At 39.3% G+C, this 288,358-nt stretch overlaps 14 protein-coding genes, 2 long non-coding RNA genes and 8 other non-coding genes across 33 annotated transcripts in view; 13 read left to right on the top strand and 11 right to left on the bottom strand.

The window, feature by feature from the left end:
• The window catches only part of LOC128263042 (chymotrypsin-like protease CTRL-1), a 1,898-nt gene extending 402 nt beyond the window's left edge, over positions 1-1,496 (top strand). The window contains exons 2-4 of the mRNA XM_052997696.1: positions 1-18; positions 83-237; positions 345-1,496. The exon at positions 1-18 is cut by the window's left edge and continues 28 nt beyond it. Of these exons, the coding sequence (XP_052853656.1) occupies positions 1-18; positions 83-237; positions 345-973 (802 nt within the window). The 3' untranslated portion in view covers positions 974-1,496. The remainder of the gene's footprint in view (positions 19-82; positions 238-344) is intronic.
• An 8,020-nt stretch (positions 1,497-9,516) lies between these two features.
• Positions 9,517-11,290, top strand: LOC128263044 (CLIP domain-containing serine protease B15-like). Of its 3 annotated transcripts, XM_052997700.1 has the most exons (5): positions 9,517-9,712; positions 9,831-9,876; positions 9,932-9,998; positions 10,057-10,092; positions 10,305-10,547. In XM_052997700.1, the coding sequence occupies exons 1-5, from the start codon at positions 9,526-9,528 to the stop codon at positions 10,404-10,406; spliced, it is 438 nt and encodes a 145-aa protein (XP_052853660.1). In that variant the 5' UTR covers positions 9,517-9,525; the 3' UTR covers positions 10,407-10,547. The 3 variants fall into 3 exon arrangements, with proteins under 3 accessions (XP_052853660.1, XP_052853658.1, XP_052853659.1); XM_052997698.1 differs by having other exon boundaries at positions 9,932-10,092; positions 10,305-11,290; XM_052997699.1 differs by having other exon boundaries at positions 9,577-9,751; positions 9,937-10,092; positions 10,305-11,290.
• A 6,764-nt stretch (positions 11,291-18,054) lies between these two features.
• LOC128263047 (serine protease grass-like) lies at positions 18,055-19,654 on the bottom strand. Its single transcript, XM_052997702.1, has 4 exons — positions 19,433-19,654; positions 19,326-19,371; positions 19,108-19,268; positions 18,055-18,947 (listed from the first exon to the last, which is right to left on the bottom strand). The coding sequence occupies exons 1-4, from the start codon at positions 19,608-19,610 to the stop codon at positions 18,505-18,507; spliced, it is 828 nt and encodes a 275-aa protein (XP_052853662.1). The 5' UTR covers positions 19,611-19,654; the 3' UTR covers positions 18,055-18,504.
• A 1,665-nt stretch (positions 19,655-21,319) lies between these two features.
• Positions 21,320-22,743, bottom strand: LOC128263041 (outer mitochondrial transmembrane helix translocase). The gene has a single exon (XM_052997695.1). It carries the CDS (start codon positions 22,641-22,643, stop codon positions 21,501-21,503), a length of 1,143 nt encoding a protein of 380 aa, XP_052853655.1. The 5' UTR covers positions 22,644-22,743; the 3' UTR covers positions 21,320-21,500.
• A 2,110-nt stretch (positions 22,744-24,853) lies between these two features.
• Positions 24,854-26,201, bottom strand: LOC128263040 (COP9 signalosome complex subunit 1). Its single transcript, XM_052997694.1, has one exon. The coding sequence runs from the start codon at positions 26,057-26,059 to the stop codon at positions 24,908-24,910; it is 1,152 nt and encodes a 383-aa protein (XP_052853654.1). The 5' UTR covers positions 26,060-26,201; the 3' UTR covers positions 24,854-24,907.
• A 1,095-nt stretch (positions 26,202-27,296) lies between these two features.
• LOC128263050 (uncharacterized) lies at positions 27,297-28,565 on the bottom strand. Its single transcript, XM_052997708.1, has one exon. It carries the CDS (start codon positions 28,339-28,341, stop codon positions 27,550-27,552), a length of 792 nt encoding a protein of 263 aa, XP_052853668.1. The 5' UTR covers positions 28,342-28,565; the 3' UTR covers positions 27,297-27,549.
• Positions 28,566-52,495: 23,930 nt separating this feature from the next.
• LOC128263043 (E3 ubiquitin-protein ligase KCMF1) lies at positions 52,496-54,130 on the bottom strand. Its single transcript, XM_052997697.1, has one exon. It carries the CDS (start codon positions 53,986-53,988, stop codon positions 52,936-52,938), a length of 1,053 nt encoding a protein of 350 aa, XP_052853657.1. The 5' UTR covers positions 53,989-54,130; the 3' UTR covers positions 52,496-52,935.
• Positions 54,131-59,588: 5,458 nt separating this feature from the next.
• LOC128263490 (uncharacterized) lies at positions 59,589-65,955 on the top strand. Its single transcript, XM_052998564.1, has 5 exons — positions 59,589-61,765; positions 61,821-61,966; positions 62,025-62,238; positions 62,583-63,880; positions 64,162-65,955. The coding sequence occupies exons 1-5, from the start codon at positions 60,505-60,507 to the stop codon at positions 65,953-65,955; spliced, it is 4,713 nt and encodes a 1,570-aa protein (XP_052854524.1). The 5' UTR covers positions 59,589-60,504.
• Positions 65,956-67,614: 1,659 nt separating this feature from the next.
• On the top strand, positions 67,615-189,265 carry LOC128263009 (protein outspread). Of its 5 annotated transcripts, XM_052997639.1 has the most exons (13): positions 104,675-105,110; positions 105,351-105,553; positions 147,060-147,080; positions 151,088-151,168; positions 176,552-176,617; positions 176,685-177,264; positions 183,674-186,357; positions 186,767-186,901; positions 186,975-187,114; positions 187,173-187,322; positions 187,373-187,484; positions 187,687-188,035; positions 188,322-189,265. In XM_052997639.1, the coding sequence occupies exons 2-13, from the start codon at positions 105,359-105,361 to the stop codon at positions 188,531-188,533; spliced, it is 4,725 nt and encodes a 1,574-aa protein (XP_052853599.1). In that variant the 5' UTR covers positions 104,675-105,110; positions 105,351-105,358; the 3' UTR covers positions 188,534-189,265. The 5 variants fall into 5 exon arrangements, with proteins under 5 accessions (XP_052853602.1, XP_052853599.1, XP_052853598.1 ...); XM_052997638.1 differs by having other exon boundaries at positions 104,675-105,553; XM_052997642.1 differs by lacking the exons at positions 104,675-105,110; positions 105,351-105,553; positions 147,060-147,080 and adding an exon at positions 67,615-67,990.
• On the bottom strand, positions 77,423-78,953 carry LOC128263013 (probable basic-leucine zipper transcription factor O). Its single transcript, XM_052997649.1, has 3 exons — positions 78,840-78,953; positions 78,083-78,784; positions 77,423-77,799 (listed from the first exon to the last, which is right to left on the bottom strand). The coding sequence occupies exons 2-3, from the start codon at positions 78,092-78,094 to the stop codon at positions 77,515-77,517; spliced, it is 297 nt and encodes a 98-aa protein (XP_052853609.1). The 5' UTR covers positions 78,095-78,784; positions 78,840-78,953; the 3' UTR covers positions 77,423-77,514.
• Positions 169,394-170,876, bottom strand: LOC128263011 (alcohol dehydrogenase-related 31 kDa protein). Its single transcript, XM_052997647.1, is given in 4 exon segments — positions 169,394-169,723; positions 169,788-169,913; positions 169,915-170,193; positions 170,762-170,876. Coding segments are annotated over 4 exon segments (819 nt in total). The 5' UTR covers positions 170,858-170,876; the 3' UTR covers positions 169,394-169,405.
• LOC128263012 (alcohol dehydrogenase) lies at positions 170,967-172,769 on the bottom strand. Its single transcript, XM_052997648.1, has 4 exons — positions 172,637-172,769; positions 171,906-172,032; positions 171,444-171,848; positions 170,967-171,377 (listed from the first exon to the last, which is right to left on the bottom strand). Exons 2-4 carry the CDS (start codon positions 172,002-172,004, stop codon positions 171,111-171,113), a joined length of 771 nt encoding a protein of 256 aa, XP_052853608.1. The 5' UTR covers positions 172,005-172,032; positions 172,637-172,769; the 3' UTR covers positions 170,967-171,110.
• A 197-nt stretch (positions 189,266-189,462) lies between the features above and the next one.
• On the bottom strand, positions 189,463-189,534 carry Trnap-agg (transfer RNA proline (anticodon AGG)). The gene has a single exon. It is a non-coding gene; the product is annotated as a tRNA-Pro (tRNA).
• A 209-nt stretch (positions 189,535-189,743) lies between these two features.
• Positions 189,744-189,815, top strand: Trnap-agg (transfer RNA proline (anticodon AGG)). The gene has a single exon. It is a non-coding gene; the product is annotated as a tRNA-Pro (tRNA).
• A 396-nt stretch (positions 189,816-190,211) lies between these two features.
• Positions 190,212-190,283, bottom strand: Trnap-agg (transfer RNA proline (anticodon AGG)). Its single transcript has one exon. It is a non-coding gene; the product is annotated as a tRNA-Pro (tRNA).
• Positions 190,284-194,825: 4,542 nt separating this feature from the next.
• On the bottom strand, positions 194,826-195,246 carry LOC128263016 (uncharacterized). The gene is made up of 2 exons (XR_008268399.1): positions 195,150-195,246; positions 194,826-195,089 (listed from the first exon to the last, which is right to left on the bottom strand). It is a non-coding gene; the product is annotated as an uncharacterized LOC128263016 (long non-coding RNA).
• A 7,070-nt stretch (positions 195,247-202,316) lies between these two features.
• On the top strand, positions 202,317-202,836 carry LOC128263015 (uncharacterized). The gene is made up of 2 exons (XR_008268398.1): positions 202,317-202,490; positions 202,574-202,836. It is a non-coding gene; the product is annotated as an uncharacterized LOC128263015 (long non-coding RNA).
• Positions 202,837-245,891: 43,055 nt separating this feature from the next.
• LOC128263010 (uncharacterized) lies at positions 245,892-247,588 on the top strand. Of its 3 annotated transcripts, none has more exons than XM_052997644.1 (3): positions 245,892-246,375; positions 246,874-247,261; positions 247,332-247,588. In XM_052997644.1, the coding sequence occupies exons 1-3, from the start codon at positions 246,073-246,075 to the stop codon at positions 247,484-247,486; spliced, it is 846 nt and encodes a 281-aa protein (XP_052853604.1). In that variant the 5' UTR covers positions 245,892-246,072; the 3' UTR covers positions 247,487-247,588. The 3 variants fall into 3 exon arrangements, with proteins under 3 accessions (XP_052853604.1, XP_052853605.1, XP_052853606.1); XM_052997645.1 differs by having other exon boundaries at positions 247,315-247,455; XM_052997646.1 differs by lacking the exons at positions 246,874-247,261; positions 247,332-247,588 and adding an exon at positions 246,440-246,604 and having other exon boundaries at positions 245,893-246,375.
• A 10,779-nt stretch (positions 247,589-258,367) lies between these two features.
• LOC128261309 (importin subunit alpha-5-like) lies at positions 258,368-260,518 on the top strand. Of its 2 annotated transcripts, XM_052994932.1 has the most exons (5): positions 258,368-258,629; positions 258,686-259,128; positions 259,188-259,451; positions 259,623-260,122; positions 260,184-260,518. In XM_052994932.1, exons 1-5 carry the CDS (start codon positions 258,465-258,467, stop codon positions 260,348-260,350), a joined length of 1,539 nt encoding a protein of 512 aa, XP_052850892.1. In that variant the 5' UTR covers positions 258,368-258,464; the 3' UTR covers positions 260,351-260,518. The 2 variants fall into 2 exon arrangements, with proteins under 2 accessions (XP_052850892.1, XP_052850893.1); XM_052994933.1 differs by lacking the exon at positions 258,368-258,629 and having other exon boundaries at positions 258,989-259,128; positions 259,199-259,451.
• An 11,806-nt stretch (positions 260,519-272,324) lies between these two features.
• Trnag-ccc (transfer RNA glycine (anticodon CCC)) lies at positions 272,325-272,395 on the top strand. The gene has a single exon. It is a non-coding gene; the product is annotated as a tRNA-Gly (tRNA).
• A 258-nt stretch (positions 272,396-272,653) lies between these two features.
• Positions 272,654-272,724, top strand: Trnag-gcc (transfer RNA glycine (anticodon GCC)). The gene has a single exon. It is a non-coding gene; the product is annotated as a tRNA-Gly (tRNA).
• A 247-nt stretch (positions 272,725-272,971) lies between these two features.
• On the top strand, positions 272,972-273,042 carry Trnag-gcc (transfer RNA glycine (anticodon GCC)). Its single transcript has one exon. It is a non-coding gene; the product is annotated as a tRNA-Gly (tRNA).
• A 13,710-nt stretch (positions 273,043-286,752) lies between these two features.
• Positions 286,753-286,823, top strand: Trnag-gcc (transfer RNA glycine (anticodon GCC)). The gene has a single exon. It is a non-coding gene; the product is annotated as a tRNA-Gly (tRNA).
• Positions 286,824-287,062: 239 nt separating this feature from the next.
• Positions 287,063-287,133, top strand: Trnag-gcc (transfer RNA glycine (anticodon GCC)). Its single transcript has one exon. It is a non-coding gene; the product is annotated as a tRNA-Gly (tRNA).
• The last annotated feature ends 1,225 nt before the right edge of the window (positions 287,134-288,358 follow it).

Here is a 288,358-nt window from a genome sequence, read left to right as displayed (position 1 = left end):
CAGTCCACAAAAGACATTGTAAGTGACATTTGAAAATTAAAAAAATTATTTCAAATCGGAATGTTTGATTTCTGCTTCACAGATTCGCTCGCCTGGGAGAGTATAAGCGAAGCTTTAAAGGTGGATATAAACCGGAGGTTAGGGTGGACGCAGCTTTTAGACATCGCCTTTACAATCCAAATACGCATGTCAACGACATTGCCATCCTTCGGCTGGCATATGCTGTAACTTACAGAGGTAGGATATGTTCTTTTCACAAATGAAACAAAACGAGTCAATACTCCAGCTTTTTCATATTAACCATGCATTTTTGACTAAGTATTTTTTTTTTTTTTTTTGCGTAGAAAACATTAGGCCGATCTGCATTGTGTGGGATCCTAACTGGAGGAATTATATTGACAGTATTCAGCTGCTAACCGGTACTGGATGGGGTAATACCGAGACTGGAATGGACAGCGATGAGCTCATGACACTAGAAATTCAGCGTCGTTCACCACAGGTGTGCAACAAATACACCAACAACAACATTGTGAGCAATCAGTTTTGTGCGGGAAACTTAAATAGTAATCTGTGCAACGGCGATTCCGGAGGTCCTCTGGGGGCAATGATCACATATCAAAACAAGCAGCGCTTCATCCAGATCGGTATCGCCAGCTACACGAACCAAAGGTGCCAATGGGCATCTGTTTACACGGACGTGTTAGGACACATCGACTTTATCCTTCGGGTTTGGCGACTGTACGGCAATGGTCAAAAAGTGCCTCTGCCAACAAGAAAGACAACTACAACGACAAGACCACCAATTAGCCTACCTACCAGGCCACCCAATAAGGAACCTACAAGGCCACCGATTGAGGTTTATTATGATTATGACACTTTCGATATGACAGTTCAATATCCAGTTGAATATCCTGTTCAATTTCAAGTTCAATATCCAGGTCAATTTCAATTTCAATATTTTTGGAACGGTTAAAAACCCTATATGTCTACTGATACAAAATGGAGTATTAAAAATAAATGCCTGACAATTACATATAAACTCAAATTATAAAATACAAAGCATTTTACATTGCAAGATTTATAACTAAATTATTTTAATTATTCTGAAAAGTATTGGATTTAAGAAAGTTCATATTTAAAAAACATACATTTTATTAAAGTTAAAAATGGAGTAAGTCTTAATTCAACTTTTACTCCACGAGTTACGGGTATAAAAATAGTCAAAAACACTATAAAAACATTATTTTAACGCAAGATAGTCCTTGAAGTGTTTAAGCCATATGCAGTATAAGTAAGACGACTTTCAAACAGGAAAGAGGAATTGAAATATTAATAAACACTATAACATTTTTTGTTTGATTTTGGTTAATTTTTTTAAATCCCAAAACCACTTAACTCTTTTCTTGCTAAACAAAAAATAAATTGTTTTTAAGAACTGCGTCCACGACATCAAAAATAGTACACAGAAAAATAGCATTCAGCAAAACAATACATTCTATTTTCGCAATAAAACATTTAAATCAACAAAAATAAATACATACATATGTCATCGCCACGAACATCAGTTTCATGTGTAGCTCCAAAGACAAAATGCACAGCAATTATTATTATTGTTCAGGCTAGGCTTTTGTTTTTCAGGGTGGTATAATAGTGCCGTCTGGAAGGGGCAGGAAAAAAGCAAAGCAAAAGCATTGCCAACTAATTAAACTGATGAGAGACAAAGCCTCATATGAAACAGTAACAAGCACTAACAAAATAGAAGCAAATACTGTCTATCTGTCAGCAATCCGCTCAGCCCACTTCTGCCCCTGGCCGCCTACTCCCCGAGCTCAGACTGATGTATGCAAACAACAACCAGGAGTGAATCTACATCAGTATCTGTCTTGTTTTTAATACCCTTACCAATCTGCAGGCATACGAGTTACTTTGTAACTTGCGGACAAAATAATATACCGGAGAAAATAGAACCAAAGGAAGGTAGAAAATATAAAATATAAGTAACATAAATGGCGAATATCTACATACATAACTTGGGGCAAAAATATATATCGGTGAAAATAAAACTAAAAGTATAGTCTTAGAATTTAAAAAATATACAATATAAATATCATTTATGCCGCATATCTTTTTTAAAACACTTTGAGTCTACCTCACCAAATATACTATTCTATCGTTTGTTGTTCAATAGAGTGTTCCATATTCGTAATGCCCTAAACCTAGATTTTTCCTTTTGTTTGTGTGTCCTTTTTTTGCACTGTTGTTACGGCACATTTAAACAATTGAACACATTCGCATTCGTATGATGGTCAGGCTATGTGGCTTGGTGTATGCGTGGCATTCGACCCCCCCAAAAACGAACTGTTGTCATGGCATTTGCACAATTTCCCACAATGAAAATAAATAGGTGCTGGATTCATTAGGATTACAAGAGTTGTCGGAAAAAGAGGACACATCCTATGTAGAAGTGTAGAAATATAAAATCAGATAAAGTTCCAAGCGAATTTTTTAATTGACGATTCCGGCCCTGTGCTAAAACGCCCTTAGCAACAATCGAATTGTCGATGTCAAAAAATGTTGAAAATGTTATTCGGTGCCTGCAAAAGTTTAAAACGAAAAAAGTTTTGGCTAGCCTATTTGAATTTACACTTAAATTCTGAAAGCATTAGACAGCTTTATACCCATTACTAACTTATACCTCCTTTATTAACAGAAAACTGAAACAATAATTCCACTTTCTGACATTTAACTTCAGAAAACAAAGCAACTTTACATATAAAAAGTAACAAAATAAATTCCAAAATTTGTAAAATTTTCAAAACTGCGCTTTTCATATTATATTATATGTTTCTGTATTATTTCATAATCGAATATTTAGAATTATTATATTATAGCTGACTACAAAACTTAAGTACCCTATTTAAATGTTGTTTTTATGATTATCGCACTGATACGCCGATTTCCGCTTGATGTTTACCTCAGAGTTAAAGGACACGCTTTACGCTGCTACGCCTGCTAATTTCAATGTAGACTCTAATTTCCATACCCGAGTTCCCCTACTCTAGTAAATGTTTGCATAACAACAGACAGACCTAGCACTTGCGAAATTTCTGCACTCACAATTTTAAGCAAATAAGTTTCGGAATGCATATGCATGCGTTTTATTTGGTCAGAAGGAGCAGGATGTGTCTGTCGGAGTCAGTACCAAAATATTTAGCTAATTTATAAATTGCACAGCCTGTCCTTTGCCATCGCCGCATCTACATATTGCCGTTCTTTTTTGAGGCTTTCAACCAACAAAGGAATATGTCACAAAAGTGCTGCACAAACAGCACGAAATTTACTTGTTAATATATGCCAGCATTGTGCAATCGAAAATGACCGAAGAAATGGTACTCATTATCACATTACTATACAAGATAATTATGACTTCTAAGTATACTTTTAAATCTTATCAAAACATACATGAAAAAGTTTTCACCATCATCTGAACTTTGTAGGATATTCTTTAATCGTCACTCTATTTACACATTAAAATGGTATATGCAATATCCGGTTTCCCGGCTATTGTGCTCTACTGAGTTGGGCATATCGTTTCATGACGCGTACATACTTGTATCCATAAATATATATAAGTATTGCATAACTGCAAACATAATTCATTTTAAAAATCGATTTACCCGCTGGGTCCTGCGTCCAGTGTCCTGTGTCCTGCGTCCTGTGACGCAGACATCGTCGCTGCAGTTTATGAGTTTATTGTTTACGCTGCTTTCAGCCATAAATATTTGCAAAGTGCTTGTAAAAAACAAAAGGTGGCAAGAAACCGAGTGGGAGAGCTGGCGCATCGGACAGACAGAGTGTTGATGATGGCCAAGAACGCTGGGATGCGGAAGCGAGTGGAGGGGAAGCCAATAACTTTGTTAAACGCCATCGAGTCGAGCGGCTTTTGTTGTTATTCAGCTGGGTTCGCAGTTCGCACAAAACTTAACTTTTAGTTTGCATGTTTCAGCCATAAATGGAGCTGAAGGAAATTGAAGTGGCCATTGTCCTGGCAAGAATGGGATAACCAGCCATCACCACTGCACATGCTATATACATAACAGCTCTATCGGCCAGCTCCAGTACTCGAAGCTGCCGGAAAACGAGCGCGCCAAATCTATAATTGCCCCAAACAATCGCCAATCAAACTGGGACCGGGAGACCCTTCCATCGAATTTTGCCCTCGTCTGTCATGACTGCCTGCCTTCCGTGTTAGCGCACCCAAGCTATAAAATTTAATTTATTTGTCTCTAATAATTTCCCACGGCGACTGTTTGTTCTGCAAATGTTGAGCAGGATGTTGAAGTAAACGGAGTACACACGATTTCAGGAGAGGTTTAGGAAGCTTAGTTATTTAGTATGAAAATTATTGTTTACTTGTAGTATGATGTTTTGGCAAACTTCGAAACCATTCTGGGAATGAGGTATAAATCTATACCTTTATTTTGATATAAACACATAATTGAACATATTTGAATTCTTTTATACTATCAAAATATTGAAACTGTAAATGTAGGGATTAAAATTATTTGACTAACCGGTTTTTAGATAATATATAAACTATACTATATTTAACCTTTACTTTGAATATTGATAATAATATATTTCTTAGACTTTCTTTAATTTGCTTTAAGATTATATATTGTTAAATATTATTAATAAAATTAGGGTATCCCCTGTTATTGTTAAATGTTATTAATAAAATTAGGGTATCCAAACTGCTCTGTAATGGGTTCTATCCAGAGTGCACACTTGTTGTTTCGATTCCTTAAGACCTCCCCCGAGCAAATCTGAAGCAGCCATCTAGTCCCCCTCTCTTAGCCAAACTCATAACTTCATTTGGCTTGCGTGCCAATTTGAATCGTATCGGAGGTGGCTTTAGTGGGAGCAACAGAAGGAAAGCTCGTAAAGTTGCTGCTGTCCCACTTAAGCGCAATTGGTGGCCATAAAAGCCACCACGCTCGACTTGAAGGGACGGGACTATGTGCGGGATGGTCAACAAGCCAGGGCAGGACCACGGATAATAAATAATTAGATCGCTCTGACCGCAAATTGAAACTAAATGTGGCTAATAATAGGCAAACGCAGAGCTGCAGTTAGTTGCATTTTTCAATGGTTTCCAATTGTTCATGTAAGCTCCATTTTCCGCTCCCTTTTTTCGGGATAGCTACACACTCAAAATAAATGAACATAAAATTCAAAAATTATCTTACTTTATCATTAAATGAACTGGTTCAGTAATAGCCTCGAATATTTGAATACTTCTTGACCAAACATATCAATCCGTAATTCTTGTTTATATTGTTTTTATATTTTGTAAATATTATATAATAGAACGCGATGAAATTTTTCTAAGTGCTAAGAGCAGGGTTGCTGGGGCAACTGGAATTTCAAGCCAAACAATTGACTTATCATTTGACTTTGTGCGGAGCAGCCAATCCCCTGGGAGAGATCGAAGGGGACAATGGCGAAATTCCACGCAATCCGCTTATGATGTTGACACTGCTGCGGTTTGATGCCACTCCCAGGACCTTCCCCTTTGGCCACCTGCCCGATTCTGTGGCAGGACAACGCGAAAACCAACAACAATCACCGACAATGGCTTTCAAATGCGAAACAAAGAAGCGCCCCGCGCAAAATCAACAATGTTGACAAGCGAATATATTTAGGCGAGGCAAAGAGGTGCCAAGTTCATTGCAATTAGATATTGGCTTCTTACTTTCCCAATAAAAATAGAAATTTATGTTTGTTCTTTCTTTCTCCCAAGTCAAAGCCTTAGTGTCTGCATTGCGGTATAATTGAAAAAATAAAAGTAAAGTTGATTATTTTTTTAGTAGGGCACTAAGAGAAATAAATAGTTGTACCTTTTTAACAACATATAAAGCTCCAGTTATTACTTATTCAAAAATAACAAAATAGCTTTTAAAAATATAAGCGACTTAAAACTGTTTTTAATTAACCAAAACATGTTATTTTAATTATCAACAACAAGTGTAATCCACTGTTATTTATGTAATTTAATATCAGCTAGCTTTGCTGTGAACACTTTTGTTTGCTTAGCTTGAGTAAAGAGCTTCTTTAATTTACATAGATTTGCACAGCCATTGAGTTCCAACCCTTTTACGAATTAAATCTTTTATTTGTCATTCCTTCTGCCTTCACTTTTTGTGAAGTACACGTGGATAGAAGCCACATCGGCCAAGATAAAAATTCAATTAAACCCGGCCCAAACCCAGCTAACAACAACAAACACGAACACCTTTGTCAACTAATTACATGTCTGCGACCCGATGGCCGACGAAAGGTTAAAGTAATTTGGCTTTATTTTTTCTTTGGCTTTTAATTGGAAAAATACGTTTTCGCATTGAGTGACAAAGGTGTGATTTATTATATTGAATGGCTGTTTGGTCCATCACTCTTTTTTTTTTCATTCTAAACTCCTTTGGTTCATTTTTTGCTCTTCATTTTCCTCTGCTTTTGTCTTTTATTGTCAGCCAGGTTTTTTTAAATTACTTTAATTTAATCCAGCTCGGGTTATTTGTATTAAAACTTTATAGTCAATGCTATTAAAATTTGTTAATTAAAGAGACTTTCACATCAAAGTTAACTATTTAGTTTAATCCCGAAGAGATATAAAAACAAATTATAAATATGAATAACTGTCAACAAACACCTTCATTTGATTGTTACAACAGCGGTTAGCCAGGAAGCACACAGGAAATTAACTTATCGAACACCAAGGAGCGTCGAACATCGGCATCGAAAATTAGATAATCTTTAAAATTTAATTAATAATACCTTTCACAGAGGAACGCTAAAAGTGGTTAGTAGAGATAAGTAAAGATGAAATTTCGTATAGAAAAGATGTACAATACATTGTGCCATATTCTTCAAATAAAATAAAATACATTTCCCGGATTTGGCAGAAAAATATATTTATCAATTCAAATTAGAATGTATAAAAATTATAAAAGCGGAAATTAAATTTTAAATAAGATTTTTTGATGTATATACACAACAATTATATTAATGAAAGTTTTCTTTGAGTGCCAGAAAATATAGACGGTGAGGTAACTTTCCCTAATATTTATTTTCCTTATATCAACGATGTGCAGCTTCGGTCAGTTCTTACTTAATATGTAGATCAATTTCTCTTTAAATTTATTGCTATTAGTTCTTGCAGTTCGTTACATAATTTGAGTGTCAGCATACTGCAAATGTTGATTTTCACCATACATTGTAAATATGTTCTATGTACATGTGCATAAGTCTTAAACAGAACATGCAATTGATTCAATTGAATAAATCTGGCAATAATTAAGGCTCAGGATTCTGGCTTTCTGGACATGTTAACAAATGTATGTAGAGTGCTTAGGTAGGTACATAAGTGGAAGGTTATGTCTTCTTGAAAATTTTCATATCAATGCCACGTTTAAATTACTTTTTTTCAAGAAACTACCAACAAATAATTTTATTGTTTTTGAACACCATAATAATAAAATGTATTATAAATATTTTTGAGACAGTTGCGCATTTAGAATTTAAAAGACGTATTGGTAAAATTTACTCAATAAATTCTATTTATCTATATTGTTTGATTCACCACTTAAAAAAAGGTTGAGCTTACAAGAAATTTTCATAAAATTATTAATTCGTTCTATCAACTCAATTTTATATTATGTTCTGGGATTTATGAAAAAAATCCCTCTTTGCTCGATGTCAGAGTGGCTCAGGTGCGTGTGCCTTAAGCCACTTTATGCTGCTGTGCACGTAATTAGTTAACAAGTTGCATAAGTCCTCAAACCTAAGCCGTTTAAGTAGCCATGGAGCGTTGATGTTTTCGTCCTCCTTTCGGATTTTCGTTCTTCAGCCACTTAAAGTCGGCTTTGTCCACTTGTAGCTGCCGTACACGTTCATATAAACGAGTATTTACAGGGTAAAAAACAATAGCTGTGTATAGTGTTTTATAAAAAAAAGAAGAACATAAGCTGAGGGTAAATTAGCCAAAAAGAATTGATTTTAATATAGATTATAAATTTAATTTTAATTCTTTCCGCAAATTACCACATGCACCTCAAAATTGACTGTGCAAATTTCTTTTCTCTAGTAATTTTAATTGGTCTAAATTCAACGGAAATTAATTTTTTTGTTTGAAGTTTAGTCTTTGAGTTTCCAAGCCAAACATCAATTTAAACAGCCTTTTTATTATTCATAAAAAAAATGTGACCTTTTAAAGTTGAGCTTTGAGGTACTTTACTTAACCTTATTGTTTTCTAACATTTTATATTAGAATTGTTATTGGAAAAGAAACATTTTTCAGTGCATGGGTATGTTTGAGTCGACAAGGACATTTCATGCAGCTAATGATGTATTCATTTTCCATGTGCAGCTCTCGCTCTTCCCCAGTGTGTCTTTTCAGGCTTTCAATTGCCGGCAAATGAAGCTCCTTTTGGGACTGTCAGAGCGTTCTGTGAGCTTAGTGCACTGGAAAGATACTTGAATTCGTATGAGCAAATAATGCGATTTGCTTAATGAGCTTGCTAGGACGCACAAAAACTTACACACACACTCACACAAAAACACAGTCTCACCAATAAGTAGGCAATTCGGTCAGCTATTTCAACCTTGAACTCAATCTGCGGGCCGTAGTTAATTCCGGTAAATATATTCACAAATTCCGGCGGGCTCGGCCCGATTCTTTCTGCCCTCCACTCCCAGGAGAACTATAAATAACCCTTTCGATAACAAACATTGCGATGTGTTGATAATAAAGGGTTGATTTATTTCTATGCTATGTTGTGATTTATGACCTTTAATGGCCGCCGATGCCAAAGCGAGCGATGCGAACGCCATCGCACAGCAAGGACAAAAGGAGATGAAATTCAACAATGTGATTTAACATTTAACATGGGGCAGCTGCAAAAACGGAAAAATAAAAATCACAATACGGAAGAATGGCAACAGAAAACGAAAAGTGAGGTGAGTGTCTTCCCTTGAGATTAATCAGGGGTCTTTAAGTCTAATAAACATAATATTTTCAAAGGAATAATATTCAGACCATTTTATGGTTTATTTATTTTATTTTTTTTTTATTATTTATGCAGGTAGATTCCTTGTTATATTTTTCCCTTTTTTGCAGTTGAGGAAATGTTCAATTTTTGTTTTACATAAAATAAAGCATTATTGTACATAGTTACAACATTTGCAGAGGGTATTATTCGGCTTCCCGATGTTTGCTTCATTATTTGTTTAATTAAAACATTAATTCAACTTATGGAATTTAATCTTTTTCATTACTCTATTAAATTATTTTAAGTAAACTTGTATGAAATGGTTGTAATAATAAATTAATTACAAAATCAAGGGAATTCTAAGTACTTATCTCTGACACAACGTGTGATCCATTCGAATTCTCGGTATTAAAAGCTTGATAAGCCACATCGACCTTATTAAACAGAGAGCACCGACCGATCAATCAACAGTAGCGCAATGAAGGCGGCAGTAATCGGAATCTCAGCTTTGCTGTCTCTTCTCCCCATTCTGGGATTAACCCAATATCTGGACGGGGAGTGCGGAATTCAATCGAAGGCTGCGAATCAAACCTCAAGTCCCTGGATGACTTATCTTCACACCACCGAATTGATATTTGTGTGCGGCGGAAGTCTAGTTACTCAAAGTTTGTATCACTGTGGACGTCAATCCACCAAGAAATGTTGTATGTTGACTGGACTTTTTGACAAATGTTCTTACGAAGTGCACTTAAAAGACTAAGTAGTCAATTCGTTTTTTTCCAGAACTGGTACTAACAGCAGCGCATTGTACAAAGGCCAATGTGCATCTGTAAGTTACCCAAAAAATGAAGAAAAAAAAATAAAAAACCAAATATTTCTTGCAGAGTAGCTCGTCTGGGGGAGTTTATTGGAACCCGTGAAAAACAGGACACTATTCGATCGGAACATAATGTAAGCCAAATCTTTAAGCACCCTTTCTATAATGTGGTAACACATGCAAATGACATAGCCATTCTCGGATTGGCCTCGAATGTGGTGTACACAGGTGAGTTTAGTTATAATTGGGTCTATTCTGGAATTTAGTATCTACCACCATTCAAATACTGACAAACGAACAAAACAAATTGGGGATTAATGATAACTTTATTAATATTTTCAAATAAACTTTATCTGTGTAATAAGAAAATAACAACTTTAAATATTAATATTTTTGGTTTGCCAGTTGACATCTTTGACTAATTTTGTTTCTCTGCACAGAACACATCAGACCCATTTGCATTCCGTGGTGGACTTCGTGGAAACAGTATATCGACAGCATCCAGGTTTTCACAGGTTCCAGATGGGGTCTTTCCTCGTTAAGAAACGAAAGTGATGCATTTAGGACTCTGGAAGTCCGGCGCCAGCCAGCAGAAATGTGTACTTCCTCCAATAACAGCAGTATTGCTAGATCACAATTCTGCGCGGGAAACTCGGAAAGTAATCTATGCAACGCGGACTACAGCAGTATCCTGGGAGCAATGATTCCTTACAAAAACTTCAGTCGATTTGTCCTGATCGGCATTGCGACAACGAATCAAAGATGCAATATGCCCAGCATTTACACTGATGTTCTGAGCCACATCGACTTTATCCTCAGAGTGTGGCGGTATTATGGCAAAGGTCAAGGAGAACGGTTCAAAAGTTCAACGACACGGGCACCGAAACTAATTGATGATACGGGTTTGAATTCGGATTCGGGTTTATTTAATTCGTTCGTTCCAGTAGCACATTAATGTATTTCCGAAAAACATTATTGCAAAAAAGTTACCAAAACCTTCAGTTTTAATTCCATAACTTTTCTTGCAATCATTCGATTTCAAAATGGCATATCTTTTAAGTATTGGGGCTTCAGTCTATACAACTCTGCGTTTAAAAATTTATTTGCGATTTCGGGTCGATTTTTTGCCATTTTTATGATATAACCCCTTTCAAAATCTCCGAAAATATCGTCTGTGCAGAAAAGTGACCTAAAACCTGCTGTTCTAAATCCAAAACTTTTCTTTCACGCATCCGATTTCAAATTTGTATATCTTTAAACTGTTGTGGCTTCAGCCTCTAAAAATTTGCATTTAAATTTTGTTTTGAAAGTTTGGGTTGATATTTTTACAACATAACTTCTTAATTTATTTCCGAAAAAAGTTATTGTAAAAAAAGTGCCAAAAACCTGCAGTTGTAAATCCATAAATTTTCTTGTAAACATCCGATTTCAAAATGGCATATCTTTATGGTATTTGGGCATTATTCTCTAAAACTCCGCGTTTAAAAATTGGTTTGTTATTTCGGGTCGATTTTTTTTTTCATTTTTATGATGTAACCCCTTTCTAAATCTCCGAAAAAATCGTCTTGGCAGAAAAGTGACCAAAACCCGGCAGTTCTAAATCCAAAACTTTTCTATCACGCATTCGATTTCAAAGTTGTATATCTTTTAACTCTTGTGGCTTCAGCCTCTAAAAATTTGCATTTAAATTTTGTTTTCGAAGTTTGGGTTGATATTTTTACGACATAACTACTTTATTAAGTTCCGGAAATTATCATTGTAAAAAATGTACCAAAAACCTGCAGTTCTAAATCCATAACTTTTCTTGTAAACATCCGATTTCAAAATGGCATATCTTTATGGTATTGGGGCTTTATTCTCTAAAACTCCGCGTTTAAAAATTGGTTTGTTATTTCGGGTCGATTTTTTGTCATTTTTATGATGTAACCCCTGTCTAAATCTCCGAAAAAATCGTCTTTGCAGAAAAGTGACCATAACTTTGCAGTTTTAAATCCATAACTTTTTTTTCACGCATCCGATTTCAAAGTTGTATATCTTCAAACTCTTGTGGCTTATGCCTCTCAAAATTAACATCTAAATTTTGTTTTAAAATGTTGGGTTTTTAAATTTTGACGTAATTTCTTAATTAATTTCCGAAAAATATCATTGTAAAAAAGTACCAAAAACCTGCAGTTTTAATTCCATAACTTTTCAGGCAAACATCCGATTTCAAAATGGCATATCTTTAAAGTATTGGGGCTTCAGTCTCTAAAACTCCGCGTTTAAAAATTGGTTTGTAATTTCGGGTAGTTTTTTGTCATTTTTATGATGTAACCCCTTTCTAAATCTCCGAAAAAATCGTCTTTGCAGAAAAGTGGCCAAAAACCTGCAGTTCTAAATCCATAACTTTTCTTTCACGCATCCGATTTTAAAGTTGTATATATTCAAACTCTTGTGGCTTCAGCCTCTATTTAAATTTGCATTTAAATTTTGTTTTGAAAGTTTGGGTTGATATTTTTACGACATAATTCCTTAACTTATTCCGAAAAACATCATATTGAAAAATGTACCAAAAACCTGCAGTTTTAATTCCATAACTTTTCTTGCAAACATCCGATTTCAAAATGGCATGTCTTTAAAGTATTGGGGCGTCAGTCTCTAAAACTCTGCGTAAAAAACATAATTTGTAATTTCGGGTCGATTTTTTTTTCATTTTTATGATGTAACCCCTTTCTAAATCTCCGAAAAAATCGTCTTGGCAGAAAAGTGACCAAAAACCTGGAGTTCTAAATCCCTAACTTTTATTTCACGGATCCGATTTTAAAGTTGTATATATTTAAACTCTTGTGGCTTCAGCCTCTAAGAATTTGCATTTAAATTTTGTTTTGAACGTTTGGGTTGACATTTTTACGACATAACTCCTTAAGTTATTTCCGAAAAATATCAGTGTTAAAAAAGTACCAAAAACCTGCAGTTTTAATTCCATAACTTTTCTTGCAAGCATTCTTGAAAACATTAAAATTATCATTTATTTGCGTAAATGTTAAACTACATTGAAGCTATGAAAGTTCGACTCGTCTAGTGATGCTGATCAAACTTTATAGGGTCGGAAATGTCTCCTTCACTGCGTTGCAAACTTCTGACTGAAATTATAGTAACCTCTGCAAGGGTATAAAAGTACAGAAACGAGAGGGCTTGCGTCCGCATAAATGAAATCGTTCATTTTAACGGGCGTGGCGGCACGAACAGAAAGAAGGCTCCAGAAACTTCCGGCAAATCCCGATTTTGTTTGAACAATTAAAATGCCTGAATAGCCGAAGTGGCCGCCCACATGCCAACCGACAGCACATTAACTACAAATTACATTCACATTAGTGTTTCGGAATTTCGCAGCCTGCCCCATCCGGACCGTTCCATGGACCTTGTTCCTTGGTCCTTGGTCCTTCGTTCGGCCTGCTCGTCTTAGTCCTCGCCCTTCTGTGCTTTTCATTTCGTTGCCTTGCTTTTTTTAAACCAAACACCTAATAAATCAAAGCGGACTCGTGAGAGACCCCAGGAGTATGCTTGTTAAATGCTCGTAATAAATTAGCCGCCGCCTCCCGGACCGCAAAGTCCGGCCCCGCCCTCTTAGCAGCGCCCCCCGCCCACCTGCCAGACATCGGGCCCTGCCCCCCAACGCCGGCCCTTGATTATTGGCTTAGCTCATGGTCTGGCCATTTTACAATTGCCTCCTCTCCATCCGATGGCCCCCAATTGAACTCAATCGATGCCATTCTTTCTCTACACTCTGTGGCCCAGACTCATTCATTTTGCTCGCAATTTTATTTCTATTTTTTCGTTAGAGATTTTTTTGTGTTAAATTTTTAATGAAGTCAGCGCAAAATTTTCCGCTGGGCTAGCATTTATTGGAGGTGGCGGCAGATTGGGAGTTTTGCGATTGGAGCGCAAAAGATTTCGCATATCTGGCATTCACATTTATGCAATTCATGCTTAATTCAGCTTTGTTTGAAGTTTTTTCTGATAATTTGGAAGAACTCTTTAAGGTTGGTGTCAGTCATTGAACTTATTTTTTAGGGTAAGTCATTTCATATTTTTTTCTTAACAATATTATGTTTAAATTAATATAAAAGTTAATAAAAGAGATTGATAAAAAAATAGATAATTTATATATATATTTGCAGTTGAAGATGTTGTCCCAACCGCTATTTCAATATTTCATTCATTTTACAAATTTCATATTCTTTGTACACATTTAACACTTTTTTGTGTACAAAAAATGTAAGAAGCAAAATATCAATAATTGCCCACCCTCCAGTATACTTCTAAAATTAGTTCCCTTTGATACATATTTGCTTTCACATTTCGTCCGACTTTTACACAGAATCCGCCCAAGAAAATGCTGAAAGCATTGCTACTGCACTTGAGCACATACGGAAATTTTTATGAGTTGCGCGTAAATGTTGCATAATTGTTTCATGTACACAATGTCACACGCACGCGACTAACGAAGCGCTCCATGATCAGCCCAAGAAGTCACAGTTTACAGGGAGCCGGCGGATGGCGGATGGCAGGTGCGCCGAGTCAGCGCTAATTAGAATGCCAGCGACAGGTAGACGGGACCGAGGAGCATAGATAGGCATCAGCAGAACAGCATCCCACATCCTGCACAGCAAGAAATCTGACAGTACAAAATGCAGAATATTTGGTCACATATGGTTAGTTAATAAAGTTACTTAATAGTTTTAAATACTACTCTACTCGAAAATGATGCTATGAGGTACAGCACCACATAACACAAAATGGGCTTTTAAAGTTAGCACGACTACAAGTAACAAGTAACAAAAAACAAACAACAAAAACCAATACCTAAGATATAACCCACTCCTCTCACATAAATACAATTTATTTTGTAGAATTCATAATCCAAAACATTTGTAGTGTTACATATTCAAGATTAATTTGTTCTATCGCTTACAATTCCTTAATATAAAAATAGGAAATCTGAAGTCTGAATTCATTTTTTCCGTGTCAGCCAGGCGAAGTTGATGAGAGGCTCCTTCTTGACTTCCCGCCTTCGTGCCAAACTTCTTTTCCACCATTTTATTTGAGCAACTTTGGCGCAGAAAAGTTCTTAAGCGTGCAGTGAAAAATGCAACGTCAACGCCTCGAACGTAGACCCAAAGTTAAATGTATCTGAGTGCCGGGGAGGGTGGAAATGGGAAGTGGCATCACGCTAATTTCTGCAAACGCGTGGCAGGCTAAAATTAAAATAGCAACGCCAGAGATGCTTACCCTCGGAATCAGAAGCAAATAAAAGGTGGCGTGCGATGCAAAGTGTGCTACAAAATGTATGCAAGCTTTTCCACCTCAACTAATAAAAACAGTTATGAATTTCGAAAGAATTTTATTTGTGTGTGGTGTAAAATAATTGGAAGTTACGATAGTAATCGTTCTTATTATTTTTTATTTTAGCAATAATTAGCGAACAAATTTATTTCTACTATAATTTGTAATTTAATGTCCAGTAAGCACCAATGAAGGTAATACAATTTTTTACTAAGAAATCTTTTTTATTTCATTTGGATAGCTAAAAATCAATACAAACAAAAATACAATTTAGGTAAATTTAAATATAATTTCATGAACAAACTCTGGCAAAAAATGAAAGCTCCTACAGGATTACCAAAAATGGAATGCCCAGGAAGACCAAGTCTTATTTATTATTCAAAGGCCAAAAATAAGGGAATCGCTTATATATGCAGAAGCGAGAAGCTAAAAGGCTAAGCAATTTTTTTAATACATGCAACAGACGTGGTCCCTTGGTCACTTTGCAGTTGCATGCCGCACGCGTTCAGTTTCCCCTCGTTTGGCCGCAACTGTTGCCCGAGGAAGTCCAACGAAAATCGCTCCAAATGAAAAATCACAGCGCCGTGCAACGGTGTCTCATTCCGAGCGCCCTACTTCCGCCCCTTCCCATTTTCCCCGTTTTCCCCGCTTTCCCAGCATTCACAGTTTTCCCTTCCGCTTCCTGGCCTTTGGGTTCCGCACACCCACTGGCCAGCGAGGTCCTAACATTTTTATTGTGTTCTGCTCGGTGTGGCAAAGTCATATTCATTCACATTCATTCATTCATTCACTTCTGACTTGCAACACATTTTTATATCTCCTCCTTTTGTGTTGCTCTTTTTTTGCGCCCAGAGTGTGAATGGTTTTGTATCATTTTTATTTCAATTTCTATCATACACTTTACTGTTAGCTTTAGATTCAGCAGGAAAGCTTTAGTAGAACTCAAATATTTGTTAACTCAAGAGTATCGTTCAAAAAACTTTTCAAAGATCCGGTTTTCAGATATTCACAGAACCAAGGCTTTTAAGTTGTCTAACTATTAAATCCACAATGCTTAAATTATATGGGTTATTATTTACAAATAAAATATATAATAATATTGTCCACAGTGATTCGGTGTAAAACCAACAAAATAATAAGAATTAAGGTTAAATAATATTTTTAAATATTCAATTTGTGTATAGAAGTCTACGTTAATTAAATGTAAATTATTTATGGCTGCCACTTCTTTTTATTTAGCAGTAAGATGGAAAAAGTGTGCTCCCAAAGTCGTCATGCTTCAACTGCCGGCACTCGCCATTTGTTTATATATTTTCATTTCCATTCCTATTTTCACATTTTTACTTCTGTCTGTGCTTTGGCTTTTTGATGTGTCCCATTTTGTGTTTGGTGTGGTGTGTGCAGTTAAAAGATTTATAAATATGAATTTTATACATTGTGGCATGAAAAATGCAAATTTTAGAAATGGCCAAAGGAAATAGAAATGGTCATGGGCAAAAGCACAGTTTCTACCATTTCCCCTAAAAGAGTGAAGTTCCCGAATTCCTCTCGACCCCTTTCCTCCTCTCAGGTTGTCTCTCATTTTTTGTATCTTTACAAAGGAGTTTTATAGTTTTACAACCATTTTTTTTCAGTGACACAGATGCGTTTAATGACCAAGAGACTGATACAACCAGTATTGTACCGAATGCAACAAATGGCCACAAGAACCACCGAAATAATACTCTTCTGAATCGCAATAAAAGGTACAATAGATGTCTCAATAGATTTGTTTAAAGATAGTTTGTATAGTTTGTTTTATACGTGTAAAACTGTTAGAGTCGCTTGTTGATAAGTTTAAAGTTTGTAGAACAACAATGTACATTTAAAATAATTTTTTAAGTTATATTTCACACATCATTTCGTTTAGGGAATGAAAAAGCCGATTCAACGCTAAACGAAACAGTTGCATTTCATTACTAAATAATTAATTGCTATTTGTGCACGATTTTTACAAGCCCACTCGTTGAATGAAGCTGTTGATTTTTTTATTGTTGGCCAATGCCATAAATCAGTACACTTTTATGCAAAATTTTCCGGAAATTTTATGGGCTAAAATTGGCAGTTGGCTGGCTGGCCGAGCGATATTAATATTTATTAACATGCGGTGCATGATTAATGCACAATAATGAAATTAGTTAAAGCCTCGAGAGCTGCCGGCATGCAAAGTCAAAAAAAAGGATGTGCAATTTACAATAAAGGGTTTCAAGTTGGATTGTAAAGTGTAATTAATATCAAATGTCATCAATTATTCTAAGCCAGCACATTTTGTGGGGATATTGTGTTAAACGGGGGGTGCGATAATTGACAGAGAAATCGCCGTTTCCATTTAAATCAATTAAATTATGAATGCAACTAAAACAATTTAATGATTCACAGAGGGCCATGGGTTGGCTGGGTTGGCTCGTCCCAGTCACTTGATGACAGCAATAAAATAAATTTTGTATTACGCAATTGCAGTTAATTATTAATTCAATAAACTTTTGCCCACTCACTTAAAAGTATTTCAAATAATTGTCATCAATAAGTGCTCATGAGTGTGTCTGTTGGTGAAGCAAATTACATAAATTATTCAGTTTATCAACAGCGAAGAGGCAAAGAAATTGTCATTTAAAGAGTGTGTTAATTATGAAAGGGCTTGTGAAATTGCATATTTTTAATTGAAGTAGCCTACGGGAGAACTTAAGAGATTTAAATCAACATCAGTTGTCATGATAAACCACAGAAAATATTTAAATTAAAAAAAAAACACAAATTTTATTTTATTAATTAGTTTTAGGAGTGTATCAAATACACTTGTATTGCTTTAATACTTAGGTAATTATTAACTCACCTTTTTTGGTATTAACATAATGACTTAATAAAATTTATCATATAAGTGTGCCTCAGCATACAAGTTAATAAAAAAATATATTTATGTAAATATCTGCGGTAACCCTTTCTCATAAAGTTACTTTGGCTTAATTATGGCTTCTAGCAGACAATCGTGCAGGGACAGCTGGCGCGGTTTTTATTACAGCGATTTACATAAAGCTGTCAAAGAAAATGGCTGCAATTTAATCGTAAATTTTAGCGACAATCAAATTAGCCGGTTAAATTAGTTTACCCCTTACGCATTCTATTATGATTGGCAATATGATTGGCAATAATATAGCAACGCAAAATGTGTGGTTTTTAATCTAATACAATTATATACATAATTGCCACATGGGCTTTTTTAAGTTAATAAGAATTTAGACTAAGATTATTTGCATAGCATTTATAACATAAACATTGTTATTGACTTGTTGTCTTTGGGCTTGGGTTCGGTACACCTTGAACGTTGTCATAATGTCGCCACACACGGATGATAAAGTCGATGTGGAATAGTACATCAGTGTAAACACTCGGCGTATTACATTTTTGGTTGGTGGTCGCTATGCCGATCTGTACATATCGATAGGTGTTCTTATAAGGAATCACTGCTCCTAGCGGACTACTGCACTCGACATTGCACAGATTACTTTCCGAATTTCCGGCGCAGAACTGGTTGGTGAATATCGTACTGAGCCCGCTGACACACATTTCTGGTGGTTGGCGCCGGATGTCAAGTACCCTGAGTCCATTACTTTCATCCTCGTTCTCGGGCTTCCCCCAAACAGGACCACTAAGCACCGGGATGCCGTCAATATACTGTTTCCACAGAGGATCCCATAAAATGCAGATGGGTCTTATGTTATCTGGGAACAAAAGTTGTAAAGCATCAATACAATGAATTTTATAATTATTTTTCAGTTAAACATTGTTAGTCAAAAAACAAAGGAATGTAAAGAAGTCTATAAACTTGTTGTGAGTAATATTGCCTAATTTTATGCATAAATCAAATAAAACTGAACTCACATGTGTACACCACATATGTGGCCAGTTCGAGGATGGCAATATCGTTGGCAAATGTATCCATGTCGTAAAAAGAGTGCCTGAACAATTTGTTTACTTGATATTCCGCTGTTGTAGGATAGTTTTCTTTACGGACTCCCGAAAACTCCCCCAGGCGAGCAATTCTACAGAGCAAAACAAAATGAAAAGCGATTCTTCTAATGATTTTGGGAGTCACTCACAGCTGGGCGTTGGATGATACGCAATGAGCTGCAGTTAGTATTAGTTCTGTAAAAATGAATATATCACTAAAGAATAATTTTGCCCTCTGGTATCAAAATATACGCACTGTTAGTAATCAGAGTTCCGCCGCACACAAATACCAAATCTGTGGTGTGCAGAAAAGCAATCCAGGGGCTATTATTTCCTATCTGATGTTGTGGTAGAATTCCACACTCCCCGTCGATAAATTGGGTATATCCCGAAATGGGGAGAAGTACTAATAAAAGGCTGGTTAATGCTGACATTCCGATTACTGGTGCTTATATTGAGCTACTGCTTAGCCATCGGTCGAAACACTCTGTTTTATATTATCAACAATGGCGCTTATCACGCTTTACATTCCGCCAGCAAAAGCATTATCTCAAAAAGCTGGAACACGAGACAATCAATACGAGGAATTCATAATATATTTTTTTTCAGTCTTGAGCCTATATTTATAAGAAAATTAGTACTGTGGAATGTTGACAACCAAATTAATTTTTTTCGAAAAACACAGTTCACAAGATCGAAAATCTTTATAGATACGTATTCCATTTTTCTATCGTGTGTTTTTTGGGACATTATATGTTTCAAGTTTCGCGGGTTGCGTAGCGTTTCGGGAAACTCAAAGAATCCGGGAAATGTGTTCCCAAGTTTACAGGCCGCCGACGGCAGTCAATTTTATTGTTTACAATGGAGCACACATACGCACACACCACCCACCACCCACCACCCCCACTCCCACCCACACATGCACACAGTGACAAATAGCAAACAATTACAAGGGGGAGGGGCGGCCTTGTCTCCGTTCCTATCTGCCCAACTGAGCGCCCAGCTCTTGTTGTTGGTTTTTGGCCGCAATAAATACAATTTGCATGACAAAATAGCAAACAACGGCAGCTTTTGCATGTGCATGACTGTCCCCGTGTTGGTAAGTGTATGCGTGGGCGGGAGAGCCGGGGGCGTGGCACGGAAGCGTCTGCAGGTTCACTCAGCCAAACAAAACTACACACAAAAACAATCAACTGCCCCGTCCAACGCAGAAACAAAAGCAACAAAAAGAAACGGAGACTTCACTTCAAAAACCGAAACTGAAAATACCCTTAAGAATGTTAAAAAGTAAGATTTATATGTATGGTACCTATAATGTTTAATAACATATTTTATAATTAAATATATAAGAGTTTCTGATCATATAAACTGCTTAAATTTTAAGACTCAATTTGTAGAACCTACCAAATATTATATAAATAAATAGAAAAAATCCATTAACATTTGAATTGAAAATAAGATATTAAAGGAACTAGGCTATTTGAAAGTTTTTCTATTACTAAGTATTTAATCAAACAATATTGCATATTTTAATAATAACACATATTATTTTTTACGGGAACAATGAAATGGCATCATTAACTTCAAATAAAAGAAAATATTTAACAATAAACTTTACTACTTCATTATCAACGTATTTTTTTACATTTACAGAATTTTTTAATTAAGTTCTTCTTTTCAGAATGCCTGATGCATTATAAAAATAAAAACACCATTGGCGAGGGTACAGCAGAAGCAAAGGAGGCGGAGACTGAGGCCCATAGTTAGGCTTCTGCCACTGCCGCTTCTGTGAAACAACTTATGAATATTCAATTTTACATAAAAGATTTTTTGTTGTTGCTGCCGTAGCCGTTGTTATTTTGAGTTTTTGTTGCCACTGTCCTGCTGCTGTTCTTTCATAGTCGCTCCTGTTTCCAGTCTTTTTTTTTCAGATTTCTCGCTGCCCTTCATGGATGCAAAAACTCTTCATGCATGCCATGAAATGTGAAAAATATTGGTCTGGCTGACAGTGTGGGGTATAATAAGTAGCTGGATTGGCAGAACTAGCCAGATGCTAATACAAAAAGCACTGCAAAAAAATGCACCTTTGGCAGTATGTTAAATAATATAAATTTTTTTATAAATTTATAAAATATTTAGGGGCAAGTTTAACAGCTTAACTATAGTTAAAATTCACATATTTGATTTATTTTCGCACATTCGATCAAATTATTATTTAATATGTTAACAATTCGAACAGGGAAACTGCAAATTTATTCTTAATAGATTGATTCAAGAACATGCAGCTTTTATTGTCAGCAATTTTTAATTTCTATTCAGCCAACTCAGTCCAAGTCCAGATCCTTTTCGATGAAGGCGTTGTGCGCCTGAAACTTTGATATCTTCATGACGGTCAGCGACTTGAGCAGGTCTTCCATGTGTAGCTGCAGCTGCTCGCAGTCGAGGTAGCTTTGGTCCTTCGCCTCGAAGTCCTCCTCAAACGCGTCTTCGCCAGTGTTCAGCTTTTCGCGCATGAACTGCCGCATGCGGTGCATGGAGGCGTGGCGACACAGCTCTCGAAGATCAGATCCCGAGAAGCCAGGCGTGAGCCGTGCCAGCTCCATTAGATTGACCGAAGGATGCTGCTGCTCGCTCTGCAGGATCAGCTGAAGGATGGCCTGTCGCTGGCAGTCGAGCGGCACTCCGATGTGGAATTGTGCCGGCATGCGGCGCAGGATGGCCTTGTCGAGGTCCTGCGGCCGATTGGTGGCCCCCAGGACGAGGACACAACTGTTGGCGCTGCTCATCAGGCCGTCCCACTGCAGCATAAACTGGGTCTTCATCATGGCGGTGGCCTCGTGGTCCCCGGAGCCGCGCATGCGCAGAAAGGAGTCGATCTCGTCTATAAAAATGATGCAGGGCTGAAGTTTTTGGGCCAGCGTAAAGACGGCAGTGGCTAACTTTTGGCTTTCGCCGTACCACTTGTCCGTCAGCACGGCCACGTCCAGATTGATGAACCGCATTCCAGCATCCTTGGCCATGGCCTTGGCAATCAGAGTCTTGCCACATCCTGGCGGTCCGTGCAGCAGGACGCCCTTGGGCGCTCGCCACAATTGGGAGCGGCTGAAGAGCTCGCGGTGGCGTACCGGCAGCACCACTGTTTCCCTCAGCTCCTGAATGACCGCATCCAGGCCGGCTATGTCCGACCAACTGACATCGATGTCCTCGGGGGCCACCAGATGCGTGGCGATCACCATTTCGTGCTCGTTAAAGTCACGGCTCCGCAAATTTTGGGCCGCACTACTGGCCGCCGAGTTCAGTTTGCGCAGTTGCTGCTCCGCCAATTGTTTGGCCTTTTTGCGCACCTTGCTGTTGGGATCCAGTGCGCCGATCATCCACTTGGCACTGTAGTAGGTAATAGCCGTCACCGCACACACCCGCGCCACCATGCCCAGGATATGGCCACGCGATCCGTCCGGCGAGTCCATTATAAATCACTCAAATTTCTGTCGGACGAAATGTCAATTCTAAAATGTGAAATCAAATGGCAAACGACAGAATGGCTCCTGCAACTTAACAAAATTTGAAATAAACTTTTATATGGTTCCGCAAAATTGTAATTTAAAAGACAAAAATAATCATAACTGTTATTTAAAGCTGGCCTTGTCAATAGATAAGCAAACTTGATTATAAAGAGGCAAACAATTTATCAATTCTGCAAATATTTTCCGAGAATGCTATTAATTATACGACTTTTAATTTTAATTTCTTATTTTGTGTAATACAACAACTACTTTTTAATGGCTCCACAAAATTAGTAAATTGTTTTACTTTAGCGACCAAGAGTGGTGACCCGCTTTTCAAATTAGCAAAAAAAAAAGAATTTGTTTAAACAAAATTTTATTGAATTTTGTAACTCGTTAATATATGCCACTTTTTTTGATTTAGTAAATAAAAAAATGCGTAACTCTAAATTCAGTGATGCAATATCGGCTATTTCTAACCCTGTGGATAGCTGAGCAGTCTGCGTTTTAATTTCTGCTTAACTTTTCCTGCTTACCCCTGCTTCTCGCACAGAATTTTGACGCTAACCTGTAGGAAACGCAAGCAAATAAAACAGAAAAAGAGTGAATGGAAGACGGAGTAGAATGTTTTCTAGTTTAGTATCTGTTAGCGGAAGTCAATGTAACAAAAGATAAACTTGTCGAGCCAGCTGCTGTTCGTTGTTCCTTGTATCTAGCTGGCTCGCAGTTTCTTCGGCATCCTGCTGAATTGGACGCAGCAGCCGAGGACGAAAGGCCAAGGCGTAAGACGGTCAGAAGTATTAACTAAACACTGCAGCAATTTATCTGCTAGCCCCTTTCGCACTCTTTACCGCCCTTTACCCAACACACCCCTTTACCCAGGTCAGTTTGGGGCTTTGTCTTAAAGTTTTTTCTCCATCCAAACCCGTTCCCGTTCCCTTCTCAAGGAAATCGCTATGCACTGTGTTGTTTTGAGCTTCCTTCCGCATTACAAAAGAATTACTCAACACAATGTCTGGCCGAAGTTTTCCACGACTACCAAGTGGATCTACGCCATCCATTGCTGTTCCGTTTGCCTCCAATAGTTTTCATATTCCCAGCTCAGGTGGCTCTGTCCGTCCCCAAAATTGGGGAGCTCTTGTTTACTTTTTAATCCAGCATTTTCACTTTTGAGTGTGCTGGTACAAAATTAAAACTAGTTGCCACCTGAACAATATAGCCAGTTAAAGTTGAGCAGTTCCAAAGCACTTTAAGGCTTACATTTAATTTGTTCATACCACAAATTATAATTTATAATTGCCTTAAATTATTTGAAATACTTGTAGAGAAGGCTTATTCATCTCGAACATTGAGATGGGCTATCATTTCTGAGCCCTAAAATCTGATCTGCTCTTGACCTTTGGCCACTTAGCTGAATTTCTCAGACTTGCACGTGGCTTTTCAATGCAATCAACGGCATCCGAGATGCAGGTGGAGAGCTTAAGGGCATTATTTCATGCCACCTCCCTTGGGCGCCATTATGGATGCAATTTCAGTGCACACTTTGTGCTACATCTTTAAGCTCGTTAGCGTGCCGGCAACCTTTATGTTGTACAAACGGCCCAACTTCTTCCACTGTCTATTCGCCTTTCTCCGAGCTACTTTTGAAGAGTTCATAAAAATCACTTCAACTGTGCAATATTTCATGATTCAACCGTCTCAGTACTTTTCACTGCATACCACCCCTGGCTTCGTCATCGTTCGTCCTTCGTCCTTCGTTCTATGGCCTTTCCTTTATTCGTTCTTTGTGAGATTCCAAGGTAGTTCGTTCGTTCTACTGAACACACGAAAAATTTAATTATATTTTTTGTTGTTATTGCCGTGCCTATATTGTTGCTGAAACTGAAGCAGCTTTCACTCGTAAACTTTTGGAGGGTTTAGAAAGGATGTGACAAGCAGCGGAGCTGTGAGCTATCTTGTGATAAAGTTTTCACCTGGGGATTGTTTTGTATGCATATTGCATTTCCAATGCTGTTATAAAAATTAAAAAAAAAAAAAGATAACAGAGAAATCAGTTTTATAACAAAACAAATTTACTCTTTTTTAAGCAATTAAATTTTAAGTAAAATTCTACCAGCAGTAAATGACTCAAGCTATTTTTTTGAAGACTTTTTATTGCAAAATTATGGCCTGAATCGGTCTCAAATGGAGTAAATAGATTGTAAGTTTGAGTATTTCTTAATAAATAATCACGACGTATACCTTTTCACAGAGTCTGTCATTATTTTCCTGTCCCTCTTCTTCAGCAGTCTGCCCATGATCATATCGTATAGCGTGTCCACATGGGGCGACAGATAGACATCCAGACGGACATGAGCCTCGATTTCGCGCAGAAGTTGCGCACAAATGTCAAACTGGCCCTCGCAGAACTTGGCCAAAATGGTCCACATCTTTGGCGAGAGTTGGAAAAAGGGCTTAAACGGCTCGGAGTTGATGGCGCGCAGCTGTAATTTCTCCCGATCGAAAGTGGCTAGGGCGCAGAGTCCGGCACAGTAGCCCACATCCTCGGGGGCCACGATTTTGTCGTAGTCATAGCGCCCGAATGGAGTGTTCAGGAAATACTGGGCGGCGGACTTGTAGATCTTAAGGCCCATATTGGCCAAGCCGGCGGCACAGCTTAAGCGAGCCGGAACATCCCGTGCCAGGTTCTCGAAGCCAAAGGCATACTGTTTGGCCTCGTCGACGTAGGTCAGTACGTGCCACCAGTTCTCCATGTAAATGGACACCCTGATCAGATTGCGGAACATGATGATCACGTTGTCGCTGCTGGTACAGTAGGGCCTGGCTCGAGCGTAGAACTTGACTGCCATCTGCAGGTTGCCACTTTTCTCATAATGATCCCCGATCTCCTCCAGAATGCGTCGCACATTGGCGCTGCCCGAATTTGATTTCTTGAAATTCAGCTCGGCATCCAGTTCCTGCAGCATCAGAGTTGCCTCCATGGTGTTGTCCTCCACCCAATAGGAGTCGTAGGGTACAGCGATTCGCCCCCTACCACTCGAAGTGCTGGCCTCGTTGCCATTTGGGGCACGACACTCTTCTCCGTTCGCCTCCAGCCGTTTAAGAGAATTCCTGTCCACCTCAACACAGAGCGTCTTGTAGAGCTCGTCGTACAGCTTGACATTGTAAGTGGTCTTCACATGATCGATGGCCAGTTCGAGGGCAGGAACCCTCAGTTGCGGACACACCTGGGCTATGAACTTCAAGCGGATGAGACGAGGGATGTCCGTGTATCGATCGGCGTAGCTGGGCAGATGCAACTTGGTCCCCTTGGTCACTTCATCGTCCACCGAGCTCGAAATCGTCAATGAGTCAAAGAAAATACCAGGGCTGTCGGACATCGGCGATTCCTGAGGGGAAATAAGTTGGCAAGTTGCTTACGAACTGGGAAATTTTATCTTGGCAGTGTCCAAAACTTTGTGATTATGGAAGAAGAGTGCTCTGAGATGTGCACAATCTAAGTTGTATATCACTAATCCATATACATATGTTCCAAACTGCAAACAAATCAATTGAAAGGTATTTTATTTGCTACTGCTAAGAGAAACTTTCTTGTACAAAAAAAAAAACAGAAGACAAAAATTGGTATTTTTGAATTTTATTTTAATAGTCGTGAAAAGTAAATCAATTAACGTAAATCAAAAATATATAAAAAATCTAAGGTAATGTTTAGAGCTTAAAGGTTTATCAAAAATATGTTTTTACACAAACAATTCCTACTATTTTAATCTCCGCTAGTAAAATAAAGGCTTATTTGACAAATTTAATTTCTAATAAATTGAGCTTTTCCCGCACCAATCCTTACAAATATTATTAAGAATTTCAGTTTTTCCTGGCATTGGAATCAAAAGCTGTATGCAAAGAGTTGGCAAATCAGTTGGCCATTTGAATGAGGCGCCTAAGAGCCAAATCAATTCAGAGCTTTTGCACGATTTTTCTCCTGTTCGGATTTGGCCATTTTGCATTTGCGTGAGGAATCGAAAGACCAACGACCAGGCCAATAAATTCAGCCAAAAGCGACGCATCAATAAACCGTTAACTAGCGGTAACAATTTCTTATAAATGTACGTTTCGATTTCCCTCCTTTCGCTCACTGATTTATGGGTCTCTGATGTCTGCGATTTCTCAAGTTCTGGTAATTTGATTTTTGCATATTCTCCCCACTTCCAGCCAACCCTCGTTAGATCCCTTTCAATGCCTTTTGCCAATTTGATTTGTATCTGTGTAATGGAATTTGGTTATTTCCCGGGCATTGTAACCATTTCGGACAATCTGCAGATACAGATTCGCGCACGGGCTGTTGCATATTGCAATTTTGCGAGCATGTCAGACCAGGCGGCTACCAAATGTCTTTAGCAGAATCACATCAATTTACACCTACACGTAAAAGTCAAATGAATGGTTGTATTACTTATCTGAAAAAAAATGCATCGGTAATTGTCTGAAACTGATTTTTGGGAAATGCCTAAATGGAAATGTTACATCGTTACTTGCTTGAAAATTTATTTTAATTAATGAATATTAAGAATGATTATTTTTTTCTGGCTCCGATACAAATAAGGCTTAAGCAACGCAAAAAATCTACTTGATCTTAAATCAATTTGACAGTTTATTTTATTGAAATCAAAATAGCTGCAGAACGTGAAAATTTTAGAAAATTTTTCCTTGGTGGATGGAAGTATAACACGCTTTTATTTTTAAGGCTCAGATCTTGAAGTCAGCGGTAGGCATCTGAACGAAACAATTTTCATAGTCAGAACTAAATAAAAGCGGAATGCCGATGGAAAAATGTCCAATTCGGTATCAAGGAAGTGGTAAACCGAAGGTTTGACTAGCTATTCCTTCGGCGATAGTACCGCCACATGTCACAGATGGCCGGCCGGAGCAGGCAGTTGCACTCGATGGGCCGGGCATCCGGGAAAGGGTCCTTGCAGCACTCGGAGAAACTGGGATACTTGGTCTTTCGCCGGCTGCCACATCGTCTGAAGGGACGACGGCACTTGGGCGGATTGCGGGCGGCCACACAGCAGTTGGGCATCTTGAAGCGCGGACAGGCGGTCGTCTTCATCAGTTGGCAGGGCTCGGTGAGCTTGAGGTCCAGCCGGCCCAGAACGCACATATCGGGGCAGCAGGCCTTGTGGTCCTTGCGCTGGCGCCGCGGCATCGGCGGTGGTGAGGGAACACAATGGGCCTTGCGCTTGCGCCGCTTGACCACGCACTCGGACCAGGTGCGCGGATAGCAGCGATTGCCCATATCCGAGGGCTTGTAGTGGGTGAGGTCCAGGGACAGGACATCGCTGGCGCAGGGATCCGCCAGGCAGTGCTTGCGGGCATCTATGAAGGCGTGCACATTGAACTCGGGATCCGACCTACACTTGTACTCGGTGCGGCGCATCGACTGCCAGCAGGCATCGTACACCTTGGTCCTGTCCTTCGGCTCCCTTGGCTTGAGGTCCTTGCGCGGCTCGGTTGGTATCTTCGGGAGGCCATTCTCCCAGCCATCCTGCGAGTACAGACTGCCCTCGGACTCCTTGTTGAACTGGCGACAGGACAATAACATGCCGGACACTTGCTTTTGCAGCACATGCGACATTGAACACAGCGTCTTACTCTTCGACAGCATCGTAATTTTGATCGATTGTGATTGGAACTATTCCGAGGGGAAAGAACGGTGTGGTCAGTTGATTAGAACGAGTCAATTTTGAGGTCAAAATGGTAAAGCGAATTAAGAAAACTTTCGCTTGAACACTATTACTCTCGCTTCATTTTTGATTTTTGATGTGCTCGCTTTGAAGCTGTTGGGAAGACTGATTTGGAGGCAGTCGTTGTGTAGGCAAAAGCACTGACACCTCGACTGAAACAAATCTCATGGGTGTTTCGAACTCATTCCCAGTGCACTATGGGCAAAAGTTTTGAGAATTTTGGATAGAATTCAATTTCGTAAGATTAAACAATGCTGTTCTATAATTTAAAATATATATATACAATTTTTTGATTTATTTCTGTAACAACTATTACTGAATTTTATACTTAAGGTTCTATTGTTTATTTTTGATATAAAACTGAATTTTGTTATTAATTTTCTAAACTTTATCTATATCAGTCCAACGTCCACATTTTAAGACGAAATCTTCGTTCCCATCATTAGTCATTATTAAGCGAAAAAACTCATATTTCATATTTCATTTTGGACAAAAAGAAGGAAAAATAATAATATCTCAAATCTCAAAGTTTAACGTGGCTGCCAAAACATGTAAAAAAATCACAGACAGCATCAAAAATCGCAGTCCATATATCAATACGAGAAAAAGGGGAAAATAGCAGACTCCGGACCAAGGGCTGACCTGCCACGCCCACTTAATGCCCATTGGTCGTCAAACACTCACACACTCACCGCTAATCGAGCGCCGAGGCTTTGCGCCTAGATTGCAATTAAAATCGATTTTCCACTTTGATCGGAGCTCTTTGATTGCCAAAAGCTGCCCCTCCCAAAAACGCCCGCCCACCGCCACGCCCACCTCCACACGCCTGCGTTTGACGTCTATTGTGTCGATTTGTGTCTGTCAACGTCTGGGCTGCAACATCCAACCATCCAACACCCGCCTTTCGCCATCAGCCCTTTGAACAAATTTTAATGAAATTAGAAATTTGTACGCGCCGACAAAAACTGAAAACGATGCCAACGTTTTCTGGGGCACACACTCCACTCCACTCCACTCCAGTCCACTGTCCCGCGTCCTCTCGATTTCTTGTCAATTGTGAGGCATGCTCGACTTTGATTGTCATAGACTGAAGGCAACGAATCTCGCGACTTTTCAGCCATCAATCCGGGCTACTTTTAATCAAAAGGCATTGTGCAACGGACAGGTCGCGAAAACTCAAAATTCAAGTAACAAATTGTTATAACGTTAAAAGCTTTGCTAAAAGACTATATATATTTATGTTTCCCCAAAGTGAGACCACTCCTTTATTTTTCACTTAAGAAGTGCATTCTGTTTTAGTTAAAAGCCTGTCGTTGTGTGAAAATTTAATTATATTTCAATTTCTTTCTTGTTCCGTTTTTTCCCACCACAGGAAATTAACACAAACAAAAGATGACTCAGAAGCGGAGCGAAAAGAAAGCTTCCACTTTTTGCACTCCAATTTACTGTCTTTGACGCGGTTCAAGAAACCAGCCAGACAGTGGCTGCCACGCCCCCAGAATCATCTACAGAGGCGTAGACCACAACACAGAGGGTGAGTGGGAAAGAAAGAGAATTTCTTGTTGGGCTAATTAAGTTTGGGTCTGCCTTTAATAACAATGCCCCATAACTACGGAAAACGATTTGATTCTTCAAATAAATAAAAGGTTAAGGAATTTAAGATCCCAGTACTAGTATACAAATTAAATACTTTTCTGTGACACATTCCATACAAATGGTAAATGTTTTCAATTAAATGTTGCAAAAAGGTTTTTGTACCCTTGCAGAGGTTATTATAAATTCAGTCAGAGTTTTGCAACGCCGTTAAGGAGACATTTCTTGATCAGCATCACTAGAGGAGTCGATCTAGCCATGTCCGTCGGTCCGTTCTTCTGTGAGTCCGTTTGAAAGAAAAAGCGTGAAAGAAAAGTTATGGATTTAGAACTGCAGGTTTTTGGTTACTTTTCTGCCAAGACGATTTTTTCGGAGATTTAGAAAAGGGTTACATCATAAAAATGACAAAAAATCGACCCGAAATAACAAACCAATTTTTAAACGCAGAGTTTTAGAGACTGAAGCCCCAATACTTTAAAGATATGCCATTTTGAAATCGGATGTTTGCCTGAAAAGTTATGGAATTAAAACTGCAGGTTTTTGGTACTTTTTTTACAATGATATTTTTCGGAAATAACTTAAGAAGTTATGTCGTAAAAATGTCAACCCAAACGTTCAAAACAAAATTTAAATGCAAATTTTTAGAGGCTGAAGCCACAAGAGTTTAAATATATACAACTTTAAAATCGGATGCGTGAAAGAAAAGTTATGGACTTAGAACTGCAGGTTTTTGGTCACTTTTCTGCCAAGACGATTTTTTCGGAGATTTAGAAAGGGGTTATTACATCATAAAAATGACTAAAAATCGACCCGAAATAACAAACCAATTTTTAAACGCAGAGTTTTAGAGACTGAAGCCCCAATACTTTAAAGATATGCCATTTTGAAATCGGATGTTTGCCTGAAAAGTTATGGAATTAAAACTGCAGGTTTTTGGTACTTTTTTTACAATGATATTTTTCGGAAAAAACTTAAGGAGTTATGTCGTAAAAATGTCAACCCAAACGTTCAAAACAAAATTTGAATGCAAATTTTTAGAGGCTGAAGCCACAAGAGTTGAAATATATACAACTTTAAAATCGGATGCGTGAAAGAAAAGTTATGGATTTAGAACTGCAGGTTTTTGGTCACTTTTCTGTCAAGACGATTTTTTCGGAGATTTAGATAGGGGTTACATCATAAAAATGACAAAAAATCGACCCGAAATAACAATCTAATTTTTAAACGCAGAGTTTTAGAGACTGAAGCCCCAATACTTTAAAGATATGCCATTTTGAAATCGGATGTTTGCAAGAAAAGTTATGGAATTAAAACTGCAGGTTTTTGGCACTTTTTTTTCCAATGACTTTTTTCGGAAATAAATTAAGAAGTTTTGTCGAAAAAATATCAACCCAAACGTTCAAAACAAAATTTAAATGCAAAGTTTTAGAGGCTGAAGCCACAAGAGTTTAAATATATACAACTTTAAAATCGGATGCGTGAAAGAAAAGTTATGGATTTAGAACTGCAGGTTTTTGGTCACTTTTCTGTCAAGACGATTTTTTCCGAGATTTAGAAAGGGGTTACATCATAAAAATGACAGAAAATCGACCCGAAATAACAAACCAATTTTTAAACGCAGAGTTTTAGAGACTGAAGCCCCAATACTTTAAAGATATGCCATTTTGAAATCGGATGTTTGCCTGAAAAGTTATGGAATTAAAACTGCAGGTTTTTGGTTCTTTTTTTACAATGATATTTTTCGGAAATAACTTAAGGAGTTATGACGTAAAAATGTCAACCCAAACTTTCAAAACAAAATTTAAATGCAAATTTTTAGAGGCTGAAGCCACTAGAGTTTAAATATATACAACTTTAAAATCGGATGCGTGAAAGAAAAGTTATGGATTTAGAACTGCAGGTTTTTGGTCACTTTTCTGCCAAGACGATTTTTTCCGAGATTTAGAAAGGGGTTACATCATAAAAATGACAAAAAATCGACCCGAAATAAAAAACCAATTTTTAAACGCAGAGTTTTAAAGACAGAAGCCCCAATACTTTAAAGATATGCCATTTTGAAATCGGATGTTTGCATGAAAAGTTATGGAATTAAAACTGCAGGTTTTTGGTACTTTTTTTACAATGATATTTTTCGGAAAAAAATTAAGGAGTTATGTCGTAAAAATGTCAACCCAAACGTTCAAAACAAAATTTGAATGCAAATTTTTAGAGGCTGAAGCCACAAGAGTTGAAATATATACAACTTTAAAATCGGATGCGTGAAAGAAAAGTTATGGATTTAGAACTGCAGGTTTTTGGTCACATTTCTGCCAAGACGATTTTTTCGGAGATTTAGATAGGGGTTACATCATAAAAATGACAAAAAATCGACCCGAAATAACAATCTAATTTTTAAACGCAGAGTTTTAGAGACTGAAGCCCCAATACTTTAAAGATATGCCATTTTGAAATCGGATGTTTGCAAGAAAAGTTATGGAATTAAAACTGCAGGTTTTTGGCACTTTTTTTTCCAATGACTTTTTTCGGAAATAAATTAAGAAGTTTTGTCGAAAAAATATCAACCCAAACGTTCAAAACAAAATTTAAATGCAAAGTTTTAGAGGCTGAAGCCACAAGAGTTTAAATATATACAACTTTAAAATCGGATGCGTGAAAGAAAAGTTATGGATTTAGAACTGCAGGTTTTTGGTCACTTTTCTGTCAAGACGATTTTTTCCGAGATTTAGAAAGGGGTTACATCATAAAAATGACAGAAAATCGACCCGAAATAACAAACCAATTTTTAAACGCAGAGTTTTAGAGACTGAAGCCCCAATACTTTAAAGATATGCCATTTTGAAATCGGATGTTTGCCTGAAAAGTTATGGAATTAAAACTGCAGGTTTTTGGTTCTTTTTTTACAATGATATTTTTCGGAAATAACTTAAGGAGTTATGACGTAAAAATGTCAACCCAAACTTTCAAAACAAAATTAAAATGCAAATTTTTAGAGGCTGAAGCCACTAGAGTTTAAATATATACAACTTTAATATCGGATGCGTGAAAGAAAAGTTATGGATTTAGAACTGCAGGTTTTTGGTCACTTTTCTGTCAAGACGATTTTTTCCGAGATTTAGAAAGGGGTTACATCATAAAAATGACAGAAAATCGACCCGAAATAACAAACCAATTTTTAAACGCAGAGTTTTAGAGACTGAAGCCCCAATACTTTAAAGATATGCCATTTTGAAATCGGATGTTTGCCTGAAAAGTTATGGAATTAAAACTGCAGGTTTTTGGTTCTTTTTTTACAATGATATTTTTCGGAAATAACTTAAGGAGTTATGACGTAAAAATGTCAACCCAAACTTTCAAAACAAAATTAAAATGCAAATTTTTAGAGGCTGAAGCCACTAGAGTTTAAATATATACAACTTTAATATCGGATGCGTGAAAGAAAAGTTATGGATTTAGAACTGCAGGTTTTTGGTCACTTTTCTGCCAAGACGATTTTTTCGGAGATTTAGCTATCTAAAGCCACATCATAAAAATGACAAAAAATCGACCCGAAATAACAATCTAATTTTTAAACGCAGAGTTTTAGAGACTGAAGCCCCAATACTTTAAAGATATGCCATTTTGAAATCGGATGTTTGCAAGAAAAGTTATGGAATTAAAACTGCAGGTTTTTGGTGCTTTTTTTACAATGATATTTTTCGGAAATAACTTAAGGAGTTATGTCGTAAAAATGTCAACCCAAACGTTCAAAACAAAATTTAAATGCAAATTTTTAGAGGCTGAAGCCACAAGAGTTTAAATATATACAACTTTAAAATCGGATGCGTGAAAGAAAAGTTATGGATTTCAGCCTCTAAAAATTTGCATTTAAATTAAAACTGCAGGTTTTTGGTCACTTTTCTGCCAAGACGATTTTTTCGGAGATTTAGCTATCTAAAGCCACATCATAAAAATGACAAAAAATCGACCCGAAATAACAATCTAATTTTTAAACGCAGAGTTTTAGAGACTGAAGCCCCAATACTTTAAAGATATGCCATTTTGAAATCGGATGTTTGCCTGAAAAGTTATGGAATTAAAACTGCAGGTTTTTGGTTCTTTTTTTACAATGATATTTTTCGGAAATAACTTAAGGAGTTATGTCGTAAAAATGTCAACCCAAACTTTCAAAACAAAACTTAAATGCAAATTTTTAGAGGCTGAAGCCACTAGAGTTTAAGTATATACAACTTTAAAATCGGATGCGTAAAAAAGAAAAGTTATGGATTTAGAACTGCAGGTTTTTGGTCACTTTTCTGCCAAGACGATTTTTTCGGAGATTTAGATAGGGGTTACATCATAAAAATGACAAAAAATCGACCCGAAATAACAAACCAATTTTTAAACGCAGAGTTTTAAAGACAGAAGCCCCAATACTTTAAAGATATGCCATTTTGAAATCGGATGTTTGCCTGAAAAGTTATGGAATTAAAACTGCAGGTTTTTGGTTCTTTTTTTACAATGATATTTTTCGGAAATAACTTAAGGAGTTATGTCGTAAAAATGTCAACCCAAACTTTCAAAACAAAATTTAAATGCAAATTTTTAGAGGCTGAAGCCACTAGAGTTTAAGTATATACAACTTTAAAATCGGATGCGTGAAAGAAAAGTTATGGATTTAGAACTGCAGGTTTTTGGTCACTTTTTTGCCAAGACGATTTTTTCGGAGAGTTAGATATGGGTTACATCATAAAAATGACAAAAAATCGACCCGAAATAACAATCTAATTTTTAAACGCAGAGTTTTAGAGACTGAAGCCCCAATACTTTAAAGATATGCCATTTTTAAATCGGACGTTTGCATGAAAAGTTATGGAATTAAAACTGCAGGTTTTTGGTACTTTTTTACAATGATATTTTTCAGAAATAACTTAAGAAGTTATGTTGTAAAAATGTCAACCCAAACGTTCAAAACAAAATTTAAATGCAAATTTTTAGAGGCTGAAGCCACAAGAGTTAAAAGATATACAACTTTGAAATCGAATGCGTGATAGAAAAGTTTTGGATTTAGAACTGCCGGGTTTTGGTCACTTTTCTGCAAGTAAATCATAATTTCAATGTTTTCAAGAGTATTTAATTTTGGGCAATAGCTGCTAGGGTATGTGAACATCGGCTTGCCGAAGTTAGCTTCCTTTCTTGTTTATACCTAAATTTGTTGGTCCAATCAATGCAATTAGTTATAAACAAAGTCCAAATTCAGATAGAAGTTGAACGGACAACTCAAAAAATGGCCGGCAACAAGCCAATCATGTCCAAATAATTGTTTATTTTCAACAAAATTTATCGTTCACTGCACCTGCGGCATGCCCCATACTCCCCAGCCTTGTATAGATTTTCATTTGCACTCGAAAACATGGAAATTGAATGCCCTCATGAGTGTGCAAATTTTATATATAATTTGTACTACAAACAAATGAGTGCCAGACAGAGACAGCCACCCACTACCGAGAAGGTGCGACAGAGAGAGTACTCTTTAGGCTTTGTGCTGTGTTGACCATTCAGCTTGGGTAAATAAAACATGTAAGCTGTTTGTCAAATATTTACCATCGGAGCTTTAGTGCCATTGCATGCGCGATTTTGGACACTTAAAGCCTCCTTTTCTTCACTTAAACTAAAATTAGAGTGTCCCCTTGCCTTTTTTGATTTATTGAAAGTTAATAAAATAAGCATTGGAATTAATTTACAAATTTGCAATATATAAATTGGAAATATATAAGCACTTATTATAAAAATGTGTTGTATCAATTTTAAAAATATATTTTTATTTAAACCAACAGGACCATCTGCTAATATAAATGTTAAAATCAATTTAAAATGGAATACTAATCCATGATTAGGATTAAGTTTTATACATTTTGAGTAAAATAATAAATAATTTTTAAATTAGTAGAAAATATTAAATAAACTTATGTTAAAGACCGAATTGATGATCAGTGTGGCTGCTATTTTGGCCCTGTAAACCTAACATACAACAAAACAGGCAGCCCGAGTAAGGAGGCGAGGACGATGAGCAGCAAAGTTCAAATTCAATTACCTTTCAAATATTAGCATTTTGCGACACAAACTTTCATCATAATGCTGCACAATGGCTGCCACTCGAATGCCACTTGAAAGCGGCCAGTGGGTGGTACTGGGTGGCTGTGGGTGGTTGTGGGTGGTTGGCTATAGAGCTATATAGGAACGATAAAGAACAGACCGGCAGGAAGCAGCACTCAAAACAGTTGCCGCTAATGTCGTCCTTCTTCTTTTGGCCCAACGACAACGACCCAACGTCGTCGAGTTCGGAAACGACAATGACGTTAACTTTCGCCGCCTACTGTGTCCCGCCGCTCCCTCGTTACCGCCCACTTTCGAAACAATTACAAAACAAAGGCCAGGGACTACAAGCGCCTGCAGCGGAGCACGGTCGACGTTGAATGTCGAGCGCATAAAAAATACCTAAATAAGCCAATTTCAAAACAGAAATTGCAAAAGCAACTCAGCCGTCCTCCTCCAAAAGCTGCATGCGGTTCTGAATATTTTCAATGTCCCCTCAGTTGGATGAGGGGTAAAATATGAAAGCCGAAATCAACATCCTGCTAAGGCTCATATTTCATTTATCGAAAGCTGTGATATTGGAGCTTAAATTTAAAAATACCTGCAATGCTCTATGGCTTTATAAATAAAGAAGCAAAAATCTACAGCCTTTTAAAATAAAATTTAATTGAGCTCTGCTAATAGGGTTTCGATTAAAATTGAATTTAGATATACCTTCAAAATTATAGAAGAAAAAAGATTTTAATGTTATCGGGTTTTTTTCTTAGAAATTATTTTGTAATTAAAAATTTAAATTGTTCACTAGTGGTCTTTATTTAAGCATAAATGGTTTGTGTTAAGACTTCCCACTTTCAGCGTTAACAGCCACTTTAAGAATTATTTATTATTTATCTATTATTAATACCCTCACCATATGTATACTTATAAAAAGAATTTTTTTAACTTCATTTCAAAGACCGTGTACCTTTTTTTCGTCAGTGCAGACATACAAGACAACTTTGATTATTATTTCAGAATACTTAAAAAATGTTTTTTCACGATAGATTCGTTCCGCGCCCAGAATTTGCAATTGCTGCAAGAAATTTGTCTTTTCCAAAGCAGACATCGAATACATTATGCATTAGGGAAGTCTTGTCGGAGTGACTTCATTCGCTAACCCTATTTACATGATGAATTCTTTGCCACGCACCAATTGAGGAACCAAGGTGAGTGACGTTGGGTCCACACAAGAGCTGACTTTTCGCGTGTGTATGGCAAAATGAAACTCCCATCTGCATACATATAATATGTATGCTGCTTGTACCATACTTACACTCATCGTACGAATGCCCTCTGGCACGATATAAAATGCATAGAATTTTCCCTTTAGTCGATGCGTTTTGAGCAAAATGTATATTATGCATAGCCCTGTCTGAACAAAACCAACTGCAATAAAACAACAAGCACAAACAGCAGGAAAATTCACTTCCCAGTGATTTTTCAACAGTTCGAGAATATCCGCCCCAAGCTAATTGGAATTTTGAAACCCAATATTTTAATACCGTACTCTGCCAAACTATCCGTATATATTTTTTAAATTTCTCAATTATTCATTGAAGATTTTTGTTTCTTTTGGTAAAAGATTAAGAGATATGTCTATGAATATTTGCAAATGTATGAGTCATGCAAGGGACAAAGGCAAGGGCTTAAAAAACAAAAAGAACAAGTTAATGGGGATATATGTGGGGATTACTCTCCTGGCGCAATGGAATATGGGTACTGTACTGCCTGATCTGAGCGCTCTCTTCTCGGGCGGCTAAAAGTGCAGCTGCTGTCGCTGCAGGAGTCGGCCCAGGACAATGGGAGCTGTCATCTACAATGAAGATGAGCAGCAGACTGGCTTGAATGAGCTGGCTATGGAGCACACACATACGCAAAGGAGGGTGGCTGATTGTCTGGTCGCCTCGTGATATGTGCTGCCTGCATGGCCAGCCCGGCAAACAATAAGGGCTAACATTTATACAAGCCACCCACCCACATACGCACATACGCACATAGGCACATAAGCTCATGCGAGAGGGGTCCGGCGATACCAGTGCCAATCCTTTGGCCAACTTTGTTTCTGTCCTCGTCATCGTTGCAGTTTCCTTATCCCGGCATTGTCTTTATGCCGGTTTAATCTGTGTCAAAAGGCGTGAGTTATTACAAGCCGGGCACGCCCACTTAGCTGCAGACTGCATTGTAGCTGGAAAACGGAGCTGAAATCCAGGGCCAAGTCAAAGGTTTATCTCTTGTCAACGGCTTTTGTGTCCACGGCCTAATCAAGTCACTTTGATCTGCTTTCCGTTCGGGGCTAAAACAACCAGACTTGCTATCTGCGTCGTTGAAGTCAATTATGCAAGGGTTATTCAATAATGGGCAGTTGGTCAAAATGACTACTTGTGCCAACAAAAATCTTCCTAATAATCATGGTGATTTTAAAACGAACTCGATTCTAAATAGCCATGCTGTATGTGACAAAGCCTATTGCAAAGGAAATTAAAATATGGTTGCATAAGCATAAAAGTTACATTAACTCTAATTAAAGTAACAAAGGTTCAGTCCAGTATTTGCAGTATTTGCGGGAAATTGCACTCACCCAACTCCACCGCTCTTGCACTTTAATGCTAATGAACTTATTCCGCATTTTGAATTCAAATGCAGAGCATTTTAGCTTCACCTTCCTATTGCAAATTGGCTTATTGCAATCAAGGGTCATTACTAATCTGCTCCATTGCTAGTTGAAATTGAGTGCAGACTTCGACTGAAAGTCCAGTGTCGACAAAAGTCGTTAATAAACGCCATCTTATACAGGCATTTTGCAAGCTTATTTACATTTTGATTTTCTAAGCTTTCATAATATATTCGAAAATATACTCGAAGCTTGTTGAGCGACTCTTCATTTCATTTATTTCTCGACAGCCAGTTAACATGTTATAAATTTTTTACAAATAACAATACGCTTAAGAAGCTAAATTTCGATATATTAAACTAATATCAATTGGTAGTGCTATAGAAATCACTATGGTTTTAAAAACACTTAAATTACTTACTTGTTAATGAGGTTTGCAATGAAAAAAGAACGACGACAAAACATATTGCCGCGTACTCTTAAACATATTTTTAAGTATTGTTATTTCCCCCTAACAATCTGTTCATTTTAAAAATAAAACTAAATATGGAGTTCATTAAACTGGAACTAGCAAAGTGTGGAGACTTGAATACAATGCAGGATATAAGCTGTTTAGCTTCCGCAGGATCCCAGGCTCCAGCGCTTACAACTGTTGTCTGGGCTCTTCAAGCGAACCTTGCTGGTTTTTTATTATCTCAACAATATATAAAGCTATTTTAGTTGATATTTGTTAGGTGGGCGTCGGAACCGCCCCTAGTTCAGTGTTCGGAAGACCAGGACAAGAGCGGTTCGGAGGAAACGGAGGACAGAAAAATATGGCAGCTAACTAAAGAGCAAAATAACCATGAAGTTGTATGTTTTGCAGTTCACTGCATTCCGCTTATTGAAGCAGCCATGGCTGCCCCTTTCAAAGCTTAACCCACTATTTTTTGTGAAGTGCATTGCCAGATAACCAAATGGATTGGATGCCAGCAGCTGAACCCAGTTAGGAGCATTCCTGTTCTGATCTCCTCTTTCTCGTCCACTATCAACATTCGTATTTATTTTTTTGTTTTTCAGAAAATGTTTGCTGCTTTATGGCTAAGACAGGCTAGACTCTAGTATTAGTTTATCCTCGGAAATGGAATTTGTTTGTTGCCGGTGGAAATCGATTTATATATGCCTTTACCAGAGCTTCGCCACTCGGACTGGACCTTGTTTAAACAGAGGCATTAGCCGATTCTGGGTCCTGTCTACTCTGACTGCATTAATACTTAATCAGCCGTAAAACAGGGAAGTCTAAAAATGTGTATTTTAACAGTACATACATTTTGAACCAACTTTTTAATTCTGATATTTGTTGAAATCTTTTATTTGACTACTAACACATGTCTATCTATTAGGTTTGTTTTTGTTTTAATTTAAAAAAAAACTACTCCTAGCAAGGCACCACTGTCCGTACATGCAGCTGCATCCATTGTGCGATGGGATTTAATGACACTTAACATCTGCCATGCAGCTAACAAAACTTATGTAATGAAAAAAAGGAAAAACTTACCATTTTCTTCAGTGTTGCCGTCAAAAAATTTAAAGGAAAAGACGAAATAAATTTAAAAAATATTTCAAAAGACTAAACCAAACAACTACTAATAACCTTTTTTTCTTAGCTTCTTAAAAGATATTTATTTTTAAAAAAGCACTACGGTTTTATTCGGCTCTAAAGTAGGTTAATTATAATAATAATACTGCCATACTGTGAAAATAAAATTTTGAAAAAAGAAAATTTACCCTAAAATTCAATAGTATTTAAATTTTGGTGCAGTCTTAATTAAACAAACAAAACAAATTGAAATTTTCTGCGAACAGTTTCTCATTAAGTAGATTAAGAAAACCAAAACAACGAATTTATATTAATGCCGACATCTATAAAAAAGCCGCCAAATTAAGTTATGTCTGGAATATGGACAAACTGACAGCACTAACGATTTTCCTAAAAACTAAAAAAGGAGGGCAAACGACATGGCCTGAGGAATCTGAGTTGAAAAATGTTTCCAAGTTAAATGAAGCGCATCAAACGTCAGTCGATAAATTTAAAAGCCAAAGCTATTGACTTGCAGAAATAAAAGCAAATAATGCTCCTGACCAGGCATTCAGCCAGGATGCCAAAATGGAGGGAACCAAGGATGGCGGCGTGGAAGAGGCCAATAGCCAACCCATACCCGATCAAATACAGGAGAGTGGAAAAAGCGATTCCATGTGCATGCTGGTGACATTTTGCTGACAGCAGCAGCAGCAGCAGCAGCAGCAGTAGCAGCATTGGTAGTGGCAGTGGCATCGGCCACCGGAAGTCCAAGTGTTGACAGCGTTCTCTGCGGACCGCCGAAGGAACTGCACACGGAACTGCTGGAAAGAGACCGAAAGATGGAAGGATGGAAGGATGGCCGAGTGAAGGACAAAGGAGGACATGGTGATTGGCTACTTAACTCCTTTGCCAACTCCTGACTCAGATGCTGCTGAATAGTGGGCGTGGCAGCGTATGTGATCCAACCAGTGCCCCTCAACTTTGCCCCCTCATCAACCGAACTTCATCCTCCGGGCAGTGGACAAAGTTTGTCTTTTGCATGCTGTCGAAACTTTTATAGAAATTCAATTTCAGCTATATCGGTTTTATTTTATTTTGTTCTCGTCGAACTGCATGTGTCGCTGGGCTCTATTGAAACAATAAATTTTTGAACTTGAGAAGGGTATATATGTCTAACCCGGTCGAGAGCTTTGACCCCAGCCCAATAAAACGTATAAAATGGATAAAAGTGTCCAAGCATAAGGTACAAAGAGAAGAACTAAGTTTGCACTTTATAATGGCTAAAGTGTTCGCAGTTTCTAAATTTATTCAGTCGAGGAAATAATAATGAAATTCCGCCCAGTTTTTTATTTAAAAAAAGTAATTTAATGAAGTTTGTCTAGAAATGTTAATCCTTATACAATTGTTAATATTATTATTATTATCAAATCTTTAAATTAATATCATATTTTGTACTTATGGAATTTTCCAATATTATCAAACAAGTAAATGGTTTCTGCACACTCAGTTTGTAAAGAAAATCATTTTAAAGAAATAATAAGCTTTCTCGTTTTTAGACAGCAATGTGCTGTTTCTGCGATTTTCTAATAATGACACAAAATAATTTACGTTGCACAATTCCATAAGCTTGCACTGTTCCCGTTTCTGAAAATGCTGACACAATTAGTAAAATAGGGTTTCCTTTGCTGGAATTTGTGCTTTTCGTAAATAAATTGCATACAAATTGCGCTCATTTATTTGTGGGTGGGGAACGATGTGGCAAAAAATAGGGAATCTACATAAAAATATTTTGTGAAAACATAAATTTCGAATTTCCCAATTTTCTTCTACACTCCGGAGCATATCAAGGGCTGCCACGCCCCCAGCTCTGGCTACACCTGTCAGCAAATGAACAACAAAAATCAACAACAAGAATACAAGTAAAAGCAACGACAACTTTTACCTTGTCAAATGACTTGCCACGGCAGGTTCCCCTTTTCGGATGGTAATTTTGATGAGCTGTGCTTGGGCTGTGGCACTCGGAATGTCTAACAGAGTCCTGTTTTCCAGGACATTATTAAAATTATATATTTGCATGCTCGTTGCAATTTCAGCGCAGGCACGAATGCAAAAGAAGTGGCAGTTGCATATGCATTTATAAATATGAAAAGCCATTTCAGTTAACTTTCAAATAACTTTTTCTTACTTGTTCATTTTCTTGAGTCCTTGAATGAAAAGTAAACAAAAAAAAATTAAAAAAACTTAAGTTTAAAATTGTTGGAAAGAACTAAAAATGTTATGGAAATGCTTTCAATGTTGTTCGTCAGTGTCTAAAAATGAAATTTTTAATTTAAACAATGTAACGAACATTATGATTTCCATACACATTTAATGACATTTACTTAAAGGACTATAATTTAATAAATTCATTAAATAATTCAATATAAAAGCGAAATAAGATTTTTTGTTATTTATTATTATTATTATTTATTTTCATTTGTTGAAAGGAAATCAGCTTTTAGGCTGTCAAGCAGGAGGTGATCCCGAAATCTCCGCAATTCAAATGAGCTAAGTGGGAGCTTCCCGTAACACTGTGCAAAAATGCCTGCCCCTTGAATTTTTGTGCACGCCTTCAAGAGGCATAGATGTCTGCACAAATAAGCCGAGCATAAAATGCCTGCACAGATAGGAACTCTGGATGGGGGACTCATGTAAACCAGGCAGGTGCAAGTGTTCGAGTCCGTGGGTTAAATTAAATTGAAAGGCAAATGCATGGAGCCAGCAAATGTGAGCATAATATTTGCGCCTTGTTAGTTTGTCAACGCTTCGCTGGAGCTGAATGATGATGACGACTGTGGGGATGACGTTAAGTGGTTACCCCAAGGAGTCGAATGGATGGGGACGATGGACAAAAATGTTTCATATTTAATGACATTTAACGGCCGACAACTACAGCCCATAATTAAAATGCTAAATAACACAAGCTTACAAAATGGTATTAAAATCTCAACTTAGAAACATATATATACCCTCTTTTTTAAAGTTATCTCTAGAATTTGTAAAGTACTAGGAAGCTGTATTTAAAAACCTTACTTTAAAAGACTTTAGAAGCTAAGCTATGTAAATTTAACTTTACTAAAAATTTATTTAAGTTATCAAAGGCTTTAATTATATTGTTTTGTAAGCAAGTGTAATTATGGAGGGATAATATCGCCATGGAAAAATCAAATAAAACAAAATGCGCTAAATTGATGTTCCAATTTTAGTTTGGCATTGGACTACTGCAAAAATTAAAGGCTCCGCAAGAATGCCCCCCAAACCCCCGACCATGCAACTGCCAGAATCACGCTTAAGCTAACGATTTATGTGAGATTCTTTAAGCGAAATCCAAGTCAATTAGTTTCCTAATTCGTTTTACGAAAAGGAATTTATCGATTTTATCTGCAGACGTGCAGAAAGTAGTTAAGACCAGTTTTCTCCAAACCTTCTTTCTCCCTCTTTAATTCTGCGAGTGTGTGTGTGCGAGGCTGCGCGTTAGTGTTGATAATGATGCCGGGTATTTGTGTGTCCGTGTGTGTTTTATGCTTTCTCTGTGGGAGCGTAAGCAATAAACCAGCCGCATTGTTCATACGCCGCGTGGAGCCTTGCAATAAAAAAATGGAAAACCAACAAGGAAATGCGAGCAAACTCTGGTTAATTAAATTAGGTTTGCAAATTGTTTTGGAAGTCTATTTAATTGCTGCCTAAATAATATGTTTAAGCAGTTCTCAAGAAAAGGATAAAACTGTTAATATAGTTCCCACTAAGCTTTTATAACATCATCGATTGATTTTCGAGAGTAAAACGAATTATGTAAAGGAATATTGTTAAAAGGTTTTTTTTTTTTTTTTTGACGTGAAGTTCTATTTATTTTTACTATTCAATTGCTATTGTCTCACTATCTAAAACAAAATATTATTACATTTTTGTATCTTTATTTTTAAAAACTTTTAGGAAGCCACTGATTTGTAAATTCTTTATAACCGGTTGGCCTCGATTTGTGTAATTAATTTAAGCAGCATTCCATAATGGCAAGAGAGGAACATTGAACGTAAAAATTATTGGAATTCAGACCTCAAAATAAATTAAAAATATATAAATAAATAATTAATAATTAAAAACTTGAGTTATTCGGAATTTGTTTACATTTTCCAGCACTTTACTTACTCCGGCGTCCTTTTAACCCGCGGCGCGATCGCGTTTGCCTTGGCGGGCAACAGTGTTGTAGGGGTTCTGGACGAAGTGGTAGAAGTGTTCCACAGTCTTAAAGAATTTTTAATTGCTTTAAAAACAAGTTGAATGCTGTTTTATTTATTTTGGCGGGGCACGTCGAATGGAGTGCGTGGGGACTGGGGCGGAATGGAACGGAAGGCTGGGGGCAAGACGATGCCATAGACAAATTCCATTAAACTTTTGGCTCCTAAACTGTGTCAAAGTTTTGGCCGGGGAGTAGGCTTCCTTGGTCCGCTGGCTCAGGATAATTCACTGGAGAATGAGGGACGGGGACTCGGAAGCTCTCTGGGTAAAAGTTTTAGCGCAAAGTAAACTCAACTCTGAATGAAATGAAAATGCCACAGAGGCAGTCCAACATGGTATAAAAAGCGGGGGAGCTGGTGGCTCTTAGACTGGAGATTTCTGCTGGTGTTCTTGGTGAGCAATCAATTTCTGTTGACGTTGACAACAAGGCAAAAGTCCGGCCAAAGTTAGGGCCAAAAAAGAGAGATGGTCCGCGGGGCAAGGAAGATGAGATGAGACGCGACCGAGGCAACAAATCAAAGTCGATGCCGATGCTGATGCCGATGGAAATGCCGATGCCCCTTAAGACGCCTGTCGAATAGTTGGACGTCAGGGCGCCTTTCTCTGCTGCAATATCTCAATCTAAAGTCTGCTGCGGTTGAAGTGTATTTAAAAGTTTGATTAGTTTTTAATGTTTATAGGGCACGTTTTTCATCATCATCGCTTTGGTATTTTCTGTAATTCAAAATTGATTCGATTTGCGGCTGGTACTTTATGTATTTGCATCTATCTGTGTGCGCAAATACTGCCTATTCATCCATATGCGAACTAATCATAAGCATATTGCATAAAATAACAATTTCATAAATTGAAACATTTGTCTAGACACATTGTTGGTTGCCCATTTTAAATTGAATGAATAAAATTATGCAAATTTTTTGGCGTTTTAAAATAATACCAAAATTAATGTGGACCTTCTAATTTAATGTTATTGAAATACAAAGAAATATAATTTATTATACTGCATGCTAATTTCTTGATCAATCTTGTGCCTAAAATTTTGTTTCTATATCTATTTTTGAAAAAATATTTAGGAACAAAAATAAAATATTTAGCTGTAGACTTATTTTTTGATTTGGTAAGCTGAAAATGTTTAAAATCGAATGGCGAAAAGAAAATTGTTTTCTGGAATGAAAAATATTTTGCTCTCAGCTGGTTGTAATTAAAAGTGTTTTAATCACTCGCTTCCAGTACACGAAAATCTTTCGACTTCCATCTGCCACCTTTCAGCAGTGGAATTATAATATATATAGGAAAAGGGCCCTCGTTTAGATGCAGTCATAAATTATGAATTTTGAATGTCAAGGTGCCTATGTACGTGTGTGGCCCGAAGACTTCGTCCTTTCCGTTCCTGTTGGGCCCACTCGTCCCTCGGGTCCAATAATGTTAAAAGTCCTTCGGCCCGCAGGGGGTGGTTCCTTGGGCCAAGTTAATAGAAACACTTTCTGTGTGCAGAAGTTATAAACATTTATGGCAGCTACTTAAAAATGTCAAGCGAAAAAATTATGATAATGATACGTGACATTTGAAAGCAATAACAATTTAGTTAGCACGCACTTTTTGATTACTCATCTTTTTCATCGCAACCAGCCATCCCACTTTTTCCGGCATCGACCTTCTACATTGCTTTCGGGTTTCTTTTTTTATTATTTATGAGTTTTGTCCACATAAAATGGAAAAATTGCTTTAAAAGCTGAGCTCATATACATATATCATGAGTGCGGCAAAATTAAATGCTTCCGCATTTTTGCGGTGTTTGAGTACGGAGACATGCACTTTACAAGAATAATTCTTATATGGATATAATGTAATGCGATCGTAAAGCGTACTCCCATTGGTTATATAAAAACATGGCACATAACATAGCCAAAATTCCCATATTTAAATCAAACGAAAAGGGCAAGCTACGCTACGTTTTAAAATTAATTTAAATTATATATATTATATATTAATTTATATTATAAATTTTTTTCTTCTGCTGAGATCGGAGTTTCTGGGGTGAGACAAATAAGTATTTAGACCACTTTAAGATATAGTCGCCCAATTTTTTTCAGATACCGAAAACAGAGAAAACCCTATGTAAACCCCTTAAACCCCTTTCGTCCAATCCGTGCTTTTGACTCAAAAACAACTACTGGGCGTGGAGTGGGTGTGTTAATTTTTCACCAATTGTCATGGTTACGAAATTAACCAAAAATGCAGAGAAAACTGGGCTAGGATCCGGGAGCAGATCCTCTGAGGAAAGCGGGCAAACAAACCAGCAGCCAACAACCCAACAACCAGCAACTGTGGCAGTGGCAACAACATGAACAGCAAAGCACACATCCTGTGTGTCAACTGAATAATTCGTTGCATGCACAAAAGGCATGCACTCACATCCGGTTTCCTGTCATTCTTTTTGCTTTTTGCTTGCCACTGACAGAAAGGGCCAGCATAACTGGGCGTCGGAGTGGGTGTGGGCGGGGCAATGGGATGGGGAGGGGTGAGGGTTGGGGGAGTGGCCAAGCCTGCAATTTATGTCTATGTATTTGCCGTTGTTGTTGTCTTTATGGGGTGCTCGGTATTTGTTGCAACTTTTGTTTTGAATTCCTGCGGCCTTGTCACACGGCTCCATGAGCTCGCAGTTAAATTTATGTTTCAGCCCGCACAGGCCCAACTCTTAACGAACAATGAGTTGGCTGGGGGGTGGTGGGGGGTCTGGAAAAAAAAGTGTTGAATGCTGGGTCGGGTCATAGGTCTCCCGGGATGGCGACGCGTCGCCCGCTTTTGTAAAGCAGCGTATAATCCACTGATTGCTCCCAAGGTTCAGCTTTCAACAATGAAGGACGCAGCACATACATACACCGAGCGAAAATGGGGGGCAAGCACTGAAGTGAAAGATGGGGCCGCGAGGAGTAGAGTGATGACGGTACAGGTTACCTCAGCTATAGCTGTCGGGTCAACGGATGTGATGCACTTTGCTGTTGCAGGCCATACTTTTCCAAAAGGGTAAGTCCATCCGCTCTTTTATCTCATTAACACTAGCTTTACATGATCTATACTGTTAATAAAACATAATACAAATTTGGTGCTTGTACTTTAAATAAAACAATAAAGAGTTTTTAAGTTTGTTTTTGTTATAATAATTGTACTTGTGTTTTCAACATTAACCTAGTAACTGGACAAAACCATTTGAAAATTTAAAAAAATCTTGTTTAATGTTCCTCATTTAAATACTCATTGTGATTGTCATATTTAAATATCCGTACTTATGAAAACTTTTAGGAAGTTAAAATTTTTTTTGTGATTACAATCTTGGATATATATTTTTACAACATTTCTGGGACTGTTAGGAAAATAATAACAATTGTATAACTGATTACTAAATCATTGAATCTTATTGCTAGGGTATTTCATTTGTGTATGAATTGCATGTCCTTCCCACCTCGATTTGAACCAACATCCTGCACTTCTTGGTGTCCTTTGTGTGTCCGCTGCAACGTCGCTGAATGACATCGCACCTGGCCTGCCCAAGGCTTGAACTTTCCGTAGCCAAAGTCCCCATTTGAAGTCCCTAGCCAGTATTAATTTTGCATATGAATACGAGCACCATGGACCACTGGATGTGTCCTTGCTGTCAGAATGGCCCATTGCCGCTGCTGTTCCTTTTCCCAGCATTGCCATTCATGAAGCTACTTTACTTCGCACTCGCGTCATGTTTATTGCAAGCAATAAATTATAAAAAATATATCTAAGCCCATCACATACCCACTTTTGTGACAGCTCAGAAGTGTTACAAGCTCTTTAAGCTGCTGAAATGATGGCGATTGGGGGCAGAGCTCAGGTTTGCCATCAGTTTCATTTGAAGCCTTAGCCTCGGCCAATTAGCTGTCGCACTCGGCTCATTAGCAACACGAGAGTGAAAGCGGTTTGAGAAAATTTGGCAGCTGTTGTACCTGAATCCCAGGAAACATATGAAAAAACAAAAGGTTTTCTTTCAGTTGCCATTTCCATGCCGATGTAGAATAAATATATATAATTTAAGTAGGTAACACTTATTAATAAATATTGACATAATATTATATATATATATATATATATATATATATATATATATATATATATATATATATATATATATATATAGCTCTTTAAATTAAGAAAGTAAGCCATTTAATTAACTTATTTTTTAAGTTCTTTTATAATGTTAAAAGAACATTTATTAAACAATATCAACTTAAAGTTCCTACACGTAAACTAAGTACATAGAAATGTGTTTCTACGATGTACAGAGTTAAGAAAAAAACAGTTTTGGGTTTAAATAACTCTCCGAAAGTATTCAACGGGCTTAGAATTTTATAGACCTAAATATTCGATGTTTTTGCTGCAGATTTCCATTTATTAGTGCCGGCTGCTGGCTTCATTAGTCGGCACCCAAGTATATCAAGTCAGGTTGCAAACGTTGCAAAATTAAAATGATTTATATGTACTTTGTATGCACAACTGCCAAGTATTTTTCTTCCACATACGTATCCACATTCACCTGAAAAAGGGGTAGAATAAAGCTGCCAACTCGGCAGTTGTTGTTGCACTGCACTGCATTTAAGTAAAATGAATTGCTTGCCATTTATTTTTGTTGCTTATCATATAAATTGCACTCGCTCGCCTGCAAGTCATTATTTGGCACATTTGCGCTCAATGACTGCACATTGTTTCTACGTCTTCCCCCCAACCACAGTGTTAAATAGGAGAGACGAACCGGAAGTTTCCAGATACAACAACTGCTGACCCAGTGGGCGTTGGGTGGCCGAAATAGACCTGGCCGGTTGGTCTTTTGCACTTGACTGCATCTTTAACCTCCTGCAGGAGCAAAATTCGAAGACACCTGAAAATGCCACTTAAGCATTTCCACCTCCCTTGCACTCTGCCCCCAACATTCGCCCCACTCAAATAAATTTCCGGTTTGTTTTTTCACATTTTTATTTACGCAATGTGAAGTCTTTCAAAAAAATCGCTTCTTACGAACTGTAGATACAAATTTAAATCAATTTTGATCTAAACTTAATTTGATTTATACAGTAATGAAATAGCTTGGAAAAATGCTGGCATATAAATGTTAAACAAAAAATTTACAATAAGTTTGTAAAAGGCAGCAAAGATTTTATTATTTTAAATTGCTTTAATTGTTTGACCTTTAAAATAAGTAATCTAGAAAACTGTATAAATCTTCATTATCAAAGCTGTGAGAGAATTTGACCGTGTTAAAAAAATGTTTAATTTAATATCGGTATACAAAATTCGACTTTAAGACATGAAACATACTTTCATCTAAAAGTTTGTCTTTACTTTTGACCAAATCCTTAATACATTTATTGATTATATATTTGATTTGTGCATAAGTTAGGTTTTACAAATAATCAGGCAGGATCTAAAACATCTGTGAATTTTCAAATTTGTGCACTTCAATCACATGAATTTTTTGACTGTACACCTGTAAATCTTACGGTTAGCCGGCGAATCGCTATAAAAGCCAGAGAAGTCACCCAGCAGCTTCAGTACAACATCTGACTTGCTAAGAATGGATTTCAAGAGCTGTGTAAGTTCGCTCAGACCTATACTAAGCTGACTTGATAGTCGTGGCCCAAGACTGACCCTACTTGTGATTAATAATACTCTTACGTAGCTGATATTCCTATCGCTTCTGTTTGCCGGCGTTGCGGCGCATCCAGAACCAGCCACTCCCAATGCGAGGCCGCCCTGCGCGCCGTTTTGCGCCGGACGTCCTCTTCTGCCGCCTGGACACCTTAACTGATTCATCCTCTTATTCCGCTTGTTACACCATAAGATGAAATTCAAAATCGCTTGGCATTCAAAATGTTGTATCTCGCCCAAAAAATAAAAAAAGACAATTTTAACCATAGTTTTCATTTAAACGCTAAATATAACATTATATACCCTTATAAGTTAAAACAATATTATGATTTTAATATCTTTAATTTTTTAAACTAATGAATTACTCAAGTTTAATGTTTCTGAGTCAATTGTCAAAAAGATAATTCTCGTTCGCTTTACGAGTACTCGCAATTGCTTATCATAAATTCTTCTTGGAAGCAGTTTATTGTTATTTTCCTAGAAATATTATTTCAAAGAGAATTTACTGATGTCAACCGCGAATTTAAAATTAGATTATTGAGCTTATACAAGTATAAATCAAATTTTTAAACCTGCATTGTTGTAAAGTCGGAATACGGTTTATCCCGAAAAGCAACTACTTTATTATCTTAATAATGTTTAATTGCTTAAAGTTAATGACATTTTATTTAAGTGCAAATTTACTTTTGTCATTGTTTTTACTTTTGAAAAATGATAGCAGCAAAATGAGGCTTAAGACACTTGCTTTTTATTGCTGAATTGGACATCTCAATGAAATTCAATAACTTGGAAGTAATAAAATCAGTTAAATCTTCCAGGAAATTCTGCATGTGAAATTTCACTTTTTTTGTTGGTGTGACATTTGGGCCGCTGTTTCCAAAATTTTGGTAAGACACATTATATTCACTGGGAATTTGTTCGTTTTTTCCTGTCGATCCGCCACTTGGGTTGCTTTCGCTTGAGGAACACTCTTGCTTCCCGTTGATTAAAGTGCATCGTTGATAGGTGCAAGTTTGTATTCCGTTGTGTGTTCTGCAATGTCTCCGATATAAATGACCTGTGTTTCCGTATTCGTAATTGGTTGAGTCATGGCTTTCATAATTGGCTCCACCGATCCCTGGGTTTGGGATATATCCATTATTTCCTGCAGGGAATACAGCTGCTGGAACTTCTGTTATACTACATTCTTTTTGCCGTCGAATGAATGTGTGCAACTTTCCTTGCTGCATTTGTATATTCCTGTTTTCCAATCACACGAGGTACGGGAAGATTGTGCTTTGCCCATCCATTGCCATTGGTAATGCCATTGGGCCACACCAAAATCAATAATCAACAAGGTGACTAAAACAATCTGCTTAATAAGAAGTTTTTAACACTTTATTTTTATATCTTACAACTTTTGTTAAGTGCTCACCAGTAAATTCATTATGTTAATAATATAAAATTTCTTTTGCACAATTGCTTTATATAAGAATGCATTGGTGAAATTTCGCAGCTACCTGTAAATACCCTTACAAAAGATAATTATAATGGACATAAACAAAAATTTATTAATTTATAATTTGATGAAAATAACATAATAATAATAAAAATAACAATAATTAGTTTATATATTGTCTTGATATGAATATCTTAATGGACTTCTTGTTCAAATCTTAATACTTTCCTATAGAGGTTATAAATTTTCTTATCGGCTGATGTACTTGGAAATGACTTATTACTTTATTAAAATTGTGATAAGGGGCTTCTCAGTTCCACTTTGATTATTTGATATGTAAAGTTTTTATTCCATCATTCCTTGAAATATAAATTGCTCGATGAGCTTAAATCTTTTTTAATCTCATTTGAAAATCACTACTAATAGACGATATGAATACAAACATAATTATATTAAGTACACTGGTTAAAAAACGTTGTAAATTCAAACATTTTGTACTCAATCAAAAAATTTTCCAATTTAATTTTCATCCATTGCGGTTTTTAATTATTTTGAATATAAAAACTTACGTTGATTACGTGATTGAATATTTACTTTAAATATTAAATAAACAATTTTTAATTAAATAGATAGATATTTATTTTTACTACTTATATTTATATATCTGACCATGGTGTTGTATAATTTAAGCTCCCAACTAAATACAAAGACAAAATCAGCATTAGCTTTTGGCAGACACACATGCTATGATAAAATTTAATTGCTGATTGGCAAACAAAATAATAATGCCAGTTTACTTTTCAAAATAACAACTTTCAATACCGATATGGATTAATCAAAGATAGGAATATTGTCAGGGCCGTCAATATATTTGCCATTTATTCGTATTGTGCGACCACGGCCAATAACGCTCTTTGATGGGTGAATGCGCTCCGGTCGGCCTAAGATCTGAGTATTGGCTTTCAAGGGGTTTCTTTAGTTTTTTAGTTGTAGCTGTACCAATGTTCCCATTTTCAGCACCAAGAAAAATTTGGTAAGTACTTACAGATCTTCTACAACGGAAAATCGCCTGGAGGGTTTGAAGATCAGCAAAAGCAACAAGGTGGAGGACTTGGAGATCAACAACAGCAACAAAGTGGTGGATTCGGATGGATTACACAACAATTTTGATGTCTTTGCATTGAATTATAAACACAACCTAATACCGGGTTCAACAAATTTGAGAACAAAACAAAGACAAAATTGGGAGGATGCAGCTAGTCAATAGCCTCCTCCGTGTCGGCCTTTTCCTGCTCCGTTTGAGGTTCCCGCCCGTCGCCCAGATCGGTCCCATCCCTGCTGGCTTCCTGGGACTTGCCCTCCCCCTGCGAACCGACCAGCTGGGTGGCTTGCCAGGCTCTGGTCCAGGGCAAGGACATCAGCGACATGACCTTGGACAGGCCGTGCTGCTCCCTATCCCGCCCACTTCCGGCTACCGCCTCCTTCTCCGGCAGCTGAAGCTCCTCGCAGCACAGCATGGAAGCCAGCAAGTGCTCCACGAAGAGGGCGTGCCTCCGCCTCAGACTTCCGGTTGCTTCCGTTTCCTGGCACCTCATCTCCTGCTGGGCGATCCACTGCAGCAGAAGATGCCTCTCGGGTTGCCGTTTTGGTGGTGCCATAATAACCTGACTGCGCGCTTGGCGAACCTCCTGCTTGTTGGTCTCCCCAGTGAGTTCGATGGTGGGCATCTGGACATCGGAGTGACCCGACACTCGGCCCAGCTGCAGGATCATATCGAAGCCCCTTGTCTGAGGCTGTGGCTGCCCCTGCTGCTGTTGCAACAGACGGCGTCGGCGGATGCGATTCCGGACCAAAATGCGGCGCAGAGGCGGTGTGTCCGGCTCCAGGAGATTGGCGTGCTCGATGTGGTTGAGCAGGAGGTGGCGCGCCAGATTGCGAATGGCCACCAAGTGGATGGCCGGAAGGCCGGCGCACATGGGACAGACCACATAGGCATCGGCGAGCCGGTGCTGGCCACACACATGCTCTATGAGCCGCTTGGCCGAGTGCCCCAATTGGTTGCAGTACGGACAGCTATAGCAATTGGACAGGTGCACCAGGTCTGGCACATCGCCGCCGAGCAACGGTCGTCCGTCCTGTGACTCGAGGATCAGCTGCATGGGATGGTCGCAGCGGTGGTCCTGCGTCTCGATCCGCTGGTCGTAGCAGTCGCTGCAAAGGTCATAGTTCACGCAGCGCATGCAGCGGAAGCGGCGACCCCGGAAGTCCTGCCTCTGACAGCCATCGCAGCAAATGTGGCGGCTGGCCATCGCTCCGGTTATCTCCGATCCTCCGAGCGCATGCACTGAAACACTGATCGAAAAGCTGATCAATTAGGTTTTGAATTTCTACAATTCGAATCGAAATAATGACACATATCGACGGCACACAAAGGGAATGCCTAACTTTCGACCTGCCTTTTCTCTTTAGAGTGTTTATTATGTCGTATTTAAATATAAATTTCATTTTTTTGTTGGCTGAGTATTTATATTGACTAAACTTTAAACACGATTTTTCCAAAAGCAAAAAATAACAATTTAATAGTTATATTTTATATTACATATATCTTTTAACTGTAAAATGACATCAAATGTAATCCCCATGGAACACTTTTCCAAAAATCCCGCTTATAATTATTTAATTGGATACCCAGTCTGTAATGGGTTAAGCCCTATGGTTCTAACTGTAAATGTTGTTCCTTTCGTGGCTATCTCTCTCTCTCTCTCTCTCTCTCTCTGCCTTGCTCTGTTTTTTCAAATTTCCAAGCTTGGTGCGCGGCAATTGTAATGGAAGTCTTCCGGCTTCATGCACCTCCGTCCTTGCACCTCCCTCTTTTTGGGGGCCATCATGTTAGACAGAGTACACTCAAAAAAAGGACCTAAGGCTAGGATATAAAATATTCTATTTGTTTTTCAATGGAATTACAATTGGAAAAATAACAAATGTACTTTAAAGTTATCTACAAAAAACATTTTTGAAGTACAAGTTCTATAAAAGTTTTATTTGTTTTAAATAAAAATAATTATGGCTGAGGAAGTTCTAAATGTATGTATTTAAATATATAAAACATTTTTAACTAATGTTAATTTTGAACTGTGCCTTGTTTAACTGACTACTTCAACAATATTAATTTGGCTGGTTGAAATCTTTAGCCTATCTGTGCTGCAAAGATTATTTTTTAAAGAATTTCAATTTTTGTGGTTAGTAGTTTCCATAAAGTTTATGGGAAAGCTTTGTTATTTAATACAAAATCATCGGTTAAATGAAACATTTTTTTTTGAGTGTATGACCAGAGCTCCTGTTTCTGCGCTGGTGTTAGTAATTATTTTATGGAGTATGGCGAACGGGACGCAATCTCTTCGCCGGTATGTGTGTGTGTGTGTGTGTGTGTGGGTGGGTGTGTGCGTGGGCAACTTATGTTTACCAAGTGCGAAAGTGGAAACGTGCTGCAAACATGAAGTCCTGCCGCCACCCCCTCTTTTTCCGCCCACTCACCCAGTGTTTTACGCTTTATAATAGGATTTGAATACAATGGCATTGTAATGAAATGTGCAGCAAACGATGGTCTGCAGACGGTCTGTAGCAAGTCGAGTTCTGCGGTTGCCTTTGGACTCCGGACGCCAAGTTCTGCGATTGCGATTGTGATCCCGCCGGCTCTTCACCAACTTCCCTGCGGCCATGGCCATCCGTTGCCAAGAACAAGCCAAACAGCTGTTCCGCCTTTGTCTGTCTGCGCGTGTAATTCGAGTTGGTAATTAAAAGTAAAGCAAAAGGCAAACTGCAGCAACTGCAGCAACTGCCGCACATCAAGTTACCGCTCAGCATGTATGTCCGTACGCTTTCTAATGACAAAGCAGTCGTCTAAGTGCACCACATTGCTTTTAATGCGAAAATGCTGCTTTTAAAGGTGTCCTTTTTAGATCGGCTACTTGTTATGGAGTGTTCAACTAAAGGAACATCATTTAACCGTATCATATTAAACAAAAAATGTATTTTAGTGCAGAAAAACTATTGAAAGTGTCTGTTTTTAAATAATGGTAAAATATGAGGCTGATGATTTGATTGATATACTTTCTCAAATAGCTAATAAAATATTTTATTTGTATTTTAATTTTATTTATTCAATTATACACATACACTCCTTATCTAAAAGAAATTCAACAAGCCTTAGAATTCATAAAAGTAAATTTTGTATCTTAATTAACTAAAATACCAATGGCTTCTTTCTTACAAAATTTGTAAACTTTCTAACAGCCGCAAAACGTTTGAAAGCTTAATTAGATACGGCCAAAATATTCGGCAATTTAAAAACGAGAGAAAACCCATCAATCAACGCCTGTCGACCTTTGTTGATTAGTTTATCAATTAAATTTAATTGAAATTTTATTTTCATTAGCCTTTCAAAGGGTGTCGTTGGACCCGCCTCAATTGGGCTAATTAATGGCAAGCCTGTCGGAGAAATCTCACAGCCATAAGCGATTTGGAAAATCAGGCCTTGATGAAAATTTAAAGGCGTTGCCCATTCAAATTGGTAGGTGCGGATATGGCGACTGGATTCTTCTAATTGCGCTACGCTTTCTTTTGGCAGAAGCTGTCAATGAAAATTCTTTCTTTGGCCTCTTTTATTTATGTTAATTCGTTTGCCCTTAATTTTTTTTTCTTTTTTTGCCAGCGTGGCGATACGCTCAATTGCTTTTGTAATCAATCAAAGTCAAAAGCGCAAAATGTTACTTACATACACGTATTGGTGGGCGGTAAAGGAGCATACGTATTGGGCGGTAAAGGAGCATATCCTGATGGGTTCGGGGGCGGTGACGGGCTGGCAAGTGCAGCCAGGATGCCCGGGGCGGAAACTGGATTGTCATGTGCGCTCGCGAGTCTCCCGATGCTAGATGCTCCATACTCGATACTCGAAGCTCGAAGCTCGATGCTCTTTGCTCGTATTTTGTGTTGGTGTTTGACGTGACACTTGAGCGACACTTGAAGCCCGATAATTGATATTGTGCAGGCTGAGGACGGGCTTACCCGATGTATGGGGCGGCGGATAGAGTGGGCGTGGCCAAGTGCCGGTGTGCGCCAGTCACGGATTCTTGTAATTGTCGCTGACACATTTTCGTGGTTTAGTTCCGGATGGCAGTCACTGATAAATCTCAGGGGAATGGCCGTCAATCACTGGTTAAGTCCACAAGGAATGTAGACTCTTAATAAAATATCTATATATAACTTCAAGAATAACATTTGCTATTTTTGGGATCAGGACATCATGTTAGTAAACTAAAATAAATAAAAGAATTTTCGATATATTTTTCATATTTGGAAATTGAATTACAAAGCTAATTTAATAACAAAAAATATTGGGGTAGCCATAATAAACAAAATGTATTTTAAATAACTTATAAAAGTGTCTTAAAATATGAAACAAGTAATTATTGCATAAATTAAAAAGAAACGATGTTATATTTTTCACAGACTAATTTAATTTACCTTTCTAAATGACCGCAAAATACAATAATTGTGCAGCAAATAAACAACTTTTGTTTTTGTATATAAACGCTTTCTGCTAGTCTTAGTTTAGAATACTCTCAACGCATAAATCCGGAATTCAAGAAGTTTTACCTCAGTTCAGAAAGCTTATTTAAATTTGGTGCATTTTCAGGACCGATTCATGAATCTGGTCAATGTGCCAACTGCCGCCCACTTAGTGTCAACTTGAGGAGCAGTGGGGACCTCCTGCTTTTGCCCAGAAAGCCACCAGATAATTGTTAACCATTAAGTCGCACCGCAAATCAAGTGCAGCAATTGCAACTGGACTGCAATTCATTTGCGGCATGGATCATTAAAGGGCGCAGGGGCCGAGAACTTTGGACCGGAGACAAACCGCACGCAAAGTTGCCAACGTGGCCGAAACAGACGTCACCGCCGGAACCAGAAACAGTCCGGGCCCAAACAAACCGAGCTGAAGCTGAAGCTGAAGCCAAGCCACCAAACCCATCCATCCCCTCGGGCCAACCGAAAAGCGTTAGCTGAAAGTTTGTGAGCATAAAGAGTTTTCAGCTCCAAGTGATGGATGGATGTAGATGGAGTGGAGTGGAGTAGAGTGGAGTGGAGTGGGTGGGCATTCCAGGGCATAATGGGTATAAAAAGGATTGCAGACTGGTTTCACGCCACTTTCAGATCCATTAAGCATTCAATGCCAATCCGGCGATGATGATAGCGAGCAGCAGAGCGCTTGAACTTTGGACTGGGGACTATAATGACATGCGTCTCAACTATTTCGCATTGGGAATATTTAATGTACGAAATTTTGAAAACATTATCTGTCGTTAATGTCAAAAATAATGGCACATCCAGCGAAATCCTTTTAATGTCCCTTCATCTTGCCGAACCGAAACCCTTCGGCGACAAGTGATAAGTCGATTCAGTTAATAATGTCAGGCCGTCAAATGAGCAGACAACAGGGGATGACATCTATTAGACTACTGCTAGACACTTTTCAGCCTGCCTGTCTGCCAAGGACCGGTCACATTAATATTAATTTATCAGTGCAGAATGCGTTAAAATACATTATTTATGTAATTTTATCATCTTCGGCCATTAAGCTGCGCTCACGGTGTCTATGACATTTTAATTAAAGCCAAACCAAGAGCCAAGAAGAGCACAAAAAAAAAGTAAGATAAACGCCCCAGTCGAATGCCTCTTGAAATTATTATCATCACACCCACACAAAGGCAAACATGGGTAAAAAAGAGCAAGTAAAGAAAGCAAAAGTTTGGCGACAATCCCGACGCACTTTTATGGCACGGCTTTTGGCTGCGAGTGAAAATGAAGATACGAGAAAGTCCCGACCCGACCCCAAAACTTGGTATCAGTCTCATAAGTGGGAGCGACTTAGAGATGGTATGGAGAAAACTATAAAAATATTGCAAAATTCATATTAAAGTTAATGCTTAAGACTGCTATTGCTATATAATATCAGTGAAAAATAAATATTAAAGTTTCGTTAAATAAAATTAAAACTGTGAAGAACAAAATCACAGTGACATTAAATACGTGTTTTTAAGAATAGAACAACGCCTTCTTTTCTTTTTTTTTCCAATGATTTGACTGAGATTTTTTTGATGAATTTGCCTTTTTTCACAAGCACAGCTACTCAAACTCAAATTGAATTCATGCATATGATTTTTAAGACCTCTGATTTTTTGAGCTTTTCCATCTCTACCGTGAAAACTTTTGCGTATGTAAGAGTGTACTTTTCTGCTTAAAGTATGATTGCAAGTGTGAAAATATATATGCTAAACGTGCCCGAGTGCCCCTCCTCGTCTTTTCCGTTCCCGTTGCGCTTCATGCGTTTTTGTTTTATGACGCGGCGACGTGCTCGGAAAATGAAAAGCACTTGACGCGCCAAAGTGCTGAACTTGGCGGTCCTCCACTGGAGCTCCGTCTGTCCGTCCGCCGGCTCATCAGGCCCCAAACCACCCGACTCACAGTTGGTCCACACATGCTAAATCGTAAAATGTTCCATTCTTTCGTTTTTTTACCCCACCCCTCCCCAAGTTTTTCTCTTTACTGTTTAAGTTTTAATACTCTATGGGGTATGCAAGATGCGGTAAGACAGTAAAAAACCAATGTATTTTATAATATCTTCAGATATTTCATACAGAAAATTGTATAATTTAATTAAACATGATCTTATTTTTTTTAAAATAAACCAAAAATTGAAAATGCTAGTTTTACTGGCTGGAGATCGATGTGTGTCTTTAGCTGCAATTGAATTGCAACTAAAGTGTTAAAAAGACAGCAAATAAATCGATGTGAGCATACTTAAATCATATTTATAATATTTTCGAGGCCCTCATTTAGATAAGAGCATATCCTTAACGTGTTAAAGGACCAAAAATCAGTTTCTACTTCTTGTCGTTGCCTTATTTTTTATGCGACGTGCGCTCGCCTGTAAATGGGTTTCTCCTTGGCTTCCTTTACTCCTATTCCATTCTCATTTGTTCGAACAATTTAAGAAATTGTCGCCCTGTCCTGTCTCAGCACCCTGGCCATTCCGCATAAGAAACACTATGCATGTGTGAAGTTTATAGTAAATAAAGTATGATTGTCTATTGTCAATGCTCGTTGTTTTTGTGGTTTATAAAAATTCAACACTCTATTTGCCGCTCGTCGTTCGCTTGCTCCCTCTCAGTTAATTTCATTTGATTTATATGGATTGTGCAAATGGAAATGGAATTGGGAGTGGAAGTGGGACTGGAAATTGGGATGGGGATGATGAGCTTGGCTTTGAAGTTGGGGTTAAGCCATGTTCTGTAATCGCTCTTGTTGATGACGCTGATTCTGGATGCTATTGTGGTCAATAAATTACCAGCTGTGCAGAAAAGCCTTTCACGCTGTTGTTCCTTTTCACACATTTGAAGTGCACTTTATGCTTTTTGCATGCGCAATTCGCAATTAATTAAAACAATTATGTAGGCAACGACACAACATCACAACAACAAGAACAACAGGAACAGGAAAAAGGCAAACAAGAGGGCAGACCAAAACAACAAAAAAGAACTTCAACAAGAAAAACGAACTTTTTCTGCGGTGAAATGTCATGTCGCCTGTCAACCACACATTTCCAGTTCGAGTACTATGCAATTATAAAAATGAAAGAACAGGTCTGCTTAAATTACCGACCACATCAGACAACGCTTACACCTTGCTTCTTTAGTCAAACTTAATTCCAAAATGGAGAGAATTAAGCAAATAGTTAACTATTTTTCGAAATATTTCTGTGAACTATGCAATTGTTCCTGTATCTCATGACCACATCGATATCATTAATGTTAATCATGGAAAACGACGGTACGCCATTAATGTCATTATTGGATGGCACCTTCCTGCAGAGCAACAATTATTCGACAGAAAACCCTGAAGGCAGGCTGAGTTCTTATCTATTGGGAAATGCAAAAGTACGAAGTACCTCTACTATAATACCGAATAGATTAGGTAAAATGTTAGACCAAAAAGATGACAATACGATTAATAGAGAAATCGCCGACAGAGAAGAACGTAAAAGAATTGAGAGTCTATGGGACCCCGTTCTTAATCAAAGCTACGACTTTTCTAGATTTGAGGGGCATGATAACACTTCTATTAGAATAAGTAAAAAGTTTACCCGAAAAAATCAAGAAAGTATACAAAAAATGGAAGACGACGAAGAACAAAGAATACAGAATTTGTGGAACCCCGCTTTAAATGAAACCTACGACTCTTCGATCGTACAAAAATATAAAAATGAAAGCGTGAACTACGAAATTAAAATAGTAGATCCAAACTTTGACAATCGGATAGGAAAGGATTTTATGTACAAAAGAAGCTCTTACTGTGATGATCCCACATCTAATATGTCCTTACCTTGCATAACACCAAGTGCTAGTACTTTAGAAGAAGGAAATACTGTGAAAAACGAATCTTTAGCAGGGAGAAGCCGAAAACGAAAATACCCACTGAATGCAAGAATATACCTCATTCCGAAATTAAAATACGGACAAATATATTCGATATTCACGACTATACCCAGCCTGGGCACGGAAAATTTTGTGCTAAAAATTACAGTGGATACGAAAGATTACTTAATCGACGAAGTGGTAACTGCAGTTGATATTGCATTTTCGGGATGGAATAAAACAACAAATTTGCGCGCATTATTGAAGAAAAATGGCATAGTAATCAATCATCTTCCCTATAATCGTTGCTATTATTACCGCAGTACAGCTAGTTTTTTCAACATAAATCACAGATACGTTATTGCTAAAATAAGTTCAATGGAGGACAGCAAAAAGCAACTTTCAAGAGCGGTGCGTAGAAAGATAAAAGTGTACAGGCCACCCAAAGTGGCTTGTCTACCCGCTTTGAAGTTAGAATTCTGCAAAAATCCCGACGAGCCAGTTGAGATTTCGCCCTGGGGTCATCGGGAATTTTTCGCAACTATAAGCGAGAGCTGTCCCACAGTAGAATATAAATTTATTAGCTGGAATTTCTATGATATTACTGAGAAAAGTAAGCCTATTAATTTAAATTTTGTATAATCATTACATTTGATTTATTTCCACAGATCTTATAGCTAGAGTACAAGGAACCACAGATCTAGTCGTAAAATTGCTACCTTACAAGGTTGAATTTCTTTACGAACCGGATTCAACAAAAGTGTTTCTATTACAAGGGAAAGTCAAATTAAACGATGTCCTTACTGTAGCTCGTGTGAGTTGACAAAGTCATGAGAAATGTATAACCCCACAGTCTTTCTTCTTGATTCCAGTGCTATGCGATATTCAAAACACCCCAAGTTGAACCCCAAATCAGAGGCAATGAGCAACGCAAGGTCGACGTTCGCAAGCCAGTTATTATCGATGGGTCCCTCACCAAGGACCGAATTAAGAACACGGAATCTCTTGCCACAAAGCATTTTTTTTGGAGTTGTCGCAGTCGGAACGATCCTGACAACAAATATTGTTACCGAGATATGTCCGAGAGTAAGTACTATGAAATGTTCGTAGTGATTAATGTGCGTCGCATTCTGTTTAGTATAAGTTGTGATCATAGAAACTGTAGGCGATGTATTAATAAAAATATAAAAAAAATATCGAAATTTTATTTATCGCCAAATATTTTTATAAAGTTAAAGTAAAATAAGTTTTCTTCTAGACCTTGTGCAAAATATTGGAGTTATTAGTCTTCACGTAAAAGTATTTTTTAAATAAATATTTGTTTTTTAAAAATAAATATCACTCAAGTTTTTATTTTTCTACTTTAATATATAATGAGAGAAATATTTTTATTATTGTTAGCCATTTATGTATCCACAATTTTTACGCAGACCCCGTCATGAAACTGCCAGCCAATGCCCTGAAGGCAGGTGGCGAATACAACTTCAGTTTGACCGTCATTTCGCAAATTGACTTTCGGAACCGGAAGACAGTCACTCAAAGGGTGAGGGGCATCTCCGAACAAACAGTCACGCTTCAAATCCAATGCCTGCGAAACTGTGATCTCGGGGTATATGCTCCGTTGGAAAGTGTTCACCTGGTGCCAATATGCGAAGATTGCCCGTCGAAGATAAGGCAATACGAGTGGTGGGTGTTGGTGGAAGGAGAAATGCCCTATCTGGAATCGCGGTATAAATATTTGATCCTACACATCACGGAGCCCATTGTTTCCATCCGGCTGAGGGTGATGATGGACAAAAGGATGTCGGCCGATGCATTTTACACTCTGCGCCGGAACAACGGTCCTGACAAAGGCACTTGCCAGATCTCTCCATCTATTGGCATCGAAGCATTAAGCATTTTTGAGATCGCTTGCCTGGGCTTTGAGTCGCCCTACTCTCCGGTGACCTTTCGCTACAAGGTTAAACTGGGCGTGCTCGCCTCGAATGTGCCGTATACGAGATTTAAACTTACTTTGCCCGCCACCGACCAAATCATGGTCTCGATTTGCGATAACATTGATATGTGTGTGGACCGAAATCTGAAAGTGAGGGTTCTGGCGACTAGGAACGACTTTGGCACGTTATTGGGGGGAATACCGAATATGCTGCTGCGTGGCCATTGGAATAGGGCCTATGTCAAGGGTCTCGTGGCCACCAAATCGATCCGGACGACCAAAAATGGCCAACAGGTCTACTCGTATTTCCAGAATGAGAGGGCAAGAACGGGATCCCAGCTGGAACAGATCACCAACCTGGCCACGCGCATTTTGACCAGTCTGACACCAGTCGATTACCATGGAGCCACGCTAATGGGGGTAATTTTCAGCAAACTTTGCGAAATCTTTGAGGACATCATTAAAGAGAACGAATGGCTGCATCGGGATGCTTACTTCTCGTTGACGGCCATGCATATGTTCTTCATGTCCATACTGGGCACCAAATCGGAGCAACATTCGGTGGCCATGTGCAAGCCCCATAATCCGGAGTGCCTAAATGTGCAAAAATTCGATCTGGAGATGCACTTTACCATCGTGTTTGATCCCCTGATTCTCCTACGCATCAATAGCTGGATGGCAAACACCTGGTTCCTGTACAAGTGCGTCTTTTTCCTGGGCGTCCTGGCCACCCATAGACACTATCCTTACGATGACGCCTTGACAGTCCACAAAGGCGGCATTGCCTATCAGGTAGGAATGTATTGAAATCTTTTTCCTTATGATATCGAAGAAATCGAAATTCAAGTTATCGTTAAATGTTTTTGTTTCGGCAAAATATCAAAATATGCTTATCGATATTCGTTTGATATCGATATGCCATTTATTTATCGCCAAAAATTTTGCACACAAGCATACTATTCTTTTAAAATCGATATTTCTATTTACCATACAAATTCAGTTGGAATTTGATTGACCGAGAATTCTGTAGCACCGCGAAACGTAGTTTTCTGTCCTAATTTTTCTCATTTTAGGTGAATGTAACTGAGGTGACGGACCACGCCAAAGGCTTCACCCTGGCCACAATCGACAAAATCCACGTCATTGAATTTTCGGCGAAGCTTCTCCTCGAGCTGAAAAGCAGCTTGAAGCACAGCTCCATTCTGTTCCAGACCATCTCGCAGCAGAACCACCACAATATCTTCTGGTGGTATCCAGATCCACTGCCCACCAAGACCAGTGTGCTAATCGTCCACGCCTACAGTCCCGTCAAGTATTTCAGAACCGCAAAGGAGTCCGAGCTGTCGAATCCGCTGGTCTACAAGACGAATATTACCCAGTTTAACGAGGAGCTTTCCTTCACCCAAAGGATGGTCAATGGCAGCATTCAAAATGTCACGGAAATTCACATATACAGCATGATGATGGACAACAACGCCATGCTGGCGGTGCGAATTGTGGGCTGTTCGGAGCCGATGCACATCAAGATGCAAATGCACAGGTGGCCCACGTTTAGGGAGCTCAGTCAGGGCTGCTGTCATATACACCCCGACATGAAGGGCAAGCGCATTTGGATGGCCAACTCGTGTGGTCGCAGCCGGGCATTTGTGGCCATTCACAGGCCATCTAAGTACCGACCTGGCAAAAAGAGGATGAGGAATAGCTACTTGAGGAATGCCAGGTATAGGGAGCCATCAATTAGGCCAAAACAAATGAACTACTCGATACTGCTGGAGATATTCGAGTGCAACTTCTGGAAGAACCGAACATTGGATCCCGGCTGGAGCGAGGATTATTGCACCACCACCTTTGAGCACAGTCATGGCACGTCCGTTCAGTGCACTTGCCACACTTTGGGCACCCTGTCCTCTCGTATTTTTCCCATCTCAGCGAAACTGTATGTGGAGCACATACCCGTGCCCATACTGTCCTTTAATGCACTCGTGCTGATTCTATTTGTTCTCCTATTTTTGTTGCTCATCATCATGATGGTCTTGAACATAGGCTTTATCACGGCTCATCGGAGGGAGCAGAGCATTTTGCAGTGCCAATCGGCCAAAAAAGTGGAGAAAGTAGATCAATGGATCACCTATGGATCGGAGATACTTCTGGTGATAATGACCGGTGGTCAGGAGTTTGCGGGCACCACGTCGAACATAAAGTTTTACTTCAAGTCGCCGCGGCGAGAGCAGATGACGTACCAGATCACTCAGGATCCGGGGCATCCGAAGTTGTTGAGGAACAGCACTAACATGCTGATGGTTCCCAGGGGCACCATCTATATACCCACTCGACTGGCGTTGGGAATCGAGCGGAATGGTCGCTATCCATCGTGGTACTGTCGCTCCGTCACAGTGGTGGATCTGAATTCGAATTTCCAGCAGCTGTTCGTCGTGAAGAGTTGGATTGAGCGGGGTCACACGCCATTCATGCGGTCCAAATACTTTACGAAGGGCTCCTACCTTAAGACGCCCAAGTACAGTTGGTGCAAGCGTTTGAGGAACCGGGCCGAGCAGCTTTTTGTCAGCTGGTTCATCATCAACCCAATCACAGGACCCTGGCAAAGTAGTGTGGGCGGTTTCACCTTGAATCGATTCCAACGCACCTCTGTGTGGATCTGCAAATTGGCCATAACCGTGACGGTTATCTGTGTATATTTCGGAAAGAGTACCGTGGAGACCATTCAGGAGGATAAAAGGCGAAACATTCAAGAATACATTAGAATAAGCGCGGTGGCTGCCCTGGCATTTTATGCTTTTGTCATCGGATTGTTTATACATTTCCTATTTGAAGGACTCATTTTACGTTGTCTTTGGCCGCAAAAATAAAATAACTAATAATGAAATGTTCGTTTATTACCAAAAAATAAAATATATTTCTAGACATTTACATTTATTTGTTCCCGAAATCCTTTCCCAAATATTTCCATTTCATAACACTTGCATATTTTAACTCGTAACCAATGGTAATAGCTGCCTTAATGCATAATTAACAGGGTCAGAAAGATATTTAATATGGAAAGAAATTTCAATAAGAATTTTTAAAATTTAAATAGTGCGGAATGGCATGCGAAGGGCTATGCCTCCCATACTGGCGACTATATCCGACCGGGCCTGGGCTAATGGATTTTTCCACGCCTAATTACCATTACTTAGCCGAAAGGGGGCGAAAAAAACACAGACACCAACGGAAAAAAAGGTAAAATTGCATTAAAAATTATCGTTTTTTTTTCTAGAAACTATGCTCTTGGTATATTATTTTTTGTTACTTTAGTGTGTATGCAAATGGAATTTCATAGTCACCATTAACACCTTTTTGCACTGTCTCTCCTTCACACCTGTTTCTTGTGGTCCCTGCCACTTTTTTTTTGTTCGCATATTTTATGTGACGCTGGGTGAAATTTGAAAAAAATAAAAATGCATTTAATTAAATGCCACACAAATGCTGCGAAAAACGTTTTCAACGTGTGATATTTTATGCCAGAAGTCGGGTTCTTTTTTTTTCGCCACTGTTGTTCTCGTTTCTCATTGTCGGGAGGACAGTCGAAAAATGCATTTTCATAACGTTACTGGCCATTATAAATGTGTTAACTTGGGGTGGCTGGGGTTGTAAATGGGCTGCGTTTAAGGAGTATTTCAAAATGGTCGAGTAGTTACCAAGGCAAAAGTTTCAAAACTTTGAGCTTAGTTTAAATGTTTAAATTATAATAAAAATACTCCATATTTTAATTTCAATAATAAGCAATCAATGTGATGATGACAATGAAATAAAAGGGACATATAATCCGATTGAAAACAGCTGTTAGTCAGCATTTCGAAGCCGTTTCATCAAACCACTTCAGTATTCACCCTTGAGGCTGTGACGCAGTCGTGGATCCCCGAAAATTCGGGCAACAACTCAATCTGCAACCAGTTCCGATTTTTGGTTACTTTGTAGTTAGGCATAGATTTGCAGATTTGCCATCCCATCCCCCGGAGTGATTTTTGTTCGAATGTCGCACAGAGGATGCAACGGAAATTGTACTGAGGGCACGGCCATTATTCCCCTCACTCTGCAAGAAGCCCAAGGAGACGACATACGCAGCTGAATTTGTCATATTGTAGTTCTTTGGGCAACATCGTCTGCCTGTCTTTCCGCTATTCGAAACTGGGCATATTGGCTATTTGAAATTGAGATACATTGATTTCTTCAGAAAATGTCAATTTAAACCTTTGCGCCTCAAATATTTTCTTTGCCTAATTCGATCATTAATGATTTACAATATACCTTAAATAATGTAATACGAATTGTAATTTAACAATTTGTACCCATGCTTAAGACTTAATCAATCCTTTATTTATTTAGAGAAACATTTATATAATGTTATTATTTGCATGTATTTTAAAAGTACAAGCATCGAAAAAGGAACGTACGTATGATGGTTTCCGTAATCAAGTGCACTTTGAAATAAACAAAAAGTTATTCTTAAATAAAAAGTGTAAATAAATATTGGGTATCTAAGAGTCGGTGAAATCTGTCAAAATTCTTACATGTTTTATTTTTTGTTTATGCGTTTTTCTGGAGCCACCAGTCGGCAAAATTGCAGCCGACAGTTTGGCACATTCCCATTTCGAGGCCCTGGCATAACAACGCCCACTTTTTGGCCACTGTTTGCATACGTGCCCGTTGTGAAATTGCCTGGGCGCACTCCTCAAATCATTGGCCGCTGCCCCGCCCACCGTCTAACGCCCACCATCGAATCCGAAGGCTGTGGGAGCGCAACATGTTAGTGACACAATCGAAATGGAAAACGACATGGAACATGGCAACAATAACGAGCTGCAATAACAAACAACTTCGAATTTTCACCTGGGCATGAGACAGGTAAGAAAACCAGGCGGAAATTGAAGTGTGAAGTGTGTGAGTGGATTAGTTATCCTGAGAATTGTTGCCGTTTGGCAAATTTCCTTCTGATTTGCGACACTCACTCGCTTTTTTGCCCGACACCGTCAGCTTATGCTTACAGTTTTGGGAGTCAGGCTCAAAAAAAAAGATTTGCCCTCGGGGCAAACACCAAAAGGAATGAAATTCAAGGAGAAGTTTGCTGTGGAGCATAAGCAGCTCTAGTAATCTTCAGAGGATATCTACCTGTAAATATACGTATATATATTTCGGTGGCAGTTTTCCTTCAGCCTTAAGCTGGCTTTTTCCCACCATTTCCCAGTGGTTTGTTTACACTGCAGCGACGCGACACTGCGGTGGCACATAGGCAAATGCAGTTGCAGATGAAACTTAAGTCGACGGAGGTAAATGTTCAGATTGAGTGACTGTCAGATGAGCTTTTGAAGAGAGGGATTACTAACCAAAATGGGAAGTCCTTTAAGTATTCATTGAATTAATGTTAAATTAACTTAAAAGTATTTTTTAGGAGTACAACAATTAAATTTTAAATTGCGAGACCACATTTTGAAGTTCTATATTAGGAAAAAATTGATAAGTACCTTATTTTTCAGTTTTAAATGTATAAATCTACATTCTTGTTTTTCTATTTACAAAACAAAAAAACCTTAGTATTTAATTTTTATTTTTTTAGGTTTTTTCTGAACAAATTTAAGCTAGTTCAAATTTTAAATTATATTCGATTTAGATTAGGAATTCAAAATTTAATTTTTTTTGATAAACTTTACATTTACAAAGTTGAATAAACTTAATCCACATTACAAAGAAAATTCCATTAATATGTTAAAAAAAATTTTGGTATCAAATAAGTAACTAGAGGGTAATTTAAGAAGCCTACTTTAAATATTGTCACAAAGGAAGCGAATTCAAGTCGTACATATAGCCCAACTCAAATTCAACTGCTCATGTGGAACGTCGTCGGAGCCAACGTCTGTGGTATTCCCAGTTTTCCAACTTCCTATTCCCAATCTACTGTCGCCGCTACGGCGCATTGCACATACGCCGTGTGGTGCAGTTGAGTTTCGTTCACGGTATTTTGCCTATAAAATTTGCAAGAATTCGTTGTGTCAATTGTGTGCAATCTCTTCCCCGCCCTTTTGTCGCTTGTCTGTGCCGGCTGGCATGTCTAGTTGGCAAATAATTCTTTACAGCCTTAAATTTTGCCCAACAAATTGGCATTTTTATTTGTGGCGGAGAGGAAGGCTTTAAGACAAATACGCGATGTCGTTTGCAGCTACATTTTCGCGAAATTGTGGCTGTAGCTGAAAGCAAACCATCAAGTCTGCATTACATGGGGCGTATGCGTAATTTCGGATGCAGTAAAAATCCTGCTGCAGATGTTTCGAAGCACGAAATTAATTACGAAAAATAAGTACACAGATACACACAAACACACATAAACACACACACACACACAGACATAGCGGACGGAGACTGACGCATAATAAGGAGAAGGACCAACAAGGAACAGCGCCAGAATAATAATAATAAGTAACAAAAATAAACTTTACACGCTCAAGAAAAGCAGCAACACAAGCAAAAGGAGCGAGTAAGCAATGTGGCAGAAGCAGAAGCAGAAGCAGAAGCAATAGCAGCAGCGGCCATAAACAAGCATATGCTAAGGCAGAAGGCATAAAAATAAATCCGAAGAAGGGAAAACTTTTTGATATTATCTGACTACGCTCACAATCATGTGCGAGTATGTGTTACGATGAATGTTTCGTGCTTTTATGTATCTTTGCTTGCCTGCAGATCACTGTGAGTGGCCAGAGAATCCGTCACGAAGGACCATTCAGCTTTGTATATGAAAGCTGCCAAAAAGTTAGCTCTTTTCAAACAATATACTCAAATATTTTATTTGTATTTAATACATAAAAAAAGTACTTGTTTGCATTCATAATAAAAAAAAAATTAACCGCAAGGGCAAAGGGCTTCTTCTAAAATTATAATTACATGTTTTCATAGTAAGAAAAATGTTCTCTTTTCGGTAGTCGAAGCTCACAAGTTTTTTATCTCACTCATTTTATTTTCTTTGTCTTGCTTTTCATCTTGACCTGTTTTCCTTATTCTTATTACTGGCCTTTCCCTTTAAGTATTTTATTTTACTGGCCAAAGGCAAAGGCCAAGCTCAGAGCTTAAACATAAAATAAAGGCAGCAATTAGTGCTAAATAAAGAAATCATAAAGTGTAAATAATATTATTCCAGCGCAAATGAAAAGCAAGCAGGGAAAACCACAAGGAGCCATAACAGGCCAGAGCAGAAAAGACGTATTATTTACGGCTGTCATTGTTTTGGCATTTAAAGGAGCAGAAAGCTTCTTGGCCGACAGCTAGCAATCATTTGCAAAGCAATTAATTGTTATACAAAATATTTTAAATAAATGGCACAAATTTGTCAGGCACATGTCCAGACTTAAAAAGATATGTGAGATGTGTAAAGGGAAATGCATGTTATTATTGAATGTTTTCAAAATACATAGCTCTGATTGACTTCTTCGAGATTTCTTTTACCGACCCTTTCTGAATTTAAGTAATTCTTTTCTGTTTTCCTTTTCCTATCCAACACGCCTTTATTTATTGGACGCGAAATATATCTCAGAAAGCACATTTGCCTTACAACAAATGCATGCAAAATGCATTTCCTCATGCACAATCTAAATGAATTTATGACTACAATTCACAAAAACTCAATAAAATATGACTGTTAACTGTGAATTTGTCCTCCATTCAGATTGCATGCATAAAACCATCAGGGAAACCACCAAAATAAAAACGTTGTATATATATTCGTATATTGTCTATCTGTAGAGGAGCGAAAAAGGTAAGAGTTTGTCTCTTGGCTCCACTTCGAAGGCAGCGGGGAGAACGACAATTCCTGGCGGGAATCACGTAACGAAGTGCATTGTTAAAATATAATAAAATTGCAATTTTGCGTTCATGTTGCAATGTGGCGTCATATCCTTTTTCCTTTAATTTTTCACGAATTCGCCATTTCGTAGTTCCGAAAAACTGAAACTATCCAACACACCCTCTCCCCTTGCACTTCGTCCTTTCTGGTCCTTTCTGGGCGGAACATCCTCCGCTTTCTATGCACACTCCATAGATTTTAATGCAATTTTCTCAATGGCGGGTGGTGCAGCATCAGCCCCAGACTCTGTACGTATGTTTGGGTGTACATATTTTTATTTTCGCTGCTGTCATTGTCGCAGCTGCCAAAGTCTTTGTTCTTCGCCCGTCGAGAGTGCGAGTCGAGTGGTGTCGCGTCCGAGTTTCAAGCATCGAGCTCGGATCTGGGTGCTAGAAGTGGGAAGTGGGCAGTGGGCCATCCGGGTCCAAGTCCAAGCCCAAGTCCATCCGGTTGGTTACGTTTAGTGGGCAGTGTTGCCATTTTACTATTTTCCAGCTAGTGCTGCCTTCTGATTTATTTGCAAATATTAAAAAAAAAAATAATTTTTAAGACTCAACATAATTTTCTTAACTCTTTTTAAAACTATATTAACGATGTGTACTTTTTACACGTCTCAGTGTTAAAAATAAATTCGAATAATTTCAAATTGGGAAAGGTTCATACAAAAATATAAGAAACTTAAAAAAAAATAAACATACAACATAGGCTACCCTAATATTAATATTTTTATTCCGGACTAAAAATGTATTGCATTAGTGATTTAAAAAAGTAGTGATTTCTGTAGCACTCTTATACCTAAAGTTATTTAGTTAAATGTTCTGGGTCACTGAGTAATCAACCATTTTAAATGTCCTTTCAGCTTACCAAAAATAACTTTATAATTTTATGTTTGACACCACTGTTAGTGGCTGCTGTTGTTTCTGAATCGGTTCGGCTCGGCTCGGTTCGGTTTGGCTTGGCTGTTTGGCCAGCGTATCCGCTTGCTAGTTTCTCTCCGGCTTTTGGCCATATTTCTGCACTCAATTGTCCTTCAGTGCATTTTGTGGTCGTCTCTGTTCTCCTTTCTGCATTGTGTTTGTCATCTCTCCCTCTTAGCCAGAGCTGTAAAGTATAATGCCTTTGTTTGTTCGCGCAATAAAAAATGATTACTTTAATTTCCGAGCCACATAAAAAGGCACGTCTAACATGAGAAATCGCTGTCATTGTCGGTTTGCACTGGTCTTCTCTGTCATCTACACCGGCTGCATTGGCCATGGACCTGCAATGGGATATGCATTAGAGGTTTTGTCGGGAGCGGTTAGTTCTGTTGCGGAGGTGTAATCGCACAGATTATTATTTTATATTTCCCTTGATTAGAATGCTTAAGTGTGGTTTGCATCTCCTGCATGTGAATTTATTTTGATGGTTCGTTTTTATAGTTTGTGAATAAAGACATTCTACAATTTCTATCATAATATATAATAGTAATTTTATGCAAACATAATTTTATAAAATAGGGTATTAAAAACTAATAATTTGACTTGATTTCTCAATCAAGAACTAAAAACAGTTTTATACATGCATATTTAAAGCTAAGCTAAAAAAACTATTCTGACCCAAATATTAAAATTTCAAAAACATTATTATTTTTAGTACCAAAAATCTTTCTTAGACTAACTTCTGCAGAACAGGGCGGTGTTATGATCGTTTTAAATCCTCCTCAGCTGTGTGTGAAGGCAGTCTTATCTTTTTGGTGCCATTTATTACCTTTTTAACAATCGTAGCTCACCAAATGCAAAAATATGCCTGCCAAGGCAGTAATTTTTTGTGGACTGCTGCTTCCCCTTGTTTTTTACCCGATTTAGGTGTTTTTCTCCTTTGTGTTTTTCTATTTCTCTTATTTTTTTTGCTATCTTGGCCCCTTTTTGTTCTCTCTGTTTTGTGTCAAACCGCATTGGGCCACAAAACAGAAGTCAGAGCCATATTCCGGCACAAGGTCCTTGGGTCGCCAACGCGCTGAGCTGCTAAGCGAAAACTTTATGCACCAAATTGTTTTCACCTGCTGTCCCAAATTTATAACACCTCACCCTCGCCGGGGCCTCTTCTCGTTTTATTTTTATTTGTATAATCCTTTCGGTTATGGGCCACGCCATCCGGACACCAGGACACCACGACACCCGCACCCTTTTTGTGGGGCCGAGTAACTTTTGGGGATGACAGAAACCAGCATTGGAATTTGCGAGCCGGCGCAGGGATTAAGCGAAAGACAAAAACCGGAGGCGACTCTGAAATGCGGATTCCACTGTTCACTGTTCACTGCTCACTGCTCACAATGCCGTACCGAAAAATCGCCGGCACAGTGGGTACGATTTCGATTTCAAGTGCTGCCGGGTTTCTCGGCCTCTCCAGTTTATGGCTACGCATCTCTTACTTTGCATAATGTTGTTAAGCAATTTTTACGACACCAGACTGAGGGGTCACTAATAATGGCCAGCACACTTGTTGTGCCCGTCGGCTACTTGCGCGAACACTTTTGAATGACCCTTATTAAACGACCAGAAATTATATTAAATTTGGCAAGAACAAAACGGCCAGGCAGCGCAGTGGCGAAAAATCTTTTTGCTGCATAAAAAAGTTGTAAATATTTTTATGCCTGCATTAATATGCAACGCCAACCACTGTAGGGGGAGACATGGGAAAGTGGGTGTGGCAGGATGGTTGGGGCTCCTTCCTGGCTTGCTGTCGCTGCTAATACCACCGCTAATAAAATCTTACTGCCGCAGTAGCGTCGGCCTCCTCCAGATTCAGATTCCGAATTCAGATTCAGCCTCAGCTTGGCAGCCATGAAGCACAGCTGTGTGCAGTCATTTTTACTGCTGCACTGCAAAAGCATAGAAAGGCGGCAGTATAATAGGATGGTCCTCCTTTTTGGGGGCGGAACAGCCCCAAACAGGGCGTGGCCAGAGCCAAAAGGCCAAAGTGTTTAAGTGCCCAAACTTTGTTATTAGATTGCCGGCGGCCACTAGTTCAACAGTGATCTTTGGCCGGAAATGAAGTGCGCAGTTATTCAATCCACGCACTAAACTTATTATAAATCAGTTTTTGCTACTAAAAGTTTAATTGCATTGTACAAAATTAAAACAAAGTTCTAGCTAAGAGAGTAATTAAGAATAATGCCTTATATTACCTTTTAGTATAAATGCTTTAAGAATTTATAAAATAATATTTTGGAGACTAAGAGCATTAAAGTATCTTAATCAAACATTGAAAAATATAGTTAAAATATATAAATTAATCAAATTAATTTATACCTAAAAATGTATGGAAATGAATATGCTTGCACGAATATTTGTTTAAAAATCAAAAATTCTATTTAATTTATATATTGTTAGTAAAGATCTTAAATTTGTCCTTAAGTAAATTGCTATTTTTTGTAGCCATAATAGCATATTTAATTTATTTTTACTTTCAGATAACTAAATTTTATACGTTTGTGACATAGTTTTCTGGTTCGAGGTAGCCTACACTTCATATTTTAATTATTTTCTCGTATTTGATTTGTATTTCGCAATGGAAATTAATTGTTTGATAGATATCCATTTCGACAAATAACGTTCGATTTTCTTATCAGCCACAAATAACTCCAACTCAAAACTTATTTTGATGACCAGATCAAGAACCTGCTGCTTCCGTCACTTTCAGGCATGTCACTTCTGCCGCTTTACTGTCTGAGCTCCGCTCATTGCTTGCCATATGAATATGGGGAAAACAGCATTTTGCAGATTGCAAATATTATAATATTCCCACACAGATGCCCTCTGACAGCTCAAGAGTCGGTGCCTGAATTCCTGTCTATCCGTACCGACTGTATGCAAGGCAATGTTCTCGGTGGCCCGCCTCTTCGACTCGTAGAGTACTCCTTGCTTTGTTTGGGCTGTCTGTCTAACTGTCAGTTCAGTTAGCTTTTGTTGGTAATTATTCAGATTTTGTTTGCATTTCATGCATAAATAAATCACCGAAAATTGCGACTCAAAACTATAAATGCCAAGTCATACATCTGTCACTATTCGGAGAGTGGAGATGGTTGGGCTGTTGGATAATATTCTCGGACCGGCACCGGCACTAAAATGCAGCTGCCTCTCATTAGTACTCAGTCGCTATACCGCGTTCCCTTACTCTAATTTAATCAAGTTGAATGGTAAAAGAAATTACGCTTTCTTTTTTCGGTGGGTGCTCCAAAATATTCAACAACAAAAAATGTAAGGGAATGGAAAATTACCATGGCTAACAACATTTGGGGCCGCGCGTCCTTTATGGAAATTGCGGCCAAATTAGTGAGTCAAGCAAAAAAGGAATCCCAGTACAGGTAAAGGAAAACAGACACTTAGGAGGCTACTAAGACGGCTTTGGCTTTGGCCAGACGAGATGACTCCGGGGATATTACTTAACCGCCGGGCAAGTGGCTCCACATAAAGATCCATTAGATGCTAAAGCTAAGTGGTTAAGCGACAACATCAGTGGCCCCATCATATTTTAATTTGCATTCAAATTAAATGGCATATCAACGAAAACAATACGTTGACAGTGTTTGGAAAATGCTATATTACTGGGTAATAATGCGTTTTACATCTTAAGGTAATTTCAAGATAGCAGTAACAAATTTTTTAGACTGCTACCATTAAGCAACATAATCCGCTTTTATTGTATTGTATTGTATTTAAAAAAAAAATTTCGTAAAATGTAAACCGTCTTATTTTTGAAAACGTTCAATATTAAATAAATGAACTTTTTACTTTCGTATCCAAGCAATTGTGATTTTTACTTTTTCAAATAAAGATTTTCACTTGTATATTCAAAATGTGTTGTTACTTATAAAAGGTAACAAAAAATTGTTTAAATAATAATTTAATTGGATACAATTAGATACTTAAGTAATTGTAAATATTAAGTATTTAAAACTCAAGCAGTTATATTTGTTAGGACGTCTTACATTTATTTCTTAAAACAATAGTGAATTTAATTTATTATTATTGCTCGTATTTATATTTATTATTCCAGTAGCTCAGTAAATGGAGTGAAACTACAAATAGTTTTATTCTGACTGTCTTCAATTATTTGAAATAAATGCGAACCCGTAATGATAAGAGACGTATGCCTCGATGAGCTTGATGATTTGATTAAAAGTTACCGCAAAAGTGCTTTCCCCGCTTAACCCGAAACTCATTAGAGGTTTCCATTTAATTCCCTAATCCACAACATCCTTTTCTTCCGCCCCCTCACACTATTGTGTGTGCAAATGGGCCTGGTCTCGCTCCACACTCCTTACTTTCCATTTTCCACTTTCCACATTCCACCGACTCCGATATAATCCCCACAGCGCGCTTTTCTTATGACCCAATCCACATCGTTCCGGCCCCATAGTCGACTGTCATCAACGACGTCAAAAGCGCTGCCCGCTGAGCCAACAATTAACAATTAAAACCCCAAAGCGCACAACTCAATTTTGCAATACACACAGAGAGCAGAGCGTCGACTGGGGCAAACACTGCAATGGCAATTTCATCCATATATACATATATATATTCCACAGATAGCTGGGGAAAGATAAGGGTAACCCACAACAACAATAAGCCAGCACCAATGGGCACTGCCACGGCTAAGTTCTCTGTGTGCTCGTCGCACTTACAACTAAAAACTTGTTACGTATTTAATTGCAATTAAAAAGTTGTTTTGTAGTTACGAGTGTTGGTGCTCTTGGCTTTTCTTGGTGGGTGGCTGGCCGACTCGCTGGCTGGCTGGCTGGCTGGCTGCCGTTGTTTTGTCTGACAGCCAACAACAGGATGGCTTCGAAATTGTCTCCAATAACAAGACCAGAACGAGGGCCAAAACCAAAACCCCAAAGACTCTGGAGCTGGGATGAAGTCATTACAAGGCGAAATGAAAATGCGTGGAAAAGAAGCCAAAAGGGTTTTACGCTTAATGACTTTCATGGTGTTTCGGTGCTTTCGGATAAAGGAGCCAAAAATCCCATCGCCTGAATCCCACTTCTCTACTCTCCTCTGATTTCAACGATAGCACTCATTAGAGTTTGGCGATTTTTGGCTTAAAACTTTGGCCATAACAATTGGCCATGGCCATCATCGCGATTTTGACACGAAACACGGAGCCATTGGGAATTTCACATCCAAATGGGAGGCAAATTGTCTGCTCTTTGGCCTCGTAAACAAATTGCTTTTATTTGATTTGATTTAGTTTTATTTAGAAAAGCATTTGGGCTTAAGAATCTTAAGGAAGTGATAACTTGAAAGAGTTTTCTTCTTGTTCTTTTTAGGGAAATATACTTAATAAGACTTGATTAAACTAGTTCTTTTTATAAAGTTAGTAAGCAATTGTTAAGTAGTAATGGTAATGGAAAAAGTAATGAAACATCAAAACATTTGTTTTTTGTTTGTTTAGTTTTATTCTCCTAAGTTGTCTAATGCGTATCTTTAAGATAATGGCTTTCTTCTCTTACGTAAAGTGATGCGTTGACTATAGTCTGGTTGGCAGATTGAAATAATGCTCAACCAAAGAAATCGAAGTTTTGCTGCTGCTGTTGTTGCTGCTGTTGACCTCCGCCGCCACCTTGCTGCTGTTGCTGTTGCTCCTGGAAAAACTCAACGCTGCCACCGAAGGGACCTCTAAAGATGACACCCTGCTCCTGCTGCTGCTGCTGCTGTCCACCGCCAAAGTTACTCTGTTGCTGCTGTTGTTGCTGTTGACCTTGTTCAAATCGCTCAAAATCCCGAATCAGTTCTCCAAAAAACTGACCGTTTGCCACGGCGAAAAAGGCCACAAACACAATCATCTAATGATAAACAAGAATTAATAGATTTAAATTGGATGCGCTCTAAAAAAATATTGAAAAATTTGTTATCAAAAAATTATCTGTTATGAATTTCATAAGAATGTCACAAGGTAAATAAATACTTTTTATAATAGATTAATATATAAAAGGATTGTTTACGTGTTAAAAGCACAGTTTATTAATTTTGATTCAAATGACACTACTTTTGTTATGAAAATTATAGATAAAGTTTGTGCTAATTATTAAAATTCCCAGTATTCAGAGTTTAATAAACCAAACTCACCAGGAATTGCATTTTGAGTTTTCGGTTTTATTTTTCCAGCTAACAATCTTAGTTGGCTGAAATGCTAAAGTGAACTGTTTGATTTTTGGCTGCTGGTAGTGTGTATTTATCTGATTTTTGTTTGCCTTATTGACACTCAAAACTGGTTGGACACGGACAGATCACAGCTCAGACTTCCCTTTTGCTCCGATCATAGACATTTGCGTTCACAGAAGATGTAAAATACTTGATTTCAAGTATGGTTGTCAACCTTTCTGGAGCTGACGGGCCCACTAAAAATACAGGTTTTCAATCTAGCTCTCACTGGCATATGCTCTTTGTTAATCAAATTAATTGAATTATTATCATTAGAATGTTTACGAAAATCATGAATTCTTAATTTTTGCATGAATCATTGGGTTCTATCGTTATTAGATCCTTAAGATATTATTTAATTAATTTAATGACGAAATAGCTTTAGAAGAAGCCTCCTTGCTGCTGCTGCTGTTGCTGCTGGAAACCTCCGAATCCTCCACCAAAGCTTTCTTGTTGCTGTTGCTGCTCGAAACCTCCGCCGAATCCTGCTCCGAAGCTTTCTTGTTGTTGTTGCTGTTGCTGTTGACCACCAGATCCTCCAAATCCTCCGAATCCTCCAAATCCTTCTCCAAGTCCGAACTGTGGCAGAGCGGAGGCAATTGCAATGAAGGCCACAAAAACGATCACCTGAAGTGGTATTAAAAGTAAATAGTATAAAAAAAATCCTTTAAGCGTAGCTTACCAAAAACTTCATGATGTATTCAAAATTAAATTCGATCTTTAAAAATATCCCAAAAGATGAGGACGCTGCGACGTTGCACTTGATACTGTGCCCTTTCCGGCAAGTCTTTCTCTATTTATACAATTTTTTTAGTCGTCAGAAGATCGAATTTCATAGGTTCTTTACCCGCATTGAAAAAAACTTGTCCCCAGACACTGGCCCAGACGTGGGGGCTTTCCTCTTTATCACTTTTCTCTTTTAATCTGGTTTTGAATTTGTTTTGGTTTTTGGCTGATTTTTGTTTTCTTAGTTTTTTTGTTTTGTTGAGTTTTGTTTGGGTGAACAGGCGCCAGGTGCGTGTCTTTCGATTTGAATTTTAATAGTTTGCTAATTTACATTTAAGTGGTATTTTTTGAATTTATGACTAAGAAGACGCTTCTGTTTCTGCGAACCAATATATTGATCTCTATTTAGGGCAGCTGAATTTGTATTTCAATTTTATAAACAGAAGAGTATACTTTTAATTATTCCTATGTTTTATATTCTCAAATATATTAAACGCTTCAAATTGCTTCCTTTATCTAAAACCTCATGAGTTTTTATATGTGACTTTTTGTTTGTTATTATTCTTTAAATGTTGTATTTTCAACGTTATTTATTAGTGTAAATATGACAACATTGTTTTATAATTATTATTATTATTTAATAGTTCATCGAACTAGATTTGCAAAACACAACAAGTCCACGTGATTCGAGTTACAGATTATATATTCGGAAACAAATGCAAATGAATTCCAGCGAAAAACATATTTTTCAATTCGGTTACATTTTTACGAAGATACACAAAATCCAATGGCATAATCAAATGAAACTTTGTCTTTTTGTTGGCGTTGATTTTTAAGAGTTGTCCAATCGGAGCAAACGGAGCTCACTCAATAGATAAGTGCTTCGAAGGGGAATCACCTGCAGCGTTCAAAGGCGAATAGGGAATACTTGAGACCCTGGAAATTTGTCCGTAGCTCGACGAGGGTGAAGTGAAATTGCATTTGGTGTGCGGCGCCAGGGGCAAGCGAGTTTGGCAATACGTGCTGCCTTTAACTTGGCCCCTAACCCTGCCAGCCAAAAAAGATGGGGACACGAAACACGACGTCACGGTGTCTTTTGGCATACTTCAGTGGAGCGCATAAAGCCCTAAATGAATTTATTTGGCTCATTTAAAGCAGCTAATTTATTTTTATTTTCATTGAATTTGTGTTTAGTCGTTGGTAAGTAAGCTGTTTAGTGTGGAGACTTGTGACTTTATCCGCTTGAAGTTGTAGTTTCAGCTAAGACCGCTCGCTTAAATCAGGAGAACCCTGTACTTCAAATAATCCACTATTTCAAGCCTAATCACAGAGAAGTAGCCTGTGGAAATGTGCAGTAATTTTGGTAAAATGTCTAATGAACCCTTTTCGGCAGGCCTGAGGGCCCACAAAATTGCATAGCTCTGGGGAAACACTCTGGGGCAACGTCTTCGTCGCGTGTCAAAAATGCAACACTCAACGCTCTTTGACTCCTTTGATGGTGGTCCAACACGACACCCTTCGCCGTGCCCTCAAATTTGTTCAAATTCATTTCAATTACCGTCAATTTTCAATAATTTTGTTCAAATTATATTCCATTAGGTTCAAAGCACACTTTGCATGAATATAATTAGACTGTGCTCGCAACGCAAATTTTTATGCTATTCTTTACTCTCTTAAACTTGCATGATGTTTAGTATATAATTGAATGTCTTGCGCCTCCGATTCGAAAGTCTCTTAAGAGGTAAACAATAAAAGATTTAAAACTAAGGACTTCGCTTACTCTGATATTTTAGATTTATAATAAAAGAAGTAATATCATGGGACAGCTGCTTAACATAATGAATGTTTGAAGTTTTAGTCCATTAAATTGCATTAGAACTAATTTTAAAATAAAAACTAATTGTGGCTTATAAGCGATTAATTCTTTTTATTTAAAAAATAAAGTAAAGTATAAAAAAATAATCGTTAAAATAGTTAACTAATTTTTAATTAATTTTTTCGAATATACCCAATTTACATGTCTATAAATAAATTATTTTGTCATCTACATTGAGAAGTTTCAAAATGCTGACAAAGTTTTTAGGTATATTAAGATAGTAAAACCCTACCCTTTTTTGGGCCAACCTGGCAAGGTTTTCTCGGATCTAACACGTTTAATTTTAAACTTTTTGCGCCAGTAACTTCGCTTGACTTTTTTGGCACCCCCGTCGACGCAATGTCTAAGGTTATTAGGGTGGCTGGCAATGCATTAGCCCAGTCAGTATTTTATGCCCAACCAGCAGGTGAGTGGAGTTTTGGGGGCTGGTGTGTGTGTGTGTCTTGTGTCTCCAGCCGTATGAATTTCACATGCTTAAGCCGCAAACTTATGTGCGCGCACAGCTTGAGATCCACGCTCACGTAAACTTAAATGGAAACTAAACCCGAAAGAAATGGAATTCCGAAGAGGAAGATGTCGGCTCTTCCGTATCTGGGTGTGCTGGGAACTTTCGCCAACATGTTAGCAGGGGCTTAGGACTTAGAACTCGGCACTCAACAATTTTTGAGCCAAGTCAATGAGCAATTGACTGCCACGCACCACCGCCACCTGCCTATACATATATGTATATGTATATGGATATGGATATGGATATGGTATATATTCGGGAAACTTCCTTGCACTCTCCACGCATTTGCATATTTTTCCGCAAATATGTTTTAATATGGGCTAGAAAAGTTTCCCACTGCACTCGCTTCACTTCTTTTGATGGCGGGCAAAGTTTTCTCCTTCTGCCTTTTTGGCCACCTATTTTTCCTTCCTTCGGATTTTTGCTAAGTGCACTTCCGTCAGCAACGCGAAGAAAACTGAATTTTACTTTATGATAGATGCTTGTGCGGGAGCATTTTCAAATCCAGGCTTGACAGAGATTTTCGAAGGCTTTGATTTGATTTTCATAGTCCCAATCAAGAATGTATTTCCTTAATTCCAGCTAGAAAGCTTTTTGTCTTACGGTTCTTAGTTGTTTGCTGAAAGTAACAAATAGCTTCATAAATCAAGAAAAATTAAATAATTTGTGCAGTTCACTGAGAAAACTTTGGACATATTATTTGTATTGTATTAAATTAAATTAAATTAAATGTTAAATCAAGAATATATCAACGAATGAAGACTACTAACGATTTCTTATTTTTTATAGGGATTTTATTATCCAATGAATAAAGATAAAAAAATACATCATTTTTAATTAGACTGAATAATAATCCAGCTTCTAAAATATATACAACTTATAATAAAGATTTTTCAGCCTATTTAACATAGCATTTGACATAGAAATACCATTTAATATAGATTACTTGGAAATTAGCAAAAAATACTTGTTATCTTTATCATAATTTTCAAGGAAATTGCACTTCAAAAATGCTTTAAGACTGAACTTAAGATAAGTTGTTTTAATTTGTTTTTTGTGGCACTTCATCAGCATACCCTTATTTGCACATATGCACTTACATTGTCCTCGTCCCACTCGCTAATTGTATTTCTTCACCTGAGCAAACTTAGGCCTTTAATCCCTTTCGCCTTGCGACCAACAAAAGCGGCCCGCACTTTGGGCCGCACTCGAAGATTATGTCGCCTTGGTTTCGCTTAAGTTGAGCCCGAGTAGTTTGCAGTTGGGTAACCAAGTGAAGATGCATCTGCGGCCGAGGAACGTGAAGAAGATGCAGACGAGGGGCTCTTAAAAGTTTGGTTTTAATTAAAGGAAATTTGCGTGCGTGGCACTTGATTTGTAGTTTTCCAGTGCTTCCGTGTGTGCGAGTGTATGGGCGTTTTTCACTTCCTTAGCTGCCCCAGCTACCCCAGCTACCTCAAAACCCCATAAAAAATATAAATATAATTGAAAATTCTAAATTGCAATTGCCGCAAGTGCTCTTCCATTCGCAGATGCCGAGTTTCCGACTTGCCAAGATGCTGATGCCGATGGCGATGCCTATGCCGATGCTGGGATGCTTAGATGCTGCACATGCGGGCCTTCCTTCTGCTCAGGTCTTGGCAATTTCTTGTACTTGTTCCCGCTCGTAATTAGAAGCAAATGCAAATTTACACTTTGAGTGTGCCGGTGATGACGGAAGTCATTGGTAAAACCTGAAGCTGTGGGCGGGCAGAAAGTTTACTCTGCCGGTGGAATCCACTGGCTCCAACTGTTTGTCGCTGTGTAAGTGCAGATATAATGAGAAAAGTTTCAGGTAATACGAAGCCTCTGCGCAGGAAGAACCCCTTACTGTCGGTTAAATCTATTCCAGGGTTACCAATGTCCCCTGTACACCATTAGTAAATTAAAACAAAATGGATTTGGTAAGAGTAATGAGCACAGCACTAAAAAAAGGATAAAAAGAATCGGTTCTTAAATAATAGTTCACATTTTACTTGCATCTACTTAAAGTTAAAATTACTTTTAACCCGCTCTTATAGTTTTTGCTTATAAAGGGAACACTCATTATCTCAAAAATGCACAGTAACTTTTTTATAGAAAGATTTAATAAAGTCCGTTTCTTAAATTAGATTTTAGGTCAATATTTAATAAAAAATATTACAAGAATTATGAATGTTAATATTATTAAGTGTTTTTTTTCACAATTATATTTATTCAAATATTTAATTTGAGCTTAAATATATTTTATATAGTTTTTGTTGTAAAACTTTAAATTACTGCTAACTTAACGATTAATGCTAGTATTGTTTTTAAAGTAAATTTTTTTTTACCAGCTAGGAGTTAATTAACACATTGTAAATCATATCTCATCTCAAACCCTTTTTCCATGAAATTTTCGCATAAATTTTTGTTACCGATGAACCCTTCTTCTCCATTGAAGATAATTTGCGTACCAATCCATCTCGTTCTATACAAATGCACCTCATTCATGCCAAATTAATTACCGCAAAGCTATTAATCAACAAAAGGCGAGATAACCGACAGATAATCGCGTCCTAGCCCCCCAAGTGGGCGGCATGCCTGGCGGGAGGGGGCGTGGCGCGAGGAAAGCGCCACGAAAAAGTTAATTTGGTGTATTAAAAGTAGCCACAGTAGTAGAAGTAGTGGTAGTAGCAATAAGTTGTAATGGCCACAGGACGATAGACATCAGGATGAAATCCTTTCAAGCGTGAAATGTCCGAAATGGAAATGGAAATGGAATTACCATTCAGAGAGCTTCCTCTTTTGACTTTTAACTGATGGGCAACAAGTGGAAATGAATGAATGGGTGGGGGAAAGTAATTAAAAACGCTCCTTGTCGGTCTGCCTATCTGTGGAAGATGAGACAAAACTTTTCCATATTTCAAATCGAGATTTGGAAACATTCGTAGGTCGTTTGGTCGCTTGGTCGCCAGGCTGTGTTGTCAACGATGGCTTATGAGCGGCATTCCGGTTGAACGCACTTTCCTCAATAGGCCCTAGAATGACACACCACCCCCACCACCAAATGTTTCACCTCCAAGGAACCGTTTGATCTACTTCTTAGTTGGTTTTTGCCTCACAAGCTTTTTGATGAGAGGCTGGGGCAACCGCAGGTAAATGAGTTTTCATATTGACATGAATTATTCGCCTCACTTGGCGCAGCAAATGGGGGCGTGTTTGATAAGTGTCTATGTACGCACCCACAAACATTCTTAACCATTTGTACCTGTTAGGGTAGGGCTTGATAAATTAAGTTTTGTATTTTAATTGACTTATTTCATGCGACTTCAAGATAATGATCCCCGAAAATAATTATATTACAGTAGGCCGCAGAACAATCCATGATCAACGTAACTTTTAAAATATAAAAAAAATATTTTAAAGAAATATATGTAATCAAAAAAAAAATATATATATAATTGTATATGTATAGAGAACAACAAAATTCACAGCACATACAAGACAGTACAAAAATACATTTTATTTTAACAGCATTTTCTATATATTTGAACAACTTGAGAGCAAATCCTTATATTTCTCCGAACTCTCCGTCTGCAACCAAAAACTTCTTTGTTGATTTGCCTTTTCATTTGCAATCGCCCAAGTTCACTATTGCGCTGCTTCATTTGGGAATTTTCTTCATCTAGTTTCTTGGTGGTTATTGCCGACGAATTAAGTTTTCTTAACGCATTTATCTCTGTATTCAGCTGACTCATAATAATTCGATTATTGCCAAGTGCTTGTTTTAGCTGAAGACTTTTCGTCTTCCTCGAGCTGAACTGGAAGCCTACCATTTTCAATAGTGTCTTAATTTATCTCAGTTTTCTGATCGTGAGTTTTAACTTGTAGCTGCCTTTCATTCTTTTGATGACACGATGATCCTGATTACTGAAGCAGGGGCTTTATAGTCAGATAACAAATTGTACTGTTATTTGTTATTTAAGTTAAGAAGCAAATATTTTTGGTTAATATTTAAATAAAATATATAGTGCCTACACATTCCTATAGATGACGCTCAATTCAAATTCAATAAATTACTTTGCGCCAACAGATGGCGTCGCTTTTTCTTATTTACATCATGCTCCCAAAAGTAGGCAATACTTTTTAATATTTGAGCTTTCCGAGCCTCTGATGCTGTCAATATTGGCCAAGAGATGTCGCTGCAAAGAGCTTTTTAAGCCTTTAGTTTTTTTTCGAATTCCAAGAGATGGCGTACTTAACAAAAAAAGTATTCTATTTACAAAATTTATATGGAGTATTTTCCAAACAAGATGAGTTTGCGAACAAGTTCTTAAATTTCCCACTCAAGCAAAGTAGCGATTTCTTATGCCTTGGGCAAACCATTGGAAAACCACAGATTTTGCACATAGCCATGGAGTGCAAGTGTATGCAAATTCCATGGTCAAATGCCCAAATGGATTAGTGTGCCAGCTACTAAGCTACGATGACCAGCGATGGGAGTCACAAGCAGCACAGCCCAATCGAAAGAAAAACCCAAAGAAAACCTGCGATCCTCAGGTGCACTTGATACCCACCGGAAAAATCGCTTGCATCGCATGACTGGGAAACTGAGAACTGGGGAACTGCGGCAGTAATTGCTGTGGCACATTGAAGTGTTCCAGTTTCGATCTTCCTCTCGCCGAGACCCAATCCACAATGCTCGATTTGGGGATTGCCTCACGCACACCCATCGCATCGACTGGTCATGCAAATCGCAGCCACTTGCCACTTGACCATGAATCGTTTGCTTCTTTCACACTGAACTTGAGCTTGATGGCCAATATGCCCAGAAAATATATTTAACATTATGGGTAATTTTTAGTTAAGTTAACAAAGTGTGACATTTTTTAAAAATAGATATCTAAATTATTTAAAGTCTTATCAAATATATTTAAGTGCGAAAAACAAATATTTATACTTGACTATTTTCTGCTCAAATATAAAAGACTTTAATATACCTAAATAAATAAATATATATCAGTTACTTAGTTAACTAATACTTTTAATCATTATCATAGAGACACGTTAAATAAGCATGTGAATAATAATTAAAAAAAAATGTGTGAAAACTTATCCCTGAAACTCTGTTAACTTTTAAAACAACTAAGGAATTTTAAAATATATCTGTTTTGTCATAAAGTAACTTTTTTTGGGCATTTTACCAAATCTTATTGCCCAAAGACACACAATTCGATCTTTGATCTAATTTTTCCCTGTGTGAGATCTTGTAGATCTACGCTTGGCTACCAGCTGAAGTTTTTCACTATGGGCGCCACTTGCTGGGCGTTCATTGGGGCAACTTTCCAGGCCCAGCGAAGGCTGACCTTAATCGATTGTCGTTTAGCTGCAGATTTTCTATGCCATCGAATGGGCGGATGTGGAGGTGGGGGTGCAGGTGCAGGTGCAGGGTCTGGGCTCTGCCTCCCTACTTGCACAACTTGCACTATGTACTTTTACCCAAAAGCTGCCAAGTCATTTCTAATTGACCCAGCTAAGGCGGCGGGCGAATGACGTTAAGAATAATGTCTCATAGTGCAATGATTGATGTCAATCCCCGGGTCGCCCTTACTGTGCCCCTCTAAAAGAGAATTTACTTCTGTCTCTGTGGCAATTGGGTCAACGATTGGAAAAGCATTTTGCATCGCAAAAAGTTCATTCTCATGGCCCGCAGAAATGTGTCAAGTCGCTGGCGCCTCGGGGTCTTTTAAAAGTATTTCCAATTTTTTCAGTTTTAGTTTGCCATGCAAATTAAACTTAATACGACGGTGGTGGTGGTGCTGGTGGTTGTGGTGGTTGTGGTGCTAAGACTCGGCAAGGCAACCAGTTTCTTTGGGAGGGGAAAAAACTCTTGAGACTGTTAAGAACGCACTGGTCATGTTCCAGCCCCGGAATCATTTACACCTGCTGTCGGGCCGATAGTTTGACGCGTTGGCAAAACTTCTTTGGGGCCTGCTATCTGCTCGCAGGGATTAGCGTTCATTTGAAGTCTTAATCGCAAATCAGATTTCCATGGCCACTCCATAAATGGCACACGGTCCATTTTCGCCAGACGGATTTTGAGCGGCGTGAGAAGTGGGTTTGAGGAGACTTCTTCATTCTAAAAAGTAATCAAATTTAATTTAGCAAATGGAACTAATTAGTAAATGTATAACTTTTTGTATCCTGCATATTAATGAAAAATGATTGTAAAATGTTGTACCAGTTGGAATTTGAAAAAAGTCCAATTGGCTTACAGCATAAACAAAAATTAATAAAAATATTGTGAAATAAAGTTTCTAAACAATAAAGGCTGAACTTAGGCATAATATGGAATACTGTGACTTTTCACAACTATCCTTAAATGGGTTTAAAAAGTTTATCGGTGAATGCTAATTGAATTTTATAAAAACTATTACTATGCGAAATGAATGAAAATAAATCATTGTATATAGCTCACACCTTTGGATACGACTTTCAACCTTTCTCTGACAAAACTTGTCTGCGTGGATCCTTTCACGGCCTTAAATCGCCATTAAGCTTTACTTTATCTCTTCCTTTAAATATCAGATCACCGGAGCTACGGTAAATGATCCCACTTGAAGCCTTTTGCCAGCCCCCAACAGTAATGGCTACAGCAGCTACATGAAGCTGGCAAAAGCAAAAGCAAAAGCAAAAGCAGGCCTGTGATTAGACTAGTTTTTAATTTTTATGCTGTGTTTAAATATTTTGTGCCACACCTATGCCAGCGACACGAGCAGCAACAGCAACAGCAACAGCCACAGCAAGAACAGTGCCTCGTGTGCACTTGTTTTTGAGTCCAGGTAAAAGCTGCTGGAAGCCAAATTTAACGATGACATAAATACTGCAGATAACGAGCAGCAGGTGAGCCCGAGCGAGTTTCCCTCAAATGGCTAAGCGGAAAAAATCTAAAATGTAAAATCACAAATAGTCTCCCCTCTTTCAGTTAGTCACACACAACGGCGTAGCACGAGTGAAGTACGCTTGCAGTGATGTAAATTTAATTAAGTGCTTGGACGTCTACGATTTTTATTTGCAGCTGGGTGTGGAAGGTAACTTGGAAATATTTTCCAAACAAATGACGCAGGAACTGGCAAACTAAGCGCACAAATAATTTATCTATTTCACATTACTTGCAGGATTTTACTTTCACCTCTTACAAGTTCTTATTTGTAGTTCGAATATCAGTATTTATATTTCAAAAACCATAGTTTATTTTATAACTTAACATATTTAATATCAATTTACATATTATAAATAAATTTAATTCGATAAATACATCGTAAAATGATGAAACTCATCATTGCATTTAAAAAGGTTTCAAGTATTACATTTTTAAATCAATTGTTTTTTCAAACTTTATTTAGGCACAAATGTTTTTATGTCTGAATTATAGCACGTCATGCCTTCTCGAAATTATGTTTGTTAGTTTCTTACGTGCATCTAAGACTCGCAAAGAAAAATATCTTCTGCTCGACAAAGCCAAAAGCGATCTGCCTAGCTGCACCTTCTTTTTTGTGCTAAGCCCAGCGAATCCATTGCCCATATTTGTAACATGCTGCAGTTTGTTCAACATAATTTACCTGGCCGCCGTCCCAGAAGCTGTTGTTCATGTCGTTGTCGTTGAGCTGATAACTGGAGCAATAATCATGCAAAGCACAGTTAAATGAAGTCGCGCATGAAAAGCGACTGCATAGAAAAAAATATATATATAATAATGGAAGCAAAAATAAATAAATATGGTAGAGCGTTTGAGCGCAAAAAGAAAACAAAGTTAACAAGAGAAACGTAGTAATTGCCAGTCAGGCCAGATGAAAGAAAGAATTTCTTCGGAAATTATATTTTACAATTTCAGTGAAAATGGCCAAGAATTAAGAGTTTGGAGCTTGCCCCGTTTTAATCATCGGTTGCATGCAACACTGCCACCGCCGAGGAACCTGTTGCTTTTGCAGTTGCAGTTGCTGCACACACGAGTGAGCAGATGATCGAGACTCGCATATCCCAACCCCGAAACCCCATCCACTGGGTGGCTTTCTGGGTGTTGTCTTGTCATTATCTTGGTCGACGGCATTAATCAGACCCACCTTCTTTCCCTCTTCCTTCCCTCTACTTTATTTCATTCGAATAAACCTATTTAATTAGAATAGATTCTGATTCCTTTTCGCACTGTCTTTAACCTGAAACAAATTTAAACGTCGCAGCAAGTTAACGAGAATTTGATTTATTACCATTTTATAATTTGAAAACGCAAGGGAAGGAATCGACGGGATAGAAATTGTAATGAAATTCGTATTTTTATTTCGCACTGTCGCCGCCAGTCAACAATGTTCTATGAAGATTTATGGCAGCCAATTGACCCAAGTTTCGCCAAGGTGCTGGCCCAAGAAGCCGTCAATTGGCCGCGGAGGGAGTTGGCGGCAAATTGAAATTGAGTTTCCAACGGCAGAAGAAAGGCCTCGACAGACAGCGAACTGCGGCATTGAATAGGCGTTATTTGATGAATTGTTATTGCTAAAAGTTATTTGTTTATAATTCGCATATAAATAAAACCCGCAAATTTTTTTTTATACGCGAAACTGTCTGAAAAAAATTGACCAAAAATGTTTTTTATAAAAACAAGAAAAACTACTTTCCTAATAAGCTATACAGAAAATAAAATACTATTCTACAACAAAAATTTTAAAATGATATGTTTATTAGAATATAAAATGCTATTAAATTTTTAAAATAAAATAATAAAATAAAAAATATTATGCAATACTTCCATTATATCAAATCAGAAAAACAATATAAATTTTTTAAGCCCTTTTAAATATTTCTAATAAGACTAGTTACAATTTTCATAAAGGACAACATTTTAATATAGGGTATAATTACTACAAATTTGTAAGCTGTAGCTACAACACAAAAGCACAATTTCCTAATAGTCTAGTACACTTACAAATGTTCACTTGTTGAACAATCTTGACTGCAATCTAATTACGACTTGGCCAAGCTATCCCCTCTCACCCAAACCCAAACAAATCCCACCACGTCTCAACCTAAATTCAAAGCAAATTTGATTAATTTCACTTGAATTTCACTTGCTCGCCCAGCACGGCGGCATCTTTCAAAAACAAAAATCTTACGGAAAGGGATCACAGATGATCAGAGGCATCGACTCCCCAGAGCTTTTCGAGGGTAATTAGAGTAGAGCCGCTGGTAAGCGCCTTAGTATTGTTATTGTGGTGTTTTGTTGCTCCGGCTGCAGTTGCTGCACATTTTCACCGGGCAATTAAAGCGGCAATGAGTGCATAGAGGGGAGACTGCCAGCGACACTGAAAAAAAACTAGTGCCCCTCGATTTTTTTTGAGACCAGGAAAACAACAAACACTGACCCTTTCATCTTTTTTAAAATTTGAGAACTATGAGTATAAAAACAAAAATATATTTTATGTTTATTGTTAAAATAATGGTGTAATCCTAGGGTTCTATCCTCTTTAATTTTTTTTTTTTTAATTTTAGATCTCACCAAATTGTAAAATTAATATTCTTTGAATAAAAAAAAAAGGTATTTTTTTATCTTGATGTCCTTGTTTAACTTGAAAATCTTTATAAAAAAGTAAAATTTGTTCATTCTATTTTTTGTTGTTCGCCCTTAAAGGTCTTAGGGCATTAGATTTATATTTTTTTCCAGTGCAGCCAAGACCGAGCAGTAGACTTTCGTGCAGCACTGTAGCCGAGTTGGCTGACGCTGCACCCGCCCGCTTCTAACGAGCGAAAGTGTTGTAAAATATTTTGTTCGCCTTTTTGCTCCATCTCGCCGCGTCTCTGGCTGGTCCATGTTTATGCTTTAAGCACATATTTCTCTTGTGATTTTATTGTTTTTCCATTTCGATTTTTTAATTGCATTTTTAGTTGTTGCTCGATGTTTGTTGTTTGTTACTTGGGCTTGGTCGCGCTCCAATTTGTTGACAAACAATTTTTGTGCACGATGCGTCACAGTTGATTGAGTGACTCGCAGTTGGCTGGAAAAGGGGGGAAAAGCCGCTTTTGTGTTGCTATATTGTATTTAATTAATTTCAATTTCTTTCGTTCACTTTGAAGTGTGGAAATGTGCAGGCCAATGTAATCTGTGAAAACTTGTTGAAAATCGTTTTGTCCACCGTCTGTTGCAACAAAAATGCAATCACTAGAAAAACTAACCTACAATTACTTTCATTTTCACAATGGGAAAAGAGCAACACCGTTGCACGCGAAAATGCACATTGTCTTTGACAGAGCGATGCGATTTTCTTCGAAATGACATTACTAGGGTTTTTTTGCGAACTTTAAATAATTGCTTTATAATTATAGGTGATTTGGCAAAAAAAAAAGGCAGCTAATTGTATGAAGATTTGAAAGCAGAGTAATTTCAGCTCGGCAAATATGAAACTTCATAATTAGAATCAAATAAAAGTACATATAATTAGGTTTGTTAACTACAAAAATGTATATTATCACCATAAACTCAACCGAGCACATAAGGTATAAAATACAAGCTAGTCAAACTTTTTTAATACTCTATAATGCAAATCCCCTTTTCAAAGTTAAATTTAAAAAATTAGAATAGAAATCGCTAATTAGGCTGAAGTTATATATATTTTAATACCTTAAACAATAAAAGGCAAAGTATCGACCTACAAAATTAAAAAACAACAATAACAAAAGTGTTTATTTAAAAAAACAAAAATTGTATTTAAAAAAAAAAATACAAACAATAGGTTTTGGACTATTTTTAATTCAAAGGTAAGCCCAAGCTAAGTTCACGCTTGAAGTAAAAACATTGGCAGTAGTAATCGAAATCACTAGTGGCGTGCTATATCTCCAGTTAATCCATCACTTTGGCAGAGTTCTGTGACATTTGCCACTGTAGCTGGCTAAAAACACTTCGAGTTGCCAATTCACAACACGATCAGGCGCAAAGACCTCGGCTAACAACGGCCACAATGGCAATTTGTTGGCCCATTACAACAGCATTAAGGCTAAAAAAAGCAGTGGGGGGAAAATGGAATAAAATTGACAACCACCGAGCCCAGCTTGCAGCTCTTTTTTTTTTTAATAGACTGAAACCGAGGCGCGGCAACCTCTTAACGCCCCCTTTCCTCGAAAGGCCACTACGCACTGGCATGTGGCCAAACCAAAGCAAACCAAAGCAAAGCAAAGCAAAGCAAAGCAAAGCCAAAAGCCAAAAGCCACAGTCTCATTCGCTCTCACTCATATACGCATCGAAAATTGGGTGCGTTTATGCAAAAAAGTGACAAGTCGACGTGGCTGCGACCAGCCCCCTTTTCCCCGAAAACCTCCCCCTTTTCGCCGCCTCTGCGGAGTACACACAAAGTACATATATATATGCAAGTATATATCTGTAGGTGAAATCGCTTGGCGCACGCCTCAGGCATATTTTCATGCGCTTATTATAGCTGCGTTCGCCTTTTTGGACGCCGCCACCGCTGAAACGTTTCCAGTCGTCAGTCCGTCCATCTGTTCATCTGTCCCCCTGTGTCAATCTGTCCATATGTCCATCTGTCCAGTGCTGCATTTGAAACATGTTTAAAATTTATGATTAACACACGTGCATTCAAATTTTTTCTCTCATTGGTTTTTAATTCTAGGCAGCCATGCGGCATGCTAAAGATTTCTATTTGTTTATGTGAATAATTTTTATGTGCATATTGTGGATATTTATAGTTCTTAATGGTGGGGAAAAATTGTGGTGCCAAGGGGGCGAAAAATGGACGTGGGTTCATAGAACTTTCTGTGTAATACACGAGTAGCTCAAAAGCTAACCAGTTGCTGATAAGTTCCATCAAAAATTGTACTTCCTTGAAGCGGATGCCAGATTTTAATATTTTTTTAAATTTTAGAAAGCAGTTGTTTGTTGGAAATAAATATTTGTGTGGTAAAACAATGAAATTATTTAAATAGGAAACGTATAGGCATTCAACAAAATAAAAATTATAAGATTGTAGCCAATTTTTGGCTCTAGAATCGAAATGACTTTTAAGTAAGTTTAAGAAAGTTGTCAAAGAAAAATCAAATATAACACTTAATCAAACGAATTTAGTGACTGCCGAGTCACAGAACTAGGGAAATATCTGATCAAAAACTTATAAAGTGCCTTTGGCATAACTTGAATAATTAAGGCACAGGTAAAAATATCAGTTATATGTTCATTATCGACCATCGAAGATCTATAAAATTAGAATAATGTTTCCCCAAAAATCAGAGACCATAAAGTTTTTGATGGAAAACATGAGCATAACTTTGGGTGCAGTTTAGAGCCGTGGAATATGAATACTTATGAGTGCCTAAGCCTGGCAGGGTGTGGCCGTTTACGACTCCCCGACAAGTGTCGACAGAGTGGCTGGAAGTGTTGAGCCCGTGGCTAATCTACAAGCTCCGATCAGATGGTAATCCATGTTCCATGCATTCAAACAACGTTTTTCCATTCAACCGTTGACAGGCCAAAGTCAAAAGTTTTCCTTTCAGCCCAGGTTTTTTGTTTTTGCTTTTTTTTTGGTTTGTGTAGCAGCTAATTAAAGAGCACACTCATTGCCATCAAAGTCAAACTGTGGACGTCATCAACGTCGTCGCCGCCATCAAAATTTCACCCAACCAATCCGACGAATGTCCATCAAACATAAATTGTAACTTAGTCTTTTTGCCGATTTTTTTTTTCCCCCATCTGTTATGACAGTTTGCGGCCGTTACACTGTCAAAAGCAAATCGTCGAATGAAAACGAATGCAAATGTTGAAGTGCGGTGGCCAGGGGGTAAAAACACTCTCCCCAGCGGAATATTCATGGGGGACTGGCCACAATTCCAATTTTGATTAAATTATAGCAAAATGCGATTTCGGTTTTTCGTTTTTACTCGAGGGGGCCGCGCATTTTTTGGCGTATGTCAGCCAGCGAAAATTCAACAGCAGCGACTGCTACTCCACAAAGAAGCCAAAGGCATTCCGAAACAGCGGCTACTGCTACTTACACTTCTTCAGTTTACACTACTCCACTGCCACTTGACTCCTACTCGACGATCTGGCGGAAATACAGTGGGCTACACCTTATTATTCTGAGCTTAAAGTACATTTTCCAAGAAAAAGTGTTTTTAAAAAAGTGATACTTTTAAGTATTTTCAACTTCTGTTGTAAAAATTTTTAGTAAATTTAATATAATGTGAAACTATACATTTATGTATTTAAGCAAGAATAAATATTTATTTTGATTTTGCAAACGAATTTAAAGGAAATTTGGGGAATCTTCAAAAAAGTATTAAACCATTAAAATATGATATTATGTTTAAGGTTATAATTTACATTATTTCTTGCTAAAGAATATGTTGTATTTATTAAATGGTCGAAAACAATAAAAGCTATTTTTCCCTAAAATCATATTCTATTCACTGTATTTCAGTGGCGAATATTTCTGCCACCTCATTCAGTCAACGAGTCCGTCATTCATTTATTTGGCACGTATTTGTTCGTGGTGAGGGGTTTCACTGTAAGTGGGGACGAAATACAGTGGCTTGGCCAGCAACGCATTCATCATTTAATCGAAAATTCATATTCCTGTGGTGTTCTGTGGTGTTTTGATTGCCGTTTGCCATTTTCTGTCGTGTGAAATTTCGCCTGACACTTGCCTTTTTTTTTGGTTTTGGACATGGTCTTGTGAAATGGTCGTCGGGTCTACCAATCGAGCTTGTATTTTCTCTTTTTTGTATAAGTTTGTTGTTTGCATACACTTTTTGTGATCTGTTTCAGTTGGCCATGATGCTTTTGGCACGCCAACGACAAAAACGTCAAGAACCAATTTCAAAGTCAAAGCTACGTTTCATCAATCAATGCCAAGAGCCTGACTGAGAAGGAAATGCAGCCGAAAAGCAATTAGAATTATTAAAATCAAATCAAGTAATCAAAGTCAGCACTCAGCTGCCAAGTCCATTAGTATATCTGAGACAAGGTCAAGCTTTTGGATCTCGAAGCCAAACAAAAGTAATGAGTAAACACTTGGGTCTTAAAAAGTTAGGAAAGGGTAAAATTATTTAATGAAATGTGTATCTTAGAAATCTTACATTTTCCATTTGTTTGATAATAATTGACTTTTTTTTTTAAATATGAGTCAATGGAAGCATTCTAATAGAAATATTTAAAACAAGAGTATTACTTACAATGAACTGTTTGTTAGTTATTTATTTTAAACATTTTCTTACAGGATTTATCTTAAAGTTTGGTATTGGCAGTAAATTACTGTAATATTGGGTTATATTTTATTTTTTTAGAGCTTATCCCTCTCATAATTACCATTTGTATTTACATGTTTTTCACGTCAATTAAGATAAGCGTAAAGTCAACGATCTTGAAGACCCGGGCATTCCAATGACCTTACCCCAGCACAGGCCCAAAAAGAGTTTCCCTTCAATTTGTGGTTTGTTACTTTGAACTTGACGTCTGCAAGAGTTGACTTGGAGTTGTTCTGCTCGTTGTTTTCTTGTAGTTTTTTGTTGTGGTTGGCACGCGATTAAGTCGTAATTTGTAAAACGTTTTAAAGTGATACTTTCCGACTTGATGAGGTTGTTTGGGTCAAGTTGATGACGGACCGATGGATAAAACAATTATCTAACACTTGAGCTGGAGTTTATTTCTCTTTGGTTTGTTTGTTGCGACTGTAAATGCTAGAGTAAATATTTGTATTTACAGCTAAATAAAGAAAATTAGCTTTAAGTTGTAAATGTTTGTTGTAAATCGAATGGTAAACTACCATATAAAGTTAAAACTTAAATGGTTAGAATGGAGAGAAAGTTTATTAGTTTCCCACCCTTAGGTTTTCCAAGTTTATGACAAGATAAAATTGTACAAATTTTGCCAACTTGACCCATGGGTGGTACGGCCCCTCCAAAAATTTCCACATACTCATACATCATTTTGATTTTTCCATTTTCCTCGTCTCCCTGCCCACCCAATTGTAATTGGTTGCATTTGGTGTTTTTTCCCCCGGCTTTTGTAACACTCCCAAAGCAATCAATTGTCCTATTAAGTTGGCTTTTTGTCTACCTCTCTGGATGCCTGCCCTTTTGCCACTTGTTTCGCAATCGAAAATGAGTTGTTCGAGTCGAAATTACACTGGCAACAGCAACAGCAACAGCAACACACGTGTTGTCCGCTGGCCGTTGCACTTTATCGATGGACTCTGATGGGAAGGAGTGGGTTTGGGTTGCTGCCTCATGCCCAAAATGTTGTAAAAGTGAAAATCATAAACTGCTAATTGTATTCAAATGCAACTTGCATTCGGCTTATGTAAGAAATAAAAAGATACATGTCCAACAGGAGATTTGGGTAAATGGCAAAAGTTGAAGCTATAAGGGAGTGAAGTGGGAGGGGACAACCCAGAGGGCAAAATGCATTGGGATTATAAAGGCGATTTTCCAACAGCAATGGGGCGAAAGAAAAAAGTTTCAATTAAATACGCAAATCAAATGAGTCTTTACGGCCTAGACTTTTACTTTGCCTTTCGGTTTCGGTTTTTAAGTCCTCAAGAGCATAATTTAATTTGTTTTACAGCTTTACGTTTATCGATTTCTTGTGCAATTTTATGGCGGCTTTCAATTTGTTTTAGCCGCTTCCTTAGCATCCGTGACTCAGCAGCAGCCACATCGCGAAATCTGTTTGCCTGCAAGTGGTAAAAACTCGTCATCGAATCAAATCTTGAGAAGTCTCTTGAGGCCATCCTACCCAGCAAAGTGATATCCTGCTGTGTTCTGTTTATTATATGATTTATCTGCATACTACTCTGGGACTTGTTGTTGTTGTTGTTGTTGTTGTTGTTGTTGTTACTGCTGATGTTGTGCGAAGATGCACTTCACTTTAAGTTAAAAAGAGAGTGGGTCAAGTGCAGTCAAAAGTGAAATTAATATTTGCTCGCCCTTGCTAAACGCAGATTCGATTGGGGCACACCAAGTTTAAGCTGGCTTAGGTGCAAAAACCTCATAAACAAAGAAATTTTAAAATGTAATAAAGTTGGACCTTAAGATATTACTCTAATTCATTAAAAAACATGTTTTATGATGGATGCATACTAATTTAATGTTATTTAATTAAGATTTATTATCTAAGTATATTTATTATAATTAAGTTTTAGGTGTTGTGATGTATAAATGTTAATGAAAGTAGTTCTCTATTATAGGGTGTATCAGATTAGTGGTTGTATATTTGACTCATTTTTTGATCTACCAACTGGTGCGGTTTTTATTGGCGGTATTAATGTTGCTTCAGTGATTCATAATTGAATTCTGTTTTGCTACTTTTATGTGTTTTAGTGTATTATTTTTTATTTGCTGTTGTGTTTTGTGCTTATTTATTCGATGTCTGACCAGCAGGTGCACACATTTGGTGCTAGTAGAAAACCCACGTGATGCATTCGTTCCATAGAAGACTTTGCTCACACTCTCGAATCTCAACTGGGCGTCGAAATTGCGTGTTTGGTCTGCATCTGGACTTTTTCGATTTGTTTGCATCGCGCACAGCTAAATAAAAAAGAATTAATTGAAAATAAAATTCATTAAAAATGCTACATTGACAAATAAATCATTGTTCGCTTGGCTGTCATGTCAAATAAATCATAAGACACGACAAAACTGAGCGAGCAAATGGGAAACTCGGAAAATGAAAAACTCCTCGCGCCACGATTTTTTTTTTGTTTTTTTTTTTTTTGACTTTGCGTGCCGAGTTGCGTTGATGAAGAGTTAACGGTAAATTATGTTGTCGCACTCACCCAAAAAAGAAAACCAACCAATATAATGCAAAATATAGAAAAAAACGTAACGTTTTTCCTTCTGCTTTCCCGAAAAACGAGCTAACGAAAGGTATTATATCAAAAGGAAAACGAGCAAAAAACGGCACAAAAATAAAACAACTCGAATAGATAAGTTTGGCGACCGCAACAAGTATACGCAATGTTGGTCGGCCTGCCTGCACAACGCTTTCCCTTCCCTCTCGGCAGCTCATGTCACGGCTGTGACGCTTTTCCCCTCCCCAATTTTCAATTTTCCTTTTTCCATGTTAATGAAACGCGATTTCCTAGCAGCCTGTTGCCGCTGACGTCTGTTGTTGCAACTACTGCAGTTGCTGGTTGTTATTATTCACGCGCTTAGAGTCAATTATCAAAACCGACAAAAAAAAGTCAGCGGATAGCGGGAAATTTTGGTGGGAAAAGTCATCGAACCAGGCATGCTCTAAAGGGTATTATTTACGAATTTTTGGGTTTCCTTTTTCAAAAGGAATCTCAGTATGTTCCTGACTTATATTAGGTGGTTTAAATATTTTTATGGATGATTTTGTTTTAATTTTTTAATAGCGTTTACTTCTCACCTGTAAAAAACAGATACTATAAATTGTAAAAAAATAACAAAATAATTTGGTCTTAATTTATTTAAAATAAAAATTTTTAAAATACATATAGTTATTATTTTTTTATTCATTATAGAGCTTTCATCCTAACGCTACAAGTTTAAAAATTATATAACTTAGTCACAAGGTGTTACAAAAATTAATTCTTTTTTAAAAAAGTTTTTTAAATTTTGAAAGAACACAATATCTTTTTTTTATCGCTTACAAAAAAAGGTAAGCAATGTAAACTTTTCATTTCTTTTGTATTCCCTGTTTATTGTTTTAAAAAATTATATAACATGGCTTATCGTTTCATATGTAAGCAAAACAATTTTCAAAGTTGATACATTTTATTTAAATAAGTTAAAACCCTTGCTTAAATTTAATGTACATTTTTGCTGCATGAGAGACGTAATACTACCTTCATAAAAGTGCAGGAAAACCAACTGGAAGTCGAGGCTAGCAGCAGCAGACACAGACACTCGCACACTCTGGAGCGGACTTAGCGAAAAATTTCACTTTCACAAAAAGGTCTATGGACGTTCGGTGCCGCTCCTCCCCCCTTTTCCCATTCCGTATCTTTCAGCCCCTTTCTACCCCTCCGCCTCCTCCTCCCCCGAGTCCACACCCTGGAATTGGCGTGAGTCCGCGAATCGCTGCCAAATTGGTACCAGTACCAGCCAAAGACTGTCAGACGTCGATTTGCGGCATTTTTCGTTGGCTTTTCTTGATTGTTGTTTTTGTTGCTGCCGATTGAAAATTGTTCGCAGGTGGTTTCCGTCGGTTAAGTCGAGTCAAAATGCTTCGGCTGGGGCCTTGGATCGGTTTCGTTATAGGTTTAGTTGGCTTTGGTCAATTATGGGGTCTTTTTGACGCCCAAAAACATAGTTGCATGCAAAAACATTTGCTGATTTTCAAACGCAAACATGCTCCATATAGGAAGTTGAGATAGTTTTTTGTTTATTAGCACTGAATGTGGGTTTTAATGCTATTATTCCTTTAATTGTTTCAATTTCGAATAGTGTTAAATTTTATAGTTCATTATAAACAACTTTAGAAATTCTATTCTTACATTATTTATGAAAACCTGGAAAATTTCGGTGACAAATATTTTATTTCCTCAGAGGAGCGATGGAAATCTCTTTTCTACTACCACTTTTCCGGAAAAATGTCATAAAATGTCTAGCAATAATGCATCCATAAATTTTTCAAATATCTATTTATAATTCCATCCCATTTCATTTTTCATAACTTATCTTTCGGTTAAGTCTAGACTTACTGCTTGATTACAAATTAAATGGCAAGTTCAACATAAATCAATGTCTATTTATGGGAAATGTTTAAAATTGTATGGGGCCCTCAATGAAAACAAATATAAAATACAAAGCTTAATTTGCTTCTGTGAGGCTGTTTCCAAAATAGGTAGAAAAAAAAATTTTATGTACTTTTGCCCCCTTTTTATGCTTTAAAAGTAATACATAAATCATTTATTAATAGCCATATCCCGAAGCGTTAAGTGGTTAAAACTATAAACTAGTCTTTTCTTTTTTGCCGCCTTTTCTTGAATATCCGTCGAATGACTACAAAAGTATTTAAGAAATAACACTTACTTTTTAATATACAATTTTATTTAAAGCTATAGTAAAAAAAAAAGCTAATTCCAATTTGAAACCTGGTTATTTGACTTACCTAAATTATTAAATGGCTATGTAAAATGGGGACAAATTTTTAAACCGTTCAACTTTAGGAGATCTTTTTCAAAATTGCCAAAAAAATTTCTTTCGCTCGTTTTTTCGGAGGAAATTAGCATAGAAAAAAGTGAAAGTGTTTGCAGCTGCAGTGAATTTAATATGTAGCAGCACCAACAACCGAACCAGACATCATGTGCAGCATTTAGACCTCGCCCTCTTCTCTCTAAATTACCCATGAATCGAGCCTCACTTGCCTGTCAAAAGGGCGCAAAGTGTGGATAATTTTTTTTTTTTGATTTTTTAAAGCTCTTTTTACTTTGGGAAAATGCCTACGAAGCGGCATGGAAAGTGCCAGCCCACGCCGCAGATTATGAAAAACTCTGGAACTACAGCGGGGGGTGGGGAGAGGAATTGACGGCTCAGATTGCCTCAAGTTCAGTGCTTTGATTTTCAATTCAGTTCACGATTTGCATGGCTAGACGAGATACTTATTAACCCAAACCCAAGTGCTCCGACAAGAAGCGTGATCCAAGTTTTTGGTCACACACCCCGAGGGCGGGATCGGTTGCACTTGTTGTTGCTGCTGCCCCATGTTGCATGTTGGCTAAGTCCGCTGGACTAATTGCAATTGAGTCAGTTAATGATACATGAAATTTAATGTTTGGGAAACATTTGCCAGACAAGTCTGAATTTCAAAATAGCCAAGGGCGTAGCTTTAATAAATGTTTTTGTAATGTCGCAGCTCCCCATTCAACTATAAAAAATAAACATTTTTGTAGTATCTGTTTTATACAATTACTTTTTGTTTTTTCGCAAAACGTTTCTATTAGGAAAGACCAAGATTTCTTTAAGTAAAATAAATTAAATAAATAAATAAATTTGGGAATGGTCTTTTAATCGTTCTGCTAAAATTTAAACTGGTGTTTTCAATACTAAACAAAAACCCAAATGAAGTCATTTTTCTGCACTTTAATGATTATTTCATCTCTTGGGCAATTTGAAAGGCGCAGAATTTTAACGACCCCCTGGAAAAAGACTAGACACTTAGTAAGGACTTTGGAAATATTTAGGAAAATAGGTTTTTCTTCTTCATTGTTTGTCTTCCACATTACTTTGAATTCGTTTTGAGTGCCAGGGCGAAGGTGTGATGAAGGAGGGGGTTGAGGGGGCGTTAAAAGGGGACAACTCAACTCGTGACTCGATTGACATTTGAATGAGAGTGGAAAATGTGCAAAACGAGCGGCGGTGGCTACCAAAAAATACAAAAAAAAACAACACACTCGCACACAAAGTGTGTCCCCCTTCCCCGACGAAATCAATATGCGGTAATGCATTTTTCAGTTATGCAGGTATTACAACAACAACAACAACAACAACAACGAGAAACACAACAATGGTCCCAAAAAGAAGCCATTATCATGCAATGTTTGGGTGCAAGGCAGCTGCCAATGCAATCGAAACATTTTCGGCAATTGCACAAGAGCCAGCCGAATTCGAATTCGAATTCAAATCAATTTCAAAATCAACTAATTACCATTAAATTAAATGCCAGTCTCCCTGGTAGCTTAAATGGTCAACGAACTCACTGTTTGTAAGTGAAACATATTTTTGTATTCCAAATAAAATATTTATATTAATTTCGATGTTGAGCCTTAATAATTTCAATACTTAAGTTATAAAAATTTTAATGTTTGTGATATCTTGAGTAATTTAAAGTATGTTGAAGCAATGTATGTATTCTTAAACACCATAACACACCAGTACATAAATGCAATGAAATTGGGAATTAAGGTCGCTTCTTCATTTCCCCATTATTACAAACTCTTTATTCTCGCCTTTTTGTTTTTTCTTCCGAGGGCAGCGCCACACATTAGTCTTTCCGCTTTCGAGGCTCTAAAACCGCCAACCTTTTTCCTTTATTACGTAGAGCCCCAACATATAGGCGGTAGTCAAAATATTTGATCGAGGGCCGACTCCTTTTTCTCCGAGCCCTTTACCCCTCAGCTGCCAGCCCCTCCAGTGTCAGAACCCACGACAAGCGCAATTAATTATTTTTTGAGCTACACGTTAAGAAAACATTTCCTTAAATTCGGTTTCGTTTGGTCTTAATTTGGAATTTCATTTTGTTTGTTTAAATTGCGCTGTAAAAATTAAAGACTTCTGAAATATTAATATTTTAATAGGAAGAAATAAGACTAGGATCAACCGCGTAGTGCATTTTTTTAACGGTTTTGAGACCTTCACCATTATGTATAAAATCATGAATATTTTTTCAAAAACCAATAATTTTTAAACCTTATTACGAAGGTATATTAATTTTTTTCCCAATTGTGTGCTTTTGGGACTAAAAAAATTGTAAATATTTAATATCAAATTCTGTCTACTTATATTTAGAAACTGAATACAAAGTCGCCTTAAATATACCAAAAATTTATACTCGGACTATACGCATTAGATAGTGTCTTTTGCGCAGTGTACTCTCATTTGTTTTTATTTTACCTTTGATTTCTTGCATGAAAAGGGTTTATCTCTATCTTTATCGCCCTCTCCCTCTATCTCTGCCTCTCTCTACCTATCTCTCTCACACCCTTAATGGTTCTGCATCGCACTTGAAAATTTGTTGACCGAGGCTGTTAATGAAGCGTGCAGTTAATTGTTATTGTTATTGGTGCCGCTCTGCTTTTGTTGTTGCTTTGGCCTTTTCTAAGGGGAATCTGTAAACAAATTGTTTGTGAAATGAAATGATGGCCGGCTTTGATTTTTCCACCAGCATAACTCATTTTTCCAGTTCGAGAGTCAAAAAACTCATCAATTACAATGTCAGAACCTTGGCAACATTTATTTGGCTGACTTTGTTTGCAACATGTTGCTATTGGAAAAAATATATATTAGGTTCCAGTAATTTGTTTGTCTATTAATTTATTTCCAAAAATTATGGTCAATTATGGTTATCTATTTGTTAGCTTGGAAATTTAATTGCATAAATATTTGGAAATCCATACAATACATACAATTCCATACAGTTTGTACTAACAAACTTGTTATTTCTTCAATTTTTATTTTAATATGGACTGCCTTAATGCAGGATTTATATGATTTTAATTTCGGAACGATCCAATATATTCTTTATCTTTTGACCAAAACTATGGTTAAATGTTACTTAAATATGCAATTTTTAAAAAAGATTTTTTGATTTATTTTAGGTTTAAAATAAAAACAAAAATTCATCACATTTTATTTGTTGAGCAGCACCAGATCGCTTGCAACATTTAATGCTGTTGCTTGGCAACATGGAGCAACAAGTGCACATCAATTAGCAACATAAAACTAAAGAGAGAGCTCTGTAAACGATTGAACCGGTTAACATTCAAGAGTAATTAGTTGAAGTAAATATTAAGAAGTTTAATCAGATAAAGACAGTTAACTTCGTAAAGTTGATAACAAAATTTGTTTATATTATAAAACAATAGATTTGCTATGTTAATAAGGGTAAATATTATTTTTTTTATAATTCTAGTATTGAATTGGCAATATGTTGTTAAATACAAATAACAGGATAGTATTAAATAAATGAGCCGCATTAAAATTTGGCTAAATTATGTCATTTATTAATTCCAGTAATATTTTGATGTACTATTTTTCTAGGACCAAGATTTAACAACGGTAATTTTCGCATCGCTCAACGTTGTTTTAACAGAGGGTGCTGCTGTAATGTTATCAAGAATCGGTTAACATTTTCAAACAGCAGAGAGCTTGTGCAGAGAGAGAGCGATAGACTGACAGAAAAAAAGAGCAATATACACAATACATAAAAGATACTATAGTTTTAGCCAGATGTTTGTAACGCAATCAAATCTTAACAACACGAACATTATTAAATTTATTATTAAGACGTGGTCAGGAGTACGTATGAGTAGTAACATTTAAAGACCATGTTATAAGAGATTTATGATTTTATATGCAGATATTAATTATGCCAACGCAGAGCAAAATAAATTGCATCGAAATTGTGGGATCGTTAAATGTTGTTACGAATAATAATAAGAAAACTTTTACTCACAACTAACATCTCTGAAGGCAAAATATGTTTGTTGATGGGTATTAAGCAGTCGACTTCGTGGAGATGTGAATCCGGCGTTTCTCGTTTTCTCGCACTTCTTGGCCTTAACGGTGCGGCGCTCTTGCTAGCCTCTCTTTCGTGCTGCTGTTAGGAAAACGACGATTTAACATTTCTGTTAGGAGAACGACGACTGAGGCTCTTTTTTCGCTCAAAGTCAAATTCACTGTTTCGCCGTTCGGACGTGCCCGTTGCCGGTTGGAATTGCTTGCACGTACGGTTCGCTTGAAAAGAGAGCGCTTTCGTTAAGCGCGAGAACAAAAATAAATACCGGGTCGACGAAAATACTACTAAGATAACAAGAATAATACGAGAAATACGAGAAAAAACAAAACAAAGGACGGCGGTGGAGGAGAAAAGCAGCAAAAGCCCAAAACTTCTGTGTTTTTGTGGCTTTCGCGGCCGTGTGTCTGTGTATGTGGCGGTGTTTTTTGTGCGTAATTGTGTGCGTGTGTGCCAAAGCCAAGAATCAAAGTGCAAAGCGAAATTGAATAATTTCCCCATCCCTCTCTCGCTCTCTTTCTCACTGAATGTGTAACCAAAATACCCGCAAAATAAGAAAAGAATCTGAAGCTGATAAAGGCTCCGAAGTGAGGTAAACAAAGGCTGGCTTTGGAGGCCAAAACAACAACAAGCCAATGTCTCGGCTTACGTAACACCGCATCCTTGCGAATCGAAACAAAAACACATCGAATCGATTGAGAAAAAAAAAATAGCTCCGCTGCCATGCAATTTCTGGGAGTAGTTTGAAAGTACCTACATTTCCGCACTCTCTCTCTCTCTTTTTCTCTCTCCCCTTTAACTCCCCACCTTTTTTTTTGTTAATTAAAAAAAGCAGCGAAAATGTCAACTGCGACAATAACAACAACGGTGGCTGCCGCCCCCTCAAAGTCGGCACCACCCACACCAACAACAACAACAAACGCACGCACCGCCGACTGTCGCAAATTCACGCCGAACATTTTCAACAAGAGCAAGTGCAGCCACTGTTTTCGGCAGCGGGAGGAGCACTCGGCCGCCGCCTTGGAATGCAATAGGGTAAGTTCAAAATTTAAGGTTAAACACTACAGAGTTAAATGTGGTTTCTGTTATCGGAGGTGTTTTGACGAGACAGATTTACCAAAGTCATGCATCATAATAATACCAAAATGTTATTATGGATAGGCAGTGTTTAATTTAAAATTAAGAGTTTACTATTTTGTTTTTTGTTTTTAACAAAATTTAGCTCTGTGTTCTTTTTTACGAATGTGCACTGTACCTTGAAGTCTGGAGAAGTCAAAAAAAACTTGGACATAGATTTATTTTCGATAAATCTTTATTTAGTTTTCAACTCTGTGCGGGCTTTACTTTATTATTCTTTTGTTCAAAAATGTGTGATTCGATTTGTTCTTGCTCTGGAATTTTGGTTGTTGCAGTTGTGGACAGTTGTGTATAATTTATTGGGAATTTATAGGGGGGGATTAACTAAGCCGTCCCTTCTTAAATTAAATTTGAATTTTAAAAAGATGCAACTACAAATGTATTTATAGTGAACAAACAGTTTTAAAATTCAGAATTTTTATGTTAAACATTCATGAACCTGATCGTTCTTAACATTCATTTTAATTTAAACACTTTTAATTAAAATAGCTTAATCTAACCAGTAAAAGCTGTCAAAGCTGACACATTTTAGTTGGATTCAACCAACTTTTTATGGGAAAAAACAAATGTTTTGACCAAGATTAATTCATCAACTTGATCTAAAGCCTCATTCGCATTCGCCCACGGGCAAAATCATTTTCTAATCTTAAAACTTTCGTTCAATCAAGTTACAAAAAAGACCAGAAGACAACCAACATTTTAAAAACAAACAACATTTCGGCGCGACAAAGGAAAACTCTCGCTTTCTCGTTTCTTTGGAATTTTGGATAGAATTCGGGAAAGAAAATAACGATACGGAAAAAAATGCCACTGAAAACTAATTAAAATAACAAAAACTAATCAAAGCATAGAAAACATAAAAACCCACCAAGTCTGTAGGAGACGGAGAGTAGCCGGAGGAAAAAGTGAAAATCGTTTATTATGTTTACCCGGGCCGGGCTTGGGTCACAAAAAATTTACGACAATACAACGCCCCAAACTAAAACACCGTGCCGGAGTCGAAGTCAGAGCTGAAAGGCACACCGGCTTTTTTATATGCCCATGATAAGTTTTGGAATTTGTATTTAATAAACATAAAATCGTCGTCGTAAAACATCGAAAAAAACTAAGCGCGGTCTTGGCTTTTTGAAAACTAAAACCAGAAGAGTAGTTTACCTTTGGGAAAGTTTCGGATTTCGTTGCGAACTATGCAAATGAAGGTGGTAGAAGAACAGCGGGAAAGATATGTCAACTGCTTCTAAACACTTGTCGAAAGATAAAGATTCAAGATTAAACATCATTTGGACATACAATATCTTATCTTAATTCTTCTGGAGATTAAGCACATGAAAAGGATGAAAGAGTTGAGATACAGACTTTTAACTCGTTGATTTTCAAAGCATAAAAAGAGATTTAAATAAATTAAAAATGGTACGAAAATGTTCCCAAAATCTTGAATCTTGATATGCTACTTTTGCTTTGACCTGCTCCCTGCAATTTTTGGTGTCTGCCCTGTCAGATCATTTATTAATATTCTTTAATTTGTTGTGCTCATTTCGTTAGGATGTATTTTTAAGCAGCTGACCCTAATAAATTCTGATCAGTTGTTGCTTGTATGGCTGTTCTAGTTCCCAATTCTGTAGACAGGGAATTTTGTGCAGTTTGCGTCTGTGTTTTATGGGTCGACAAATGTTTTATTATTGTGCCTAGTTATTATTCTGATCACTTAAATTGACGGCCCACAAGTGCCGGGCATTTTGAGAAGCCTGCAAAAATTAATTATGCGATTGCCAAAAGCAATTTCTGGCTCGCCTCTTGTCTGTTTGCCAAATTGGAATAGGGGTTTCTTTAATTGATCACCCAAAATTTCTAGCGCAGCTTGGCCTCAGGCAGAAATTGGTTTTTAGTGGGCTAAGTGAGCGTAGAAATCAAAATTTTTGTTTTCCAAAAGCTTCAAATGTGTTCGTGAGCCCCTGCTCTCCCCCTGAGAGCACACTTCAACTGCGTGACTGATCTTAAGAAACAGAGCCAGAATGACCTCCATGAAATTAGCACAAAACGATCACACACAGACCTACTCCATTGTATTGTTAACCATTTATTGAGGAAGTCACAGGCCCGAAAACAACGAGAACTCATAGAGAAACACTTTTTGAAAGACCCGAGGCCATCAGCACTTGACAGCCGTGAAAAATGTCGCCCTCAGGGGAATCGAGAATGGAGAGTGCGGATTGCAGGGGGTATGCAAATGATCCATAAACTGGAGAACTAGTTGATCGATTTGTTGGCTTAGCTGTTCCTGGCAGCATTTCCTAATTTATAAATAACTCGAGTTACAATATTGAATTACCCGCGTTGAGCGGAGCGTTGGAGTCAAGTGTTCACAAAGAAGAAAATAAATAAACTTTACTATTTGAGTGTGAAAGTCATTTGAGTCAATATCCAGTGGGTAGAACAACTGTGCCAACAAGTCAATGGAGACGGCGGGCATTGGGAAGTGGAAGTGGCAGAGGAAGTGGAGCAGGGCAGGGGTGAGTCGCCATAAGTAGGCAGATCTAAGGTTAAACACCCTAACTACGAAACTATTCAACTGTTTCCTACCATGCCAAACAATGTGGGTTTATTTTGAAATTGATTTAGGAAGCAGTAAAATTTTTTGATGTTTGATATTAGTTAAAAGTTGCAAATCTTTAGATATAAGTTCCAACTTATTAAAAAGTTTTTTTTGATATTAATAAATATTTAAAACATTTTAATTAACTAATCTTTTAAGTAAGCTTTAGTAAGACATTTTAAATCTCTGGATCTAATTAAGTTTGAAATCAAAAGATTTTTGAAGATTTATTTTCTCATTAAGACCCATAAAATGTTTTGTGTTTTAGGTTACAGCGTAAATTTTGTTGGTGTACCTACTTTTTCAGTTGCTAGTTCGAAACAAGCAAGAGGCAATCTTAGAAACTATTTTTAAAACAGTGGGACTTCGTTACGGTTGTCATTAAAGAACCCCTCCGGCCGTAGACATTTTAAAGTCAAATCTGGGCACTGGGAACCGTGCACTTCGGCGCTGTGCTCCGCACTCCTTCAGTTTGCTCCACATTTGGCTCCCCTTCGGCCGATGCAGTTGCTCCGCAGCTAATATGTATATGTATGTAAAAATAGAACTCAACTCTTGGCTTCCGCTCGTCGAGCGGCAATTAGAAGGCGTCGGCAGCAGTCAGCCCCAGTCGCAGCCCCTCAAGACCCCTCCAGCGGTCCCCTTTTGCGGTTACTCAACCGACAGACCTCACAGGCTTAGTCCCCGTCCACCCTCCTTCTGCTCGACAGCCGTTCTAAATTTAGCAACACTTTTGCTTTTGTTTCTCGCTCTGCAGAGAGTGTCCATGTTTGCCTGTCTTCTGCTTCGGTTTTGACTAGTGCATAAATGCTGGGCCATAATTGTTGCATTGTCTGTCGCCGATCCGAAGGCTAATGAAGCCGGCAAAAGCGTCCCTAACACGGCTCTCGGATTACCTGGCCATGGGATCGGACGGTTTGGCGGCATGGGATGGCAAAGGATGGGATGGGATGGGATGGCATGGTAGGACCACCTATCGTTAGGGGATCCCTTTGTAGTTGGCGGTGCGACAGGAAAATGCGCTAAAACAAAGGCCAAGACAACGCGACGAGGTGCAAAACGGATGTCAGAATGCATTGTCAAGTCAATGGAGCGGAACATTTCAGTTATCGGTTGCCATCCACTTCAAAACCCATTATTATCGAAAAGATGAAGCTCGTGTTTTTTTCGGGGGGCTGTGCCATGTTGACAGGTCAGGTCAAAGGCTTGCAGCGTTTCGGGTTCTAATGCCCCAAAAAGGCAAAAGCCAGCCCAATACTCAGGGAAAATCTCATCTTGCAACTATTTTTGTTTCGCTTTTTGCCCGGGCGCGTGACTGGGCACCCCACCAAGACTAAGGCTAAAACTAAAACCTAGACTTGGGACCCCACCAAGAGGTCTGGCCCATAGGCAGTAATTGTGGACTTTTTGCTGTTTTCGGCGGTCGTCTATTTGTCTGGCAAAACAATTGGCTTGGGACACCGTGGGCCAGGTTTCTAGAAAACTGAAAATCAAACTCCAAGTATTATCGAAGACATAAAACCATTTTTAAAGGTAATCATGAATGAAACATATATTATGCTATATGCTTGGCATCTTCTTTAATATAAATTTTGCTCTGGCATACTAAATAATATTTTTATTAATTTTTGTATTGTTTCCGATGTGGTGACTCTAAAATGTATTGTTTAAATCGTTTTATGATGGAAAACGTTAAAAATTAATCAAACTCTTTGCTTATGATCAATAAAAGTACCAAAGTATGTTCACTGTTGGGAATCGGGTGTCATTTCGGGCTGTGTGCCCCCGTTGAGCATTTGTCTATGATTCTCCCTTTTTTCGCTGTATTACCCTCTCCGTTTCACTGTTTGTACAAGTCGGCTGGGCATCGGTGTCCTAGGTGCCTGCCTATCCCACCAAAAAGATCTCAATTGGTCCCCGGGGTGTTATTGAGCTATTGGCAGCAGCATGCTATGAGAGACGGAGACTCCCATGCCATCCTATATGCCATTCCGTCCAGGTCTCCAGTGGAGTCGCCATAGACCTCATTCTCTCGGTCTCTCGGTCTCTCGGTCTCTTGGTCTCTTGGTCTCTCGTGTTCCCCTTTGGCCCTTTGAGGCCTCTGTCCTGGGTTCGTTCTCAGTTTCTGCCAGTGTGCCTGGTGCCTAGTGCCTGGTGCCTGTGTTGTTTTTCAGAGAAGTATACACATAATAAATATTACTTTTGCACACCCATCCTGAACACCATCACCCCCTCCCTCCTCCCACCCCCCATTCCGCACCTGTGGCATACCTTCGTGTATCCTCGTTGCCAGTCTTAACATACTTCCCCCTTTTCTCCACGACGACGTGCTCAAGTGGCCAACAACGTTGATTGATTGTTTGGCTTAGAAATTGTTCTCAGTTCTTGGGGGACCCGTTCCATGTGAAGTGGGTGTGTTGCTGAAATTTGCATTTTTCTAGGTTAATTAGATGTGTATGGGCTCTACAGCGCAGTCAAGTGCATTGAACCCGTCCACTCACCTGTGTCATCCCCGATAGCTTTTGGGGTCATCTCTCGTACTGCTATCTAAATCTATATCTGGCTAGTTGCATTGTTAAACATCAAGGTAACACTTCAAAGCGATAAGGCCAAGGCAAACAATTGTGCAAGTGTGAAAACAAAGGAACTAGCTAAAGACCCGATAAATAAAGCAACAAAGACGTATCTACTAGATACACTCGAACTGCAGCAGACAGTGTGCAAGATACTGTTTAGTTGAGCGTTCTTAGCACCATCAAGCCAGATAAGAGAAGTTAACTCTTCGGCTTCGGAGTGGAAACCCTGGCTCCTGGTTGCTTATTCCAAATGTATTCGGTCTTATCTGACGGATAGGTTATCTATCATGTTCCGTTTTGTTGCAAAAGGCTGTTGCTAGATATTGCAAAAGATTTTCCACATAAATGTATTTCAAAGCTTTGAGCTAATTGTTATCGCCATTTTCCAACTTGTCTACTTTAGGTTGGGAAAATGAAAATGTAATTATGGAATTTATTCGGAGCTTATATGTAAAACCAAATATTACAACACAATTTTCTTACATTTAACGTTTTAATTAATTAGTCTTATGGCACAACAAAAGAATATATAATACATTTTTTATATTATATCTTCTTAGAACATGAATCGATTTGAAGGCTTTTTTTTTGGTACGGCAACTAAGTTTTTTGTAAGGAGTAAAATAGAGAATCTAAAGATCGTTAAGAATTATTCCATCCTGACGGTTGGGCTTATCTATCTAACTTTGTTGCTGCTATTTGTACTTCGTTGTCTGTCTTCCGTTGCCCGTCTGTGGCTGCAATTAGCAGGAGGCATCGTCTGAATATTCTTCAGCCATTCTGCACTTTGGCTCTCAATTCCGCGCCGTATTTCTTTTTTGCATGGGGCCGGGCCGTGTCACAATTATCAGCACGAACTTCTCTTTCTCAGTCGCTCAAAAACATGAGCAAAGGTAAGCCAAGACAATGCCCAGAAAGTTGGCTGCTTCCCCAATCTCTGGCGCTCTTTCTGCTTTGTTCAGCTATGGGGGCCAACAAATGGGCCCACCAACCTTATCGCGATACACAGCCAACAAATCATCAATCATTCCAGCAGCAGCAGCAGCATCTACAGCAGCGGCAAAACCAAATCGACTTCTTAACGCCAACAGCTTCATCTCTGCAGCTGCCCAGATTCAGCTTCGTCTCTAGCCCTGGCTATTAGATTTCCTCATAAAAACCAGCTGAAGTCGGCAAAAGTCTGAAACTAAGATCTGGAAGCGAGCCCCATCGGCGGATTTAGTTGAGGGTCCCCCTTCACATCCAACTTGAGCTCAAGAGTTTAGTTTATAAACTCCCGGCGACATCTTCCGTTGCGGCGGCATTTTATTTGTTTTTTTTGTTGTATTTGTCTACCTATTCTATATCTGCGCTATGCCTTAATTAAGTCGGCTTTTCAGGCCGCGCAAACAGTGGGATAAGATAAGGGCGAAAAGCTCTGATATCATATTTCAGCGATATTCGAAAGTTCTCAAGTAGATTTTTAGACGATCGGCGAATACATCACGTACTGATATTTATTTAGAGCAAATATTTAAATCGATGGAACTATTAAATTAGTAGACTCAAAGCTTTTTACGAGAAGAAGTTTTAAGTGTTTAATAATTGCTCAAAGTTTTCTTATAAATGTAAGGAAAATAAATGATTGTGCTAAATAATTGTATGATTTTTAATAAGTAAACTGTATACCTTATTGAATTTATTCAAAATATTTTTGTTCACATGTTCACGCAATAAGTTAAGGATATATCTTATTTAGAATATTTTTTGATTCATTTCCCTAAATTTGACTTGAGCTAAATTCATTTCCAACCACTGTGCCAAGACGCAAACACACAATCTATTGCCGGGGCCCTGCTTCCTTCTGCTGTTCAAATTGAAAGCTAATTCTGTTCAGTAGCCGCGGCAGTTCCAAGTCATCCATCCACCCAACCCTAAGAAAACAGCCCGTGCAGGGCCCCCACTGCTCCGCCATTCACTTGTTGCCTCGCTGCAACGATTTTGCCACTTCATACATCAGCCATCATCAGCCAGAAGATGAACAGCTAGAGCCACAGCCCGAAGCAGATGCACTGCCTCCATCCATTGTTCCCTTCGCCTGCCGTCCCATGTGACATTTTGCTGCATAATTGAATTCTTATTCTCCTGCCGAGCTCACTCAATCAAGACACAATGCCAAGCCACAGCCACAGCCACAGCCAAAGCCAAAGCCAAAGCCAGCTCCGGCAAGTTGCAGCCCAAGTTCCAGTTCAAATGCCGCGCTGCGAAATCTTCTGAGTTATGGCATCTTTACACCTGCCCCTGGGCACGGTCCTCCGCTTTGAAAGAGATAGAGTTGGAATGGGACTGAGTCTCCGGGATGGGGTAACACCCGGCAAACACCATTAGATTGCCAGCGATAAAGACGGAGGCCGTGGAAGATCCAGGGGATCTTGCGCCTTGGCATTCTCCTGAAATAATGACGTGTTGAGAAGGGCATCTTGATTTCAAATTAGTTTATAATTATGATTTTGCCACGACTGCAACCTGTATTTTGCCATTCCACTCTTTCTCTTCCTCGACCATTGAAATTGCTGTTTAATTGGAAAGTAATTTGCACGATATCGGAAGCTTACCGAGCAGAGCTCGGTAGAAATCGTTAGACTTAGACCCGTCGCGGTCCAACTGCATGCCATAATTCCCCATTTCCACACCTCCTCGCCACCGCGATCATTGTGAAAATTGCCTGGCCAAATATTTATTGGTGCGCATATTTTGGCACCGAAACAGGCACAAATACTACCATTTGGAAAAAAAAATATTCGCCTCTCGGGCATTTGCAATTAACTATCAAATGCTAATTTCCTGTATAATACTGGAAAAAAACGTATTAAAACGAAATAAATAACTATTTATGTATGCGTTAGTCAGGTTTTTTGAGGGTTACTGAATGTGAAAAATGCCTGTTCTTCATGAATAAACATAAGACAGATCTTATAAATCAAAAAATCACCTGTCAAAATGTGTACAAACAGCTAGCAGCCATGAGCTAGAAGATTTTTATTGCGACTAAGGATTTGATTAATGATATGTTATTGTGAAATTATAATATAGGAGCTCTATGGAAGAATCTTATTTCCGCTGATGTTTAAATAGTAAGCATTCCATTAAAATGCATGTCTTTCCACATATGCAAACAATTTTATTTACACAACAACAACCAATTTTTGAATCAAACAAAAGCAAAACGAAAATATTTTAAAGAATTGTAAAATCACGTTAAATTTTTTTAAATAACAAGATAATTTTGCCAAGGAAAGACCCAATAATGATTGATTTTCAGATTAATTCTAAGATGCTTATGCATATCAATAAAATCTATTGTTAGCATCTGCCATTTCACCTTTGCAACTTTAATGATTATGATCATCGTCGATGCTTTCATACATTTTCTTTGAATTTTCTAGGCGAAAATTTGCCTTGCCAATTTGTTGTTATTTCTGTTGATCGCCGTACTTCCTCGCGCTTAGCTCGTTTTTTAAGATTCTTCGGGTTTTGGGGCCGCGGCAAATGGCGATATGTAAATTTTTTCTCTCTCAGTCTGCCTGGCTGGGCTTGAATCTGTGTTTTTTTCTTTCGTGTGGTGTGCGGTCAAGGTGATCGAGCCGCGTCGAGTTGAAGTCGAGTCAAGTCGAAATTCAATAGGAATCCACGGGCAGGTGGGGAAACGAACCGGGCGCGGCCTATAAAGCTGAGGAGCTTTAACACTTCCAGGTAGAAGTTTCAATTTTATGCTCTCCTCAGCTTGTTTGTTGTTGCCTCGCGTCTAGATAAATCATCTAAAATACATTCCATTTATTTGGCAGTTTAGAATTTGGCTGTTCTCTGGTGATTTTGGTTTTTGCTGGTTTTTTCGTGGGTTTCTTGGAAGCGTCGTTTCGGAAACAATGGATGTTTGGAAGATCTTTTGGTCTGATCTCAGACATACCCAGTGCGCGGCAACGACAGTCCCAAAATCCAAAAAAAAAGATTGATCCACAAACGGAGGGAGTATCTTCATATAGGGGAACCTGTGCAAAAATAATAAGCCCAAGAAATTGGCAATTACAGACCCAAAAATAGACAAAATGAACAAGACTCCGGCACCGTCGTCGCCGACGATAAAGGCAAAAGCATTTATTTATAACCAATAATTTAGGCAATTGCAACAACGGCAACAACACATGCTAAATTACGTAGGTGGACATGATAATTTCGCTCCGCTTCAGACACCCTGAACACACAGCCCCCTATGAAAAAATCCAAGTTTCAAGCCGCGCCCTGAAATAAAAAATAGCAAACACCGCCGCCAATGCCCTCAGGGGAATTTCATTTAAATAAAATAAATTTGTTGTTTGTTGTCTTGCTGCCCAAAAAAAAAGAGCAAGCTGGGTCTGCAATTACTGTAAATTTGTGGCGGCTACAATGCAAATCATGAGTGATCGGGGATCGAGAAGGGGGCTCAAAGTCGGCAAGGATGGTGTTTAATTAGAGCTGCCAACTGGGTGCAAGGTTTCATGCCGTTTTCAATGGGAGAGATTGAAACAATTTAAATGGGTTCACAAAGAGAAGCGAAACGAAAGGTGCAATTTAATTGCTGTACTTTTAATTAAACCAAATTGAAAAGACGTAGCGTTGTAAAATTTAAATGGTATTACACCAATCATTTGCTCTTTTATTTCCAAAGAAAAAGGCTATTTAAGAAAAGAGATTGTAAAATAGTTTTTATGATAAAGTAAATTTACTTCATTTTTTAACACTAAATCTCTCTTTCGTTTCGTGCCTAAGAACAAGGTTTCATATATCAATAAATGTGTTCACTTCCTATTATGCACTCAAACAATAAATATGCAAAGCTGGCAGTGATATATAGATATTGGTTTTGCTCTTCAAGAAATTGTCAAAACTCTTGTCCAATTTTCGCAGTCTGAGCATTTAACATAGCTGCAAAAAAACATAAAATATGCCCTGGAAAAATGCATTTTTAATAAGCATTTCGATTCCGCATGCTGTGACGACGGCAACGGGTGGGTGTACTTGTTCAGGAACCACCAAGCCACCAAATCACCGAGAGCCACCCAACCAAGCAACCATTCCCGCACCACCAAGCCAGTCACCCACAATTTGCGATGTTTATGTTTTGTCTTCGATTTGTTTCTGGCCTCCCACAGTACGTGGGTCGTTGTGGATTTGTCGATTTGGCTTCAGTTCAGTTCGGCCTTAGCTACAGTATCTGTATCTTTCGAGTTGGCGACAAACGCGGTAAATGGGCGAGCTTCACCCGGCGATATCATGTACGCCTGTGGGTGAGAGAACAGACCTACAGATATTTACGGAAATATGTGTTTGCGGGTGTCTGGTGCTCGTGGCATTTTTGGCTCGGCGATATGCGTGTTATTTATCAACTCAAGAAATATTTAGGTGTTTGCCATATTTGAGCACGTCTTGCATAATTTGTACGTTTGTACTTTTAATTAAAGATATTTTAGATATATTTCTTGTTTGGCCATATTTGGCCAGCGATTGCGAGTGCGATTGTTGTGTGTGGGGCATGCCGCAACAGCAACAATAAAAGCAACAGCAACCGAGGCAGCTAAATTAACTACCACAATAGCTGCCTAAACGTTGACTTGCAAATTGCGCCCCTAATTTGTCTTTTGCCCTCTTATCCGAAACCATTTATCATGGTGGCCATTAATAGGCATTTTCGGGGCATAATTAGTTGTTGTTGAAATTTTAAATAACAATATTTTTCGAAAGCAAATATTTGACCCCAAAAGTCGAAAACAAAAGGAAACAACACATTTTCTTTCTGCACAATTATGAATCATTTGAGATAAGAACATTGGTTTAGTATCTACGGGCTGAGTTGATAATGCTACTGATGATGCTGATGATGTGTTTTGGGTTATATGGTGATTATCCAGCTCTTTCCCTCCCGCAGAATATTTTGCCAAGGGGCTTTCGAACACGTACACAAAGTTTTCACATCTCTTTACTAATTTGTTTCTACGTTTCTCTTTTCTTGTTCTCGTTTCAGGTATGTACGAAAATGAAAAGTCATAAAATGGTTAACGTTCATGCGACAGCCCAGAAAAATACTTCATTTGCAAATTAGCAGATTGAAAGGTTCTAAAGGTATTTTGAGCTTAAGGTTAAATAACTCGTTGTCCACCAAAGTATTAACACTCTTCAATTGATGCCTTAAAAACTTGTCAAAGGGTTTATTTTATTATAATTTTTTTAGCTATCCTCAACTCACAACATCTTAGATATTCTATTTACTAAAGCTTTTAATGCTCTTAAGAACAGATATTCCCTGCTCGAAATGCTCTCAACTTCCCTTTTCGATAGTAAAATCCACAAAAAGCTTTTAAACTTTTTTTCTTATATGTTTAGTTACCACCGGTCAATAAATGTTTATTCGTTTATATTTACAAGTATTTTTTATAACTTACCATTAGCATTCTATAAAATCAGTCAAAAATTATAAAAGGCGACTTAGCAAAGAGCAATAAATAAGATATATACACCAAAATGAATTCCGTTTTTATAAGTCGTTTAAAAAAGTCAACATGAATAAAAGTGCCAAACAACTGAAATTAATTACTAAGGAAAAAAACGAGCTTCATTCATTATGTTTGTCTGATTTATTTGATGTGCCGAAACGAGTTTGACACTTGGGCAATATTTCCCAAAAATGTAAGGCAATCGTTTCGTTTAAATTTAATTCAATTGAGTGAAGCTTCTTTGACAACACCTATGCTGTTAAAATACACTGAATATATTTATTCTCTATCCGGAACACGATTTTCAAATAAGATCGGTTTCGTTTTGCAATTTTTTTCTGATCTACCATTTAGCCCGCAAAGTTGCACGTTCATTTTAAGAAATGTTTACATTTTCGCAGCGTTATCAGTTATTAACCTACTTCCGCCAAAAGAAAAGAAGAGAAATTATTTTTGTTGCTGCTGCCAGAGCGGGCAAACGAAGAAACAGCAACCGAAAAATAATTTACAGAACCTAGAAAAAATCTAATAAATCATCAAAGCGAATTGGGCTAATGTCGTCGCTTCATCAGCTGAGCTGAATTTCGTGTGAAAGTCTGTCGCTCATATACACTCGTATGTTCCTCCACACAAATTAAGTAATTTTAATTTAATTAATCAAATTATTTTGCATTTAACATGATTATTTCTTGGCTCGACAATGACAGACTTAATTGAGGTTGAGTCTGACACAGAAATTCCAATTCCAACTCACTTTTGAGGCGTTAGGTGGGCTTGGCCTTTGACTTGATACGGTTGTACATACAACGAATACTCACACATTCGATACATTTCATTGCGTTTCATTCATTTTCATTTGAGTTGACAAATGTGGCTGCAAGTTGTGTGTGTGGCCCACTTTATTTCCATTCAATTCGTTTAGATTATGGCCTGAGTGGCTTGTTCGGGCAATAGGAGAAGTAGCTGAGAGCAACAAAAAAATAGAAACCCACTAACAAGACGAAAAAGTTGCACTTTTATTAAATGGAAACAGTTAATACACTAAAAGGGTTATTAAAAAAGCTGTGTAATGTCTTTAAGAACCTAAAAGTTCTGGTTGAATATTGAGATACATCTCAATGCTCAACAAATCGCAATATTAAATTAGGAATTTTCTAAAACAACATTTTATTAAAAAAAATATATATATTTCAATAAATTTTAATTTTGTTTACATTTCTTACATATATTTTCCAGATAAGCCTTTGAAACATTAAGCTTACCCAAAAATACCCAACTACTTATTTATAGCTCGTTAAAAAGTTTTGCTATGTGCACTGGTAATTTGAACTGTTTTTTTTGTTGTTACTTTTCGTACAAATTAAAAAAATCAATTCTCATTGTTTTTCTGCGTTCAATTTGGACCGCGCATTGGAGAAGTTGTGCTTTTGATTTTGCGATTGGTCTTTTTTACCGAACCCGTTGACAAGGTCTAGGTGCAGCCCGTTTGTCAGTTGAGATGGAGAATTTGGACAACTGATTTGAATATGAATTGTACGCGTATACGTATATTTTGTCAGTCATTTTCGATTTCTTGCACGCGCCAGTCGGCGCACAAAAAGTCATTGGAAATGTGACTGAAGTGAGTGCGAATGAGTGTGAATGAGTACTCATGACACGGTTCATGGCGCAATCTTCGTCAAATGCAAATGACTGACAACCTAGGGCAAGGTAATCATCCAATCGCTGATATCGGTGCGAGCTGTGTATCTTAGTATTTGATGGTAAACACGGCTTCCGCACTTTACAAATAGAAAGTACCCAAACAGCCAGAAGGTAAATAAAGGGAGAAATGATTTTCCCAACAAAATCGGTAAAAGAACAAACGCCATAAGCTATCAACTTCCGTTCGAAAATCTTTTTTCTCATGTTTACAAGGTAATTGTAACCCCTCCCCATCCTCTATGTAGTCTCTCTCGCTCTATCGCATTTTGTTTGCCTCTTTGCTTTCATATATCAATATCCATCTGGGAAGTGAGTGAGGAAAAACAATTATATTGATTTGATTTGTGAAATTTTCAAGATTCTCTTGGAAGTAGTACCGTTCGTTGTTGTTATTGTGGTTTTTGTTGGCGCCCTTTTGTGGGCAATTTTCGCCCAGTCTTCTCCATCTTCCCTTCTTCTTCCTCTTGCACTTCTTGAGTTTCTTCTGCTTCTTCCCGTTGATCATCATCGATGTGGATGTGGATACCTTGAATGCGTGGTGTGAGTGAAGTAATCGCCCTATTGGGCTCTCCGCCCTCTTCTTCCACGTTTCATCATCCCCCCATCCAGCTGATCTCTCTCTCTCCTTCTACGCCGAAAGAAAATATTACATTTTTGCCGATTAACATAGCTTGTTTTTTTAACAAACAAAATATAATTTTAGAAAACATTTTGGTCTGAATAGTTTTTAAAAAGCTTAGTTCGTTAGTGCTTTATTATAATCTGATGTTGATCAATCTGTTTATTACTTCATCGCAATTTCTTTCTGTGCAATATCTCTTTTGCTGTTGCTTTTCTTCAGACTCCTTCAGCGAAAAGGTTGTTGAACTGGTCCCGTGTGTTTGTGTGTTCTTGTGATGTTGTTATTGTTATTGTTGTGTTCCCTCAATCAGTGGCTGCTGTGCTCGTTTGTTCTCTATCCATCTCTTTCACTCGGCACATTGAGTTCTATTATAGAAAATTATATTATTATAATGTACTCCAACTCTTGGCGCTCTATTCGTATTTATTTCCTGTTTTGTTTGGGTCTTCTGTTGTTCTTATTTCAGGCAGTTTTACTGTTATTACACGCAGGCTTTACTTTTCTTATGCAAATTTTTATGATTACTCCAGGTGATGATATTCCTTCATAAGGTTTCCTCTTACTTTGGTTCTCATACCAAAATATGCGAAATTCTTTTAAAATTGCTTTAAAGAACATGAAAACAAGATTGTTTTCTGCATTTTGGAGAGTGTTTTAATAAACGTGCAGCTTCTGGTTCTTCTTCTTTTTTGTTTTTTGTTGGCTGCATGTAGTGTCCAAAATATTGAATTTAGGGCTTGTTTAACGATCAGAAAATTAAAGGTTACCGAAATGGAACTAAAGTGCGTATTACAAGTCGTGCTTTGAGGAAAGCCACAGTTTATCATGTCCATCAAAACCTTGAACCTCAAAATACACATCGAATCCAAAATAGAATTGTTGATTGACGGGTTGTTATTGATCCTCCAAAACCCCGTTATCTGTGTTGACACTTTAAACTTGTTTCTTTTTTCCTTTAGTTTACTAGGGTCACTTCGATTCTATATTTATTTTTCCCACCACATCTGGACGAGCTTATCGGATCTGGGTCTTCAATTAGCACCCCAAAATGGCCCATCCAAATGAACCATTAAAACCAAATTAATTCAATTGAATCCAAATGGGCGGGGAGACCTCTGGACGACTCTCACGACGACTCTGGGCTCTTATCAGCTGATCCCCCATCTATTGAATGACCTCTCCCCAGACAGCTCAGAATTATCAACTGTCGCTTGGAATCTCAAAGTTTGTTGCCGCTATAAAACTAGAAATGCCTGACTTTACTTGGCGTTGGCGTTCAAGTTATTTCTGCTTTTGTTTTGGTTTTCGTTTGTTGCCTTTTTTTGGGTCAATAAAAAATGCTGACCTTTTTTGTTAGTTGCTGTTCAGGGCTCAAAAAGCCGGCCAGAGCGGCGCTAACAGGTTTTTTCCGTACATGTGAAGCAATTAATTTTAATATGAGTTGCTCAAAGAATAGAACCTAAGGGAACCTATTTTGTTTCTGTAAAACGCCGCAACAAGAAGAAAGTGTTGAGTTGGGAAGAATTGTATTGTATTAATCATGTTTGTATTATTCATCTGAAGTTACATTTTAATAAATAAAACTTAAACTTTCCCAAACGATATGGCTTGCAGAAAAGGGTTGTTTTTAAACTAAAATAAATATTATATGTCTAAAAAATAAAAAATTAATGCTTTTATCGGGCATAAAGTGACATTTTATTCACAACAAAATCACATGAGAATAAATGGCTTTTATTCCGTTCACTGCATTAGTTCGCAATTGAATTTATGTCTTTGCCAGAGTCAAACCTCTCACCCCCTGGTCAACAGTTAGAAGTCTGTTTTTTGAACCTACTCTAATCAATACATCAAAATTTACAACAACCTCTCCGGGACCTGGACCTCATGACTAACAAAACAGCCCAGCTGGTCTCTCGGGGTCCCCAATGTCCAGAGTCCAGTGTCCAGTGTCCGAGCGGTCGAGCGATCTATCTGCAGACCGCCAATTGACACAACAAAACGACGAAATATTTCGACACAAGCCGCTGTGAGAGAGGGCCCAAAACCAAACCCAATTCATGCAGAAAATATCAACCGAAAGGTTCCCACAGTGTCCACATGGACAGACACTTATGACATTTTGCTTTTTAGCAATAAATAATTTATGCATTTTACATATACACATGTATGCATATAAAAGTGAAATATATATATATATTTTTTTTTTTTGCAGATAAAAATAAATAAAGAAAAAATATTCATGCAACGCCAAAGAAATTAACAGCAATTGACGGTTGCAATTTGATTTATTGGCTCTGTTTGGCAGCAGGCGAAAACAGAGAGGGACGGCTAGCCGAAACGAAAAAGAGATGGAGACAAAAAGTAGTGATTTATTGGCACGATCAGTAAAACGTGTCGAAAGGAGGGGCCGAGCAAGTGGTTGGGAGTCCAGGGGCCTTTGCCCCAACCTCCCCCCTCCCACACGTGGTCAAAATGGAGCGGGAGTTTTGACCCATTCCCATTTCGTATTTTAAAAGAAATTATAATGAAAAAAATAAACACATTTAACTGTAAAACTCATTGAGAACGCGTAGCACTCTTCCCTCAATTTCTTTGCCTATTTCCGTCCCGTTTTGGTTTGTCTACGACAGTTAGAACTCACCGTGGCAAAGCGTTAAGCAATAAAAGCGTTTGTAGAAAGCTGAGAAGTGGAGAAGAGTTCGACGTCCACCTCTGCTCTATGTGTTTTTTTTTTTCATTTCGTGTTCAGAATGATCAGCGAAAATGACTTGAGAGGCGCCGATCTTGAAGCAGGGTTGACTGCCCGTTACCAAACAAAGTATGTTCCCAGCCTAATTGAATACAATTCCAGGTTAAGCTTTTTAAGTAAATTATATTTTTAAGAAATGATTTAAGTGATCTTTACTTCATTACCCAGCTAAAACTAAACTAAAATTTGATATTAAATAAAAATGTGGTTTCTAAAGACCTCTTTTAGTCTTTAGGAATACCTTAAAAACCCTTAAATTTCTTATAATTTCTTTTTATTACAAAACAACTTTAGGTTATTAAAGATGCTACCATTTCTTATTTAAATCCAAATGTTAATTTCACACCATTTTTCTAGCAATAATTTCTTATTGTTCAACGCAAAAAGTACACGAAATGCCTTTGTTATTGCGCTGGGGTTCACTTTCTTGCTCAGCAAATCGAAACGAGTTAACAAGTGTAACATTGGCAATTTGTTAGGTAATTTGCCAGAACAACCAGGCGAACCTTGCCCCTTATTTCCACCCACTTAAAACCCATCAGGGGGGCAGTGACCGGGGCAACAACAATGGGATATTTGGTAGAAGCCCTAATGACAACAGCGCAGAAATGAAGTTATGTAATGTTGGAAAATTGTCATCTCTGTCTTTTGTTACTCTGTTTTCAAAGCTAATTTCATTTTCCGTCAGCCTTGCCGGCTAGTGGAAAACTAGGTCCCCTTTGCTCGAATTCCCCCAGCTTGTAGATTATACGATTTTGTTTACTTTCCACTTCATTAATTCGCGCGATGACTTTTGCCTTGCCCAACTCTCGCGCGGCTGCTTCAAAATGCTCATGCCTAATGTTATGTAATTTCCTCGAAATTGTAACTACTTTATTTTGTATTCGAATGTTTTCTTTTCGTCTCTTTATTTTTCTTTATATCTGCATTTGTTTATCATTCGTCTTTTGCCTTTTGCCTTGCTTACGAATGCGTTTTGCCTTGGACTCAGCTCGAATCGGGTTTTATCTTGTGTGTGCCTCTGTCGATGTTGTTTGGCTTTGCCATTACTTGGGCTTCATTATTCAATCAAATGCATTGTGTTTGCGACTGCCTTGCCCTGGTGCGTTCCTCACTTTCAAAGCCCAAGTCTTGGTCATTGTAATGATTTTGGTTCCTACTATTTTCTGTTCATTCACTTTTGTGGCTTGTCATTATGCAGACACTTTGAACGCGATTGAGATGTTCTCAGAGGGAAATGGAAAGCATAATCTAGAATAATCGTAAATAATCCAATTGAAATGGGAACTATTACTAGAATCCCAAAGAAATAAGGCATTTATGCAAATAGTCTAGTTTTAAATCTAAAATAATGCAATCATTAAATTATGATTTCGTAGATTTAGCCTTCAACTTAAAAACACTCAATTATGAACAAAACACTCATCAAATGCACTTTCTTTGCTCTAATTTCATGAATTCGTTTCAGTTTTTCATCCCATCTCAAATATTTGTTCAGAACATCACATCAATGCCCTATTAGATCTCATTATTTCACTTCAGTTCTGCCTCTTTTCCGCTATCAAAGATCTTTCTACTCTCTTTTTCAAATATCATTGAATCAATCAATCATTTCATTTCGATTTCAATTCGAATTTTATCAAACAAAGCTGTGCTCCCATTTCACGATCTCTTAGCACGATCGAAAGTGTGTCATGGCGGGTGTAATGAGGAGCCCCCAACTGTCCAATTATTGTTGAGATATGGATTTAGAGGGGAGATGGAGACCATGACCCATTTATGGAGGAACACCCACTGATCAGTGATCTCTTTTAAATGCGGCTTTGAAGCTTTTGAAGTTGTTTTGGTTTTTATTTTTGGTTTGTTGTTGTTTGGTATTCAAGCTTTTACTTTTCGTTTCAATGGGGCAGAAACATGGCCCGGAAAATAGGGAAATAATAAGACAGTTACCATTTCCCGATTTACCATGTTTGGGCTCACTAATGCATTACTAATTACATTTTTCTGGCCGAGCCTTTCGCCAAAATGTTTTGCCGCTGCACTTTCACATGTGTGCTGCAATGTGCAATGTGCAATTGAATTATTGACTTTATTGTCTCAAGTGGCAATAATAAATAATCGTAGGATGTAAAACAACATTCACCATTGTTGGCAGATACGCTTTTGGCCATATTCGGAGCGGCGAAACCACCGTTAGACATGCAAATCGTGTAGGACTTTCCTCAGTCGAGGCTACCTTTGAATGCGTAGCTGGCATTTCATGTTCATAGCATTATCATTAGCCGTAATAAAAGCTGAATGCTTGAATACTGAACACTGAACACTGAACATCAGGCCACCTCAAGGCGCAGACGCAGCTCGTGCAATCGGAATGAAAACCTCAAACCGCACTGGGTAAACATTTTTACAACAATTCTATTAAATTATATGCCTGTACCCGTACATCTGTACGTATCTGCCCATTATCCGCCGTTTGTAATCAAAATCAGGCTTTTTTCACTCGCTCCCCAGTCCTAACATCTGCCATGTGTTTGTAATTGCTGATCCACCGGAGAAATGATTTATAAACGGAGCCAGGGATCGGGGCTCAGACGGAGGGTAGAAGCAGTAAATTGCGTTGCATTGCAAAAAAAAGGGGCGCTTATTATTAAGCCAAGCCAGACGAAAAAAAAAACGGTTGAAACGTTTTACCGACGAAGGTTAAATACCCTAATTAGGTCAGTTTTTACAAAACGGTTGACGGGTTCATTGAGATGTCAGAGATGAAAGCTTGAAGCTACCTCAAAATCAAGTTTAATTAATTAGTCTTTGTCAAAATATTGCTTCAATTCCAGTTTAAGTTAAATGTATTCCTCAAGGGGCTGCTTCTTACTAGTTTTTACTCTTGATGTCTCTCTAAGATTGTCTGCATGTTGTTTACTGCTTCATATAAACAACCCACCGATTATCCAGATTTGCATACCTAGTCAACTTTTCTTGATACCTTTGCACATTTCACATTCGATATCATATTTTCCTTTGTGATCTTTGCGCTCAAGTCCAGTCAAGTTGATTACAATACGTTCGGGCTTATAATTCGATACAATTTTCGAATGCTTCAATACACCTGACAGACTGACAGACTGACGGGCTGACTGACTGACTAACTGGCTGACTGACTGAGCGACTGACAAACGGACAAAGTCGATCACACAATGAGAAACACTACGAAAACCGGCTGACGAGTCAAGTTCGGATGAGTGACTGGCGCAAGATCATTATCAATGGGATCTGCTTAAAAAAAAATTCGAAATTATAGCATTGAACAAATAAGAAAATGAAAATGAGAAATAAACGAAAAACAGGTGAAGTGATGATGATCGGTCTGCAGCTCTTTGTTATTATTTTTCATTGTAAGCCTTCATTTTTTCCCCAACTAAACTGTAACAATTTTTATTTTATGTATAGAGAAACCAAAAAGCGTTGTAATGTATTTTTTGTATTATTATTTTTCTTTCTATTTTTAACTGAAAAATTACTTAATTTTTTCACTTCCAGTGAAGACAGTTTGATTCGATATTGAAACAACTTTCACTTTATTGCCGCAGCACGTTCCCCCATCAAATAATTGACAAAAAGAAAAGTCTTTTCCCCGACGCCCCTTTAAATGCCACTCCTCTAATTTGAAATCGAAAAGCGAAAAAATCAAGCTCAGAGCGATTTAATTAATTACAAATGCATAGGCTGACTTAAACCTTTTTTTCTTGCTGGTCAGCCGTTTGTCGGCGCGTTGTCTTCTCCTGCAGGTGAATGCCTATAAAAATCAAATTTAAATTAATTGAAATTTTTATCTAAACGCCCAAAGGAGTTTTTCAAAAAAGAAAAAAAAACCTGAAACCGAATGGAACTTTTGCTTGCCTTCTCTTAGTCGTTGCAACTTTGGCATGCCAGTTTTAAAATATTTTAATTAGAAATTATGCAAATTACCTTTTATGGTGGCTGTTGGCGACGCTAACGTTATTTGGTTTCGAGCTAGGCAAGCTAGTTCCAGCAGCTTAAGTTACTCCCCCTTGTTGCAGGTGGCGAGGGGTGTTTAATGAGTTTGGCTTCCGTAATCAAAAGGGGCCATTTGGAAGACTAACATGAAATTAGAAACCGCTTAAATGAAGATGGTAGAATGGAAAAAAAAGAATTTATTCAATTAAATTTAATTAGGATTATATATGTATTTCCCAATAATAAAAAAGTACTAAATTCATTTATCTTTTTGTTATAGGAACTTAAAAATTTTTAATGTAGTATGTGTCAAGTCTAATTAAAAAAACAAAACCAGATACTGTTTCTTAAATTATTTAACTATTTGAATTAACCTATGTGAACTCTAAACTATAAATGATCCCAAAATACTTGTACCACCCTCGTTAGTAAGGGCCCCCCACTATTTAACTAAGGAGACAAGCTGTCTGAAAATTTTGTCATATTAGCCTGTTTAAAACGTTTCTGTATCTTTTCATTCCTTTTTTTTTTGTTTTGAGCATGCCGAGACCGCCTTTTGGATGGAGTTCACATAAGATATAAGTTGCACTGACGTCGTCGTAGGTTGGCTGGGTTCGGTTCGGTTCGGTTGGGTTAAGTTGAGTTTGGTGGGGGCTTCAGGGGGCGCCAGAAAGCTTATGCAACAATAGGTAAAGCTCTCTTGACACACAAGTTTCTCACATTAAGAAACAATAACAATAACAACAACTACAATTGCAATTGCAAGAGTCTATGAGAAAAATCACACATTATCTGCTTGGAAAAATCAATAAATCAGGAGACTGCAACAACAAAAACAAAACAAAGACCCTCAAGCCTGTCGTCGTTGTGGTTGTTTTTTCTGTTTTTTTTGTTTTTTTTTTTATAATCTATCGCAAAAATCTGAAATATTTTGCCATGAAAAATCTCGACAAAATATCATTGAAATCCACATAAAAAAGTAAATAAATAAAACTCAAGTTACCCCTCAGTTGCAACTATTACAGCTGCACAAGTGAAATGTCAAATATGCAATAAGAAGTGCACCACAAAAAAATACGAACTTTTGCCACTGCCTGCTGGTGCTTGTAAAATTTTATTGTTGCTTAGCAGTTTACATTGTTATTGGCATTTTTTGCTACGTTTCTGCAAATTGTATAATAACAACAATTACAAGCCGCAAAAACAAGCAGAAAACAATTTAAAAAGTTTTCAGGCAAAAAGAAAAAACGAGCAGCAAAAAACCACAACATCTCACCCACCTCAATGGGTCGCGGACTCTTTTGGAGGTTGTTGTTATTAGCCCCAACGACTAAATGTTCATACCCAGATTCGACCTCACTTGACTTCTTTTTCACATTGAAATTAACAAGAGTTGCAGACAAAACACAAAATACAGCAGCCAGCCACGGCATTGGAGTAAACAGACAAAAACCGAACTCAATAAATAAGAAAGCCTCACATGCAGTAAGTATTTACAAAATGTTTCCCCTCGAGTCTTTCGTTTTTCAGTTGCTGCAAATGCAATTTCGGTTTTTTGTGCTGGGGAGAGAATTGTGTAATCGCGATGAGCTTTCAGCGATAACCGACACAAAAATGGGGACTTAAACAAACTGACTGCCTTTTTTCGCACAGAAAAATGCTATAATCATTTGGCAGGGAAAAGATTATAGGCTGGCAAGAAGGAAAAAAGGGAAACTGCAATTTAAGTGTAAATACACTTTCAATTTTTGGAAGAGTCTGATTTTTTTTTTAACTTTTATTTATCTTTCTATGTTGTTACAAATTTTGTAAATTTTATAATATAACTAGAGCAAAAAGGTTACTTTAAAGTTTTTTTTAACATATATATATTTATTGTTTCGCAAAAAATTTCTATAACTATTTCTGTTCTGTCTGTATTTGGATTTCTGTTTTGCTTAACTTAAAGTGTTGGAAGTTCGCCTAGCGGCCCCGCAAATTTCTGTGTCACGAATTCCTGATATAGAAGCCAAAATGCTAGCTTCAGACCATTTATTCAATTATCAAATATATCAATGGGTGGAGTTTCCCCGCCAGCGAACTGAAAATTCTTGTCATTTAGTTTGGTGAGAGGAGTTGGCCCGTCGAACATTTTATGGCAGTCCATAAAAAGCGAGAGAAAGAGGCTGGGAAAAAGCCATTGTGGCAGTAAATCGTAGTTGGCAAATCATTTGCACATTTATCTCCCGCACCGAGCCACTCACTCCGCCTATAGATAACGAGCCCACAATTTATGAATGACAATAATTATGCCACCAAATAAGAAAATCACAAGCGAACAAAAACGAAGAGGCCGTCACGTCGCATGCGAAAATCAATTAGGCGCAGTCTCCGACTCGGAAAGTATCTTGTGGATCGCGGATCGTGGCTATCTGCTCTTTTATCTGGTCCAGGAGAGCAAAGAGCTCGGCTTCAACTGCCCCAAGACAACAGGTTGAAAAACTTATCGCGATCGCTGTCGCTTACGGTAAATGTCCAAAGTTATTACTAAAAGCTGACAAATTACGACTCGGGTCTGGCTCAGGCTCAGACTCAGGTACTGGAACTGGGACTGGCCTGGGTTTTGGTTACGCGACTCATATACTCTTATAGTTTGTGCCGCATCTGGTTGCGGAAATGCAAACCCAAACTCCAAGCTGGCCAGATCTGATCTGCCCCAGAGGAGTCATCCTAGGTCCGTGGGGCCTGCGCTTGCTGCTCTAACGCGCTTCAGAGAAGCGTTAAATTAAAAGTCGCTAATCATATCAATGTCCAAAGCGTAGCGGTTACCTGTCAATTGATGAGCGGAGTGGAGTCCACAGTTCTTCTGGCTCTCTTCTGCGCCGGCTTCCTGCCAGAAACAAAACAGCTAAAAACTGGAACTGCCACCGGGCCAAGTGGCCAAGTGGCCACAACAACAGCGACACGATCAGGAGGTGGAGTAACTAGCTTTCATAGCCGCTTAACTTAGCGCCAAGTTACGACATTGTCGGATTGTCTTTTGACTAGGCAAAAGGAATGTCTTAACCCAGCAGCGGGCTGGGATTTTAAGAGTTCTTCACCGAAATTCGTTTATTGATTATTTTAAATATATCTATTCAATATATACCTTTTCAATAATTTCTAAAATATGTTTTAAACCAAAATGCAGTTTTAGTTGAATTGATCATATTTTTAGCTGTCGAAAACATTGTTTTATCTTTTGTATATTTAACACCGAAAACTTAATTAAACAAAAATAATGTTGTTGCTATTGTATTTAAAAGACTGTGGCCTCTTAACGTTCATCTTTGAATATTAAATATATATGTGTAAGTCAACTGCAGCGATTTATCATAATTTTCCACTTCATTTGTCATGCTATTAAAGTTGAAAAAAAGTGGAATTCAATGTAAAGGATCTTTCCGGCACAAGGGTTAATTGGCCCGCTCAGAGGCCGCAGTCAGATCCAATAAAGACAGACGGACAGATGAATGTCGACAATGGGTCTACTTTGGCCAGGGCCCAACCCTGCCATTGGCTTGGCTAACCAGCTTTTGACTTCGGCAGACGAGGAGGAGGTTACCTCGAGACACAACTTGATATCTTGCATCAAAAACTGTTTTGGCTTTGCCGTGGTGTATATACTTTTTCTGCTGAACCGTCTGTTTTCTGAGCCAGCGCACTCTCAACAGCACTGAATTTGTTTATTTATTTGTTCTCCGGTTTTTTGTGTCGTTTAATTTTTTGGCTTTTGCCTTGTTTCTGCCAAATTTGGCAAATTTTGCGAAAATAAAGCTGGCAGTTGGTAATTTTGAAAAGTAGCGCTTCTTTTTAGTTTTTATTTTCATTTCTTTAACCTGCAGCCGCCTGTCCTCTCCATCTTTGTCTGCCGGCTGACATTTTAATATGCACTTTGCGCCCATTTCACAATGAGAAGGAGAATTATAAAAATAAACACATTGCCTTGCTGCTGGCTGCTGCATTCAACTGCCAAAATAATTAACATCAATGTGCATTTTTTTCCCCGTATTTCGTATTTCGCATTTTGTTTGTTTTCTGCCGCGAGCTGTTTATTTTTATTGGGCAGACATTTTGCTGGTGAGCACATTTCTTGCGCACGATTCTGGTGCCAAAAGTTTTCAGCCCCCCATCATTCCGGGTGACACAGATTTCGGATTTCAGATTTTTGGTCGGTGAAATGCATTTATGCGTATATGTTAATTAACCCAAAATTAAAGAAGCAAAATGAGGCTGACGAGGCGGATAACGAGTCATTTACTAAATCCCTTGGACATCGAGCCATTAATCATATTTAAGTTCGCTCAATCCGTTGCGAAAACTTATTTTGTAACCATATGGAAATGTTCAGATCGTTATCTGAAACTCATGGGCTTTACCCAGTCACACTTTTCCAGTTTTCCTCTTGGCTGACTTTTCTTCATGTATGATTTTCTTCACGAAATTATTTTAAATTTGTTTTGTAATTTTTATCTATTTGCCTTTTTGTTATTTTATAATAATTTTCTATTGGCTTGTTGTGTTATGGTCAAAATTTTGTATAACTTTGTATATCTACACTGCATTTAAAAAGGTTTAAAAAGTGCTTCAATACAGTAAATATGTTTGATATGTTTCTTACCTTTTCATGAAACAATTCCAATATCCTCATCTTTTCTGTTTCATTTTAAAAGTGCGAACTTCCTTTGAAGAGCATCCCATTTTCTCTTGGTTGCTCCGTGAAAACATTTCGTAATATTTTCTTCACAACATTGTTGTGTTACAAAATTTTGAGTACGTCTAAGTAAAGTCTGGCACGCCCACTTGGAAGGCTGACTAGTTTCTTTAATTCTTTTTTTTTCGGCTGGGAACTAAGAGGGGCCGGGCCAGCTGTGCCTGTCAGTAGTTGGGACCCCTTTCCGATGCCCCGACTTTTGACAACTAACCGAAAACAAAGAGCCCAACAATAACCCCCCGATTCGCAGACAAGAAGACAGTTCGTCTGCTTTGGCTTTGGGTTGCCTGTATAGACGAAAGTCGAATGCAGAAAAAGTGCATTCATTGCAGACGCAGACGATGCGTCATCGGTTTTTATACTCGCATTTATATATATACACCCAGCTATATATGCTGCAATGACAATTGCAATTGCATTTGCTGATCGAGCAGTTGACACCCCGCCCCGGCTGCCTTCAGAGAAGTCCATAACTTAAATGGCCACCATGCATCAAGTTGGTCATAAATTATTTGCTTGTTGCTGCCTTTTTTGTTGCCGTTGCTGCTGCTGCTGCTGCCGCTTGCGATTTTATAACGTTGACCCCGCGGATCAGCGGATCTTTGCCCAAGCCCAAGCCCCATACCCATACCCATACCCCCACCCATACCCATACCCATATGTCTCTTGGACAAACTTGAAATTTTTATTGTGCCTCGACGTCGCGGTCGTGTGTTAAAGTTCAAATGTGCTTCATGCCACATGCGTCGTTGCAATCTGTGTCCCTAAATATATACGAGTATATAAGTGCGCGAAGGTATCTCAATCTCTTCGGGGTTTCCAGGCTTCCCATACAAACGAGTATGGGTATGGGTATGCGGTATTTATAGGCTCTGCGGCGGGGACCTCTGTACTTTTACTTTTGTTTGCCTTTTGCCTTTGCGATTGCCTTTGGCTCGGCGAATGTTATAAATTATATGGTAGGGGGATTAAATGCATTTTTATTGGTCTTTGACTCGACCTGTAATATTTAATCCGGCTTATTGCAGCGAATTTATTGTAAGTCGGAGGATGAGTTGTCGGAGAAAGGATTAAAACCGAATGCGGTTGGGTTATATAAGTACAACATATACGCCCTATGCCCCGTAATACCTCGTTTAACTTTAAGTAAAGTATTTGAAAACTGAACATCTTAACAAGGTTTGCCTTTCTTTTTAAAGGTTAATTTACTATTTTATATGCAACAGATTTTTCATACTACTGGTAAATGGTTTATTTAACAGTTTAATTAAATCAAGATCAAATCTGCATATCAAACTAGTTACACTTAGGTTTGCCTTGGTTTTACATTATTTTGGTATAACAAGTTTCCGTATTACACATGAGTAAAAGTAAAATAAAGTTCTTATAGCTTGTTAAATACACTTTTTTATATTTCTTAAGATCTAAATCAATTAATAAGCTGGCATTAATTGTGTGTCAGTTTGCATTTTATAGCTTATCGAATAAGTTCATGATCTTCTTATAAATATTCTACAAGTTTTGCAAAGTAAATCGATTGCCAAACTCATTTATTTTCGTTGAGTTTCGGTTAAGGGAAGTCTTGCAGCACTAATCTCTTTATCGTGATCGTAAATCATTTCGCAGTGATTGGACGCATCCTCAGATCAATTTGGCCCTTCGCTCGTACCCAAACCAAATCGCAAACGTTCCGCTAAGAGGAGAAATACCAAAAATAGTTCACTTAGAACAAGACACGAATCCGAAGTCTTTGGCATTGCCCTGCCATTGGGATCGTCGTCGTCTTCGTCGCTCAGTCATTTAAAGTCCTTCGTACAATATGGTGTGTGGAATTTCCATTTAAACCAAATTAGGCAAAGGAATAATTTTTTCGCTTAAGGCCAAGCTGAAATGCCACAACTACGGCTGTTAGTTTGGAGGACCTGGGCACTGTTCACTGGATACTGGATACTAGATACTAGATACTGGATGCGATCCGTCGATGGTCTGTGAAGAGCTGAGCCCAGCTTAGATATCATCATCATCGTAGTAGTCGTCTTCGTGGTCGTCGCTACTCCACTGGCATCCAGATTGTCTGCGGATTTTGTGCAAAAGTCAATCGCTTGATTGACAAGTCGGTGCAGTCCATTGCCTTCATTGCCAGTCCCCCGTTCTTTTGGTTTTCTTTTTTGATAATGCAAGTCCAGAAAAGTGATCTTGTCTCCGTTTGATTCCTGCATCTTTACTTCCTGCTCTCTCGGCTGAGAATTCCACCAGAGTCCAGAATCCCAATCCAATGCCATTAGACTGCGAGTGCGAGAAAGTTTTTCTTCTGTTTGTTTTTTGTTTCTTTTTTTTCTGGAATACTTTTCATTTATATAAACCTCATTTCGGCTTGCCTGGGATAGTGTGACTGACCCAGTTGGCCTTTTGGGATTCGACACAAAACACATTTGTCCACACGACAACGCCCCCGAATCTCAACCCATTTACGAGCTGTTTTTTTGTTGGACTCGGTAACAGTTCAAAGCATTGTTACCATTGAACAAAGAGTTCTGGTGAAAACCGCAGTTAGCTGATGTCCGATGTGAGGCGGCGAGAGTGGGATATATCTCCCTCCAATGCATGTGTGCAGTGATCTATGCAATAGTTCCAAAAGTGGCATAGTCCGTTCTGGTACTCCAGGTAGAGATAGGGCTTTCGTTTGTATTTAGCAATTTGTAAACATCCTTAAATGGGGTACATCGCTTGACTGTGCAATAAGTATTATTTTTATCAAAAAAAGATGAATTCTCGTAACACACTCTGGGGAGTGTTTATAGAATATTTGGAGCTGTTTATATTTAAACGTGACTAAATTCTAAAAATATTATTTTTGATACATTGATTGCCTAGACAATTTGAATTTCTTTTGCAATAAATAATACACCCAAGAGAAAAATGAAAATCGGCATATAGCATGTATCTAACCACTTGACCATGTATCGCATCTCTAATTCTTTTGCTAGTAAAATCCGTTCCCATTACTTTTGTATTTTTTTATTATTTAGTTTCAATGGCTTTTGTTTTATTTTCCACTTGGCCACAATGCCCATTGTATTACCTTTGTTGTTGTCTGCCGCTCGCCCCATTTAAGGCCCAAAACAATTTACAATAAAAATATTTGTTATAGTTTCCAAATGCATTCAAAGCATTCCAACGAATTAAAAACAAAACAAACTAAAAGCAACACAAAAAAGAAAAAAACAAAATAAATAAATAAGAGTCGCCTGTGCCTAATTTTTCTTTTGATTAATTTCCGAGTGTGAAAATGGAAAGTGTGAAAGTTGCCAGAAGCCGTAGTAAATGCTGCAGCATCTACAGAAGCCAGATGTCCACTAATTAGTTTTGATATATTACATTCAAGTCGGGCCGAGACAAATAGATCTTGAAATTCATCTAATAAGATGGTTTTCACCTGGAAAATCAGCGAATTATTAGTTTGATTTAGGTTTTCATCGTTTTTTATGATGCCGGCCAGTTGGAAACTCGAATTCAATGGCCAGTCTAAACTCATAAATATTTACGAACCGCAAATCGCAATCGCAACAAGTGGCCAAGTGTAAACTTGTTTCAAGTAATTCCACCAGAGTGGAAGATAGGGGAAAAGCTAGACTGCGCTAAGAGTGCAATTAGAATCTTAAAGGGGAGTAGTGAGGTATGGCATAGGGCATTCCCGCATTGCATTGCCGACTTTCCGGCACTACGCAATCCCCCAACTGAAACCAGTCGTCTATCTGCAAAACGGCAAAAACAATTCTAACTTGCAAGTTGTTTTCCAAATGCCACGCAAAGAATATTTGAGACTTGACGAACGTGCAGTGGATACTGCAGCAGCTTAGCACCGGCTGCCTCGCTGGTTGCTGCAGCATCAACTACAGCAGCAACAGCAATTGCAATTGCAACAACAGCAGCAACAACTTTTGACCTAAATTTCAACTTAAATGCATTTTAAATTCATTGAATCGATCTACAGCAGCAACTGCAACACTCGGCTCAGGCAGCCTCCAGTGTTTTTTGTACAATTTAAAATTGAAAAAGAATCGAACAAAAAAATAGCAGAATCGAGTAGGAATAGATAGGCGACAAGCTTAATTACAAAAGTTTGACGTAAATCGATTACACTTACAGCGCAACAATGGAAAGGAAATTACGAAATTTATTTATTTATAATATAAATTATGCAATTTAAAATACTTTAGGCGAATAAATATGTATACAATAATTAAAGACTTTAATCAATTTAAGTTTTTGTATATTTAAAAACAATTCTTTTAAAAAATGAACTGCCAGTTTTTAAGTTTCGACAAAATATATACTTTTAAATATCTATATATTTTAAGAGTTTTTCAATAAAATCAAAAGATAATCTAAGGATTTACGTATGTTTTCATAACCTTACAAATAAACATTTTAAATTTATATCTAACCTCAAGCAAACTCAATTGCCAGATTACAATGCCCGATTTTCTAACAAGTGTATACAATAGAAGAAAAATAGGAAAAATAAATAAATTATACAACTTGCAATTGCCAAGTTGTGGCGGTGGTTGTTGTTCTTGTTGTTGTTGTTGGTTTACGCGCTACGTTGGTGTTGCCGCTGTTTGGGACAACAATGTTGGCTGGAAATGCCGTCACCAGCGAACCAAGAGACTTCGATTGGTAAGACGCCGTCGAACTGTGAGGCGGACGAGCTTCGAATGTACGTCAGCATCAGCAGCATCGTCATCCAAGTTGGCTTGTTATTTAGCCGCTACCTATCGTTGCTAGCTTTGTTTGTGCGACTGCTGCTGCACACACAAATTGAGCAATTCCAGTCAACAACTCCTACTTCTAGTTGAAAAGTAGCCAAGTTGCTGCTGCTTCTCTCCTTTGGCCGCAGCAGCAGAAAGAGAAAAACATTTAATAGAAAAACCAACCAGGCGAGCAGCCAGCAGACCATTAGGCAATATCAAATACGGTCATAAGTTTTGCTAGCAGGTTCTTTGCTTGGTTTGGTAATTTATACTTGAATTTTCTTCTTCCACCTCGACTTCTTGGCCAAGGGGCGATAAGTAGCACGCAGAGCCGTCCACAGCCAGCAGCACCAGCAACCAATTCTTCTCGATTGGTAATGTTTTGTTGCCACTGTGCGGGTTGTGGGACACATGGTACTTAGACTTGGCTTAATGTGCATATTTCCACTGAACTTTCTGCCAGCAAAAACTTGATAAATATAGAACACTATTACCCTAAAAGGTTTTATTCTGATCTACCTTTCAAAGTAATTTTTACAAAAACTCCCTTAAAATTTAATTTAATGAAATTCGTTTTACTTAAATCTCTGCACCAAAGCAACCCCTAAGATATGCAAACAACAAATTTTTGGTTTTTTCAATAGCATTTCTAAATACATATTTTTAGCCTGGACTGCTAGATTGAATCTGTGTAATTGGGAAAACAGGCTTTCATAAAACATGCGAAGCTATCTAATTTCATTTACATTTATATATTATTTATTTTACTGTATACAATATACGTTTTGCTTAAAATAATTTAAATTTCTTCAAGTCTGCACCACATTTTTAATGGTCTGCCATTTCCCAAAATTCTCATCATTCCTCTTTTCCCAAGTTCCCATCATATTTAAAGTTCATCCAGTGTTTTCCTGCCATTCCGGCAGTCCTGTCACTGGCTTGATGATGAATTTGCGTTGCTTTGACATTTGGCCAATTGGCATTGGGACACGGCAACCAGGCAACTCCGCCATGGCATTGGCATATGGCCAGGAGCAGGGCCATCGCAACCGGTTCCCCCATCGCCGAATGATCATCATCATCATCAGCAGCATCAGCATCAGCATCAGCATAAAAATAAATTTCAATATTGTACCATTTAACGGTTCCCGAAGAGTGGCCGAGACGAGAATGCCGAGTCTCCCAGTTTCTGCTGATGCTGCCTCAGCGAAATGTTCTTTTAACTGCAAAACTGAAACTGCACAGCCAGAAGATGACTCCGGGTCTCCTGTCTTGCGGCCTGGCACTCATCACACATTTTCCTCCAGAGATTCCTTGTTCTTCGCGTATTTTTTGGAGTCTTTTTTGCAGACGGACTGCAAACAGAGTCCAACAGACTACGTACAAACACACACACGACCGACTGAGCAGTGGTAAATTCGCTGGGATATCAAATACAGAAATCAACTGTCATGTTGTATGTCAATGACGGAAGTCATGCGAATTTGTTGCCAGGCCATCGTCTTGGCTCCTTTTTGTGAATCTCGTTGTCGGGCTGGAATTGTTTTGGCGCGCGCAAACTGCAAACTTCATTCTAGCGGTACTTCAGCAGCTCTTCGAACTCCGTCTCCCTATAATCTTTATGGCTTTGAAGATTCGAAAATTAGTATGTGGTCGTAAATAACAGCGAAAGTATAAGTATAAGTCCCATTCGGCCCACGTTCCGAGATTTTATTTCTCTGGCTTGGCCAATGCATTTGACACCCGAAAACCAAGAGCACAAAACAAGCCTGGCCTTTATGTAACTGGATGTCGTCGACGTGGGGCTTATTGCATCGTCTCAGACCTAACCAAAGGTCCATAAAAGTAACGAAAACTGCTGCAGTTTCGTTTCATTACTCTTTGTCCCACTGACACACTAACATTCCAAAAAATATAACTGCCTAGGCCACAATGCGGCACACTCCAAGCCCATCTATGTACGTAGAGAAATGAATTGAGGCTTGAAGTGCCATAAAGAAAAATACGACTCTCGAATTGCGGCAGAAGAGGTAGGCAATTCCCAGTAAAAATGAGGAACGCCCTAGAATACTGAAATTATAAAATTATTACTTTGGGGTGTAGCTTACTTTTTATTATTTAACTGTGTAGCATGGATTTAAATAATCTTCGCCGCTAACGAAAATTGAATGAAAACCGTGTTCTTTTTTAAAATAATTTAAAAGATTTTAATATTTGCTGGGAAGTAACAAAAAGTACTTTAAAAACTCCACATATCCCACACTGCAAAAATCTTACTCAAGTGAGTACCAAGCAGACCTAGCCGTAAAAGTAATAACGCTTGCAATGGCATGACCAAATTATGTTAAATAGCATAGCGACAGACGACCTCTTCTCCTTCCGCCTGCGTTTAACGTGGCGTATGCGCAATGGCATTTAAACGTTTTTACGTTGGCACTTAAATGACTTCTTCTGTTGAATTTGGCTCGGTGACTTGTTTGTTGGTTTCTCTGCCTTAACAATAACGCGACAATGAGGTGGAGGAGTGAAAAGAGGCAAAAAGGAAGTTGCAACGCCGACGCGGTTGTGTCCCACTTTTCCGATTCTCGCTAATTGAGCAACTGATTTTCTACTGAATGAAATGTGAAACCGGCCAAAGACTCGCTATATATATGTGGTATATATATATATATATATATCTAAGTGCGGAGCCAGGTATTGCCTAGCCATAAATAGACAAACGCTGAACCGTTTTTGGCCTCTGTTTTCATTCATAAAAATCATCAGAATGACCAGTAGTCGGCTGGGCGGGGGGAATCGGGTAACTCTCTCTACCGCTGGCCGAACCAATTTTGTAATTACAACAACAGACGGGGTCCGGATCGGCCCCAAAACCATATAAGTTAACCCAACCTTTTTGGCCCGCATGTGTGCATTGTTTTGTTGAATTACTGCCTCGTATAAAGTCATTTGTGCCAGATTTTCCCTCAATGCACCACTCAATGATCGTTGGCTGTGGCCCGCACAAACCGTAGTATTTCTCATTACCGAACTAACCGAACTAATTTTTCTACCATTTTCTTTATCTCATTGCAGGTAAGCACACACAAACAGTACACCCAGGCGGTAAAGTCATTCACAATGCTAATCTATGTCGGTCAAAAAAGAAAAACATACGTAAGCTTGAAGATAATTAAAAATATAAGATAAAAAAGAGGTATTTGCAAAGGTTTTAAAAACCGCTGTGGCATTCACTAAATATAAGTTAGAGGGCATTTGATGGGTGGTTATCAAACATTTCATAAGGAAAGAAGTTTCGTCAAGACCTATTGACAAGACTAAGTGGAAACACTTGAAGTAATTATAAACAAGTAACGAAAAAATATTTTTTATGGTAAAATAATTTTGTTATTTGCTACTTTTCTTACCGTTTACAGTCGTTAAAAGATTTTTCGGACCACGAACTCGACCTGCAGTAAAAATAACAATTTTTAGTGTCCATTTTTTTTTCTTCGAATTACCAATAAAATTTTAAGGAAATAAGTGTTCCCGCTTCACAAGACTCCTGTTAAAGCTTAGCCAAAATTATTGTTCACTAATGGCTTATTTAGGCCGTACTATTTTCTCAGAGAGAGTTCCCTGTAAATTATTCAAACCTCATTCCTATATTTATGGCGTTTTTTATGGTTAACTATTTTCAACCAAATAATAAGAGGAAAAAAGAAAAAACCCGCAGCTTTAGTTTATGATCGCATAACTTAACATTTGCTTATCTAATCTGCCCAAGTGCAATCAAAACTGAAAAAGAAACCAAATTGTAAAATACAACATCGATTTGGCGGAAAAAGGAGGGTTGCAAATAACCAGAAATTGAATTGCAGCTGCAGATAAGAGTTGCCCCCCTCACCGTCACTCCTTGTCATATTTCACTTTTCACCTTTTTTTCTTGGCCAAAATCGAACGCAAATTGCTGGCAATGGACATGGCCCCATACACAAACACACACATTTGGCAAATGCAGCGAAAATTCCATTCAAATTGCGAAAAAAAAGCATTGGTTTTCATCTAAGCCGCCCAGTTGCGAATTGCGATTGGTGTGTTTTGTGGTGGTGCCACATTTTGCGTATCCCGGAACAATGTTAAATGTCAAACATTTCTAATTGGACGATTGGGGGAAAATGCAGAGCTGCGGCCCGAAAGGAAACCTAAGATCAAACGGACTCGATCATGAATGACGGCGATCATGACGTGGCCCCATCAAGTTCACTTTCACTTAGTGTCAACAGCAGCGGCGGCAACGAGCGGCAAAGCAGCCGCTGACGATGACAATCATCGATCTTCATCGGCAGTACGTACCCTGGGCTTCCACAGACTGCCCCTTTTTCCCCCTACTTTTCCTCAGCCTTTTTCCCGGCTTTCCTCAGTTTCCTCGGTTTCCTCAGCCATCCACCTCGCCATCAATGGCCAAACAAAATTTATGTGCAAAGGCAAAACTTGACTGCGGTCTGTCGAAGGTTCGTTGCCATTTGACGGCGATCGACGATCAACGATCTCTTGCATACCCATACCCATACACACAACCGCAAAGCAAAGCGCTTTTCCTCCTTCAGTACTACGTACTTTTTTTTTCTCGTTTTGTTATTTTTTTTTTAAATTAAAAACGAAAGTAGCTGTGTGTCGGTCTGTCCGGCCGTCTTTTGGCCTGCGAAAATTTATGCAGTCGCGCAATTATTTCGTTTTTTTCCTCCTGCTGCAAGTTTTCTCGCGTTGCAAGACGCCTTGTTATGGGCCTTTATTATAAACATATGTATATTTATAGGAGTATATCTACAGCTCAAGGAAGCGTAATATTGTTGTCAAGGTTAGGGGAACAGTCGAGGGCTTAATGGATCGCAGGTGAACCATATTACATGTAATACCAGAAAATCGGGTGAAACCATGGGAAAACCATTTGCCTTCAACCCTAAATTTCAGGTTTGTCAATGTCCAGCAAATATTTGAATTTTCTATATTTAATTTTAGTAAGTATGTGTGAGGGAATTAATTGATTGGGATGTATTTTTTCGAAGCCTGCAGTATAACTCTTTAAATATAATAAAATATTGATATTTAAATTAAAGTTACTTTTGAAGTTTAGTTTTTGGAAGTTTTTGTCTTACTGGGTAACCGCCAGTCGAGCTCATACTATTTTCCTAGCCCTGTCAAGTTTTCCGCCTTTGTTTTGGTCCGTTTAAGCGCCCTGTGGCTCTCCTTGTTAAGTTACTCAATTGGCATCGAGTTGTTAACCTTTTTGGCTGCACCTTCTCCGATTTTCCCCCGCAGTTCGATCTTGGATCGGTTTGGTTTTTTAGTTTGGCGAGAGTTTCGCATGAGGTCCCCCGAAGCGTTGACATTTAATGATGAATTTGACACACAAGGGCACGACAACGAATCATTTGCTGTTGGTCATCTGTCAGCCCCCCCTTCTTTCGGTGTGCCCTTCATCGCGTCCTTTCCTTAAAATCGGACAGATGATTAATTTCGGATGCCTAAAAACAATCAATCCAGGTGGTCCTGGTCCCCCTTTATTTTGGGTTTTGGCTCTTTTCCATTTTTTCTTACAGATCATCGTTGTGCAACTCTCATAAATAACGATGATTGCTGTTGATTGGTAATGTAACCAGCGGCAAGTGATGGGGGAAATCTTGATTGTCCTGTGCATAACTAAATAAGCTGGCCACATTGCAATTGCATGTAATTGCATATATTTTGAAAAATTGGGAAATCTGTCGAGTCGGTGAGTTGGTGTGAGATAAAATAGCTTTGGGTCGTAGTTAAACGATTTGTTATTTAAGATTTTGAAACTTGCTGAGTTTAGTGGATCTGTTTTATTTTTATTCAATTTTGTTTGGCATTTATTGATCTTGGTAGAAGTCTTTGCATTGATAACCAAACTTAATTTATTAAGTTTAAATGTTGTGCAAATGTAAAAGTCAGCCTTTTTTTAAATAAACTGAAAGCCCAAAAGTCTTTCAGGAGCAAGTCTTACCAGTTTTCCTGCACATATGATGCATACTATGGCAATGATTACACCGCAAACACTTGGCGAAAACTTTCCATTTCATTTTCGCATTCTTTTCGCTTTCATTTTCATTTGTCGGTGCCCCAGTCCACTTTTCCCCGCCGATGCCGATGCCATAGTCGCTGCCACAGTCAGAGTATTTTATGTATTTTTAAATGCATTTCTAAATGAATTGTAATACCGTCAGCCCGTGTGTCCGTCTGTCCGCCTGGCCGTCCCTCAGTCGAATTGCCAACATGAAGTCGCCAGACACGACCTGTGCGAGCGAGTGTATGTGCGATGTCTATCGCCCAAAAGTCGGAACGGAGTCGAGTTGAGTTGAGTCCCGGCAACTTGCAAACTCATGTGCGGCAATAAAAATAAAATAAAAAATCGTACTCGTACTCGTACAACAAAAAAGAAACACAATCAAATGCAAACATATGCGGCGCACAAGAAGCCAAAAACGTTGAAGGTGATTTTTACTTTTACTTACTGAAATTCATGTGCACGATTTTCCACCATCGGACGTCGATTTCAAATGCCGAGCTTTCAAATGAAGAGGCAACCAAAGCAGCATCCCCATCCACATCCACATCCACGCAGAAGTCTCTCCAGATGCGAAAGATGATGAAGCTACCAATAAAAGCCTCCTCGCCCTGCCCTTCTTCACCTCTGCCCTCGTCCATTGAAAGTGAAATGTTGGCTTTAAACTATTGTTTTGAGATTTTTTTTGGTTGTGTGGCTGCCCGTGCCAGTGCGTTGTTTTCCCATTTGGAAATCAATTTCTGACAGTTTTTCTATTGTAATTTCTCAGACTGTTGTCTGCATCAAAAACCAAAAAAAGGATTGCGTTTTCCGCCTTTGTGTGTGGCCGCCGCCTGGATGACTAGATTTTTATTTCATTTATTTAATTTACTTCTTTATGACTTGTTTGGTTTGGCTTTTACGAGTTACCCGCCGAGTTTTAATTAGTTTGGTCTAGCCGAGGTTTCTTTTTGAGCAATTGTAATCTTGGCTTTAATTGCTGCCTTATGGCTTTGTAATTTGATTTTGCGGTCGGAGTTTTTATTGAGGTTGCAATAATGTGAAAATCAACGGAAATCGCAATTGGATTGATTACAATGAGATCTGAAGGGTGCCTACACATATATTTTAGGATCTACAACAAATGTTTGAAAAGAAATGAAAGCAATGGATTAATGCAAATAAAAAAGCACGTTAATTATAACTAGCATATGTTACTATATGGCTTATAAAAAAGAAAGAAATTATTTAATTTAAATCGAATGTGGTTTCTATTATTATTCATATTAAACAAACATGATTTCATAAAATCATCAGCATCCTACCTTCTTAAACAAACCTTTTTTGTTGGGCCCTTCACGCTCTCCCTTTCTCCGCACCATATAATGGTGACTAATTACCGGGCCTAAACGATGTCACCCATGCAGGTGATCTCATCCGATTCGATTCCATTCCCACTCAGCATGCGGCTCAAAATGCACTTCCCACAGCGGCCAACGAAAGTGAAACTGGGGAAAAGAAAGAGAGGTGGAAGAAACCGAAATTTTCAATACTTTTTTTTTTGCTTTTCTTAAATATTACACAATGGGCTCGGCCCATCCAAGTCAATATTATGTTATGTTAATAACTCTCATGCCGCCGATGGGACAACAGCCACAAAGTTGTGGCCCGAAACTTTCCCACTCTACGAGTAGATGGGCGATGCAGGCGAAATTCTTGGCATGCAATGCAGAACTGGTCGGATGTTGGCGCATACGTTGACTCGCCTCGAATCGGATTCGATCGCTGCCAGCGGTTCCGGATCGGATCGGATCCGATCGGACCGGACCGGACCGGCCGACGACCGGACAAACAAACAGACATACTGTCTGCCCCTTGATGGCCCCACCATTCGATGGCTGTATCTCTCTTGGCCCTCGCTTCGATTCGCTTTTTTTCGTAAATGGAGCTTGAAGCGCGACCGCGCACCGCAGGCGATGATCAAGCGAATACACTGAAAAAAAACTATGTGGAAATGGGTCGACACATGGGTCCGATATGCCAAATTTTAAAGAACGAAATTGCAACATGCAGATACTGAAAAAATGTTATCAGCCGATAAATTCATTTGGAAGAAGAATAAGTGGGTTAAACGTTTTAATGTGTAAGCTCCCCTAATCAGAATCTCGGGTAAAAAATAATATATATTTTGAATTTTTTTTACTATTTTTTAAATAGTGTTTTTTCACAGTACACAGTATTCTGTTTATTTCTTATAAAGTGCAAACGACAATTTTGGAAATTACATGTTTTTTTTTCGGTGCACCAAACACACAATCGCTGCAACGACGACATTCGCTTTCATTTCCAACTGCAGTTGCCTCTCAGCTGCTGGTCAGTCACACTTGCTACCCAGTGCCATAGCACACCATATTTTCATGCCATGCCGTGCCATGCACTTGCCACTCACGCCCCTCTGCCCCTCTGCACGCCACGCCACTGCGACCCCCCTTCGCCCGGGGGAGATGCCCCCGCTCTGGTCGACGGTTCATCGGTTTGTTGCACTTGATGTTCGTCTCTGTGTTTCTGTTCAAGTTTCGTTTGTGTTGCGCAGTTTCGCTTTCGATTTCTTTTGTACTTTCGATTTTCCATACCCTTGAATAAGTTGTCAAAGTTGTTTTGGCATTTGGTACCGTAACTCTTAATAGGTAAATATATATTGCAAATAGACAAACTAGAGGCAATCCACCATTTTATTTTTTAAATTAAAATTATCAAAACTATGTACTTTCAATTAAAATATGTTTATATTTTGAGGAAATTCGATTAACATTACCAGACCAGTTTAAACTTATTATTTTTTTTGCACTATTAAAGCTTACCACAAAAAATGTGTATGTAAAAATGCTGATGGCATTGACCCTTGTCCCTACCCTCTTCAAGTCAATCAACCTGTGTGTTGGCCGATCGCAAGCCACTTTCTTCTGCCAGCTTTATATCTCTTTCCTTTTGATCGGGGTCTGGGGGACTTAATAAGCGTGCGAAACTTATTAATCATATTTTATGTCGGAGACGCTTCCATGCGTGGTGGGTAAGGCGTATACTTATACTTATGAATGAGCAGAGATTAGCCGTCATTGGCTTAATCGCGCCTAAGATCGGCAACGGCCCTTTTGGCCAACAAATCGAGGGCCACTTTCATTTTTATTTCAACCGGAGTCGGTTTCCAAAACCAGTGAGGCGCTTCGATTCATGGTCAGCAAAGAAAGTTGTTCTCACACATTAATTATGCTCCTCCGATACCTCCCCATCGATTGATTGATACGATTTATAACCGGAAAAAAAATGTTTCTGGTAAAAATGCTTTTCATTCATTGATGGCCAGTCAAGTAATTCCAATTGTCTCACTCAATCTTGCTTTTCTCGATCGTTGGCCCACTTACTGAAGGTAGGACTTTATGACAAAGGCGCAGACTTCGCCGGACTTCATCCACTTTACAATTTGATGGTTCAATTATAAGAATTGATGGCCTGTAATTTTCGTGTCCCATACAAAAACGCATTATGCACAAGAAATTCCGAAAATGTCGTAATGGTTTCGATTTCAGAAGAATCGCTTTTAAATTGGGAAACTTTTAGCTTTGTGGCTTATTTAGCGGCTTTGACATTTATTTTATTTTTTGTCACCACATTTTGTTCAATGGAATTCATTGAATTAAAATTAGCATATTGGTTGGAGTTCTGAGGAAGTGATTGAGATTCCCCGAGAGTTCATTGAAATTCCACAATCTTTGAAAGGCGACATTCCTATTCAGCAATAAATACAAAATAATAATGAAAATGTTATAACTAAAGAATATCAATCATGTAATTTTTATTGATGATGAGTTTGTAATGTGCGCATGTTATAACCATTATATTTGACTTTACTGGCTAAATTGAATTGGAAATAAAATTAAGAAAACTATTTTATCATTTTTGCAGAAATTAGTGATCAGAAACGAAAAATTGTTCAAAAGCAAGTAGTTGGTCAGAAACCTGTTCCCATCTTTGTACAAACTGGATGGATGTGGTGGCTAATGATGATTTAGTCGGTTGATGTTGCTGTTGTTGTTGTTGTTGTTTCTGGGGTTGTTGTCGCTGCGGTTGAGGATGTTGGTCCAATGGTTGTTGTTGCGGCTTGCCTATTAAGCCGCAACTTAGAAACTCAAAGCGAAACAACAACTGCAATGGCAAGATTGAAAATACACATGTATAAATAAACAAAAATAAATAAACAAACAGAGCTAGCGCTGAAGTCGCAGCTAAAGCAGGCTGAAATTGAGTTAAAAGCCCAAGAGATTCGACGAGATCCAAGAGATTGAAGTTGCAAACAACTTTCCACTCCAACTCGAAGCCGGAGCGGGTTTGTTTGGGACTTGACTTGACTTGACTTGACTTGACTTTGACTTGGACTTGGATTTGGAATTGGTGGACATGATCCACGTGTGCGTGCGGCTCACTAACTAAACGCGGTATATATATATATAGATAGATAGTTCCGAGAGTGTGCGCTCATACGTGATATGTGGAGGGGATGCCACAAATTGTTTATTTGTCAATCGGTTTTTGGCTTATTAGCCGCAGCGGCAGCAAAAGTGAAATTTTCCACAACTCCGCAAGTGGAGCTTGAGCTTAAAGCCGATTTATGGCCGGCAGCGGTACGATTCAGCTAATAGTTAATAGCCCCGGCCGCTGCCAATAAATCAGCGCGCTCGGCAGTGAGTGAAAAACGTGACTTTTGATTTGACATTTCACAGTCATAAGTATGCGACCGCGACTGCGACAGCCACGACCCGTCTCGCCCCGGGTTTCTTATCAAATTAAATCGAAAACAAGTCGGTCTCATGCAATTTAAATTCATTTGGCTGCTGCTGCTGCATCTGGGGTAAGTTGGGGCTCGGCATCATCATCATCTCGAGCGTCTTGAATGTCATCTCGAATGTGGCTAAATGTCAAAATGCATCTGGCAGCGCATCCGAGACATCTTCCCCGCTGCTAATTGAGTCATTTCGTTCTTTCGTTCATCAACCCCCTCTCTCTTTTTATGACTTTGCCTATAACTATTTAATTCACTAACTAACCGAATGCATTCTCTATTCGAATCTTGCACGCTTGCGCAATAGTCGTCGAGTCTGGCTGAACCAGTAAGTATAAGACTGCATATATTGCGGATAAGTATGAGCTAAGATCCCACCGATCGCCTCTAGATTCGTTACCTGTGTCTGTCATACATAATTGTGCTTGCATGACTTCATAGCGAGTGTTTTCTGTATTATGTCGTACTCTCAAAAGTAGCTTAGGTTTTAATTCTCAATTAAAATTTTTGTTGTTTTTTTCAGCTTTGAATATTGACATTATCTTCAATTTAAATTACTCACAAAACCATTTTATTTAAAATTTTATGCAGACTTTTTTGGCTGTCTTGTTGTTCGTTTCGTTTTGAATACTTAAAATCACTCTTTGATTTTTTTATATCCACATCCATTTCACTTGAGATTTCGTACAGACTTTATGTACAATGATTATGTTGTAGTTTTAGTATTGAATAATTGATAGAGATTAATAATATTTGTATTTAATATGTAATCTTAGGAGATACAACACATTAGACTTTTTTAAGTTGACAAAACCATTCGATCGGAAATGGTTTTTGATAAAATTTGGGAACTCTTTGCCCCAAAAACGGTTCATTACCTTGGAGCCAGCTTCATACTCAGTTCCCAATAGCAGTCACAACCTTTTGATTTGTCATTAGCATTCGCATTTGTGGCTGAGTTACTCACTCGGCGCGATCAATCAGTTGGGCTTTTGTCTGGGTTGGTCCACATTTGCACGGCGCACTTTGCTTCATTAGCCAGTGCCTGGGGGCGTTGCCACGCCCATCCTCCCAGCGGCTCACTCAAAATTCTGCACGCGCAGCCCCAAAAGACCCCGTAATCCCCGCAGAACGCCCAGTTTCGTTTAAAAATCTCCCATTTGTGTGTCAGCAACGACATGCGCGATGCATAAATATTCAGCATGTGGCTTGGATTTGATTTGAAATACCCTAAAACAGAAGTTGGCTTGAATTTAATTTGAAATACCCTAAATCAGAAGTTGGCTTGGGTTAAGGCTTTAAAGTTGGCTCCTGAATTATGCAATTTTGAAAAAAAAAATATAGCTGGAAAAACACCAAGCGCAACAAATAAAAAGTATATAAAAACTACCCATTAATAAAAAATAAACCACAGACTAATTTAAGTATGTGTCATTCATTCCCATATGAATTTTATTTTACTTTAGCATTCATTCTTTAAACTTGTATTGTTATTTTTTAAATTAAAAAGCTTAATTTGATGGGCATACAACACTGCTTAGAGTCGAACTTGCAATCTTAATCTTACTGCATGATTGACCTTATGCGAACAACATTTTTCCCACAGCTACTAGCTAATTTAAAAGAAACGTTTACTGAGGGTAAATTTACATCCATATAAGCAGATTCAATTTTTTTTTAATTTGATCAGTTCTTCTCTGGAACACCAAAATTGAAAAACAGTTCGCACAATTTGGAAGACAATTGTGACTCATTTAGTCACGATCTTTTTTCCATTTACCCGCCTGTTCTATACGTATAAGTTTTTTTTAATTTTGCAAACAACCAAAACAGCGACCAGGCTGGCATTGATAATTTATGTTTGAATGTCTACCGGTGCCAGTGGCAGTGGCTGTGCCAGTGGAGTTTGGGCTACGTGGTCGCGTATTAGGAGCTCGGTAGGAGTAGCCAACGGTACTCTGGAACTGGTACCCCTCTACGCCATTGGAGTCGCCACACGTTGCGCAGTTTAGCGGTGGCCGTAATGTGACAAAAGTAGATCGCAATTTGGTGATCGTGTGAGCCCCCGATCGAAAAACGGGTCGTTAGAAGGTGCTACCCACTAAAGCTGAACCTATTTCTGTCACTTAACTTCTCGGACCCATTGAAATTTATGTGGAAAACGTGTCGACTGACTTAACCTGATGAAAGCCTGACAGCAGCTGAAAACTGCAAACTGCAACTGCAACTGCAACTGCGAGTGCAATTGCAATTGCTGCTACTGTTGCAACTGTTGCAAGTCTCTCACTCATTCTCTCTCCCCTAGCTATTTGAATACAAACGTGCGACTTTTCACATAAATCAATGTTAATGGCGCATTTAAACGACCCACCACGGACAACAACAGCAGCAACCACAGAGAATATCATAAAATGCAACAAAAATAAGAAAATCACAAGCCAGATAAATAAAATTAGCCAGCGTAATTGCAAACCAGACAGCCGGAGACCCCAAAAAGAAAAAAATGTATATAGAGTAGCTCGATTAGACCTCCGTGGAAGAGGAGTGGGAGGGTTTACCTCTTTTTTTCGGCCCACTTTGTTAAGTTGCTGGATAGTTTTGGAGGCGAGTGAGTGGCCGGGCACTACCGTATTACACATTTCGTTTTTGGGATTTGATTTTCGTTTTCGTTTTTGTTATTTTATTGTTTTGTAAACATTTTATGGTGTCAGCTTACAAAACATGATCGGGGTCGGTCGGGATCGAGTCAAAAATCGGGATACCATGCACTATTTGAGGTTGTTTGGTCACTTGCAAAAGGTGACTTAATTCGTGGTCCATTTGAAATTAATGAAATGTGGCAGTACAATTTACACAGCTTTTTGATAAATTAATATCGATATTACAAAAAAGTTGACAACATTTTCGGGCAATTTTAATTTAGTTTTTATTATCTTTTGTTCAGTAAGTACTGAAGTAAAGCTTGATTAAATAATTAAATTTTGTAAAAAATCAAATATATAATATTCAATATAAAATAATTTTTGTTTACTTTTAAATCGTTTTACTTTTATAATTAGTTATATTTATTATTACTGGTACAACTAAATTTTATTCTATTAATAAAAGTAATAACTGAAATAAAGGTAATTACATTATTTAATTATTTATTATTATTATTATTTAATTTGAAAATATTGTTTTTCATTCATTATTCCGTTTGCTTGACTAAATTAAATGGTGTTTTAAGGAATATTTCCTTGTTTTTTCTGTTCTATTTATTAAAAACCATCTATTTAATATTTCCTATAGTTAATTAGTAAAATCAACATTTTATTTATATAAATATATAAATTTGCACATAATATTTTTGCTCTCATTGTAAGAAATATCTCACTTTCGTTAATTAGTAGCTGATTGACGACCTTAGGCCACCGCGGGAGCTGTCTCAAATTAAATGCCAGTTCAGTTGGGTTCAATTGCAGAAGGCATTGTGCTATTCCCCACTTGGCAATCTCGTTTGCAGCTTTGTCAAATCGAAAAGAAATATATACAGATACACCCACCCAAAGCAGACCAAAACAATCCAAAACAAGAGACCGACAGCAGCTTAATGGCGGGCGCGACTAACGACCGAAATCCACTTTAAATGCGGCCCAATTGTCGCTTATTGTTCGCCTGTGCTAGACTAGAGGTGTGCAAAGGCCAAGACCCCCTTAGCCCACCCACCCCACCAAGTGGTCTGGGTTTTGTAGTCGTTTCTACTTGTAATTTATTTTATTTGCTTTAACCCCCCAACAAAAAATAAAAGGCAAAAATACCACGCAGACAGTTAAATTGGCGCACGTCATTAACATTAGTCATGGCTTAGACGAATAGTTTGGGCAAAAACTATATATGTGTGTAGATATCTGGTTGCGGTATAGTTAAGGTAACACGTGCGCCACACACACTCAACAAGTTGCTGATAAGCAGACAGCGTTAAAGCCAAACACAAAAGAGGAGCTATGAAAATTTGGCACTTTTTTAATTAAAACACATTTAAAATAGTTTTTTTTTTCCGGTTGAAAGATAAGCGAGATATGATAACTGCGTTCATTTTCTTATTCGTTTATTTTTTGCCAATAATATTTCCGAATAAATTTGCTTTGCTAATTAAGATTAAATATTTTTGGTTATTTGTTGAACATTTGTTATCAAATAGCTTAAAAATATTTTCACAATTTACTAGACTTTCCAGCCCAAAATTATGTAATTTATATTCCGTAACCAATCAGCATTAATATGTATATATTAGTCTTATGCGACACTTTTATTGAACATAAATATTAATATATCTCTTTCGACATTTTTTAGGCATCGCGAAAGGTCTCCAAATGCGGATATCTATTTGTGGCGCCGGATTGGGACTTTAGCAATCCATTGTACAGAACAAAGGTGAGTTCTATTGATAATGTTTATATGGCTATAGTTAAGATATCTTTCAAAATAGTAAAGTGATTCATTTTCATTAAAAAAGTGGGGTTTTGTTGGGATTTGCAAATCAATCGCAGCAGGTTGTATTTAATAAATCAATTTTTGACCATAAGCAAGATGTAAATTAGGTGGAAGAAAATAAAAAAAAAACCAACCAGATAGCTAAATTCCTATTGTTCCTTTCAAGAATATACGTATACTTGTCTTGATCACAGGTGTTTTCATTTTGTTTAGTATAATACCTAAACCATTTGAAACTAGTTTAAGAAAATCAGCCAAGATCCATATCTGGTGAACTTAATGACCGCTACAAGTTTAGCACCTCATCTTCACAGCTCTCAAATAAACTGACTGTTTAGAGAGATCCTCATCCCAAGAGTTCCACACTTGGAGAACCAGTTCATTTGGGGGCAAACGAAAAGAAAAAATCACACCTTGAATGCATTAAGGCTAACCAAATTTCCGATGTCCACTTTCCCAAAAATGCCAAACCGCCTATCCCCACTACAAGTAAATCCCATAAAGCAAATTGCCAGCCGTGTCCACCCAGGGGGGAGTGGTGGGTTAAGATGGGAGGGGGTGGGGTGGGGTGGCCATGGGTGGCGACTCGGTGGCTTCGGCGGGGTGGTGTGAAAAGCAGAAACACTTGAGCAAATATTTGACAGCAGCTGGCGGAACAGAGGCGACGCACAGCCACCGATTTGTTTTTGGACGGTTGGCAAAGAAAGTGCCGCTGTTTGGTGGCGAGGGGAAAGGTGACACGGGGTAACGGGCAGAGCAAGGTAATGATGACAGTTTGGCACTTGATACACTTCAAAAAATCCATTTAAATTTATCCATTAAATGATAATACCTTATTATTTTCCTTCGAATTTTTTCACAAAGTAATATTCGTTAAGATCTGAGTGTTAACTATTTTTAAATTAATTTTAAAGTTTATAGGTGATTCTTTTACAAAGATAGTAATATATTGTGTTTAGTTACATAAAATATTTATGTATCATAAATAAATAGTCAATGTTGTTAGTGAGATATTTGTTGTAGTGCAGCTACCGCCAGCAGCACCCGCAGTTGCATCAGCTGATGGCCAATACTTGCAACGCCTCTTCCACATCCTCATCCTCTTCCTGGGGATCTGGGACTTGGAACTTGGACTGGAGGCTTCGACGTCGTCACTTCACTCTCTCGTGGCGATTTGTATCTCGACCAATTAGCGAATGACGTAGCGACGTGGCGACAGCAGCGCATCGTTAAAACCGCAACGCAAACGTTCGGCGACATATGCAAATGGCTGCAAACAGTTACAGCCAGTATTTGGATGTGTGGCAGGGGGATAGAGGAAGTTGGAAGCTGGAAGCTGGAAGTTGCAAAGATCGGGCGGACAGGTAGAAATGGCCAAATGCTGGCCACACTGCCTCTGATTTGTGCTGAGCGACGGCCAATTCAGCCGACAAACTCCGGCAACGACAGCGATGCTGATGATAATAATAAAAGTGTGCGCATGCGCAGAGCGCACTTCCTTGTTAACAACATAAATTTACGTATGTTTTTTAATAGATGGACAGGTATTTAATTAACATTTGTGCAGAAGCAGTCGCAGTCGCAATCGCAAGCCACTAACCGGATGTTGTAAGCTGTTTTGTACTGAAAAAGCACTCAGATCCAACGAGCGGGGCAGGCAGTCATCAAGTGTCTTGAATCGAGGGCGGGGCTAATTGTGGTGCTGGAGCGGCAATGGGAAGGAAATAAATTTAAGCAACTAGCCACAGTATTCCGTGGTGACTTTCTTTCGGCGAATGTGCAAAATTAATTGGATTGATGAAGAAAATGTATAAACATTATTTGTTTATTATTTAAATTGGTTAAATTTCTTGAAATTTAATCACTTTTGAGCTTAAGTTTTGTTAAAAAAAAAGATTAAGGCTGTCTACAATATGGACTTGATTTTTTGTTTTGGATGTATGTTAGGTTATACTTCTCCTAGATCGATAATCCAAAGAATATAACCCAATGTTACCGAATATTAATAAACATGCTAATTAAATTTAAAATTGAACACGTTTGGGCAACGCTTGAATACACATCTTTTATGTTCAAGAATACAATCCTCTTGTATGTACAAATGATATCATTTCATAATTCATAAATCAGATTCCTTACATGGAATTTCCTGGTTTAACATTAGAGTCAAATTTTGAACAATTAATTTTTTATGCTGAAGCCCAGCTCAGCATGTTAAGCTTTAAAAAGGACCTACAGTCAAATATATATAATAGTTTTCGTATTGAAATTAAGCAACTGCCTTCTAGACCCCAATTATATTCAGCAAGTAATAAAAAGTAACTTAATTTCCCCTACTAAAATGTTCCCGGTATGCTAATTCCCCACTCAATTTCCATTTCACTTGGGTCCATGTATCGGTGGCTTTACTTTCCCGTCTTGTCGGAAAATATCTGCCATCGCCCATCAGTTCTTTATCTTAGTTGAGCAGTCATCAAGTGGAACCCCTTTCCTGGCCTTCGGCAAATCCTCAGCTCTGGGCTTTGGGTTACCCACAAAGAACCGCTGCTAACTGCTGCTGCAATAATGCCTGCTCCCTTTCCTGCCGCCATTATGTACCCCCAGTGGGGCAATTACGTGCTCTGTGCTCTGTGCTATGTGCTATGGCCAAGATTACAACTTCCCCCACTTCTGACAAATCCCCGCAACCGCTGCAGGTGCAACCAATTTCTTATTGTCTCGGCTCTTTGCATTGGCACTTTTTTGTTTGAGCGCCATTTGGATAGCATTTTGTTTTGGGTCTGTTGGCCATGCACCTGAACTTGATTGGGAGGCCCCAAGGTGTTTTTATAGATATGCTTTTTTGATTCGATTTTCAGGCTGTATGTGGTCCTTGTGGTTTGGTGGTAAGGAGACTAAATCATAATTTCCCTAGAGAAAGTTTTTTTGCTCACTAGTTTAAGAAATGTTGATTGCAACACCGGAAACCACTTGTGAGTCTGAATTAATATTTAAATGAGAAACTATAAGATAGTATAAATAAAACTTTATGTGAATATATATAAAAGAACCAGTGTCGTAAAACTAGCCACTGTAATTAAATCCTTTTCTTTTTTTTTAGCCCATTGATGTTTTAACAAATCAATTAACTGCTTTTATCCTTCAGCTCCGATCTCAGATCTCAGATCGGCCCAATACCCTCGATCAGTCTCATAACCCTTAAGACAAATCGACAGTTATGTTAAGCGTCTGGAGTTCCGAAAGTAATTTCACCGCCAGTGCCGCTGAAACCCTTTTTAGCATAATTTCCGATAATTTCCTTTGACAAGTTAAATGCGGCAATTTGGTATCCGATAATTTATCATATAACTTAATATTGATTACGATTATGAAAGGGCCACAGCCAGCAAGAAAGGGGGAAACTCTTTTTCCAGCTATCTCACTCTCGCCACGCCGAGAGCATCTTTCTCCCTTGCTCCGAACGCTAGGAAATGGCAATAAACTTGCGGCTTGGAATTATGCAGATTTTTATCGCCTCGCCAACTTTTCTGCATACAAAGTGCATAATTTCCAGAAAGGAAAAACCTGCTCCGGACGGACAGACGGACAGACAGACGGACAGACAGACGGACAAACGGACGGATACTTGGGCAACATAAGCGCTGGCTGAGCAGCAGCCGATAAGCTTTTTGCCGGAGATGCTGGTGTGATGCGGGTAAATATTTTCATAATGACGACTTTTGCGTGAGGAGGCATTGAGTTGGGGGTCTTTTGAGAGCCAGCCTGCCTTGGGTGCAATGGACCTGATACTCCTGAAACGAAGTCCCCCTTTTTAAAACGGAAGTGTTTGCCTCGGGTTGATCTCGAGTTGCGGGGCCTGATAATGAAATTGATAATCACAATCATCACGGTCATGGTGGCTGGCCGCCACCGTTTCAGAAATGTTGTTGATTGACAAGTTGGCCAGCAGAGTCCGGACAGTCCAGGAGTGCCTTCTCTAGTCTCCGTCTCCAGGCCGTGGCTTTATTAATTAAACCAGGAAGCATTTTCGGCCGGCCTCCACGGGCAGTCCGGCACAGCTGCAGCTGGGGATCTTGAAAAATATTTATTAAAAATTATGCACGCATTAGCTGGCCTGGCGGTCGGTCTCTCTGGGCTTTATTAAGGAAGTGTTTTGGCTTGGTGGGCGAATTACACGAAATGCTGCATATTAATTTAGTTTCTCTAGCGGTAATAGCTGCGATTTGCGGTCAGGCTTAGACCCAGTCTCGGTTTATGGTCGTTTGATAGCCGAGAGGATCCGCTATAAAAATAAGCATCCAACATTTTACGACCCGGCCCGTTCTCTTTTTATCTATCTATCTATAGACTCAAAACTATTTGATTTCGTTTTTCTTCGTTTTTTTTTCGTCTTACGCCCACAGTACGCGTAGTCGTTTGTAATTTCCTCTAGAAACTAATTACAAACGGTGGGGAGAACAAATTAGAATATTAACTGAAAATTGTCTACACGTAAGCAAATTCATTAGTTGCAATTAACGGATGATAGGAATGGAGACTATCGATCGAGCGTCCGATGTAGGCGTACCGATTGAAATGGCATGGAAGTGGAAATGAATTGCCGGCGAGACTGTGGGTGATGCGGATGAATAGGTGGGAGATCTGTAATCCAGAACTAATGAGTATACAGTCTGGGTGGGGAGAAATATCGATCGATCACCTCTAAAACGAATCGATCACGATGCTGTAAGCCCAAAGAAGTTATTTATGTGCTTGTTAATTGGGTGTTAGTGATGGACTTTAATGAAAAATAAATCTGAAAATCTTGCATAACCAATTAAATTTAAAAGCTGCTAATTGGTCAAAAATAAGAAATAGCATTGAGTGACATAACAGTTAAATAATTTATGAAACAGATATACAAAAAATTAAAAAAAAAACAATTAAAACACCCTCCTGGAAATAATATTTGTTTTCGACATTAGGCAAATATTTAGCGAATATGCAGTTATTTTTGTGGTGACCAATTCTGAGCACACAGCGGACAATTGGGTTAAGCACATGCATATAACCAAAGCAAACAAAGTAATTTGCACACTTGACAGCCTGCCAACTTGAAAATGGCTGCATGAGCGATTTAATGGAATGACTAACTGAATGACTGACTGTCAGACAGCGAGGCAGCTGCGCCGCTCAAGTTCTGCCGATGCCGTCTCCCACCGCCAATAAATAGCAATTAGAATAACATGCCAATAAATCTTGGCTGGCTAAACTCTTTTCCATAAACTGCAATCGCTCAGTTCTCGATGCTGCTGCTGTTGCAGCAGTTGAACGGAACTGAAGGCGACCTTGGCTTGCATATGAGTACGATATCTATAATAAAGATTTGCACACTGTAAGAATATACTTTGGCCCACAAATTTAGCAGCTATCTTAACTGTAAAAGCTTAAACACAATGCAAACCTTTTTTTATACTTTGTTTAATTTTTAAATTTACCACAAAATACTTATAAACACTGATGTATATGGGTATCAAGTATTTATTTTTGCTCAGACTAATATCTTAATAAAAACCATAGTATACCATAACTATAGTTTTCCCTGGAACTATTAACAACATTGTAACTATGTGACCTAAAAAAATAGTTGTACTTATAGACACTTCTTTTTCTCAGTGCACTGGCAGCTCTCCCACTTGCCAGCCTCCTCTTCCACCTCCACGACCAGCCATCTCTCTTTGTCTCTGTCAGTTTCATTCATAAATAAATACAAAAGTGCAACACCTCTAAATTTATATGTTAATTAGTTGGGCTGCAAGCTGAAACCGCAAATTAGCCCACGACTCGACTCGCGACTGACTGATGCATTTGCAACTGTCAACGCTGGAGTAAAGCGAAATGGATGGAGTTCTCGACGTGGGTGCGCAGAGTGCACCACCACCTCCTCCTCCTCCCTTTTCCACCCACCCAAAGGTGTGTTAATTGATTGCTCGGGCCTTTCAGGGCCCACAATTGCTAACGGTAAAAGCTGCAGGCTGTGGCCACCAACGCCTCAAGAATTCACTGGCAAAAAAGGCCAAAACAAAACTCATCTCCGGGGTCCATTTATCCTGTGGCTCAGCAAAAAACCAGACAACATAAGAATTAATTGTTCACATTGTTTAAAGTCATATTTTAAAATGACAATTATTCAACGTGTTGTGATGTGATGATCATCAATAAGTACTGTTCTCAGATATTGAAAACAATAATACATAAAATCGTATTACAACGATTCTGCAGAGTTTTTTGGGTTCTTGGGTAAAGAGTGTGTGAACTTCGACCGGGTTTTAGTCATTATTATTTTCAGTGCTATACTCTGTTGTCAATGGAATATGGCCTGCCCCAGTCTCCTTCGCCTTCAGTGAGTTTTCCTCGCTTTTTGCCTCTTGCCATTACATAAAACAGCGGGCTGAGACAAGGCGAGACTTACGTAGACTGAGCGTCTAACGGAGATGACGTTGACTTCGAGAGATCGCGTATTGGATTTCCACGCCGTCATAGTCGTTGAATGGAGCCGCTATGTGCTATGTGCGATGTGCGATGTGTGGTGGATGAGGGGTGAGAAGTGGACTTCTGGTGCTGTTTGGGGGTAGTGGTGTGGCTCCAGCCTATGTGTGGTTGCATTGACGAACTGTCAGACGACGGAAAGAGACAACAAGACCCCGTCGGAGGCTATATTTCTAACTGTGGTGTGGTTTTATTGTGCACATCAAGCCTAGCGGGCCAGCCTTAATAAAATGTTGGCTTTCATCTCTGCCTGTGGTGTACCCTGGATAGAGAATGTGGGACATACTTGGCTTATGGCAAAGCATATTTATTTATAGACAGATATAGAGGAATTTAGTGTAGCCAAAAATTGGATTTTTCTGCTTAAACAATGATTTGAATGTAAAACACTCATATTGAGAGCATACATTAATTATTTTTATTGCAAAAAAATTGTTAAAACTATTATTTCCACAACAAAATTGTACATTTTATAATTTGTTTCCTTGTTTTTTAATGTGTTAAGGCCCCTGCGTTTTTATTTAGTTATGTTTTTGGCAATCACTAAACTATTTTAATGGGCTTTCAACGAATTGGTCACGTTACACTTCCGGTCTATGATCGTGGCCTATTCCAGCGTATTCCCCATTCGAAACTCAAACACTTGAGCACTTATGAGATCTGTACTCATCTTTCTGAGCCCCTTTTACAACCCCCTTGCAAAGTATTATTTAACTTTTCTCATTTGCTGACTGCTTTATGCAAGTTCGTATATCGTTTCTGTCGGCGTTTGTTTTGTTTTTCATCCGCTGCAGCAGCAGTTTGTTTTTGTCATCTAGCCCATGTGCAATATTGTGCAGCCAAACAAAAAGAGAAGGGGTATACTCTTTTGGTGGGGGAAAAACTGGAGGGCGGTGGAAATGGTCGCACTAAAGTTTTCATCATAACGGTAACGACTTTTGCAAAATCACCAGGGAGACGTTAGATGTTTGATTTCCGCGTAATTACCTTTTTTGTGGTATGGTTTTTCCAGCTCTGTTTGGAGAGTGTCTCGTTCGCACTAATTACGTAAAAAAAAACGCCTCCTGCAGCTGCAGTTTTTGTGGGCGTGTCAGCGATGTGGCAATTGTTTTTTTTTAATTTTTCTTTTTTGTTCATTGTTTTTGTTTTGGCTGCAATCGCTCCCCGTTTAACACGTATCGCATTAAGGCGCACTTAATAAGCCAATTGCCGCTCTCCCAGTCGCCGGCGGTTAGCCCATTCCCCCATAAAAGAAAATAACTACTGGTGAACGATTTCCGCTCGCGACCGTCATTTGACACGTTTAACGAAATGAAAATGATTGACGACTCGTCGACTTGTCGACTTGCCAACTCTGGATTCTCCCTGCCCCACAGCAGTATGGTATACATATGCATGTAGATATTTCGCAATGGTCGCCTCTTGCAAAATGGCCAACTGCTGTGGGGCCCACTGACAAGTTAATAGTCGACTCTATTAACTTTTTATGACCACAGCAAGTGCTCTTTTGTCGCCCCAAAGGAAGTTGCATTCACTTGAGAACAACAACGCCGCACCGTCCCCAACAACAATGAAATAATCAATTTACGAATATTGAAAATGAGAGCTCCAAGCTGTTTGGTAATGACTAAATCAATAATTGACTTCCTGCGGTGCTTTAGCAATCGCATTTGATCATTATTGCATTGATTAGTTTTTAGTTTGTTATGTAATTTGTGGTAAGCATTGGGTTTGATGAACTATTAGGAGAACTTTTAATTGTCAATTAAAGTTGCAGAATAAAACTCGTTCTAAAACAAAGCTTAATTGCTCAGGCCATTATTTTTGAAAAACAATTGTATGGTTTTCTGGTTATCGGTATTTTTATCTCCTATAATGTTTAAGCTGCATGGTTTAAAAACAGAAGTCAAGAATGTACCAACAATAAGTAAGGACTTGACGAAATAACAATTAGAAAACCAATATATTTTTTGGGGTTAAGGCTTTAAGCGAATTTGACCTTTATAAACTAAGAATATTGAATAAAAATTCAAATTTAATTTTATCAGATACGAATGTTGTATATTTTTATTGATTTGTCTAAAAAAAAAATTGAATTTAAATGAGTTCATTTCTTTAGTTGACTCTTCTATCTATACATTTTGTATTCCATTGAGATAAAGCCAAATGGTATTTCCAAGTTAGTTTCCAACCATTTTTCAATCATCTCCAGCTCTTTCGTAAGCACTGCAATCGAACACAGATCACAAAAGCATTTCCCAATAGCCATTCAGACTGGGTGTGTTGACAAGGCTAACCAATAGACGCCCCCGCACATCTGTCCATCTTTCGGTGCTCGGCAGAAACAAGCTCAATTTATGAGCCCGGCTTGTAGCATCCATCATCGCGCAACTTGTCTTGTCTTGTCCCCTAAAAGGGCCCAGTCTTTGGAAGCTGCCACATGTATGCGATGCGTATTTCTGAATGCAAACGAGAACGCCACATAATAAACGCCAAAAAGCGAACCCAAAAGGGTAAGGAACGCCGAGCTGTCCGTGTTATAAATGATGGGGCCGACTACAAGTCGAGATTCGGGCTCGAGTTCAGGCCTCTTTCTCTCTGAAGCCTTTTACTCTAGCGCCACATGCCACGGCAAAAGATCTAAGACCATGTTGCACATCACAAGATTGTCTGTCTGTCTGTCTGTCCGACTGTCTGTCTGTCTCGGAGTCTGTCTAAATGTTGGCGGCCCACGCATTCTCCGGCTAAAAGATATCCCAGCGAGAGCAGGGAAACCTGCTGCATCATTTTTCACTCGAAGATTGCATAATGATTGACAATTCATTATGCCAGCCAGCTCTTTGCTGGGATCTTCTAAGCATCAAGGAGTTAAGGGCACTGAAAAAATATTTAAATTTGTCCTTTCAAAAATAAGTTATATTTGATTTGAACTATTTGATTATTAACAATGAAAAATAGTTATTTCGCCATTGTTATTTCTTATAAATTTTACTTTTGAATATGAGATTATTTATTGAATTTAATTAATTATTTAAATTATAATTGAAATTTTCTCAAAGTGTACATGAGGGTTTCTTGGGCTTTTAATGGCTGGTCAGATTAGGCATCTCCCCGTAGTCAATAAGGAAGTGTGTGTTGTTCTCCTTAAGTCCGTGTTCTTGCATCTAATAACTCACTAATGAATCTTTTCAAATGTTTTCTTTTCTTTCAGGTGAGTGAAGATCAAATACAGAAAAAGATACAGATACAGAGATTGAACCGTGTAAGCATAAACTCAATTGCGAAGCGAGGTATCAAGGTCAGTTGATCGTTTAATTGAAAAATCCACAAAGGTGTGACCGCAAAAGCGAAACAACAGAAATATCGTGAACTTTCGAAAACAATAGAGAGATCCGAGTACTTGGCCCCAACCGAGAGACCGACTGCAATCGAGCCCCATAGATATTGCACAACTTTGTGGGTCGTTTTGCACACCTGTTGCTGCGGCTGCTGCTGCCTTCGAGAGCCCCAGTCGATGTCTAATTGAAGCAATTAGTGAACCCATTATGGCATTTTTCTTCGATTTTTTATGTTTCTGTTTTGGTTATATAGTTTTCGTTACTCTGGCCGATTCAATTAGTTTGTTTTTGTACACCAGAAGGGTTGGCAGGGGGTCCACGGCTCATAATTAGCCCAAGTTTATCTGTGGTTCGGGGAACCTCATCACATCCATCCATTTATTTCTGCTGCGGCTATGACAACACACCATAATAAACAACACTGAAACACTGACAAAAGACAATTGACCTTCGTTAGTCAAAAGTTCATTTGCATCAATTTATTATGGCATATGACTCTGTGAACTGTGGGAGTTATTTGCGCAAATTTTGAACGAGAGACAAGCTGTTTTAGTTGATAATGAACAACTGAGATAAAGTCATCCACAAGTGGGTTAATTGAACAGATGAGGCAAATAAAGGTTAAGCCATTTCAGTGCATATGCCATTTTTTTGACAATTAATAAGTTAAACGCTTGGCTTATGTTAAAATTTAGTTGCTTATTTCATTTCTCTTTATTAGTCCTTGAAATTATGCAGTTGTCAAGATTCCTGCGAAAAAAATCAATTTATATAACCATTTCCGGACTCCAAACTGTTTGCGCTCCATTAAAATATTTGTCTTATTGACTTGAGAAATGAATTCAGACTAAAGTAATTTTATTGAACGAGGCGCCAACAAAAAAGTATATATATTAAAAATTTACAATCAATCGATCTTACAACCCTAGATAACCCAACAAAATATATAAACAGTATGTTATATGTTCAGAGCTTTATTATAAGTAAGAGGTAGTTCTATTTATGTTGCTTGTAATCTTTTACTTATTTACAACCACAATTTATTACTACTCATAAAAATCGTAAAACTCAGAAACTAGTGCAAAGTTTCAATAAAAACTGTTTGAACAAAAAAATTAGCATGCGGTTTTTAGGCTGGTAACAAAACTTTACGACTTTGTAAATTTACAACGATTTCCAAATTTGTTAGTACAGCGAGTAAACTGGAACCACTCAAAATTCCAAGCTCTGCCAGCAGTCTGCCCACATTGTTTGCACAAAAGAAAAACATTTGCAATTTTCATAAATCAAATGCGAAAATCTCGACAACAAATGAAGCTAAGCAAAGACCTTCAACCTTCGGCACTTTGCATAAGCTTCATTATTGTGCGAAATGGCTGGCCGAATGACCACGTGCATGCATATCGCTATGACTCTATCTTAATTCAGCCCATCTTCCTTAACAAGTGTTTCTTCCATGGCCACAAATCACAACGAACTGTCAGATTGGTTGGCAAAATATTGAGGATACTCTAGCTGACATTTAATGCCGTGTCACTGGCGAAAAGAAACCGAGTCTGTAAATGAGTTCACTGAACGCGCGACAAACAAAACAGGCCAGCAATCAACGTCAATCAATGGTCAGCTGACTTACGATCCCCCCGAAATGTTTTCTAACATATGCATTTTTGGGGTCTCTTGCAACCGAAGTCGCTTTTGGAGTTTGTTCACCCAATACCCATCGTGGACTGGGAACGGGGCGCCATTTCCAAATATCCATACAAATATTTCTGCCGCGCTTGTTGCCGTTTATTTTGTGTGTGTGTGTGTGTGTGTGTGTGAGTGTGTTTTTTTATTTTTCGACTGCAACCTGCTTGGGTAATATCATATTTTAGCAAAACTTGTTGAAAATTCCAAGACACCAATACAAAGGCTCGCCACCACAGCACACACGCTGACCAAGCTCTAATAACTAATGGCCAAGAGCGGAGCGGGCCAGTTGGCGGCTTTGGCGCAATTTGAGACTCGATTTCTTGCACCTAGATACAAGGCGGCCCAGGTAGGAAGGCAACCAGCACTCGGCCAGGCAATCGCCAACCGCATTTTCTCGGCTCCCAAACAAGAAAGGAAAGCTGGCTGCAAGGGAATCGAAGTGCATGGATACCCTTGCTAAAGTAAGGACATTTATGTTTAGTTCCATTATCGTTAAAGAAATTTTAAGTAACTTAAGATTTTTCACTGCAATTGTTCTTAGTAGATTTTTTTTAATATTCTAAGGTATGGTTCTTAAATATGGTGCAATATTATGTTCAGAAAAAAATGAAAACTTTAAAAGCATACTCAATAGGATTTTTGAAAGAATGGGAAGAGCCATCCCCAATTATAAGTAGGAGAAATGTAAAAATTTAAGTACCCTCTGCAAGGGTATAGAAATGTACAAGGCTCTCTTCAATATTATATCTGCAGATAAAAAACGACCTCTTTTTATTAATTCTATTAAAGTGCGATAGAATTCAGACCAGTTTAGAAAGACTATACAACTTGGATTTAATTTTATAAGCTAATTATATCTTCAGGCATTGACTGAAATGGAATTAATAAAAAATACATTCAAATAAAATTAGCCTTTAGAAAATGCATGGTAAAAGGCTCTCTTAATTTTTTCTATGTCAATATTTTAATTCTTCGCCCCGCATTCTTTGGGAAAGCTGTTCGAAAAATATTCTTGGCGAACGCAACAAATCTTTCAGTTCTTAGTGAGCTGCACATACCCTTCTCCAAACCGCGTCTGCCACTCCCCTTCCTATCCATCTTAGTAAAGTCCGTTGATACACTAAAAGAAATTTTATTTTCTAGATTTTGATGATAATATTTGATGATTTTCCATGGGACAAGAAATTAACCTTGAAGTATTGATGGCAATTTTTATTGATATTTTATATTTGTGCCAAATTAAAAAAGCTTTCATAAAAGTTTTTGTTTGAATTGATATTTCTTTAACACAACGGTTTGGTATGTATTTTTTTCCCAGTGCAGCTCTAAATGATGCAAGGCAGCAAAATGTTGCGAGAAATTGTTGCGGCAGCCTTTTCTCTTGGTCAGCTTTTCTGTGGGTAAGAGCAACACAAGTTGCAGCAGCAGCAGCAACAACAAAGACGTTCTAAATGTTACGTTATATTATTGCATGTTGCTGTTGCAGTTGTTGCTGCTGCTGCAGTTGCTGTTGCAGTCGCCGTAACTCTTCTACAGATGCGCCTCGAATTAGGTCTCTTAGCTCTGGGCGCTGCTGCAGTAGCGCATTTTTTGCCGCTGCTTTGTAGTGGTGCTTTCATTGTGTAATCAGCAGATAACGGCATTTAATGGCTGAATGAGTTTTCCGTAGAGGAAAAACCAGAGAGTATGGCTTAGGCCAAAACGCATTCCGCACGAGCCCGTTTACCAAAGATTTTCCTCAACCATTTTCGATAACTTAATTTTTTTGGTCTCTCTAGTTATTTGGTTTTTATTTTTATTATTATTTTGCTGGTCAGCTGAAGCGTGGCGCTAATCGATTTCTATTGCAGCAATTTTGGCTTGCCATCAAATTTGAAATTGCCAAATTATTTCACAATTCGTTGTTTTTCCGTTGTTTTCCCATTTCGCAGGTCTTTCGTGGGGCAGCTTAAATTACATTCGAGATACTTTGTTATTGAGATAGAGTTGTTGATTGGATGGTTCAGCCCGAGTGGTTTCGATTTCATTTCCGAATTATTAAAGAGTCATAATTAACTTTGGGTCTGGCAGGAAAGGAGTAATCAAAACTGCTTAGAAAATATATATATATATATATATATATATATATCAAAAATATATTTAACACTTTAATTAGTTCTAAAAAAAATTTAGTTCTTAAAAAAAAGTAGTTTTAAAATGGTTAATGTTTTTAAAAATTGATCAAAAGCAAAATATGTAACAGGATGTTTTTGTCTATTACCAAAAACATAGTTTTATGTGTTTGTTTTTTTTAGCATAGAATAGTCGCAAAAACTCCCAAGCCTGATTGTCAGTGCAATACCCATTTTGTGGTTCCAGGCCTCTTTCTATTGAAAGACGAAGAGCAAACCATATTGGGGACGATCAAAATGCAATGTTCCAGCAACTAATAACAGTAAACGTTGAACTACTGGCCAAGATTGATTCAGCGATTGCCTCACATCATCGTCTCCATCATCATCTTGGCAATCAATGCCGTGCCCCCAGCCCCTCGACTCCCAAAGGGAGAAGGGAGCTCAAATGCAATTCCCTCGTCAACTCGGCAGAGATTTCAGAACGAAAACGAACCCACCCCAGAGTAGCCACTGCCTTAAGATCTGTCCGAGCGAGCGACTCCTCAACCCAGCTCAACTTCCCGACTTCCCAACTTCCCAACTTCTCGGCTCCCTGAGCGACTGTCTCCACTGACTGGCCAGATCACTCGCATCCACATCCACATTCACAGCCACATCAGTATCCACATCGGCTGCGGCAACACCAACAACCTGGGCAAAATCAACAGCGACAGCAGCAACATCAGCTACGTCGACGATGACGGCGACACATGCTATGGGTACATAGCATAAAAATTACTTCCTGATTGTGTTACATGCACCCAGGACCGGTCCCGAGCCCCCCCTCTCCATCACTTCCCTCTCGGACTCCCTCTTTCAGAATATTGCTTATTTTTACACTGCAAATAAAAGAGGAGGTCCTTAAAAGCAAAGAAAAAAGCACATTAAAATAACACCTTTTTGGATTTTCCATGGGCGTTATCTCAAAAAGAGCGCTAATGCCCATCTTTCCACCTGTATATATTTATCAAATTATAGTTAAGTATAAAACAGTGGTATCTTAGGATAATTTTGTATTTTTGTTGTAAATATAATTTATGTTGAAGAACAATAATTATATTTATGTAATATTTATTAATTTACCATTGATAGAGAACATATTTTATTTTAATTTATTAATTTGCTTGTAAAATTTATAAATATCTTAATTCTTATGATAACATGCAGCTTCAGTCTATTCTCTTTAACTTTAAATAATTGTGCAATAAAAAACCTCGGCAAATTGGTTTTCCATTTAAGAAGTTAAGCCCTAATTAGCGCAGTGCATCGGCATCATTTCACATTCGTCTCTTGTACATACAAAGTGGTTGCTGCCCCAAGGCTGAAATGGGTACCGTGAGTGCAGAACAGGGGTCTAAACTGGGGGGAGCGGTAGGAACTTTGCGTGGGCCAATCTGCCGGCTAGGTGGCCCTCCCGGTTAAACAGGGTGACCCTCCATCTAGAGTCTTGATTCTAGAGCAACACCACCGGCAGAATCGAGATTCAGAGCAGCGCCAGATCTGTATCATTCAAAGTGTCAATGGACGCAAATTTACAAAATGTTTGCTGTTCGTACGCCTGCCATTGTTATATGGCCGGCATTTGGCGGGCCCATTGTCGCCTGGCACGTGTCGGAATCTCTGATCGGCGGCTCAAGTTCCGCTCCACTCCCGAATCGGGAATGGTGGTCCATGGTCGAATGGTCCATGGGCAGGGTTGAAAAATCCAGAGTGAAGCGGATGGGGGCAAGCGACGACCCCCGGAGGGCAAGTAACGTTTCTGCCTGTCATTTTTCTTCATGTTTATTTTTCGCTTACTGCATTTTCTGGCATTTAAACCCCGCACACTGATCCATCTGTCTTGGGCCGCCAGTTGGCGTTTGCCTTCTGAGCCGGCTGTTCGAGTTGAGTTTCTGTGTCAGCCCCAAACCCGGAGCACTTGTCGTGATTAGTTTAGAAAAATGTTGGCTATTAATTTGCTGCCTTGAGTAACACTTGTTATTTGGCTTCGCATTTCGCATATAATCTTGTCTGACCGCCTGGTGCCATGTGCGGCCGTAGATAATCTTTATGCGCCGCTCCAAACTCCGCATCGGTCTTAGTCTCAGTCCCAGTCTCAGCTATAAAGTCTTAGCCCCGAGACTACGAGTCGGCCATACAAATGGGACTTGGCTTTTAGAGCTTTAGAGTTTCGGAGCGAATTGTGCGGGTACGGTGGCCATGTGCTCTCATATCTAACAAGTGTTCATGTGTTTCTTTTTTGCCACGCTGCCGCATGTCTTGTGAAACGAGTCGAGATTGGTGAACTCTGCCCGGGGGGAACTAGATCAGAAAATCAGTATTGAAGCTGTAGAACAAATCGTAAAAAAAAATGTTATAGCAAATAAAACTTAAATGTTTCCTGTGGTAATTCAAAAATTAATCTGGCAATTTTTTATTTTTATTTATATGCTTATATGAAATGTAAGCAGATATTTGCAATGAGTTTAATTAACTTTTTATTAGAGCAGAACATTTGGAGGAACAATCACACATCCTGTTCCTTTGAAAATCGAACTTAAAACTAACTTTGGTTAATAACTATAATACCATAATTCTTTTTGCAATGTTATTACGTTCCGTAATGAGTACATTATCAGTGTTTTATAAAAACTGCCATCAGATTGCAGTTTTATTATCTCACAGATATATACGCCCAAATACAGACAGCCGGCCCAATCCATGCAGTTGCATAATCACAATCTTCTTCGACTGTGGCGTGCATCCGTCAGGTTAATTAGTAAAATACCTGGTGACCAGGCACGTATTGCCATTTAAAAAGCATCAGTTATTTTTTTCTCTCCATTTTTCCGTAATTTTTTTGTTGATTAATCTCCACCTACTGCCGGCAACCGGTCGGTCGCATGTTTTTGTTCGATCTACAGTGGTGGATAAAATACTAGAACTAGTCGCAGCCTAGATACTCTTAAACTTAATCGTTGTGCTTAAAAAAATAAGTGTGTAGTTTTAAAACAAAATTACCATTAATATCTATTAAAATAATAAGCATGTACGTGCTAACCAGCAAATTGATCAGATTTCAGAATTCTTTGAGATAAACATATAAATACAAATTATAAGCTATTAAAATCTGTATCAAAGATAATTGTGACTTTGGTCAATTACCTACAAAGAATATTTATTTTTTAAAGCAGTTTTACTGGTCTTATAAATTGCTGGCTTTTCCATGTTTCCTTTAAGTCAACCTACCCCAACATTTTTGCGATTCATTGCCTCTCCCATTTTGGCTATTGTGCCCTAGCCAATCGATTACTTCCTGCATTTTTAAATGTCCTCCCCCCTTGACTCCCGGCAGCGGACCAAATTAATCAAGCGTGTGCCAAAAAACTAAAAAAAAATAAGGAGAGAAGAGGAATAAACCAGAAAAATTAAACGAAAAAAAGAGTTATAAATGAAAAATGCTGGACAATTGCATGGTTCGCTTACAGTGACTAATCGATTTTTGGAATTAAGTTGCGCCGCGGAAAGGAAAGCAACATTGCAACGGCAGCGGACGGTGGACGGTGGACGATGGAGGAAACTCTGGAAAAATGGTTTGATATGGCCAGGCCAGATTCCACACTATGCGATTCCGTTGGTTCCATTCCGCTGCGTTGGGTCCTCAATGTCCGATGGCTCATTGTGTCTCTTTTTGGTCTGGTGGCTATTGATTTTTTACGATCCAAGTGGCCCCCACTAGGAGGAGGAAGACAACGCACTCGAATTGGAAGTATGCCAAGGCGGCGTGCCCACAGTTCACCCTACTATATAGCTGGGGCATACTATATACATACATACAGGTATGTATATATTCCTGGGCAATGTGTCGGCAGATTTGTTTGTTTTCGCATTCAATTCTCGGTCGCTCGATTGGGTTTCCTTTGGCTGCTGACTGGCTGGTTGTGCGTTTGGAAATGTGCCAAAGTTCAATGCACGGCAATGCTCTAGCAAAATTTCGACTTGCGTTCTCATAGTTGAGATGCCACTAGAGACGGTCTAGAAATGTGCACGAAATTGCTGCGGATATTGATGGGGGAAAAGCCTTGAGTAGTTGGTATTGACTTTTTATTTGCAACTCAGATCAAAGTGTGAAGGGGAGAAGTTTGGGTAAATCTAAAACTTGAGATGGGAAAAGAATAAAATCTGGAAAAAATAAAGAACTTGCGTTATAAATAATAAACAATAACACAAAAGGGTCCTTAAAGTGTTCCATGTTATTCAATTTCAATAACTATTGGGAATTGCTTAGCTTTTCTACTTATCAATATCATTAATTGAGTATTTCGCAAACATCTAATTATAATTCCCTTCAAAATGAGCTGCATACTTTTAGGCACCCCATATTTGTCATTTTTGATTCACACCCCATATAGATGACCCATATCTATTATCATATTAAAATCGATTGCCTACTTTTGGTGTAAATCACTTTTTTATTTGATTTAAAATTAATCCTGATCCTCTTCGTCGTTGCTTTGCATATAGTGGACAAACTGATCGGCCATATGCCAGTACCAATGCAATTTGACCAGTTCCAAGCCACCCTTATCAGCAATCCATATCTGACCATTCTCCGATCTCTCGATGGCACTGACAATATTCTGACCACAAACAGATGTCGGTTGGCAGGGGGCTCGACGCAGGCGATCGGCAAAGGATTGTCCGTATTCCAAAAAGGCTTTCAACTCCCTATCCACAAAAACCCTGGTAGGACCGCAACAAACCGCAATGACAGCTACTCCGTTTTGGGAATAGTAAAGAGGGTCCTACAGAAAAATATATATATACAAAATAAAAGATATGCAATGCAAATAAATATATTACACTCACCGCCAGACTTCGCGTAAACCCAATCACACCGAATTTGGAAGCACTGTAGGCACAGAAGACTGGCGATGGATCCAATCCAATGACAGAGGTAACATTCACAATCAGACCACCAGATCCGCCCATTTTTTCTGTCCATATAGGGCAAAACCGTGGCCACAGTGTTCATCATTCCGGTCAGATTTGTGTTGATAGTGGCGGCAATGTTATTCTCGTCGCACAAAGTCGCTCCATTGATCAGCACATCGATATAGTCCATTTGAACCATCACCTCATCGAAGTACTGCTTCATTTCCTCCCTGGCCATGGTCACATCGTAGGTCCAGAAAAATATCTGGGTGCTCGGCTTGATCGACTGTAGCTGAGCAATGGCCTGTGGGTTCTCTACACTCTGTAAAATGGCCAGTTTCTAAAAAGGTAAAACCCTTTTTTAAACTTGTAATTTAAATTCAAATAAATCAAAGAGATTTAAGTCCTAAACATCTCTATATAGGTATTTGCTATCTTTTTGATAAATTAAGAGTTTATTAATTTAACTTATTCTTTAAAACGAAATATGGTTTATCTTGTTAGTATAAATAGCCTTCATTGGAGAGGCAAAACCAAATTTTATATTAAAGCATTCTAGGATAAGGAATATAAAGAGTCAAACGATGTTGTTTTTATCTTGTCAGGCTTATATTGGACAAATATGATTATCTGTAAAACCCTCTAAACTTTATTCTTGTCAAATATCACTTCAAAAACACCCTGACAAACGAAAGTGCTAAATCCTTCAGCAAAATCTAAGCCAAACTGAAACACAAACTTAATTGTTGCAGCCCGCGAAGCAAACATGAAAAACTCATTAACTTAATTAGTTTCGACTGCGGCTTGTTGGACTAGTTTCGATTTCGAGTTCGAGTTAGACCTGGGTGGAACCAGTGAGCCAGAGCCCCGAAGTCCGAAGCCCAGAGCCCAGCTGCCCGCTCACTCACCGCTATGTTCTTGGTCATGAGAATCTTGCTGGTCTCCAGTGCAATTCCTCCGCAATCCGCCACATAGCAGACATGCTTGCCCGTCAAATCGAACATTCTTTCCCGCTTTCGACGACTTCTGTTCTACGACTGATTGGCAGAACAAGTGGCCTGTGCCTTGTGCCACTTCCCTTTATCTATTTTAATTAAACAGAGGGCTTATCAATTTGGATTTAAATTTCTCAATTTTCATCGAGAGTTTTATTATCGTATTAGAGGGGGAGAATGTGAGTGCGCGTCGAATCAGACTTATTGCCATGCGTTAATATCTATGAACTAATGCTATGTGCTTTCGGGTGGAGTATCACATTTAGATGCCCGAGTCCCAGTGCTTGGTCCACTGGATGGGCTCCAGAGTGCCCAAGTCCAGTTTCCAGATGGCACCGTTCTGGTTCAGCTCGATGGCCTTCACAAAGTTCTCGGCGCAGGCCAGCGTCGGCTGGGTGGGATGGGCCAGGAGCTTCTCGGCCACCTGGGGCTCCACATCCAGCCAGGAGTTGAACTTGTGCACCAGGGTGGTGCGGGTGATGCCGGGATTCACGGTGTAAGCTGTGACGCCGGTAATGGGTGCCAGTTTCTGTGGATTATCCATTAATTTTGTTATTTTCCCTCAACAAATAAGTGCTACTCTTGGTAAACTTACCGCCAGGGAGCTGGTGAAGTTAACCACGGCGGCCTTGGTGCCGGAGTAGACGGGCACCTGGTAGATGGCATTGAAACCCGTCACCGAGCCAATGTTGCAAATGATGCCACCGGGACCGCCCTTGCGCTTGTCCCAGAAGTCCATAATGGCCGTCGTCGTGTTGACCAGACCTGTGTAGTTGACGGCAATGGTGCGCTCAATCTCGTGATCGTCCAAAATGCCAGCTCCGTTGATCAGGATGTCGACGGTCTTCAGCTTGGCGAAGATGGTCTTTAACAGCTTGGTGGTCTCGGCAATGGGCACGGTCACATCGTAGGGATAGAAGGAGACGGTCACCTTGGGATTGATTGCCTTCAGCTCGGCAATGGCAGCCGGGTTGTCAATGCGGTCCAGGATCACCAGGTTCTACGGGGGATTTCAATTATTAAAAACTCCATCTCATAGAGCACACTGAGTGGCTACCTTGAGGTCCCGCTTGACCAGCTCCTTGCTGGTGTCCAGGCCAATGCCTCCCAGACCGGCCACGAAAATGACGTTCTTGTTGGTCAATGTAGTCGACATGGTGACTTCTTAAGCTGGCTCCTTAGATCTGTGGCGATGGAAAGAGGGCTCGGTTAGTTGTTGATTTCCAGATTGCCACGGCCCCGTATTTATAGGAAGATCTTCCCACTTTAAGCTCCGGTTACGTAGAGCTTTCCATTATCTTTTGTTACGCGATCGGCTATTTTGACTGCGCCGCCAGCGTTGGCAGCGCTGCTTAGCTTATGGTTTATTTTTACTTTTATATTTTGGCACACTTCGGTTTGTTTTTGTTTGGGATCTTGTACCGGCAAAGCTTTATATGAGTGTATGTTCATAATTTTTGCCGCACTATGTCTGATGTTTGGAAAATTACTGCTAGTCAAAACACGCTTTGTTTTTGAGATAGCTAACGAATGCCTAATTTTAGAAATTTACTAACAGTTTATTTTAAATAATTTTAATGTTTCAATAACACTTTTAAAATTACGAATTTAACCAGGACTTATAAGTAGTTTTAATTTTTAAAGCTTCTTTTAAAACATGTTTATTATAATATTTATCAAATTGAATGACATACTGTTTTGCATGCAAATTATAAAGTTATTAAAGCAAATTGTTTAATAAATTCAATTAATAAAGATTTCCCATTCAGTGTGGTACTTATTACTTACTTGATCAATTTAAATTTAAAGAAATGCAAGTACTCGTTAACCGGTCTGCTGAACTGCAACTGACAACTGCACTGAGACAATAATCGGTGTTTTTGACTTTAGCAGCGCCTTAAATAGTTTTCTGTAGTGGGGGCGACTGCTGTCGACGTCGACGCCGACAGCGGCAGCGGCGCTCAAATAATTTGTAATATGTAAAATGCACTAGAAATACGAAAACAAATGATCTGCAAATAAAGGCTGGGTGAGAATAAGAAATGGAGCAGCAAAAAGTGCACAAAAAAAAGTATTTTTTAAGCGATATTTAATATAACTTTTTTTATAAAGCTGTGAAACAATTATTACAAGAAAGTTGTTTATCTATTTCTTGTATTAAGAGTGTTTCTCGTTATTTTAAAATAATATATTTATTCGATTGGAAAAACAACAACAACCTTGCCCAAGAGAAAACATACTTCATTTAAAGCAATAATGTCAAATTCTGATTATAATTCTCAAGTCAAAACAGAAAAATAAAGTTGTCTTTAAGTCTTAATGAAACTTGTTTTTTCAAGTGTAGAGCCCCATACAAAATAGTACGAGCTTTAACCTTGTGAATGTCAGGCATAGCTAGCAGAAGTGTAAAAAGATCCAGGCTTGTGTTGTTGCTGCGGTCGCAATTGAACTTCGGCTTAATTTGCATACGTGTAAGTCAGATAGAGACCCCTAGGTATTCAGAGGGGTTGAAGGGTTAGCTTGAGGCAGCGTAGAATCAATCTGGAAAAGTAGGAAGCAAACGAAACACGCCCCCTAAAAGCAGCTCATTAGCAATCTGCGAAGCGCGACCAAGCCCACTTTGTAGCCGGTCTGGAATAGCGATTTCAAGTGCAGCAGAAGATCAACAGTTAAAAGTTTGAATTGCAGGCCTTAAAAGCGTAAAACTAAAAGCAATATTTGAAAACACCCAAACAAAAATTGTGATAGAAACTAAACTATTGTTCTGTTCTTCTCAAAATAACATAAGATAAGAAAATTCAATCGATTTAGTTCCTAAAATTTTCCAGTACGAGTCAAGGGGTTAAATTAAATGAGGGAGGTGGCTATGATATGTGAGTTGAGAGGCAAAAAGATAAAGCTTTCATTTTGCATACAACAATGTTGAACCTGTTTTTTATGTGGAAAGATATTAGTGTTCGCTTAGTGAGTGCAGTGCAAAGATGTGGGCTACAATCTTTATAGCAGACCGGACCTATATGGCCGGGATCTCTGGAAGCTTTTTGCGGACGCTAAATTATTTATAAAAGTATTTTGTTTGTACCTATTAATTTATTCATATTTATATTCCTTCTTATTGATAATCTTTGGGGGTCGCAACGAGCGTTATCACTTGACAGGAATGGTCACTTGGAGAGTGCATGTTAGGAAAAATTGGGTCACTGATAAAGATTTTGAGCTCGCAAGTTTCCCACCATCAATAACTCATTTTCCGAGTTGACCCACTAATGGAACGAGTTGCTCGGCTGCCTCGGTAAACTGTCCGGAAATAAAATAAACAACATCGTATGACTGTTCGAGCCTCCAGACGTTAATTTAATACGGCCTGAACTTGTCTGGGCTACAGTTTTCCTTATCAGCAGTCGTAAAAAATATGGCATTCACATGCAAATATAACAAAAAAGTAAATAAACGAAAATCTATTTGTTTATCTTTTTTCTCAGACACGTCGAAAGGAAAACTATTTATAGTTTTGTTTGCTATGTTTTGTTTTTATTAAATCTACCTATTGAAAACTTCTTTAGCTCGCGTTTCTTAAAATATATTTATGTTTTGGTGATAATTAACGTTGCTAAAGCTGTGATTAAAAGAAAAGAAAGCAAAAATAAATAATAAAATATTTTTTAATAAATCAAATCCATTTAATTTAATCATAAGAAAATATTTGTCTTTAACATGAATTAAAATAGTATTATATAATGTTAAATATTTTGGTTTCTATTGTAAATGGTCAGTTAAAAGATGATATTGATGGTTCGAAATTTGACCATAGTTCATATAATACAGTTAAATAAAAAATTGTTTAATTTGTAAATAATCAATAAGTAGGTGAAATCTTTTTCTCCGTGCGCACTGTACGGTGGCAAGTGTGCGCCTTATCGGCTTGGCCCCCAAGTTTGGTCGCCGGTGACATTCAACCTCTGCGGGGGTAATGACGCCAACGGCGTACCTGTCAAAACCGATTTACACTAGCTCTCACACCAGCACACCACACTCACGCCCATAAGTATACGTTCGGCAGCATTGAGATGTCGTTCCCCGGGCTAATTAAACCAAGTGGCATTGTCTTCCCGCTGTGAGTGTCTGTTTCTGCCTAATGAAACGAAACTGGGGCTTCTAAGCGACGCGGTCTAAGCTGCTTACCTCTAGTTCCATATATTAGGGCAGAAGTGGGAAACGTGAGGATGTGCGGCTAATATGAACATTTAGGGCGTGGTTTCCATTGCATCTCGATGCTAGCATAATCTAATTTACTATTCCACTGCCTGACCTATTTGACTTTTGCCAATTTTGCGACAGCGAAAAGGAGGAAAGCAACCTGGTTTGACGTAATTGAGTGCAGGGAATCTTTCCCGCGAGCTGATCAGGTTTCTCTGTACGCTTGATTTTTCTTTGGGGTCTCTGGGAAAACCGCACAACGATTTCCTCTTGTTATTTTCCAATGGCAATTAGATAATTTTTTAATAAATTAACATAAATCATATAGGTGTTATAATTTTTATTCATTATAATAGCTTTAATGTCATTTTTAAATGGCTAACTAACACTGGTAGACCAAAGATGTTTAAAATAAAAATAAAACTTGACTACCAACTTCCAAATGAAATATTTCTATTAGTTGTATATCCTAATCATCGTTACCCTGATTTTATTGCAACCACAAAGTTCTGATCACCCAAAAGAAAGCTCGTCAGGTCTAAAAAAAATCGTTACCTCTCACTTCATTAATCCCAACATTCTTGTAGCCTCAAACATCCAATAGATTCGATTCAATATTTATGAATTCAATGCCAAAAAAAAAAGGCGAAGAGAAAAAAATAGTACGAGAAATATAAAGAACTAGAGCATAAAGTGAAAAATGGTGCTGCGGCTTGATTATTCGTGTGCGAGTTCCCTTCTTCTAGGTCTTATAAATAAAACGGCCGACACACCTCGGCACTCCACTCACACTCACTGTTGGATGGGGAGAAATCAACTTTAGGGAGTCGCAACGAGCAACTTGCAACCAGCGACTTGCAACTTGCAACGCATTGGGGCAACAGAACTCAACGTCATCTTCGCTAAGGTTGAGCTTAATTTGCTTTGACTTTTAGCAATTTGCATAAATATCAGACACACGTTGAGTCCTACACCCTTGTGGCTTTTGCACGTTTGTTATGATTCTGGCAACCGACAATAACAATCAGAATCAGATCCAGATCCGCACCGAATCAGTGCCAATGCAAAGGCGAAGGCGTTGGGGTTTGGTTACCTTTCATGGGAATGACAACGCCAGAAAATATATGAAAGAACGAATTATAAAGGAATTATGATTTCTGTCGGGGGCGTTGAACATAACTTACCCCCCGACTTACTCTATCTCTCCTCGCCATTTCTTGCCCCACCCTTTTTGTATAGCAAATTGCAAGCGACAATGCAAATTTGTTTTAGAATGATGATCATGATAATCATTTAGTCTCATGTTGGGAATTGCAATTGAAAGTGAGAAAAGTATTCAAGGCATTTGCTATAATTATAATTAAGCTTAAAAATCGTTACACATTAATATAAGCTTACAAATCCCAAATGTTCTTACTGGCTTTAAATGTTTATCTTCTTAATGTAATAATAAAATTGAGCTGTTTATATTTTCTTATCAACATGGTGTTTATTTTTCATTTCTAGCGCTGGCAGAGGAGATGGTTTGTTCTCTATGACGATGGTGAGCTGACGTATTCGGTCGATGATTATGTATGTATATTCAAATAGTTATATTTTTGTAAAAATTTAAAATGTTTTCAATATATTTTACATACAGCCCGAAACCATACCGCAGGCGTGCGTCGACATGACCAAAGTGCTGGAGGTGACCGGCGCCGTGGAGGTCACAGGTCACCCCAACTCCATCGCCATAACCGCCCCCGAGCGCGTGACCTTTGTGAAGGGCACCAGCTCGGAGGAGTCCCAGTGGTGGCTCAACATCCTGGCCGCCTTTCCCAAGTCGAAGGGTCGCCACAAGCGGAGTGCCACCCTGCCCGGCGGTCAAGTGGTGGGCAGTCTGCGTCAGTCGAGCAATGGCGATCCATCGCTCTCCACGAAGTTGGGCAATCGCCACAGCTCCTATCACAAGGACACGCTCACGTCCTCCCAGTCGGCCGGCAATCTGCTGAGCACCTTGGATCTGGGTCCCAGCTCCACGAAAACCGGTGGTTCGGCTCTGACCAGCACGCAGTCCGGTGGTCTCGCCGACGACGAGGAGGATGACGGCGTGGAGACTGGCGAGGATGTCGACGAGGAGGACGAGGAGGATGAGACGGTGCCTCGGAAGTCGAAGACTGTCAACATTGGAGGCCAGGACGAGAACAATCGGAATGCCGGCAACGAGATCACAAATCGGGGTGAGTGATTATAAAGCAGTTTAATTTATAAGAATCTGTTTTTGTTTCTTAACATCCAAAAAGATAAATTGTGAAAAAAAACACAAATTATATTGCTTTGCTTATACCTTTTTTATCGTTTTTTTTTTTTAATATTGTTATTCAGGTCAAAGTTGTTAGATTTCAGCGAATATATACTACTTCTTATATATCTTTATATTTCTTATGTTTCTTATATATCTTTATATTTTATTATGATAATTTTTAAATCGCTCCAGATTTATCTGTTGTTAGAATAAATAACAAGCTTGAGTCTATAGTTTTTCAAGTAATTTACTAGTCAACAAAGTAATGAATCGCTGCAGAGCACCAGCTCATTTATCTTTACGTAATAAAGATAATGAAACTGACTTTTACTTTTTGAGGAAAATGGCTCTCAAGTTTAGGTATCTTTTGCTCAGAATTTCCAACCCATTTTTTCCTTTGGCTGGAGTATAGTTTAGTTCTGTTGGGCTCCTATCGGCTGCTATAATTTTTATGATCATTTATGGCTCGCAGCAATCAAAATTATCAACCTCGGCCCAGACGGACAGAGTCAGCCTCTGCTGAGGGATAGGGAGTATTTCCGTGGGGGGGGCAGGGTACCGTCTGATGGAGATGGAGAGTTGGAGCTGATGTTGAAGCTGAAGATGGAGGGCAGTGCGTGCAGCTAGTTAAAGCCGCAGCCACGAAATTAACCTTGAATTCACACACAAACACAGGGACAAACGTGCAGCAGCAGGGCTTTTGCCGACGAGGGATCCCCGCCACTACTTAAGATCGTATAATGGTAGGCTTCATAAATTTTCTTTAGATCCCAGCAGACTCTCGCCAACTCGCACTCACACACACCATCGAGTGCATCGAGTGGAGTTGGTCCGTTGCCGGATCGGTTGGTGGTTGTAGTCGGTAATTGCAGTTACTGTGAATGTTCTCACATACATTGCTGCAGGATACTTGTTCATGGAAAAATGATATTCACGCTTAAATTATAGTGTGTCTGCCCTCAGATCCGTTGTTGTGCCATCACGGATGGATCCCTTTGGCCCAACTGCCAACTGCCTGGTTGCAAATTCAAGGCTCAGCATCCACATCAAATGGCATTATTCCGTTGATAAATCGCCAGTTAAATACGTGAACCAGTTCGAATGGTAGAGCCCTCGAAATGGAAAGCGAAAATGAACTATGCATCTAGACAATAAGTTTGAAAGAGCCAATGTGAAAAATGTACATATGTATCTGATTTAAATCCTGATTCTCAGGTTTATGGTTAGTAAAAAGTAGGTTTAAAATTGTTCCATTTATAAGATTTCTTAGCTTAAATTTTACAATGTGCCTACAGGGAGGTACTTAAATTTATTGGCAAATTCAAGTAATAATCTGAAACTACATAATTCTCAGCATATTCATAAAGCCACCTCAAATGCTAACTGAATTTAAAATAATTTATTTATAATTATTACAATAATCCGAGTTACAAATGAATACAATTTGTTTATCCAGAGAAATCTTACAATAATAATAATAGTTCTGGAGAATGCATTTGATTATTGCTCGTACCTGCAGAAAGTACCGCTTCTGGAGCCACTCTAATGGTCAGTTTTCACACTCGCATTTGCCACCTTTTTCGATTAGCGATGCACCGTTGGCTAGTGCCATAGTAATGGGTCTGGAGAGGCCGAGATCACTTACCAGGTAGGACTCTAGGGCATTTGGCTCACTGGCTTCGCGGAGCTGGGTGCTGACACAGACTAATTACATTCCATCAATAAGCAAAATTGTGCGGCAAATGAGGCAATTCATTGGTCGGCCGACCACTTTCTGAATGGGTGTTAGGATGTGGATGGGGATGTGGATGTGTATGTGGTTGTGGGGAAAAAGCTCTTAAAATGCACAACGACAAAGATTATAAACTGTCTACACCTAATAGCCGTCGGCAGGCCAATGTCAGGCCGGGGCCAACTGAAATATTTTCCAAGTCAGTGCCACATGATAGCCCCTCTGGACATGGGTCCACCATCCATGTGGCTATGTATGTACGTGTCTTCGTAGGGACTTGTAATGGGCAAAGTTTCACGGCAAAGTGAATAATTACAGTGCAAATAAATCTCGGGGCCTGGTGTGGAAAGGCACTGCTCTGCTCTGCTCGGTGGATTAGTTTAGAAATTTCAACAGCCCCTTTGGCAGAGGTGACGAAATGTAGCTCTGCAACTTGCCAAAGTAACCAGCGATTAAACGCCCCAAAAAAATAAATCCCCAGACAAATCCCAGGCCAACAATCAAAGCATCAACCTAGGGCCCATTGCAACCGAACAAGTTTCCAAAGAAGTTGGAGTTTCACAAGAATTAAGTGCAAGATTGTAATGCAATGACAAATTGTAAAATACAAGAGGATGAGCAGCAGTAACTACTTATGATTGCAACAAAGTAGCTGAGCATTCCATTAATCAGATGCACTGGAAAAATTTGAAAATTAGCTAGGTTACTTTTCCCAACAATAGTTTTATTAACAAAACAGACTTATATATAGAAATTGTATACTTCAATATTTTGCCTAAAATGTTTTCAATATTCTTTTAAATGTTGGTTTTGTTTTTAAAATAATGTAGCAACTATATCTTTACATATTTAATTCGTATTACTAATAATTTTATTAAATACTGTTGCATAACCTTTTCAACCTGATGCATTTTTAAATGCAGTGGGCATATTCCAAACCTTATTCATTTCTGAGTTTTTAATTATGTTTACTAACATAAATCTATGACTATTTTCCTTAGTGTAAGTTTGACATAGAACTTGCATTTGAACTATCTGCCAAGCGTTGTTATCGCTGCCTAACCTTCATACTATATCAATCCCTAATTGCGACCCTTTGCAACATTGTAGGATACATATGGGTTTTTAGAAAGAGTTTCCATTAGTTGTGCCGCGAATTCATTATCTTTCTATTGAGGAGCCCCCATTATGAGCCACACAGAAAAGGCATGTTAACAAACGTGGTTAGGAGGACCCAGCTCCATTGAGGCCGGACAACTTCTGTGCAAATGCAAAATGACAGCGCGCGGTACACGGTATGGGCCAGGAGGTGCGTCTCGGCAGCTAACGATGCAGGCTGTGCGATTTACGAGACTCTAAAACGCCAGAGCTCCAGAGCTTCAGAGCTCTAGAGCCCAAGAAGCGACAGCCCCGCCGCCACCATCACCTATAACCAATCAATATTCATAAGTGTAACGACTTGCAAGCAAAATTTATGCAACAAGTTGGGGTCCGGTCTGGCAGGGTTTTATTTTTTTCGTTTTTTTAAGGAGAGAGGGGGGGCTTGGTCAGTTAGAAATTTTTCAAAGTCATCGTGTGAGGGGAGCCTGGGGCAGCAGGTAAGGGTAACTAAGGTTGTTTCAACGGGCGGGAGCGATTCCAATCCAAAGGCAATTTTCGCTTTCGTTCGCCCAAAAGGCAGAGCCGGGCAGGTAAATCAACTTGCAATTTGATTATTTATTACGTCTGAGGCGGAGCTTCACTGAAAAAGTACGGGGAATATCGGGGGTTCGAGGCGATCGGGAGTTTTTTTTTTTGCAGGAAGCCCGGCCATGATTGAGTGGGTTGTTCTGAGTGCGCTTAATTGTGGCCATAATTAATCAAATGCTGTTAATTAAAGAAATGAAAAAAGTCGCCACCAGAGACAATTCCAAAAATCCCGCAGCTGTATATGTACATCCCCCGATCCTCCTCCCAGTTTGCACTATATTGTCCCGCCGTCAGAGTTCCTCATCTGCCATAGGAACCATAATTATAGGGCTCTCTGCATCAGCATCAGCAGCGGCATCAAGCCACTTGCCAGTCCATGTATCTGCGAACACTGTTTTTATCAACTTAATTACACTTAGCACCTTACGCGTCTTCTCTCTCTTTTTTTATTTTTTTTTTTGTTTTGCCCCACTGGATTCTGTGCTGGCTGATTTGATCTTGAACTTGAAAGCGCGTAGTAAAAGCCACAATAAATATTAAATGGTGCAAAACACATCAAGGGCAGGCCACAAGAGCGAAACAAAGAGCCACAGATAATAAAGCAGCAAGTGGGGATGGTTTTATGGGCAACTCCTGCGAGGCATCAAGAAACGAATGAGGAATGACCTGTAAACTGCTGCATCTGCTGCATAGATGATTTTTATTGCTCACGCCCTAGGGACTCTTTAATTTAGTAATTTTAAAATTTAAATTAGGAAAAATGTGATTTATGGCAAGCTAACTTGTCAGACGGTTCTAAAATTCTTCAAGCAATTTATTTTTACTTACAAGCTGTTGGAACCGTATGGTGGCTTAAATTTAAGTATTTATACCTTTAAAGTTGATGCTTAAAAAAATTATTTGCATTTTGAGTGAGAGACTCAACCTTGAAACCATTTCATAGAAATTAGAAGTATTTAATCCTTAATATTGGTATCCAAATGTTAGTTCAACTGAATTTTTATGTGTTTCAGACATTCAAGTGATCATTAGTTTGTTGTGTATTTATTGTATACCTTTAAGATCTAGAACCCGTACCGAACTCATATTTCAGAGGATCCCTGACCGCACCATCGTAAACATAATGAGCCCAATTCGGGTTGTAAAGTACCATTGTCCTTCTGTCCTTCCACTCGACTATGTGTAATATCATAAGCATTATAAATTCCATTGCTGACATAGTCCCAGCCCCGATCCCGGTCCCGATCCTGAACCCGAACCCTAATCGACGTAGCGTCGCCAGGGCCACTTTGGTCAGCCCTTTGGTTTTGTGCGCTGGGCCGACAAGTCGACCAATTAAAGGCATACCCCGTGTCCATCGCCATCGCCATCGCCGCAGTTAGCATAGTAACCTTGAACCTGCTCGGTGAGTCAGTCAGTCAGTGCCCAGCTCCGTTTCTGTCAGAGTTTGAGCTGGATCCCCATACCGATACCCATACCCCCACCCATACCCTCACCCATTGCCGACCAACAAGCTTTAGCCGTGCATCCGTATCTGCAGCTGGAGTTCAGAGGCTGCTGGTCCACCTCCTTTCGCTTTTCGCAACAGCTCAATAATCAAGATAAACGCCGCGGAGCAGCCGAAAAGCGACCAACCTGTTCGACTGACCGAATTGATGCGCACTCAGAGACCAAGATCGAGACCCAAGCTCTGCAGCAGTCCTCCAAGACGCCCGACTTTATGGCCAGTCGCAAATTTGTATCATAATCATAATAAACCTAAATGTGGCGGCTGACTGGAACAAACAGGTCGTGGGCAAAACTCACTCACTCGCGCGTCTAAATATATATTTTGTAATCACATATTTTATGGGACAACTCGGAGCTGCCTCTCGTCTGGTTCGTCTCCAATGGTTCGTCCTCGACTTGTTTGGGTGTTAATAAAATTATGGCACTCTGCTCTCGGGATCTTTCCAGCCAGTCAGCCAACCAGCCAGCCAGTCTTATCGCGATCCTTCGTATCCCCTTACAATGCACCGTGTGCCCGTTTTAATAATTTTATTATATTTGCCCGCACATAACTTGGCTCTCTCGTCGCGTTTTACGGCCCAATGCTGGGCATAAATATTGTTAGGGGTGGAGTCCCTCCAAATCCTCAATCCTCTATCCTCAATCCTCAATCCACCATCCACACGATCCTCTGTCTAAGTTAATTTCAGCCAATAGCATTGATATGGTTTGCCAGACAGCTGGCCAAATGAAATTACCGACATGCTCATATTTCAAAGTATTTAATGAAGACGTTGAGCCAATTATAGGAAAAGAATGTGTAGATTGCTGGCCAAGGTTTGTTTTGGGCTAAGGCTGGTGGGAAATTTATGATCCTTGATCACCGCCAAGATCGTAAACCTATAGTTGCCTGATTATCTGTCTAAACAATTTTCCTTTTATAATTTAATGATGGTTTGTTTAATACCAATAAAAGCTTTATAAGATAATAGAGGTGCTAATGAAATCACAAGAATAAAGTTTTGAAATTACTTTTAAAAGTGTCATAAAGTAATTTTTCTGAATGTAAGCTTTATTGAGTAGTATAGATGCCTTTAGAAATGATTTGAAAATCTAAGTGATTTCTGTGGCACCCTATTCGATTAATTTAGTAAATTTAGAAATAATAGTACCTGGATAAATAACAAGGACCGTAATCATTATTAGCAAAAAATTGGATTACATTTTACTTTCAAAAGTACAAAAATAATGATTATTTTCGGTCCCTGTGAAAAATATATTATTTTATCTTTAAACGGTATTTGAGTATTTCTTTCTAAAACTTTTCAAAAAATGTTTTCTTTTTTTATCATGTGGTTACACCTCTTATTTAAGGTTTTTAAATATATGACTTATAGTACCTACTAATATCGTGCCCTTTCCAATCTTGTTTCAGTTTCCCAGCCCACCACCTGCCTGCTGATCGAGGACATCCGACGCGATGAGAAGACGATCAAGGACATTGCGAACACCATAACGAATCTGAGTCAGCAGCAGAACAAACGCTGGTCCACGGCGGTGAACAATGCCCTGAACAACCAGCACCACTTCAGCCATCACAGCCAGTACGGCCAAGTGGCTTCCAGGGATGAAACGGACTTCCAGGTGGTGTCTGCCAATAGCGGCAACAACAAGTCCCAGAGTACGACCAACGAACGTCCGAAATCGCTGCCCCTGGCATCCAACTCCACGCCTGCCATCGTGTCGGCCATAGTCAAGAAGATACCCACGGTTCTGGAGCAGGGTGAGAAGTCGAAGCCCACGGCCAGGCTGCAACTGCACTTGAAGTCCCCGAAGCATTACCAACACGAGCGTGGAGATCCCGACGGCGGCTGCAATCTGGACGAGCTGTGCGTCAACTACATGGCCAAAACGGATGAGCTGCGATCGGTGGGCAAGGCGAGCAGCAAGACAACCTCGGGTCAGGGAAAGCCGCCGGTCAAGGCGGCCGCAGAGGAGTCGCTGAACGCCAAGAAGGGTTGGCTCATGAAGCAGGACAACCGGACGGGCGAGTGGACCAAGCACTGGTTCACCTTGAGTGGAGCGGCTCTCTTCTACTACCGAGATCCGTTGTGCGAGGAGCGAGGTGTCCTCGACGGCGTCCTGGATGTGAACAGTTTGACCAGCGTTTTGGCGGAGCCGGCGGCCAGCAAACAGCACGCCTTCCAGCTAACGACTTGGGACAAACAGCGTTTGCTCTTGGCCAGCTTGTCGCCCAGTTCGCGGAACAGTTGGCTGGCAGTCTTAAGAAGTGCTGCCGGATTGCCGCAACTGGATGCGCCGCCCAAACAGACGACGGACATTGAGCAGGACTTCATGAAGGCGCAGTTGCAGCAGCCGGCCTCGAGTCCGGTCACACCGGTCACGCCCGCAGGACCGCATTTCTCCTCGGACGAGGAGTACCGCACGGCATCGGAGGGCGGCAGAAGGGATAGCTTGGACTGGGGCTCTCCGCTCTCACCCTCACCGCCCGTCCTGCGAAGTTGCCTGCGCAATCGCAGCCTGGCCAGTTTGCACAAAAGGAGTCGCAGTTCGCCGCCCAGTTCGCGACGCAGCACGGTGGATAGTGTGGCCAGCGATGAGCTGCCGCTGCTGGTGGTGCCCGAGGAACTGCAGCCCACGGAGAGCAGGGAGCTGAAGCAGCAGTGTGAGACGCTGCGGGCAGAGGCCTCGCTGCGGGAGGCTCGGATGTCGGAGCTACTGGCCACCCTCCAAAGAACCGAACAGCAGCTGACTGCCCGCCTGCAGGAGCAGCAGCAGCAGCTGAACAGCGAACTGAGCCAGGCCAAGCAGAGTGCCTCCGAGCTGATGCACAATTTGGGACTGCAGCTCAGCGAGAGCCAGTGCCAGATCAAGCAGCTGGAGGATCGCCTGGCCCAGGGAATCGAGGAGAACGAGGGACTGTACAAGCGTTTGCGGGATTTGCAGGCCCAGGATCACGGCGGCGGTGGCGGTGGCGCTGGGCTGAGCAACCTGCAGCGTCACAAAATCAAACGCATGGACTCGCTGAGCGATCTGACCACCATCAGCGACATCGATCCCTACTGCCTGCAACGCGATTCGCTGGCCGAGGAGTACAACGAGCTGAGATCGCGCTTCGAGAAGGCCGTGAACGAGATTCGGGCCATGAAGCGGGAGCTGAAGCAGTCGCAAAACCAATACGATGCCTTGGAGCTGGCTCAAGCTGCTCTGCAGCAAAAGCTGGAGCGACGGCAGCACGAGGATGGAGCCCAGCTGCAGCTGATGGCGGCCCGCATTCAGGACCTGACCCTCAAGTACAGCAGTTCAGAGCGTCAGGTGAGGGCGCTCAAGCAGAAGCTGGCCAAGTCGGAGAGGCGACGCTCGCTGTCACTAAAGGGCAAGGAGCAACTGGAGCTGAAGCTAAGCGAGTTACAGAGGGACGCGGTGGAGCGGAAGGAGGGCAGCACACCGCCAGAGTCCTCGAGCAGCGAGTCCAGCAGCCAGTCCCCGCTGAATGCTCATCTCCTGCAGCGGCTGCACAGCCTGGAGCATGTGCTCCTGGGCAGCAAGGAGCGTCTGGAGCAGAGTCTCACCCAGTTGCAGCAGATACGGGCGGGCCAGAGGACCCGTCGCTCCGTCTCGCCCATGAACGATCGCAAGGATGGCCTACGGCAGCTGGAACGGGCTCTGGCCGAGACCTGTGTGATGGTCAGCGAGCAGATGGAACTCACCTGCCTGCAGGACGCCTGCCACAAGTGCTGCGATCTGCGGCAGCGAGTGGAGAAACTGTCCGCCCTGCAGCAGCAGACGGAGACGGATTTGCAGCGCAGCGAACAGCTGCTGGAGCAGCGCGAAAGCGATCTGGCCCAGGCGCTGGAGAAGTGCACCAGCCAGGAGCAGGAGCAGGAACTGCTGCTGCAGCAGCGCCAGGAGCTGGGCGAGGAGCTGGGCAGGCAGCAAGAACGCTGTCGGCGCCTGGAGAAGCGACTGGAGCTCCTCGAGCGGGAGCATGGCAAGCAACTGGAGTGCCTCAGGGAGGTCTACCACACCGAACACGCCAACGCAGCCGACGAGCAGAGCTTCCGAAAGCGCTACCAAACCGAAATCGAACAGCTGAGGGTGAGAAAATAATACTCACATAATTGACTACGTTGTCTTTCCGAAAACCACATGTGTTTTATGCTTTTTAAAGTCAACCACAGCGCTTATAAATTTTTTTTTTATTGTATCCTTTAGTTTTTGTTTTGGGACTGATCTTCTTACAATTAAGTTTTAAAAACATGTTTATATAAAAATATATTTAGTTTAACATAGCCTTTTTCAAAATTGTTCTCTTCTGTTTCCACTCTAAAAGTGGTAATAAAACACTTGGCCCAATTAAATCAATTTACAAAACATGGTCATAAATCCAAAAAAACTAAATTAGTTTTTTGGTGTTCTCTTAGTGAAGCTTGAAAATTATTTTTAAAAATAAATACATTATAATTAACATTTCTTAAATATCTTCAATATAATTTATATACCTCAGACCCTCTGTGAGAAGGGATTGAGTGCCATGGAGACTTCGCATAGACGGTTCACCTGCGACCTGGAGCAGAAACACAAGTTGGAGATTGAGCGACTGCTGGCCGAAAAGGAGACTGCGCTGGCCGAGGAGACTCAGGTGAGTCCAATAGCCAGTTATAGCGCTTTCAAGTATTAATTTACATATCTGTTTATATTTATTTAATTTATAGGCAACTTTGGCTGCTTTGGATGCCATGAGAAAGGCACACCAGAGTGAAGTTCAGCGGGAGGTAGCTCGATTCAAGCAGGAGTTCCTGCGACAGGTCCAAAGAGGCGAACAAATGCGTGGTGATGGAGCCAAACTTAAGGAGTAAGTAATGCTTAAATAACAAAAGTATTTCTCTAAATAAACTCTTTTTGCGAACCAGGGAGGATCTCGGGGAGCTTCGTATGGAAATTCTGTCCTTTTCCGAGAAGTATTCCATCAAGTGTGTGGAAAACGCTGCACTGGAGGAAAAGCTGCATATGGCCAACAGCAAGCTTAGGCATTTTCAGCAAATGCAGCAACTGGAGTTGAGGTAAGATGATCTGTGTCCTGCCTAATGATCCTTATATTTGTGTCTTACAGAAATAAGCAATTTCGTGCCCACTTGGCCTCCGATGATCCATCAAATGATGTTCACTTCGTGCAGGGCCTGACCACCGACGCTCGAGAGGGTGCTGATTGTGAAGACAGCGAGGTAAGAAATTAACTTGAAACCCACTTAGATCCCCCTAAATTAACACCAGACGAACTTGTATCAATTGTGACTAACACTAATCACTACAGCAGCAGACAACAACTAATCCACTTTGTTACCATCTTCCACTATCCCACAAAATAAAAAAAAAATCGAAACAAAAACACAACACAAACAACACAACACCAACTACAAACCTAAGCCCACACCACAAATAATGGCTGCAACAGCAACAAGAACCACTGCCACTGCCACAACCACAGCAACCACATCAGCGGCCTCGAGCGACACTGAGTCCAATCCCGATTCTGATTCCAACTCCGATAGAGAAACCGCCGATTCAACGCGAGCGCCGCCCGAGAAAATGGAGCAAAGTCTCTTCGTGATACCCTCCCATATGCTAAACTGTTCCCCCGTGTCTGCCGCAAACGCTTCTGATCAGAGTAGCCCCCTCCTCTTTCGAGATCTCGATGGGCCCGAGGATGGTTACGAGCCATGCTACAGGCCCTTCGATATATTCGCCATCTATCAGAATCGTTTGAGCTTCCCAGGTAAACGCAAAAGCATAACATTCTCCTCGATCCACTTCTCTATCTCTCCTCGGGGCAGAGCACTCTTATATTCTACATTCTACACAATATCACATCACGGCTGTCCCTGCTTCTGTCTGTCTTTCCGTACACACCTATCCTGGCCCTTTTCAGTGCTCCTCTCGAAGTAAACACACACACACATACAAATATCTCTGTTTGGCCAACTTTTGTTTGGCTTTCACTGCTAAGGTGAAAAATTAAACTAATTTTGGGTGTGTTCTCTTGTTTTTGGCACTCGTTACAGGTCTGAAGGGCAGCTCCACGTTTGGCAAAAGTTTGAGAAAATCCGCTGCACAGACATCACCAGCATCATCAGAACTAACAACAACAACAACAAAAACAAAAACAACAGCACCAACAACCGATCCAAATAAGCCCAGTCACAAGCAAATGTTTAAAACGGCTGCCGTCATTAACATTCAGCAACATGAACTCCAGGAAGAAAAAGCACAATGAACAAATCGAAATGCAATAACCAAGAGCAAAAGCAAAAGCAAACAACAAACAGAACCAGTGGAACAACCAAAGAATAATTAGTGCTAATAATTACTAAATAATTATAATTATTTAAAATATATTAATAACCAAGCAACCAAATGCAAGACAAAATCGAACGGCACAACATCAAGATGTATTGTACATAAAACGAATAACATTTCTCTAACAGAGCGCAAAACTGGTTGAAGATCATAATGATGATGATGATGATGATGATGTTGGTGATGTAGCAGATGAGTAAAAATTGTATATGAGGAGCTTCAAATTTAAATTGGAGTTAAGCTAACAAAGACTGTTCACCCCCCTCCATCAACAAAAGTGGAAGGGACGTCGAGCAATGGAATACTAACCCCAACAAAAAATATAAGCAGCAGCATTCACACTGCGTCATCAGCAGCTACAAAAATATCAACAATTTTGGGCCAAATTTATGTATTTATCATCTATTCTATCATTGTATCTGTATGTTATTCTACTGTACGTTTATCCAATTTTCTATGTCCACAAAATGTGTCATTTATTTATGTTTATGTAGTTCATAGGTTGACTTCGAAGCCAGCGACAAGTCATCAAACTTGTCTGCTTCCCTTTTTTTCGTTTGTATTAAATATATCGAAATTCTTTTCAGCTTACATACATGTAAATGCATTATACATAAAGAAAATACAAACAATAAATCATCTAATTTTACTTCTGTTTTGTTAACCATTGGTATTAATCAATTATATTTTACCTAAATTAATGCAATTTTAATCTTACTAAATAAGTGGGGCAAAACAACAAATGTTAATATTATTTACCCATAAGTCGTTATTTGTGCAACAAAAATAAAAACTATAAGCAATGTTTATAATTTGAAAAAAAAGAAGAAAAAAGTTGTTTCTCTTGGGCTCGTCCGGGATTTGAACCCGGGACCTCCCGCACCCTAAGCGGAAATCATACCCCTAGACCAACGAGCCAGTTGGCGCTGGGCTGTCTAAAAGCTTGCTTGCTTTACCTCTCGTGCAGAACAGGTCTCTTTCATGGTCAACAGAAAGCTCTAGCCTTGAAAGTAGCCACGAAACCAGTTATTATTATCATTTTGGCCATTAATTTACTGGAAAACGTAAACAAAACAAACTTTAAATGCGAAAAATAGTTTTGATTTCGTGAGCCGCGTTGATCACCTGGCTCGTTGGTCTAGGGGTATGATTTCCGCTTAGGGTGCGGGAGGTCCCGGGTTCAAATCCCGGACGAGCCCAAGATTGTTTCTTTTTTGCCCAACATTTGATATTAAAAGTGAAGCTGATTTATAAGTTTTATTTAGGAGCTAAAGCAGTAATACTTTCACAAAAGTATTGCTCTTATGTAAGCTGCTCAAGCTAGAAACGGTCAAGTTAAATTTGTGGCTTGTTGAGTATTAATACAAATAAAACACATATTCAATTCTTCAGGAGATTGTTTTAAGTTTTCACTGCCAAACAAAGTAGAGTTTAGGTTTTATTTATGCTTTGCAGGCAAATAAGAGAACACACATGTGGTTATGTCGTTAAGCTTGTATGATTTGTTCACTTCTAGTTACATTAAAAAAATATATAACGCTAACAGAAATAATTAAAATAAATAATAAAAACTAAAAAAAAAGTTAATTTCTCTTGGGCTCGTCCGGGATTTGAACCCGGGACCTCCCGCACCCTAAGCGGAAATCATACCCCTAGACCAACGAGCCAGTTGAATAAAGCGCGCTAAAAATCCATTTTGTTATGGCGACCACTCCATTCGCGAGTGCAAATAAAGCTTTAGCTTTAGCTTTCCAGGAAAAATGAAGACGCGACAAAAAACCATGATTTCAAGTAATTTCTGCAGCAAAAACTAACAGCTGAATAAATGAGCGCACTTAAGACGTCGATGGTTCCAGGCAGTCTGCCGCATCGGAATGGTTTTCAGAAAAGTGAAAAAGAAAAGCGACTTGGCAGGCAGTCCAAGAAGGCAGAAGTCCCATTCCATAAATGTCAACTAACGTTCCCTTGGGACGTGCAAGTGCGCTGGACTAAAAAACCCTTTGGCGAGTTTAAAATGCAGAATGCATTTGCTGTTATGGAGTTTTCCTGAGAATATCTGCTTTGGTCACTTGGGTTGTGTTTTCCTTCTGGATCGATTGCCTTTTTGGGCAGCAGAGCGTTTGTGACGTCACTTTGAGTTAAACAAAAACAGATCCTAACGAGGCAAGAAAGTCGTGGCGATCGCAACTCTAACATAGAAATATTTTATAAAAGTGTAAGTTAATTTAAAAAATAAAAAAGTGATACCATACTTATAAAACACAATGTTTTATGTGTTTGTGCCAACATTTTTAGAAATAAATCCTTACCTTGGTGGCGAGAAAACTTTCTAAAATATATATTGTTAAAATCTTTAAAAGATTTCCTATAGATTTAAGCTTATACACTATTTTTTTGGTTCATATATGATCTCAAATATGAAGTGAGATTCAGAATCATCTCAAAAGTGTTTGCGAGCACATATGACTTATATCTATGCCAGAATTTGGGTCATCTATGATTTTGATTCCGGTGGGTTGTGAGCTGGTCATTGCTAGCCATAACAAGTATCCAGTAATGAGCATGATCGGGTGGAAGTCGACCGCCTCTTCCCAACGCAATTCCCGATCTCGCTCCGTCCCATCCAATCATCCCTCAATTAGGGCCTCCACTTCCACCCAACAGCAGCCCGCTGGCCAAAGTCGTCATTACCATGTTGCACACCTGCAATTACCATCTAGTTGTCCATGCAATTTTCCAACTTGAAATTGAGAAAAGACTTCGCATACGAGCTCTGATTAGTGTGTGATACGCAACTAGAAATAAGAACAAAGCTTGAAAACAGTGATACATGGAGAAAAAAATATTGAAGTTTGTCAGAGATAGTGGGTATTAAAAGTACAAAGATCTGGGACTGACCTTTATATTATTTTGGAAACTAAAATTGATTTATTAAATGACAATCTTTACTTACTTTTACTTTAACAAAAAGGCTTACTAATGACAAATAGTTCATGTATGTGGAAATTTAAAAAATGGTGGTACATCCAAACAAAATTTGTTTTGGAGATATTTAGTGAAAAAGCTTTTCTCCGCCGATAATCTTTTTCATTAATCCAATTACTAAACCATAATTTCCGACTGTGAAAAATTCGACAGGCCAAGGCAATTTATGACACCTCGACCACTCACGTCCTGCCCCCAACTAATTAAACACGGTCTCGTAAACTTTTATAATGTACCATAAGAGATACGACACTAAATCGTTGACCAACTTCAAAGGATTTCGCCTGGCTCTTTCACTCTGGCAGTTCTTAACAAGCGCCAAAAACAAAATCACCGCAAATTAGAACAAACCCATCACGATCGATTACATTAAATAATGCTACGCCTGGGCCATGTGCAATTTTTTGTTTCTTATTGTGGTTCCTTGCCACAGCAGCAGCAACAGCAGCAGCAGCATCAGCAGCAGCAGATTCTAACAAACTGCGACAACATCAAAGGCCCAGCCACGACCCAATTGGCCTTCTTCTCGGGATCCCAGATCCAACTGAGACTCTGACTCTGACTTCATTGAGGCATAACGTCCGCATTGGATTCTTTGGGCCTGTTATAACGGCCACGAAATCGCGCGCCCCAAAACAATGCCAAGGCAGCAACAGCAACAGCAGCAACAGCAACAGCAACAGCAGCAACAGCAACATCAGCAACTTGCAACAGTGGCAGAAACGGTAGCTGGCGTTGATGTTGCCCCTCTTCTCCTGCTGAAAACATGGTGAAAAGGGAAAATGGTTTCGTTTCGTTCCGACTCTCAGGGGATATTATGTTTGGTAGCTGTTAACATAAATTTATACTGCCTTTAAACTAATTGACGATGACAACTTCTGTGCAGCAGAAGCAGAAGCAGAAGCAGCAGCAGCAGCAGCACAGCAACAGTAACAACTGCAACTCGAAAACGCTGCTGGCATACTTTTCTAGTCATCCCTGTTGCGGATTGTCTTCAAGATCGCTTTGTGGGCTGGTCGCGGCAAATGTTTCCAGGCCTCGGCGATTTACGAGTGCCGCGATCTTGAAATGCCTCCGCGGGCATTCACCAAATGTGTGTGGCGGTGCCACATTTTATTCAATAACCGAGCTAATTGGAAGGTATACGCCAAAAATCAATTTAAACAGGTTAACTTTATAAAATATTTATTTTATCAAGGTAAAGGTTATCTATGAGAACGATATGTTATTTATTACACAGGAATAGCATGTTTTATAATGCAGAATTATTTAATAAATTTTAATTCGAATGCAGAAAATACTTTTTTAAAGATACAATTTTTATTCCAATCTTTAAGCTTGTGAAATTCAGTTTAAGGCTCTGTAACCTATTTTAAAACTGATTTCCAATTTCAACTTTGAAAAAAAAAACTATATATGATTAATATTTAAACTCCTTCAAATATATATTTAGTTGAACAACCTCTTGCACATTACGCCTGATTGATTGAACATATTGACATTCGGACTTTGCGCGGCTGGTTTAACTTGACTTGGCTCACATTGGAAAATTCAGTTTCATTAGGTTTTCCATTTTCATAAACGTGTACGGCCATCAATTGTCATTAGTTTGTCATTAGTGAAATTAAAAGCCGGCGAAGATAAAGTGCCGACTGTCAAAGTGGCCAAGGAAAGTTTCGGTTTGGGACCGTTTCGACAGAGTAAACTTCTGTGCGCCGACTCGAGATCAAGATAGTGTGGCAATTGATGAATTCGTGGAGGCGAAGAGGGGATCGGTATTGGGATTGGGATTGGGATTGGTGGAACCACCACCAACACCACAAGCACCACAAGCACCACCACCAGGCCACTGGGGAAGTCGACAACAAGTTGTAAGAACAAATAAACAATTGGTAATTGTTTCGAATTGGGAATGGAAATGGGAGTTGCGGCTAAAGTTGGAGGATTGCCAGCTAGGAAGAGGAGGGGGAGGAGGGACACAGAGACCCGGTGACACACATTTCCATCCATTTATCCATTTTCCAGGCACACACCATATATACGTGGTTCGTACACGAGCTTGGAAACCGAAAGTCACACAAACCGAGATAATCATCAAACGCGACTTCCCCGACTTGCAGACTTCGCTGTTTCTGTTTCTGTTTCTGTTTCTGTTTCGTTTCTGTTTCTCTCTGGGCCATCGTGTGAAACATAAATGCGCCCAAATTGATTTTTAAATGCTCCTGGGGACCTCTGCCGAGGATTGACCCAGCTCAACCCTCTGGGAATCGGCTGGGAAGAATCGACGGCAGCCTCTGCTTTTGCTTTGCCTTTGGCTTTGGCTTTGGCTGCCGTAATACGCAGACCCCGTTTTTGGCCGTGCCAGGAATGAACGAAAAAATCTGTTTACTATTTAAGGCAGCAACAATTTGTTCGGCTCACGTTTTTGGCTCGCACATATTTGGCTAGGATGCGCCTTGCGCTTCTACCAGACAAAAGAGAAAGACCCAATGGAGATGGCACTGCAATCCCTGAAGTTTGGGGCAAAGGAGTGGCGGGCGATGGCCAGATTCAACGCCCACAATGAAAGGCGATGGCCAAGGCGTTGCCGCTACAAATTCCCAGCTGGCCGATATGAAATCACAAAAACATTGCATAAACATCGGTACATCGGTGCATCGGTACATCGTTGCATTGGTGCATCGGACAATGGGCCACCTAAATGAACCGATCGTAAATTGTGCGGTAGTTGGGCACACAGTCAAAAGATCCGATCCCCCTTCTGGGATCTGCATCCGTACGTAACTGTGAAGTCATAAATTTGTCGACCGTTTCTCGTTTCTGCTGCTTAACGGATTGGAGCCGGCACAGTGCGTGTCTTTTTTTTGGCCGAATTTAACGTAACAGAGCACACACCCCCAAGGGAATTAACATGGTCAAAATCATCGCGAATCTCTTGTTGTCCCAGGATCGTTTCCACGAGAGGGGAAATTTTGGTAAGTATTTTGTACTGCAAAAGCAAAGCCCTACCTGAAAAATTGCAAATAGTGCTAAGGGCTTTACAATAAATCAATAGCATATCGTTTGGATCCTAACTGCGTTATGTTTTGTTTTGGAAATTCGTTAATATACTTTATGTAGTGTTTAGAATGCATAAAAGTGCTTGTGAATACATAAATAAAAAAGTTATCATTCAAGTACAAAATAATGTTTAACCTACAGCAATAATGTTTTGGTTTTCTGACTATTAGTTATTTTAATTGCACTTGAAACAATAAAGGCATGTCATGTTTCAATTAGTTTTTTCTGAAATTGTAACGAGGTGAATCATATTCATATTCATGAACAGTAGGTCGTTGACCATATCGCTGAGCAGAAAAATCTGAAATTACGTAGCCACCGCCTTTTGAGCCATTATCAGTTGATGCACGTGGATATTGGGAAGGAACATGCCCGAAAACGGGGAAGGCCGCCATTAAGTGAACAGCCAGCACTGCAAAAAGGGTAGCCTGTGAAAATTAAAACATCTTTAAATCATATTCTGTAATTTTCTAAGCTACTTGACTCACCAAGAAATTCATCACGACAGATATTCTGAATATAGGGTTCTAATCATCGTCCAACTGTATTTATACCCCAGAGCAGCTCCTTATCGCTTGCATTAATAAGTGCTATATATTTAATTCTCATTAGAATTAAATACACATTAATATTTTCAAAGAATTGCGCCTACATATATTGTAAGTAATTTGCAAGGTAGTCTTACCACGTATTTTTTAATCTTTTCACGTACTTTTCATGGGAAGATACTTATGCTCTTATTTGTGTCTGTTTCTGTTTTCCATGTAGACATACAAAAAAAATATTTAGCTTTAAGTAACCAAAGGCAATAAATCATTTTTTTCGGACAATTTTAATGAGTGCTCTTTAAATTGCTAATTGTAAATAATTTCCAAATACCTTACAGTAAAGATTTCTTTGTCGATTTGCAAGTAAAAACTTCTTGAAAATCGTCATAGCAATTTCTAGCCATCAAGTCGTAAACAAAAACGCTTTTGTTAACGAGCAGTGATAATTTGCGGTACCGCTTGGATAAACACACTTTCGGGGATATTTTGCTCGTTGATCGGTAGCCAAAGCAATCGAGCAAACCACTGGTTTGAGGGGCTCAAGGGGTCGATCTCAGATCGCTGATCGAAAATGTTCTCCAGCCCGAAGGCGAGGGCACGTCGGCAGAACCCCAAATCAAATGCCATGAAGAAATGTTCGGTCCAAAAGTCTAATAAGCAGTAGCCCAGGCTCAGCCTTAATATTTTTAATTGAATTTTAGGCATTGCTTGTCAGCCGAAAAGCACCAGCAGCAACAGCAACAGCAACAGCAGATGCAGAGGCAAAACAACAAATTGTAGTTGGGTGTGGTTGGGAAATTCTCCGGGCCAAGGCAAATGTCGAAACATAAATTAATATGCAGGCAGGCAGTGAGGCAGGCAACAAACGGCAATAGGCGGAACCGACCAAAGCAAGGCCAGTAGCCGGCCAGGTTTTATTGATCTTGCTGGAGAAACTTTGTGGCTGTGCAACTGTGCGGCGGCAGCAGCATGTGCAACAAGTGCAACATGTGCAACATGTGCAACACGCTTGCCGAAAACATTTGCCCAGACAATTTTCTAATACCGAGCATGAATGCATATAAATCTTCCAGCAAGTGGGCCCATGCGTTTCCTACAAATTCTCTGTGATGCTGTCCACTACCCTGGCAAAAAATAAAGTTTCAATGGATATTTATCCAATTTGACTAGATTCTAGCTGGTAAAATATGGAATCAATTTACTGCAAGATTAACTAAGCCTTTTATTTAGCTTGGCAGTCATTTATTTAAAGGACTAAACAAATGCCAATATGGATAAAAGTCAAACCTCTTCTTAAAGAAACTAAAAAGTTTCTAAAAAGTGTACCGACACTAACAAATTATATAAGATAAGAAGTAATTTGTATATATAAAATAAAAGGATTATTTTGTGGAGTGCTATCTTTATAATCTTTACTGTTTCATTTTCTACAATATTTTCTAGAGTATATAAATCATTCACATATATTTTAGCTACCAATTTATTTTAATGATTATTTTCGCCATCCGAATTTTTTGGTTGGGTGGTGCTGGAAAATTGTACATGAACAGCAGCAACTTGGACATGCATCAGCAACAAATTCAATTCGAGTTTCCACATTGATGATGGCGAATTCTATTTAAATTGTTTCGCCAATGCCAATCGAGGTGGATTCTCTGGAGCTCCGTTTAATGGGCAGTTGGTTGCTGGTTGTTTAGTTGTTTGGTTGTTTGGTTGTTTGGTTGTTTGCTTGTTCTTGTTGCCGCTGCAGAAGTTGCTGCTGTTATTAGATGTTGCTGCAGTGCAGTGCAGTGCAGTGTGGAGCTTGCTGCCTGGGCGTTTAACCATTATTATATATTGGCCTCATGCTAGTCATTCGTTTGATTTTGTGTTTTCTTGCTGCTCGAGTAGGCCGCAGCCTCTGCAATTTATTCAGCAGCCTGAGTCTCAGCCTGAGTCTCAGTCTTGTGGGTAGCTGTTGCCGAGACATTGATCTAATAAATGTGGCCGGTGGAGGTCCTCATGCTCATGCTTTTTGTTTTATTTCGTTTTCCTCTGCAACTGAAATTGCCTTTTGCGTAGTCGTTGTCGGTTTGATCCACTAAACCAATAATGCCACAGAGCTGACCCAGTTTTCCCAATATCCCCAGTTACTCCCCATCCGCCCCCATTAGGATCTTTGTTTTTTTTCTTTGTTTCGTTTTTGATCGTTGTTGCAGCAGCTCGTTATTCGATTTCTGTGGTAATTATAGGAATAGAAAGATGCTAACAGAAAAAGTTGTCCAAAACCTACACACAAGCAATTTGCAAACGAAATGTTGTGTTTTCCCTGGGTTTTCGCCTCGAATTGCAAATTGAAGAGCGGGGTGGAACGGATAGCTTTATATAGCGATTGATAATTGGACGAGATATGGCTCAGTTCGGTGATACTTCCCACATGAAAGTGTATCGCTGATACTGAGCTAGATGGAAAGTGTATTAGCTGGAGGATATGATACAATGTATCTTTGTTATTGGGGGAATTTCATTAAATAACGATTGGAGAAATAATAGTAAATGGGAACTATAAAGAATAAATTAAGTTGGGAAATTGATTTTTGTGCCATGTGGCTTAGGAATTCATTGATTGTGTTGTTAAAACTCAAAACCCGTTATACTTTAAGGCCTAGATTATCTTTTGCATCATATGTAGCAGTTCTTTCTCCTCGTTGAAGAATCTTTAAGTTATGAATGCCCGCGGCGAGGACGGTAGCCGCAGATCTGCTAGCGTTAACTGCCGATTTATGGCCCAACTTAGCACGGTCAACTGGCCAGAAAGAGTTAAGGCAAACACTAACTCGGAACGTGAGTTAAGTATGCCAAGTTGGCGATCTATTAGAAGATATGCTAAAAGCCCGCGCCAAAGTGAGTGGCTGCCACTCGACCACCTCCTCCGAATCTCCGAATCTCCATTTCTCCAGCAGCCAGCCTCCATCCTCCATACTCCATACTCCATACTCCATCCTCCTCCGATGGCAAACACTTCTGTTAATGACACACTCGTCTTGCGGCTCCTTGGCCAGTGTTAATTTGCGGTCATTAGCCAGGTTCTGCGCTGCGACGACTTCTACTCCTACTTCGACGTTGACTTCAACTCCAACTCCTTCGCGGCGTTCAATCAATTTGCGTCTGCGCGGAGCGGATTCTTTTCTCGCCGCAGGTAAAAGGCTTTTTCCACACACTCACACACAATGGGTTGTTAGCCCACAATGGGCTTTTGTTAACGGTTAAATTGCACTTGATGCCGCCTCTTTGGCTAATGATGCGTATGGGAATCGGGTGAATACAAATGCTAATTCATTTGCACTTTGCCCGCCGTGGCGAGTCGGCTGATTTATTTATGCAAAAATGATGCCGTTAAAGAAGGCGCAGGCATAACAATAAATTACGGACACAAAAGTGAATGTTAACAACAATGGGGAAATGGGTCAGAGTCGATCGGTTACGGGTGTTCGCACTCGCATTCACATTCGCAGGTGCCTGCAATCGGCAAATTAATCCAGCCAGCCAGCCAGCCAGCCAGATGATATATTAAGTGGCTCTTAAGGACCTGCTAAAAGGCCCGGCCACGCCCCCCACATTTGCTTTGTGTGCTGGCATTGCTAACCCAATTTTCCCAGTAAGGGAATCAGCGTGCGATTCAAATTTTCTTTTCCTTCAATCGCCATTGGCACAGTACACAGAACACAAAACACAAACACACACCTGCCGAGCGGGGCCAACAAATTTCACTTATTGCCAATTTGCTGGCAATGAAATAAAATACTTCTCTTCCGCGACGCGCCTGTTTCGCCGATAGCCAAAAACCTGACCACAACGAACGGACTTTAAAGTGCGAGGGGAATCCCCATTTCCCCAACTCCGCATCTCCCAAATCTCCATCCTCAGCCAAATCGAACGGCAGCCGCGCGGACTCTGCAATAAATAAATTGCGAAATTTATTTGGCGGCACTTACGCGTCGCTTTTTTTCATCGACTGCATTTTCCATAGTGATTTATTTGCATCGATCGACGAGGGGCTCGGACAGCGGGCAGATGATCCAGCCGCGGTAAATAGATGGCCAGAAAATATCAATAAAAAACTAAAATATTCTGGGTTATGGCCAGTGCCAGAGATGCGACAGTGACAGGTGATTACAAAGTGGGAAGTGAGAATTTTCATTCAGTAAAATTAGATATTTATTGTGTTATATTTGCAACTGAGTGGCTGATAATTAGGAAATCCTATTGAATAAAATTTGACCTTGAAATAAGTACATTCATTCAAGTTTGTCTTTAGAAAAAGCCAGTTTTAAAGCTTAAAAAGTATAATTAGTACACTAAGTAACGCTAGAGACGTATTCTAAAATATTTGTCTTTGAAAAAATATAGGAAATAGCGTGAAGATAAATTAAAAATAACAGATCAATCAAATGTCTGTTTTACATAGTTAGCTTTGGATTTTTACCAATAAACCTTGGAATAGCCGATATTTTTTGGGAAGAGATAATGGTAATTACTAGACACTAGATTATAAAGAAAACTTGTTTCCGAACTTTTGATTCCAAGCATTCTTTGTGTGAATACCAATTTGTTTCATAAAATCATTATAAAATGTAGTTTAATTCTTAGCTTTGATTTTCTTAAATCATTTATTGTTATTTCAAAACTTGTATGTGACGAGTGTTTATAACTAGTTTAGCATATAACCTGATTTAAACTAATAACATTAGAAGCAATTTTTTTTACAATTTTTTATGTGCAGAATGAGACAGAATTAAGATTAAAAAATACTGGTGAACGACTAATACAATTCCTATCCTACAGAAACACTTGGCTTGCTTAAAAGTTTAGTTTTAGCGGTGACTGGCGTTTGCAGTTCCCAGGGGCAGCATCTCCGACTGGGGATTCAACTCGGAACAGCTTCCAGCTGCTTTTCCGCGAATCTCTCTTGGCCCGTGTGTGTTTGCCTGTCTCCCACCAAGATGCGTCGGCCTTTCGGCCATTTTCAATTGATTTTCAAATTTATCAAACAGGAAGCATCTCTGGCTACGCAGAGCGAGAACTGCGGCAAGTCTGGGCCTCTCAATCTGGCATTAGCTTTTTCTGTAGATGTGGATGTGGATGTGGCTCGCGCTTCGTGTCCATTTAACGGCATCTTACGGCCCAGGAATTGGCCAACTCGACTCCGAGTCTGCGCCAGATGGCCAAAACCAGCCGACAGACGACAGACGACAGGCAAAGTGTTTCTGTCGCCGCTGATCGATGCGGCGGGTTTCGATTCGCTTCGATTTGGCCTTGTATGGCGGTCCGGCTGACAATTTGTCAAATGCTCGCCCATCTATACGTCGCTAATTTAACTGCTGTTTTAATTAGCCTCCGCGCCTCCAGCGAATCTGCATTAAGTGACTGCCTTTGGGTGGGAGACGAGTGTGCGTTATTAACTGGCCAGCTTTTAGTGGACTTCAATGGCCGAGTGGCAGGTGACAGGTAGCAAGTGCTATTGAGTTACTTAGCATTTCCTGGTTAATCCTTTGTGGCATTTAGAAAATACATATGTAGTTTATATGATTATTTTACCATATACTTTATAACATTAAAACATGGGAAATTATCGTTACTTTGTTATACACATTGCGATAAATATTATTTACAAAAGGAGAATTATTTTTCAACACCTGATATTGCTATATCCCCCTTATTTTTTCTTATTTTTTTGCAATATAAATATTTAGAATATTTATCTGAACCAAAGTATTTACGCATTTTTTTCTGTTTAATTATGTTTTTTTAATTTTTAAATCGGCAATACTGTATTACAGTAAAAGGGGCAATTACGTTTAATGCTGGTTGTGTTTTTACTATTTTTATTTAAAGCAATATTTTAACATTTTAGAACATTAACATTAAATAAAAGAAATTTAGACATTAATAATTTTCTGTTAACGAGTTAACACAGTTCTGTTAGGGTTTTGTTGAGTTACACACAATTATAATTTTCTGTTAACGAATTAACAGTAAGTTAAGGTTTCGTTAAGTTTCAAAGCAGCTACTGCTGTTTCGTCAAAACATAGTTAGGACACACACCAACTCATAAAATGGTTTGTAATTAATGACCGCTAGATGGAGCCATAAATTAATACAAATGAAAATGTAAGGTAATGTAAAATGTAAAATATTCTACCATTTTTAAATTTACAAAAAGTAAAAGCATACCGGGTAAACTTAATTCCTCTTATCACTAATTTTGATCAAATGTTGTTAACATATATTTTAAGTCATCAAGAAAATAAACAATAGTTTTAACAACCAACTTTTAAGTCCTGATTTCATAGTTGCCATTTAATTATCTTTAAGTCTGTTGTATTTTCAGTCTATTGTTTTGTAATAGTCAAAACTCGTCAAATCATGGTTAAGATCTTGTATAAACGCGAGCTGGTGTAAAATACATGTAGTCAAAGGGGAAAACCTTAGGCAATAAGGGTTGATCGCTAGATGGCGTGAGGGAGAAATGGGACCGAAAGTGAGAAATATCACCGAAAATGGGAAAATTTTCCGAATAAATGAGAAAATTTACCGAATGAATAATACACAAAAAATGGTCTATAATCATTGATGGCTAGATGGCGCCGTTCAATATTACAAATGATAATGTAATGTAAAATGTTAGATAGTCTACCACTTTTGAATTTTTAAAAAGTAAAACCATACCGGCTTAACTTAGTTATTCTTACTAATTTTGATTAAATGTTGTTAACATAGATAAACTTGAAACTTTTAATTTTGATTAAATGTTGTTAACATAGATAAACTTGAAACTTTTGCCATAGTTGTGCAATATATTAAGTCATCAAGAAAATCATTTCCAATAACTTTTATTTTCTACTCCTTACAGTAAACAATTCCGACAAGATCTGTCCTCTTGTTGTTATTATAAGATCAATGTTTTTATTACTGTGGGTTAAATTCGTAAATTATAATACTTAATATTAATTGGAATATTAGTTTTCCTGTTTTGAAATGGAAAACGAAATACATGCAAATATACTATAAAAACAAAGTGTAACTCTCGCATCAAAAATTACTGGAAAGAATATTTACCCGATAATTCCGATTCTGTGAAAACATTGATGTAATTTTCTTTTTACCGAGAAATAAGATGACCTCGAAGTCGATTATCGCAGCCATAAGCAAAATGCGATAAGGAGCTGCTCTGGGCTATAAATACCGTTGCAGTCTGAGGAAGAGCTCATACTCAGAATATTTGTCGAGATGAAGTTATTGGTGAGTCAAGACACAAAAACAAAACATAGAAGAACACAAGAACAATATAGAAGAAGTTTAACATATATATATAATTCTTACAGGCTCTACTTGTTGCCGTGCTGGCCGTGGTTGTGCAGGTTTTCGGGCATGTTCTTCCACAATGTCCACCCCCACCAACCGATGAAGTCGCCCAAAGCGGTGGCTACGTAATCACAGACTTATCTGCTCAACGATCCGCTCAAAGATCTGCTCAAGCTCCACCTCCTAGATATAATATGGGCAGAAGAAACTAACTGAACTACGAAACAAAACTTCTGTAATGATATCAAAGCAAATAAAGTAATCATTTTCTGAACCAAAATTACGTAATGTGTGTTTCTCGAATTCTTCCTAGAGTTAAATCATACGACTTGGTTAAGCCATCATTACAAGGTAGCCTGTACCCTTTGTTACCTACAGTATCTCCCACATAGTCCGCATAACAAGTCCACAAATTGCGAATAGTAACCTGCTGACTATCTCGAGGTGCCATAGACAGGCATTCTAATCTAAGCCGAGCGTGCAGAACATCATCTGGCCAACGGCAAACTGGCACCGCGAGCTGACATGCAAATTAAAAAGCATATGCTTTGACTCCTAATCACAAAGCACTTTCATTCGGCGACTCCTCCTTTCTGGCCCAGCTCACTTGATGGGTGGCTCTTTTCTTCCGCCTGTCAGACGTCGCTGCCGTCGCCTTGTCCGCGCTCACATCCGCGCTCACATCCGCGCACACATCCGCGTCCCGCTCCGCCTGACGTTGACATTGATGTTGGCTGTTAGCTGTTGCCTGTTGGCTGTTGCCTGTTTGGATGTTGGGATGTTTGGATATCCGCCTGTTTGGGTGGTTGCCATTTGGGTGCGTGATGGATTTCTGCAGCACTGCGAAGTCGAAATCCAGCGACTCCGACAGCTCGGCGCACAGCTACGGCCGAAATGGCGCAAAAAGCGAAATCCCCCAAAATGATTAATGACTTTTCAAGTGACTTGCAACAAAACCAAGTCACCAGTCACATAACGAGCCTCAGCAAGGATCAAAAAGTTGTGGCTGCACTGAGGAAAAACCTTTATGGTTCTTGAGTTTTAGGTATTATCATATTATCTTATCTAGCTGAAAGGTATGCTGTGAAATTTGTTTGATTTTTCTCTGCAGGTGAATTGAAAAAGATTTATTTATTCGAATTTGTATTAGAGTTTGGAGTTTACTAGATATGTTTTTAATTATTTATTTATAGTTAATGAAAAAATATAACAAAACTTAGCATTATTTTAATCGCACTTTTTCCCTTAGATTTGCAGTTTGCGTTCTGTTAGTGTGATGGCTTTCTTAGTGGGCGTCTCAGATGAGGGCCACAAATTAGTCTCAGAAAACGACTCCAACTCCGACTCCAGATCCGGCCCTGATGATGACTACCCCCTGCTCCGGGCACTTCGACTCGCAGAGAGACATCCTCCGCCGCTCCGGGCTGCTCGTCTATCTTTGACATCACTCTGGCTGAGTGATGGGGCTGCGTGTGTGGGGTCCTCGTCATTGGAATTAATGATTTAAGTGCGGGGGTCTGAGTCTCCCCACTGGCTGACTCCAACTGTTGTCATGTCATTAACCAACACTCTGCCGCGCCATTTTCACCTGCAGCTGCAGTCATTTTTCAACACTGAGCCAGTGGGATGGCATCGTTAATTGCAGGCAAACGTCAAAAGTCGTCTGTCAGCCTCCAAAGCTCCACCTTCAGGCTGCTAGCTGCTAGCTGCTAGCATCAAACATCAAACATCAAGCTGAAGCCTGGCTTCTCGTCCACGTCCACATCCACGTCAGAAGCTGTCAGGCTCACAAAAGTATACATCACGGCCAAAAGTCCCAGTTCCCCACATCGCCAGTTCCCCACTTCCCCATCCCAGTCCCGATTCCATTCCCTGCTTTTTAAGCCAAAAGTCCAGGCCTGGTCATGGTCGATAGTTGGCTGTTGCTGTTGCTGTTGCAAAAGATTGATGTGTGCTGTACGACGTCGGCAGGCAAAACGGAAAATAAATGATGTTGGTGATTATTTTTCTTCATTGAGCGGCAGTCGCTGCTGCTGCCCGTTGTTTCAACAGCCATTTTGGCCATCAATCTCGGAGAAGCATCAGGCGGACCCAACGGGCGTTTTCGAGGTGGCCATCAACTGTTGGTCGAGGGGGCTGCACTCGCTTATTCATTCATTCATTCATACGCAGCACATTTAGACAATCTATCAAGTTGGCCTGGCTGGCGCGAACTGGCTCAGATGGGTGGTTAGTGGGAGGTGGACGGAGACCAAGAGCACCACCCCAAGCATTAAAGATCGGTGACTATTGCAATGAATTGATCAGTAAGAATTTGTATGAGTTTTATATTTTTTTTAGTCCCAAATAGAGCACACAACTTTTCTGTTTTATAATGACTTCAATTAATTAAATGATCAGCGAGAATTTATTTATTCACTTTTCTGGTTTTGTGATTTAATTAAAACTTGTAGTCCCAAATGAATCACAAAACTTCTCAATGTTATATTTATTTAAAAAAAAATTTAAGTAGTTACTTTTATCAGTAAGAACTAACATATTAAAATGTATTGTTTAAAGTCATATAATACAATTGAATAATAGCTAAACTATTATAATATACACTTAAGAAAGACTGATTTTGGAGATTTTGGTGATTTTGACCATTAAACCCTGTAGGCGATACATCGGTGAAGATTCTTCAAACATGACACTACTCTGCAAAGCATTGTAGCCCTAGTTCAATTCATGGCGTCAATAGCAGCATTTCCTCTTCTCTGTGTCCACGAGCATATATCTCCATCCATTACCCTGCCACTTCTCTCAACCAGGACATTACCACAATAACGCCCACAACTCTCAGAACATCTGCAGCTCTCCTTCTCGAACGTAGTTGGAGTAAAAAGTGCAATATCATCAATTACTCGACAAATTTAGTGCCAGAAGAGCAAGTCACTGGTCGGAGGGCGGTGGGGGGAAGCTGAAGCTGCCAGAGGAGGCAGAGGTCGGAAAAACGAAATGTCCGGATGCAAACAATAAAATACATTTTCCGGTTACTTGTCACCCACTTTTCCATCGGTCCCGCCTTCGTCTTGACCCGCCGGAGAGGAAAATCCCGTTTCGTTCTGAAAAGAAGTTGACACATGCTGCTCTCCTTCTCTCCGGAGTCCGGACTTCCAGGACTTTCAGGACCTCCAGAACATCCAGGACCTGCACAGCTGCAAGTTCTCCAACTTCGCCGGGAAACTCCTCGGCAATTGCCAACAAAGCATTTCACTTTTTCGGTGGGAAAAGCACTCTTCTTGCTGTTGTTGTCGTCCAAAGTCATGTCGACAATAGCTTTAGCTTTGCTTTTGACACTTGGTAAATGGCGCCCGCCCGCTGAGCGACTGCAGCCAACATTTTGCCCACAAAGCTCAGTCTCCTCCTCCATCGACTGCCAACATCCGCTTCCTCCCACCTCCCTGTGACCTCCATGTGGGCGTGGTCGGGTCACTTGTTTACCGCTCCACTTGCGCGTCGCTCTCGAGAGCTGCTGGACACTTTTCCGGCTACTGCTGCTGCAGCTCCTTCTTATTTTCCTTAGCCTTCATCGAGTTTTTCCTCACCCAAATACACTGAGAAAAATGTCACGAGAGCCTTAAATAAACGATGTAGTCTGGAATTAGAAAGACTCCACAAGAATGATTCGGGACAATTTCTATTTTATTTTTGAAATTAACTAAACGAAGCTGAGTTTGCCAGACCCCGATTTATATGGCAGTTTGGCCTTACCGTCAATATATTTTACTCTGTATGGCCATGCCTTGGAACCCACTGCAAATATACCCCCTTTCTTTTAAATATAAATTGTGCCGAAGTGCATAGTGCATGGCACTGGGGGCACTGAGGGCACCGATGTGAACTCTGTGGGGGCATCTCTTCCCTTTCGTCCTTCTACCAACTTCATTGCCTTTCATCACCCAGACTGCAGATAATAATTTATCAAGTGCGTGTCGGGATGCTTGACACAAGATTTGTTGCTGCTGTGGGGATATGTCAAGTCGGGATGCCAATCGACGACAGTGCCAATGACAGACAGACGTGAAGTATTGGATCGGTTGTCGGCAATCGATAAGGCAATCAGAGGGAGGACATTTGCATGGATTCCATGCGAAAGCGGAAATTGATTTTAGAGCCTTGCAGCGAGGGAAATCATTATATGCAGGAAAATATTAAAACGAAAGTTTTCAATGAGGTGTGAATCTAAAAATGTTGAACATTCACTGACAAAAGAAAAGGTATTCAAAATAAATCTATTAACTCCTTTAGTAAAGGGGTTTTTCAACAAAAATAATTATTTTAAGAGCTTGTTGTTAACTAAGAGATAAAGTTATGAAAAATAAGAAATATTTTAAATAAAGTAGAAGAACACCTTTTATTATAAATAATTAAAGTTTTTTATACCAAATACAAAAAACTACGTTTCACGACTCTCATTTTATTTAGATCAGAACTTCTTGACACCGGAGTCCTTAAACATCTCGCCTCCTTAACAGTTTCTCTCACTCTCAGTCGCCCTTTGGAAGAAGAAAGCGAAAATATTGGCCAGCATAAATCTTGGCGGCCAAGTAGTAAATTTTCATTTTCACACCTTTCAACACTTTTCACGCTAACACGACCAGAAGGAACATTTTGCTGTCAAAAATAAAAGGCAGACTAGCAAAGAGGCAAAGAGATTCGACCTCTGATCCCACCCATTCCCCCATCTGTTTTCCCTCTGACAAGCTACACAAATACTGTCATATGCAGCGGGAAAGGGCCGGGAGAAAGTAGTGAAAGAGGAGCAGTCCGAGCAAGGAGCACTGAGGAGTTTGGCCAAGAAGAGCGGAGCAGACAAAGTGCCTCTGAGCGTAAATAAATTGGAAATGTCCTTTGCCCTGGCAGTGCCCCCATCAGCTGAGGAGAGAGGGATACCGATGGTGCACTCAGAAAAAAAGGATAACTGCAATAGACTTCAGATAAAGCTTTTAAAAAGTAACCCTGATTAAAATATATATATATATATAATTAATGTTTATTTATTAACAACATTTAAAAACACAAAAAGTATAAAACTAATTAATTAGTCCTGTTTTTTAAAAATTGACATACAAAATTCGTTCAAAACAATGCAAACGTTAAAATTCACTTTAAAACCTTTGTTTTCTTTTTAAATTCTGGAAGTTAATCCCTAAATTGAAATCAATTAAATGACAAACACAGATAAAATAAACAGGATTTTTAAAATGAAGTTTATAAATTGCCCAAAATGGAGGGGTTACTAGGAAGCTATTTCTTCGGTTAAAATTAAGATTAAAAACAAAGTTATTTTTTTTTTAGTGAAAAGGGGAAGCGCAGGGCCTGAGATAGGTTCTTGCTGGCATTGCAATGCGTCGGACATTGGGCGAAGGCGATGCTTCCATTTTAATATTAATTTTACCCCAAAGCAGCAGACGGGGCCCCGGACACAGAAAAGTTATTGCCAGCGCCGAGAACGAGACAGGAACAGAGACAGAGAGACAGAGGCAGTAATCATGGGGCAAGGTCCTGGGCACGGCGGTATCCATCCTGCAGATCCCCACGCCCCCCCTGCCCTCTGGCGTTGTCAGTTGAAGCAATTTATGTCAGTGCATATCCGACAGCCTGGCAGTTGCAAGCCATGTGCGGATCCCGAAGCCCCAGTCGCTATCCTGCCCCCATGCTTGCTCCTTCTTAAGGCCAACACCGAAGTGTCCTTGTTGGCAGCAGCACAACAACAACGACAACGACAACAACAGCAGCTAGAACAACAACGGTGGCACCAACAATGCAGCCAGCACCTATCAAGTTATCAACCAGCCAAAGGCTTCCCACTGCTGATCCCGTTGGCGATGTCAGCGTGCCACGAACTAAGCCAACTTGCATTACTTCCGTGAACACTGAGAAAAAATGGCAATACCACAAACCTTTTATCGTATTCATATATTTTAAAGTCCAAATTTTAACCTTAACCTTATTGTCTCTCGGATTATTAAAATTTGTGTATGCCCCTTTAATGATGAAAAAAAAAATAATTTTTTGCCAAATGTTTTTTGGGTAATTGTAGATTTTTATATTTTTTGTTAAGAGCTTAGTAAATTTGAGAAAAAGTTAATGCGACTGTTTGAAATACGATATCTCATAAATATTAACTGAAGAAGGATTTATAGGTTTATTTGTCTTTCGTTTCTGTTTTTCTTTACTATTTCGTTAACTGACTCACGCTGCCATCTCTAGACGCAATCCGCCAGCAATGCTCATCGTTCTCGTTGTTATCCTGGCAACGACATCGACCAGGCTAAAGTTTAGTGCAACCTTTGATTTATATATTTCTGCCCGACCCTGTGCACCATGCCCCCACTGTTTTTCCCCTGCCCCTGAAGTCCCCTGCACTTTGCAGAAGCCAAAGGAATTGCTCCATTTTCCCAGGCTCGGGCATCCATGTCCTTTGGAGCGAGCACACTGCTCAGAGCCTGAAGCACCGGAAGGCGAAAGCAAAATATTTATTAGTTTGTTAAATTGTGAATTGGCCAAGGAGCCGAGCCCGAGCCATTTTCCCAGTTCGATTTGTGTTGTCCCCGCCATTGCATTTCGTTTTAATTTTTTAGCTGGTCATGAGATTGGCTCGAAGCTCCTGTTTTGGCTCGAAGCCCCGGTCCTTTCATGCCAGCCATTGTTTGTTCGGCAATGACTCCTGTCTGACTCCTGGCCTGCCTGGTGCATGCCTTTGAGTCCCTTTCTCGTTGACTGGGCCAAAGGATTCCATTATTATTTTTCATTGGAATGCCCTTTGACACCCAATGTTGTAGATTAAAATGCAGTAGTCCGGGCGTGGAATGCTGTGCGGCAAAGATGGAAATTAATACATAGTTTGGGCCACATTTAATTGACTGGCTTTTGGGCTGTTTATAAAACTCAAAAATTACAATTTAATGGGGAGCCCCCGCAAAAACGCAAACACTTTGCGGCTTTACAAAACCGACACATGTTTTGGGTTAAGCGCCCCCTGGCCGGCATCCGATCATCGGGGACTCATTTTGATATATAATATTTTAATTAAAATGTAAATCGAAATGATTAAGTGCTTCCAATTTATATACAATATTTCATAAGCATCGAGAAGAGGAGGGCCATAAAGCACTGAAAATTGTCGGTGGAATACAAAAGACCATAATTAATTACACCGCTCCGAGCTGGGCACGAAAGGAGCGACAGAGAGGGCTAATGGCGAGCGAGCGAGAAGGGGGATGGGGATCGGCCGCTGATTAATGATGGCCTGCGAATGAGACAGAGACAGAGTGAGCTGGGCTAGAGCGAGACGGGGCGCGAGACGTGAGACTGACGAAAATGAGCACAACCTCATCATGATAAATATGAGGACGATAATGAGCATTATATGATAAATCAGTGGAGCCAGCGGTGCCTGAGGAGGGTAACGAATGCTCTGTTGAAATTTCTGCGGCACAATAATAAATTAATATAAATGATACTTAATTTTATGATTAATGATATTGATGAGTTCCAGCCAGCCAGGGCAACCGGGCAGTCGAGCAGCCAGGCAGCAAGTTCTGGGCCAGAAAGGGTCGGCAAAAGAAAAATTTTCATAAATTTATCAACAATAAATCAGATGGGAATTGGCGTCCCTCAGATTCGGGGCCGATTCTCGCTGTGAGTAATGCACAATAAATAAAAAATAAATAACGCATAATTACAACTTTTGATTATTGCTTCTGCCGCCGTCATTGAGTTGATGGCTTTCGATTTACCCACTCCTCGGCCTTCTTATTTCGACGCCATTGACGCCTTTCGACCCGGCCAACTGACACGAGCACGCCAAACTCTGGGGCTTCTCGAAAACTCGGGAAGGGAGCACTGCCTTCTGACAAATGATTTGCCCAATTTGGGGCAGGAAAAAGATACATTTCAAAATGATTGAAACGCCTAATTAATTTACTTTTCGTTGCCTCGAGCATTTTTCTAAACCATTTGGGACAATTCGCTTTCTGCCGCTGATGAGCAACAATTTGTCAAAATTACCAAAATATGAAAAGCCATCAAAGGCGGTACGCTTTGAAGCGGAAAATTGAGAAAATGGTGAGAGATTTGATTTTATGGCTGAATATAATTTCAAACCCTTTTAAAAATGTTTTAACATTATTTTTGTGAAAATAGTCTGATCTGATTGTATTTTAATTGGCAATAAATTGAAAAGGATCTGTTTAAAAATAATTTTTTCTTCAGGTAAGCATATCTTTTATTCCATCCCATGCACCACGAATCACATCTGGTATCCTCATCTGTGTAAAAAAAATGTCATTTACCGGGAGAGTCAACTAAAAGAGTAATTTCCAGATTGCATAAGTCGCATAAGTCAAACTGTCAGCGGCAGGCAGACAATCAGACAACAGCCAGCGCCTCCTAGTTGCGTTGCCTGAAATGCGTTGAAAAAGTGAAAAGTTAAGCAAAATGAAAAGGAGTTTTTCCCCACCCTGTGTCTACTTTACGTTTCCTTTCAATGTGTCGTTGCTGGTGGCATTGTTTCCATCGCATTTGTTCCAACAAAAGTGCAATTTGCACCCAAAACAGCCGCAAACAAGAGGAGAGAGTGTTGACAATGGCAGAGAGCAAGGAAAGAAACAAAAGAAATGGCGAACAAACACACATGACAGAGGAAAAATAAGAAAAATCTCCTTTTGTCTCGTGTTGTGTTTTGTAACAGGAGTGGAAAAAATCACAGGAAAACTTTGCAAAAAAAAAAAAGAAAATCCTTTTCTGTGGAGTGTGTGGCATATGCTGGAGGAGTAGTGAAGTTCAGTTCGGTTTCTGTTTGCTATCCCGGCGATAAAACGCCAAACGAACTGGCTGAAAAGAAACGAGTCGGCAAAAGAAAACGGCAAAATTGCAGCAAATAACAGCAGCAACGCAGCACAACAGCAATAACAATGGCAAACTGACAGCAGCAACAGCAACATCAGCAGCAACAGCTTACTGCCAGCCACCACCCCCTCGCAGTCACCCACTCAACCACCCATACACCCATCCACACACCCACTCACCACCGAAGCGGTTGGCTTGGAACAAATGCGTACGTGACACTTTGGTGGCGCAGAGATATAAGAATGTCACATAACTCAACGTGATTAACGTCTTTTTGTCGCTCTCAGGCGGCGGCGGTGTTTCTCCTCCCCTGCGCATGCAAAAATATAGCTGGCTATAAAACAAGTGGTTCTCGGTGGGTTCTGTTTTGCCCCTTCATCTCTGGGTTTTCCTATTCGGTTTATTCGACCTACACGCCCACTCGCCCACTCCACAAATCGTTTAACGAAAAACTTTGGTATTATGCGAAGGCATTTTCAAACATCCATTTTCTCGAGCAGTTTCCTCTTTTTTTTGTTATTTATGATCTGCTTATACCATATATTCTATAGTGAATTTGTTGATTCAGTGTGTTCTCATTAGGAGTTTCATGATTTTGAAGGGGATCCGGCTTATGAATATTTTATATTTTCTATCCTTTTTTGAGCACGTCTATACGGTAAAATCGAAATCCTAGAGCAATTTAATACGTCGACTTTGAAAAATTATTCATCGATTACTTTTTTTTATCAGGGACCAAAAAAAAAAAATTAAGGGCAAGTTTAATAATTATTTTATTTTTTATTAAGGTTATAAAATGTTTATTTTTTATTTTTAACTTAAATGACCTTAAATAAGACTTGCTTACTATTTAAAAAAAAATGGAAAGATTCAATCTATATTTAAGTCATTAACTTACTTTTTCTGAACTAAATACATAATTACTCCCAATCAAGACAGTTTCGTCACACTCATCCATAACTCATCCGCACCGTGCCTCGTCATCGAGTTTATCATCTAACCGACCAAGGCGAGCATGAAGCCAAATCCCATTATAAAATCATCAGGCAAAGCTGCAAAACGAACCGATCACAATAAATTATGGCAGAATGGAAAAAAAAAACGAAGCCAAAGAAATCAACAAGAAAATATCAATTCGAACAATGGAAAATGCGTTTGATATGCCATGGAGCATGATTGACATGTTGTGGCAACCGGAAAGCCAAGACATTATACGATCGCAGATGGATGGCAAAGTCGCGGAAGAGGCACAACGACCGATCGGTAAAGCAGAAAAAAGTAAGAAAAATACAAGTAAAAAACAGTCAAACGCTCACGCGCGCAACAAATTGGATTTATTTACGCCCCGTCAGCAGAGATCCAGCTCATGATCTCCAGTAACCGTACCATTCCCATTTGCGATCATCATGCATGATGCATGATCGCTCAAATGAACTCACTTGGCCGGCAATTACGGCCAGCTAACTGGGCCCGTATTGAGTTACACCAAATCGCATTTTGCGCTAAAAGCGATTTGACATTTTCTCTGCGCCCGAGTTCTAGTTAGCAAGGAGCCCGAATCCGCAGGCGGTTCCTGCTGCGCTCCAGTCAACCTTAATGACACTCAGAGCCCGATCGACAGGGCTGCAGCTACTGTACACTGTACACTGGATACTGGGTACTGGATACTGGATGCTGGATTTGTGGAGAGGAAGGGGTATCACGACGACTCCCGATGTGCGTTCATACATTAATCAAGAGACGGGCTGGTCGGATGGCTGCCTTCCTCCGTTGTTGTTCACACATTTCAGCTCGAATTAGTCGAGGGTTTTCATGAATGAATCGAACGGTTTCTCTCCCATGCCCATTTATTTCTTTTCGGCCGGCAGTTGTGACCACATGCGGTCGCTTCGATGGATCGCCGACGAAACCAACGAATCCAACGAAACCATCGAGTCCACTGAATCACCGGATCGGCGCACAACAATAAAGAAATTGCCAAAAGAAAAGAAGCCGACAAATGCTACGCTCTATCATTGAGAAGTCAAGAAATGCGCAAGGCACCGAGATACTTGACTGGAAAATAATGAACGGGCCCAGCCAGCCAGCCAGCCAATCGTCATCATTATTATTTTGTAGCGTTTCATGTTGCGTTGCGAGAAATTGAAATCAGCATGGTGTCTCCCCCCGGGAAAAACGAGGATCGAAAACCCAGACGGCCGTCGGCGAAATGTCTTTGTGTGTAATCGGCCATAAGCACAAGCCGCGGGGGTCTATTTTCTCAGCCCAAACTGTTGAGGAAACTTCACATCAGCCAGGCTTCGTCGTAATCGAAGTGGTTTCGCTTACTACGAGAACTTGGCATTTATTTGCATACTATACTTGTATGTGTGTGCTTTCGACCCCAGTTCATTCATCAGGTGAAGATTTTGTTTTCAATTTCCACTGCTATTAGTTTATGACACATTCCCCACACAATCAACACAGTACAATCATCAATCTCCCTACCCGAAGACTTTGCGAATGGGGGGTTAGAGTCTAACTGGTCCTGGTTTTAGGGTCGATGTCATGTCCTTTGAGTTCCATCCCCCACAACTTGGCTTTCCTTTCTCGTTTTTAGACTGTGACAGTTGGACAGGCCGAGTGACAGATTTGACCAGAAAACAATTCGTGTGGCACATACAACAATAAACTTATCCCAAGCCAAGTCCCGTCCTCGGATGCGATGCGATGCGATGCAAAGCCCGACACTGTGTCTACACTTCACTTAACTCCCGCCCTGCCACCGACTGGCTCTGTTTTTGCATTTTATCCTCGTCAACAGGATTTTTCAGCATGAGTTGGCTGCCGGGAGAGGCCATCGTCAGAGTTTACAGCCTGGGGAGGCGGGCAGACTCAGGGTCGTGTCATCTTCATGTGTCCAGGCAGGCGGAGGAGCCATCTGGATCTGGCTCTGGACTGGGAGTAGGAGCAGCAGCTCGGTTAGCTGCAGCCACACATAATGTCCGGCTGGCAAGCAGCTGTCACTCAGGATGCCTGGATGCCCTACACTGCCAGGGAACTTCGCACTGAACCCATAGAAAAGAATTTTTGGATCTCTCTCTGAGTTACAAGGAATATAAAAATTAAACAAAATGTGTTTTTACAATATCTTTAATCTAAAGCATGAGAATATAATTATACCGAAAACTCTCACAAGATTTAAAAAATAATATGAACTTTTGTGAGACTGAAATTGGGCTCTGCAAATTAATCTGCCATATCTTAATAAAATATACATTTAATTAAAGTAGTTTTTTAAATTTTATTTTTATATGGAAACCTAATTATAAATATTAAAGATAAAAGTACTTAATATAATATTTAAAATAGTTTGATTGTGCTAAATATTTAAATGAATTTAAATGCTGTAAAATATACATAGAATTTTTATAAATTTAGTATTTACCGTGTAGTATTGTGTGTTATGCAACGGGTAGTGTATTTCCCATGTCCCTGGTGCCAGGAGTCTGCCCGGAAGAGTCCAGCTCATGAAACTCATTCGTGTGCACTTGTCAGGAGCAGCCGCCAGTCCGTCCCGTTCCCCAGTCCCCAGTCCCCTTCCGTTTCATTCCATTCCATTCCATTCCAAACCCTTTCAGTTCGTTTGTGGTCAAGTGTTACCATGCGCATGAATGACGCTCGCATCTCCGCTCTAGAGTTGCCTTCACGGAGATGAATGCGATGGATTGCCAGGGTATTGGTAATGCAATTACAATGCCACTGCCGGCTAATTAAATCCCCCACAGAAAGGTAACCCGGACAATTAATAAGCTTATGGGGCCAATAAAATATTGATAAATGGCCGAGAGCTCCACACCAATCCCCAGAGCAACATCGCGAAACGTTCGCAATGAGAAATTTATGTGTTAATATTTACAAATAAATTAAGCGGCTTGGGTAGGCGGAGGGGAGCAAAGTAGGGTGGCTGGGTGAGATGCCTAGGCCATTTCATAGCCCATTTATAAAGCCCGGGAATTCGCATCCCCTGATGCTGAGGGATCCGCTGGGAAGGGGGCCAAATGGATGAAGCAGAGCCAATGCAAATAAGGCAACATTTGATTAATGAGCGGGTCGGAAAATTAAACAGCAAAGCAAGTGCCGGCGACACTCGAAAGAGAGGGGATTCAGATTGAGAGCTGGATTTCTAGAGTGACTTAACATTCCAAAAATGGCCAAGACTTATTTAATTACATTTTTACAAGAAGGCTTCGAACTTTTGAAATGGGTAGTAAAATGTCTTTTATTTTGTATTTAACTCCCAACAGAGCTTCAATTTCAGAGCATTACTCATAACTCGACGCTTGGTCCGTTTTGCCCGTTGTATTTTCTTAGACATTTGTGGAATATTTGCGAGGGCATAACTCATTTGGTAATTTAAGTACTTGCACGAGTTGGTCATTTGGTCGCGGGACTCACGTACTGTCCAAACCGATTGAGGCACCCAGTGCCCAGAGCAGGAATGGAATAGAGGGCTAATGTTCAGAAACAAGAGGGGTTAAGGCACTGCATTTATATTTTTATACTTCATTGTTTGTAAATTTACGAGCCAAAGTTCCACTAAGGAATATGTTTAAAATTGCTACGCTTCCTTAAATTTTGTTACTATTTAAATTCATCACACAAAGGAAAATTTATTTATAAATGTGTCACTTATTAAATATAATCTAAACTTATATTATGATTAATTATAACAACTTAATACTAGACTTTTAAATTTTGCGAAACGCAGTGATTATTTCTCTCTGTGTATTGTAGCAAGTGCTTCAGCTGCTCCTACCGCTGCTGCTGTGGGGCTTTTGCCTTAAGGAATTAAGCGTGTAAAATACGAGCGCATAAATCTATTTGCTACGCATATAAACAACGGAGCGCATTTGCGTGTGCAATCACGCCATTCTCCATTTGCCATTTGCCGAGAAATGTAATTAGGCCTGCCGCCATGTGGAACGCATTCTGGCCAGCCCAAGGGCGATCCCGGGGCTGGGGGCGTGGCAGGGGCGGTCCCGCTTTGTGGTCGAAGGGGGGACGGTGGGACGGTGGCTAAACAGATGGCTTTCAGCTGACCGCGACCGCACACAGCCACACCGCCAACTGGCCAAAACGGCCTGCCATCCAGTGTGGATGCATTTTGTGGACTGCAATTGCCTGCTCCAAATGATTAAGGCCACGAATGCCCCGTCCACCCAGTGATCATCTTCCAACAAACCCCATTAGTAGGGGGGATAGAAGGGGGTTAATGACAATATTACCGCGAACCAGCCGCCAGGTGAACGCCTTTTGAATTTATTGAATTATGAAACGAGCAGCAGGCAAAAGCAAATGCCATTTATTCGCTCATAAAGCGAGTCATTAAAATAAAGTACTGAGGAGGGCAACTGAGCTTATATTTGAGCCATGCCGGAAATACCCTGTAAAATTAAATAAATTGGGTATCAAATAGAGCAGAAGTTATATATGTTTTATATTTTACCAATTCGTAAAAGCCACAAATAATGGGTCATATTACAAATCACTTATAATAATTTATTAAAATTAATTTATTTGAGTTGTTCAAGCGCTGGTGTTATGGATTTTAATACTTAAGTATTAAGTATAACCCAAGGATATTTTTCTAGTGTCAAAACATTTTAAAAACGATTAATTCAATCAAATGTTTAATTCATCATATGAACTGATTATGTTGCATCAAAAATAGTAAAAGGAAGCTATATTTCAACATTAACTCAGTTATTTCAATAAACCTTATACCTTGCGTATTATATCAAAAGGCCTTGCCATGTAATGAACAATTCGATACCCTTTTTTTGTTGTGAAGACCAATCTTTATCAACCTAATAACCAATTGATGATATACTCCAACAAACAATGCACTTCGTTCCGCTGCCGAAGAGGTGAACAGAAAATACTAAAAGCTGCACCGAATGTGCAATGAAAAAGTTAATAAAACGGTTCACCAAAATAAAAAATGGAACCGAAAAATGCAGCAGAGTAGAGAAGAGGAAAAGGACCGAGTGAAGGAGATAAAGAATAATGACCACTTTGCCATCTCGTGGCAAATAACCATTCATCAAATTGTCCAAATTACAGACATTTCACAATGACGCACCCCCCGCTCCACGAGCGATTTGGACTTTTGCAATGCCGACAGAGCGACGACGACGACGCTGACGATGACTGCAATTCGTTTACACCAATTTTATGGTAACAAGCTTCTCTCCAGCTCGGACTTGCCCCGTTCCCCTAGCCCCTGTCCCCAACTCCATTCCCTGCAACTGGACATGCCCCATGGCAGCTGCTGGCAAATGAGTTGAGCTCGAGTTGAGTTCGGGTTGAGTTTGGCTGGCCATTTGGGGTTTATTTGTATACCCTTCAAGAGGGTTACACAAATTCAGCAAGAAGTTTTTAATCTCTGACTAATTTACGGGGATTTCTTATTTTATTTTATCCAAAATATGTCCTTTAAATATTATTACAATGACAAAAATTTTAGAATATTTTCTAAATCAAAAAAGATTAAATGTTAAATGTTAATTAAAAGACAGAATTGTTTAATTCAATAATGAAGACGACTTAAATTGTTTTACGCTTTCTAAGATCATAAAATCCTCAATAAAACTTTATTGGTTATTTATATTTAATTAGTAATCTTTGAGATCAAGACTGATAAGGTCAAAAGTAATAAAAACGTTTAAAAATTTATTAATATATAAAATTTTTAGCAAAAAAAGATATATTATAATGGAAGTTTGGAAGTTTTTTTGGTTTTTTTTAAATGTTTTAATTTTACATGACAAAAAACATATAGTTTTTTTGAACAAAGTAAATTTCCCATTTAAAAATGTTCATTCACTTTTGTTTATGTGTTTATTTCTGTATCACATGGATGCACAAGAAATAATTAACTTCGAAGGGTATTTTAATCTTTGCTTCACGAAGCCAGCCTTCTTGTTTTATTACTTTTTCCGGATTGGTTAAATTGCCGACTGCATTTTGGGGATAATCGCAGAGTGGCGAGATTGAGGGTTCGAGTTGGAGGTTTGAGGAGCTGACATGTGTCACGCCTAAAACTATGCAACAGCTGCCACAGTGGGCCGCACTCTTGGCACTCGTGGCACTCCTTGCCACCGCTTTCTGCACCGGCGACATGCATTCAATTTCATGGCTGACCGCTGACAACAACTGCAATTTGGGGACATTAAGTTTTGACATTGAATAATCACCGCCAAAGGCGTTGACGACACACTCGTCCTCTGTGGCCGCCGCTCACACCTCGCTGCTCATTCATAAAATCGCGTACATCGCCATCGCCATTGCCATCGCCTGGGCCTGGGCCTATAATAAATTCAGTTCACTCATCAGGCAGTCTCTGCATGTGAAATTTTCATAGGGGAGCGTCATCAGTTGGCTTGATTGAGGAGGTTGCCCTGTGGGCACGGGAACGGGCACGGGCAGGGGCAGGGGCAGGGGCAGGGGGGACCAGAGGGGGAGCTCAAAGGGGGCGGTGTTACAACCCGATTCAGTTCAGCTGGGCTCGAAGCCTGGGACCAGCTTTTATTTTGATTTATTTGCCACAGACACGACAGTTAATTTGATATTTTGATTAACTGCAGACCGGACTGGTTTTTGTGGAAGTGGGGGAAAACTCACGCTCCAGGCGATGGAGCAAGGGGGCTGGTGGAGGAGGGAGGGGGATTTTTGAGTGCGAAGGGCAAGGGTCAGGCGTCAGCTGCTTGGCCCCCACCTAATCCCTTACATAAGCTCTCACTTTCGCGGCCACGCAATCTTGCTCCCCTCCTTGTTGTTACCCCGCCCTTTCTGACGCTTCCACATAATTTTATAATTTTTATTCACTTTGCGAAAATGTGAAAATAATTGCAGTGCAGTTAATTTATTATGTCGCTGCCAAGACATGAAGTGGTGCGAGAAGTGTAAGCCCCTCGCACCAAACAAGACCGAGTTGCACAGTGGAAACAAACATGATAATTAATAATCAGTTGCCTGAGTTTAATTTTACTTCCACAATTAACAGCCTTGTTGATATAATGTAAGCAGCGGAGATAAGTTTATATTCTCAGTACTAGAAGTATTAATTTTGTACAATTTTCTTAGTACCCGAAATTCTAAGAATATGTTTTATATTTTTTTTCTAGAGAGCTTAAGTACAAGCTACAATCTCCATCAATAAAGAATTCTTTGCTTTGTTGAACTCTAAAATACAAAGCAGCAATTATTAATAATGTTGAAGTGAGGAGTGCAGATCAAACTTATCAGATTAAATCATTTTGGATTTAGTTGGGTTCATATTAATTTAAATTCAGATTCTTATAAAAAACGTATACAATCTTAAAAGCAAAGCCCATTATGATTCAGATTCTTATAAAAAACTTATACAATCTTAAAAGCAAAGCCCATTATGACACAAACATTTTTAACGAATTTTATCATGGTTGGTAAAAAACCAATTAACTAAGGGATTTTATAAGCTCAGGAGAATTCTGGGATCTAGCACGTATGTGTGATTTAAATCGTCAAATATCTTTCCGTCCCTTTTGGGCCCACTGTACAGTGAGCGGTCGACTTCGTCTGCCGCCAGGGCGCACAACTGTTTATTGTGAAAATTGATTTATTATCGCGATGGCCGAGTTTCTTTTTCCCTTCATTGCAGGCCTCCCCGGCGGCACACACATGTGCCCCGCACCACCGCACCACCCTGCCACCGTTGTACTGCACCACCGCCTGTCATGTAGCATGCACCACCATCAGCGTCATCAGCAATTGTTGTTGCCGCTGCATATTTGCATCGATTAAAATAAGAATTTTACATGCGATTCGTGTTGTCGTCGCCAGGCTTTGTCTGCCGAACTCAGGGCCAAGGAGTGAGTCCCTCCTTTCGGGCTTAATAAATTTATAAATACGGCACCAAAAGGGGTGGTTGGAGTGCTTAAAAATGCATGCATGCATGAGTTTTAACGAATTGCTGATGAAAATGTCGCATCATAAATTATTTCATATTTAGGGCTCCGCCATCGAAGTGCAGGCGATTGTTGGGCCCATCGAAGGGCTCGGGGCTCGGGAGGAAGTGAATGTGAATGAGGATGAGAATGAGGATGGATGTGTATCTGCGATCCGCGTGAGATAAATTGCACTGGCTCCGGATCCGGGTGCTTTTCGGTCCTTCTCCTTGCCGCTACGCTGTTGTGTGCATGCATAAATTAAATTTATATTTTACTTTCGAGCTATGCGTCTGGGTAATTATTTTATCTTTCGGGCCCCCCCGTACACACACAATGCAGTCCCCACTCTCGTCGGCTACGTGGCCATGCATGGCATTCAAAGGTTAATTGGCATTTTCGGTGTATTATTTTATTTCGGCCTTAATTGCCAGTGAGTGGCGCATGCACATGCACATGTACATGCACCACAGTCGCAACCCCAACCACCTGGAGTTGACGTTGCACCACCGTAAAGGGCGTGACACTGCCGCAGCGGTAGGTGGTGGCATTCGCTCCAGGAGAGTGGGCTCGAAATTGTCAGTTGAGGGCTGATTGATTGATTGATTGACTGATTGGAGGCGAAAGTTGTTTGATCGTGGGCAACATTCAGTTGAGATGTTTCAGGGTGGAAGTGTTGTGTGTGATGTGCTGAATAGGTATACTAGCTAGTCTAGTCTGACAACTCTTTGAATATAACAACAAAGGATAAACCTTTTTTCGATTCGATTGAAAATCAATCTAGTCAAAATAAAATCCTATTTTTTCAATAAGCTCTTGTGACTATAAAATACACAAAACAAATTTTAAAATAGTCTGTCACACAAATATCTAAGCCAAAACAAATGGCTTCCATTTTAGGGGATTATATTTTTTCTCGTAGTTTTTATTGGGTTTTTTTAAGCGCTAGAAATGGAATTTTTTAAAACTATATTTTGATTTCGATAAATAAAAAAGACTGAAAATAAATGTAAAAACCATTAAAACCTTTAATCAACAAATACAAATTTTAAATAGAGAAATAGAAGGTTAAAAAATCAAGAAGAAATAATTATAAAGTATTCCTATTTTTCTCGATGTCGTACCTATACCCTTTTATTATATACTGCAAATGGGAAATCATAGCACAGACCTTCCCAGTTGGGCTTCGTAATGGTGCATTCATCAATCTGTTCTTAGATTACTTCTTACAAGTTGCATGTCAACGGGCAATTTTTACGTTGCATTCCCTTAACTGCGAAATATGTTTGACTATGGGCCCCCCTCTTTTTGCAGCCAGTTCCGAACAGCTCATTCCCCGTAAGATCCATAAACAACCGACACTCAGTCACGAGTGCAACTTGTCTTGCATGATGGCCGTGACCAAAGGCGGCAGATGGGCTAAGAGGGGCGAAATGATGGCAGGCGTCAACTTCGGCGCGCCAGAATTGGCATTAATGAGCAGACAAAGAGCTCAAACAACCGAACAGCAAACAGCAAACAGCGAGAAGAAAACGCCAAATGCCAAACGCCAAACACCCGAGGAGAGCAACCACCATAATGAAGTCAAAGCAACAGGCCACTTAACAGCTCAGCGAACGAGATTGAGGGGCCGACACAGCGAGTGCGGAAAATGCGTCGATCAAATTAACAATTTAATTTCTAAGAAAACTAATTAAAAATCACGCAGCGCTTCGAGCTTCGAGGACTCGAGACAAGACGAGACGAGACGAATCGAGTCGAGTTGAGTGAAGGAGCGCAGCGAAGTGGAGCTGTCTAAGCAAAAGACCTGCCACCCGCACCCCGCCCCTCCGTCCATGTCTGGCCATGAGTGGCTGCAACATGCGTCAAGCATTCGCAATTAGCGGAGCTGCAGTCCCTGTCAGTTGGGGCCATTAAAAGCAGGCAAACATGCCCCAACAGCAAGCGTTCTCCCCGGCCGATGCACACACTTGATTTTCCAATCAGAACACCCTCCATGACCCCCTTGCCCACCTTGCCACCCGAATCCCGATGCAATCTGCGGCCAGCGCCTCCTCAAGTTGGCCAGTCAGCAACGTCAGCAACATTTGTGGCAACGTCTTTGCAGCAACAATGCGAGAGTTATTATGGCTAAGTTGCTTTGGGAAAGACGAACTGGGAATACTCTGTTAAAAAAGTAAAGTGTTAAAAATATGTATATATTATTCAATAAAAAACTTAACTGACATAGAACATTTTAAATACTATAGAATGGAAATATTTAATTGGTAAGGATAAATTAGAAACAATTTTGTTCAATATGGCTTCATGTCGTATACTTAATTTTAGTATCCATTTTTACCGGATTTTCAAATTCAGCATTACTTATTTAATATTCTCATTCCCTCCAGTTGCTCATATAATCTTAAGATATTAATATATATATTTGGAACAAGTTATACAAAAAGCAACAAAAATAAGAATCTGTGTAGAGCACTATACGAAAAACACTGGGTAAGGAAATTAGAAACTTGTTACACAAAAAATGTTTAAATTAAGTTTTCATCTAAGTTTTCCTAGTGACCTGTATAGACCCAACCAGATCTCATTTGAAGGACCAATTCGAAACCCTTTCGCTTGGCAAATCCTTAGCAAATTATAACATAGCAGCACTGCACCACATCGTGTAGTAATAACTGGCTCGCTGTGGTTAGTGCAGCAAGAGCAACATCAAACGTGCCACATAGCCGCACAACTTGCAGCTTGCAATTGCCATTGCTGTTGCTGTCTGCCAACGGCTGATGGATATGGATGGATTGCCCGTTTGACTGGCTCTGGCTCTGGTTTCCCTCTAGCCTTTAGCCCTCTATCCACCGAGTTCCCCGCAAAAACCAACTTTACTCAACTATACTCCTGACTTGACTTGACTTGACTTCACTTGGCTCGCCTTTCCGAGATGCCACACATGCTAAACTATCTGCCATGCCCTCTTCGCCCTTGCCCCCCTGCCCCACCCCGTGCCACGCCCCTTGTTTGTTCGCGCTCGTGTGCGCCTTGTCAAGAAGAAGAAGAAGAAGAAGAAGAGGAAGGGAGCAAAAGGGGCGGGGGATCGTTGTTGTACGTCGTCAACGTTGACTGCTAATAGACGCTCACGCTCACGACTTTATGCCACACATCACTCAAGCAAATGCGAACGGGTATGGCTACGGGTATGGGTATGGGTATGGGAATGGGTACTGCTGCTGATGTTGCATATAATTAATTTATTATGTTGTTGCCGCTTGCAGCCTTTGGCCATATTTTGCGACTGCCACGCTGACATCGTCGTCATAAAATCCCGCCACCCCGCAATCCTTGATTCCGTCTTGTTGCTGCCGGCCTTATGACGCATTTATGGTTGCACTTATAATGTTTGCCTTGGGAGGCAAACTCCCGTCTCGTTATGTTATTAGTTGTGCATTTGAAGCCGCAGCAGAAAATTGACACGAGTTGAAGAAGGGCGAAATTCGCTCTCGAAAATCTAAGTGGCAATCTTGTGCGCATTAGTTAAGTGCAAGGATACGCCAAATCGGATGGAGGAGTATTTGTTGTCCAAGTGATAACGTTGAAATGTTTGATAATGCCCCAACAAAGATTTAAAGCTTTACATTTTTACAAAACATTTTTATTGTAGAGTTTTTTTGTTTAGTCTATAAAACTTTTAATTGAGGGTTTTAAAATAAACCCTTTAATGTTTTTGCAACCGAAATAACTTTTTTAAAAACTATTGGAAGGCGCATCGGATCCAAGCAAGCTGATGGTCATTCATGCACACCATTTTCATTTTCCTAAACAGGTCTTAAACTTATCGTAAATTATCAATCAATTTCCTTTTTTCCGCAGATGTTTAGGTATCTTACAAATGAGACACTTGTACAAACACTTTGGCTACGGTCAGTGAATTTTTTCACCCCATGATTTTCCATTCAAACGTTTCATTGACTTCAGATCCATCGAATTCCACCGAGTCGCGTTCAACTGACACGAGAGCAAAGGTCGCACATTATTAGCGTTGATTTGTGCACTTTGTTAGGTTGAACCCCCTCTCACTCTGTTCAACCGATGCCAAAGGCGAGCTGTCGACGCCTTCGGTGCCAGTAAGTTGCAACTGCAGTTTCAATCAATCAAACGCAAGGCGAAACGGATGTGGACATGCCACTTCGCACACGCCACGAAAGCGCCCGAGGTTGTGTTGGCCAAAGGTGTCAACATAGGTGTGCCGCTGCAACAGCTCCGGCAACAATAACAGCAACAGGAACAGCAACAGAAACAGAAACAGAAACAACAAGAACATCGACCACGATTGTTTTTGCAACTCGAAGTGCGGAATAAACGAACGGATATGTGGCAAAGTTTCCTGAATGGCATTCTCTGCTGGTGAAAGGCAATTTAATTGAGGGACTTCACGCTCGACACGGCCTGCTCTGTTTTCATTTCGTTATTAAGCTGAAAATCGGTCCAGCCGATGTGGCAAAATGTGCTTGCACACCCAATTTATCATTTCATTTACAGCGCGAAACGCACAAAAATGCAACCGCATTTGGCCAACATTAATCATACGACATGTTGACAGCTGTCAGTGCGCCATTCGTTGATTTTGTTGCCACTGCGACGATGTTGTTGACGCTGCCTTAGCTGGTCAACTGCAAATTGCAGAGCGCGGTGGCCGACAAACATTTTAATTCACTTCCATAAAGAACGAGATGCGTTGAGCTATACAGGGATCAAAGAGAAATCCAGGAAACTAATGGGACTCGTTTAATAAGGCTCATTATCCTTCCTTTCCCATTAACCTGTTAAATAAATAAAGGCTTTATTTATCTTTATTTTCTCTTTAAAAATACTCTCTCGCTGCGCAATGATTTAATCACATTATTGATGATTCATATTTTATTTTACTCTTAATGACTTTATTTCGAAAAAAAATATTGTTTTACTGTTTGCTTTTAAAATAATGTGACAATGCTTGAAGAATTAGTTTTGCAGACTTGTTTTCTAAAATACAAGATTTTTGGTAAGAGATCTCATGATAAATATGATTGCAAGAAGCATACATTTGTATATCTGTTAATGTGCTTAGTTCAAAAATCTTCGAATTTTTAAGTTCGCACACTTTTGCCATTCTTCTTGAACATAATCTGTGAGCTCTTTCATCCCTGGCCCAATGGGATCGTAATAAATCTTGCTGGCACACTGCGCCAAATGAACAATGAAGAATAATGAGGCCTGTGCCAAAAAGAAAAGAAATTCAGACTTGTCCACAGGAACTGAACCGGGTGAAGGAGAGGTTGAGCGAGTGGTAAAGTACATAATAAGCTCATTAATCATGGGACACACAGAACCGGAAGGGAAGTGCGACTGAGGAGGGCAATCATCATCCATATGGAGTGACTGTGTCACTCAGTTCTCAGCTCCAATCGTGCGAAATGTGGGCGCATACACACAACCTCCGGGTGGGCGTGTCGGTCGTATCTTGCAACAGTTTGATCATTAATTAGCTGGCATTTAATGTTAGATGACCCCAGTGCCAGTGCCAGTGCCCGTGCCCGTGCAACACCATTAATCTCGCTTGAGAGCGAACAAATTGATGCCCCTGGCTGCCTGACCGGCCTGTCTTGGCCTGGAACAAATCTAATATACTTCTTTTTTTCCGACATTTCCGTCTGGGGCATTTGTTATTTTGAATTGTTGTAGAATTTTTCACAATTTTCACATTTTTCAACATCCGCCATGGCGAGCCGGGCCAACAATAATAATGGCCAGAGAGCGAGAACCAAACATCATCATCATCAGAAGTCGGGGCAGCATCGTCATGGTCTTCATCTCATTGTCGGTTCCATAACTCGAATCATTTATAACTGGAGAAAAAAAGTAGACTTGGGTAACGCACTTTTAGTACCCCGTTAAGATTATTGATAGTTTGAAATTCACAACACTATTTATAATAAAAATCGTCATACAACAAACGTTTTTGTGGCTTTAAACAATCTTTTAAATTCAGTTAATACTCCTTATCTATTTTATTGTGATTTCATCCAGAAGAGGGTGGAAATAAAACCAAAAAAGTTTAGTGTCTTCTCATGCATATCAATATTAAAATCTCTCAAAAATAAACAAAAATAGGTAATTACAACAATGTTAATAACAATAGCCCTAGTCAGGATATATATTTTTGTGGCTTTAGTGATTTCATTTATATGATGATGATATATCTATTAAAAATGTATAAAAAGATACAGAAAATTGTAATTAAAATTGAGAATTTTCGTTAAAGGGTATCAAGGGTCATTTGGGGCACTGATGGCTACCGTCGTAATCTCGGATCCGAGACAGACGCCCGTCCATCTGTCCACCTTCCGTCCGTCTGCAGTGTCCACCGAGATTTTTTGATTGATGGCGCGAGTGGCGCACGTTGCAGTGCTCTTAAAATTTTTATAAATTATAATTTTTCCATCGACTGGCAAACATATTTTTCATGTCATGTCATTCCCCCGCCTGTCCTGCACTCTCCGATTGATTGATGAAAATGCGAGGCGTGTACGAAATAAAGGAAAGAAATATAATAATAATGATATATCTATGCAAATTACGGCACACAAATTATTAGTTTCGTGTTCTGCGAGGATGACGACGTCGAATCTCGAGTCAGGCAGCGGAATTTCATATTAATTTGCCAGCCATTAATCATCCGATGAGGGGGTGTCGCCGTAGTTGTTTGATTTCAGCTGGGCTTGTGTCAAAGATGGCAATTCGTTGCTAGGGTGTGCCTAAATTTAAGTGAATACATGATGCCTAATTAAAAAAAAAATTGAAACAATAGGTGTAGTTTGTTTACAAATTCACACTTTTTTTTTAAATAGGATTTGTAGTTCTAATGGCTTGAATAGTAAACAAAAAAATACATTCAACTTTATTATAGCTAATAGGTCATTAGTAATTTCAACGGCAGTCATTCATTCATGTGAGGTTGTAACTTATCTGATGCCAATTAAATTGAATACAGAATATTTTTTTAAATACTTCGTCGCCTGAAACTATTTTGCCTATCAAGTCCATTGTTTTCTGTGGCATTTCTCCGGGTTAATCTTTTTGAATTTCCACAACTTCATTCTGTGGCCCTTTCTGGGGTGGCCAGAAAATGGAATTCCAGTCGACAAACTGTGGCCTGCCATGCCCCGATATAGTTGCGAAACAAAAACAGAGCCATGCCGGCATATTCCCGACTCAACGCTGTTTGACTCTGCTGCGGCTAAAGGGCAATAAAAACTATTTACAGTTCAATTTGCTATAATATTTGCAGCTGAAAACCGCAAACGACAAATATGCACCACCAAACCAAAGCGCCACCAAACCAACAACCACAGACAAAAAGACCTTTCCCCTCGTTTTCCCGCTAGGAAAAGCCTTTCGCTTGCGAGATACGCAAATAGCTTAAACTTTTCATCCACAGTAGTTGGTCTGGATGAGGGTATACTGAGCTTTATACAAATTCTTATTGTGGAAATATTAAGCCCATAAAAATATAATTCAATATTTCTATTACAATTATATTAATGGTAACTATTTAATTAGATTTGTCTACTTTTGTCTAGTCATGGGAATATTTGATAATATATATTAAGTTTAAAATTTGGAGGCATTTTACTAGAGCTAGAGATAGTTACCAATTAAATTCAGTATATTCCCAAATACAAGAAAGAAAAGATGCAGGTATATTTCTTTTTACAGGGTATCATTGCAGTGAATCGCCCAAGCTAGAATTTCATCGTGCTTAGCATGCGCTGGCGCTCTCAGAGTGGAATCAAAGTTTATGCACATGAGGACATTCAGACGGGCAGGGAATGTTAGTTTGCGTATCTGAAAATCTACAGACAATAATCCAGTGTTGAATAGTGCGGGAGCACTGAAAGGGTTAGGTTGCGTTCGTGTTCGTTTTCCTATTCGTATTCGTATTGCCATTCCGGCCACTCGACACTTTCCATGGCAAAAGTTATGCAACCAATTTACATACAAAAACAACTCAATAAACGTGCGAAATGCTAACGATTTGTAAAAGTTGGAATCCCCCTCAGTTCGCACACATGAGTGTATTACGTCCTGTTATTGGTTTTTGTAGCCATTCCACGAGGGCAGGCCAAAAGGATGGGGAGCCGGAGCCACTGCCCTGGCAATTTAGCAAAGTATTTCCTCGTCGCCCTAAAAAGTTGCCCACTTTTTGTTACACCAGCCATGAGACGCATACCCGGGCTCGTCGTCCTCGTCCTCGTCCTCGACGTCGTCTCGTAAACTGTGGGCTTATTTTCATGCCCGGAGCCATGAAAACGGAAATTGTGCATGAAAGCTGACTGCCAACCATGCCCCAAAGCCGTCGGATTGCGGGGGCAGCGGGGCACCCACTTACACGAACCTAACTCGATTATTATAATATTCAACTATATAATCCAATGGGAAAGTTTGCTAATAAGCTGCTAGTTGAGTGCCAGTTAACAGTGCCAGTTCACCCGGGATTTCTGGAGGACTCAAGGATTGCTGGATGGGAATGTGGTTCGCTTTTATTGTTGTGGCTAGTGGGAGGCGAAGGTCTCGAGTCAATTTCAATATTGCCCCGCAGAAGGATAATTGCAAGTGCGTTTGATTCGCTCCCATTGAGATGATTTGGGTAATCGAATCAGCTAAGTTGATTGAATGGCAGATCAGCTTATGATTTATATTGAATAATAAATCAGTTTCAGTCAAATCAAATCAAATCAATTATAAAATAAGGATTACTGGAAAGAAAATATTGGAACTGACCCATCGAATTATCAAGGAGAGTCATAACCCTTTTAAAAATTCAATTGCTTACCTTGTCTGGCTGGATTAAGCTTGGGAATGCGGCATTAACTAATTTATGTCAAAGTAATTGTCGCCCCCGCGGAGTGCTGTCTAATTGCAACTAATCACACACAGATACAAGCTATGTTCGGCCACAAGTGCTGCAGCAACAAATAGGGCATCGCGACGACTTTCACTAAACACGAGCGACGTGGCGTGAAAAATGACTATGGTCCGGTCCAGTGTGCCCCATACAAAAGCGACTGCTAACGGTATTTAATGACACATGAAGTCGTCAATCACTCGTAAATCTCGACAAGTCGTCCGTACCCAAGTCTACTCACTCGCTCTTGCTCGCTTCTCCCGCACCTCGAGAACCCAAGCAAACTCAAACTCAAACTCAAACCCAAACCCAAGCCCAAACTGAAACTCAAACCCAACCAAAGGAAAACAAAGCGAAACCCCAGCGATGGCAAGCGAGTCAAAAGCGAAACGAAACGAAACGTAACGAAAAACGCTCCCGGTAGCAACACAATTTGACAGCTGCCTGACAGTTTAAATTAATTGATTTATATGGGGTGCCTGGAACGGAAAGTGGACACTGCTGGGCGGTTAGGGAGTGGCGCTTTCGCTTAATCGCCCCCGAACAAAGAAAGTTGGAAGGAGCCCGTACCGACTACGAGATACTGACTACTTGAAATGGCCCTAAGTACCATTTTTGATTCGATTGATTAATAATTGTGACCAAAAATAAACGTTAGGAGGATTTGGTTTAAAAAACCATACAAAAAATAATTATTAATTTTTGAAAATATTTAACTGTCATTAATAATGATAAAAAATGCATAAATTGTCTAATAGTCCACTAACCAGTAAATAAACACCTAAAAAAGTCTTAAGCAATCCCACGAAACGAATATACCTCCCCGAATCACTTTAATACCTTGTATTTAAATATATTGATATGGTCTTTCAATTAAGTGAATGGCATCGTATTTTCCGATTATTTGGGAGCCCAGTCCCGCATTTGAGGTGCTAACTTAGAGTTACATCTGTATTTACTGTCGTGTCAAATGTGGCCCAAGTTCTGGCCACTTTCAAAAAGGCCCGTCGAGACACCTGCCACACACTAAGCCCAATTTATCAGCGCAGCTCCGATCTGGCGGTGTCCGATTTATAGACAGTGTAATAACATTATCGATTTGGTTAATTATATGATGAATAGTGTGCGCTCTGGCGGGGAATTGTCCGATTATCTCGAGGGTTGCTCAAGTGTCTGGTGCATAAATCAAGAGAGCCGGGGCTGTCACGCGAATTGACCCGGCCATGGAGGCAGTCGCGCCACTTGACTGATGATGTCTTGGCCCGATGCGATCGGGCCATCAATCTGGTGGGGGATCGGGATCTCTTGCTTTGCATTTCACTTTCCGACTTTTGTCGCCGCCACTTACAGATGCGTCAAAACTAACAAGATGGATCGTATGGAAACGCCAAAAGGCGTCGATCAGCGATCGCCAATCGCCGATCAAGTGATCGTTGATGTCTACGTCGGAACTCGATGTCTCTGGGGCAACCACAGAGGTAACCTCGTGGCGTCTTTGAATCGGGGTCTTTTTAATGTCGCGACAGCGCTTGATGGATGCCTTGATGAGCTATGGCCGAATGAAAAGGAAAGCCGATATAAAATATGACTGGTATTTATAAAAGGAAACATGGTGGGGGTCAAGCCATGTTGGAATTCGAAAATATCTTTAAGGTAGTTGAAATTAATTAATAAATTAATCACAGAAATTATGGGATTCGATTTGGAAAATATAAACAAAAATTTTAATTTCCCTAACTGCTTATATGTGTCCATTGTTTTTTAATGACTACAAAATGTGGAAGATTAAAAATAAATCTTTAAAATAGTTTATGTTTGCAATCATTAAAAATTCAGTACTCAATTTGGAAAACAGAAACCAATATGTAACACACTTTCTCCATATTGCTTATTAAAATCATGTCTATTATTAAAAATCTTTTAAAATACGTTTAGTTTTAACGTTTAATTTAATTATTAAATAAAGCAATGCAATGAAAATCAAATAATTATGTTTTCGTTTTTAATTCTAATTTTATTGACTATTTTCTCTAGAAATCCCAAGAGCTTTGCACCATAAAACAACACAAACTTCAAATATAAATCTACTTAGCCTGACAATTGACAAAAGTACAATATCGATTGTATACAATGCCAATAAAAGAAAATCTAATTTTATGAGATTTTCATTGCAGTACAGATTGTATTTGTATGGCCAGGGACAGCCACCTTCCCTTTACTTATCTCAGCATCCACTTCTGTTACAACTTCATTTGAGCAAATCTCTATAATCCCATCTGATTCTGCTGGTACAAAACAAACTTTGCCGGTCCCTCAGACGGCAAATAACTCTTTTTCGCAGCCAGGGCAGGGCTAGTGCGAACAATCCTTGGGCCGTCGTCGTCGTCTCGTCCCCGTTAATCCCGCTCGTAAGCATTTTGTCACATTTCAAAATCATTTATCAAGAGCTTTCACAACAGCAACCCTCACGCCCCGATCCGATCCGCACTCGCACTCGAATTCTCATTCGAATATGAGAGTATGAGAATATGAACCCCATTCACATCGCATCTCTGTCACTGCACTGACAGTTGTGCACATTAATTTTTCAACACAGACTTTGGGAAATTTGTTCGGGCCACAAATTTCTCGATGCGATGCTCAATGGGAGACGACGAATAAAATACAAAATAAACATCTCTCTTTGTGTATCGTTGTATCGTCGTATTTGTGGCTGTGGCTATATCCCGCCCGTTTCTCTGCATCTTTTGCAGTTTCAGTTTTGTGTGTGCGCCGGGCTAAAGTAATTTTTCATATCATAAATTTTCAAGTCAGTTAATCCCACACGCGGCGTTCGTTGTCGGCTTCTTGCACTCTCTCCATCGGCTTTATTTATGCCTTCCGCCAGATTCTCCATCTCCATCCACAGTCACAGCCATCTACGCCTGATGGCAGCTGTGACACTTTGACATTTCAGTGATAATTCATACTTTTGCATGTCATACTTAATTATGGCAACAGACTGTGTGGGTCTTTTATCATATTTAATTTCGGTCTCTTGCATTTCTTCTGTCAGGCACATCATTATTGCTCTCTTAGGCATCGTAGGCACTGGGATATGGGATCTGGGATATGGGAAGACCCCGACCCCAACTCCAGTCTACAGACCTGGCTCAGTTCACTAATTACTCGACAGACATTTCCCAATCGTCTTCAAACTTAATTTATCACCTCGACTCGCTTGGTTTCGCCACAAATGATTAATACATTTCTCCTCTCGTCTGGCAAAGTGACATAGAATATGTTTCGAAAAAGGGTTTTTTGTCTTCGGCTGGGTTTTTCATATGCCAAAGACATCAATCATCGCCGGGCTTTCGAAAAGGGGGTCTGGTTCCCCGGGTCTGGTTCGCAGCGAAAATCAAATTTCCAGCAAAATCAGCTTAGCGTTTCTGAAATTAGTGACATGTCAACAGGCGAGGCAGGGGAGCATGAGAATTTGAGCCATAAAACCACAGATAGAATCTGCAATCGTATTGGATTTGGTTCTCTAAACTAAAAAGGCAGTTTGCAAAACTCAAGAGGGCGCTTAAATAAATTAATTTAAATGAATCAATTAAATTTCTTATCAGATAAATTTAACGTAGTTGTTATTTTAGTTTCGAGTTGAAAAATGCCTTTAAAAGTATATTAGATTCCTTATAGAAATATAATTATTTTAAATTGCACTATTTTTAGAAAATATAAAATTACTATTACTGGTCTTATTTTATAAAACGCATTTAGCCAACTAGGCTTAAAATATAAACAATTAATAAATATACGTGATTTCTTTTGCAAACATATGTAATCTAATTTTTTTTAAATGCCAATTCGTAGAAAATAATAATGATGAATATATTTTAATATCCAGTTGGTTTTAAGTGAACTTGTTTTAAATTTTTGAGAACTATTCAATTATAATATATCGGTGCTTTTTAACCAGTCGGCTCTAACAAATGCTTATAAAAATAAAAACAACGAAAGCTTTGTTTTTCTTAGACAAATATAGGTTTTTTCCCCCAACTTTTTTGAACTACTGCAGTTGTACTGTTGCCAATCCATTTTCAAGGACCTGTATGGAGTCCTTAAGTGAGGGTATTTTGACTTCGCACAACCCACTCAGCTTTTAGTCCCCGATTGGTGTGGCTTCCATCTCGCTGAGTGATGTGCGGCCATCAATCTAAACTCATCATTTTGAAGGCGCGCTGTCAGCCATAATGACCGAGGCCAGCGCAAAAAACTATATAGAAAAATGTCAGACGAGTCTCACATGGTGGAGCCAGGGGGTTTCAGAGGGGTTCAGAGTGGAGAAGGGGCAGGGAAGGGGCTAACTGCGATGGGTCACACAATTCCGCACACAGAGTCGTCAATCATAATTTATAAATTGCTGTGCCAACCGATGAGTGCGGGGGTGCAAAGGGGACCGAATGGGGATGGAAATCCACATCTATTCGACTTGTTTTTTTCGCCTTTGTGCTCAGTTGTGTTTTCTTGCGCTTGTGCCATATCCAACTAATTATTCAACGTCTCATTAAACAAATAAATGTGTCAGAGAAACATTTGTTTCCCATACATCACGGGCCAGAGCGATCGCTTTTAATACGAATACAAGAGCGCGAAGGCCGCCAAATCACGTCATGTGAAAATGACAAATCAAATGAGATTAACACTTAATTTCATTCTGAAAGACGAAAACAGAAATAGAGTGAAATATTTCACCGCTCGGTGCGCATTCTTCGCTCGGCAGTGCCTCCACCCAAGCGTTCTTGATAGATGTGAGTTCTGCGCATATTTCAGGGGAAATCACCTGACAGCCCGCCATATGGGCCGTGAAATTAAAAACCCATAATTAAAATGTTCCTCGAACTTTGCCAGCGGGCTGTTTGAGTGCGACTTCTGTGGGGCCTTGCCAATGATTCACGCGTTGAAAGGCATTCCGCTGGGGATTAAGATCCCTAAAGCATATGCGAGTAATGAACAACATAATGTCATGTCTTTGAACAAACTTGATTTTGATTGCAAAAATGCAAATTGACAACATTTTGAATGTTAAAAAAAGTACTTAGAACTAAATACCACAATTGTATGTGGCATTAAGTTATGGAAAACAAAGCTAGATCGAAGTTGTTGGCCACTAATAATTCTATATGAATTTAAAAACATGCTGTGCAACTAATTTCTAAATGATATACGAGTATTTTCTAACCATCCATCTATTTTTATTTGCTCTTTTCAATCTTTTTACTGATCCCATTGTGTCGACGTCTATTGGACATTTGAGGGCTCGGCAGCTGAGTTTTCTTGTCACCTCCCATTGACTTAATCACATGCCACATTTCCAGTGCGAGACTGCAGAAACAGTTGATGCTCGTCGTGCAATTTATTGAGCACATCAATCAATGTGGCAATTCCATTTGAGTACTCCCCCTGTTGTTGTTGTTGCTCTGGTTGTTGCTGTTGCCGCGGTGATTCTTCGCAAATAATTGCACATTGCACATGCCTGTCAATGGGTGTGGTCAGACTCAGGGCCAGAGCCCGAAGAAGACTCGCCGGCAATCGTCACTCTAAAGATGGGCAAAACAAAAACAGGTCAATCATCGATCATGGTCATCACCATCAGCAGCATTGATGCCGATGAGCAGAGCCACATCCTCGTCGCCTTATTATTGATGAGCCCGGAGCACATACACACTCTCATACCAGTGATGTCAAAGTCGTACTTTAAAATATGAATCAAGCAATAAACTTAAAAAACAATGCTTAAAAGATGCTTAAGACATTTTTAAGAAAGCAAGTTGAAAAAATGATTAGTATAAACAGACTAAATGGTGCAAAATCCTTTTTCGCTGGTACGCATACAAAATGAATAATAAAATCAATTACTAGCAACATATTTAAAGTTAATAAACGGATAAGGATATTTAATAAAATCTCGTTTCAAACAAGTTTTAGATGTGGAAGAATAATAAAAGTTTAAGTTTCTGGTGAATTTAAAAAAAAAACAGTTGGCAAAAAAATATAAAAAACCAAAATAAATCAGAATTTTGCCACAATTGTAGTAACAAAATCTAAAAATAATGTTTAATAAAATGAATTATATCTCAAAGCTAGTTCAATAAACTCCGTATACCTATTACATTTTAAAATAAGGGTTTAGATGGATTAGTAAGTTGGCAAGGGATGCTACAAATATCTGTAACTTTTATTATTTATTGAAATGGAAAATTTTATAAACATTGTCAAAAAGGACGAGACCCCGGATTAAGGCCAAACTGCCATCACTGATTCGCACACAGCGGCCGAGACAGGGTCCGTCATCGTCATCGACGGTCCCTTCCATCCATACCAGATAATATCTTTTTGCAACAAATTTTTGACAGCTTCGATGCGGCATGGTATGTATAGTATGGTTGGTTGGTCCGGGTCCGGTCTTGGCCCGTATTGGCCTGGTCTGGAAATGCAGGCGGTTTGCTCTTTCGGTTGGCATCGGCATCGGCAGCGGCATCGGCATTGTTGAGACCCCTCGGAGTGCTGTTGGGCCTGTCACATTTATCACAAATTCAATGAATAATAATTTTTGCACGCTGTGTGATGTGACGTGCTAATGTTATCTGATTGGAATCGCCGATGAAGCAACAGGAGAGCACACCAGATGGGGCAGGAAATGGGCAAGATGGGAAGCCGGGGGCAGAGAACTGGAGCCGCTTTTAAATATTAATTATGGTCCCTTTTCTCGAGCGGCTTTCGACTGCCATTTTGTATTATAAATTGCATTCCCGATAAGCGGCGAATTATTGATCGATGCTGGGGGCACAAACGAACCGAAGAGGGTTAAATGGCTATCTCGAGGGAGAGAGCGATCATAATTTAAGGCGACGATCTGACGTTTCCGGTTTTGATTGATGGCAGCAGCAGGCATTGTAAATCACTGGGTTTACTCGTCGCTTATCTACCACTATATCCACAAGATAAACATGGTCGAATAGGATTTATGCTGTATACGGTGTAGTTAAGTGCAGTCGCCCACTCCCAACTACGGCGCCTACTGGAATTACACTTTGGCAGCTTTATGGCCCCTCATCGATCACTCGGCGAGCGGAATGCGGCAATCTAACATCAACATTGGCTGAGATAAGAGAACCTGCACATAATTCCAGCACAAACAAGCCAATTGTTTAGTTGTTTGATCAAGATTACATCTAAAAGCAAATACATGTTCGAAATATTAAAGATTTGACAAATTTTGTTTAATGCCAAGCGATGTATCAATATTTTGTACATTTATGGTTTATTTTATTAAAGAAAAATTGATTTTATAAAATTAAATATCCAACGACAACAAAAAATCTTACTATAATTTTGGTTTGCAAAAGTATTAAGTGAGTTTTTGTATTATATCTAGATTCGTTGAATTTGTGGCTGAAGAGCAATTATTTTGAACAACGCCTATTATTCTTTAAGCACCAGCTCCCCAAATTGTTCTCTTAATGATTCATGTCCTTGTCGAGTTCACAAAAGTGTTGCTTGATCAATTGATTTTGGCGATCGGTGCCATCCATCACACACGGACTCACGCCCCGAAACCTCAACTCTCGAAGTGATCTTCCCTTGAGGAGCGCAGACTGGTCTCATTGAATTCGACATGCAGTGTCAGTGAATAACCCCGCTGGCTAATCAATTACAAAGAGATGCCAACATGTCAGAGCCCAGACAGCCAACAAACAGCCGGCGAACCATCAAGGCGAATGGCATGAGCATGAACGGCAGGGAAATTCGAAAAAGAAAATCGAGCGCCAAATTACTTTCAACACGGTGCAGTAAATCGTAAATCAAATGAGTGTTGGGGAATTCGCAAACAATTTCAAGAATGTTGTGTGTACAAAAGACCGTTGACAGTTCTTAATTGCAAAGGATTTTCCCATTTCAATTCGTTTCGCGCTGCGTTTCATTTTGGTAAACAATGAATTTTTCGAACATTTCGACAACATATTTTTATTTTTATACCTCGCACTCGTGGAATTTCGCGGAATACATTCGGAAAACATTGTTTTCCAACGATAAATCAGGTTTACCTGAAAAATTATATTATTTTTAGAATTTCCTTTTTATGAATAATATTGAAATAAAATTCAGATTTTTGGTTAATTAATACACTTTATATTATGGTTTTATGATTAAATAAAATTATATTCAATCAGAAAATTATTAAAACTGTAACTGCGTTATTATTGAATATATTATTTTTATTTTATGTTGATTTTTAGATATGTAGTTGAATAGTTAATTGAGTTTGAATGTGACAAAATTGAAAGGTAAATTGCTGTCTTAGCTAGGCCAAATCTTTGAAACAGATTGCAGAGCCAAAAGACTAGCATTTTCCAATTTGGCGCAGAGGCATCGGTAAACATGTCGCACGACTGCACCGCGTCCGACTTGATTTGCATGTGACGTACGATAACTGTCAATATTTTTTGGCTCCGGCTCAAGAGCCGGCTCCACTGACAGCTGTCAACGCTCCGCGCTTGAGACGGAAACAAATTTGTAAAGTACTCTGGCAGCAGCAATTTTCCTTTCTCATGTTGCGCTGCCAGTCCGACATGAGGGGAAAATTGAAATAAATGTTTTCGGTGGATTTCGCTCACCCGCAAGCGGGAAACACGAATAACGAACAAAAAAAAAAGAAAAAACACACTGAAAACGACGCAAATTTATTAAAAACTTTGCCGCAAGCTGGGCAGACAGGAAGCGACGCCAACAAAGGGAATCCACTGAGACCCAAAGAAATATGATAGGGGCTTTGGCCGACTGCGTACGTGGAGCGACTCGCATGTGTCGGCGCCTGTCAAAGTGTCGACATGCGCAAATAACGCTAAAGGATTTGTCACTGCCAGTGGCGCAAACACAACCACACCCACACCCATTGACACACACGCTCCGCCAAAAACCAAAAAGTAAAATCTGTCACGGCGGAAACAATGCGAAAAGTGAAAAGTAAACTCCAAACTGTTGCCAACTTTTGCTTTTATTATGCATTTTATCCCATGGCTCTGTGTTTTCCAGTAAACAATTTTGCTTAAGCGTGTGAAAAGATTTGTCCAGAAGTGCGTAAAAATGCGATCTGGAAATTTGGCGCACATATTTTGGGTTCACATACGAGTATATTCACATATAAATTTGTTGCCTAAGAATATTTTTCTTAGATTTTCTAATGGTGTAGCAGACTGGTTTCAAATGGAAAGGCAAACATTTTTTAAATTATTCATGTTCATTTTTAAAAACGCTACATTACATTGTAATATTTTTTTTTTAATGTTATTTCAGTTTTGGGACTTTTTATTTAAAATAGGTTGTACCAAAGTCAATCAGCTCGAACGCGAAACAAACGGGTTAAGTACTCTCCTTTTGATAAACACAATCTTGAATGTTTTGCCGGCTCAGCGACTTTCCCACATCCCAAAGCCGAATCCGGATAAATTACAGCGTAGTGTGGAGGTGAAATGAGGAGTTTTTCCGCAGCTGTTGCTGTTTGGCATTGTTTTAAGTGGAAATGCCTGTCAGCGTGACTGTTTGACAGATTGTCTGGGCCGAGACTGATGGCCAAGCGGAGAGGTGTGAGTACGGGTATCCGAGTATCCGAGTATCTGAGTATCTGGAAGTCAGTTGCGGAGTGATTAAATGCGGCGCTTCTGTTGTGCAGCTCATAACTCGTAAAAAGCAGCGACACGCAAAACCGTTTACACTTATCAATCTTATCGATAAGTGTAATGACATTTAACACGCCGCACATCCCCCTGATGAGATCGGTTTTCCAATTGCCGATTGCATGTTTACCTTACCCATCCATCGGCCAGCTACTGGAGGCGGTGGCGGTGGCTCTAGCCCTACAAACAATCACTATCTCCGAGTCTGTAACTTTTTCGGGGTCGTACAAATGGTGGCTGGCATTGTAATTTATGCGCTCGCTCGTTCATTTGACATGTCAAAAGTTGTGTCACTTGATTGATGACTGCTGTCAACACATACTCTCTAATTTTTTTCGGTTTTGTTTCGCCCCGTACCGTATTTACTGAATGCGGTTAGGCCGCTGGGAAAAAAGAAGGGGTTCGTGCGGTAGAGTTCTAATTTTTGTTTGTATATCTCACTTTTGCCGCTCCCTCACAAACCCCGTTATCGATGCTCGCCGTTCGTGTTGAGGTTTCTCCCTACCGCAATGTGAACATATTGCATATTTTGTTTGGACCGACATGAGATTGATGAGCTCTGCCTGATGCCTGTCACATGCCCGAATCGATGGGTTTTGTGCACGGCCTGACTGTTATTGCACTGAAAACAATATTCGGTGGTCAAACTTTGAGAAAAATTGCAGATAACTGTTTTCAATAAACTCAAAACCTATCAGCTAAGAAGGATGGTGGCATTTTATGCACTGAACTAGGGTAGTATAAAAGTCATTATCATGTTATAGATATTATAGATATTAGAATTTATGTCGATTTAAGATAATTATAATTATTAAGATAATTTATACCAGGCAATCCAAAGTTACAAATGTTTTTCGTTTTAGTTTCCAATTAAATAAATTCACAAACTGCAATTTACGAAGTGTTATTTTTTAAATGAGCAATAGTCTTTATTCAATACTTATTGCCATGAGATGTAGTATCTCAGAATCTGTATAAAAGTGAACTGTTTTTCCCAGTGTACTTGTTGTCCCGCTTCGCTTTTTACAAGGCTACGGAAAGGGAGGGAGTCGGAGGCAGACGAAGAGAGTCATCGACGCTTGACAGCAGTGCAAACAAATTGTGGCGACAGGAAGCTCGGGGGCGGGAGGAAAGTTATTCCATTCTTTCGGACTCGATAGGCAGCGCCCGAGTTACGAGGCTTACGTTTCGAGTGTCCGTGTCTGGGCTCTGTGTGAATTGATTGATGGGTCTGCCAATGCCGCCTGACGTCCAACGAGTCGTCGAAGCTTTCCGAGCTTACTTGCATTTACTGTGTGCCCAGGGAGCTAAGCGAAAGTATTGAGCAAACTTAGCCGAAATTCCTCAGTCAACGATATTGCACGAAATATGACCTATTGATTTACAAAACGGAACTTAAAGCATACAAAATAAGAATCTATTAGCTGTTATTATTTTGTTGTTTTAATAATATTAGGAATAATAATTGGCATCCCTAAATAATGTAGCCAAAATGGACATTTAAAATAAGAAAATAAATGAGTATCTTAATATTATAAGTGCACTATCGTTTGGAATATACTTTACTATAAATTAAAAAAATTGCATTGCATTGGTTTCCCTTATGTTTCCAAATACATTGGTAACATCGTTTAAAAGACGTTTAAAATAAGAAAATTAATAAAAAAATATAGAAAATCTTATAAGTGCATTTATTTATTTACTAAATGATTTTACAAATTGTACTCATCTCTTAAATTTACTGACTTGCCGAAACAACCTATGGACTTAGAATTCCAAAGCTTTAATAAATCTCTGCGAAACCAGCTAAAATCTGAGCTGTCACATCTTTCAATCTTGATGATTTCATTAGAGCTCCACCCAAATTAGCCTCACCCCGAATGCCCCTCGAAGGCCAGTCGATAAATAATACGTTAGTACAAAGGGAACCACAATTAACGGGCAAATATTGAAGGACACACCCCTGCGGAACACTTTCCCTTTGGGCCGCCCCCCGAGTCCTGTGAGCTCCGCTCTTTCGCACACACTATCTTAACAAAATGGCAATCAATTTCTCGCGCTGTAAATTAACAATCATTGTGGCGGGGTGGGAGTACCCCGGGGCGGGGGAGGGGGGAAAGGACACAGCACGGCAGCTGCTAACTGCCAAGAGGGGGGACTCCCCTGCGGCAGAAGGACCCCTCTCAGCTAACCATGGCCCGCAATCAGCGTACATTAATATGCACGAAAACAATAAACAATCCGGGGGAGACGAGCAGGAACCAACCGAATGGGAGATTTCCAGGGGCGGAGTGGCCAAGAGGGGGACGGAGGCAGAGGCGTTACAGCGGCAATCATGCAAAAAGCAAGCAAACGCCGCCATTATGGCCATCCCGCTCCAACTCGCTTCCACTCTGTTGGCCCGACTCAACTGACAATATTTATTGCAAATGCAGCAATAAATTTCAAAACACCATTCGCTAAGCACCACATGGGGTCTCGAAAATTGAAGATAAATTTTAAGGCGGCAATTTATGATTTGTGAGCATAAGCGTGAGTCAGGGGCGTCGAAGGGGGGTGCTTTTGGCTTTAGCTTTGCTTTTGGTGCTGCTTTGGTGCTGGTTTGGACCCGGCACAATCGGCTAAGGCCGCTGCTGACAAGTGTGGAGTGTTTGCCGCCGCACTCCTTCACTCACCCATCGCCCCTCTCGCCCTCTCTCGCTCCCACCGCCTAGCCCCGTCTCGCTCCCACGGCCCGGCCGTTTTTCAATTGTGTTTGCCGCGATTTTACGACTGCCCGCTGCGCCTTTGACAGCAGCCCGATCCGATACGGTCCGAGGAAACCCTTCTATACACGGTCAAAAATTTATATATGTTCAACAATACCCTATGCTAAAATATTTACAGCCCTCTGATTACAAATTTTTTCTAAAAGGTTAGAAAATTGTCAACAACATATTTTTGAAGATCCATTTTATACCAAATTATTTTATTTAAGTAAAACCGGAAAAAGGACTGTTAAATTATATTTATTTTAGCAAATAATTTATATATATTTTATTTTACAATATTTAAGGATTAGCATTATAAGAACCCTTACTTTAAAACAAGAAGTTATCTTTGAAAGTTAAAGGAACTCTTTTTTCCAAAAAGTTTTCAATAATCTCTGACAGATTACAATTTTTTATTGAAATCAAAAAAAGTACATTTATTTTTAAACGGTGTAGCGTAGAGCCCAAGACTCTTGGCCAACAAGCCGCGGAATTGGAGAAGGGAATTGGTTTTCGCCAAAACGGAAAAGAACGAAGGAAGCGGAAACAGAGGGCATTGCAAGGGGCTAAAGTCTCCCTAGGGGCCTCTAACTGGCATTTGAAAAATTACTTTTAGCAAAGCTAGTTAAAATATTTTTCAGCGAAATGTCAATCATAAATGCGATTCGAAATAAGAAAGGATTACGACTCAATAAAAATCGGCATGGAATACTATTAAAGTATTAAAGAAATTTGTGGAAAATTAAAATTTAAAATATTTAAAAGATTAATGCAAAGTTTCAAAAAAGAGGTATACAAAAAAGTAACCCAAACAATCAAACCCATATAGCAAATATTCTTTAATGAGTTTTATGGTTTGGAAGCCACCTGCAAAAATATATATCAATATATATCTTAGGAAATATTATATTTTATTTGTTATTATAAATAATTGTCGTAATTTCAATAAAAATTGGAGAAAGTTCTTTTATTTTCCTAATTATTTTCACAAAGTGTGTGATAAAATTTAAGAAAAATAAATATTATTTTAAATAAATATTAAATATTTTATATTTTTTTCACAATCACCACCCACCACTGTACCAGACAGGACAGAGCTCTCCTTACAACACCTTGGTGCAATTATTCATTCACTTGCTAACCGGAGCGGAGAAGCGGAGGGTCGAAGGAGTGCTGGCGGTAACCAAACCGCCAGACAGGATCTCCAACTCCTCTTTTTCCGTGGCAACGCAACGGCGAGATGCAAACAACAATCCGCTTCAAGTCGAAAATAAGAAAAAGGTTTATGAATGCGCTCATGAAAAATGGAACATCGTTAAGAGCAATTCATAATGAAATACGCGGCATGTTGGAGATTGGGGTTTGGGGATTGGGGATTGGAGGGAAAGTTCCCCGGACCCGGACCTGGACCTGGAGCAACTGCAATAAGCTGAGCCCAGGCGGTCGATCTCCAGTTTTTGGCTTCTTCGCTGGAAGCAGCATAAAAATTATGACCATAAGCAGGATATTGGGTTAAGGTTTTATTATTCCTACCTCCTTGTGTGTGTTGCCAATAAACTTTGTTGCTGCAGCTGATTTCCACCTTTCGGTTTCTCCGTTTTCTGCCTTTTTGTTGTCTTGCTTGTTGGCTGTCCAAATGAAGCTGTTGCAGTGCCAGACGAAAGCGGTATTTCAATCAGAGCTGAGAAATAAGGGCATACCATCCATATACTACATGGTATGGCCATGCAAGCCTTATCAATAATTTCGTTTTCATATGCGCATCGCCAGAAAGTTACAGATGGGGCCATAAATATGATTCCGGGCCGGAGTGGCTAGGGAAATTTATAGAGTCTGTTGGCCGGCCTGTCAGGTGAAATAAATAATAAATTTGTTATTTTCGAGGCTCGGCCAGCGAAGTTCGCGGCGGCGGCGGCGGTGGCTATCAACGGTGCAGAAAACAACGACAATAACTCCAGAGGCGTATGATGAAGGCACGCCCACATTCAGCAGCCCCAAACACTGGCGATGGCGATGGCGTTGGAGACCCCAAACACCGGAGATGGAGTCGTGCTCCCTGCACAGCTGCAAATCGCACTCGGACATCGTGGGGGCCCGATGGGGAAACAAATTTGAATTCAATGAAAGATGAAATCATTAAGTTTGCAGGCAATTGAAGGCGGCTACGAATGCGGTTGGCTTTAATCGTGCTGTAGTCGCACAATGGGACTCGAATCGGATCGGACTCGGATTCGATTGCTTTGGGTTGGGTTGGTTTGGGCTTGGCAGGGAGGAGGCGATGATATTGCCCAGACTGTTATGACACAGGCCAGACATTCACCGAAAAAATGTTGAGCAGGAAGTAGTGCCACCGAATCAAGAACTCAATTAGAGAATGCCCAAAAGTTGTGAAAATTAAGATTTTTAAAACGCTTAGAATATGGATACTAAAAGGTTTTAAATAACCAAGCCAAGAAGGAGAAATTTTTGTTGAAAAGCTTTGACTTTTTATTTTAGCTTAAAATACATTTTTGAAACTCGACTTTGAAGATAATAAAATTCAGACAGTTTTTAAGAACAAATAGTCTTTTAAATAATTTTTTAAGTTCGAAAATATGTTGTAACTCTTACATTCTATTAAAAAAAAGTTGTCAAATAGATTGTTTTTTTAACGAAAGCAAAAGCAATGGTTTTTGATCATTAAAAATGGTGGTCATAATCCTCGTATCACGATTACAGTGATTCGAAAAGGACCCATTTCATGTCCATGGGAATGTCGCCACTTCGTGCACAATGGAAAAATACGGTGGCTAATGAGAGGCATAATCAACTTCCCATATTGCATACACAATTGATGCCAGTGCCCGGGCCATGCCCAATAAATATCAACAGCCACACAAATTTGCCTGTTGGCCAACTGGCAACTTCAAAAAGAAACAAAAAACTGGAGAAAAAGACAAAAAGCCGTGAGCCAAGAGAGCCGACAACAAAAGCGCACATAAATCAACGATCAAGACAATTGCGGTGTAATAATTTTAACTTCTTTAAGTCGGCAGCCAGCCCACACCGAACACCACCCTGCACCACTCTGCACCACTCTGCACCACCGAGTACCTCCCAATTCCACTCCACTCCAAGTCGATCCGATTCGGCGGGGGCCCATAAAAATAACAGCTTATCGGCAAGAAGAATCGTGTCGTGGCACGCCTACCAACTCAAAAAGGCATTAAAATATGAAAACAACAATTGCACACACTATCCAAATGGGAGGATGTGGGGTGGTGGTGGTCCAGGGGTTTGGAGGAACCCACCTCAAGGGGAAATCAACAGCAGTCTGGGAGTCACAGAGTGGCCGACACGCCCCCTTTTCTTCATTGTAGGCGTCAGCCGTTGGCAGCGGCACGTTTTCCTCCGTGAAATTCCAAACTAGCCCCAACCCAAGAAAGAGGCTAAGCCGAAGATATATAGGTATATCTGGGATAGCCCCTTGTCCTTGCCCCATCGCCCCATCGCCCCATTGTTCAACCACAGGCGGATGAAAGTCGGGGGAGGCATGGGGATCGGTTTCGGGCGGCAGCGGGTTGGCGAGTTACAACTTAGTTAGCTCAGACAGAATTGCTGGCGATATCTCAATTTGGGGCTCATAAAAATAACGAGTAATAGGCCATGTCCAAAGCGGTGGTCACAAATAAACTTAAACGAACAGGAGATACTCTTGAGGCACCAATGATGTTAGGGCCTTAACGATTTTGATAATCTCGTTGAACCAAGATCTGAAAAAGACAACTTTTTAATATGCCACAAGATTCTTTAAAGATTTTAAAATATGTTTTCTATAAATCATTATAATCTCATTATAAAAACTTTTGGGATTTTTCGAGATTTCTAATGCAAGTTCGTAAAAATATTGCATACTTTTTGGGGACCCCCAATTTTTCTGGTGGTATATAACACTTTTAACAGAAGTCTCTATTAAAGCTTTCGACTAAATTTGATCGACTTGATATTTGATAAATGGCTAAAAAATATGATCCTTGTCGAAGAATGCCTACATAAAATAAAAACTGTTCGTCGAAGTAGACGGGGACTGGGTTGCCAGTCTCTTAACAATCAGAGTTTTAACCCCTTGACATCTTCATTAGAACACAATAGGACCTACAAGCCCAACACACAAAACCAGCCCCATAACCCAAAAAAAACCCCAAGACTTTTGCATTTTGGAACCCTCTCAGATGTTCGAAGTGTTCTGAAACTGGGTACTCCAAATTTACGATGGCAACCAAGCAGCCCACTCCCCGCCAGCTGGCCTATCTTGACGAGCTGAAGATGCGTCTGCAGGAGCTTCGCGATCGGCAGGCCACCTTCATGGAGCAGACCGCCAAGATGCTCAGCCGGATGAGCTCCCCCAACACGGAGACTGTTTCGGAAGAGCCAGTGGCCACCATTCCGCCGGAGGGAAGTGGAGCCCCAGACCCTTCCCTGGGTGCAGGTAGCGGGGTCACCAAGGGATCGAAGGGCAACCTCAACATCAAAGAACTGATCAATCGCTTCGAGGATCTGCGCAAGACCTCGCAGGTAGGATTACTAAACCTGGCTAATATCTACAGTCAAACCTCTTTAACCCAAAAATATTTAATAGACTAATTTCGCCGCCGAATAGATTCTGTATGTGTGACTGGGGTCCTTCCAAAATTTCCTAAAGTTTATGTACGATTTTTTTGAGGCTGATTCGGCGTAAGATCTAAAATGTTAACGCCATTGGTGTTATTAAAATTGAAATAATATATCCAAATTACTTATACAACCAGCGTTTTTTCTTATTGGGAGAGGTTTAAACGTGGTTTAAAGTTCACCAGTTCAGTGGTTTTGCCAAATATTTGTATAAATTAAATGTTATACGAAAATAATTTTATATTGTATTTAGGTTAACTTTTTAGACCTTGGCGGAATTTGAAATAAGAAAATAATACCGATAAATGCATAAAATGATAAAGTAGGACGTTGCCTAATATTATTGACAAAAAATATATGTAAAAGTCTTATTGTTTCCATTTTTATAAAATATCTTTGCAGGAGTTTGGTGATCTGCCCGAGGTTCCCGAGGAGCTGCTCAACGTGGATGTGCGCCGCATTCTGAAGGGCTACGAGAAGCTGATCGAGGACGGCCATGTGCTTCAGCAATCCTGGTTCCTGCTCAAGAAGTCCACGGAGAGCTGTGCCCGATTTGCCAGTACCAACGGCATGGCATCGGTGGAATGTCCTGCCTTGAAGATAAGCTCGGGCATCGTTGAGGTCACCTACGTGGTACCAGAACGCAGTCCGCAGGTGGTAAGGGTATCCCGATCCAAGGAATCTGCATCGCTGCAATCGAATGTGGTCACCAGTTCGATGATTGTGGATAAGAAGGAAGAGGTATTCAGTCCGACGGATGTCAAGTGGAAGTGCAGGTCGCCTGACTATGGTAAGAGCCAAAAATATTGTAGGTTGGACACTTTCAAGTAGCCTAAGCGAAAGCGTTATCCAAATCCTAGGTCATGCGCGTTGGGGAGCATTCATGCAGTTGATCATTCGCCTCTTCCGTCCATTCCGTGGCTGCAGTACGAAGAAGGCAGCCAGAACTCCGCCTCCAGATCGATGGCCTGCCACCTGCCGGAAAAGAAGCCCATCCACTAGGCCTTTTCAATAGCCAACACACAAAATGCACAAGTGAAGACCCAAACTAAGCCACACCAATCCCCCCACGATAATCCCACCAGAAATAATCCAATAAAACGACCCACACCCAAGAGATGCGTTAATCAATAGAAAACACCACACGTCAGCGTGTCAATATTTTGCCTAATTAATGTGAACCGGCTTGGGCGCAGTGGCGCATCAATTTCGGGTGTCAAGTGCAATGAGGGCGAACGATCGCTCTGTGGGTCCAATCCCCTTATTCCGGATTCCGGACCACCATCAGCTAATGTATATCCATATAGCCACAGCCACAGCCACAGCCACACAGCTATGGCCATGCTATGGCGATGGCGACGTATGGCAGCAACTGCTGCGCTGACAGCGCATTTTAGTCGCCCATGGAATACCGAAAATAAATCTTGCCCTGTCGTGACACAGAGCGGACGATACACTGCGAAAAAATGTGTAAGCTTTGGAAATTAAATATTGAAATTAGAACTCCAGATCTTAAAGTAAAAAGTAAAATTACATGCGATAATGCAAACACTTTAAAAATATAAAAAAAAAACATTTCAGAGAACTTAAATTAATGACAGTAAGAGCTATTTTTTTTTAATAATATAGTTTAAAAAAAAATAAGAACGGTTAAAATTAAAAACTTGTTTCTAAGACCTTATTAATTTAAAAGACAACTAGTCAAAAGTTTTAACCAGTACTACCACGTAAGCAAACTTTATTAATTTAATACCCAATTTAAAACTAAATTTTACAACTTGTTGTGATAAACAAGCTTAGTATTTTTGAACTGTAATAAAGGAGTGATACATTGTTTGAGGAGGGGTATAAACACTAAAAGCAGCGCAGACAAAATACTTGGCCCCACACAACACACACGCATAGCGAGAAGTAAACATTTAAATTTAAATTAAGTGGCTTGTTCGGCATCTCCGAATGCAGCAGCTAATGAGCGGAGGCCCACTCCATGTGGGCAGAAAGAAGATAGAGGAAAATACATTTTGAGGGTCGGGGATCGCAGCAGGAAGCTTTCACGTTCGGATTATCAACGAAATTGATATATTTACTTAAGCGCATGGCCATATATCTGTTTGCGGTGAGATATGCATCTTCGGGGGGATCTGATTAGTTTGGATGTTTTTATCTGGCTTATAACTTCACATACAAATACACATTAAATTTAAGTGAATTTAAAACTTGTAGCTATCAGTCATCCGCCAAAAAATTGTAACTGCTATCATCTAGCATCCCGTTGGATAAATCAACCTGTACACATTTATAAATACCTAATTAATTATAATTAAAATTACAAGCATTTAAATCAGAAATAACAAGTCCAAACTGGAAGGCAAACACGAATTCCAGCCGCACCTTGGCTGTCCATAATAAGAAATCATGTTTGGCAATGATTTGTGGCATCGATGCCGATGCCGATGCCGATGCCAGCTTGCAGTGGAGTGGATAAGTCCATGGAGTTGATCAGGTGGGGGGAGAACGATGGCTTATCTGCGGAGCCTGACACGAGTGGCGATGACGATGGCGATGTTAATCAGCGACAGGCGGCCACTTGCAACCAGCTGGAAAAAATAAATATATAGATATTTACGCGATCTATAGATACATGCATGTGCGGCCACGATGCCGCAACATGTGTCCACGAATCAGCGAGGGGCAACAAACGAGTTGCAAAGTGGCTGACACCGCTGTTTCGTTCCGTTGGCGCTTGAATTGATTTGACCTGCAACATTATTTGCCGTTCGCAGGTGGAAAGAGCCACCAAATATGGCAGACAAATCCACATTGTTCATGAGGTTTCTTTGGGAAGCCAGCTTCAAGGTTTCGACCTCTGCTATTACTATGGCTAATAGGGTTGATCTTGATTGTCCGGTACATAAATCATAAGCAGAGATCTTGGTGCAAAGTGGGTTATAGCCAAATACACTTTTGGAAAAAATAACAGACAACTGATGTTTTTTTCGATAATTAAATTATTTATGGTTTTTAATATGTTTAAAAAATCAAATTAACAAATTTAAATATTCTTACAAGGTATATTCATTTCTCATAGTTCAAATCAGATTGTACTTATTTTAATTCTCCAATTAACTGTGTTCATTAATAAAGTAAAAGTTGTCTGAGTTGTAATATAAATTTGTACTTGAAGTTTTTATATTTTATATTTTATATACGTAGCACTAGTTATCATTATTTTATTGAACAAATTAATTTGAGCAAATAGTTTGAATACATTAATTTTTATGTTTCTTTCAAGGGTGATCGTGATATTTGTGATCTACCTGCGACCTTTTAAGTAAACATCTGGAGCAGTGGTTAAATAAAAAGCCAAGCTATCAGCATGTAAACATCCGAAATGTCGACGCCTAGTCAAACATCGGAATCGTGATTGTTAAATCTAGTTCCGCGGAATCCCCAACAGTTGTAAACTGACATAACAAACAGTTCTGGGAATTCGTCATCGCACATTTCACAGGGGCGGGAACCCGTCGAGCACACGCCCACCTGCATAAGACTGTGGGCGTGGGTGGGAGTGGCAGGGGGAAGGGGAAGGGGAATCGGTGTTCGCTTTGATGTTGCACCGACACACGTTGGCAGACGTCTGTTCACCTAATTATCACACCATTTGAGGCATCGTAAAAGCGAGACAGCCAAAGGTAACGAGGGGGTGTACGCTATATGTGGGTGGATGGGCGGATCGGGAAGCCGAAATTCAAGTTTCATTTCGCTGCATTTGTCGTGTTTATGGGGCGCATCATAAACCCATAGATGTGTGAAAGGAGAGCGGCGAGATCAAAGCCCTCCGGGAATTAAACTATGCAGAAATACATGTACGTTTTTGGATGAATAATTGGGCATTTCAGAAATTTGTGCATAAACTTACATAAAAACTTGGAAATTACAATAACTTTAAATCAATACTTTTCATTGTGCTTTACTTGAAGAGTAATTACAATAGTGCAATTGGAAAATACTTTTTTATAAATACAAAAAGCAAGACAAACAAAAAATAAGCAGAATGCATTTATACATTTTACATTAATGCATCAAAAATCTTTATGCAAAGGATTTTAATTTAAGTTTTACCATCAGAATATCTCAGCTAAAATATCCTCTCTACTTACTACTGAATAAATTAAATCCCCGAATGCATTTATCATGTTTGCCGGGACTCCGCATATCAGGCTTTCATTTGAGTTTCCATTAATTTCAGTGTACAAGGCAAATTAGCAGCAATTTACATCCGTTACGATGGTCGGATGGTGGGAATGGGGAAAAGCGGGTAGGGGAAAGTATTAGAGAAGGGCAGAGGAAGCGAATTAGACCTCGGCCCGGCGGGAAATGGAAAATCCCGACCACCACCAGCTGCACTTGCACATGCAAACTAATAAATTTCATTGATGTGTCTATTTTGGGCTGCCCTCCACCCATCTAAAGAGCCACGAAGTGCCTGCAACGGAAGCAATTTGTAGCTACAAGCTGTAATTTCTGCCTCCCTCCCGCTTTTCCCACTTTTCCTCTTTTCCAACTGGGAGGCAACGCCTCTTCTGACATTCCTCGGCCAAATAAAAAAGACGTCGATAATTCTTAAGCAACGGCGCGAAAATCGGGCAAATTTTCGCTGTCAGTGGTCGGAACCTAATGGCTGGCATTGGGAAAGGGGGCGGTGTACACTAGACCTCGTTGGCTTTAGCAAAGCAATTGCTGCACATTTTATTTAACCCTTTTTATGGCCTCATTATGGCCCCAAAAGGAAGAGCGCGGAGTGCAGACAAAATATATATCTTTTCAGCCGAATTGGGGTAGCAATTTCTACCGGGGAAAGGGGCTCGGAGCGGGTGCGAAATGTCTGGCGGAAATGAGGCTAGGAATCAAGCAAATAAATGTTTTATAAAATGTTTCCAGCACACAAAGTAACCGAGTGCGACTGAGAGGGCAAAGAGCCGTTCCCCGACAATTCCCCAGCCATTAAAATGAAATTTATTGTTCACAATGTTTTATGGTTTTCGAAATTTCGTGCAAAATGGAGTTACTTGGTAATTTGGACGGAAAATGAACGTTACCATGGCTTGGGTTCATATAAAATGTTACTTTGTCTCTTATTATTTCCTCAAACCCTTTATCATATGATTAATGTAAGGCCATATAAACACATTAAAAGCATACATTTCAAAATACATTAAAATATCGGGACTTTTATGATGTATCTTTATTTAACCTACAAGCTTTTTAAGAATTTCAGAAGTACAAACTGAAGATAAAATATAAGATAGCAATTTCGACAATTATCAAAAACTTTATTCAAATATTTTGTAAAAAAGGGCACAGATACATTCATATAATGTAATAAATTAAATATTAAGTTTGAGTAATGCGTACTTTTTAACAGGTATGATTAACTTAAAAATCTTCTGGAATGCCATATTTTTCCATACCCAGTATTTATCAAATGAAATCAAATTGTTTGGTTTCGTTCCTGGACCCCGAAAGAACGGCCTGTAAATCTCTTCAACTGCAATTCATATTCCCCACAGAGAGGTTGTCTGAGCCCAGTTTTTCCCCCTCCGAAAAAAGGGGTGGTGCGGGAAATTAATAGCGGCTAAAACTTTCAACTTTGCCAGAGGGAGGAGCTGCAGCAGAGCAGCAGAGCAACAGAGCAGCATCGCCAGGAGCAGGAGCTCACTTACTCATTCATTCAGTTTAGCAGGGGCAACTTGTGGCCATAAATTTGAGCGCAGCGCAAGAGTGGAAAATACACCGAAAAATTGCGGAGGCAAGTTGGCCGACCTTCCAAGCCTCGAACCCCTCCCCCCTCTACACCACTTTACAGTTGTGTTTTTGAGAGCAGGATCCTCCTTTGGGGACTTTGCACTGTGTGTGTGTGTGTGTGATATCTAGCGCACTTTCAGCGCGACGATAAATTTCCAAGGCAAAATGTGTAAATTATAAATACGAGCAATTATTTTAACTCTACTTAACAAATTACCATGCCGTAGCATATGGGGCAAAAGGTATAAATTACCGACTTTTACGACTTGCGGAAATTGTACGGCGACGACGGCGTTGCAGGCAGGTTATATATGTATGTATGTATATGTACTATAGCCTGTTTCGGGATGCATGTGTGCGAGAGTATTTGTGTGAGGTGTTCTGGCGGGAGTCTGCTTAATTGTGTGTGTAGGTGATTATGCCTAATTGCGTGTGTGTGTGTGTGTGTGTGTGTGTCAGGACGAAAAGCGGAGGCGTCGACGGCGGCATGTTCAAGGATCTCTCTCTCACATCCTGTCTCGGAAATTTTCCACCTTTCCTTCATCGCTTTTCCGCCACTTTCCCCGCTCGGTTGCGGTGTAAAACTTTTCGAATCAACTTTTAAGCAGCGCAAATGACGTTGTGGCCATGTTAGAGGTGAGCAGGGAAGTCGAGGGGACTTTTGAGGGGGGGGCTAGTCTAGTCAAGTCTGCGATGGTTTTTTAGGATGAAGGGGGCGTGGCAACCTCACTTGATGACTTGATAACTTGTGTTCGTGCAGCAACGTTCCTTGGCAAATTATGTTGAGGGCCCCGGTTTAATTGCATTATGGCGGGCTAAATTTTTGACTTTCAGCACAATGAGTAATCAATTTAATACAAATTGTAATTAAGTTATATAATGTCGTTAGGGAACACTAATTGCGTAAATGAACTAATCTTAAACTTATTTCAGCAACTATAAAAGTCCTTAAAGTATTACAAAATATTTATCTTTTTCGGATTTTAGTTTAGGACAGTAAATTTCCATCAAACTTTTATACCTGAACAAGCTTTAAAAAATTATATATTACGATATTAATTAATTTAATTAAATTGATAATAAAAACGGCCATAAAAAAAGGATTAGCAAAAACAAAAACAACAAAAATTAAATAAAGTAATATTATAGAAAATAATATATGAGTGAATAATTAAACCAACAAGCATTAAGCATAAGCTCCATACTACCACATTGTTCGGCACTATTATTTACGAACTCAAAGGCGAGCGCCTTAGGCAAGTTCATTCAATCAAAATACTTGGCCAACTGCCCCTGTCTTAGCCTCTTTGCACTCGCTGTCTTGCATTTAAAATTCGCACAACATGCCAGGCCATTAATCATTTTCGCAAGCAGCCAGCGAGAAGACTTGATTCCATTTTTTTTGGGGGGCAAAAATGGGGGACGCCGCGCAAAAAACAAAATGAATATTTTCTTTACTTCTTACGCAACGCTGGACACAAGATTGATGTGACATTTGTGCCGGGCTCTTGAGAAATATGGCAGCTCTTGGCAAGCTGCCTCTTACCACTCCTGGCAGCAATTGGCAATGAAAAATTCTAGCGCCAGCCAAAACGACATTTCAATTCGAAAAGTGCTCGACACTCTCCAGTCGAGAAAGGCTCGGGGATTTCCCCACTTTTCCCCCCTCGGTGACAGTGAGTGCGAAAAATATTGCGCACGCAGCATATTTCGGGTTTTGGGTTAACTTGCCTTCGACTTTGGCTTTGGCCTCAGATACCGACTCAGTTTCTGTTTCTGTTTCAGTTTCAGTTCCAGCTCCAGTCCGAGTACGAGTACGACTCTCGCTGGATGGCAGACATCCTGGCACGCCATCTATCATTTCAGCTCTAAGGGTTGTTGATGGCCCCCATAAATTATTTTTGCACGCGCTTCGCGTTCCAAAACTACTGCGCCAAAAATATATGTATACGTACTTTGGCGCAGTGTAGCGGGAGGGTAGCGGCGAAAAGCAATTGCAAAGCGCATTTCATTTACATAACTTAAATATATTTATATCCGCCTTTTTTCGTGGTAATCGTTGCAGCTGTCCTATCCTTGGGCGTTTTATAAATAAAAGGAAAGGGTGACAGCGAAAGGGAAATAGAATGGAAAGGCTGAACCAAACTGAAAGTAACGAGAAAATAACTTTCATGCTAGCTTTGCATTTGCCTTAAAGGCAAATTTAGCTTGTAAATATATTACTTATTTTTTGGTTTTAAATCTCATCTGGTAATTGAATTAAAATTAACCAAAATGCTAATTACAAATATTTAAAAGTGAAAAAGTTTATTAAAGTATTTATTTCAGAACTACGGTTTAAGATTCTTAAAATCGGACGACTATTACTTAAAGCTTTCATGGGAACAATAAAAATATATAAAAAAAAACAATTCGAAAAAAATTTAACTTTTCTATTTTGTAATTTTGTTTTTAAATTTTTTATCACGTATTAATAATTTGACAGTTCGGAATTACGCTTGTAATTTTATTAAAATCCGATATTGATCATATAGCTGCCATAGGAACTATCGAATAATTGAGCTGCAAATCATCATAATGTTTTTTAAACATATACGCAAGTAAATCATAATTTTAATGTTTTCAAGAAAATTGCAGCTTTCGGCTTGCCGAATTTTGCTTGCTTTCTTGTTTACAATGAAAGAAAAGTTATGGAGTTAGAACTGCAGGTTTTTGGTCACTTTTCTGCAAAGACGGTTTTTTCGGAGATTTGGAAAGGGGTTACATCATAAAAATGACAAAAAATCGACACGATATTATAAACCAAAATTTAAATGCAACTTTTTAGAGGCTTAAGCCCCAAGACTTTGAAGATATACAACTTTGAAATCGGATGCGTGAAAGAAAGTTATGGATTTAGAACTGCAGGTTTTTGGTCACTTTTCTGCAAGGACGATATTTTCGGAGATTTGGAAAGGGGTTACATCATAAAAATGACAAAAAATCGACCCGATATTACAAACCAATTTTTAAACGCAGAGTTTTAGAGACTGAAGCCACAATACTTTAAAGATATGCCATTTTTAAATCGGATGTTTGCAAGAAAAGTTATGGAATTAAAACTGTAGGTTTTTACAATGATGTTTTTCGGAAATAAATTAAGGAGTTATGTCAAAAACTTAAAAAACCCATAGTTTTAAAACAAAATTTAAATGCAACTTTTTAGAGGCTTAAGCCCCAAGACTTTGAAGATATACAACTTTGAAATCGGATGCGTGAAAGAAAAGTTATGGATTTAGAACTGCAGGTTTTTGGTCACTTTTTTGCAAAGACGATATTTTCGGAGATTTAGAAAGGGGTTACATCATAAAAATGACAAAAAATCGACCCGATATTACAAACCAATTTTTAAACGCAGAGTTTTAGAGACTGAAGCCACAATACTTTAAAGATATGCCATTTTTAAATCGGATTTTTGCAAGAAAAGTTATTGAATTAAAACTGTGGGTTTTCACAATGATGTTTTTCGGAAATAAATTAAGGAGTTATGTCAAAAACTTAAAAAACCCATAGTTTTAAAACAAAATTTAAATGCAACTTTTTAGAGGTTTAAGCCACAAGACTTTGAAGATATACAACCTTGAAATCGGATGCGTGAAAGAAAAGTTATGGATTTAGAACTGCAGGTTTTTGGTCACTTTTTTGCAAAGACGATATTTTCGGAGATGTGTTCACTTTTTTGCAAAGACGATATTTTCGGAGATTTAGAAAGGGGTTCCATCATAAAAATGACAAAAAATCGACCCGATATTATAAACCAATTTTTAAACGCAGAGTTTTAAAGACTGAAGCCCCAATACTTTAAAGATATGCCATTTTTAAATCGGACGTTTGCAAGAAAAGTTATTGAATTAAAACTGTGGGTTTTCACAATGATGTTTTTTGGAAAGAAATTAGGGAGTTATATCAAAAACTTAAAACACTCATAGTTTTAAAACAAAATTTAAATGCAACTTTTTAGAGGCTTAAGCCCCAAGACTTTGAAGGTATACAACTTTGAAATCGGATGCGTGAAAGAATAGTTATGGATTTAGAACTGCAGGTTTTTGGTCACTTTTCTGCAAAGACGATATTTTCGGAGATTTAGAAAGGGGTTACATCATGAAAATGACAAAAAATCGACCCGATATTACAAACCAATTTTTAAACGCAGAGTTTTAGAGACTGAAGCCACAATACTTTAAAGATATGCCATTTTTAAATCGGATGTTTGCAAGAAAAGTTATGGAATTAAAACTGTAGGTTTTTACAATGATGTTTTTCGGAAATAAATTAAGGAGTTATGTCAAAAACTTAAAAAACCCATAGTTTTAAAACAAAATTTAAATGCAACTTTTTAGAGGCTTAAGCCACAAGACTTTGAAGATATACAACCTTGAAATCGGATGCGTGAAAGAAAAGTTATGGATTTAGAACTGCAGGTTTTTGGTCACTTTTTTGCAAAGACGATATTTTCGGAGATGTGTTCACTTTTTTGCAAAGACGATATTTTCGGAGATTTAGAAAGGGGTTCCATCATGAAAATGACAAAAAATCGACCCGAAATTACAAACCAATTTTTAAACGCAGAGTTTTGGAGACTGAAGCCCCAATACTTTAAAGATATGCCATTTTTACATCGGACGTTTGCAAGAAAAGTTATTGAGTTAAAACTGTGGGTTTTCACAATGATGTTTTTCGGAATTAAATTAAGGAGTTATATCAAAACTTAAAACACTCATAATTTTAAAACAAAATTTAAATGCAACTTTTTAGAGGCTTAAGCCACAAGACTTTGAAGGTATACAACTTTGACATCGGATGCGTGAAAGAATAGTTATGGATTTAGAACTGCAGGTTTTTGGTCACTTTTCTGCAAAGGACGATATTTTCGGAGATTTGGAAAGGGGTTACATCATAAAATGACAAAAAATCGACCCGATATTACAAACCAATTTTTAAACGCAGAGTTTTAGAGACTGAAGCCACAATACTTTAAAGATATGCCATTTTTAAATCGGATGTTTGCAAGAAAAGTTATGGAATTAAAACTGTAGGTTTTTACAATGATGTTTTTCGGAAATAAATTAAGGAGTTATGTCAAAAACTTAAAAAACCCATAGTTTTAAAACAAAATTTAAATGCAACTTTTTAGAGGCTTAAGCCACAAGACTTTGAAGATATACAACCTTGAAATCGGATGCGTGAAAGAAAAGTTATGGATTTAGAACTGCAGGTTTTTGGTCACTTTTTCTGCAAAGACGATATTTTCGGAGATGTGTTCACTTTTTTGCAAAGACGATATTTTCGGAGATTTAGAAAGGGGTTCCATCATGAAAATGACAAAAAATCGACCCGAAATTACAAACCAATTTTTAAACGCAGAGTTTTGGAGACTGAAGCCCCAATACTTTAAAGATATGCCATTTTTACATCGGACGTTTGCAAGAAAAGTTATTGAGTTAAAACTGTGGGTTTTCACAATGATGTTTTTCGGAATTAAATTAAGGAGTTGTATCAAAAACTTAAAACACTCATAATTTTAAAACAATATTTAAATGCGAGTTTTTAGAGGCTTAAGCCACTAACTTTGAAGATATACAACTTTGAAATCGGATGCGTGAAAGAATAGTTATGGATTTAGAACTGCAGGTTTTTGGTCACTTTTCTGCAAAGACGATATTTTCGGAGATTTGGAAAGGGGTTACATCATAAAAATGACAAAAAATCGACCCGATGTTATAAACCAATTTTTAAACGCAGATTTTTAGAGTCTGAAGCCACAAGACTTTGAAGATATAGAACTTTGCAATCGGATGCGTGAAAGAAAAGTTATGGAATTAAAACTGCAGGTTCTTGGAGCCCTGTCTTACAATGATGTTTTTCGGAAATAAATGCTTAGTCTGTACTGTTATTTTTATCAACATTAATTATAAAATACAGTTTTGGGCTAGTCCAAAAGACCGGATTAATCTAAATCATGAATATCAACATTCATAAGCTAATTTATTTTCTTTTTGATCCTCAATTTTTTATCTTTTCAATTGCTAAGATCAATGATACTGGGAATGAATCAAAATATCTGAGAAATGCAAGTCAAGAGCATTCATTTACCATCAAAAAACATTCCACTCTAAAACGACTTTAATTTGAATTGAGAAAACAACGACATGTCCACCATCCACAAACAACTCTATAAAAATGACGCATTAAGTTCCACGGAGATGCGGCGTCGTCGCGAAAGAGACTGCCTTCGATTGCGGAAAATAAAACGCCAAGAGCAGTTCCTTAAGCGACGCATTGGATTGGAGAGCTGCGCCAGCAACGATTTGCAGGTGGAAAGCCCTGACTTCCCTATTAGTATTCAAAGCCAAATAGTATTTCTTCTCAGACTGCCGACATGCACATTGATGGCCATTTAAAAATCACTAATGATTTGGTTCAGCTGCTGTACAGTGAACACGAGAGCGACCAGCTGAATGCCACAAGAAAGCTCCGCAAGCTGCTGTCCGACGGTCCCAGTCCACCCATCGAGGAGGTCGTCAGGAGAGGTTTGGTGCCGCAGTTGGTATCGTTTCTCCGGAGTGGCTCGAATGCCGCCCTGCAATTCGAGGCCGCCTGGACGCTGACGAACATTGCCTCGGGTAATTCGCAGCAAACCAGGACCTTGATCGAGGCCGGAGCAGTGCCCATTCTCATTGAGCTGCTATCTAGTTCGGTCCAGTGCCCAGAAGTCCAGGAGCAGGCTGTGTGGGTTCTGGCCAACATAGCCGGCGACTCTTCAATGTGCCGGGATCATCTGCTCGACTGCGGACTTCTAGTTCATCTTCTACAGTGAGTAAAAGTAGGGCTTAACTTTTTATGTGTCTAAAATTGTGTTGCCCTTCATCCAGGGCATTGGCAGACACAGAGCGCATCTCAATGATCCGCAAAGCTGTGTGGACATTGTCTAATTTGACTCGTTTTAAAAACCCGCCCGTAGACTTTACTAAAGTCGGACGCTGTCTTCCCATTCTGGCAAGATTGCTGGACCTCACCGATGCGGATGTACTTGCTGATACTTGTAGGGCCATCGGCCACCTGTTGGATGGACCGAACAATCAAATCCAGACCGTACTTGATGCGGGAGTTGGCCATCGCTTGGTAGAACTACTACAGTAAGTGTTACACAGAAAAAAAGGAATAAGTTTAATTGGAAACCGATTCATTTTGGACTTGTTACTGGGCTTATTACTTTTTTAAGTTCAAAAAGGGAAAAAAGTTTAACTGTATTTTCCTGTGAATGTTGTGGACATTTGTTTTTTCTGATTATTGATTCTTTCCTGCAGACATCCGCAGCAGAGCGTAAGCACAGCCGCGTTGAAGGCAGTGGGCAAAATTGCGACCGGGGAGGATCAGCAAATTCAGGTGATATTAGACAATAATGCCCTGCCCCACATTAGTCAACTACTGAGCTCGCCGAAGGAGGAAATCAAGGAAGAGTCATGCTGGACAATCTCCAATATTGCGGCCGGCAATCGGGAGCACATTCAGGCCATTATAAATGCTAGCTTATTTCCCAAATTAGTAAATATCATGCAGACGGCAGAATTCAGGACTCGCAAAACGGCAGCTGTGGCCATTGCCAATGCCAGCAGCGGCGGATCCTCTGAGCAGATCAAGTACTTGGTTGAGGTGGGCTGTGTGCCTCCCATGTGTGATTTTCTCACGATCCTCGACTCGGACATCCTCCACTTGGCACTGAATGCTCTGGAAAACATTTTAAAAGCGGGTGAAGAGCTCCATTCGCGGCCAAATCCTTATGCCCTTGCCATCGAGGAATGCTGTGGTAAGTAAGATGTTTTTAATTTCAATTTAAAAATCACACGTTCTTAAATTTTTAATTTTAGGTCTAGATAAAATCGAGTATTTGCAGGCGCACGAAAACCGCGACATCTACCAAAAATCGTTTGACATAATCGAGCTGTACTTTGGTAGTGAGGAAGATGACTGCCGGATGGCCCCCGTGAAGCTTGAATTCGATGCGGTTATGCCCATCAATGGCTTTAATTTTTAAGCCTCATTCCGAGCAGGATAGCAATTCCACGATCGAAATGCAAATCTTTTACTAAAATTGATCATGAGTGCGGCTCGTTTTAAGTCCTTGTGATACACACAATTATGTGCATATTATGTAAATTATATTGTAAATATTTCAACAAACGCTGTACACTTATGCAAACAAACTAGCGTTTTGGTATCACAGTTACCAAATTTTAAAATCGAATTTATTTTTGTAAAATTTTGTATTTGGTTCTAAAAAAAATTAATGATAAAATAAATATGCCTAACAGAATTTGGCGTATTACCCTATGAGTTTAGTGTGTAGGAATGTTGATTAAGTTGTCCAACCCTATTTTAGTTGTCAAGACTGAACCAATTAAGCCCCCACCCATATTCAGCTGTCTATGAAATGCTTCCCCGAACTCACTTTTTGGCAGTGCCTTAAGCGGTTTTGCACTCGCCTTGGACATCAATCAAACGGGCATTAAAACATATTCCCGAGCCAAGGCCCGGGCCCAAGTCAAAACCTCATTATCGTGGCGGGGCATTAATCAGCTGGACACCGACTAGTGGTCAGTGGCCACCCCCCCGGATGACTCTATTCTCTGCACTCCCGACTGCCCACTCCACCTTACTCCACTCCACTCCTGTCCACTGAAATATACTGGAATATTGTTGCGGTCAACAAAGTCCATGGCTTTATTAATTGCTGCTCATTAGCGCTCCGGGCCCATCGATCAAAGTGACCACAACAGCGCTGGAGATACGTATACACTACATATGTGTACTTTTGTGTGCATGGCAGTAACACGATGACCCACAGATGCAGATAAAACATAATTTAGTGGCAGCCAAGTGCAGATAAGCCCTGTGGCTGCCGTCGCATTGACAAACTGCAGACAGGCGCCCATGGGCGAGGATGAGGGATGTGGTGGATGGTACATGGGATGTATGGCGGGGAAAGTGGGGGAAAGCCATTCTCACTGGACGCCTCGCATCGGAAACTTTGTCGCCATTGGACATTATCGCAATTTCTAATCGAAGGCCCAGCAGCAGCGGCAGCAACAACAGCTCATGATTGAAATTCAAGTCTCTCGCCCCACAACAGCCACATAATAAATGACCTGAGGCCGCAGCGGGAAACCAAAAAAAAAAAGACAAAAAAACGCAGAACAACAAAACAACAAAACAAGGGAAAGGCATAGCCGTAATCAGCACTTGTAACTGAAAACCCTCGGGTCACTGGGATGGGGGTGTCCAGCGGAGTGGATCCAATCCAGTCGGCCGATGAGCATGTGTAAAGTTTCCGAGGCGGAGGACACACTAATTAGCGGCCATTGATCATTCGGGTCTGGCGCCTGGGTGTGACAGCCGAATTTCTTCGGAAGGAGTCGTTTATAGTGAGAAAACCCAAAGCGGATCATGATCGATCTGGAAAATACCCTAAGTTACAAACTAAGCTAAATAGCTTACTTATTGACACTAAAAAATGTGCCTAAATAGTAATAAAACAGTGTTCAAATGTTTTTTATGGATAGCAGATTTCTTTTAATTAATCGTAACACTCATTATTTCTAAAACAAAATGTTTTACAAATTTTTTTTATATCCAGTGTTGAAAGCATATACTATATAATGTAAAACTAACCTAATTACAAACTAAGCTTTAAAATAAGCATAATCATATAACTTTTCTTTTTCCTACAATGTTCATATTACTTTATCCATTGTCAAAGCGAATATACTCAAACATCTTTTGATCTCAAAAAATATTCAATTAAGCCATTCTTATCCCTTAATCACATTAAAGAGTTTTATTCATTTTGAATAATCACCATACACACAACGATAGTTATCAACATTTTGTATTCCCGTTTTCAATATCGGGGTTGATCTCTCCGGGTCCCCTTGGATCCGCATAATAGAGCCATTTGACCCGGCGGGGGAGGAAAGTGGTGCTGATAGCTGGATAGCTGACAACTTGAAGTTTTAATTGGGTCTCTTGTTGGGTGACTCCCCGCCATGAGGCGACTCTAATTAACCGCACAAATATGTAGAACATTGCCGCAGTGTGTCCCACCCAGTGTCGCCCATCCGCCCATCACGCCACAACCAGAACCAAACCGCCAGCTCATAAACATAATTCACAAACGAAAATTCAATTGGCCAAAGCTTAAGCACTCGACTCGGCTCTGCTCTAGGTCTTGGTCTTGGACTCTTGTAAGGGCGGTCAAAGTGCCATAAATAAATTAAACCCATTTAACATGCGTCATAAATTTATAAACAATACACCCAAAGCTAATTAGCCGACTCGAAAATTGCTATGAGCTGGGCCAAAGTCGGGGATCGAGTGAGGAACTCAAAGGAAGAGGGGTGGCCTTATTGTCTCGCTGAGCCAGAGTGCAAGTGTTGCCAACTGCGGACGGCATTACGTTCTTTGGGGAGTCTTGACTGTAAGTACAGTGGAATGATTCTATATAAATCTGAAATCAACCGAACAATTTTTATACAAACCATACTTATTTTTACGCAGAAAATACTAGAGGAAGTTTTACTTGAAACAAAATTTAAAAAGCCTTTTAACACTTTAGGTTTACTTTTCAAAATATTATGTACATCTTTTCAAAACCATGTTCCGGGTATTTAAACAATTTCTTTTTAATATAATCAAGTTCTTAATTTTATACAAGTCTTCTTTAAAAATATTTTATTTATAAAGAATTTGTAAGTATTCTCGCAACAAGATTTGATTTTTTATTTTGGATCGATAAAAGTGCATATGCAATATGAAAAAACTATTATGACGACTGGAGCTCGATATGAAAATAAAGTTTTATGGCTTAAAACCACATTAACCACTGCCAGTGTGGACCAAGAGCATATTCCATTTGAAAGGATGGGCAAAAAAGGTGTTTTTTTAGTGTTTTTTTGTGTTGGTTTGGTGTTTCAGTAGCTGCGAAAGCCACTACGACCACATTTGTCCGTTAGCCATTCGTTTTTGGTTGTCTTTTCTTTTTTGGCTGTTTGGCTGGCCGCTTGGCTGACTTGCTTCATAAATAAAATGAATTCGTACTCAACCCGACAGCCATAAATAATAAAGTGCAAAGCACCACCCCCTTTAGCCCACCTCGGCACTCCCACTTCAAGTCCAAGTCTGGTCAGATGTGGCTGTGTTTGCTCCCTCCGCTGCTGCCTCTGGTTTTGGCCAAGTCAATTTCCACAAAGGCAACACTTTCTGCTCGGCGAATTTTAAGATTTACGCTGACACTTGGCAAGGGGCAGGGAATTGGGAAGCGGAAAACTGGGTGCCCTGATGGCTCGAGCTCAGCTGTTTGTCATTTCCTGTGAATTATGTGGTGTTAGTTGGGAATGAATGCTGTTGTTGCCCGTGCTTGTTGACTACCGTTTTGTCTATGTCCAAATGAAGGTAGAAAATAACTTTAGTCTTCAAAAAATTATCCGCACATTTTGAGAACTTGCATCGCCCAGTTGACTCCTTGGATACTCTTGTTCTTGACTTTGTTGGCTATTTATATAACATCTTAACTTAATCAATAATTTGTTTTATGTTTGCACTGACTATTTATAAAGCTTAAGACCATAATGTATTAAAAAATATCATTTGGTTTGCTAAAAAATAATATATTTAGGTAGAAATCTTGCTTTAGCACAATAAATATATCAATATATCAATAAACATCCTTTGGCTTTCTCATACATACTTTTTTATGCAGCTTTCAACATCACATCAGAAATATTATTTCCTCAACCCTTTTACGAAATTATTTGGAACATGGACCAAAGTTTATTTCTACCCCAAAAAAGACACTCTAATTCGACACGGGCTCCTCTTTGTGGGGGCGCAGACATTCTGCCTCCCATTAACATAACTCAATGCACTCGTCGACAGACAGACAGCCCTTTTTGGCTTCCCCGGATCCCCTCTGCGGTCCCTCACCCCTTGGACTCTGTCAGGTCGTAAACATTTGCTTTCTTTGGTTTTTAATTGGATTTTATTATGCCAAGCCGAAAGTTAGCTGCCTGATATATTTATGATTATTATGTTTGTGCCGTGTCTCTGGCCGTATTTCTTTATTCGGCTTTTGTGTTCGGTTTCCAGGGCACCCCAGGCAGCCAAGTGGATCTGTTGAAGGAGTTGAAACGGTGGAAAGTCACTATTATCTTTAAGATTAATTTTAAGAAATAATCATATATATTTAAATTTTTATTAACGCATGGCTAGTAAAATAAAAAACTAATTAATTTATAACAATCAGAGATAATACTAGTAGTTTTCAACACTAAATTTGTGTATTTAACCTAATGAAAGTGCTATTAATAAAAAATACCACAACAATAATAAAATAACAAATAGTAATATTTATTATTAGATACAAAACACTGAAAAATTTTAAAAATTCAGAAAACCAACTTTTAAAATAATCAAATAAATAAATTAATCCTTATGGCAAGGGATATATATTCTTTCGTATTCAATCCATCCCTGGCTGCAGCACATTTTGTTTAATTGCCTGGATGAACAACTAATTTGAAGGCAGTTCAAAAGGCTAGCCGGCAAAACAGATCAAAATTTATATGCATGCGATGGCGGTGCCGATGCATGTGTAACGGCACTTAAAGAACTCCAGCCCCGAACCGACTAACCCACTCCAGGGTGGACCCGAAACCCGGCCCCATATCATCCATTCCCGCGGAGGGGAAAGATAAAACGTGGCGCTCACACAATCCCTAAACGGGGAGAAGGGAGCGAGGAATTCATTTAAATTTATGCGGTTTTCGGCTGTGCGGGGGTGTTTCTGATGTTGCCTTTTGTGCAGTCAACAATTTTCATGCTTGAGCGATTGCCACGAAAAACGAGGGACGGCAGCGGACATAATTAGTTGAAACGGAAGCTAATTTATGTTTTGGCAGTTATGTTTAAATTAATGTTACAAAAATTAAATGCTCATAAATAAAACGAAATTTATGGCCCGACGATGGAGGAGACTTGGCCCAAAGTGCGTGGGTATGGAAAGGAGCGGTGTGGCGGTGTGGTGTGTCCAAGGACCGAAAAACGAGAGCCGAGGAGAAAGCCATTCGAAATCTCCCTAATGTGTGCGAAGCAATTTGTTCGAATGTTCTTCTGTCCCGAGGCAAAGAAAAAGAATTCCAACAACGTGTTTAGAGTCCATTAATGGCCTCGAAACGCACTTAATGCCCAACTGACACTGAAAGTGACAAGAAGATTGGGGGTGAGGCGATAAATCGGTGGCACTGGATATATGGAATCGATTGTAGGCATTAATGGGTGCGGTGAGTGATATTTTATGGGAAATAATTATATTTTCAGAGTGGCTAAGAGGAATATCATAAGTGCAATTAAAATTATAGCTTTACTTAAAAATAACAATTAAAATATTTAAAATTAATTTAGCAGTTAAAAAAAACTTTAATGATAAATTGCTGCACAAAACATTCAGTAGGAATTCAATTTAGTACTAATTAACAAAGCTTACAAATTCTTTTACTTCTTTGATAATTTTATTTTATTTTGTAAAAGATTATTTTTTTTAACATGAGTTATGAAAGTTTATTTGGCCTTTCAACCAAAAATAAGTCATAAATTGAAAACAACAATGTTTTCATGGATTATAAAAAGTTTTCGTCCGAGCACTATGCAAAAAAGTAATTTTCCCTCTACAATACAAAAGCTTAAGCATAAAATTTGATTTGAACTCCTCAACTTCAGCATTCCAGGATGGCGGCACACAAAATCGTTCAGCACAGTACAAATTTCTTGATGTTAGCCAACCTCACGAAATGGCAATCCACAGAATTCCAGCCACAGCTTGTGTGTGTCTGCGTTCGCCCATAAGAGAAAAACCTTTCAAATTTTGCAACGCAATATGTCAATTACTTTCAACAAGCCTGCCAACTGTGTCCAGCACACAACAAATGAAAAATGAATTTAATTGCCCTATGTTGGGTGTCAACATTTTTGAAATGGGTTCGCATTTGTAACGCCGCCGCCGACCGAAAAGCACATTCAGCTGGGCCGGATAACTTTTTGGGTCCTTGGCAGAGTTGGCAGAGTTGGCAACGTTTTTATGACAGTAACAGCAGTAAAAACGTTGACCTCTGAACCCGACCCCTGGCCACCTCCCCTACGGAGAGTTGACCCACATCAGCCCCAATTTGAAAAGTATTTTCGTATGAATGGTCAACATTCTTTGTGCGAATCAGTCAATTTTAAAAAGGCCTTTGAATTGAAGTCTGATTTGGACAGGGATTCCAATTGCGGGCCAAAGTCAAAGTCGGTTTTCCTGTCTGTTGCATGCGAAACCGCAAAGAGCAACATAATGAAAAGTGTTTGGTCATTTATTGTTTAAATGTCTGACAGCCTGTTGACAGCCAAATGCCAAAGTAAGTTGTCACTGGCACGGCCACTGCTGCTGGATGCTCGATGCTGAATGCTCAATGCTGAATGCTGGAAGCGGGATGCTGAATTCTGGATTCTGGTTGCTGGAGTGGATGGGCAAATGTCTGGCCATGTCAGTTGGAGTGAACGAGGGCGAGAACTTTCAGTGAAGTCCTCCGCAATCCGGGTTGCACAAAACTTTCGCAGCGGTTCGCCTTCATCTTTCGAGGCAGTGCAAAGTGCAGGCGACATTTGCTTTGATGTTCTCACTTGATTGACTTGCGGCTGCCTCTGCTTTTCAACTGGCAATGTTTGGGGCAACTCGCCGGGTTAATTAAGTTGGCAAATCAAACGCACATTACGAATGCCAGAGGAGCAATCAAGATTGAAACAATTTCCCCAACCTTGTGGGGTTACGTTGTACGAGCAACAATTGGGCTTACCCAGCTGTCATTCTTGGGCAGCTGGGAAATTGCATCAAAGTAATTAAGAAACAATAAATGTTTAAGTCCAATATAAATGGAAATTTACAATTAAAGTTTAAGATGCACAATTAAATCAAATTAATTAAAAACGTTGTCAATGCAACAATTAATTGTAAAATTTAAAAGCTAATCCAAAAAAAAACATTAAATTATATATATTTATAAACATGAACATGAACATATGAATTTATGAATATTGATGCTTTTTCTAAATTCTTATTGAGAACCTACTTTTTTCAAGACATTATTCAATAACCAGTCGAAGACTGCACCCAACCCTCATTTACAAACCGTATTACTATTATTTTTTTACTCACTTTAAACGTTCGTATCATTGACTTTTTATTTTTATAGCGCTAACGTGCTTCAATACGGCAATATAATAACCTCCAGCTGACAATAAAACATAAATAATTCGCAGGCCAAAGCCGCAAAAAAGCAACAACATAAACTATAGCCCAACAACAAAAAGCCAGTGTCCAGTCGGTGACTGCAAAGGCACAACAACAATAATTACAACAACAACAACAACAATTGCGACAAGCAATTCTCGAATGACAATTGTAAATTGTTTAAATAAAATTTATGAGTGCCCAAATGTGTCGCCATATAATTTCATGCACTTTAACATAAAATTTATCACAATTTGTGTGTCGCATATTTCTTGTTTCGCCTTCTTTTTTCCACATTCTTTTTTTTGCCCCGTATTTTTTCAGTTCACTTAAATAGTTTATATGGGTTTTTGGTCGAGAGCTGGGCTGGAACTGAAACTCTATGTGCGGATTCTATGGGCGCTTTGCCGGCAAAATAACAGTAATTGAAATTTATTGCACAATTTATCGCCGGGACAGATGGCGAAGGGGGGGTGGCGAGGAGTGGGGGGTATACGGAGATAGATCGCTTTCGGTTCGCTTAACTCGCCGTTGTTTCCCTCGCTTTTGTATGCGACATATTGAAATTTATGTCAATTTAAAAAGCAAAGTTGTCGTGTCAATCATAAAACTCAATTATCGCGCAAGCATTTGCAATTGTGGAATGGGGAAGGCAGGGGGCGAGACTTGATAACCGTCATCAGACAGCTTAACAACTCAATTGAAAAGTCATTTGGGAGCGTTTTTACGCGTGTCTAGCTTGCGGAGCTCTCAGAAAGACAACTACGAGCCATGGACCACCCCCACAACATTCAGATGCGGATTCGGATTCGGATTTGATTGCCGGCAATCAGACGGGACTGGCTGATCATCATCAAAACATGCCACTTCTGTTTTGTTCGCTAATCGCCTCTCAATCGAGCTGACTACACTCACAAAAGCCGAAAGCCTAAAGCCTAAAGCCGAAATCCCATTTCGTTATGCGTTTTTTATTTCGGTATTTTTCGGCTGGAAATCCCCCCTTCTTGGCCCCCAAGGCACTTAAGTGGTTTGGACTTTTCTGAGTGGCACCTCGTTGAAGCTGGTGGGTGCCCATTCACTCACTGACTCTCACCGCCTGTTTCGGGTATCAAGTCTGTTCGAATGCCCTGCACACCCCAATTAGTGGTTTTGGGAAAGGGGAATGGTGAGGGGATTGAAGCACTTGAAGATCAAAGACAGATAGCGATGGTCATTTGTCGATGTCCAACTACAAGTGGGTAAAACTGAAGATCGAGTGGGAGTGAGATCACTTGGGGAAAAAGATCAGCCAGTTCACTGCAGGGAACTTATTTTCTAGTTGCAACTATCTATTTATTTTTTACTGGCACTGAACTTGAAACATTAAACAAAAAGCTTCTTTAGTATACCAGCATTACTGTCTTTCTTTCACTATGTGTCTGCCTGTATCTCGACAAACTATTTCCATTGACAAAACAGATCCTTTAATAATATAAATCTCTAAAAGTGTGGTTACCATATTAAGAGATGGTATTAAAATTGTATTATTAACTATTATTTTTTTATTGGATTTTCTTAAATACTTTCTATTTGTCAAGCAGGACTTTATAAACTTCGTATACTTATTAAAATGTCAATAATAATAAAAACGGTTTCAGTCTTTTAATAAATATCCAATCAAAAGACAGTTCTTAATAAAAAAAACTGCTAAGCCAAAATAAAAACTTCCAAAATTCCTACGTGTAGTTTTTTGAGCCAATACATTTTTTTGTAGCTCAGTTGTTTATAAAATTTTAACATATTATTGGAATGAACATTTATATGTATTTAATAAAATATATTTTATAACGATTTTTATTAATTAATTGTTTGTGCCTATATAGTACCCAAAATTTTTGTAGGACTACTCTTTAAAATGAAATGTCATCTGCACGCGGCGAAACGCATAAGCTCCGCTGCGAACCGTGCAGGGTATTTGGAGAACAAATCTCAATTAAAACTGTCACAGTCACTCAAAACAAACTGTCAACTTTATTATTAATTAAATGTCAGATTATAGTTGGGCCTGACACACACAAGCCCCCGCCACTTGGAACCCCGGATTGGATGGAGTGAAGTTGCGGGGCGGGGCCAGGTAAATCCCATGCCGTCAAAGGCGTCGCACGCTCTTTTGAAGCCAGATCCGGAGGACAGACACCGAATCTGCCAGTGAGTCAGTCAGTCAGATAATCAGTCAGTCAGTCTGTTAGTTAGTAACTGGGAACTGCTTTTCACGCACCACCCTCTTTGCCTCTGCTCCAGTGCAAACCACAGTTCAGTGAGCTGGAAACGTTAGTGGATTAGTCGACGTGTGCATAACGCCTAATCGAAATGGATTTTGAAAAATGATTAGTCTGTCCGACCATGATGGTGTCCCCATGCATATCGTAATCGCAACCAATAATTTGGTAATCCAGCAAATAACTAGTAAAAAATAAATATGACAGTTGATTACGATTTTTAGAGGGTTCAAATCACACTCTGTAATCCGTGGAGTGGTGCTTAAAAAAGCGATTAACCACTTGTCCCAGTCCGATCACAACGATTACATCCATTGCCAGCCGAGTGTTATGTGTCAATCACTCCTACTCCGCTTTTGAAACCAATTAATCTGATAAAGGTCCATAAAATACCAAAACTCCAAATAAAATGTCCCCTGTGAACACAAAACTGTGTGCAGTTTCCTTTGGAAATAGCTCTGACCACTTTATAGCCATTTTTACATATATTTATACATATTTGAGACTTAAATATTGTAGCAGATAAGCATTCAATATCAATATAAAGCAATCATATTATTCTCTAAGGTATTGCATAAATGCATATCAATGTCCACTGGGGAAACAAATGTCTGTGGAGGCACAAATTATGTCAGTAATTATTTATTCTGAAAAAGAAACTTACATTTACAATTATCGCTATTAATTTGATTAAAATAAAATTGTACAATGGCCCTATTTAAAAACAATACTTTTAGGGGATTGATTCCTTAAAAAAAGTGTCATAAAGACATTAAATAATTTTATGTAATAACAATAACTTATAATGCTATGTAATTGCTGAAATTTCTTAAGACTGGGAAAACCCGAGGACCTCTTTGTGCCACCAATAAGACAGCTGCAACTTTATAGACAAATAGTTCACAGCAATCAGTACCGATTAAGGACTGGACACTCGTACAAAACCGCGATTAATCCGGCATCTAACAGCAGTCATAACACCCCTTGGCAGGCCGGGCACATGGTTAGCCAGATCGATTTACGATCAGCATCCAATCGAATCCAATCCAACCCAGTTGGCTGGCTGAGCGGCTGTAACCTCATCGAGAGCAACACCTTGTGTAACATTAATTTGAGCAATTTAAAGTCGAACGGGCCAGTGGCTACAAATCAATTTCAGCTTGACAACTTAACAGTCTAATCGAAAACAACAAAATGGTTGCCCCGCCAACACGCCGACATCGGGGACCAACTCAATTGACCAGCTGTCCACATGGAGTCCAAATATGCTCGCCATCCGTCCGGTGACCTGTTCCCCGATCCTCGGAACCCCTTAACCTCGATCCTCTATCCATTCGATCCATTCGACTCCCAACTGCTCCCTTCTTTGCGCAGTAAAATTGTCATATTGCAAGCGCACGCAGGCGCAGCGTAAATGTTAAAAATTATAGTAAAACTCATAAATTACAGGCGTAGTCAGCCGTTGAAACCCGTTCTCTGTTTTCAGACCTGCGATCTGAGATCTGCGACCGGCGATCGCCCCCCGAACGAATGAACATGCCCTGACAGCTCTCTGGGTCTTTTAGACAATTTAAAGGCGGTTCGTACTCAATAAACCAAATTCCGCACATAATTAATCGATCCAGAGTGCCGGCTGCAAACCACAAACACAACCAGAACCAGACCCACTCTGGCCTTACTTTTTACACAATATTTTGACTTTGGATGTGGGCTTGGGTTGAGTGAGAGATGTGGAGTAGCGGTGGCGGAGGTGTGCGAGAGGCGAAACTTTTTAATAGTCGCGCCATAATCGTAAATCTTTTGTGTCCGACGCAGTGCAACGAACGACAGGGCCGACAAAGCCAAGGCTCGGATCAGGATGGATGGTATGGTATGGGGGGGAGGTACTGCGGCAGCTATAAGGCCATGGTGATGGGGATGGGGGATGGGGGATGGGGGATGGGGGATGGCGATTGCCCAAACCAAGCCAAACCATGGTGCGAAGCGAACCGAACGGCGGACCTTCCTACAAACAAATCGAGCCAATGTTCACAACTTTATTTATCGCTTAGGAACACGGCCAGGTAACTGTCCCTCTTTGCGAAAGGGTTTGTCTCTCAGGTGAATGGGAGCGAAGGAATCACTGCGGCGGCAGTAGCGGTCACCTAGGAGAAGCTTACAAAATTGGTAGAGATACTTTTTCTAATTAAACAGATCCACTATTCCGAAACTGCCTTGCTTATTAATATATTTTGTTAGATGTTGCCATCAAATAACTTAAAAGAAAATAATAGTAACATTTTTTCTTTTTAGCATTGCCGCTTTTAATTAGCATAAAAATATATTCAAGGACATATTTTACTTCCGAATAGATTCATAATTGAATGGAGATTTTAAAGGTAACCCGATCCTGTAAGTAATTCATATTTACCATAATTCCGCACTTTCGCCCTGTCGCATCGGTGGTTCAATGGTAGAATTCCCGCCTCCCACGCGGGTGGTCCGGGTTCGATTCCCGGCCGATGCAAACTAATTTTTTTACATTCCCAATTTAATAAATTTGAAATAATTGTTTATACAACTATGACGAGTTATAATAATTATTAATATTGACTGCCTCTTTGATTTCATGGGATACATATCGCACAGATTCAAGAAGCTTAGAAGTTATCCTACTAAGTTTGTTTGGTTTTAAATTTTAGGAATAAAAAATCTTTTTATCTCCCTTATTAAATGGCCTGGTTTTAAAAATATAACAGGGTATTTTGACGGGTATATCCATGAAGCATCGGTGGTTCAGTGGTAGAATGCTCGCCTGCCACGCGGGCGGCCCGGGTTCGATTCCCGGCCGATGCAAACCAACTTTTTAAAAATAATTATTTATATTTTTTTTATAGTTGTGTCAAGTTTTTTCTTAAAAGCCAGCTATTATAAAACATAGCTTACAAAAAATGTTGATCAACAACACGTTGTGCTTCTTTCTCTGTTTGTGGCTTTATTGGAAAGCCGGTTTTCTCGCCATCAGTGGATCTTTTGCAGGGATTTTCGCAAATTTTCGCCGAAAAGAAAAACTTGTGCCTGGAAAACACAGATTTTCCCACGAGCATCGGTGGTTCAGTGGTAGAATGCTCGCCTGCCACGCGGGCGGCCCGGGTTCGATTCCCGGCCGATGCAAACTACCTTTTTTAACAATAATATTTTATTTTATGTCTATTTAATGTTGAAAAATTAATTCCTATCTGGTAAAAAAAATTGTTCATTCAAAAAAATTCCTGAATCTTGCCAAATAACTATCTATAATTTGAAAAGAGCAAAGGCCTTGCCAAATTCATTCATGAAAATATGGAGAGTTCCACTAAAATATTACCTGTTGGGGTAACGCAAGTCTTAATATACAAGTAATCAGTACAGAAGCATCGGCTGTACAACTGCATAGCTACTCATAGAGTCCGCGAGCTTCCAGGAATTGTGGTTGTAAAACTTTATCAAGCATCAGTTGGGAAACGATCACCGGATTCCGCGGACTTTGTACCTCTTTTACCCATTCACCTTGCGGACAGCAGTCCGAATGAGACGAACTAAGTTGAGTTGAGTTGTTTCCCCTGAAGAAGGCGCGCACCATGAATAGAGTTAGGATCATGGCCAAATGAGCAGCCTTAAGCAGTATCCCATGGCAAGGCAAGCCCCTCTTGTAAGCCCGACTTGTGTGCGCATTATTCAAATGCCCATCTAAGTATCTGTCGCTGTCGCTGGCTTTGTATCTGTATCTGTATCTGTATCTGTATCTGTATCTGTATCTGTATCTGTATCTGTATCTGCGTCCGTGGAAAAGCCAAGTGGAAAAGCATGCCAAACCACGAAACCCAACGAAATAAAACGATACGAAACGAAACGAAATGAATCGCCGAGAGAGAGACAGCGACAACATGGAGAACTGTCAGTTGAAGCTGACATATAAACTGACAGTTTGAAATTGAGGTTTTCTCCATGCTGACAGCGTAACACGTCAACTTAAGGAGGCATGAGGCCGGCCGAAGTGCCTGTCCAGATACAAATAGACAACCCGAACCCAAAGCCAAAACCAACTGGGGCTCCGAGGAGTGTGCGACTAGTCCATGTAAAGCGAAAAGATAGTTAAGACTCGGCCAGAGCGGCGTGGAGCTAGAGCTGGAGCTGGTGCTGGAGATGGAGATGGAGCCAGCATCTATCGCAGACAGCAGCCGTAGACAGCAGGCAATTTGACAGCTTAAACACACGAGCATGTCAAAATGATATGATCGCTAAGTGAGCGCAAACACACAAAAGCCCAGAACAGCATACGGAGATATAGTCAGATGAATGCGAAATGGGCATAGAGGGGCGGTTAGTACAGTACAACCTGCTGAGATGGAAAATATAGTTGTGGTGGGGCATACAACCCAGTTTCGGAATAATAAAATCAAGGAAAGTTAGTTAGGGTATAAAATAAAAATATTTTAAAACAGGGTAGGGGTATTTTAATGACTAATAATATTCTAATTCAAACTGGTTATTTATTATCAATGAACTAATGAATTTTGACCTTAGGTATAAAGCCATAAATATATTCGTGTTCCCTAAATAAATATAATATTATATCTACTGAAGAAGCATGTTAAAGTAAAAATTCTTTAAGCTCCTATCTTAATTTGGAAAATTTTTAACTTGACACAATATACATAAATTAATAATAAAGCTCTGTTATATGCTTAAGTCGAAAGTTAGCAGAAAGTGTGTGTTTCCTCTCTGCCAGTAATTTATTTAGTTTTAAAAAAATACTATTTTTAAATGTTCCTATTTATTGTAAATGAACTAAAGAATATGGACAATAGTTTAAAATAATTTATTTAATGAGATATATTAGTATTGTAGCTTTAAGATAAGGGACTTGCATTAAGCCCAAATGGGCAACCTAAAAGTAAGGCCTGTACTTGTGGCTTATACCATAATCAGGGTCCTAGCCAGCCTCAAGTGTTGCATCTTCTTTGCGCTGCTGCACATCGGTTTCTTTAATAACAAACACACAGCTCGGCACTTGGACAAAACTTTTGCCTGTCAGCAGCGTTGGTTCCAAGTGGAGCTCGTTTTGGGAGCTGGGGCTCTGGGTCTTGGTCTGGGTTGGGTCTGGGGTCTGGGCTCTGGCTCTGGGTTGGTGTTGGGGTCTAAAGCGGGGACCTGTACCTTTTCCAGTGTGTGTGCCCGGGTAACTTATCTCGGCTTTCAGTGTCAGCATGTTGTAGCTGTTGTGCGCTCGTTCGGAGGTTCGGCGTGCGTGTTGCTTTTCATGTTTACATTAATAAAAGTCAAAGGTTCTCGAGACTGACATATTGTAATTTATGTTTAGTGACAGCTTTATATCGGCGCAAAGCGAACTTTAATCACTTGTTATTTAGCATAAATGAGTTGCCTCCTCTTGGCATGACTTGCGGATGAGTGGAATTGATTTGTTACTCGATCGGGTAACCCATCTGCGTATGCAATCTCAACGGTGTGATGACCGCATCGGGATCGGGCCTTGCATATTGAATTCTCATACAAGTACTACTTAATGCATGTTATTTAATTTTGTTTTATTGAATACTCTTTGTTCGCTGACGGGTGTGCAAAATTGAATAAGCTGCCACTTAGAATGGGGGTCTCTTGTCAGTTTTATGTCAAAATAAATGAAGTTAAATGACAGTTTAATCAAGGCGTCAGGCAATGTCAGAGCATCATTATTATCATCATCATTGCTATACGTTCAGTGAGTCATTTAGTCAGTCAGTCAGTTAGTCAGTTAGTCAGTTAGTCAGTTAGTCAGTTAGTCAGTTAGTCAGTTAGTCATGTGTGCGCCCCTGCTCGAACACGAGGAACTATTGTTAGACCCAACTGCTGTTATGCTGACTGACTGCCTGTGACTTGTGTAATACATATCTGTGTCTGGCGAACAATGCGAATCCGTCGAGCAACAACGTACACTTTTTATATACGACTACGACTACGACTATATCTGTATTTTCTTCTGTTGGCCTGTCACTGTCAGGCATTTGGCGAGAGACGTTCGTAAGTGCATTTGCATTTTGCATTTGGCGCGTTGCAAGCTGCAAATGTTTTTGACACTTGACAGCCAACGCACTGACAGCTATAAAAATGTACGATAAACTTGCTGTACATGGCCAGTACAGTGGCAGAAACTTCTGTTGAAAACGAAGGGGAAACATTATAAAATTCATTTAATTGTAGTGCAATTATTAATGGAAAAGCGAACCATTAAAATAACATTGTTATTATGCTTACATTTAATTTCCAAGTGTTTTGCAGATTGCAAAATTAAATTTTGTATTTTATAAAACAATACCATTTTCAAAACGTCGTGCATCTTTCCAATTTAAAAAATTCTTGTTACAAGCTGCAACCTCAAAACTAATTTATCCGGATGGGCCAAATCATCTGGTAATTATTATCAGCGGGATGTGTTTGTTGTGGTTTTGGCCTGGGCCCGCATATCTACCGACTCCCGCGTAAAAATAGAAAACCAAATAAATCTTCTCCACTCTTTGAGGACGCCGTCTTCCTCTTGGTGGAGAATACATCTGTACTCTTTATGCCGCGTCATCGTCGGCAAGAAGTTGTTTACAAATGAATTTAATTGATCAATCAAAGCGAGTGAAGATCAAAAAAAAAAAAGAGGAAAAAAAGGAGAAAGAAATAAGATCAAAGCAACGCGGAGCCCAAAACAGACAAATGCCATACAAGCAGCGACAAGCCGAACATGCAGCAATCAGCCAGCAAGGGGCAACACCACATTAGACTTGTTCTCCGCTCTTTCAGTCACTCACTCAGTCAGTCATTCAGTCGCTCAGTCACTCAGTCACTCAGTCATCCAGTCAGTCAGTCAGCCATTCCGATCGCTCCATGTTCATTTGGCCCCGCCACTTCAACTCGAAGATTCATTGCATTGCACTGCAGCCAGTGTTGTTCGCTGGCGTTGTTTTGATTGGTATCACTCAATGAACTTTGATTGTTGTAAATGTAATTAATCAATAACACAAACATTTACACAACAGCCAGTCAGCCGAAGGGGAAAAGAGGGGGCATCAGCATCTTAATCAACTGCAATTGTGTGGGGAATCGATTGGAGATTGTTGTGACATTGGCTCTGGTATTACCAAGTGTGGACTTGGTCAATGTTTGATAAGTTGCGATGGAAGATAAATGGGAAAATGTGTTTTTGTGTAGGGAGAAATCGATTGAACAACAATGGCAGGTCCATCCACTGAAAATTAAGACACACTTTTATGCTAATCTGCATGAAAATATGGTATTAATCTAACTCGGTTTTTGATTCAAAAATTGTAGTCCCATGTTATATATTTTCGGAGATACTTTTATCCAAAATAATCCAATTGACAAGTTATCCATCATTATAAAAAGTAAATAATTTAGTAAACCACACATTGATATGTTTTGACATTGATAACAAAAACCAGCTAATAAAATCTGATAATTGAAACCATTCCACTGAAATGCGTTCAAGTTACAAAACACATTTTAAGTCAAAGCTTGAATTATCTTAATCCCATTCAATAAGCATTGCAGTACGCATTTATTCATCGTTTAGACTTCAGCCAATTGAAGTTAATTATTCAGACACCGGTTTTAGGACTAATTACACATGCAATGCCCAGGCCGACCATTCAATGGAACCAACTCTCTCTTTAACCGTCATTACATAAATTAAATGCCAAATCGTATGCATAATTTTAATAAATATTATAAGTCCCAACCTCCGCTGGCAACAACCAAAGTAACTGCAACTAAACATCCGGCGGAGGTCATAGAGAGCGGGCACCCAAAATCTCATAAATAACCAAACCGAAACGAACAGAACCGAAACGAACCGAACCGATCCCAGCTGAATTGAGCTGAAAAATGGTTTACAAAATATTTTTGTGCTTTTGCGATAAGACCGGGTGGCAGTGGGTGTTAAATCTGCCATACAACAATAATGGCTGAAAAATTTGTAAATATTTCATAAATGGGACATAAATTAACACAACTAATGCCATAAACTACAGCGGCGGCAGCAGCAACAATAACCAATGTTGCCATGATTTGTTGCACGATAATTGCAGCCAGTTGCAGTAGCTGTGGCAGTGTCAGTCCCGACAAACTTACGAACACGAAAAATACTCGCAAAAGTTGACATTTTCGCCCGCTTTATCTAAATGCACTAAATAAACCGCACACACACTCACACACACAGATACCGTAGCACATGTGCATAATGTCATTTGTTCACAATTTATCGGTGGCACAACAAAATGTGAAAACCAAATAGCAAAAAAAATAAAGCAACAACACCAGGGGAAAACATCGAGCGGCAGCATAAATATTTTAATATGATTTACAAGCGGATGCAGTCAGAGCTTAGACTCGAATTTCGAGTTTGGTTCTGGCTTAGCGTTTTTTTATTTACCCCTATCTTTTAGACACACACATCGGCAGTGCTGCTGTGTGTATATTTTATAAATGGGCCTTCCGCAAAAACAGGATGTTTTTGATAGCGCAGAGTTAGTCCGCAAGCCAATGCAGTTGTCCGACATGAAATATGGATTAGCCGAAAATTATGCATAAATTATGATACGCCGGCTTTTAGGATAACATTAAGGCATTAGTATTTTATTTAATATTTATGTTTCCGACTTGCAAATTTATCAATTTAAGAGCTCAGCGCTTAATATGAGCTTTAGGTTCTAAATAATTAGCATAACCTCTTGACTTTTAAGATTTTATTTAATTTACTCATGTAAAATCATTTAACTTAACCTTAGATATTTCTCTTCAATAGATTTGGTTATTTAACAAACAAGTTCAAAATATGTTTAAATATGTTTAGTGACCATACTGCTTAAGAACTAATATATTAATTCGATGGCAGAACTGCAACAGCAGGGGAAATGGTAATGTTGCCTTGTGGTGGGAGCTACATGAGTCAGGTAAAGTGATAAGAAAATTACTGGTTACACTTATTAGACAGCCACATGTCAGAGATAGCAGGCGGCCCCGGAGAAACCCCGGCAAACAAAGGGCGTGCCCCGAACGACTTCCTCATCAAGCACACCAACACCCCCCAGACAGGCATAGTTCCAACGTTCCAACGTTCCATCGCTCCAACGCTCCATCGCTTCACGTTCGGTGCGGTTCGTTGGCAAATCTGAAAGTGTAATAAATTTTAAACAATGCGGAAAATTTACGGTGATTTTCGCTGACATGCCCACTTCTGAGCTTTTCGGGCAGAGGCAGCAGCAAATGAGGCGAGGGTATATATATATATATATAGTATAGCAGTGGAGCAGTATAGGGCTCAAGTGCTGGTAGCATGTCTCGAAAGTCGAGTCGCGTCGAGTTGCTGGCGGTATATCAAAGAGCTTTTGTTAACCGCCCCCTCGAGTGGAGTGGAGGATAAATGTGTAGACGGAGACGACGTCACAAACTGTTGAAAGCGCAAAGTGAAAGATATATGACTTCAAGTAGGTGTAATCACACTCACACTGGCGAACCGCCACACACACTTGGGATAGGTGAAAAATTCTAAATGACAGGCAAACACGCTTTTGGGGAACACCTTAATACCCTTCACAAAAGTGGCCATAGATACACATATTTTAAATCTTTTTAAAATGTATATAATATAATAAATTCACATAAGCAAACCGTTTATTCGACAACATAAGAATGTATTTATGTTATGCAGTTTTGTATGCCTATGCTTATGTAAATTATTTGGGGATCATAATAACACAATTTAAAGAGCTTGCCAACATTATTAATAAAAGGGCAATGCCGTATAAAGAATTATATTTTTAAGATAAAAAGCTAGTAGTGTATATATATTATTTTTTTTTAACTTAATAAAACAAGTTAATACACGCAACATTAAAATTCGTGCGTTTCTAGTTGATGAAAAATTAACAAGATCGTTTCTTAGAGTATGAAAATTGCACTAAGTGTTTTTTTTTTTTCGTAAGAGGAAACTCGTTGACTGCTTCACGCTGAGAAATTACTTGGGCCATGGGTTTTCGTTGTCTCTCGGCGAGAATTCCTCCACCCAATGCATAAATTCTACAATTTTCTTCGACCAAAAGGGTTTACCTTCGCTGCTCTTGGCCCAGCTCACTTTGGCTTCCCTTTTCCCAGCCTTTTCTAGGTCTTGCCATTATTATTTTTGGCTTTGAGCTTGGGCCTGTGTTAGAGTATGCGTGAAATGCGATTTATTGTTTTCGTTGAAAAGATTTATTATGCTCTATGCATGAACCCGAAACCAGCTTAGCAGTTCCCCTTCCATAGCCCCTCATCAGTGATTTCCTTGGCTTTATTTGAAAAGTTTGCAAAAATTTTGGCCACTCTGTGAAGTTGGTAGAGACCAGCAGATAACAAAGGGTTTATTATTTGAAGTCTAGGAAACTAAACATCCTATATGTACCAAATTTGCGTTGGTCAACAGGATTGGCTAGGTAATTGACCACAAATGGAATTATGGTATGTTATAAAGTTGGTACTTCATTATACGACAAATTGATTTATGTTTGAAAATTTAAATGGACAAGTATATTTATATAATAAATTAGGTCTTGAAGGCTTTGAATAATTTAAAGCCGAGAAATTTTTAACAGAATAACCTAAGCACAGTTAGATATTTTAGTAACTACTGAGAGTAATAATGGCCCATATTGTTAGTGAAAAATGTTAATACAAAATACCACATAAAATATGATTTTACAAATGAAAGAAGTGACAAAAAGTCAGACAAAGGAAATATGAAAAGATGAAAGACGCCCACCTATGGAATAACTAGAACTGTCTCAGAAATGCAGACCACTTCAAGTCCACCAAGTGCCATCAATATTCAGGGCATCAATAACAATTTCCATTCCACCCCCTGGCAGTCACGCCCCCTCGATTGGAAACTGTTGAGCCCCCCTTCCACCGCCAGTGACCTCCAAAGAAGAGATGCCGCACCGCTGTCTCCAGAGTCCCAGGGGTTGGGCACCGAAGCATGGAGTTTGGAGCTTGGAGTTTGCAGTCCGGAGTCAGCGGGTACAAATTGCAATCGCAAGACATTCGTACACTTGCCACACCGCCCGCTCCATCTGGTTGTATGTCCCTTCCTCTCAGCTGGCGCTCAGCCGCACGGACGTCAGAGCATATTATTGTAAATTGAACTCAATTACCAGTGACAGCAGACAAATTGAAGTGGAAATTGAGATCTTATTTTGGGCGAAGAAGACGGTGATGGCAATGCGAATCGCTGAACGACGATAAGCTTATGAAAGAATGAAAAAAACAAGAAAACTTTATAAGAACAAGAAATATTTGTTCGAGGGAAAGACTCAACCATATACAAAGTACTTATAACAAACCATAAACAATAAAAATATTAAAGACGAATATGCAATGCCTTATATAAGAAGACAGACATTTGTTTGTAAAGAAAGTATATAAAGTCTAAAGCAAGTAAATACATTAGCTTATGACTTATACCTCAAAAATATTTCTATATTACTTAGAATCTACACTGCTTAAAAAACCGTAGCTTAATTCAAATATATTGTACTTAATTTAAAATGTTAAGACATTTTAACTTAAACAACATACATTTAAGCAAATAGGGTATGTTTTAAATATAATACATGTTTGTATTGCTTTAAATATTAGGATTTAATATTATATTAAAATTGGTACTTTTTTTCAAAGAACCTTTAATTTGGGGTGTAAAAAAAAGAAAACTTACATTATTTTAAGCCGATTTCTACTGAAATTACGCTACCCCAATATAGAGTGCTTAAAGAAAAAAACCGAAGAAACTAATTCACTTAAAAACACTTTGGTTTTGATGGGCCCCCAGAATGTGTGCCCCCTGCCCTTAAATATCCACCCCAAAATTGTGTGTCTGGCAGTCTGTGAAATGTCATTTGTCAAATGCACTTTGTGTCACTGTCTGTCGCAGTTCCCATCATGATTTCTCAGCCCCGTGCTTGATGTCCAAGTGTCACAGACATGCGGGTGAATTTGTCTTGATTTTATGAAAGCGTATGAAGGCGGAGGATCGGGGGGCCGTCCTTTGGCTAATTTATGAGTCAATTAGTCTGACGGCCTCGCCATGCATAAATTTTATTATTAAATAGAACATTTCGCAAGGTACCGGGACTGTACTCGGACATCCAAGAGTTATTTTGCTAATCGCGCGAGCTGCGTTTATTGTGTCTTTGCTTTATGGTCCATTCAATTTGGCACAAGCTTGCAGTTTCACAGGCTGTGGCTAAACACAATTGCCGGCAACATAGTTGCACGTGTGCACTGGGGAAACAAAATGAATAAATATTTCAAACATAATTGTATATGCACTTAACATACTTTTAGTTTTGACAGCTTTTTTTCAGTGCATGGGGCTGTTGTAGGGAATGCTTCGTTGAGAATTAAGTGCCGTGTTGGCTCATATTTTATAGCCAAAACAAACGCTTGCAATGGGGTTAATGTGGGGGGCGCGTGTAGATCACTATAGGAGCCAGCTGAAATTTATAAAAATACATATTCAGAAAAAGCCATTAAATCAAATTAACATGAAATAATACTCTGGAAGTAAGTGTACAAAATATAAACATTTAATGAGAATTTATGGCGATAGTAAAAACATAAGTGGGGAGGAAGTTGCTAACATTAAAACTAGTGAATAAGTCAATGGAAGGTTAAAAGTAGCGTGAAATTAAGAGATATGATGAAACATGTTACGTGGTATTCATTGATTGGCATTTACATCGATAGTTTTCTAAGGCTGCTATATATCAAATAATATGCTTCAATAAGCTTTTTTTCCCCATTTTCTAAAATGTTCAGCCGATAAAAATGTATATTAATAGATATGTGTGGTGCACGTGGATGTCATATCCTTCCTCGGCTGCCATTGTACAACACAGTGGGGACCCATTTTGCTTTCGGTCATATAACACAGCGGCGATGGCAGCGGGGGCAACAACGTGGCTCCCAAACAAATCGAAGCAATTTACGAAAATGTAGAAAATGTCATTGGGCTGTCAGAATGCATCGTTGTTGTTGACATGTGACCATCCTTATGTGCACCGAAATACGCCCCCCTGAAATATGGTAGAAATTGTTATAAAAATCCACAGTGGCGGCAGCAACAAAACCAACGAGAACATTGCAACGTATAACAAATTGCACAGCAGCAGCAGCAACAGCAACAGCAACAGCAACAGCAACAACTCTGCTGTTTCTGACAGTGAAAGCATTGTTGGCTGACAGCTCGAAAGGGCTCGAATTGTGGGGGGGTGGATGTGGATAGATAGTGCCACAGAACTCGACAGACAGGGACGAAGAAATGGGGATACTAACGTAACGTAACGCTGCAACGTAACACTAGGGGCAGCCTGGGTGGTGCTGCTTCCTCTGTCACTGCTGTTGGCCGTTAAATTAATGGCCAGTGGAAGTGGCAGCTGAGCAAAGAGAAATGCAACACGAAATGTGTGATATGCACATGTGCTGGCTTTCGTACACCGAAGAAACGAGGACATTTGGGACGAATACCTACTAGTAATTCATATTTTGTAAATAATATTTGGAATGAAAAAGGGCTATCTGGCGTGCTTTGAAGATATTTATCTACCCTTCGGTTTTTTCTTAAAACCGATTTTCGAAGATCAACTATTCAATAACTCTTCTATCACGCATTCGATTTCAAAGTTGAATATCTTCAAAATCTTGTGGCTTAATAAGCCTCTAAGAATAAGCATTTTAACTTCGTTTTAAAAGTTTGGGTTGATATTGTTACGACATAACTCCTTAATTAAATTCCGAATATCATCATTGTAAAAAAGGCACCAAAAACCTGCAGTTTTAATTCCATAACTTTTCTTGCAAACATCCGATTTCAAAATGGCATATCTTAAAGTATTGGGGCTTCTGACTCTAAAACTCTGCGTTTAAAAATTGGTTTGTAATTTCGGGTCGATTTTTTGTCACTTTTACGATGTAACCCCTTAATAAATCTCCGAAAAAATCGTCTTTGCAGAAAAGTGACCAAAAACCTGCAGTTCTAAATCCATAACTTTTCTTTCACTAATCCGATTTCAAAGTTGTATATCTTCAAAGTCTTGTGGCTTAAGCCTCTAAAAAGTTTCATTTAAATTTTGTTTTAAAACTATGAGTTTTTTAAGTTTTTGACATAACTCCTTAATTTATTTCCGAAAAAAATCATTGTAAAAACCTACAGTTTTAATTCCATAACTTTTTTTGCAAACATCCGATTTCAAAATGGCATATCTTAAAAGTATTGGGGCTTCTGACTCTAAAACTCTGCGTTTAAAAATTGGTTTGTAATTTAGGGTCGATTTTTTGTCATTTGTATGATGTGACCCCTTAATAAATCTCCGAAAAAATCGTCTTTGCAGAAAAGTGACCAAAAACCTGCAATTCTAAATCCATAACTTTTCCTTCACGCATCCGATTTCAAAGTTGTATATCTTCAAAGTCTTGTGGCTTAATCCTCTAAAAATTTGCATTTAAATATTGTTTTAAAACTCAGGGCTTTTTAAGTTTTTGACATACCTCCTTAATTTATTTCCGAAAAACATCATTGTAAAAACCTACAGTTTTAATTCCATAACTTTTCTTGCAAGCATCCGATTTCAAAATGACATATCTTTAAAGTATTGGGGCTTCAGTCTCTAAAACTCTGCGTTTAAAAATTGGTTTGTAATTTCAAGTCGATTTTTTGTCATTTTTATGATGTAACCCCTTAATAAATCTCCGAAAAAATCGTATTTGCAAAAAGTGACCAAAAACCTGCAATTTTAAATCCATAACTTTTCCTTCACGCATCCGATTTCAAAGTTGTATATCTTCAAAGTCTTGTGGCTTAATCCTCTAAAAATTTGCATTTAAATATTGTTTTAAAACTTAGGGCTTTTTAAGTTTTTGACTTACCTCCTTAATTTATTTCCGAAAAACATCATTGTAAAAACCTACAGTTTTAATTCCATAACTTTTCTTGCGAGCATCCGATTTCAAAATGGCATTTCTTTAAAGTATTGGGGCTTCAGTCTCTAAAACTCTGCGTTTAAAAATTGGTTTGTAATTTCTGGTCGATTTTTTGTCATTTTTATGATGTAACCCCTTTCTAAATCTCCGAAAAAATCATCTTTGCAGAAAAGTGGCCAAAAACCTGCAGTTCTAAATCCATAACTTTTCCTTCACGCATTTGATTTCAAAGTTGTATATCCTCATTATATAAGCTTGCAGTAACCGCAATGGTTTCAACTGATAAGGATTTTTTCGATACCTTCGCAGGACCTGGCAGTCGTTTGGGCTTCGCAGCTGTTTCGCTGTTGACTCATTTAAAATGTGAGTAGCTCTTAACATTTAACTGACAATGAGTTGTTGGCTGTTTCGTGCTGCGTTGCACCGCTGGCAGCCAAGTGACAGATAGCGAATCCCAGGCAGGCTGGCAGGAAGCGACTGAGACAGGGACCACGAGGACAATAGGCCGGAGAAAGGAGACTCCGGCGGCAGGAAGACAGGAGTAAGACGAGTAGCGCGGGGCAATGGCAATCAGACGACGCCGAAGGAGACCGGGAATAAAAAGATTGAGGGGAAGATTCCTTGCCTCCTTTTGTTGGCCTTTTTTCCGCGCCTCCACTACGGCTTGATCGTAATTGTGAGTGACAACGGCTTGATGCCTGATTATGATAAATGAATTGTTAAATTGAATTAGGTGTTGCCGCGCTGCTGTCACTCAAAAACCATCGTCATATTTCCCTCAGTTCCCTCGCCACATCTTTTTTTATTGTACCCTGTAATCAGGACTATCAAGGGTATATCATAGATAAGGGGTAAGGTTTATTACAAATCTTAAATAAAGTTTTCTTGGAAAACCGAAATAGTCTTTACTGAAAGTTTTTTCTTAAAATTATGCATGTAATGGAAAATAAATGTATTTAATTGATTAATAAGAAAATTTTAAAAATACCAAATTAAAAATCAATATATTTTATCTAGTTTTTTCTTCATTGTGTAAAAATGCATTAATTGTTATACTGTATTCTTCCATATTACGACTTCAAAGTTTACGACTTTAAAGTTTACTTATGTGGTATAAATTAGTCGAAATGTGCTTCGTTCTTAGTCTTCGTTGGTTGGCCTTCTTTTGGTTTTCTCTTCGCAACTCCTGCCACCACTTCACAATGAAATTGCATGAAATTTGATATTTTTCAACGCTTGTCAACGGAGCCAGGGACACAAAGGGTTGGGTATGGTTTGGGTTGGGCTTGTCAGATGATGGACATCCTGCCTGGAAGGGTTGTTTGGCAGGAACGGTTGGAAATCTGGCGACAATTGTTGTCTGTCGCGGTGCGGTGTGCACGGAAAATTAGCTCAGGTTACCTTAATTACGGGCTCTTGATGCCAGCGTATCCTGAGAGGTTTGTTTGTTTGCGTTCATGAATAGTTGAGCTCTGCTTGCTAATAGGCTCTTAGATGGATGTTTGAGTTCACAGAAGTTAATAGACGGCTGTCACTGGTACTCGTCTTTCACGTTTTGTATTATCGCTGTATTCTGGGAAATGAAATTGTATATTTTTGTGTCCACTGAAGTCGTTAAATGCTATTAAACAAGCTCAGAACTTTGTTATAAATGCTCTATTATATTCTAGTTAACTGCTTTGTACGATCAGTTTGTAAAAGGATTTTAGTTGCCTTATCAAATTTGAAACCTTGCTAATGAACTTATCTCTAGTTTATTTATAGAACAACAGCATGCTGTCCTTTGATCGTATATTATTGTTTGGGAATTCCGGCCAAAGTTTTTATGAAGCATCGGTGGTTCAGTGGTAGAATGCTCGCCTGCCACGCGGGCGGCCCGGGTTCGATTCCCGGCCGATGCAAAATAATTTTTTTTTTAAATATTATTTTTATTATTTTTGTTTCTTTTTTATTAGTTTGCTTGTCTCTGCTTACACATTTACAAAAACTGTGAATCAAAAACTGGTTTTGCTCCTGCAATTGTCGCAGGCTCCATTGCAAATCCGGTTTTCTAACAACCGGTGGCTCTTCTGCAGAGTTGTTCGCCAATTTTTTTACGAAAAGGAAAACTTGTGCTTGGAAAATAGATAGTTTTTCACAAGCATCGGTGGTTCAGTGGTAGAATGCTCGCCTGCCACGCGGGCGGCCCGGGTTCGATTCCCGGCCGATGCAAAGCAATATTTTTTAATAATATTTATTTCTTATTTTTAAATTTACACAAAAATTTTATAATTATGATCTTTTAGTGTAACATTTGAATTTGTTCAGCATCAACCCAATCTATTGTTTCATTAACTGCTTTAAGTGGACATTGTCCCCAAAGAAATTATACAAACTGCAAGAAAATCGTCTATTAAGCATGATGTTACCATAAAAGAAACACCGAAATAAATTCTTGTCGCCGTCCGTTTTCGCAGGCTAATCAAACAGTCACACCTACGCGAATGTCGTACATTTTCATGCCAACTGACAGTTGCTGACCAGCACTCGGCTCCCTCATTAGTGTGGCCCATTCAGTCACTCATCACTCACTCGAGCGCCGTGTTTTTGGGCGGGTAATATATCACTGGGCTGCCGGAAAAGGGAAAAGCTGAGGCAGAAAAATGAACGTACTTGTTGAAAATCACACCTAGCAGTTTCACCACCGCCCCCGGAAATTTCTGAAGGGGATTGCTGGGAGGTGTCACGGCAGAACAGCTACCAGCGACAATGACAACGGTTCCACATTGTTGTCACATGTCATCCGACGCTGAAAAAGTTGAAACCATGCGGCGGGGCAGCGGAGGGATGAGCGTGAAATGCGAGTCCTTCGGCATGTAGCACAAAATGAAATGGGCGAAAAATGATGAATGACAAAATTATACAGCGAATGCGCGTCAGGCTGACATGTGACCACTAATGAGGATCAACTGGAGTCGGGTCTGGAGGATGGGACCCGGATGGGTTCGCATTTCTGGCACTTTTTTGTTTTGAACCACTTGAAAGTCAAATTTTGGCATTGAATTTCGAAGGGAAGAGCAAACATCCTTTTTGTATCGAGTTTCACTTGGCGGCACATCTCACGGCAAACAGTTCCCATAGCACGGACCAAAGAAATGATTTTATGTGAATTTATAGAATTTATGCCTATCATCAGGAATTATTAAAAACTACTTTGGAGAGAATATTCGCTTATCTTAACGATGCATGAGGCGACGAAGACACGTCATGGCCTCGAAAAGTGCACGGTGCCAAAATGGCCAGGAAGTCGGGCATAAGAAGCCAAAGTCGTTTGCTAAAACGAGCATATCATACTGAGGTCCAGGACGCGCAGTGGTGGCAACCAGACTACGACTACCATTAAATAATAAAATGCAAAGTCAGCAGGAAATTCGCACTGGGGTAGTTTCGTCCACTT

The sequence above is a fragment of the Drosophila gunungcola genome, unplaced genomic scaffold (genome assembly GCF_025200985.1).
Source record: "Drosophila gunungcola strain Sukarami unplaced genomic scaffold, Dgunungcola_SK_2 000001F, whole genome shotgun sequence".
NCBI classification, from domain to species: domain Eukaryota; kingdom Metazoa; phylum Arthropoda; class Insecta; order Diptera; family Drosophilidae; genus Drosophila; species Drosophila gunungcola.
This window is presented reverse-complemented; position numbering and strand designations above follow the sequence as displayed.

Excerpts from the sequence above, each read along its gene's own strand:
- LOC128263044 (XM_052997698.1), top strand. The coding sequence starts at position 9,526 with ATGAAGGCGGCAGTAATCGGAATCTCAGCTTTGCTGTCTCTTCTCCCC. Across the intron at positions 9,713-9,830 it reads CGGAAGTCTAGTTACTCAAA|AACTGGTACTAACAGCAGCG; the intron begins GTTTGTATCACT and ends GTTTTTTTCCAG. Across the intron at positions 10,093-10,304 it reads CTCGAATGTGGTGTACACAG|AACACATCAGACCCATTTGC; the intron begins GTGAGTTTAGTT and ends TTCTCTGCACAG.
- LOC128263043 (XM_052997697.1), bottom strand. The coding sequence starts at position 53,988 with ATGGCCAGCCGCCACATTTGCTGCGATGGCTGTCAGAGGCAGGACTTC.
- LOC128263050 (XM_052997708.1), bottom strand. The coding sequence starts at position 28,341 with ATGCTGTCGAAGAGTAAGACGCTGTGTTCAATGTCGCATGTGCTGCAA.
- LOC128263009 (XM_052997639.1), top strand. The coding sequence starts at position 105,359 with ATGTCAACTGCGACAATAACAACAACGGTGGCTGCCGCCCCCTCAAAG. Across the intron at positions 187,323-187,372 it reads ATGCAGCAACTGGAGTTGAG|AAATAAGCAATTTCGTGCCC; the intron begins GTAAGATGATCT and ends TGTGTCTTACAG. Across the intron at positions 188,036-188,321 it reads GAATCGTTTGAGCTTCCCAG|GTCTGAAGGGCAGCTCCACG; the intron begins GTAAACGCAAAA and ends CACTCGTTACAG.
- LOC128263012 (XM_052997648.1), bottom strand. The coding sequence starts at position 172,004 with ATGTCGACTACATTGACCAACAAGAACGTCATTTTCGTGGCCGGTCTG. Across the intron at positions 171,849-171,905 it reads TGGTCAAGCGGGACCTCAAG|AACCTGGTGATCCTGGACCG; the intron begins GTAGCCACTCAG and ends AATCCCCCGTAG. Across the intron at positions 171,378-171,443 it reads ACTTCACCAGCTCCCTGGCG|AAACTGGCACCCATTACCGG; the intron begins GTAAGTTTACCA and ends GATAATCCACAG.
- LOC128263047 (XM_052997702.1), bottom strand. The coding sequence starts at position 19,610 with ATGTCAGCATTAACCAGCCTTTTATTAGTACTTCTCCCCATTTCGGGA. Across the intron at positions 19,372-19,432 it reads CGGAACTCTGATTACTAACA|AACTAATACTAACTGCAGCT; the intron begins GTGCGTATATTT and ends TCATTTTTACAG. Across the intron at positions 18,948-19,107 it reads CACATATGTGGTGTACACAT|ATAACATAAGACCCATCTGC; the intron begins GTGAGTTCAGTT and ends TTTTGTTCCCAG.
- LOC128261309 (XM_052994932.1), top strand. The coding sequence starts at position 258,465 with ATGTCCACCATCCACAAACAACTCTATAAAAATGACGCATTAAGTTCC. Across the intron at positions 259,129-259,187 it reads CTTCTAGTTCATCTTCTACA|GGCATTGGCAGACACAGAGC; the intron begins GTGAGTAAAAGT and ends CCCTTCATCCAG. Across the intron at positions 260,123-260,183 it reads TGCCATCGAGGAATGCTGTG|GTCTAGATAAAATCGAGTAT; the intron begins GTAAGTAAGATG and ends TTTTAATTTTAG.
- LOC128263010 (XM_052997644.1), top strand. The coding sequence starts at position 246,073 with ATGGCAACCAAGCAGCCCACTCCCCGCCAGCTGGCCTATCTTGACGAG. Across the intron at positions 246,376-246,873 it reads ATCTGCGCAAGACCTCGCAG|GAGTTTGGTGATCTGCCCGA; the intron begins GTAGGATTACTA and ends ATATCTTTGCAG. Across the intron at positions 247,262-247,331 it reads GTGCAGGTCGCCTGACTATG|GTCATGCGCGTTGGGGAGCA; the intron begins GTAAGAGCCAAA and ends TCCAAATCCTAG.
- LOC128263041 (XM_052997695.1), bottom strand. The coding sequence starts at position 22,643 with ATGGACTCGCCGGACGGATCGCGTGGCCATATCCTGGGCATGGTGGCG.
- LOC128263490 (XM_052998564.1), top strand. The coding sequence starts at position 60,505 with ATGCAATTGTTCCTGTATCTCATGACCACATCGATATCATTAATGTTA. Across the intron at positions 61,967-62,024 it reads ATGTCCTTACTGTAGCTCGT|TGCTATGCGATATTCAAAAC; the intron begins GTGAGTTGACAA and ends TCTTGATTCCAG. Across the intron at positions 62,239-62,582 it reads TTACCGAGATATGTCCGAGA|ACCCCGTCATGAAACTGCCA; the intron begins GTAAGTACTATG and ends ATTTTTACGCAG.
- LOC128263040 (XM_052997694.1), bottom strand. The coding sequence starts at position 26,059 with ATGTCCGACAGCCCTGGTATTTTCTTTGACTCATTGACGATTTCGAGC.